The following is a 271,066-nucleotide window of genomic DNA, read 5'->3' on the forward strand; positions in this document are numbered from 1 at the left end:
CAGCCAACAACAGACTGGGATTCCCTAATCAGTTTATTCAGTCTGTTGGCGTCCTTCACCTACATGCCTGCACCTCAGCACACTGCAGCAAAGAAGATGGCGCTCGCCACCACAGACTGATAGAACATCAGGAGCATGCGGTTGTATACATTGAAGAACCTGAGCCTCCTGAGGAAGTAGAACCGGCTCAGGCCCTTCTTGTAAGGCCTCTGCACACTGTGAGATTTAAACAATCTTCTAAGTTCACAGCTTGCTACACTGTACGACATGAATCTAATAATCTTTGGCTATGATGTGAAGTTTGCTGTGTTCAGATGCACGATGAAAACGCAGCTGAATCTCAGCCTACGATGTACGTGAGTCAACGTGAATGCGCGATAAGTAAGCGCCGTCCGTCCATGAAAAATAAACAACCGAAGCATAAAGAGAGCTCCTACAATCACAGGGAAACTAGCGAAACATGAACAGATTTAATTTTTATTTATTTAATAACATAAGCTAAGTGCTGTGGTCACTATTTACAGTGGTGGTTTGTGTGCATTTGCTAGCCGCTAATGTTAGGCTAATAACCTGGGAGCTGCAATTCTGCAGCTATATCCTTCCATGCTTCGTCCTTTTTGTCCAGTTGTGGTCTGAGCTTGAGGACACGTCAAAAAGGCTTCTGCTGCCACAACTCTACTAGACTGTCTTCTTTGTTTAAATCCCACATACTTGTTTTGATGTGTTTTGTCGCCACAAATCATCTATTTGGGTTTAGCTCCAGTGTGGCGCTGATCAGTACGTCATTTCATCCTGCATTTCTATTGGATAGTTAGTTGTCGTAGGTCGCAGCAGAAGTCACACTGTGAGATGATCACCCCAAATTTATGACACTGTCAGAATTTTATGGCAGCTTGTCTTTGGTCACCATGACAACGGCTGTCCTTGGACCTGTCTCACTGTGCGATGTAGGCCCACCAATTTAGAGCCAAGACCAAAGATATCACCACGATTATCTCACCATTGTTATCTTTTGTCTGCGATGGCCGAAAATCGTACAGTGTGTAGGGGCCTGTAGACAGCCTCTGTGTTTGTAGAACACTCCAGCTTGTTGTCCAGACTCACTCCCTGATATGTGTAAGTCTGGATTCTCCACATCAGTCCCGTTGACACAGATAGGAGAGGGTGGAGACTTGTTCCTCATGAAGTCCACCACCATCTCCTTGGTCTTCGTCACATTCGTCTGCAGCTGGTTCTTGCACCATTACACAAACCGGCCCACCAGATTCCTGCATTCATCATTCCTCCCCTTCTCCACACAGCCTACTAGGCCATGTCATCTGAGAATTTCTGCAGGTGACACAACTCAGTGCTGGACTGGAAGTCCGAAGTTACTGTCCAAACAAAAACTACAAGCAAGAGTAGCACAAAAGACCAGGTGTCTTTTTTAGTACTTAACAGCAATTTAGCAAAATGTTCTTGGAACAAAACCCTGAACCTGGTCCAGCCTCCAGCATCTCCTACATGTAACACAACAGTTCTGGAGCAGTGGACAAGGTTTCATAGAGACAGATGCACTCTGTAGGTACCACAAACACCAAACAGATCCAGAGGAGCTGCTCACACTAAATCACAGCCCCGCAGAGTGACAGTTTGCCCAAGCTTTTAAACAGGTGCAGTAATGACTGGCACAGCTTGATTGGAGCACAGAGCAGGAGGAAAATCCAATCAGTAAGAGGAGGAGGAGGAAGAGTAGTCAGAGAGGCTGAGCAGGGTTCAAGTGCAGGCAGCAGTCCAGCACAGAGGCTTCAATATACTAGTATACATACAGGGGAAGGACGACGTTTATCACTAGCACGGCAAAAAGCTTAGAGTAGACTATAATAAAAATGCACAAATTAAACTGACATTTCATTGATTCGACTCAAATGTGCTGACTTTTGGAAATGTAAAACAATTAAATGTGACCAAATTAAACATTTTCATCAAAAAGTAGACAAACTCTAAATCAAAATTTTGTGCCAATTAATAGTTTTATGCAAAAGTTTGCCTCGTCAGACAAATTTGTTTAATATATTTTTGAAGTGAAAATGAGTAGATAAAACTTAAAGAAAACTAATTTTCTTCAAAGGTTAAAACAGGGTTTTGTTTTATTGCATATAATTTATCACACTTTAATTTCCCAGAAGTTAAAAACAGTAGAAGAAAAATTTCAGTGGTAATTGTTCAAAATGCAAATATTTGAGCAGCCTCTCAAGTCGGACACTACAGCCTGCAAACACTTTTTGTGGTCAGCTAAGCCTTTCTGTTTCTGACTTCTTATTTTTTTGGCACTATTCAGAGGGGATCACCTCAAATTCTGATATATTTTAAGGTTATTACAAACACATCCTGTTTAGATCTATACATTTCAGGGATGTTCAGGTTGGGACTATGACGGCCATTATAAAAGCTTCAGGTTGTATTTTCAGGAGTATCTGATAGTGGATTTTGGGGTTTGCTTTAGATCACCGTCCTGTAGAAGCCAGCCTCCTATTATTTTCACTTTCTGGACTGACTACATGATGTTTGCAGACTTTTCATGATTTTGTTGATATGTAGTGAAAGTTTTTTTTTCTTTCCATTTTTTTGGTGTCATTGGGCAAAAAAAAAAAAAATCCAGATTAACCTTTCAGCATATTGCAATTCAAGTGCACTGAGAGAAAACTAGACTTCTGCACCCCTTCCTGGCTCTGTTCAAGGGACTTCCAACTAGAAGAGTGGGGTTCAAGTCCCAGGTGAAACCACAAATTATTGTTGATTTTCAGCTCAACTATCTTTGCATGTTTGTATCACATGCTGGTCTGGTAGGTGGAGCTTAGAGGAGAGACCCAACATTATCGCTATTGCAATTTGCAGAGGAATCCTGGAGGTCAAGACTAGATCAGGGACAGACTCTACAGGAAGAGTCATCAGGATGGTTTGGAAACAAGTGTTGTAGACAGATGAAGGTAAAACTGAGCTCTTTGGGAACATTTACCAAAATGTATGTCTTGAAAAGGAATTAAGAAAGAATGTGTTAAACACGGAGGTGGAAATCTTTGCTTCAGGGTGTGTTGCAACCACAGACAGAAAAGATTTACATAAATAAAAGGGAAGATGGATGTCGCTAAATATCAACAAATTCTGGATGCAAACAACATACAGTCAGTTAAGAGAGTGAAGTTGGAAAGAGGCTTCAACAACAGGACTGAGTCCAAAGTGGATCTTAAAATTTACCATCTACTAAGGCTACAAGGACAATGTGCAGCTTTATGAATGGTCCTAACCTGAACATCAATGAAAACATTGAGGAAATCTTGAAAATGCCTCAAAGAGAACTGCAAAGATGAAGACTCTCAGCTGGTAACAACAAAGCTTTTGCAAGCTGTGATTTAAGTACAAACACAAATCAAAAGTAGCATGTGTTTGCATGAGGAGAAAGGCTGTGGCCGTACTTACTTCTATTGACTAAAAAAATCAGCAGAATATGGACTTTATCCAAACTTTTGCAGGATTCTTGCTTTGAAAAACACCAGTGTTCTCAGTCAGTTGTGCACCTGAGCTCTCCAAAGCTCGTGTTTTGGCCATCTGACAGCAGCTAAAATAAACCTCCAGCTTTCATTTATCTCCTCCAGCTCTCACCTTGCTCCCAACTTCCTTCCTCAGTTGTCTAATCACTCACTGCACTTTGTTCCAAACTCCTGTAGAGATAAGTTATACTGCAGCTGCTACATTTTAAGTCTATAGTCTGTATTTATTCACAAGAGAAAAAATCAGTGAAAGACAGCACACACCTGGGCAGCATCTCTTTTGGTGTATGCTTGAATAAGATCTGTGCTCTGTATAATGGCTTCTTGGACTACCTGTGTGTGCTGATAAACACCAGCACACACAGGAAACGTAGCGGCGGCGGACCGTCAACTCCAACCTGCTCACAACGCCGACTGGCCTCCATCTGTTGCCACTTTTGAAAAGAACGGCTGAAAACACGTTTGTGTAATTTGGCATGTTCTTTCAAATGGAAATAATCCGCCTGTTTTTCTTTCCGAGGGGAGGCTCCCCTCTGTTGTGGCTTTCAAGGTAAGATTAAGAGGACGTTTTTATCAAGCAGGATTTAGCTCTCTCTTCCTTTGGTGATTTCACTGCCTTCAGTCTGGTTGTTTGAAATCCACAGAAAACTTCGGTGAGCTGCACTCTGCGCCCACTATCAACCAGTGAGGAGGCAACCGCCAATGTAGAAAACTGTTTATCTAAAAAGAAATAAATGAATAAAATTAGATTGCAAAGATGTAGCATAATAATCAAAGGAAAATAAAGGAACACTCCACTTTTTTTCTGCACCCAGTTCTCTCTGTGATGTGAATAAAAGAGCTCTGAGCTGTGGTTAGTGCTGGTTGATATGAATGGACGCAGTACAGCTGCAGAAAGTAATATCAGGTCATCATAAATATTTATTACTTTTTTATGCATATGATATTATCATCTGTTGGGTGACAGATTTTAATAACACAAAGCAATTTGCTTTATGACACAAAACTAGAAACATTTCCTCTTGATATAACACCAGCTCGTTATTACTTCTTTTTTAAAGTCATAGCTTCAACCCAAGGTTAGCTGACTGAAAGCATATGTTATGTCTTTTATGCCTCTAACGTTCATTTCTTTTGCTACAGGTTAGACCTTTAGAGCAGAAAGTGTTGACCTGGAGACATTTTTTTAACCTCCTGGCTCGAGAACAGGTTGAACAGATTGGAGTTCTGTTGCTGCGTCCAAATGACCAGCAGAGCAAACAAGTGTGACTCAGATAGAACCATATGATAAACAGTCTGATCCCTGATGAGGAAAGTTGAGGTCACAGCGTCTGCGTGTGTGTGTGTGTGTGTGTGTGTGTGTGTGTGTGTGTGTGTGTGTGTGTGTGTGTGTGTGTGTGTGTGTGTGTGTGTGTGTGTGTGTGTGTTACATGCTTTAAAAGCTGTGTAAGGAAATATTTTTGCTGGACACACAAGGACAGAAAGCGTCTCGTCTGCAGAGTGAACGTGGCTCTTTTGCATCCCATTAGAGGCTCACAGTGCTGATGCTACATTAGCATGTTTTACTAACAGCTTAACACAACTGCAACCTGCTTTAGTAAGAGCACTGAGAGTCCAGAATGGCACCATAATACAGGTTTAACAGCATATTCTTGCGACCTGTGAGGTTCTGCCAGTAATGTGAGACTGAGCCCAGCTTATCTGCACCTTTCAATTCTGGTCCAGCTTCTGCTCTCTCCTGTATTAACATGTGATATGTGTCCAGATAAGGGGAAGCGTAAGTTGCATTGAGATCAGATGAGTCAAACTTGGAGGTGGTTTAGCTCACATTGTAATGAGACCTCAGCAGGTGTAAACGCAATCTGTTCAGTGTGATCACGATCTGAAGAAAAAAATCTGCCCAGCAAGTTCACAAGTACAAGGTCACCTAACTGCTAACTCACACAAGACACACAGTTTGTGCAGAACTGGCCCAAGAGCAGACAGTTTGATGCTTTAAAAAAAACTCCAATAACCCCTAAATTTCTTTTCAGAATCTGCACGTAGTTTCAACTGTTGGTGACAAACAGCTGCATCTGGAATCAGAGAGACTGTGTATTAATTTGGCCTAGAAGAAAGCCTTTGCAATATGTTCACTGGAAAGCTATAATTTCTCAGTAAACATCCTGGTCAAGCACATAGGCTTTATATAATATGCCCTGGACAGGTGAGTTGAAGATAGAGTAGGTTCGCCACAATAACAGCAGACATGTTTGGCAGCTTTTCAGAATAAAAACCAGCTGCGAAGCCTGAAGGTGTAAATGTTGTGGTTCGTGCATGCATCAGCTTGCAGTCATGGATTCAACTAGGAATTCTGCATCAAACCAAAGAGCACTTGAAGAAAATATGCAGCCATCATGAGTTGAAGGAATTTTGAAGAAAAAATTATCAAAAATTTCCACTGCCCAATTCTGACATGGCCATAAATATACACTAACGGTCAAAAGTTTGGGGTCACCCAGACAATTTCGTATTTTCCATGAAAACTCACACTTTTATTCATGTGCTAACATAACTGCACAAGGGTTTTCTAATCATCAATTAGCCTTTCAACACCATTAGCTAACACAGTGTAGCATTAGAACACAGGAGTGATGGTTGCTGGAAATGTTCCTCTGTACCTCTATAGGGATATTCCATTAAAAATCAGCTGTTTCCAGCTAGAATAGTCATTTACCACATTAACAATGTCTAGGCTGTATTTCTGATTAATTTAATGCTATCTTCATTGAAAAAAACTGCTTTTCTTTCAAAAATAAAGACATTTCTAAGTGAACCCAGACTTCTGAACGGCTGTGTATGTTTCTGCTAAAGCAGGCAAAACTAGTTTCTGATGTTTTACTTTTTCCACAGAAAAATGATTAGAGACATATTTCTGCACTTGAAGTCTATTTACTATTTACCCTATGCTGCCCAGTACATGGCCAGTATATAGACAAGCTGTAGTTCTAAAATCCATGGTCCTAAACTATTGTACATGTTCCACATTGGAACCTGTTGTAAATGTATCATTTCAGTGCTTTTCTCTGACTCCATAAAGCTTTTCCAGTCACAGAACACATTCTACTTATGGTCACCTGCTGAGTAGCTGAGCTTCCCCATGAAGTAGATTGGCTTTGGCATGTTAAATCAGGGGCTGCACAGTGGTGGTTAGCACTTTTGCCTTGCAGCTAGAACATCACTGGTTCATGTCCCAGCCTTCCTGGGATCTTTCTGCATGAAGTTTGTATGTTCTATCAACTGCATGGGTTTTCTCCAGGTTCTCCAGCTTCCTCCTACAGTCCAAAAACATGCTGAGGTTATTTGGTGATTCTAAATTGTCTGTAGGTGTGAATGTGAGTGTGATTGTTTGTCTCTATGTGTAGCCCTGTGATAGACTGTTACCTGTCCAGGTGTCCCCGCCTTCACCCTAAGTCAGCTGGGATAAACTCCAGCACCCCCGCAACCCTATTGATGATTAGGTGGTGTATAGATAATGGATGGATGGATTTTAAATCAGTCATTTATTCAGAAATAGCCTGTTACTAGACCTTTTTGCAACTACAGTCACATTCCTGCTACAACAGTATAATTTCTGCTGGTCAGTGTCAAATCATTGGCCAACTGTCTCTGTGCCAGTCAGATGGTTTGGAATGCAGGAGATGCTCACTGCGTCCACCATCTGCCAGCTGCTGACATTTAGCAGCAAACATCACAGCTTACAGTGTTCACACAAATGTAAACACACACAAGAAAGCATTCAGGCGTAGACAAACACGAGCTCACTGTGTGGGGAGAACACAATGAGCTCCACATCAGCATCACAACCACATCACATGCTGGAGATAAAACTACAGCAAGGCTGTGGCGGAACGACATACTCACACGATGCTTTTGAGGCGCTTGGAAGGAAACCTGGGCTCCAGCCTAACCCGGTCAGCCGATTCTGAACGTGCTGCCAGAGAAAGATGGGAAATAGGCTGTTAGGGCTCCAAGGTGAGACTGGATGCCCGGGGAGGGTGATGAAAGGTTTGCCTGTTTGTTACAGCTCCAGTATGCAACTTTTCCAAATCAAGTGCTGCATTTGACCCGCAGGATGTTAGTGCAGAAGGTCCCTGTGTAAAATCTTTATCCAGCCACAATATGCCTCTGGCAGCATGAGGCACTTCCACAATGTTTTGCTTTAGTTCTGCTTTGTAATAAACCAAGAGCTCTCAGTATGTATGTAACTTATTCACTGAACAACCCCAAAGACTGCGTTATGAAGCCACGTCACGGAACAAAATGCTCCTGACAGACAGTAAACGCTGCACTTTACTAAACCTTGTGTATTTATTTGTGTTCTCTTGTGTTACAATGACCTCATAAAGAAAAAGCTGCAGCTGGACTTCAGATGTTGAATAATGATAAAAATGTAAGGTCATACAGAGGATAATTATTGTTTGGTGCCATATTTTACTTTCTGATTAATGAGGAACTGCATAACTACACAGAGTCAGACAACATAGCTCTGTTTTAATTGCTTTTAATTTTCTGATTGATCAGAATAAAAGCCTTGCAATCACATGATGATGTGCATATGCTGACACAATAAACAGGCACAATGTGAGAGCCATCATTTTCAGTATTTTAGCTGTTTGGAGTTTAATCACAAGCTTTTAGCTCAGTTGAAACAAAACAAATGGGCAAAACTGCTGGCACGCCTTTTGTACGCCCATCTACAGACCCCAACATCCTCCCTGTGATTTATTAATTTTTTTTTTTGCATAACATCATATTTTCTGGTTGCCTCTAAATCGTTTAGACACACCTTTTCATTCAATGGTTTTTATTTAACTGTTTTATACATGGTAGATTAATACTGAAGACATCAAAACTAGAAAAGAATACATATGGAATAATGTTGTGAACAAAAAATGTTAATCTTCAGTATTAATCTACAATGTAGAAAATAATACAAATAAATAAAAGCACTGAATGAGAAGGTGTGTCCAAACTTTTGACTGGTACTGTCTTTGCTAAGTAAACTAGTACTTTATAAACATACTTTGTAGAATGAACAGAGTTGTGTCCTTGTAACTTGTCCAGACACCCTCTTTTTTTAGCCTTGATAGTCATAGAGGTCTATGGGTGTGTGAGGTGGTTCAAAAAACTTTAAATTTGTTTAAAGGAAGGACTTACAGTCTGTGCTTATTTCACTATTGAAAAGTACATCTAGTACTTCAGGATGTTTTTTTTTTCTTTTGTAGTTGGTTGTCCTTCATGTCATTTTCACTTTACAGACAGATGAACAGCTTTTGGATGCTGTGGGATTTTGCACAGAGGCTCATATTAGTTTGCCTTTGCTTATGACTATGACTATAAAGCCACACAGTAATCTACGACAATTAGCATAGATCATATATCTGCTATACAGCTGCATGCTAACATTATGCAGTTTTCCACTGCAGGAATTCAGGACCCTGTAATCGGCCCTTTCAGCCCTTCTGTTTCCATTGTGGTGGATTATCCGACAGCTTCGACTGCAACATTAATGAGTGCACCACGAAGGAAACAGAACTGGTGGTGATGTTTAGGAGGTGTAAAGGGAGCAGAAAAAACAGGGATTGTGGTCCTCTCTGACTAAAACCAATCAGCACTGACACCCACACAGCAGTTTTTTAGAAGCACCTACCCTGCAGCAGGTGTTTTTCCCCCGCTGAAAACATCACTGAACAGTCTCTACAGGGTGGTTCCTGTGGTTGGAACAAAGTTTGGGCTGACCTAAAACAGCAACAGTGGAAAAGGACCTTTTGTCATTGGTTAAGTTAGCATGCTGACATTAGCAGAGTAGGAGACTTTTCATTCTGACCCCTGCTTGTTAGACCAAACAGCTATGAACTGGGACATTTTGTGGTCAACTGATCGTTGAGGCAGCTGCTTCAAACAGGAGCGTGTCGGTTCAGTCAACAGCTCAATGAGACAAAGACAGCAACACTAATGAAAATCACATCCTGTCTTTTTTAAAAATTCATTTATTGTTTGCAGATTGCTGGTGTTTTCCATCTGTTTCCTGAGAATCTATGGAGCCTTTACAAATGCCAGCAGACTCAGACTGTTAGCTGACAGCTCGTCAGGATGAGTGACAGCTGCAGGGCTGCTTTAACATGTGGACACATATACAGAATATGTAAACAAGCTGCGCGCACACACACACACACACACACACACACACACACACACACACACACACACACACTTGCATGCACCTCACCTCCATTACTCCTCACCTTCTGCTCCCTACAGGACAGTTGGATGTGAGCCTTCATCTTCATCTAGTAAACATACACTCTCACTGTCAGGAAAACACGTTTTCCAAAAGTCACGCTGAGCCTGAACGAATTCACACAGACTCACAAACGAACGCTCACAACACCCCACAGACCGGTGTACAAGTGCATATGTGACCCCCACAGAGGAAGTGAGATTAGCTTTTTGCTGCTACTGTAATTCAGTTATTCCTCGCTGCCGGAGGCCAAATGGTGCGCAGGGAGTAGGATTCTGCTGTGTCTGTATTTTGTGTGGCTGCCGGCTTGCTTATTCCTCCTGTACTCAGGTGAATGCCTGTCTACTCCACACCTCCACCCCCTCTGTCGCCCCACAGCCCTGGGATGCCGAGGGTGCTCCCTCACTGCAAAGCTGCCATCTCAAATCCACTGTTGTGATGGTTAATATCTGACATGGTTTAGCCATTTTTTACTGTCGGTGTTGAGGCTGTGGCTGGGCGGTGACTAAAACCTTAAATTCTCAAATAGCATTTACATTCATGAAAGCAAAAGAGCTTAGTCGAAACACATAGAACATCTTAATCAAGGTCAAATGAAAGACTGCAGAGTAGATGGTTAGTTATGAGCCCTTAAGTGAATCATTTTTCCGTATTTTTAACCGTCCAACTGATCAGCTGCTTTGTGATTTAGCGTCACAGTACCTCCACTTCTTATATCCCATATTCACAGTGTATAAGGACTGCTTGATGCTCTGTCGGCTTTATGAAACAGAGTTTTTATATTTTTAGACGGTAAAAGAAGCGATGGGGAGACAGAGGGGAGGGAGACACTGAGGGTGCAACAGGACAGACAGAATCAAAGAGAGATTAAATAAATGATTGGAGACTGAAAGAAAAAGATGAACTGAACTCAGCTTATAGAGAGACACGCAGGATACAAACTCTGAGAGGCAGAAACACGGTTCAGATTTGACCTATTTATTTTTAAGGCACAATATGCAACAAATTTTGATTTACAGAGAATTATTTATTTCACCAAAACACTTGGAAATGCTTGAATTTTAACAAATTGTCGTTGGGCATCACTGGACCTTCTGAGAAGAAACATACAGCCAGTGTTATGAAGAAATGGTCACAGAAAACAATATGAACAGTTGTTATAATATGGAGCAGCCCAGCCAGAGTCCAGACCTGAATCCATAAAGAATCTGTGGAGGAGCTGAAGGCCGGAGTGATGGTGGGGAAGTCTTCAACCTCAAAGAGCTGGAGATCCTCACAAAGAGAAGTGGAAGTAAAACCGATCACTTCTTTGTGATGTTCAAATTAATTTATGTCCAATCCACATATCTATAATAAAGGTTTATGCGTGAAGCTGTTGACTCCATGTTTCCACCATCATGTAGTAGCTGCTGTGAAGTAGGATTTGCTCAGCCTTATTGAACCACTTGGCCCTGAGTGGTATCATGTGTTGACTCACACCCACTCTGTCCGCAAACAAGCTGCTCAGATGCTGAAGCTCTCCACTGGCAGAAAGGAAGGACTTTTTAGCTAAGATGATGGTGGCGATGCTGACGAGGCCCACCAGTGGATCCCACGTAAGTAACGGAGCCAGTGAACCAGAGCCAGCGTCACTGAGCTGCAAACTTGCACGCAAATGCACACCTACATGCATGTAGTGAGTCATGAGAGCACACATGCATGCATGCACACAGTGGGAGGCAGCTCTCTGGCACAGGTTCACCACAGTCCGGGGCTTTTCCTCCATCCGTCGTGGACCTCTTGCCAGGCCAGGCTTGGAAAGAGGTCACATTCTCCAAGGTGTGTCTAAACAGAGATGACATGTGGATGTGCTGGCATGAGACGCTGCTCTCGGCTCCCTACCACCGCATCTCACAGCCCTGCCAGAAAAGCAGCCGCGCTTGTTTTCTTTCCCCTCTTTTTCTTCTCTTTTTCTTCTCTCTCCCTGTGAAATGCTGCTCTCTGCCAGAGCAAACAGAATCATTGTTTGTTTTCATGGTTGTTCCATTCCTCAGGTTTATCCTGACTTAAAAATACCAATAAAGAGGTGAGCGGGCTTGACAACTGGAATGATACTTATGTTAATTTGGGCATGCTATTGCTTCTGTCGCCTGAGGAGTTCTCTGCGTCATTTCTCATTAAACAGCTTTTCTACTGACTGACATGTTTGTGGAACTGTATCCCCATGACTTATTCCCTTCATAGCGCTGTAGCAGAGCATTTACAGTATATCAAGTATGCTCGCATGTTTGTCAGGGCAAACATCTAATTACCCCTAATAGACAGCTTTAATAACAAACACATCAATGAGCAAAATGTGTCAGAAACACACACAAAAAAGCTTTAAAAAATTATCTGTACCTGAGGATGCTGATACTGGCCAGATTCCTGATTCCTGTGAGCAGTTTGATTTGCGGGTGACACATCATGTGAAACAGGATGTTTCCATTTAGAGAGAGGTGAGCAGAAAACATTAAAAACCCCTCCAGGCATGTTTTAAAACATATAAATACTTCATGCTTCAAATAAAAGAATCTGTCTGATATGCTATATATATCTCTGTGTGTGTGTGTGTGTCTGTGTGTGTGTGTGTGTGTGTGTGTGTGTGTGTGTGTGTGTGTGTGTGTGTGTGTGTGTGTGTGTGTGTGTGTGTGTGTGTGTGTGTGTGTGTGTGTGTAGGAAGTTTATTTAGGTTGTGTAATGGATCATGATTGGCTTCCAAACCTTCTTCTATGTGACTAAAGGAAGTGGTTCCTTTAGTCCTTTATTCCTTCAGGTAAATTAAAGGGCAAACAACCAAAACAATGAACTGAAAGATGCTAAAATGCTCCACAGACCTGAGAAGAGCTGCAGAGTCTGTAATTATTCTCTGAGTTTGTTACTATGAGCTACACCTTTCACATTACACATAGTAATGCTATCCATTGTCCTTACACACACGTTGACAAGTGCAGCTTTAAAGGTTCAAATCAGAAACAGCCCATCTGTCTCTTGGTAAAAATGTTGTTTGCTGTTCTGATTTTAAAAAGAAAAAGGCAGGAATATAAACTCATCTTAAAATTTGGAAGCTAAAAAATCCCCCTCAAAATTCTCCATTTCAGGGATCAAATTAACTGCTCACAGAAAGAACCTTCAGTACTATTAAATTGAGTAACATCTTAATTTTTTGTGTCTCAAGTCCAACACTGCTCCTGTGCTTTTGCAGCTGATAAGCTTTTTAAAGCTGACAGCGCAGGATCACAGCTATCTGGTAAATGGAAATGCGATGAAAGCTACCCACACTCAGCGGATTGCTTTGGCTTGCATCATTTTGCATCCCTGGCTGAATTAGTGCTTACTAGGTGGTAATAAAACAACTCTGAGCTGTAACACTGAGTTCAGGTTGAAAACAGCACCGTGCAGTCCCCTGAGGAAACTACAGTTCTGAGCTGTAGGTATGTCCACAGGTCCCAGCCAAGACCTGAGTGGGTATCAGGTTCGCCGCAGAGCTCATCAGATTCAGGCCTGTCCTGGTTTTGATTTACTGCCTCCCTGGAAGCGAGTGTGGAACATCACCTGCATCTGGTTTGCACTGACAAATCAAACCCAGTTGTGGTGGGAGGGCATGGAGGTAACCAAAATAGGGAATTTAATCATTTTTATGGGTGGTGGGAGTTTACAGGTTTAAATATATATTCATGGGTTCTGGCCTTCATTACTGAGGATAAATCCCAGCAGTGATCAGGCTGTGAGGAGGATCCAGGTAGAGCTGAACACATAGAACAGGACGGGGTCAGTGGGGACAGTATGGAGTGGACAAGATCAGGTTTATGTTGGACTTACTGTATATGTTTCAGAGAAATGCACCGGGTGCATAAACTGAAAGATGAGATGTCATTTGATACCTTAACAGTCAATAAAGTTGATGTAACTTTTATAGACAGTCATCATGACAGCATTAAATAGTCTGATTGTTGCTCTAATCAGAACATGATGAACTAAACACTGTAGAGTAGTTATAGATAGGCAGCCGCACAGTAAGTGAATTTAAATTTATATTTAATACTCTGTTTGTGTCATATTGTTTCTCTGCTTGCAACAGCTGTATTATGTACCTGCAAACTGTCACGACCACCCATTAGCTGCATGCATGAGCCTGACAAAGAGCAGCTTCACTAGACTGTTTATGAAGCTGGGATTGTTACCATATGTTTGCAGAAAGTACTGCACTATAGTTTAATGCTGATATATTCTGTGTATAAATTTATATTCATGCTGTTTGAAAAATATCTGAAGTGTTGACAAGTCACAAAGGTTTTTCTTGGGTCTTTTGAGAGCCTGCAGGTTAGTATAACAGAATGTGTTCATAGCTAACAGGGATTTTATTAAAATCAGTTTCAGTTCTTATGTTTTTGTGAGGATCTCTTGAAAACACTGGATTGAAGCTGTGTCTATATGAAAGGTGTTTCAACTGTTTTTAAACTCAGGACACACTCAGGCATGGAGGCCTCATTTATAATCTAGTGAAGTAAGACAGTAAAAGATATTGGAACACAAATAAAATCACTTGGATATCAATACCAGTAAAGTATTAAAAGGCAAAATTATTAAAAAAAAAAAAAAAAAAAACATTTTAAACTGAAAAACAAATAAATCAACTAAAACAAGAGTAGCTAAAACTAAAATAGGATTTTATTTTTTAAAAGCTACACTAAACTAATCTAACCTGTAGAATGTGAACAGTTCAGGAACTTCTAATGAATCAGTTGTCATTGTTTATATCAGCTGGTAACCATGGTAACACATGTATGTGTCAGCGTTTGAGTGCTGAGACAGTCAAAGTAATTTATTCCGTTGCATTTGTGTCTTTTGTGGACTTTAAAAGTTCATTCAGTCCATTGCAAAGACATCTTACAGACGTCATCTCAGAATATCTCTGGACAAGACACTTTATTTACATGTTATCTGTACCTGCGTATCTTTATTACTCAACCAAGAAACATGGTGGAGTGATAATGATACGTACATTTGTCCTTCCATCTGTTAATCTGTCTTTCCGTCTGTGCGCATCATTACTCAAAAACGGATTTGGATGAAATTTTCAGGGAAGATCAGAAATGACACAAGGACCACCTGATTAGATTTTAGCAGTGATGCAGCTTATAGTCTGGATCCATGGATATGTTAAAGATTTCTGTATCATTGCGAGATAGCGGCACGGCATCACTGTAACCATGACAACAAGTGAACATTATGTCAGCTGCCTGCTGACGATCATATGATTGTCATCCTACTACAAATCCACCGCTGAGGACTTATCGGGACTTATTCGTGAGCTCTTTATCACACCAGAGAAAATATAGAAAATAAAGACTTAAGTTCTGATCACTGACAACCAGATTTCAGGCAACCTTCTCCGTCCCTTACATCATCTTCAAGTTAACGTTTTCAAAATCTCCTTTGCTGCAGAAAAATACAACTAGCAGCAAAGAAAATTAACCTCCAACAATGAAAATGTTTGGTTTTGATGAACATTTGGATCATATATTCGGGCAGTCATGCTTGGTTCTTTCAGTGAAATACGTTCATCTCCCTGTGTGTAGAATAATTCCCCCGAACTGTTTTGCAGGGATACTTTCTAAAACGCTCATGATTGGTTAAAAGAATTACAAACATGACAGAACATGTATCCCCCCATAGCAGAGTAATAATGACGTTCAGTCAGACCATTCTGGAGATAGATACAGCTACAGGCAGACTGACCTGCTGTCACCTTCTTTAACTTCATGTTGTATAGACATCCAGATGAAATGAACTACATTTCTCAAAAAGTGCTTTGCTGAGCATGTTAGCATGAAGCTAGTGGCTGCTGATGGGAATGCTTTGTTGAGACCTTTCACTCAAAACCACAAATGTCCAGCTGCTGGTGCCTCTACAGGGGATCACTAAAGACACTAATACTCATCCTCTGACAATAAATGTCTGTATAAAATTATATGAGTGCAAAATTATTATATTTCACTGTGGACCAAGATGGTTGACCAATAAGCTACCATCCAACTGTGGGAGCAGTGTGGCTAAAAAAGTAAACCAGAGAATGAAATGAAACCTGTTTGTGGGTTTTATTTCAATGTCATACACTGAATGTAGCATTACACAACAACTCAGCAATATTCAGGAATATTCCACAGAACATTCTGGTTTTCTTCCTGCCAAACCAAACGTGTTATTTTCAGTCCTTTAAATAAAAAGTTGAAGCAGCTTTGGAGGACAGGTGAAGGTCAAACATTTTATCAGTCTGCCATATTGCTGATGCTCTCCTCCTCTCACACTAATTTCATTTAGCTGTTCACTATTGAAGGTAAGTCCTTATTAGCCTGTTTTATTAACCACTAATTACGCTTCAGACAGCAGCCAGCTGTTTGCACACTGCAGCTCTCTATAGCTAGTGTCTGTGTGGGGGTCAGAAGGGGGATATAAATGAGCCTGTTTGTCACCTGAGGGTGAACTGTGATGGCAGTGTGCTGTTCTGAGTTTTCAGCTTGTCTCCCATCAGTCTGTGCAGCGAGGCTGAGCAGTTGGAGCAGGATACCCCACATCACCATTTGGAGCTGAACTAAAGAGAGGAGAGGAGTCACTGTTTTTGTTTCCCCAGCTCTGGGTTTTGGAGAGCACAACAGTCCTGAGGCTGAGTCACTCTCTCCTCTTGGTTACGCCGCTTTGTGTTTGTGTTTGGATCCCTGTGCGTCTCAAATTATACACCTGACCCTCCTCTTATTTCCCCCCAAATAACGTTTGATGTCAAGCCCCTTTCAGCTCTGACCCAAGCATGTTTTCTTCATGACACAAGCAACCTCTTCCTGCTTTACAAACCCAAAAATCCACCTCTGGCTTACAAGTCCAGCAGAAAATAACTTCTGCAGTGAGCTGCTCAGTGGAAAACAACCACAAGTGCTGTGCATGTCAGTGGAACGGCGCTGCAGTTTTGGTAAACTGCTCCCCTTTAAATCCTCCAGCAGCTCCCAGCATGCAGTCAGGCCTGCTCTCATCATCACCCACCTGGTTAGCAGCACCCACCTCCATCCCCCTCCAAAATAACCCATCAACTGGTGAGCTCTCCACAGCAGGAGGCCAGGCCCAAGGCTGGGCCGCAGGATGGAGGGGCTGAGGGGAGAACGGATGGAGGAGCAGGAGGAGGGAGGAGGAGTGTTTGTTGGTGCTGATTAGAGGATCAGAGTCTCTAATGATGCCAGGTGGCGGTGGGAGGGCAGTCTCTTGACTCTGGTCCAAAGGCTTCGATTTGGAGACACACACGCACACACACACGCACATGCACACGCACACACACACACACACACACACACACACACACACACACACACACACACGCACCTAATGGTGAAGAGCGGGGTGGGGGAGCTCCTCCAAGAGGCTCAGATACTTTGGATTGATTCAGTGATTGGCAGATTCTTCAAGCAGCAGTTAGCCTTCTTCAGCCTGGATGGAGGAATAATGTGAGCCAGACTGCTGCTTTGAACCTCCATCCAAATTTCAGAGTGAAATTCTCACTGTAACCAAGATGCACACACTGGAGTCACTAAGTAGGAGATAAATGCCAACATGCAGGCTCCTTAGTGTTTTTTATAGAAGCCACTCAGGGAGAAGTCGGTCCTTGTTGAGCCCTGAAAGGATCAAGTATCTTTTGGATTGTTGGTTAGAACAAACACTTGAAGATTCTCTGTGAAACTGTCATACTTTTTTTAATTTTCAGTTTTTGTTGTGTCAGTTTAAGAAGAAATAATTGGAGTATAAAACATAAAATCAACACATTTATCAATGTTTTGCTTTGCAGCTGAAAAATGATCACAATTAATTACTAATTAAAGAATTTCTAAGGAACCTGCTGCTTACAGGATAAGTGAAAAGTTTGGACACAGCGACTCATTCCTGGGTTTGTGGTTAGTATTACTACAGTGCATATCAGAACTGAATAGAACAAAACGATCAAACAACACTTGTGGATTTATGTGGACAGCAAAAGCAGAGTAAACAACAAGACATGTTTTAAATGTTGGAGCCTTCACTGTAGCCTCCTTTTGCTTTGATAAGAGCTTTAAAAGTTTTCATTTTCCAACCAGCTTCATAATGTCGTCACCTGGAGCTTCTCCAACAGTCTAGAAGGAGTTCGCACATATGCTGAGCATTTGTTGGCTGCTTTTTATTCACTCTGCGACTTCACTTCTCTAAAGATCACCTCAGCTGGGTTAAGGTGGCTGATTATGGAGATCAGGTCATGTAATGCAGCAATCTATCAATATGCTTCTTCTTCAAACAGCCCTTACAGAACCTCAAGGCACTCTGGTTCAGTGTTCTGCAAAAAAACCCAGAAAAAACACTGTTGGTCCCACTGAACGTGAACCAGACTGAATCACTGCAGGATGTTGCGGTAGCCATGCTGGTTAAATGTTGTGTTGAGTTGTGAATAAATCTCCAGGAAAGCCTCCTCACACCATCACAGCTCCTCCATTCTTCATTTGGGGAACCACACATGCAGATCTGATCACCTTCTCCCAGTCTCACAAACACAAAGCAATGACGACCATAAAGCTCACATCAGCACTCATCAGATCGAAGTCAAGGTTTCCGCTGGTCCAACATCTTTTCCTTGTGTTTCTGGACCCAAGCAGTTCTCTTCTTGTTCTTGGTCTCTCTCGGCAGTAGTTTCTTTGCAGAACTTCCACCATGAAGGTCTGGTTCACACAGTCTCCCTCCACAGTTGAGGCTGTAGCTCTAATAAAGTTCTCCTGCAGAAGAGGGAACTCTTGGTCCCGAGGCCGACCATATGAGAGCCACTTTTAAACAAGTGTTTGATGGTTTTAGAAACTTGCAAAGATTTTCAAAGTGTTTTAAAGTAATAATGGACTGTTTTGCTGTGAGGTTCTTGCCATAATATTGAATAGTCTAATGCTGTTTGTTGTATAGCAATACTACCTCAACACAACCTAATGAAGGTCCCAATCAGAAGGTAAGAAACTACTCCAGTTCATTCTGACAAGACTCACCCATTGACTGGAAATCAATGGGTGTTTGCTGGTGACACTGTTGGGGATTTATTCCAAACTGAAGGAACACTGAACCAGCATGGCTACCACAGCATACTGCAGCAACATGCCATCCCATCCAGTTGGACCATCATTTATTTTCCAACAGGAGAATGACCCCAAACACACCTCCAGGCTGTGTAAGGACTATATGACCAAGAAGGAGAGTGAGGGAATGCTGCTTAGGTCAGATGACCTGGCCTCCACAGTCACCTGACCTAAACCCAATCCAGATGGTTTGGGATGAGATGGACCACAGAGTGAAGGAAAAGGGCCAACAAGTGCTCAGCATCTCCAGGAACTCCTTCAAGACTGTTGGAAACCATTTCAGATGTCTGCCTCATGAAGATCATCCAGAGAATGCCAAGAGTGTTAAAGCAATAATCAAAGCAAAGGGTGGCAATTTGGAAGTATCTAAAATATAAAACGTGTTTTGACTTATTTGACACTTTTTCATTTATTACATAATTCCATATGTGTTAATTCATGATTCTGATGCCTTCCATCAGACTCTACAATGTAAATAGTCATGAAAATAAAGAAAAAACATTAAATAAGTAGATGTGTCCAGACTTTTGACTGGTAGTGTATGTTCTTAACCCTCATGTTGTCCTGTGGGTCAAATTGACCTGGTTTCAAGTTTGAAAATGTGGAAAAAAATATATATATTTTCACAGTGAAACTTGTGATGTCCACATTTTCAACATTTTTGGGAAACCTTTGAACATTTTTTGGTGGAAAAAAGAAATGTTAAAAATGTTTCTTAAGAACATTCACAAAAAATCAAACAAAATCCAGCGAATTTCGCTGGATTTTGGTTGATTTTTATGTAAATGTTCTTATAGAAAATATTAGAAGTTTTACTGATATGTATATAGTCACTTTAGATATTTTTAGGATTTTTTGGAAGATTTTTACTCATTTTTTGAAAATATTTGCAAGGATTTTCTTGCCAAATTTGGGGGATTTTTAAAAAAAATAAAACTTTTAAGGGAAATATTTAAGGAATTATTAGAATTTTCTTCCTGAAGGTTTTGCAAATTTTCAGAAATTTGGTGAATTTTTCTGCCGAATTTTTGGATTTTTTTCAGACAAGGAAACAATATTTTTGGTGCCTGTAAATGAGTAGAACAGGAGGGTTAAAAGAAGCCAGTGCTTTACTTCTGGTATTAATTCAGAGACTATGTTCATGTCAGCCTGTTGTTAACACCTCTGTCAGTGGCTCCTATGAGAAACAGTAACTTTAGCTCTGTTTGGTCTCCATATGGAGGTTTTATAGATCCTGTCATACGTTCAGTTACCTACATGAAGTCGCAGGTGAAAGCTCCAATCAGCCGTCCAACCTGTCAGACCTCACCGCCTCATTTTCCAGGCCGTCCTCCAACTCTGCACACACACACATTCACTCTGAAAGCTCTCAGATGTTCTCAATATCAGCCGTTGGCTTGTGTGAAGCAACGAGCAATTAGAGGGGAATTTCATGCAATCACAGTAGAACAATATACACAGCAGGTTTCTGTCCATCCAACTGTTGCTGGAGTGTTGCTCAATGTTTTAACTGCCTGCCCAGAAACAGCAACAAGAGAGAGAAGAAGCTGCTGCCTTTTCCAAAGAGGCTGGCAAGGCGCTGCGTGCTTCTCGCTGTTTTTCATCTGCTCGCCCTCTCTTGCATGCTAAGTTGTTGGATGCTGGAGCCTGTGCTGGATTATTCTGTTACACAGGCCTCCTCTGAACTCCTCTGGCCTGCGAGGAGTTTGATGTGGCGACACGGTGTGTATCCTCCACACCCACTCAGTGCAGCCCACCACCCCTCAGAGTCTCCAGAAGACAGTGGGATGTACAGTATGTTGCCGCTGAGCACTCTGCCAGGTGTTTGTTGTATCTCCGAGACCGTTTTTTGACTCGGAGCCCAGTTTTGTGTTGCTGAGCTCCAACCAGCTTTTCTTTTCATACATTCCCTTTACAGGACGCAGAGACATGAATGCAAAGCACCATGACTCACACACCTGTACAATATCTTCACATGCTGCTGTGATGCTGAGATGTATAGGAGATGTGCTGCAAAGACACAAGTTAATGTCAATCCTCAAAGCATTCTAGATGCTCTCTCCTGATTGGCTAAATGTTCAGTCTGATATTAGCTTATGCTGTTAAATTCTGCTGTAGAAAATTGTTCCCATTCTGCCATCAATTTCCTGTGAGAAATTTTATTACTTGAACAGAGGAGCTTCAAAATCCCCTTGTAAATTTTTATGTGTCACTTTCAGGATAGTAAACCACCCTGTAGGGACTTTAGGGGCTTTCTAGCACATTAAATCAAGTTAGAACAGAGAAATCACAGAGAGTATGTGTATCTCTGACCTTTGGCTCATCCAGCTTGTATGAAGGCATTACTGTGTAGAAATATTATTAGCAAACATGTTATAATCTATAATCTCAATCTATGTTAGCCATCACATTTGTCAATATGTGGAAAATCTGCAAATATGTGTTCAGATGTGTAACCATTGCCTTTTAATTATGAGTAAAATCTGCAATATTTTGAGCTGGAAAACATGATTCTTGTTTTCTGCCTTTTTCCACAGGACTTCTGCTGTCCTCTACATCATTAAAATACCTGAAAGCTAGACAAAAACATCCCATCTTTGATTATTATGTGACAGCTCTTCATCCTGAAAGTGATTTGGATGCTGTGCACCTCTGAAGTGGTGCTGGGTAAAGGTGAAACTGTAATGTTTGTGATTAATTATTAGATTATGCAGAAGGTAATTAAAATATCAGTCAATATTTACTGGGCCATATGCCATGGGCGCTTTTGCAGCCATGGCTCGCCTGTGAATTCTAATAGCCCAAACATGGGGTGAAAAGCACCCTTTGGCAGGTATCTCCCTAATGCTCTTAACCATCTGTCGACGCTCAGCCCACTGCCACACTAACATAATGTTTTGTTTATGATAACAGTGTTAATTCAACACAGGCTTAGGTGCAAAGTGGCACAGTTGAGCTTTAGCACCATTTATTCCACAATATTTGCATTTGGCGGCGTGCCTGCCCAACAGCACTCCTCCCCTCTCCTCTCCTCAATCCACACAAGATGACAAGCAGTGAACAATGAGAGTCCAAACCAGGCTTAGCACATATTCCTCTGTATGCTGCGCTTCGGTTTTGTTCAGCGTTTCTATTTATGTGTGGATTATCACTTGCTCTGAACGTCACAATGCAGATGTGTTCCTCTCCTCTCCTCTCCTCTTCTCTCTTCCTCCTCTCCTCTCCTCTCCTCTCCTCTCCTCGGAAAATATCTGAGCCCGACACTTCCTGTCCAAAGTCTAAGAAAGCCACTTCAAAGACTCGGAGCCCAGATGATTTATAGGAAATGAATTTCAGACAGAAGACTTTTTTCTCTCTTTTCTGGTGCCCTGGGCTCTTAGCGGTAAGCTCTGCTTGTTAACCCAGATTTAGATCTCTACCCTGATGGAGCCCATAAAAGTGGTGTGGATTTATATAATGTGGAGCGCAGCCACGTGCCTCAGGTCCTTTTGCTCGCAGTGTCTCTTCTGTGTCTCCTGTCCAGTGTGGACCTGGACAGTCACTTTGAAAGTTGGATGGAGCCTCTGCACCACTTGAGGCTCCTCAGCTGAAAAAAGTGGACCACACACCACAGTATGAGATCAACTCAAGGTTAGACTGTATTCCACATGTTTATGATGGAAATAATTTTGTTTTGCAGACACTTTGGCTTTAAGACGGAGACTAATAATGCAGAAAGTATAAATAGCCATTTTTTTTTCTTATGGATGACTCGCCTTTTATGACCATCTTGAATAGAAACAGACCATTTTCAATGTCCAGCTCTGGACATACAGTACCAGTCAAAGGTTGGACACACCTTCTCTTTTAACGGTTTTTCTTTATTTTCATGACTATTTACATTGTAGATTCTCACTGAAGGCATCAAAACTATGAATGAACACATATGGAATTATGTAGTAAACAAAAAAGTGTGAAATAAGTCAAAGCATGTTTTATATTTTAGATTCTTCCAAACAGCCACCCTTTGCTTTGATTACTGCTTTAACACTCTTGGCATTCTCTGGATGATCTTCATGAGGCAGACATCTGAAATGGTTTCCAACAGTCTTGAAGGAGTTCCTGGAGATGCTGAGCACTTGTTGGCCCTTTTCCTTCACTCTGTGGTCCATCTCATCCCAAACCATCTGGATTGGGTTTAGGTCAGGTGACTGTGGAGGCCAGGTCATCTGACCTAAGCAGCACTCCATCACTCTCCTTCTTGGTCATATAGTCCTTACACAGCCTGGAGGTACGTTTGGGGTAACTGTCTTGTTGAAAAATCATTTATTCTGGACTTATTTCACACTTTTTTGTTTACTGCATAATTCCATATGTGTTCATTCATAGTTCTGATGTCTTCAGGGAGAATGCACTACGTAAATAGTCATAAAAATAAAGACAAACCATAGAATGAGAAGGTGTCTCCAAACTTTTGAGTGGTAGTGTAAATGCTCAAATGTCTCTGGAAATTTACACATTACAATAAAATCAGTCTTGTGTTTTTAGTGACTCAATATACAGGACAATCTTATCAATTTTTAACTACTATTACTAGATTTTTTTTGAGGATTTCTTTTCCACATGCTTCTCATGGATTTCAGCTTTGCAAATGTCAAAAAAAGCCTTATTTTGTTAGTTTAGTACAACATAACTTTAGCAGTGTTATCAGAGTCTTCACATACACAGCCGTTCAGAAGTCTGGGGTCACCTAGAAATATCCTTATTTATGAAAGAAAATCAGTTTTTTTCAATGAAGATAACATTAAATGAATCAGAAATACAGTCTAGACTTTGTTAATGTGGTAAATGAATATTCTAGCTGGAAACGGCTGATTTTTAATGGAATATCTCCATAGGAATACAGAGGAACATTTCCAGCAACCATCACTCCTGTGTTCTAATGCTACATTGTGTTAGCTAATGGTGTTGAAAGGCTAATTGATGATTAGAAAACCCTTGTGCAATTATGTTAGCACATGAATTAAAGTTAGTTTTCATGGAAAATATGAAAATGTCTGGGTGACCCCAAACGTTTGAATGGTAGTGTATCTATATGTGTTAAAGTAGCTTGTTAGTGTAGCTAGATAAGCTGGTGTAAATAAACTGTTTGCATTCTGTTTGATTACAGGTGGATCTTAAATTTTGTGTCATATCTATATCCAGTATTTTGTAAGAAAAGCCCAGTATAGTAACTAACGCTGTCAAAGAATTGTGGTAGAGTAAAAAGTGCAACATTCCACCCCGAAAAAGTCAACTAAAAACCTAAAGTACAATGAAATAAAAAAAAATCTTCAAGTATCTCAAAAACAGCATTTGTGAACTGTGAACTCCTTGTCAAAGATCTTTATATTCTGGATCTGACTGACATACTTGATCAAATAATGAATATATATCTCTCCTCTGTCCTGATTTTGTTGCTTGGAGAATGTTTTTATTGTTCTCCAAGGGTTTTTAAGACATTTTGCCATGAGACAGCAGGAACAGCTCAGGCACACTCAAACAGAGCCAGATCATCTTTAATGCTAACGGTAACATCTTTGATTCTCTTGATATGACGAGTCAGTCCAGAGGTGGCAGCTGACATCAACCTGAGCTGCTGCAGTGGTTCCCAATTTATTTGGCTTGTGATCTCTTAAAATAAGGCAACTTTGAGCTTTAGCAAAAAAAGAAAATTCCGTTTCATTTGTACAAGGCAGTCACCCAGGTCTTCTATAGAAAGTCTGTTTAGTCAGTACCGATCAGTTTGCCATAAGAAGGAACGAGGCCACAACAGAACAGTAATGATGCAAACACTGTTCAGTGTCAGTGATACCAACAGAGGAATCAGAAATGACAAGCGGTGTCTGGGCTGGCAGGTCCTGGTGTTACACTGCCCTCTACTGGTTCATAAAAGGAGGATTCACATTGTGTTCACATACAACAATTGATTCCATTCATTTACCACATAACTGTATAAACGAGTCAGTGCTCTGATATCAACCTTTCAAAGTTTATTTCTAAAATAGTTCTTCATATCACAAAAAGTCCTCAAAATGCAGACTAGGATCTGTATAGAAACTGTACACAGAGCAAGGCACTATACACTGAAGGATTTCAAAATCAGAGACATCCAGTCATCATCACTCTGCCTTTAGTCAACACCACTGTTCTTCCTATCTGACATCCTGAAACAATAATGACTTTAAACACATTCAAAAAAAAAAGCTGCTTCAGTTCATTTGTAAATGGCAAACGGTGATCTGTACAGCAGGAGAAGTTCTGCAACTTCCAGTATTTATCAATATATGACACAAACCTCTGTGACAATAATTATACACTTTATTTCATTATTTTTTGAATATCTGAGAAGTTTTTAAAAATTCCTATATAGATTTGATATAAATATAAATTATTTATAATGCACAGACAAACATACATGTATAGCAGAGAGTTTGATGTGGCGTTTGCCCAACAGGCTGACAGACCTGATTCCTATGGATGGCTTTAAGGCTGACAGCATAAGGACACTGGCTATCCTGCATATCGTACATATATACATACATTAACAGAGTGAATTTAATGAAGCACTATTAGCACATTCACTCAGAGGCGCAACCTACCACATTTGTCTCCTTTTTATTACAACCAAAATGTCAACACAGAGTGCAGATGTGAGGGAAGTGTGCATCACAAGAAGCTGGTACACCTCTGTCCCACACCTCCAGAGCCCCTCTTGTTATTAACATTAACTTCCCACTAAACTCAGGAGGAGCAACCCCTGTCTAAACAACATCCTGGTGGTGTTTTTCTGATGACTCCAGCAGTTCTCAGTTTCAGCTGTTTAGAAAAGTCCTTTAGCTTTCTTCAAGCTCACTTGCTTCCAGCTGGGCAAACCACCGTACTCTTCTCTGCTCATCTGCAGAGCTTTCTGTGGGAGCAGGCGTACAACACAATCAACATCAAGTACAAGTCACATGATAGTCTGCTGTACATTTTCAAACCAGTCAATCAAACCTGCAGCCTGCAGGGCGACGGAGCAACCTGAGAACACACTCATGCATCAGTGAGATTAAAAACACAGACTTGTTCTCTAGTTAAAATGTTTCAAAGTTGACAAAGTGCTCAAATCTCCAGGATTCAGTTCACACACTTGTGGATTACAGGTCAGCATGCTGAACAAATGAGAGATGTTAGATTAGAAAAAAAAAACGGTTAGAAAGTGAAAGAAAACAGATTTTAGGTGAGACAGTTGAACAAGGAGGAAGGATTTATGCAACCTCTGGATCCTCCATGCTCAAGTCGGACGACTCACCTGCCCAAAAGCCCCTACACCCTGCAGGGTGGGAGGAATGAAACAGACGAGTTCACAGAGACAAGACGATGGAGAGATGATGTGATTAAAGACACATATGTGGACATCAAAGAGAGAGAAAAGGAAATGAGGGGTGAACAAGAAGAACAATCTAAAATTCCGAGCTATCAATACTTAATAATAGAGAAGTCAGGATAAAGCTGCAGCAGATATTTAGTTAAAACACAGCAGTGAGTCACGCTGCTGTACAAGGTGACATGTTCCTTCATTATCACAGTCTAAATAAACATACTGCAGTTTATATGCACTCCCACATACAGCATCCTGCTGACAGAAATACAACAAATGTCTGCCAATCCTCCTCACTCCTGTCTGAGTAACATTTAAAAAAACTACAGTTCCCGGCTATTTCTTTGTAAAGGTGCTGAAACTTGCAAAATAAGGAACTGTGTGCCTGTCATCATTATTATCAGTGGACTGAAAGCCTGAGATAGGGAAGAGGCAATAAGAGACAGACTAGTACAGTGTAACAAACACTACTCCATAATTTACAGCAGCATCTGTTTTTTTTTACCTTTTGAGGGCAAATTTGCAGGTCATGAAACCAAAACAATAAATTGAAAAACACTAAAATGATCTCAAGTGTAACTCTCTACTGGTTCATCTCTACAAGTGATGAATTGAGCAACTGCTAAGTCAACTTTAACTCTCTGAATGCTAAAGGACATATACTATTTATAAAAGCCAGAAACTACAAAAACAGTAAGAACCATTGGATTTTCAATGTTTTGACAGAAATTGCATGAAGGTATAGAGTTAAAATGATGTATCACTGTTAAACTATTTGGAAATGTTCTTCTAATAATGTTTTCTCTTGTGGGTCAGTATATTAGTGTCTGTCATGTACGTCTGCATCATTTATCAAGTGCTAAAAGGAAACCAAGGAGCTGTACAGTAACATCAGAGAGTCTGCAGGCTCTTACCTCAAAGTCCTCATCTGACAGGTAGACTTCCAGGCGAAGAGGATCCACTCCTTCAGGCAGCGGCCGGGCTAGAAGGTCTGCCAGGGGGTACGTGGTCTTACACAGCCGGGCCAACACATCCTCCACCAGGATAATCTGATTACACACTTCCGCCTCCTGAGAGCACAGACGCACGCAATTTATTTTTGAATGCAAAAACACAGAGTCGATAAAGGTTTCCACCTAAAGCAATCTGTATGCACGTCTACGTATTTGTGTTTTAGTACAGAGTGTGAGTGAAACCTGACAGCCTTGTGCAGATAGAGAGCAATACAGATTTCTATGAGATTATGGAGCTGGGAGAACTCAGATCATATGATTTGAGCCACATACCCTCTCAGTAATCTCGGCGATGTCCTCTCTGTGCTCCCAGCTGGGAAACATATTGGTGAAGGTGAGCGGCTCTAGACCTGCATGGATCAGATACGATTTGGGAGGCTTCTTCTCATTCTTTTCTGGAAAAATAAAACAAATATAACGTTTCAGAACAGCAGTTTGAGATTTCCTTTTTTTTGGTATATTTCAATTGTTACACTAGTTTTGAAGTTCATTTCTGAGAAATCACTGAAAATTCTCCTCAAGAATCAAACAAAAACTTAACAGTGGTAGTAGAGAACATATGTGTTGTATGTGTTTTGTAATGGTAAAGAACAAAGAGGAGTACCTCTGCAGTACTGCAGCACTGTCTCCATGGCACACTTCCTATCTGAGTCCCAGCGGATTCGAGCTGAGCCAGTGCTTTCACTGTCCTGAGGCCACCAGCCCTGCCACAGGTACACCTCATGGTGGTTGTCCACCAGGAACAGGGCTGATCATTCAGGAGAAAAAGCAAAATGATGACATTAGTTTTGGATTTGGAGAAAGAGGACATTTTTTGCAGAAAGTGGACTCCCATGTGAAGGTTTACAAGTTCACATCTGTTTGTAGTTCTTTAGATTACTGCAAAACAGACTGAACAGACTGATTATTTCTGTCTGAGTCATCAGACAGAAATAATCTCTCTGAGCCTGCTGGTTATGATTCACTGTAGAATCTTACACTAAAGTAACAATGAACTTATTTGAATAGTTCGGGGGAGCTTCTGTTTGAAATTAAAATGAAGTGTTTAACAGGCAACCACGTTCACTGTCTCCATAATAATCAGAGAAAGTCGTCCCTTTTGGTTCCACACCAAGATGATAAAAATGATCCTGAAGAAAACTTTATCTCAGTTTTTACCTGCCAAACCAGCTGAGTCAACATGTAGCTTTAGAACTGTTCAAACCTTTTCTGAGTCCCTCTCTACAGACTGTTTCTCTAAAAGCCACACAAGTTCACAACATACACCTAGTTGCTGGACTTTGGATGTAACTGATAAGGTCAATCTAGATGAAATTTCCAATTATAAATGTTTGTGTACTAGTCAACAGTGTGCAAAAGAACTGACCAAATAAAATGGCTACAACAAATAGACTTTAAATATACATATTTAGAATGTCACCTCATGTTAATTTCAGCTCACTCAGGAATGAGATGAAAAGATTTGTGCTGCAGACACAACAACAGTCCTCTGTTCTGACTGGATCAGATCCTGGCAGTGAGCATGTTCAAGGTTGTCTGAGCCCAGCCGAGTGTACAAACATTAAAGCACTGCTTAAAGTGCTTTTGTTCAGTGTTCTTGGCTTCTAAATTGTCTCTAGCTCCAAATGGCACTGGGTTGCTAGGACAACATTATACTTACACAGTGTCGAGAAAAACTATTCAACCCCCTCGGACGTTTTCACACAACATTGATTTTAAAATGTGAAAGATTTTTAAAGTTGAAAGTGGTCAATTTAATGTGGCATTCAGACGAGAATTTACAAAAAAAAAAGTCACACGTCAGCAGTTTTCTTCAACATAATGTCAATTAAATAACAATATAAAAAAAAAGAATAGTGATGACATAATTTAGATTTATTACTCTGCCCAGGAGTCGGAGCCTCAGTGAAGTTATGTAACCATTGGCGCTGGTCTGTCTGTCTGCTTGTCTGTTCACAACATTACTCAAAAACGGACTAATGAAATTGGCTGAAATTTTCAGGGAAGATCAGAAATGACACAAGGACCAAGTGATTAGATTTTGGCAGTGATGCGGCTTATAGTCTGGATCCCTGGATTTGTTAAAGATTTCTGTATCATTGCAAGATAGCGGCATGGCATCACTGTAACCATGACAAGAAGTAAACACTATGTCAGCTGCCTGCTGACGATCACATGATTGTGATCCTACTACGAATCCACCACTGAGGACTTACCGGGACGAATTCTCACCACCTGCTACATATTTAGGTCACACGATCCGGTATCCGTACATGCCTGTGCTCAGTGCAAGGTCATTTTGTTTGTGGGTACATCCATATTAAATGGCCACATTCTATGTTGCTGTGATTTCTGCCATGATTTTTTTCAAGTTTTCAGCAGTCTGTAATAATATGATGACTGAGCAGACTTGGTGGAGTGCTGCGCTCTCAGAGTGCTTGTCTAGTTTATATTTGTCTCTATTACTTAGATTTACTTTATATATCTTTTAGTGTCCAGCCGGTCTAATCAAACGTAACAGAAATACAAAGTAAATAAGTAACATCAAATAAAATAATAAAAGCACCAACAATGTCATCTCCAATTAAGGAAAAAGAACAAGTGGAAGAAATTTAAATATAGGGTGAAACCATAAAAACAACAGTAAAAATAGTAGCAGATACACACACACACATATGGATGAATGAATAAACAAATCAATGGAAATAGAGAATAAAACAAATAAAATAAATAAAATAGACAGCATTACATGACATTTATGACAACCCAGAGTTCAGACCAGGATACAGAGTAGTCTTCCACACCTCTCTGCAGTTTCCTCATAGCTGTCACCCTCCAGGAATTCAGTTAGCTTTATTGAGACTGTGTCTGTCCCCCGACCACCAAAATTCAATAAATTAAACAAATCAAATTAGTGGTGGGACGCGATTAAAAAATTTAATCTAATTAATTACAGGCTTTGTAATTAATTAATGGCAATTAATTGCAGTTTTGTCAAATAGCAATATTTGACACAATGAAGTTTTTCCAATTCTAATAAAATTGTGGTTGACAGTTGAATCAATGAATAGACATATACATGTTTATAACTTAAAATTTATTTTAAAAAAGGAAAATGGGACATATAGAAAAAAGTGATTTTGATGACTTGAAGCCTGAATTTAGTTGTTTTTTCCACTGTATGGCACATAAAATCAGCATAAGTAGTTCAAGGAGCTTCAGAAAGTTGAAAATCCAGAGATTCATTTTGTTTTCATCTTTTCTGGGTCTGATAAATGGTGTAATTTTGATGGCTCTTTTTAGAGGAATATACATTTTTATTTATGTAATTTTTTATAAACAAAAAGTTTATAATTAAGTTATTAAAAGAGATATTTTTGGTGTTTAGGCTATTCCTCCTCCAAGGAGGCAGAGCCTCAACGGAGTAAAAACTTAAACCACAAACATGTTTCATTTCTATTTATCTGCATTTTTCATCTGTCTGCTACATTCACAGATTACTGCAAATCTAAGTGCAATTATAGCGATTTTATTCAACATTTTAAGACTTTCTGTAAATTCAAGCACTGTCTAGAAAAGTGGTCTATTATGGGATGGGCTACACCGTTAGCCGTTAGCATGACTCGTAGCTAACGTTAGCTCTGGTGCTAACAGCAACATGTTTTACATTGAGGTGATACCGTCGGCTTGAAGTGACGCAGTGATCAGAAAACTCTTTGTTGTACAATTTGCACACAACCAGGCTTTTATCCAAGCTGCCATCAGGAAGATTTTTAAAAGGAAACTTTCTGCCCAACAAGCTCAATCTTGTCTTCCTTCATTTTTCACCAGTGCCTGACTTCACTCAGTGCTTCCTGTGCTTCTTTTTCATGGCTACAAACAGACTCCAGGTTCATTACCGCCACCTACTGGGCTGGAGTGTTCATCAGAGTTACCGGTGTGGCAGAAATGAGGGAACTGAGGAGGGTGCAATTAATTGCGCTATTATTTTTAACGCGTTATTTTCGCGGTAATTTATTAGTAGTAACCATAAAGTAACCATAAAAATCTAATAAAAAAATAATACAACTATTTCAACTGAGCAAAGAAACAGGACAATTAAATGTGGTCTGTTAAATATTAGATCTCTCTCATCTAAATCTCTGTTAGTAAATGATTTGATAACTGATCACCAGATTGATTTGTTCTGTTTGACTGAAACTTGGTTGCAGCAGGAAGAATATGTTAGTCTAAATGAATCAACTCCTACTAGTCATACTGTCATGTTCCTCCAATCACAGGCTGAGGAGGAGGAGTGGCAGCAATTTACCTCTCTAGCTTAAAAATGAACCAGAGACCTAAACCTAGTTACAGTTCATTTGAAAATCTTACTCTCAGTCTCTCTCATCCAGATTTGAAAGCTCAGAAACCAGTTTTATTTGTTGTTGTATATCGTCCTCCTGCTCCTTACTCTGAGTTTTTAATCTCAATTCTCAGACTTTTTATCTGATTTAGTGCTCAGCTCAGATAAAGTCATTATTGTGGGTGACTTTAACATTCATGTTGACGTGGACAGTGACAGCCTTACGACTGCTTTTAATTCAATATTAGACTCAATTGGGTTTTCTCAACATGTAAATAAACCAACTCATAGTTTTAATCACACCCTTGACCTCGTTCTGACTTATGGCATAGAAATCGAACAGTTAACAGTATTTCGGCAGAACCCTCTTCTTTCTGACCATTTTATGATAACATTTCAATTTCACAACAATAGATTGTATAGGAGTTAAGAATAAATATCATTACAGTAGATGTCTGTCTGACAATTCAGTGACTAAATTTAAGGAAATAATACCCTCTCTATTTAGTTCAGCACCACTTACTGATATAATGGAAGGGAAATATTATAATTTTACCCCCACAGAAGTGGATTATATTGTTAATAATGCTGCAGCCTCACTGCGTACAACACTTGATAGTGTTGCACCTGTAAAAAAGAAAGTTCTATCTCAGAGAGGACCTGCTCCTTGGTATAATTCCCAGCTGCGGACTTTAAAGCAGGCGTCCCGAAAGCTGGAAAGGAAGTGGTACTCCACTAATTTAGAGGAAGTTTATGCAGCTTGGAAAAATAGTCTAGTAATTTATAAAAAAGCTCTTCGTAATGCCAGGACAAGATATTATTCATCTTTAATAGAGGAAAACAAGAACAATCCCAGGTTTCTCTTCAGCACTGTAGCCAGGCTGACAAAGAGTCAGAGCTCTGTTGAACCTTGTATTCCTTTAGCTCTGAGCAATAACGACTTCATGAGCTTCTTTACAAATAAAATTATTACGATTAGAGAAAAAATTAATCTGGCCCTTCCTGCAAATGTCACAGATGTATCATCGAGTACAGATGCTTTAGAATTGGCTGTAAGACCAGATGGATATTTAGAATTTTTCACTCCCATACATCTCTCTGAACTAATTTCAATAGTCTCTACATCCAAACCATCAACATGACTAACTAGACTGACGGTCATCTCTGACTTTCTTGACTGGTGTGGGCTAAACCATCTGCAGCTCAACGCCAGTAAGACGAAGGAGATGACCTCAGCAGGAGGAGGACATCCCAGACTGCACCGGTGAACATCCAGGGTTTGGACATTGAGATGGTGGACACATACAAATACCTGGGTGTTCACCTCAACAATAAACTGGACTGGACACATAACACAGAGGTCCTGTACAAGAAGGGCCAAAGTCGTCTCCACCTGCTGAGGAGACTGAGGTCCTTTGGAGTGTGCAGGACTCTGCTCAGGACATTTTACGACTCTGTGGTAGCATCTGCTATCTTCTATGCAGTGGTTTGCTGGGGAGCGGGGAGCACTGAAAGGGACAGAAAGAGGCTGAACAGAAGGTCAGGAGGACTGGTTCTGTCCTGGACTGTTCCCTGGACTCCACAGAGGAGGTGGGTGAGAGAAGGATGCTGGCAAAGCTCACATCCATCATGGACAATCCCTCTCACCCACTGCATGACACTGTGGGGTCTTTAAGCAGCTCCTTCAGCAGCAGACTGAGACATCCACCCTGCAAGAAGGAGCGCTATCGCAGGTCCTTCATCCCATCTGCTATAAGATCAGCATCACTGGCTGATGTTAACATAAACTGGACTCATATCATTACCACCCCAAACCATAAAATTTGAACAGACATTCTTGCACTGCTACATCTTTGCACTTTTTAAACTTATTTTTTTAAGCCACTTTATATTGCATTGTCTTACAGTGTGTCACTACTGCACTATTTCATCCTCAGTTCTCATCCCTGTACATATTGTAAATATTATTACTACTGTTCTATTATTATTTTATTTCTATTGCTACGTCTATTGCTACATAAGCTGCTGTAACAATGTGAATTTCCCCTGGCGTGGGGAGAAATAAAGGACTTATCTTTAATTAATTCCTCAATGTTAGATGTGATTAATCTCTCTCTAGTAACAGGCTATGTACCACAAGCTTTTAAGGTTGCTGTAATCAAACCTTTACTTAAAAAGCCCACTCCAGATCCAGATGTTTTAGCTAACTATAGACCAATTTCCAACCTCCCATTTCTCTCTAAAATTCTGGAAAGAACAGTTGCAAATCAATTATGTGAACATTTACAAAGGAATAGCTTGTTTGAAGAGTTTCAGTCAGGCTTCAGAGTGCATCATAGCACAGAAACAGCTCTGGTGAAAGTTACTAATGACCTTCTCATAGCGTCAGATAATGGACTGGTCTCTATATTTATTTTGTTGGACCTTAGTGCGGCATTCAATACAATCGACCACAAACTTTTATTACAATGACTAGAACATTGTATTGGCATTAAAGGGACAGCACTCGACTGGTTTAAATCCTACTTATCAGACAGGTTCCAGTTTGTGCATGTCAACAATGACTCTTCTGCGCATACTAGGGTTAATCATGGAGTTCCTCAGGCTTCTGTCTTAGGACCAATACTGTTCACATTATACATGCTTCCCTTAGGCAATATTATTAGGAAGCACTGTATTAATTTCCATTGTTACGCTGACGACACTCAATTGTATTTATCTATGAAGCCAGACGAAACTAATCAGCTAGCCAGACTGCAAGATTGTCTTAAGGACATAAAGACCTGGATGACCTATAATTTCTTACTACTAAATTCAGACAAGACTGAAGTCATTGTATTTGGCCCCAAACATCTTAGAAATTTGCTTTCAAAGCATATAGTTACTCTGGATGGCATTACATTGGCCTCCAGTACTACTGTGAGGAACCTTGAGGTTATCTTTGACCAGGACATGTCCTTTAACTGACACATAAAACAAATCTATCGGACTTCCTTTTTCCACCTGAGAAATATTGTAAAAATCAGGAACATCCTGTCTCAGAGTGATGCAGAAAAACTAGTCCATGCATTTGTTACTTCTAGGTTTGGCTATTGTAATTCCTTAGTGCTGGGCGATATGACGATACATATCGTGAGAACGATAGAAAAGTGTCTATCGTGCCATTTCTCTTCTATCGTTTCTAACCTAATTTTATCAATTATTACAGCAAATATATAATTAAATAGCCTGAGGTTTTTTTCACTGTTAAAAGGGTGTTTTCCTTGCCGCTGTCGCCTTTTGGCTTGCTCTGGGGGTCAGGCATATGAGTTCTGTAAAGCGTCTTGAGACAATTTGACTGTAATTGGCGCTACATAAATAAAATTGAATTGAATTGAACTGAATTACATATATGCAAGTCTGCAAAAACAGGTTTAAAGAAGTGATTTAATCAAAGACACTGAGTCAGAGAGCCTTCTCTTTTCAGACAGGTTACTCCAAAGCTGATGGGCTCTGACTGCAAAAGCTCTGTCACCCTTAAATTTCAGCCTCAACTTCTAAACAGTCGGAAGGGCCTCATCTGAGAATCTAAGGCTACGAACAGGCTCATACGGGCTCAGCATTTCTGCTAAATAACTAGGGGCCAGACCCTTATTAACTTTAAAAGCGATCAATAAAATCTTAAAATCAATTCTAAAACATACAGGGAGCCAGTGGAGTGAAGCCAGGATTGGGGTGATGTGATGTCATCTGTTAAACCCAGTAAGAAGCTGAGCTGCTGCTTTGGTTGACACCAGAGTGGAGGAAGACTATTGCGCAGGATTAATGGTGAAAGCAAGAAAAAGGGAAAACTTCCAAGTGAGGTGAATATTTTTTATGGACACTTTACCTGTGAAATTTTAGCACACACCGAAGAAGTCACGTCAGTCATCTGATGCAGCATCACTAAGCAGTGTGGATTCAAACAAATACAGTTTACAGAAGGGTTCATATTTTGTCCTGCCAGAGGGCCAGCTTTACCAAACTTTGGGATGTATATTCCGTACACATTAATGTTGCCACAGTCAGAAAATGCACCAACACAATGACTTGTCAGATGTGTGTGTTTACCGGGCTGGGAAGCTGCATACAGGTCCTCCTGAAGAAAAGGCATAGAGTTGATCTGCTTGGGGTCTCTGGCTGGGTAGAGAAACTCCACAGCTACAAACTCTCCTGAGCTGCTGCTCAGCTGGTACAGACGAGGAGTGAAGTTAAACCTGCCGGGATCTGAGGGTCAAAGTTAAAATAAAGACACTGGTAAAATCATCCCATTCACAGTCTGCAATGGTGCATCTTACAATGGTTGTGTCTTTTACTATACAATTTGGGGATCCTTGTACTCGAATACTACCTTACAGTTGTACTACACAACATTTAAAAGGGAAATACTGCAGCACTCCACTACATTTACTTGACAGTTAGTTTATTAGTTACTTGACAGAACAGCATTTTCCATAAAATGACACATGATAAATTGGTAGATTACAATGCATTGCTGATAATAAAATCAGTCTTTTCCGAATCTCTAAATTTCCATTTCTACAGTGTTCCAGTGGTTTTGCTTAAATAACTGCTCAAGCCCTCAAATGGTAATCCAATATTTCACAAATACCGGAAAGATTACAGAAAACACAAAAAAATATTTATCTGAACACAGTTTTTTCTTCAGGTTCTCTTCTATTAAAATTCTCCCAGCCCATAACATTTGTCTGCTGACCTTTGATGGGGCCCAAGCCCTAGGCTGGAAACCACTGGACTAAACTAGTATATAAATCATTTGAAATGAGTGTATTAATCACAGGAACTCACAAAAACCAACAAGAAGAAAAAAGAAAACGGGATGTGCGGACCGTGTGTGTAGGTGTGTGTGTAGATGTGTGTGTGTGTGTGTACAGGTGGATTCATTTGCACGCACAGAAAGACTACACATGGAATATCAAAGTACAGTGTAAGCAGAAAAAGGTGAGCAGGTGAGACTGGGTTTGGATCAGAATAAGGTAAGATGACTTTATTATATATCACAATGTAAAGGTAAGAGGAAGGCCTGGTGGAGGTGGTGATCAGGGTTCTGCTGGATCAGACCTGGGGTCCGAGCCCCTCCAGGGGAGGCGCCAGAGATCTGAGGGGGGGGCGCAAAGCTTTGTCTGCTCTGAGGCTGTGATGTTATAAAAAATAGATTTTTACATTCTGGATAAAATCAGAGTAACAGACTCACTGTGTCATCACAAGTCTACCTATAAAACATTTTAAAAACACATTTATTTGGTCTTTCTTCAAAAATCCTTTGCTACTTCGATGGCCACACTTCCTTGACCTTTCAACTTCTCTCCACGCTTTCTTCAGGTTGGCTCGCTAGTTCATCCCGATTCATTAATTTGTGTGCAGTTGGAAAATTATTGATGGAAACGGTGTCTGAAAAACGCAAAACGGGTGAAGATTCATCTGTACCTAAAAACTCCGGCTATACCTCGAGAGTTACCTTAAATTTGGTTTTATTAAAGGACAAAACAGAATTGTGCTATTTGTGGTGAAATGCTCGCAAATGACAGCATGAAACCAGCGAATTACGGCGACGTCAGGAAATAAAACACAGTTCGGTAAAGTCGGAAAGATATTCACAATTTCGGACTTCCGGCATCAATAACTCATTAAATATACGTTGTCTAAACATAAACGATGCCTCTTTTCCATCGTTGTAAGGTAGACAATGTGCTACAAGCCCAGTTTAATCAAAAGTAGCTGTCATTCAAGCTGCAGAAATAACATTGGTGTCTATGAGCAGCCGGCTGTGTGACGAGTGAACAGGGACCGTCTGCAAAATGCAAAACTGCTGCAAACAGCGAAGAGACACAAATATTCAACAAATTTACTGCAGCCAGCAACTGACTCCTGCTGGTCATACTACAACTCTTGGTTTGATTTTTTTTTTTTTTTTTCCATAATTTTAAGGATTTTTTTAGTTAAAAAAAAAAAAAATCAATAACTTAACTCTTATGCATTGTAGTGTCACCAAGTTTACTGCAGCCAGCAACTGACTCCTGCTGGTCATACTACAACTCTTGGTTTGATTTTTTTTTTTTTTTTTCATAATTTTAAGGATTTTTTTAGTTAAAAAAAAAAAAATCAATAACTTAACTCTTATGCATTGTAGTGTCACCAAATTTACTGCAGCCAGCAACTGACTCCTGCTGGTCATACTACAAATCTTGGTTTGATATTGAATTTTTTTCCCATAATTTTCAGGATTTTTTATAGTAAAAAAAAAAAAAATCCATAACTTAACTCTTATGCATTGTAGTGTCAACAAATTTACTGCAGCCATAAACTCTCTCCTCCTCGTCATAGTACAACTCTTGGTTTGATATAAATTATATATATATTTTTTTCATAATTTTAGGGAATTTTCTATTAGCAATACAATTCAATAACTTCCCTCTTATGTTTTGTACTGTACTTATGGGGGGGGGGCTGGGGTGCAGCTTATAGTGGGGAACAGGTTGGGAACCACTGCTCTACAGAACTCTTTTGTCTTTGAATCTGAACAACTCTCTCAAATAAAACCAAGTTTTCAGGTTTACACAGCAGCAACCTGAATAGAAATATTATTTTTTCATTAAAATCCTCTTCTTTATATGAGATTTTCATTTGTGGCTTATTTGGAACACGGAATGTTTCAGAGTTCTAATTCCTTTGTCCAGGTCCATTGTGACATAACATAGAACCCTGACAAACTAGCCTACATACAGGCAGTTTAACCTGCAGCTGGCACTCACACACTGGTTTAGTTCAGTATCGAGACACGTGTTTTTGGTTCTTCAGTGACAGTTGAAAGAAATTCAAGGCTTGTAATAGCTTCTCTCAGTTATTGAGAAACATGAAGATATTCAGAGGTGGTGACAATGTAAGTACAAACTTGGTTCTCTGAACTGTCTGCTGTTCATATCAGAAAGTTTTTCAGCAGACAGAGCTCTTGATCACTTTACCTGATTTAAAACTGTAACTAGATGGCAAAATTGTGCTACAGTAAAGTACATTAACTCTCATTAAATTGGAAATACTGTTACATTTTTAATTAAAGACTTGTTATTTGTGAACTGATTCTATTAAACCACAACTAAATCTCACCACTAGAGGAACAATTCCTATTTCAAAATGTACAGTGGGAACTTCTAGGCATATCTGGTATTATGTTTATTCAGTGTACTTATCATAGCTTGTATTATATTTTATGTGACATTATAGACAAAATCCCATAGAATAACAATGGCACATCTTATATTTATACAAAACAAAATAAATTCCTTTCTATCAGTTTTTGTTTCACGTTCTGCATCTAACACAAAGTTATAGATTGAACCATGAAAGCATACAGCTAGCCACTATGACGGAGAGCATGAAACAGTAAATGAGCATTTAAAAAATTCAACAGTAATGAAAATGTGAACTTCGTATTGAATTAGAAAAAGCAGATAGAAGCAGTCAGGTTGTCTGCCTCTGTCCAAAGATGACAGAGAATGAAGAAATGCAGTTTATTTTTACGATTTTCATTCCTTCCATTATCTAGCCGTCATCTGAGTTTTCAAGTACAACTAAAATGTTGAATTAATTCAGTAATTCTTATATCCTCTGACAAGCATTTCAGCTGTGTTGTGTTGGAACGAGTGTGACAGTGTAATATTTGCCCGTAAAGCTAAGAATTTAGTTTATTGAACAAGCTCAAGTCAAACCAGTAGCAAAATCATGTCATAATATTTAAACTCAATCAATTTCATGCTTGAAATGATTTTTTTTTTTTTTTTATCACAGAGTACAGAGAGCCACCAGAGACCAGAGTGTCCTGGTGTCAACAGTCAGTCCAGAATTGTGGACTTAGAGAATGCAAAGAGTGAGGCTCTCCTCCTTCAAACACAGAGGCTGCATGCTGCAGAGTTAGCATGGACCAACTCTGTGCTGAAGAGGCTGGGGCTCTGCAGCCAGCAGGATCCCCTCCCTTCACCTCAGCCCCCAGCTGCTCTCAGATGCAGGTCTGCATCACTGCTCCAAGGAAAGAAGATGAGACCCGTTTCATCGATCAGTCCTTCTAATCTGACAAAGGAGGACACAGAGGAGATGCAGAGATACCAGAGGAGTCCAGAAATCCTGGACGGGGAGGGGGACCAGCTGCATCCAGACAGAGACCAGATCTCCAGCCCATCAGCTTCTGTGACCTCTGAGGACACCCTCAGCATGGTGGATGTTCACACTCCCTGTGAGCTGAAGGCCATCTCGCTCATCTATACCCCATCCCCTCCCCCACCATCAGCTCCTCTACTCAAAAGAAGAGTAAACCATCTCCCTGTGATGACGACGAAGCTCAGGGGACCAGGTCAGTTCTTCATTAGACAAACTGAAAGTCAGAACGACACAGCTGAAGACATTTAAGGCTACAACTGAGTCTCAAATAACCTAAATGTGTTTTCTAACCAGATTTAAGTTCTTATTGTTGATGGATTATTTTAGGACAAGTAGAAATACCAGTTGAAAAATCTTAAAAACAACTTGATTAATGCCTTCAAATTCTTGCTTTAATTAACCCTGATGTATATGCACTTACAGTACAGAAACTAAAAGCCTTCACTGTGCAGGACAGACACACTTACAGTTTTGATACCAATGATCATATTGCTTGTCACTGAAATGAAACATACATTTCTCTTTTAGCTTGTACCGTTTCATTCTTTGTCCATTCTCAGATGTAAACAAACAAAATGTATATTTGGCTCTTAATCTAAACAGACAAAGAAGTAGCTGGTGGATACAGGCGCCTGACAGCTCAACATCATATGGAGGTGATCAGAGAAAAAGTCAAGAAACTACAGGGTAACTCTGTTGCAGTGTTGCCACGACCACCAGCACTGGCTACAAGGAAACCTGTAGTGGCACCTCTCACTCCAGCTCCCCCTCCAAAACCCTCCCTACCAAAGAAGAGAGCAGCTCATGGGAGGTCTGTGCGACCTGCAAAGACAGTCAGCAGAGACCAAATGACAGATGTTACCTGCAGGTTCCAGACAGCAGGAAGTCAGAATCAGGAGTATCTGCAGCCGCTCTCTAACCCTGCAGAGAGTCTGTCTCTGTGCTTCAAACTGCTCAACTCAGACGACTGGTGAGACTCAAACTGCAGACAGGAGACACATTTCTGCCTGCAGTGCTGCAGTGAAAACAACTTTTACTTTAACTGTGTCAAGCTGTGTCCGCTACAACAAAATAGTTTATTGTCAATGAGTTTTAATCTGAGTTTGGTTCTTTAATTGGTCCAGTGACTTGACAAACTGTCAGCAGCTACTTTACACAGCTCAGTAATGGAGACAGAACATGTTGGAGCTTCAAAGTGTCAGACACATGAATAACTGTGCTTTTTTTTTTTCAACACAGGATGATGAAGGGTAAAGGGCTGCGATGCATCTCAGCTCTGGCGCAACACCATCCAGACACACTAATGCTGAAACTGCATGAAGTCTGTCTGGTTGTGATAGAAGAGGTACTGAGAACATTTTTCTCTCTGTCTCTCTTTTCCTGCTGCTCGTCTTTGTCCACATGTGTCTGTAAGAGTCCACAGCACATCAGTCCATTGTGTTACAAGTATGATTACTGACTGCTGTTCATTCTTGGTCTCTAGGTTAACAACCTGCGCTCCTCAGTGGCCCTTGCAGCCATGGACACCATCCGTTCTCTTTATGTCCACCTACAGAGGGGCATGGACACTGAGGCACAGAGGACAGGTCGGTCTCTGCTGCTGAAAATCGCACAAGCGTGTGGAAATGCCTTTGTTCAGCAGCAGGCCAATGAGACCCTGGAGGCTCTGGTGCAGAACTGCAGCCCCAGTCGAGTGTTGTCTGTTCTGCTGAATACAGGGCTGAGGTAAGAGCACAGTGGATGATCATGATTTATGAACAAGTGTAGTAGCACCAGCAATCAAAAGAAGTCAAATCAAGCATAGTGAATTTGGTTGTGTTTGTCCTTCCTCAGCCACCTGAGCACTGCAGTAAGAGCCAGCACTGCTCACCAGCTCCACCTGCTGGCCGACAGACTGGGAGCAGCTAAAGTTCTGACAGCAGGGCAGAGCTTCACCCAGCGCTTCCTTACTGCTGTCAGTAAGGTGTCTCTGGATGCTGCTGCTGAAGTCAGGTCAGTTATCACTGCAGCTCACTGAGGTCAGACCTGCTGGTTTCTGGTTTGTGTCTCCTCTATGTTCAGTCTTGTGTTTACGCACTAAAGTGCTAAATAAGAAACATGCATCTGTACAGGCCTCATGGACATGCCATCCTCCAGGAACTGGCTCTCCACAGGGACTTCATGAAGCTGTGGCAGAAGAATGTGGAGGAAAAAGATCGCTGCTCACTGCAGAAGGTCCTGAGGAATGTGATGAAGAAGTAGAAGAGGAGGCAGCGTGGCAGTGCACTGAGGAGCTCTCTCACCTCACAGTTTAAAGCAACAGTTTCTAAAGCTGCTTGAGGAATCCTAAATTTAAATACTCTCCTCCTAGTACCTCATTGGTATCAATATGGAGCTGGTATCAATGTGGACACTGCCATAATAAATACTGCAAAATAAATATATTGTTGATGTATAAATTTAGTCAACAGGAGAAATGCGTTGGTGAGTTTAAATAAAAACTAGAAACTAAACTCATGGCAAAAACATAAAACACCATAATCAAACAATGAAACCTTCATACATAAACAGTAACAAGAATAGTACACATTACACTCAACAAATGAGAGTTTGTAGGAGACGATAAAAGTATAGAAACGAAAGACAAAAGAGAGAAGAGACGTGCAGTGACTGCTCTGTCTCCAACTTATTCTAAATCTTTTATCCTCAACTTGCTACATGAAAAGCACTTTTTGGTTCCAATATCACAAAATGGATTTAGTAAGGTGCCACTTTTTAATGAGGTTTATGACTTTTCCCCTGATGAAATTAGTCAAACTATTTTGACTTCAGTGGTGAAAATACTTACAATAAAAAGCAAAAACACATACATACATACATACATACATACATACATACATACATACATATACATACATACATACATACATACATACATACATACATACATACATACATACATACATACATACATACATACATACATACATACATACATACATACATACATACATACATATATATATATACACACACACACACATTTACAGTCACATTTAATTGCCCTACCTTGCAACATGCAGTCATACGCTTTCCTGTCCCTCCTCCCGAGGGCTTCCCAGAATCCTGTGGGCTCTGCCCCCTCATCACATTCCCAGATGGACACCTTGCTGCTGCTGTGGAGGCCTGTTTCCAGAGGACAACTGCAAAAAAACAGAAGGTGTCACATGCAGGGTCAATTCAACTCTTAATCTAATCTTTCGTTTAGGGCAAACAGTTTCCACTTACTGTTGTTTGATCTTATTTGTGGCGGTGCGTGCCACCTCCTGTGTGTGTATCTGGGACTTGCAACCATGCCACAGGTAGATGAGGGCCTGGCTAACGCTCAGCAACACCATAGAGACTCTGGAGCGCAGACTGCTGCAGTGACAAGCCACCTCCAGCAGGTGGCCCTCCACCTCCACCTCTCCACGTACACAGTACAGACGCCAATCATCTGAGATGAAGAGGAGCAGAGGAAGGTGAAGGAGACAGGTAAAAGTTTTACTTTTTTACCGGCACTGTCATTCGAGAGTTATGCTCACATTAACTGCAGAAGAAGAAAAGGGAACATACAGAGCTCCAGCAAATTTCAGTGTGACTGTTTATCCCTCAGGTTGGTTTCTATTCTGAACAGGAATTGTTCTCTAATCCACAATGCAGTTCTCAGATGACTCACTCCTTTTAGGGAAATAAAGAATTCACATAGCCGCTACAGAGACAGTCACTGTCAGAGTATTAGTATAGAAAATATGGACCTCGAAACAGACTGTTTGCAAATTAATACTGCACAGAAAGTAATGGAATAGCACCAGCAAGCAAACTTCATGTTCTTACTGACTGTTAATTGTCTTAAAGCAGTGACGTGGCCTTACTCTGTGAGTTTTCCTCCTCCTCTTCTCTCTTTCCTGAGTGGACGACCATCCCTCCTTTGAAGCACTGCAGGAAACACGGAGGCTCCTTACCCTGCTGAACCTGAACCTGTAGGAAGATGAAGTGAAACAGCAAAAGACAAGCTCACACAAAATTCTACTGGGGACAAATACAGTCATAGATAACAGGCTTGTACTCATGTCAACCTTGCATTTTCAGATACTCTCCCTTTTGTGTACCTGTGCTCCCCGCTCCTCGTCCAGCTCCACCGTCATGAGCGCTGACGTTCCTTTCTCACTGATGGTAGAGTTGCGGCCTTGCCAGAAGAAGTAACAGCACTTCTCCTTCCCAGCTCCTGCTGTCTTCAGCTGCTCTGGGTTCTGTCTCTTCCCAACTGGTGGCAAAAGATTGTAAGAGAGACAAAACTGAGTGCCAGAACATGGTCCTGGAAAAGTACAACATGCTGACATTTTTTTTAAAGTTGTGCTCTGAACGCTAATTGATGGAAGCTGCAGGGATATAGTGATCTTTGAGTCCATGAAGACAACATTTACTATATTTTTTCTTTTTTAAATTGATGAAGCCATATATAAGTTCAGTAAGGAAGATCTATTCATTTACAGTCTGTCTCTATTTCTCACAGGGAATATTGGCTTTTCCCCTTTCTCTATTCTCTTCAACACTTCAGTTTTCCCACGCTGTTACAATAACTTCACAACTTCTACGTAACTATCTTCTCCGCTCTATTCTCCAAGTCAATCAGCCCCTAGAGCACACTCTCCAAATCCAATGGAATGTTGTCAATCCCCTTTTCAGAAAATCCATCATGCATCTCTCTTCCTCCCATCACCACTTCCTCCAGGTTGTCCACAATGTCTCCACCAGTCTCCATCAGGATACTTTACCCCACCATCACCATTATCTAGAATCCTGGAACTCTGCTCTGTGATGTAGCACTTCACTGGAGTTTAACTTCCCAAAAGTTTTACTTTCGTATACTCATGTCTCTGCAATAGGACGGCACGTGATACAGTGGTTAGTGTCGTCGTCTCGCAGCTAGAAGTTTCTAGATCTCAGCCTGGAATCTTTGCGCGTAGAGTTTCATGTTCTCTGGTGTTCTGGCTTCCTTCCACAGTCCAGACACATGCATGATAAGTCATTTAGAGATTTTAAATAGCTGTGAGGGTAAGAGTGCGTGGTTGTCTGTTTCTCTATGTGACCCTGCGATAGACTGTTGATCTGTCCAGGTTGTACTCTTCCTTCACCCTAAGTCACCTGGGATAGGCTCCAGATGTTTCTGGAATAAATTTTGTTCTTCAATCCTAATTACCTCTCCTGACTGTAATCATACTCTTACATATTAATTAAACACATCCTTGACTATATTAGACTATTGTTTTGCTGGTGTTGTGTCTCGCAGTGATCTTTGCAGCTTCATATTTCTTCATTTACACTTACTCTTGTTAACTCAAATGCCTGCACTCTTATATTCTAGGTTTTGCTTTCTGTGAATTTGCGGTGTCCCATAGCTAACTAGCTTGTTAAAATTCACACAAAACTAGCTGGAATTTCTTTTATTCTGCTTGACAAAACAAGAGTAAAGAGAATAGCATAGTCAATTGTACTACATTTTTAGATGTTTGGCTGCGTAGTATGCAACTGTAGAGGATCAGTGTTCATGTATTCAGAGTAACTCAAATGTATTTTGGATCTACTGCACCCACATATAGTCTAGCACCATCTGGTGCTGTGAATTTAGCACACTGCAAATGATCTTTTTAATTGTGCATTCAGTTCAAACATCATAGTTCACTTGCTGTGCAGCCTTGCACATTTCCTAACTTGTAATTTTCCACTATCCTGAAACCTGTTGGCAGAGCATTAGTGTCAAGAAAATTAAAGCACAAAAAAATGTTTTTTCCCCACTGTTTTACATTATTTTAAAATTATTTACTGAAACACTAAAAAATAAATCACGTATTTTTCTACCTAAGTGCTCCTTGAAAAATTTCTTTAAATTTTAGATTATATGACAATGTTACATGGGAATATAATACATGAGCTCAGTACTAACCTGCAGTGCTGACCATGTATTTCCACTTCACCACGTAGGTGTCACCCTCGTGGAACTGGCCGATGCTCTGATGAGGCAGGCGGCTGTAGTCGAACTCCAGGATATGCCACACCTCCACCGCCAGAGTGCTGATCTCGTAGCTCCGCCACTCCTCTGCCTCCACCAGGCCATAGCCCCGACCCACACTGAACCCGTCAAGGATGGTGCAGACGGGTGCTTGATGAAGGGGCAGCATCAGGGAGGCATCATACGCATGAGGCTGATCGGAGATGTGCTGCTCCTGGGGTGAGGATGCAAGTGGAAGAAAGAAATAAGAATAATGGCAGAGGAGGACAGAATCTGCATCCAATAATGTTTACAACCCTCACATTAATGACAGTATGAGGATTTTGATGTATTAAAGCACTTTTTGACACCTTTTGATCAGTGATGTGATCGCTGGTGTTTTTTGTGGGACTGGGTGTTTTCCTGGAATCGCTCCAGTCCACGAACTTCTCTTTGAACAGTGTGGTCTCATTATGTTGAGTCAGTCTGCCAAACACTGCCCAATCAGGTCGGCCCTGGCCTTTTCTACAAGTGAAGAGGATACAGTATGTAAGGGATACAAAACCAGTCCTTCAGTGGGTTAAGATGCTGTCAACACACTGCTGTCCCAATAGTGGCATTATTTACAGCATTTAGACCATCAAGCAAGACTGGAAGACTAAATTCAGCCTAATTACATTCCATTTTGTGGTTTCTTCTTCCAAGGTTATTCAATATTAGAAAGAATATTTTAATTAAAAGCTGAAATTAGAACGAAACAAAATGTGCAAATAAAAAAAAAATACTGCAAGATTTACAGATTGTATGATGTTGTGGTCGCTGATAAATCTCTGTCACAGCAGGATTTTTCACTGGCTATTTTAACATATAATACAAATCTGTGTCCAAATAACCCCTTTGTATAGAGGGTGGTCATTTTTTGACTTTGAAATGAGGAAGAACACTGTAAATACACACTGTGTATATGATGACCTACTGAATAAGTAATACATATAATATAATTGTGTGTTTGAGCAGGAGTATGTTTCCATACCTCGGTATGAGTGGGTTGCACTCTCCCGGGTCCAGCGGGTTGATGTCACAGTTTGTATAGTCGAAGGTGCCGTTCCACAGGTGCTTAGCCAGCTGAAAGGCCACTTTCCTCTGTGCTAGAGTTACTTCCTTCCCATGCCAAATGTACATCTCACTGCCAAAGTCAAAAACTAAAACCTGCACAGAAAACACACAGAGGGAAAGAGAGATCTTTTCTCAGTAGCATGCATTGCTGTCTGCCACAATATCCATTTTAAACTACCACTCGGGAGTCAAAGTCATTTTAAAATACACATAGTACACATACTTTTGAGAGGTAAAAACTATGTTGGAGTTGTGACTGATTTACAGTTTTACAAGTTCATGATACATTTTTTAAATGTCTGAAAAGCTTAATATGTCATTGAGGGGAAAACCTTGTTTACTTAGGTTGTCAGACCTCTTTGGGGTTGAGCAGGGAGCAGCGGGGCATCTTGGCCCAAAAATCATCATCTGGGACCAGTTTGTCATCCATGAGCCGGTAAATGCAGTTTGTTTCCACAATGGCGCTCTCATACAACTCATCTTCATCTGGTGTTCCTGCAGCTACAGAAAGAAAAGTAAGGGCTTTAGCTTGCATTTCACTGCTTCAGGAACTGTTTTCTCAAGGCTGTCAGATTTGAAGCCTTACACTGATGACTTGACTGCCCTCCCAGATTCTTCCAGAACTCCTTGACAGCATGGCTGTGTGTGTTGATGCCTTCCTCGATGACTTGGACATAGTTTGCTCGGCAACCCAAATCTCTTTTGCTCTGGATGAAATTAGCTAGCTCTGAAGCCTGAAAAAAGAAAGAGAAAATCTTATTACAAGTCATGTGGAATTTAGTTCCAAAAATACAGAAGTTCTGTTCTCCCTACATGGGTAAAGTTGTTAATATTTGGAAAAATATGAAGTATTCAAGTGATGTAAACTGATGTCAAATAAACCTAGATATCATTTTTTTCCTCTCCAAGACACAAAGGAAAGTCTGTAAACTTTGAAATTTTGTCAATAACTTTTAAATGAACTATAATAACTTCATTAATAATGTTGGCTGAGGCTTGGAGCCTTCCTTTCTGCCAAAATGAGGTCACCGCTTTGTTCAGCCAATCAAAGGTCATCACACCAGAAACACACACGCACATTTCTTCCTGAATTGTGCCACCGCTGGTTCCTCTTCACACTCTGTTTACATCCGCAAGCTTCGAATATAAGACTGTCCTACATTCAGTAGCAGCACCCTTAGTCTGCCTGTTTACATGACTACGAGGGCTGTAAAATCCTTATAAATCCACACATATAATATGTAGATGAAAACGTGCAGCTCAGAACAAATCTAACTTGCATTCAAACTTGAGTTAACCAAAAACAAGTGCTTTACTAATCTTTGGTCTTATTTAGTTGTGCTTTGTTTCTCACCTTGCTCTTCTCAATGATGTTAGCAAACTCCCCAGTCCAGATGAAGCAGTTGTGTGGTGTGATGAGCAGGAAACAATCACCGCTGTTCAGTGACGATGCTCTGGGTTCCACCAACCTTGTCTGGACGTGCCGTCTGCCTGGTTTCACACAGACAGACAGGTGGCTTATCAGTGACCACTCTGATTATCGCTGTCAGCATGATGAATTATCGCACTTGCAGTATCACCACCATGTGACCCTGTACATGCATCTGCTTACCTATGCTTTGCACCAAAAACTCAGTTTCCAGCTAAGGCATACAGGAGGACATATACAGGTCTTAATACAAACATGGGTGCACTTTGTTGTCCAAATAATTTAGGATCCCTTCAATTTACCAGAAACCAGCAACCCTTAAGCAAAACTTTCTCTATAACTGTGAGGTTGGGACAGCTAGCTTCCCAACAAAATGGTATCACCAGTGAAATGGATTTGCTGTAGATTACAGACGGTAATGTTTGGAGGAGCGGATCAGCCAAGGATAATGTGAGGTGACCTGCAGAGAATGATTTAGAGCCACAGCTTTCACCAGCAGACATGTGGAGGAGGTGCAGAGATACCAAAATAGACTCTCGTCTCCGACTTTATATATCCTCTGGAAAGCACACCCTTGAAGCAGCATCCTCCACAGCTTTGTGTAAATCAGTAGCTATTTTTTTTTCCATCCTCTTTAACAGCTAAACATAACAGCTGTTAAAGACTCTGCCCACTGACTGTGTATTTCACATAGACAGCCACAACATCAAAACCACCTGGCTAATACGGTATAGGGTTCCCTCGTGCCAACAGAAAATGTCATTCTTAAGCTCTTTGTTGTGTTCTTCCAGCCGTTCCTGAATAATTTTTGCAGTGTGGCAGGTGCACTGTCCTGCAGGAGAAGGCTACTATTGTCGGGGTGTCTGCTGGTAGTCCTGAGGTGGGTGATATTTATCAAATTAACATCCACTCGCATGCCAGGACCCAAGGTTTCCCCACAGAACACTGTATTGTAATGAGACGACACTCGTCAACAGTCAGTGGTTTTATGTTGTGGCTGAATCGTGCACACTCTATGTCTCAAAAAAAAAAAAAAAAGAAAAAAGCCAGTTTAAAAGACTACAAAAATTAGTCAGATATTTAGATAGATAGATAGATAGATAGATAGATAGATAGATAGATAGATAGATAGATAGATAGATAGATAGATAGATAGATAGATAGATAGATAGATAGATAGATAGATGGATAGATGGATAGATGGATAGATAGATAGACAGATAGATGCTTTATTTGTCATTGCACATTTTCATATACAACGAAATTTCATTTGAGCTGCCCTGCCAATGACAGCTCCGGCTGCTGCGCAGTGCTGCGCGCACATTTCTTGAGGAAAAAAGAGAAAAGGACATGTAGGGATCTGGGTAGGGATAGCAGAGGGTAAGAGAAAAAAAAGGCTCGTTGTACCAAATGAAACCTCCAATGTTGGGAAATTCAATTTGAGAAGGAACCTAAAAAACAAACAAACCCGCAAACAGGCAAAGCATGACATAAGACAAGGATAGTTGGGATAAGGATGTGGGGTGGTGGAGGGGGGGAGCACCGCACAGTTAGCCGGTTCCTGTGCAGCAATTACTGCGCACGGATTCCTGGCTCCTGTGTATGGTGAGGAAAGCTTGTGGAGGCAGGGGGGAGGGGGGTTATGGACATGTCTGTGCGAACGTTTAGCTCAGTCCTCAGTTCATGAGTCCGAATGTTTGTGTATGCGTGTAGCCCATCTTCTTCCGTCTCAGACCTCCGGTGTCTCAGTTCGCGAGGGTGGGAGCGCGATAACACAGCAAGGTTGCTATGGAGACGTCCTCGGTTGGCCCAGTCCAAAAGTCAACAGGTGTCCTTGGGAAAGTAGGGGCCGGGGTGTAGGAGAGGTATCGCTTGGCCATGAAACTTCCAGAGGAGTTATTGTTCCAGGGGCGCCAGAATGTAATCAGTTATCTTCATGTTTGGGCGGGAGAGGAGTAATTTCACCTTTCCCCTACTGCTCTCAACAATTTTAGACCCCGGCTGTAGCGATTCTCACCCTGATGGCTTCCAATCTGCGACTCAAATCAACAGTCACACCAAGCAAATGGTTCATCTTACGATTGAGTTCGTCATACCGAGCATCGGCAGCTGTGATCCGATGGTTTGCATAGACCAGCAGAGTTTGGACGTCGTTTCTATCTGCGGTCTTCCTGATTTTCCAGAAGCTCAGGCCAGTGAACAAGCCAATTATCAGCAGGCCTGTCATCATAAATCCGAATATATAAACATCTTCCACATCCTCCACGGATAGGGGTGCCAGGCACATGATCCCCTTCCACTTCCCCCAGGTGTTGATCACGTAACCAGAGGCGAAACTCCCATCCGGGCAGGTAGGCTCCCCTAGGCCTGTGCTCTTTGTGGCGACAATCTTGTCAATTGCGTTGAGAGACCAGTTAATCAATTCCATGATTGGTGTTTCGAAGGTCCAGTGCCAAGCGATCGTTCCAAGTCAGACAGACGAGACGGGATGAAGAAATGCAGCAAGCAGAAAACATGAGGGTGTGGGGAGGAACAGAGATAGCTACGAAGCGAAGAAAAGTTCGACCGCCTCCTACGAGAGCTGAGAGCAGAAAGACTATATATTTGGTATCTTATTTAGCTTGGATGGCTTGTTTGTAAAGTAAATGGGCCACATTCATTTGAGGAGGATTAAATCTTGAAACTAGTAACATTACCTCCAGCTTCAACTTGTGACAACCCTCCAGCTCGCCACTGGGTGTGCCAGATCAGGAGCTGAGTGTCGCCACCTGACCGAGCCACATTTGCAATCAGTGGCTCAGATGCATTTAATCGCTCTCCTTTTCCAGTCGAGGGCTCTCGCTGACAGAAGCGGTGTGTCTGGGGAGCTCCAGTCCCTCGTAGAGATCTGGCTGAGTTGGGCCTGGGCAGCCGTGACAGATTATTTTGTTGAGCAATAAAAGCTTTGTTTTGCATCATACAGTGGTGGTCTCAGCGTCTTTGTTACAACTGAGGAGCTGAGTTGTAACAAATGGAGGCTCATCTAAATGGTCTAGTGTAAGCAGCGGTAGCTGGTCTGCATGCACCGTTGTGGGCAGAGACTGTCATTTTTTTTGTGTGTGTGTGTGTGTGTGTGAGAATGAGTCAAGGGTTGCCGCGTCGGGAGTGACGATGTGTGACCTGTTCATTCATTCGGAGGATGAGGAACAGTGCGTGTGGTGAGGAATTTTCTGGAGTTAAGAAGCAGCTCTTGGTAAGTTGAATTGTTTTGTAGATTGACTCAGAGGACAGGTTGTTGCCGGGTGTAATGCTGGTGTTTCTAGCTCTGAGTTCTGTGTTTTTGTAGCTGTACAGTGGTGGTAAGTCATTGTGGTTCTGTCCCTGTTAGGTTTCAGAGCGAACTCCCTTGGAGTCCGTTTGCGGGGTTGGCAGTGTGGTGGGAACGTGGTTAGAGCAGTCGTCTCGGGAGCACGTCCAAGGCTGCAGGTGGAGTCGCCGTTTCTCGGTTGTTTCACCAGGCCTACGGGAGCTGGTGCGTAAATACCCGCCACAAGTACCACCTGAAGACTAGGGGGGAGAGTAGTTAGATTCTGTTGAGGCAGTTAGAGGGACGGAGCCATGGTGACGAGTCAGCTGTTTGAGCTGCAGGGGATTGGTGTCAGAGCAGCTGATTAAGCCAGTTGATTTTCACTGTGGTTTTTCGGTCGGTGCAGAGTAATGGCCTCAATGGAGAATTTTCTGAGAGCTCCGTCAGAGGAGTTGCTGGACCGCTGTTCACGGGAGCAGCTGGTGAAAATAGCGGAGCACTTTAAAATGGATGTGGGGGATAAAAGATCTAAAGAAAATATACAATAATACACATCCTTAAAATAAACCTACTCGAGGCAGGGGTTCTCCAGCCTAAAGTTCAAGCTGTCGAGGTTGGTTTAGACTCTGGTGAGTCTGCTGCTTCTGGTGAAGTTTCTCTGAGCAGCTCAGCTTTTACATTTGAGCAGCGTGAGAGGTTGCTATTGCTACAAGTCGAGCTGAAAAGACTGGAGCTGGAGGAGCGCAGACTGAGTCTGAGTTCTGCTGGTGCCGTGGGTCAGACTCTTGGAGGTTCGTCTGGTCCTCCATATTCATTTGATGTTTCCACGAATTTGCGTTTGGTCCCTCCGTTTTGTGAACGTGATCCTGACATGTTTTTTTCCCTGTTTGAGAGAGTGGCTGAGACCAGAGGCTGGTCTGACACCGAGAGGACGTTACTCCTGCAGTGTGTTCTCACAGGTAAGGCCCAAGAGGCATACTGTGCTCTCGGTGTTGCAGACAGCAGGGTTTACACTTCAGTCAAAGCCGCTGTTCTCAAGGCATATGAATTAGTACCTGAGGCCTACAGACAGAGGTTCAGGTCATGGGAGAAGTCTGGTCGCCAGACTCACATGGAGTTTGCCAGGGAGTTAAGCACACATTTCCATCAGCGGTGCTCTTCACTAAATGTTCGCACATTTGACACTCTGTGTGAGTTGATTATTCTGGAGCAGTTCAAGGACTCAGTTCCTCCACACATTTCTGTCTATATTAGTGAACATAGGGTGAAGACAGCGGAAGAAGCGTCAGCCCTCGCAGATGATTATGTATTAACTCATCGGGGGGATTGTGACTTCCAAGCTCCGGAATCTGGTAAGGATAGAATGGATAGGTCTGTGTGGAGAAGGCTGAATGTCCCGTAAAAAGTAATTCTAGAGGTGGACAGGTGAAGCCTATTGCACTTGCTGCTCCGGGCAGGAGGTCAACTAGTGTTCTTCCTCCTGGTGTCATTTCTCCCAGGAAAATAGGGGAGTCTGGGGGAACTTGTAGCAAGTTACCATCTGATTTCTCTGCTTTTGTGTCTGATGGCTATGTGTCACTAGTAGGTATTAATCAAAAATACCAGTAAAAATTCTGCGGGACACAGGAGCGTTTCATTCATTTATTGTGAGTTCGGTGCTGCCATTCTCTCAGTGCACGGCCACTGGTGATTACATTCTGATGCAGGGGATGGGACTGGATGTGCTGCCTGTTCCAGCACATAAACTTAGGCTTGACTGTGATCTAGTTCAGGGGGAAGTTATCGTGGCACTGCGTCCTGCTCTGCCTATACAGGGGGTGCAGGTCATTCTGGGGAACGATCTGGCTGGTGATCGTGTCTGGGCTGACGGACCACTTCAACCTGTGGTAACCTCTTCTCCTTTTGTTATAGAAAAAACAGATGAAAGTGCAAAAAACTTTCCGGAAGTGTTCACAGCGTGTGCAGTTACTCGGTCCATGTGTCGTGAGAAGGCAGAGTCAGACGCTGTGCAGAGTTGTGTGGAGGATGATGGGACCCCCACTCTGGTTATACCTGACTCTCTTTTGTCTGTTTCTTACAGTGATTTGGCGGCAGAGCAGCAGGCCGATCCGTCACTCCGTGCCTTGTTTGACTCTGTGGCTGTGGATGCTTCAAGTACCGTATGTGGTTATCTGTTGCGGGATAAGATATTGATGAGAAGGTGGATGCCACAGGGAGATAGTTTCATTGGTGATCCGGTTTGTCAGATTGTTGTGCCCTCCAGGTTACGGGAGGAGGTCCTGAGAACGTCTCATGATCAAAGTGGACACCTGGGAATACGTAAGAGGTACAATTATGTCTTGAGGTACTTTTTTTGGCCTGGGTTGAAAAGAGATGTTTCTCAGTATATTAGAACATGCCACACATGTCAGATGACAGGAAAACCTAACCAGAAAATTAAACCTGCTCCTCTGTATCCCATCCCAGCAGTTTCCCAGCCATTTGAGCATCTGATTATTGATTGTGTTGGTCCTTTACCACGTTCAAAATCAGGGAACCAGTATTTGCTTACGGTCATGTGTCAGAGTACCAGATATCCAGCGGCCTATCCGCTGCGGACCATTAATGCCAAGTCTGTGGTTAAAGCCCTGACAGTTTATTTCAGTGTTTGGGATTCCGAAGATCATTCAGAGTGACCAGGGTTCAAATTTCCTGTCCCATTTATTTACCCAGGTTTTGAAGGAGCTCCGGGTGAAACATAACCAGGCATCTGCATACCACCCGCAGAGCCAGGGGGCTCTAGAATGGTTTCACCAGACAATGAAGTCTCTGTTACGGAGCTATTGTGTTGAGATGAACCAGGACTGGGAACAAGGCCTACCATGGTTGTTGCTGGCAGCGCGAGAGGTGGTGCAGGAAAGCACCGGGTTCAGTCCGAATGAGTTAGTATTTGGGCATACCGTGCGGGGTCCCACTAGCTCTACTGCATGATGCGGTGCTCCATCTGACCCGCCCCAGAATCTGATTGATTACATAAATGGTATCCGGCACCGGTTGTATGTGGCAGGGGAGAGCGCTCAGAGGGGCCTGGCTGCTTCTCAGGCCAAAATGAAGTGCTGGTTTGATCGTAGGGCCAAGGCTCATCAGTTCAGTCCTGGAGACCAGGTTCTGGCGTTGTTGCCCTGAGTGACATCTCCGTTTGAGGCTAAGTTTCATGGTCCCTTTACAGTTATACGCCAGGTTTCAGAGCAGAACTATCTCTTGGCAACGCCAGAGCGCAGAAGGAAGTCTCAGCTCTGCCATGCCAACCTGCTAAAGCCTTATTATTCCTGTGAGGGGGGGGAAAGAAGTGCAGATGGCGAAACCTGTGTTGGTGGTAGGTGCAGGGAGTCCTCTAGCTGCTAGCTCCTTGGTACTACATCAGGATGATGGGGTAGTGACACCTGATGAGGGCCAGTTGCGAGGCCGTTGAAGAATTCTGAAACGTTGGATAAGCTGGAGTCTTTGTTTAAGCACTTACCTTGTGAACGGTGCACTGAGCTGTCCGCTCTCATTAAGGAGTACTTGTGTCTCTTTAATGATGTTCCAACCCGCACACATCTGATAGAACATGACATCGATGTGGGCGAGGCTCAGCCAATCTGTCAGCGATTCTACAGAGTATCAGATGTAAAATGCAAGATTATGGAACAAGAGATCCGATACATGCTTGACCATGGTATCGCTCAGCCCTCATCCTCTAGCTGGGCTTCTCCCTGTTTACTTGTAGATAATGCTGACAAGAGTCCTAGATTTTGTACCGACTATCGAAAAGTAAATGGGGTGACGAAACCAGACGCCTACCCGCTGCCTCGAGTGGAAGATTGTGTAGATCAGGTGGGCTCAGCGTGCTTTGTCAGCAAGTTTGATCTTCTCAAAGGGTACTGGCAGGTTCCCCTGTCTGCTAGGGCACGAGAAGTATCCGCCTTCATTACTCCTTTTGGCCTTTTTTCATACAATGTGATGAGTTTCGGACTGCGCCGGCCCTTTCCAGCGGCTGATGAACATTGTGGTAGCAGGACTGGAGGGCTGTGCAGTGTATCTGGATGACGTGGTGGTCTACAGCGATTCAGCGAACATGTCCTCCGCATTCAGAGCCTTTTTGACCGTTTGCGTGCTGCCCACCTAACAGTTAACCTGGTAAAATATGAATTCGCCAAGGCTACAGTTACCTACCTTGGGAAGGTTGTGGGGCAAGGTCAGGTGCGGCCAGTACAGGCCAAAGTGGCTGCTATTGAGAGCTATCCCGTTCCCACCACTAAGAAGGAGCTGATGCGTTTTCTGGGGTTGGTGGGCTATTATCGGTGGTTCTGTAGGAATTTCTCCAGTGTTGTTGCTCCTCTCACAGACCTGCTTAAAGCCAAGGTGAGGCATGTATGGTCTACTCCCTGCCAATGAGCTTTTGAGAGTGTTAAAGCTGTTCGGTGTTCTCCTCCCGTCCTCAGTGCACCCTGCATGACTCAGCCGTTTCAGCTGCAGGTGGATGCCAGTGATGTTGGGGCGGGTGCAGTGTTGTCCCAAGCTGGCCCAGATGGAGTTGAGCGTCCTGTGAGTTTCTTTTCCAGGAAGTTCAACTCGTACCAAATGAACTACTCAGTTACAGAGAAGGAGACCTTGGCTCTTATCTGGGCTTTACAACATTTTGATATCTATGTAGACTCAGGAGGGCCATTGGTGGTCTACACAGATAATAACCCATTGACTTTCCTCAACTCATTGCACAGCCTGAACCGCTGACTGATGCGGTGGATTTTGTTTCTACAGTTCTACTGTTTGGACGTCCGCCACATCAGAGGCTCCGATAATGTGGTGGCCGATGCATTGTCCCGAGTCCCTGGTTTGTGAGCCAGTAGGACGTAGGACTGGTGGGTATGATGGCTTGGATATGATGTATAGTGGTAGGTAATTTGTCAGTGTCGTGGTTGTACAGGTTCTGGGATATGGGGAATTGATAACCAATTTAACTCAGAATCATGAGGTTGTGTATTTGTATTGCGGTTGTTTGAGTTTTTCAGGGGGAGCCTCGTCTTAAGGGGGTGTGTGTGTGACAACCCTCCAGCTTGCCACCGGGTGTGCCTGATCAGGAGCTGAGTGTCGCCACCTGACCGAGCCACATTTGCAATCAGTGGCTCAGCTGCACTTAATCGCTCTCCTTTTCCAGTCGAGGGCTCTCATGACAGGAGCTCCAGTCCCTTGTAGAGATCTGGCTGAGTTGGGCCTGGGCAGCTGTGACAGATTATTTTGTTGGGCAATAAAAGCTTTGTTTTTGCATCGTACAGTGGTGGTCTCAGCGTCTTTGTTAAACTGAGGAGCCAAGTTGTAAAAAACTTTAGTTTATGTTATGCTAATTTGCAGATTTTAGTGTATGGCACACTAAACAAGGATGCCACGCAGGGTTAACATAGCAAACATTGCCATTTTATCATAATGTTGACATCTCCACATGGCAAACATCAGCATGTTGGCTTTAGCACTAACCACAACAATTGCTGAAACTATTGGGTAAGCAAAACCTCAGAGTCACTGGTGTTGCTGTAGCTGTAGTTAAGCATTTTGCAATACAACTGGCCTACTGATGCAGGCTCAACAGAACTAAATTCTGCTGACAACATTTGAACTTAAACACATTGAACACAGAGACTCAATAAAGTGGTTGAGTATATAAACAACATTAACTCTTGTTATTTTTTGGGGGGGGACATATACATATACACACACACACACACACACACATATATACACATATATACATATATATATATATATATATATATATATATATATACACACACACATATATATATACATATATATATACATATATATATATATATATATATATATACATATATATATATATATATATATATATATATATATATATATATATATATATATATATATATATATATATATATATACACATACATATACATATATACACAGGGCTGCACAGTGGTGTAGTGGTTAGCACTTTCCCCTTGCTTCCATGCTTTACTGTAGTTGCAAAAGGCAGCACAGAGGTTGGCACCACAGCAAGAAGATGTTGGACTAAAACCCACTGACTCATGGAATCGACGGATGGAAATAAAACTGAATGAGTTAGCTAAAAATGTGAACTTGGATCTAAATCAGTACGGAATCACTGCTCATTAGCATTTTACTTAGTACAGTTTTGAAAAGACAGGCCTGAAGAAACATGGACAGGATGACCACTGTTGCTCTTATTACCTATCAGCAACTGCACTTGCTAGAGTCAATCTAATATGAACTATCCACACAAAGTTTTTATGTGCTATATGTATTACTGCAATTATGGTGCAAACAACAGCAAAAACTGTGTCTGCCAGTCTTTCAAGTCAACTGACCTTTGACCTGCAGGAGCATGAGTTTCTTGTAAGGCACAGCGCTGTTATTGGACATCTGCTCAGAGATGTTGACACTGCGCAGGCTGACATTGCTGAAGTTCTCCTTGCTTGCCAGACCAGCTAGAGCCACTTCAGAGAAACCAGAGTTCTTATTCACTGCGGTGGACAGAGCAGAGCACAAACAACAGACAGGACACAGAGAGAAAAAAACACAAAATTAAGCACTACATTTACTAAAGATATACAGCAAAGAAACAATAGCCAGACACACTCGGCCTTTCAGGCATGACATTGATGAAGGTCTATACAATAGCACTGATTGCAGAACAGTCCAGAGACAGTTTAAGTGGTTTTATTGCTGTCAGAGGAGGTAAAGGAAGAAGTTACATGACACTGATTGTGGGTTCTCTGATGTCACATTCAAAACAAGCTGCAGAGCATGTGTAGTTCAAAAACAACACTGCTTCTGATGACTGCTCTGCACAATCACAGGAAATAGACCCAGAATGTAGGACAGTTCAAGTCCCAAAGTAGCTTGCATGGGTCATTTTAAAGCAAGGAGAGATATTTTAGAGGGTTTATAATATCAGTGTATTTAATTTTGCATCTGAGATTGATGCTCTGCTGTGATCATTTTGCAGGGGAAAATTTTAAACAATGATAACAATAGGTCAACACATAATTCTATCAATATTAGAAACAAGATGAGACAAAACCAGACATTATTACATGACATAATTGCAACACCAAAAGGAGGGAAGCAAGGAGATGTGTTTGTCACCTGATGCATTTCCTGAGTTCAGAAAATTTTCATAACACAGCTGGCAATAAAATATGTAAAAGGAAATCAGACAAACATATAGTTTGGTTTATTTAAAATGTGCAATTTCCATGTAACTGTCAAAGACGGGAACACTACCAAATGAGAACAAGTTGGTATTACTTCCCCAAATTGGACAAAATTCAAGAGGCTGGTCAGGAAGACTGTGAAATACTTTATATAGTTACAATAAAATTTGTGTTCAGGGTTGTATTTTGCAGATGTAGCAGAAGAAACTAGTTGACTTTAACAAATGAGCCTGTCGCATGTATTGTCCCTCAGTTTTACGCACTCTCCACCTCTTCATCCATCCTCACTCACTCTTCTCAGCCTTCATCCTTTTGCTCTCCAACAGACCGATGTTGAGCCTCTGTTCTGTGTACTCATGTCTGATATCCTCCCTGGCAGCCAACATTTTCAGAGGGTTTCTGGATGATTGGACGTTACGTGCCGGACGCACCGCTCGCTTGTGCTGTACCATCTCTGAAGTCAGCCTGCAGAGAGGTCATAGGTGAAGAGTCATGGTTAACAGGAAAGAATCACACAGATGTTAGCCTGGGATATTACTTAAAAAAAACAACTTCTGGCAGTGAGAGCTTACTTTGGCTCCTGAGGGCCGAAAATGGCATCAAAGTCATCGTTTATTTCCACCTTGTTAGTGATGGAAGGGAGTTCCTCCACTTGGCGGTAGAACTTGGAAAAGGTTTCATCTTCGAGGGTCATCACTTCCTTTACCTTCTTCTCAGTCACTGTGATGGTTGCTTCTGGAAGTCCAGGCACTGAGGATTGGCAAAACACGGTATATACACGAATACATTTTGGTCTGTTGTTGTTTTATCTGGCTCTAAATATCCAAAACAAAACTTGTGACTGCACTTTTGTCAAAATCCCCGCCTCCCAAAAAACATTCTTGTTGTTACCATGAGACAATACATAGATTCATATACAGGGAATAAGCTGAAAGGCAAGGTGGCAAAAATAAGCAAAAATATTAAATTTTTGCTTAAAATGTATGGCATCATAACTCTGTTATAATGCACAAGACATTTTTGGGTTCTCTCTACTCCTAACCATAGTTGTGCTGTTACCATGGAGCTGCCTACTGAATCAAATGCTACACTAATTTTGAGGCTTGATTCCTCTTTCGGTAACTAAGAGTGATGCCAAGCTGAACTTGTAGACAACATGATGTACAAGACTCACCTTTACTGTTTATCTTGCCAAGGAATGACTCCAGTTTATCCAACTTCTGGTCCGACTCCAGATTCAGATCTGATACAGCCTTAATCTCTGCACAAACAAGCACATACACACGTGGACAAAATTGTTGGTACCCCTCAGTTAATGAAAGAAAAACCCACAATGGTCACAGAAATAATTGGAATCTGACAAAAGTAATAATAAATAAAAATTCTAGGAAAATTAACCAATGAAAATCAGACATTGCTTTTGAACCGTGGTTCCACAGAATTATTTAAAAAAAATAAACTCATGAAATAGGCCTGGACAAAATGATGGTACCCCTAGAAAAAACTGAAAATAATGTGACCATAGGGACATGTTCAATCAAGGTGTGACCTCTAATTAGCATCACAGGTGTCTACAAACTTGAAATCAGTCAGTTGGCCTATTTCTAGGGTTACAAGTAGTGTGTACCACACTAAACATGGACCAGAGGAAGCCAAGGAGAGAGTTCTCAGGAGATTAGAAAGAAAATTATAGACAAGCATGTTAAAGGTAAAGGCTATAAGACCATCTCCAAGCAGCTTGATGTTCCTGTGACTACAGTCACATATTATTCAGAAATTTAAGATCCATGGGACTGTAGCCAACCTCCCTGGACGTGGCTGCAGGAGGAAAATTGTTGACAAATGGAAGAGATGGATAATATGAATGGTACTGAAAGAGCCTAGAACAACCTCTAAAGACATTAAAGGTGAACTCCAAGGTCAAGCTACATCAGTGTCAGATCACACCATCCGTTGTTGTTTGAGCCAAAGTGGACTTCATGGGAGACGACCAAGGAGGACACCATTGTTGAAAACAAATCATAAAAAGCCAGACTGGAATTTGCCAAACTGCATGTTGACAAGCCACAAAGCTTCTGGAAGAATATCCTATGAACAGACAAGACAAAACTGGAACTTTTTGGCACATCAGCTCTATGTTCACAGACGCAAAAATGAAGCGTATCAAGGAAAGAACACTGTCCCTACTGTGAAACATGGAGGAGACTCTGTTATGTTCTGGGGCTGCTTTGCTGCATCTGGCACAGGGTGTCTTGAATCTGTGCAGGATACAATGAAATCTCATGACTATCAAGGTATTCTAGAGAGAAATGTGCTGCCCAGTGTCAGAAAGCTTGGTCTCAGTCGCAGGTCATGGGTCTTGCAACAGGATAATGAGCCAAAACACACAGCTAAAAACACCCAAGAATGGTTAAGAGGTAAACATTGGACTATTCTGAAGTGGCCTTCTATGAGCCCTGATCTAAATCCTATTGAACATCTGTGGAAGGAGCTGAAACATGCCGTCTGGAGAAGGAACCCTCCAAACCTGAGACAACTGGAGCAGTTTGCTCATGAGGAAGTGGGCCAAAATACCTGCTGAGAGGTGCAGAAGTCTCATTGACACTTACAGAAATCGTTTGATTGCAGTGATTGTCTCCAAGGTTGTGCAACAAAATATTAAGTTAAGGGTACCATCATTTTTGTCCAGGCCTGTTTCATGAGTTTATTTTTAAAAATAATTCTGTTGAACCACGGTTCAAAAGCACTGTCTGATTTTCATTGGTTAATTTTCATAGAATTTTTATTAATTATTACTTTTGTCAGATTCCAATTATTTCTGTGACCATTGTGGGTTTTTCTTTCATTAACCGAGGGGTACCAACAATTTTGTCCATGTGTGTAACTGTTGGAGCCACAAGTTTACACTGTTAAGCAGATCTCATCTTTGAACAGGCAGACGGTCTGAGGTTATGTTGTCGATAGACTCACACTTGTCATCACGATGCTGTTGTTGACTTTGAACAATGACTGAGCATGATGAAGAGTTGTAGTCACAATGATGTTAAACAAAACATAACACAAGCATTTCAAAGTTAACAGCTACTGAATATAGCTTCCTCTGCACTCCAGAATCATGCATGCAGGTGAACATTCTATCAGGCTTTACAACCTAATAGAAGTCTCACAGCAACATCAACCACATTAATGTTCATGATATTTGTGGTTTTGATGAAAGTGAAAAAAGAGAGAGAATAAACCTTCAGTATCAGAAATCTCCTCCATGTCTTTTGAAAGAGAGGCAAAGACAATCAGTTATGCAATGTCCAAAAGACATCCAACCAAAGAAAAACATTTAAATGTCAAATTAAATCTAAGTAGTAACATGGCTTAGAATCAGAAACTCAAAATCACATTAAATGGAGAACCATCTCAGTTCAACATAATTCTTATTAACTGAACATGTGTGTTTGGAAAGTGTATGTCTGTTGATAGTTGAAGATACAAAGTGATGCCATTAAGTCAAAATCATATTGGAGCAGCAGCTAGGAACCCATGATAGCATTGTGACAAAACAGGTAACTAGAGGACACAGTCGTGAGCAAAAAGTATCAAGTACACTTAGAAGAAAAGGGAAACTAACCTTCCTGTGGTTTGGAGATGGCAAGGCTGCTGTTCTTGGGTTTGGACAGCACTGGAGACTGGAGGGCAGAGGGGGATGCCAGTCCTACAGTAAAACAAATAGATGTATACATTTAATGACACAGCTACAATTTGTGAAAAGTACAATAACACCATTTTTTCCCCTAAAGTGAAATTTCACCTGTTATGGCATATTACTGTGACTTTAGCAGAACACTGGTTCAGATCAATCCAATAAAACAATAATGGCACCTGGAACATAATTAACCCTCTGAAGCCTGAACAGCCTCTGGGTGTTTTTTTTTCCTGTCTCATTTTAACTCATTGTGGGCTCATTTTTCTCTGTAATATGAAATATATCTCAGTGGAAACAACACAACCATTGCTATAAGAAGAGAAACTGTCATAAATCATAACAAAGTCAAATTTTATTGATTTTTATTTTATAAAAATTAGGAAACACTGGATTTAGCATGTGCCCAGTTTCCTACAGGAGTTACTATTCTGGGGAAAGTACATACTACAGACATTTTACTGTGGAAGTAAAGCTGCCGTTTAGTCATAAAGTCCCTGAATTTTTGTCACGTGACTGTCGTCACTCATAGCCTCTAGGTTAACGTTTCAGTGGGTGAAGGACAGAAGGTACACCTGATAGAGAAATTTTTTTCAAAGACTTATGTATGATGCAGGTTATACTCACTTATATTTTCACTGAGCTCCTGAACAGATATGAACAGCATGAGCTTGTTTGTTTTACATATTAAGCATATCTATGTTTTTGCCGGTTTACCAATTTTTTGTTTGCTGTGCTGACTTCTACTAATTTTCTAATCAATGCTGGGACTTGGGCAAGTGGATTGACTTGGCATCAGTTTGTGGGCTTACACAGAAAACAACAGGTCTGGGTGTTTTAACGAGTGCCATATGCTACACAGCTAAGGTATGATATACAGGACAGGTCAAGTTTGTAAATTTGGAGCCAAGAAGTGGTAAACAATTTCTAGGACCAGTGCTTACATCACTAGCTCCAAAGGCAGCCAGAGTTGAAGGGGCACTGTCTAGTGCATGAAAAGCTAGCTGTTGTTTCTGACGTGATTCCTTCCTATAGCACTCTCCACTAACTATAAAATGACTAAAACCACCAACTCCTCCAAAACACTAATGAAGCCTTCCATCAATAGCCCCCTAAGACTGAGGTTAAAGCTAATGGGGGAAAAATTCTAACCATTAAATCATTTTCTGCCTGAGCAGCAGCCTCAGAGCAGTTACTCTGGCCTGAGGGAGGGAAAAGGAGAGTCATTTTCCCCTAACTGCTAACTGAGAAAGGAGCTTTGAGGGATTAAGGGCAGAGAACTAAGACTAAATCGTGAACTTAGTTCTCCTTTGTAATGACAGAGTGCATTTCAGCATGTGTGCACAGGTTTCTAAGAAAGAAGACAGACAAAAGTATGTGTGTTTAGTTTGCCCTCTGACCTTTTTTCACCATGCGTGCAGCCACAGTGAACTGGGTGGAGTCATTGGCAGCTCCATGGCCTTTGGTCTTCCAGGCCTCCTCCTGGGCCACTATCAGCTGCTTCCTCTCCTGGATAGACATGTGAGCCTCTATCCTCTGGAACTCCATCTCAGACTCCGCTATTCTCTGAGCAAAAGGAGGAGAAGTTTCTGTCAACAGCACTCAATACTTCTTCATTTAACAGTTTTTATTGAATTTTACATTAACTTCATTGTGATGCATTTTGTTTGCGGCGCACATTGCAGGTAAGAGAATATAGAACACAGAATTGCTGCCGCAGCATTTCGGTTACAATATTTGGAGGCTCTTCTCCGATGCCCAGCTCATCCAATCCCACCCCACCCCTCCCTTTAGCCCCAAGGTTCAGATCCCACACCTATGAATGCACTAAATATAAGTAATTCAAGACTGCAGAGGTGCCAGGCATATACACATTGTGATGAAACAGTCATTTCCTTTCCTTCCCCGTTAAAAAATGTGATTAATACAAAAGACAAGGGAAAGCGAACCAAAGCACCGACAAGCAATCAAATAAACAAAAAATGCTCAAAGGGTAATAATAAGAGAATATATATACAAAAAATTTTTAATAAACAATAATAAATAAATAAATAAATATTTAAATTAATTAGAAAGGAGAGAAAAAAGGAAAGAAAAGAAGAAAAAAAGGGAAGGGGGAGGGTACAAAAAGGAATTATTTAAAGAATAGGGGAGGGGAGTGTCATCCATCCTTCTTCTACTTTTCCATTGTTTATTCATCATCTCTATTAAGTGGGATTTGTAAGCTGTCGTAGTATTCTAAGAAGGGGGTCCAAGTCTTCCTGAAACTGTGCAAAGAGCCTTTCAGGGTGTATTCTATTTTTCCAAGTTTTAGAAAGTGCATGATGTCTTTGATCCATCTAGTGAAGCTGGGAGGTGCCTGCTCTTTCCAGGAAAGAAGTATGAGGCGCCTGGCTATTAAGGAGGTGGATGCTATTATTACCTGAGCATTTTGTTTCAGTAAAGAAATCTCCTAGCTATAACCAAATAGGGCACACATGGGGTTGGGAGTAATGTCTATTAGTAGTAATAGGGAATTCTAATAAAGAATGTCTGCTTAGCTTTCAGGGAGGGCTGGTGATGGTCACACACATGCAATAAATATTAAAATATTTGGCTGCAAGACTAAAATATGCATCAATCTCATACAATGTCGACACCTCTTTTGTGGAGTTAAACAATGAGAACAAATGCAGACAAAAAAAAAAAAAAAAAAAGAGTAATGTCTATTTGAAACATGTTCATATATGCCCCAAAAATGTTAGACCAAAATGTATTAAGTTTTGGGTAGGACCATAACATATGTATGTGATCTGCAGGTTGGCCTTGACAACGAGGACATGAAGGATTTGTATTGGGGAACATATTTACCAGCCTTGCCCTGGTCAAGTGCACCCTCAACACAACCTTAAGCTGTATAAGACGGTGCCTAGCACAGGGGGAGGAGGTATTTATTAGTTTCAGCACTGCCTCCCATTCGTTAGTTGTCATTTCTTTGCCAAGGTCATGTTCCCAAAGTCTCTTGATATAATGAAGTGAGTGAGGAACACATTTATCTATACTACTGTATAGGACAGAGATTAGATGTTTGCTATGTGGAGATAATGATAGAATATGATCAATTGTGTTTTTTGTCGGGAGATCAGGAAAAGATGTATTACTCTTCTGGACAAAATGTCTAATTTGCAAGTACCTGAAGAAGTGAGCATTAGGTAGATTAAATAACTGTGAGAGCTGGGTAAACGATCCAAATTTGCCATTAATATATAAGTTTGATGTAGATTTAATACCTTTTGAGTACCATGTCTTAAAGGTATCATCTGTAAGCGAGGGTGGGAAATTATAATTGTTTCTAATAGGAGAATATATTGAGGTAGTCTGGAAGTTGAAATGTCTTCTAAACTGGGACCAGATTCTAACTGAGTGGTAAACCACCAGGTTAAGGCGAAACTGGCTGAGAGGAGGAATTGTTGGTGTACATAGAACAGACTTTAAGTCAACTGGGCTGCAGGCATACTCTATTTGGACCCAGACCTCAGGATTATTGGGTAGGTTTTCATTGGTCCAATTCAGCATAGATTTTATATTGCATGACCAGTAATAGTGCATGAAACTGGGTAAAGCCAGGCCAGCAAGATTTTTAGGTCTTTGAATGGCACTCTTTTTGATTCTGTGTGGCTTTCCATTCCAAATAAAAGACAGTATGCTTTTGTCGAGTGATTTAAAAAAAGATTTTTGGATCAAAATTGGAAGGTTTTGGAAGAGATAGAGAAATTTTGGCAACACAATCACTTTAATCAGGTTAATTCATCCAACTATGGACAGCGGGAGATTTCTCCATCTTTCCATGTCTTTTTTACATTTCTCAAATAGAACACCAAAGTTCTTAACAAAAAGTGATGAGAATGCGGATGTGACCTCAACTCCAAGATATTTAAAGCCCTTGCTGACAATTCTAAATGGAGAATGTGATGGTAATATTTGAGTGGCTGCCTGATTTATAGGGAACATTTCGCTTTTGTCAACGTTGATCTTATAGCCTGAGATTTTCCCAAATTGGTTTAAGTTAGTAAGTTAGCACTCAATACTTCTAACAAAGTTAAAGGAATCTATCTTATGGCATTTTTACCCTGTAATAAATCAGTAATTTGTAATGTCTTATGCATTTTGTGGACTGGTGATGTATACATATCTTGTTCCCAGTTATATTCAAACTCCATTTGAAAAGAGTTTGTGCTTTTTGTTAGATTATTGTGGTAGACAGCTATAAGACAGCTATATTCACATTAGCGATCATCATTATAGCTGCACTGGAAGTATTTTGACAGTAAAATTCCTCCATTAAAATGGAACCAGAAGTGCATCTTACATTACATATGTTGTTTATAAGAGTCACTGTTGTAAATGTTGAATATTTCACATTCACAAACCAAAGAAGTCAAGCAAAACAAAGACACCGAAGGGAGGTAACTAATACACATTATTCCTTGTTTCACATAATTCCTTCACCAACATCCAAAGACTATTAAAGAATGACAGATGACTGTGATAGTAGATGTCATACATTTCTAAAACCCACAGCAATTACTGTTTATGTTCCGATGATTTGTACGTGCCAAAGGTTCATTCTGAATTAGGGAAACACTGTTTTAAGAACTCTGCACCTGCTACCTGGAACTCACAGCAGAACACACTGAATCTGAAGGAACTCATCACCATTGGAACTTCTGAAAAACGTATGAAAGATTTGCAGCAGCTACTTATCACACTTGTTTTAATGTAACTTCTTAATCCCGTGCTTCTGTCTACCATGTATTTTATTTATTTTGCTGTGCGAGTTGGTGTTGTTTGTTATGAATTGTTTAATAAATGTTTATGTTTCTCAGGCTGCTCTCTTGGCCAGGCTTCCCTTGAAAAAGAGGTCATTGCAGCTCAGCGGGACCAACTGTTGGTTAAATGAAGACTTAAAAAAAAAAAAAAATACCATTAAGATTTTATAGGCATTCATGATGTTACGTTGAAAAGAAATGCAAAAAATAGCAGACAAATTCTTCTAGTAACCAACTGCAACTCATTTAGTGTGGATTCTGACTGAAACCTCAACTGCGGAGTGTACATGAAAAGGCTGGCACAAGGGAGTGGGAGGGGTGGGACTGGCAAGATACTGTATGCAGTATTGATAGGGTCACCTTCCGTCTCCAGGGGTGTCTTTCATCCACCTGCGTGGGTCTGGGAGATCTGGTGGCCTTCATAACCAGAGGAATGGATGAGGAAGGTAAGAAAGGATGAGGATTAAGTGATCAGGGTGAAAAGATGATAGAAAATATCCAAGTTCTGCACAAGCATGAGAAGATGCAGGTGGCTGCCATGCAGGCCTTATGGTGCTGAAAGTTTGGAACTGGAAACAATATTAATAGGATAAAACATTAGCAGGGAGACGGTGAAGGACTACGCAGTACTAGTGATCATAATGTGCTTATGCCAGTTATAGATTTGTCAGCGAGGTTGCAGCAATGGAAGCAGAAAACCTTGACAGTGAGCAGCACATTTTACTGCAAAAGTTTCACTGAGGATTGTTTTTACTGTCAATGGTGTATTTAAGAGGTTAACTAATGCACAGTCTCTGTAAAGTTAAATAATAAACCTTGAGGTGTTTGAATGGAATTCGGTTAGTTTAATGAAGTAGTATGTAAGCAAGCAACGCAGGTAGCAAGTAGCTAGTGCAACTTCCTACCTGGCTAGCTGTCTCATCAGGGGAAGAAGAATGGAAAGGAGGCTCAGGAGGAGGAGAGAAAGTAGCAACAAAGACTGGCTCCTATGGAAGTCACAAAAAGAGGACATATACACACAGACACAGAGGTTATCATCAGGAGGATAGCAGCTGCAGGGATGTCTCCAGGATTTTAGAAATTCAGAGGTCACGGGAAACAATTTTCCATGCTGAAATCTATCAGGATACTAGATACAGTCAGTGTGAAACTGTAATGTGAAAACAGTTGTTTAATGTAATTTGTTCAATATTTACTGTCCTCTTAGCTTTGTCCTACTCTTAAAAACTCCTGAGAACAATATATGGCTGCTTGGCTGTTAAATTCTTTGTTGTGATTAAAAAGTTCAGAGACTGTGGCTATTGCATGTGCACGAAAAATGTCACACACACACACGAACAGTGCATTGTGTGCAGGTAATATCTGTCATGAGTCTGGATTCTGAGTGACAATACGCTATCAGCATTGGAAGCGGTGTTGCAGATGTTCTGTGACCATTGTGAGGTGCACATTTGCGATTTCACAATGGAGCTCAAATTAGAGCACAAAGCAAAATCTACTTGTTAGTAAACTACCAGGATGATCCAACCTTCAGGTAGAGGATCACCACTGGCAATGAGAGGTGGTGGGTCTGTGGCTACAACCATGACAAGAAACAGCAGTTTCTCTTTCACAGCAGTGGAAAGCCCACAGCCTCCTAGATGAAAATGAGTGTCAAGCCAGGAGTGCACCAAGAAGAATTCATTTGTCATCCACATGAGTTTTTCCAGCTCAGAGCTCATGTCTTGTTTTTTCTTGGATGTTTCTCCCTGCTGACGTCTGACGTTACGGTGAGCGTATTGCGTCACTTCCTGTTGTAGCGCTGTGTTGTGTTCTGTGACTGTTGTAGCTTATCCACTCCATCTAATTTGATATTCATTAAATCTGTGTGTAGCGGTAATATTTGAATCGTAACATACACTCGTTTTCTTCACGCACCCTCTCAGTACTTAAATCTCAGTTAATCTGTTATCTCTGTCTGCTAGCCTAGCACTTAGCAGTTAGCATGGCTTCTCCCTCTTCCTCTCCTTCTCTTTCCTGCTCAGTGTGTCACATGTTTAGTTACTCCTCTGCGTCCTTTAGTGATAATGATACCTGTAATAAATGCAGTCTGTTTGTAGCTTTGGAGGCGAGGCTCTCTGAATTGGAAGCGCGGCTCCGCACCATGGAAAACACCCCGCTAGCTGTTAGCCAGGCTCCCTTAGCCGGTGCGGACCGCAATAATATAGCTGCTAGTGTAGCTTCTGCTAGCCGTACCCTAGCAGCTCCCGAGCAGCCGGGAAGTCAGGTTAGCTGGGTGACAGTTCGTAGGAAACGTAGTCCTAAGCTCAAGCCCGCTGTCCCGGCACACCACAAACCGCTTCACGTTTCTAATCGTTTTTCCCCACTCAATGACACACCCGCTGAGAAACCAACTCTGATCATTGGCAGCTCCGTAGTCAGAAACGTGAAGCTAGCGACACCAGCGACCATAGTAAAATGCCTCCCAGGAGCCAGAGCGGGCGACATAGAAGCAAATTTGAAACTGCTGGCTAAAGATAATCGTAAATACAGTAAGATTGTTATTCATGTCGGCGGTAATGACACCCGGTTACGCCAATCGGAGGTCACCAAAGTTAGTGTGGCATCGGTGTGTAACTTTGCCAAAACCATGTCGGACTCCGTAGTTTTCTCTGGACCCCTGCCTGATCTGACAAGCGATGATATGTTTAGCCGTATGGCATCGTTTCGCCGCTGGTCGTCTACGTGGTGTACTGCAAACGACGTTGGCTTTATAGACAATTGGAGCTCTTTCTGGGGAAAACCTGGTCTGATTAGGAGAGACGGCATCCATCCCACTTTGGCTGGTGCAGCTCTCATTTCTAGAAATATGGCTGATTTTATTAGAACTCCTAAAGCATGACAACCCAGAGTTCAGACCAGGATGCAGAGTTGTAGTCTTCCACACCTCTCTGCAGTTTCCTCTCAGCTGTCACCCTCCAGTAAATCACTTAGCTTTATTGAGACTGTGTCTGTCCCCCGACCACCAAAATTCAATAAATTAAGCAAATCAAAACTAAACAAAAGACATAGTAACCATAAAAATCTAATTAAAATTAATACCACTATTTCAACTGAGCGAAGAAACAGGACAATTAAATGTGGTCTGTTAAATATTAGATCTCTCTCATCTAAATCTCTGTTAGTAAATGATTTGATAACTGATAACCAGATTGATTTGTTCTGTTTGACTGAAACCTGGTTGCAGCAGGAAGAATATGTTAGTCTAAATGAATCAACTCCTACTAGTCATACTAACTGTCATGTTCCTCGAATCACGGGCCGAGGAGGAGGAGTGGCAGCAATTTACCTCTCTAGCTTAAAAATGAACCAGAGACCTAAACCTATTTACAGTTCATTTGAAAATCTTACTCTCAGTCTCTCTCATCCAGATTTAAAAGCTCAGAAACCAGTTTTATTTGTTGTTGTATATCGTCCTCCTGCTCCTTACTCTGAGTTTTTATCTCAATTCTCAGACTTTTTATCTGATTTAGTGCTCAGCTCAGATAAAGTCATTATTGTGGGTGACTTCAACATTCATGTTGACGTGGACAGTGACAGCCTTACGACTGCTTTTAATTCAATATTAGACTCAATTGGGTTTTCTCAACATGTAAATAAACCAACTCATAGTTTTAATCATACCCTTGACCTCGTTCTGACTTATGGCATAGAAATCAAACAGTTAACAGTATTTCCCCGGAACCCTCTTCTTTCTGACCATTTTATGATAACATTTCAATTTACAACAATAGATTGTATAGGAGTTAAGAATAAATATCATTACAGTAGATGTCTGTCTCACAATTCGGTGACTAAATTTAAGGAAATAATACCCTCTCTATTTAGTCCAGCACCACTTACTGATATAATGGAAGGGAAATATTATAATTTTACCCCCACAGAAGTGGATTATATTGTTAATAATGCTGCAGCCTCACTGCGTACAACACTTGATAGTGTTGCACCTGTAAAAAAGAAAGTTCTATCTCAGAGAGGACCTGCTCCTTGGTATAATTTCCAGCTGCGGACTTTAAAGCAGGCGTCCCGAAAGCTGGAAAGGAAGTGGTACTCCACTAATTTAGAGGAAGTTTATGTAGCTTGGAAAAAAAGTCTAGTAATTTATAAAAAAAAGCTCTTCGTAATGCCAGGACAACATATTATTCATCTTTAATAGAGGAAAACAAGAACAACCCCAGGTTTCTCTTCAGCACTGTAGCCAGGCTGACAAAGAGTCAGAGCTCTGTTGAAACTTGTATTCCTTTAGCTTTGAGCAGTAACAACTTCATGAGCTTCTTTACAAATAAAATTATTACGATTAGAGAAAAAATTAATCTGGCCCTTCCTGCAAATGTCACAGATGTATCATCGAGTACAGATACTTTAGAATTGGCTGTAAGACCAGATGGATATTTAGAATTTTTCACCCCCATACATCTCTCTGAACTCATTTCAATAGTTTCTACATCCAAACCATCAACATGTCTTTTAGATCCTATCCCAACTAGACTGTTCAAGGAGGCTTTACCTTTAATTAATTCCTCAATGTTAGATCTGATTAATCTCTCTCTAGTAACAGGTTATGTACCACAGGCTTTTAAAGTTGCTGTAATCAAACCTTTACTTAAAAAGCCCACTCTAGATCCAGATGTTTTAGCCAACTATAGACCAATTTCCAACCTCCCATTTCTCTCTAAAATTCTGGAAAGAACAGTTGCAAATCAATTATATGAACATTTACAAAGGAATAGCCTGTTTGAAGAGTTTCAGTCAGGCTTCAGAGTGCATCATAGCACAGAAACAGCTCTGGTGAAAGTTACTAATGACCTTCTCATAGCGTCAGATAATGGACTGGTCTCTATACTTATTTTATTGGACCTTAGTGCAGCATTCGATACAATCGACCACAAACTTTTATTACAGCGACTAGAACATTCTGTTGGCATTAAAGGGACAGCACTGGACTGGTTTAAATCCTACTTATCAGACAGGTTCCAGTTTGTGCATGTCAACAATGACTCTTCTGAGCATACTAGGGTTAATCACGGAATTCCTCAGGGTTCCGTCTTAGGACCAATACTGTTCACATTATACATGCTTCCCTTAGGCAACATTATTAGGAAGCACTGTATTAATTTCCATTGTTATGCTGACGACACTCAATTGTATTTATCTATGAAGCCAAATGAAACTAATCAGCAAGCTAGACTGCAAGATTGTCTTAAGGACATAAAGACCTGGATGACCTATAATTTCTTACTACTAAATTCAGACAAGACTGAAGTCATTGTATTTGGCCCCAAACATCTTAGAGAATTGCTTTCAAAGCATATAGTTACTCTGGATGGCATTACATTGGCCTCCAGTACTACTGTGAGGAACCTCGGTGTTATCTTTGACCAGGACATGTCCTTTAACTCGCACATAAAACAAATCTGTAGGACTTCCTTTTTCCACCTGAGAAATATTGTGAAAATCAGGAACATCCTGTCTCAGAGTGATGCAGAAAAACTAGTCCATGCATTTGTTACTTCTAGGCTTGACTACTGTAATTCCTTATTATCAGGTTGTCCCAATAGCTCTCTGAAACATCTACAGCTGATCCAAAACGCTGCAGCCAGAGTACTGACGGGAGTTAGCAAGAGAGATCATATTTCTCCTATATTGGTTTCTCTTCATTGGCTCCCTGTTAAATCTAGAATAGAATTCAAAATCCTTCTTCTGACATATAAAGCTCTTAACAACCAATCTCCATCATATCTTAAAGATCTGATAGTACCATATTACCCTAGCAGAACTCTTCGCTCTCAGACTGCAGGCTTACTTGTTGTTCCTAGAATCTCTAAAAGTAGAATGGGAGGCAGAGCCTTCAGTTATCAGGCACCTCTCCTGTGGAACCAGCTCCCAGTTTGGGTTCGGGAGGCGGACACCCTCTCTACTTTTAAGACCAGGCTTAAAACCTTCCTTTTCGACAAAGCTTATAGTTAGGGCTGACTGGGTGACCCTGACGGGGTGAGCTGGTGTTTTCATTTGCACAACTGACTTCCCCTCTTGACGTCCCTTTAGTTTGCCCCTAGTTATGCTGCTATAGGCCTAGACTGCTGGGGAACCTCTCTGGATGCACTGAGCCCTTCTCTAACTACCTATGTATTTACTATATATACCATTATTGCATTACATTCACTCTGTTTCTTTCTGTGTCCTTTCTCCGAGTGTCCCTGGTCCCAGAGCTGGATGCTGGATGCTTCAGATGTGTGGTTGTGTTTTATGGTCCTTGTGTCCCACCCCCCCACCTCTCTATCTCTACCCCTCTATCTGTATCCCTCTATCTCTACCTCTACCCCTCTATCTCTACCTCTCTACCTCTTCTGTCCCTCTCAACCCGCCCGGCCAGCAGGCAGATGGGTCCCCCCACATTAGAGCCGGGTTCTGCTCGAGGTTTTTTTCCCTGTTAAAAGGGTGTTTTCCTTGCCACTGTCGCCTTTTGGCTTGCTCTGGGGGTCAGGCATATGGGTTCTGTAAAGCGTCTCGAGACAATTTGACTGTAATTGGCGCTATATAAATAAAATTGAATTGAATTGAATTGAAAGAGCCTAAACTGTCAACACAAAGTTCTACTGTGAAATCCTGAGGTGTCTTGAGGGGGAACATTTGGGATAAAAGCCTGAGCTGTGGGATGATAGCATGTAAGAGCTTCAATTGTGCTGTGCACCCGGTCATAGTGTGTCGATTACCATGAACAAATTTTCTGGCCACAACACAATTGTTGCTCTTGAGCAGTCGGTACTTATTAGACTTCGTTCCTAGCAAATTCTTTCTTTTCCCCAAAATGAAATTTAAGTTGAAGGTTCTGACGGTTTTGATGCAGTTCAGGAGATTCGGCGACCACTGTGGATAGTGCTTGGCATGCTTAGAGAACAGCACTGGAGTGCTCAAAGTGTTGCAGGAGCACTGAGAAAGGTGTATCATTGCACAAACTCACTACTTTGACAGTGATAACAGCCACACTGAAATCAGACAAGTCTTTTGTTTTTCATTAGCCCAGTCTTGTAACTTTCCGATGGCAGCTTTTATCCCCAACCCCTCATTTTCTTTGTTTTTTCGCACTCTGCAGGTATTTATGGATTTAGCAAAGAGAAACTGCAGACTTGGCTGGTTATTCTCACTAGGTTTCTCACTATGAGTGTCCCCTTTCACAAAACATACTGTCAATTAATGAATCTCTTTTTGATGCAAAAATGGGCAATGGCGCAGCTTTGATTTGCTTTTTGTTGCCTAAAGCGTCAAACCATGCACTGTAATCAGCCCTAAAATGTCCTCATGTGTAATATTTTTTTGTTAATGTAAACTTAATGTCACTAATTTCCTGCAATAACACAAACACAACATGGTCTACTAGAGCCCGGAACAACCGCAATGGAGAGGAAACAGGAAGAGCTGAGAAGTGTGCCAAACTGTTTGGATTAAATATAAACAATAACCCTGACTCCTGAGATTTAGGACAGTGACTACAGACCGACTTTGGTATATATCTACCAATGCAAGCCAATTAGAGACAAGCAAATGTTAATTGTAAGAATAAAATGTGAACACACTCAAAACAAATCTGCAGTGGGTGAGACAGGACAAGAAATCCTTGACAATTTTAAGTCTGAAAACCAACGAGCAGTGGCAGGATGAATACAAATCATGAGTATGAAACTGTCAACATGAATTTAAAAAAGGAACACCCACACAGAGTAGCCACCACCAACACAATCACATGGTCACACACACAAGCAGCTAGCTGGACTTGTGTTACACCCAGGCTGTATTTATCAAAGTAGCAAGTTACTACCCAGATAATGAAGTTAAGCTAGGGATATAAAATTTAGATCATTAATAAAATTTAAATGCTTGATAAATACCACTGCAGCGTGTGTGTGTGATTCAGGCTTCTCACACTGGCCTTACCCAGAGCTGGTCGGACACAGCAAACTCATCGATCATCATCAGTGCTTCATCATCCTATAGGAAGAGCAAGGCAAGAAGCCGAAGAAAAGGGATATTTTTTGAAGGCCCTGATGTCCCTCCATTCATTTTATGGATGTGCCAAACAACTTCTTCAAGTCCTTGTGAATCTTTACTAAACATTTTCTATTCTGCTGTGAGAAACTTGTTAAACTGATCCTTAGGTGAATGCCAAGTCTAGTCTACAGCGTGTGGAGAGCAACACAAATGGCACTTCCATCAAAAGTGACATTCATCTGTGGTTGAAACAATACAAGTCTGTGCCCAGTGCCCTGATGTTGGTATTTGCCTGACTCTGCTCAGTTTTCTACCTCATTGTAAGTTTTGCTCTTCTTGGATCTAAAACAGGAAACCTGCTAAATCATGTCCATTGACTCTGATGAATAGGAGAATGACAACAAGATGAACAACACTAATTTCCCTTCCCCTTGACCTCTATTTAGCTATCACAAGAAGCTGATTAAAAGTCAAAGGACTTTCCTGATTGGAGTAAAACATTCTGCCTTTTGTTTGAAAAATAGCCTGAAAAGGCCTCTTCAAACCCAGTCTGTCTGATCATACACACAGAAATCAGAGCTTTCACAGCTGAGTTCTATTCGACCTTAAATGAACTGAAAACCAAAAATCTGAATATGTGAGGGCAATACTGTCAAGTCAAGCTGAACAAACCACGATAAGCAGTTGGAAACAAAAACAAACAAAAAAAATCAGCTGTGGCATGGCAGCCGCAGAGGATATGTCTAAACAGAGAGGTGTCCACCCTAAGCCTCCCTTTGAAAACACACTGAGGATGCCAACACAGAAAGACAGTCAACATACAGTGGATGAAATTCGGTTTATTAGTTTTTTAAAAAAGGGTGATGACATGCAAACAGACATTAACAAAAGAATTAAAGGTTAAATGCAACATGCAGATGAGTGGAAATAAAGGTTGAAGCCAGGTAGGAGAAAAGATAGAGGCTACATTTCACAGGACAGCTAGTCAGTACTGTCACTAGTACTTGCCAGATAGTCAAACAGTTTTAAATAAGTATACACACAGTAATGGCCCTTCCTCTGAGGGAAAAATATTTCACATTTCAGTATTTGTGTAATTTAGGAAAAATTAGGGCTCCAAGTTTAGCTTGATATATTCTACTCTTAATCTCTGATCAAAACAGTTGCGACAACCATACAATCTAGAAACAAAAGAAACTGTCACATATAGAAGCTTGAGATTGAACATACTGAAATGAAATGAAAGGATGATGTCTGACGAAAGCGACATTTTAAGTATTTTAGTATACTGTGATATATTTTTGTATATTGTACAGTAAAGTCCTGACACATCAAGGTTTCACAGATTTATTTGTTTATTGTTGCTACACCAGAATTTAACTAAAAAACATACAACCTAAAGTTGAAAATTTAATTGCAAACTGGATATTCGTGTTTCGTTGAACACAAAATTCCATTTTTCATAGATCAAACATTTATTTTGTCATAGATAAAATTTGCTTTTTATTCTAATTTAACCATGAAGTATTTTTAAACATAAAAATTGTATTTGAATTTTTCTTTAATGTACATAATAAAATCAGTTTTTCTCACTTTCATTAAATGACTACATTTTAACATTGGCAACCACAGACTTCTGGATCAACGAAAGGAAAACAGCATGCACCATTAAATATTGTGCAACTGATCCATATACTACAGTACTTTTCCTTCTGCCAGGACTGCAGATTATCTTTTGATACAGTTCAAGAACAAAAGCACACAACAGATGTTTGAGACAGAACAGAAGAAAGAGACAGATAAAAGACACAGACATGGACAATACACAGCCTCTCTGTTTAGAGATATCCAAAATTGTTACCATGTGCATTTACAGGACTATTCTGCACAAGTGACTATTTAATGGTGGTCAGTGCTCTGATATTTGTTTGACTCTAGAAGATCAACAACATCTTCAAAACCTTGTTGAACAAACAGTCTGGTTTCAGAGCCAGATCCAGGAAATGCTCGCTGTTGTTGTGGCGATGTGGAACAAATCAATTTACTGGAGTATAGGTGGTATGTTGCAGTCACTGTTCTGCTTTCTGGTTTCATAAGCATTTGAACTTATTTTGAAGGTGTAAAAACTGGAATTTGAACCACAGATTTGATGCCTTTCATAAGGAAGGAATCATTCAAATGGGATACCACCATCCCTTTAACATGATGTGAACCCAGCATACAGTCAGAACTGCACGAAAGACATGACAGTAGAGATATATGTTCATGTCACATGGTTACCTTCTTCTTGAAGCTCTGCTCCACCTCCCAGAGCTGAGCGTGCTGCTCACCCACGGCAACTTTTACCACATCCTGCTTCTTGTTGATCCTGTTCTTCCAGTCCTCCTCGCCGCTCTTCTTTAGTAGGGCAACTCTGAGGGGGACAGAGGGAGAAAGCATCAGAGGTGCTGTTAGACATGACTTAACATCACTTTAAACCAAAAAGTACAAAGTATGAATAAACCCTCAATATTTATGACTTTGCTGAGTTTTTGCAATGACAGCAAATGTTCAAAACCCACAACTTGACATGTGTCAGACAGGAAGAGGCGCACAGCAAAAACCTTATCTTTGCAAAAACATTTTTAGTAATGTCACTCTGGCTCATAGACTGTATATAAAGATTTATATACAGTCTATGCTCTGGCTACATACCACTGTAATAGTGTGATTGTTTCCATATTTAGTAGGAATATTTACTGTTTCCATACCAGAAATCAAGCTTCAGAACTGTAATTTTGCTATGCTACTATTGTGAGGTTGCCAGGTAAGCAGACTACAGACTCATTGTGTTCTTGCTATCTCTTGGCAAATCACATCTGTGTATTTCCCTAAATATACATTTGCAGTCTATAGTCTGTATTTAATAAGACTTTTAGCCAGTGACAAATGAGGAACCTGACTTACACATACAGTATCTATACTGGCATCCAACACAGACATTGAAGTGTAAAGTCAGACAGACACACTCTGCACAAGATTACTGAAGGTCAGCATTCAGTAAAACTTCAACCTTACTTTTAATTTAAATTGTCACAGCACTTGTGCCAGCAAAAACAATTCCCACATGCCTTGTGCTTGCATTTATGGCAAAAAAAGGTAGCAGACACTAATGAGAAACAGCCAGCGTGTCATTTGCCAGCCACAGTTAAAAACAGCACACAGTTCTAGATCATCACAAACACAGCAGTGACAAGTAACGTACAGTTAGACATAAACATTACTTAGAGAAGTCAGTCAGTGTAACGGGAGTTGAGAGAGTATTTAACAGGGTTCAGTTTAAAAAAGAAACTAAAGTAACAGAAAAGGTGCTAGGATTTATTTTACCTAAATTTAATTTTAATAGTCAGAACAGTAAGGCCAGTGGGTAAAAAACAAGCACATCGGTGCTTGAACTTTTTTCTTTTGAATTGGGAGTTGTGGAAAATTGGGATTACATGAAATGCACTAAACGATTACAAAATCATGAAATATAAAGTGAACAGCAACAGAGGTTCTATTATTGAGCTCTCAACTCTGAGCTGGGAGCAGACAAGACCCATAGGGGAGGGGTCAGGGTGTTGCCCCTCTCACAACCACCCCTCTGTCACCCACTGAGGACACGTCCTGTTCTGTCCTATGGGACTCCACAACTCTGCCAAAAACAGGATGAAAGCAACACTCAATACATGTCGCCAGCTGTATCTGGGATACAGATCCTGGGATACAGATCCTGCCACCAGTAAAATGCTTTGAAAGTGGGAGCAATGCAAAGATGTCCTGACATGGTCAAAGAGTGTGTGAGATGTGACAGAAATCAGAAGTGTGGAGCTCGCAACACATGCAACCTTTAACAGCAGTCTACATGTAACTCATTATGTCATCAATCAATTTAGAGTGCGAGTGTGCTGTCTTGTGTGTAGCAGTCAAACCAGCAGACTAGGCCAGTTAACACAATGTGACATAACTGGACTTATGTAACGATTTGTTTGGAATCTGATACTGAGCTTTATATAAAAAATAACTGATGAATAAGTGAATCTGACAAGGAATTTACTGTTATAAGAATTATGGATAGCTTAAAGGGCATCTTATTTACATCTGCAGTAGCAAACTCTGGTTGCGTGCCACAGTCAGGATGAAGAAACTGGAAATTAATGAGATTTTGCTTGTTTTGGTCGTTTCATGAGATTTACAAGCAATAGCAAAAAGTAAAACATTGACTTATTCTGAATCAGCGGTGACATGTTTAACTCCAGCAGAAAGCGTGTTTTGTTATGATAAATACCACATCAAGTTTAGTTACATTCAAGAGCTTAAATGTGAATGAAAATGTCTAATCTATTTAGTTAATATCCAACATATTCCTTCTGTTAATATTCCGCTCTTCATCCCATCAAGCCCATCAGCAGTACAACAACTGTGGCTAAAAAAGATAAACAATAACCTGCAAACTCACTCTGTCATGATCTCATTTTCAGTTTCCAGCTAACCTGCATTTTAAATGGTGAATGAGAGGGAGTTTTCTCTTGTTTCAGTCTTAGTTTTGTTGGCTAAATTTACTCAACAACAAATCCAAAAGCAGCACAGTATTTCAAGCCACACACACACCATAAAAAACAGCTTGGATTTATACGACATCCCCAAAATCAACAGCCTGTCACATCATGAAGCTCACCTCTCTTTGATGGACATTTGTCGGGTCGACATCATGTCACTCAGCTCATCCCCCTGTGCAAGCTGAATCAGGCCGTCTGCGAGTCCACTGCCGGTTGTATATGTGTCCCCCACTGGAGGCTGACAAACACTCCTGGGTGAACCAGATGCTCCTCTGTATGTTAACACGGACTCTACTGGCTCTGTGAGTGTGAGCAGACAAGCACACAGTCAGTAAAATCCATAACTTGACACTAACTACATGCATGATAACAACGCTCCTGTAGCAGATTGGCTTGTCTGCTTGGGGAAATTTTAAATTCCAAACACTTTCTGCAAACTGATACATTAATCAAACCCCCTGACAGCCCGTGTATAGGATATATCCTTCTAAATAGCACTATATTGCAGACATTCCATGACTATAGAGCTTTGCATAAAGTACAGTAATTGCTCTCACAGTGCAGACTCAGCAGCACAAATCAGTGTGGGAGCAAAAGGTTTCATGCTTACCAAGAGGCTCTCATTCTCCTGAGAGAAGCAGCACGGTTGCTTTTCATGGTTTTAAATGTCTCTGCCACAGCTGTAATCAAATAATCCATGCTGTAGAAGCACAGGAGTATTCTTGTCAAAAAGCTACTTTATTTCCCTGTCTACAACTACAAAAACCTACTTTGTCCATCACATTGATTTTGATGTTCTTTGACAAGCTGTACATGGATACAGAGACTCAAACTCTTTGGGTTAGAGCTACTGGTGCTCAGACATAAAGGAAACCTCAAATCATGATCTGAACATAACAATTTACAACAACTCGCACACACAAACACACAGACACAGGAAATGTGGTTGGAAAAGAAATGGTTGATTGAGACAGACAATGGTGTTTACAGTTTGCTCTTTGAATATTTAAAGTCCATTTCATTCTTCTGTTCAGCAAGAACAGAACAATGTTATGTTAAACCCTCAAATGAATCAGCATTGTTGCATATTGACTAAAGCAGAAAAAAAATCCCACAATTCTTGTGTGTTAACATTAGTATACTAACATATTCATAATCACAATGCTAGCATGGTGATGTTTCATGGATAATGTTTACTAATTTCACCATCTTAGTTTAGCATGTTTGCATGCTAACCTTGTTTTTTTATTTAAGGTTAGCATACAGTTAAAACAATATAAATAAAAAAAGGTAGTCTTAGAACTACCTTTGACAAATCTTGTGTCCTTTTGTAATAAAATGTGCCAAAAATCTGACTTTTATATTCTGTATGCTAACAGGACAAAATTATGACAATGCCAACAGGAAATGTTACGCAGGTGTAAAGAAATTTGCTTTGTTTTTGGGCCTGTGGTTCCCATTTTGCATCTGATGATTTTCCACAGGTTTTCAGTTAGATTTAGATCTGGTGATTGAGCAGGCCAAGGCATCGTTCCAATGTTGTAGTTGTTCATCCAGACTTCAACTGACCTTGCCTAGTGGTAAGGGGCATTGTCTTGTTGGAAAATCCAGTCATTGGAGGCAGGAAAGAGTTTTCCAGCTGATGGAAGAAGACTGTTCTCAAGAGTAGATGACCTGGTCGATTTGCCCTGTTCCACTTATACTGAAACAACCCCAAATAGACACTGATCCACCCCCATGTTTTACTGTAGGGGCAGACAGTCTGGTTTGTAGGCTTCTCCAGGCTTCCTCCTAACCAGTAAGTTGGCTGGAGTGGGCATCAACTGAAAATTGGATTCATCCCTGAAGACAACCTTAGCCCAGTCATAAACAGTCCAATCCTTGTGATCCCCAGCAAAGAGTAACCGGGCTTTCCTCTGCCTTTCCTTGATGAAGGGCTTCTTTCTGTGTGACTTCAGACCAGCTTCAAGAAGTCGCTTTCCAACTGTCCTTGTTGAACAAGTCACATTTCTCCACAGTGGCCACTCATTTTTAAGGTCCCTGGAGGTCTGACGACGATTCCTGACACAGGAACGGATGAGTGACGGTCATCTGGTGGGTAGAAAGACGTTTCCTGCCGTAAACAGCTAGCAATTGGCTAGTACCATGTTCGGATTGTTTTTTTCTTGGTGGAATGAATGGCTGTCTTGGAGAGCTTCAGTTTTTTCACTACCTGTCTCTCACTCATGCCAAATTCCCGCATTGCCAAGATAGCTGCTTTTGTGGCTTCACATAATTCTTTTGTTTTTGGCATTATGCGAGAGCTGACAACTTCTGAGTTGTGTTACGGCTTGAATGTCAGCAAGAAACCACTCTAGGCCTTTGTATGCGCAGTAAAATGTAATCCCAATGCGCAGTTCTGCTTATGACTTGAAATGACCTCTTATATACCCTGTGTGTTTTATGGTCCTTGTGCTCGAGGTTTTTTTCCCTGTTAAAAGGGTGTTTTCCTTGCCACTGTCGCCTTTTGGCTTGCTCTGGGGGTCAGGCATATGGGTTCTGTAAAGCTTCTTGAGACAATTTGACTGTAATTGGCGCTATAATAATAATAGCGCCAATAATAATAACATTGAATTGAACTGAATACAATTAAGCTTAAGAATTTCAAATAGAGCATAAAGTATTATGGAATCAGCTGCATTTTTGTCATGTTCATCGTGTTCTTCAGGTAATATACCTTGAGTGGTACATTGAAATGAAGAAGAAACTGAAGAAAACAAGGGTGGTCTAATATTTTTTTCCATGACTGTATGTATGTATATACAGACAGACAGAACCATTTTAGTTTAGCATGATAGAATGCTAACATTTTCTACTTAGCACACAGACAAAATACCCTTGCACTTTTATAAAATCATAGCCTTCCTCATTCACCTATCCAGCACAATTTTATCCTATTTTTCACTAAAATAAATGTAATACCCAACAAGGTATTCTTCATAATAATAATAACATCCAACTGCAAATTGACACAAAATTTCAACACTGACTGCACAGGTTTCTTGGTGTCAAAGTCTAATATTTCGAATAGACAATCAGTTTTTGCAAAGGTTGATAGTATACACTTAGTGCACTGTTAACAAGTAAAAACAGAGACAAACAGAATAGAAAAACAGCACTAATCTCAGCAACATAGAAGTAGGTCTATGATTTAAAAAAAGGAAAGCAGACAATACAAAGTTCAAGCTGAAATAGATACTTTTGAGTTCCTCTCTGCTGTTCTTACCTCCAGTGATGGCCCTGCTCCTCTGGGTGTCTGAGTAGTATCCTTCCTCTTTCAGATACCCCCTCTGCTCCTGCCTCTCCAGCAGCATGTGGCTCTCTGAGCTCTGCACTGCTGCCTCTTCCCTCCCTCTGGACAGTCGCTGTTGCTGCCCCCCCTCTTCCTCCTCCTCAGCTCCCGTCCTCTCTCTTCCAGTCTGAGGATGGGGCAGAGCGGCCTGCCTGACCACTCCCTCTGGAGAGGGCAGCCTCCTCTTCCCCCCTCCCAGATCAGCTCTGTCTTCTCCTTGGGACAAGAGTTGGTACCTGTGGTGGTCCGAGGCGTCCTGGGACCTCCAGGCCGGACTGTCTGTATGGTGAGGAGGCAGAGACCTGTCAGAGCTGGGAGGGATTGGGTCCACGTGAGCTGTTGCTCTGGTGATGTGGATGTCTCCGGCATGGTCAGTGGAGACGGTGCCTCCTGCTTTGAGTGTAGACGAGGATGATGAAGACGGAAGGGGTCCAAAATAAGAGCCGGCACCATTTTGAAGCTATGTAACCAGAGGTGAAAAGAGATGCAGATAAACAAAGAAGTGGGTCAGTTTGCAACAGAGCTTGAGAAATAGCTAGGGCAAAGTGCAGACTCATCACAGCCTGCCTGACTCATTGATCTTCCTGAGCATCAAAGGGCAGCCTATCTTGCTGGTCAGTTGCAGCCCACATCACAAAGCCATGCCAGCCGTCCCCCTACGCACAATGTACCCAGCTGCAGCCAGAAGACACAATTTCCAGGGCTTATAATTGTTACTTGACATAAAAACAAGTGAACTAACCTGACATTTTTGCTGAGTAACAAATGAGAAGCAACAGTAAACATCCATGGAAAGGCAAAACTGTTAAAAAAAAAACTTGTGCAAAATACATTTTCTAAATAAAATTCTTTAACTTCTTTTTCTTTTTGCTTCAAATTTCTCGTGTTCCCTCCCTGCTGCCAATCCAATCCAATTCAATCCAATCCAATTTTATTTGTATAGCACTTTAAACAACCACAGATTGAACCAAAGTGCTGCCAGTTTCAAATGAGCTGAGGACAAATAGCTGCTCTTGGTCCGTGTAGTGGTGAGCAGGAGTTGAGCTATTTCTGTTCTCCTCTCCTCGGCCTTGGTGAATTATGGCTGACAGCATCATCCATTCACACATCACAGCCTTTTTATTTAAATAGTTGGGATGATGACCACTGAGTCACACCTTTATTGGAAGCTGGGCCATGCAATGTACATTCATAGTGAAATCACACCAACATAGAGATGAGCCAATAATGGGATGCCACACAGCAAGTGTTCACAGAAATGTATGGTCATTTCTCAGAAGAGTAGTCTCGCTGTGTCTGCCTCCAGTGTCACAGGCAAAATGCATGGTGGTGATTCAGAGGAGCCTTACTTGTAGGAGTTCTACTGGGCTGTCACACAGCTCCTGTTCATCCCTGATGTCTATGTCTGAGAGCTCCTGGAGCAGAAACACGCACATGCTACAACGCTTATTTCATGTATTTTCTATTTTAATAGCAGGTTTTACCAAAACCTCTTTAGCTAATTATTACACATAATATTTACATAGAACATCATATGTTATGTACTACATTACATTGTTTCCCCACATTTGGTATATGGCAGAATAAATTAATCTGTGGGAGTCAACCTTCCATACTCATACCTCTTTACAGTACTTAGAATCCTAACTGCCACAAAGAAGATTTCCCATGACCTCTTAGTGCTGGTCTTTCTTCATTCCAGCTCACTTCTCTATTAAGATCCTTTCGCTCTCCATGTTTTTAATCACAAGATGACTGAGCTTTTTGTATTGATGCTTTCAGACAGTGGAACAGTTTAGCCTTCACTGTCAGATCTTCTCTGTCTATCTACAGTGAAAACACTTGAAATTTGAAAATTTTTAAACCAGTATTTTCTTTAAACAGTATATTTTCAGGTGTATGAAGTGCTGAGAGGATATTTTGGTAAACCTTGCAAATCAAGTGAATAGAAGCATATGACCATAGGTATGAAGGTACACAGTCAGATGTTTTCTGAAGTTTTGATTAATTCTTGTGGACAACAGACCTACAGGTATAAACACTGAAATTCTACTACAGAAAATGATCCTTCTACTCCCCTACCTGTTCCATATCTCCCATTGTGATGGGCTGTGTCTGGTAGCGAGCACTGGCCCTGCGTTGCCGTGTGTTGCCTCTTGTGCGAGTGACCCTGGTAGGAGGCTGAGCCAGCCGGTTGAACAGTGCCATCTTTTCTGCCAGGCTGAGGGTACAGAGGTCAGGTTCCTCTTGACCCTGACTCTGCTTCTCAACTTTGTCCGCCATCGCCATCACCTGCCTGGAGCCCTGGACCTCCTGGGTATCCGGTGTTGGCCGGGCCTCCCGTACCTGCTCCCGGGCAGCGGTGTTCTGCTGTGAGGATGCCTGCAGGCTGAGGGGAGGATGACACCCAAAAACCAAAGAAGTAGGAGAAAGGGAGAATTCTGGTAAGCATGGAAGGAGCTCTTGCAAGCTAGCAAGTGGCATGCTTCTTGGAAGACAGCCTTTCAGGTCTGTGTGCGTCTAACAAATACAGTAAAAGTTTTAACATAGAGCTAAAAAGGTTTGCTACACATGCAGGGTGAGTCATTCCCACCAAACAAAAGCAGGATATTAAATAAAACACCTTTCAACTTCTGTGTCATTTAATAATTCAATTGTGTAGTTTTCTCTCATCACACAGGAGGGCACCAAATTTCAAAAAAAACATTGTGCAGTAGGACTTTGCACTACCATCAACTGCATCCTATAGATTAAAACCCAACTGGGAGACCACCACGCTAAAGAGAAACTTTGCCGTGTTGAGTAAGCAGCACTGTACACATCAAACATGTTAGTCAGACCCTGCAGGTCAAAGTGAGCATCTGTATCCACAATCACACACGTGCCGTATACCTGTATGGCAGGGAAGTACTGCAAACTAGGCTGGGGCTATGGATGCGAGTTACAGCAGTGTGAACAGTCACTGTTTGTGGCACGTGAGATGGAACACTTCAGCAGTCAAAGACAAGTCCCGCATACAGACACACACACATACAGGTGGCAGAAGAAAGGAAACAGATGACTTACAAGTGATCACAAGAAAGAGTAATTAAAGTTGAGGCATGTTGAGGGACAGTCAAAGCATCAGTGTATAGACAGATGGTTGGTGGTCTGAAGGAAAATTTCATTTCACAAATCAGACACACACAGAAATGAAATTTTGAATATGAAGATGATGGATTAGCCATCAGCCTGACACAGGAACCATGGTTGCTACTGACATTCTTGATATTGTCTCACTTACCCCCAGTGTTTGTAGAAATGGAGAAGGTTAACACAAAATTCACCAATATAATGGAGATGTATGGAATTTCATCTGCTATGGTCACAGCATTGAATAATAGAATACAAGTAAATAAAAAACCGCAACCTGCACTACCTTATGGATGACTACACCGCAATAAAAAAAGAAATCGATTTTGTTGTAATTTTGGAGAACTAGCCCTTTAAAGCACTTGATCTTTGCCTAATTTGTACACAAAAGCAAATTGTCTTTATGGGTACTAAGGTGCTGCTCTACATATATACTTCATACACACAAGAATTCAGCTAACTAACAAGACAATAAATTTCATTTTCATTTCATTTATTCATTTATTTTTAAAATGGGACAATTCGTATTGATGTACATTTTTATGTAAATATGATAGATTGTAGCCATACGGCTAATTTCCATCTCAAGTTCCATTGGCAGATCAAAATTAGAGGACATCAAATAAAATTAATATGGCAAACTAGTTCTTACTTTAGCTTTAAACTAAATAATACTTACGTGGCCGCAATGACTACTTCCTCAGTGGTGACTGGCTGAGTTCTAGATCGGTCTTGTGCCCGTCTCAGTCTCCTGTCCACAGCTGCATTCCTGGACCGGGGTTTAGGAGCTCCACCATCAGTGCTCTTCTCCAGCTCCTGAATGGGAATATTAGGGTATATAAATAAATCAACACAGCACTGCACCTCAACTTAACTCCTGTAGGATAGTCTGGGAGAAATGAAACACTGTTGAAACATATAAAGAATTTAAGAAAAGAAAATTAGCACTCAAAGTGACAGTGGACTTGATTCAATTGGCTGCAAGAGGAGATTATGTAGAGAAGAGACGTGTTGACAAATTACCATAATTAAAAGATTAAAAACAGATGATTTATTGTATGAAGATCGCATCAATTACCAAAGCTGTTTGGAAATTAAACTATTTATTGGCTTGAGCCCAAGATACTAAGACTACAGAACATGTTTGGGGTCACTTTCACAGATGTGAAATGTTCTCCATCAAAATGCTTGTTCCGGTGGAATGCTCCTTCTAGTCTGATCCATGCCAGCAATCTAAATTTTCATCTCCAAATCCTCAAAGTAATGAGAGGACAGAAAACAAACATCAGATAGGGTCAATGTTTGCTTCCTTAATTGGAAGCATATTTTCTGAGCTCGGTGTTTGGAACCAGCATGTAATCTGAAGAAACGAGAAGGCCAAAAGAAGAAAGTTGAAACTCACTCTGAAGAGAGAGCGTTTGGCTGCTACGCTCAGTTTGGCCCGTTCATCTAGCTTCTCTTCATCAGCTACAGAGAGAGGCAAAAAGGGGAGTTGTTACAATAGAACCTGTGGGTGTCTGTAAAAAGAAGTCAGAAATATTCTAAAGGCCCACAATGAGTGGTGGCCTACTGATGGAGTCAGTCATAAATGCTCTGTAAAAAAAAACTATATTAAATTTTAGCAAAAGAACCAAGTTAGCAAATATAGGAAATATGTTTAATCGAGCTGTGTAACCATAAAAATATGGAGGAATATTTAAATCTGTCTTAACATTGTAGTTTTAGTAATAATTGCCCAATACAGAATACCAATGAGACACTGTAAAACAGAAGAAAAATAAGATGATGCGACTTTGTGAAAGTGCAGTACTAGACTATCCCTGTAACAGTGTTGTTAAAGCCCATTTTTTTCCCCAATACAGAAAATACCGTTTCTGAGCACAACAGAGTTTAATTAACTATAAAAGACGAGAGATGAGCAATTTTACCTTTCTGTTTTTTTTTCCAAGAAAATTAAAATACCGAAAATCAATCACTGCATATTTACATCATAAATTTATTTTTAAGAATTGTTTTTCTATTTTAACAGCAAATGTACTGTTGAGTTTTAAAACTACTATGAAATGCAACAAAATAGTTTTTTTCTCAGAAATATTCCACATAAGGACATTTTCTTTTTTAATTGTAATATATTTAAAAATCCTCTGGTTAACATCATTATATTTCCCTTTACTATTACACACTACCAACACCATCTGGCTAAATAGCTGGGAGCAAAGCTAAACCACTAAACCTCTGGCTCGCGTCACTGAGAAATCTATGAAAAGCTAGACAGGTGTGAGAAGCATGGCTGCATAGACACATATTCTCTCTGCAAGACACATGACATGACATCACCAAAAAACTATTCCCTTCGACTAAAGCTGCTGTGCTGAGCTCTGCTCCATATAATTCTTGTCTGTACAAAAAGGGTCCAGGCTGAGTGTGTGTTTATATAAAGCAGATGAGCTGGTGCTGCCCTCAGCTGAGCTGCTGTGCTGTTATGCTACTGTGAGCACCATTAATGACTCTGTAAACCCTACTTGAAAATGTTGTGCCTTGTTGTTAAAAAAAATAAAACCTTAAAAAAGGAGATTTGGCCTCCACCCTTGTGTCTATTATTGGAGCTGTGATATGAAGCCACTGAGAGGTCACTCTTTAGTCATTTGTGGCTCGCTGAAACTGAGGAGCTGCAGATAATTATCCCAATCCTGTTGTTTTCATAGTCACACAGTTAAAGTATTGAGTACTGTAAAACAGATAATAGTCACTAAAATGCTACATGTGTGATTAAGATTAGGTTTAATTGAAATGGAAAGAAGCTCAGCTAAAGTATAAACTTAACTGGTGTTTTTTTTTATATATATATTGCCATGATCTCATTCACTCAGCCACCCAGAGATTAAAAAAACCTACTGAGTAATTTCATTTACTCAGAGAGCTGTGGTGGTATCTACAAATTAAGAGTCTTTCAGTTAGTTTTTGATGACACTCATACCCTTTGAAGAACCTAAACTGTGCAGTGTTATTGTTTGCTTTTGGTAGCATTAACACATGACTCAAAATAACACCATGACACCGAAACACAATGCACATTTGATTCACCTGATACAAACAAAATTGTATCAATTTTACAGCTGTAAATATGCAATCAAACAACTACATAATCAAGTAATTACATGCCCCAAACAAGCAATGTCACTGATCAAAAACATTCTAGAGCCACACTAGCGATGCCTGACCATTTATTTTACCAGAACTAGAGAGCAGTAACTACAGCAGTCCATTGGTTTTATTCTTAATTGATGAACAGCACGGTTTCTGTATCTCGACAGAAAACAAGTTGAATGCTTACAGTCTATCTTTTCAAGACAATTTCTGTTAAATATTCATTCACTCATACTCTAAAAGTCTACCTTAAAAAGAAAAGCTACTTACCTTCAGTGGAAGCAAAGTCTGAACTCGCACAGGACCTTCAAAAGTGCAAAGAAAAAAAAAAGACAATCAGTAAAAGCTACTAACACCCATGCAACAATACAAACTGAATCATTTCAGAGGGAGGTGATGAGTTAGGATAGAAGGCTAGTAGTAAAGGAGGAGAGGAGACAGTGAAAAGTAGTCATTTCTAGTATGCTGGAAATGTGATGGTGTGAGTTAGGAAAGAAATGAAAAAGAGAAACACAGAAAAGCAGACTAAGCTGGAGAATTAGACGGCATTACAGAAGTCTGTTCAGTTCCATGGTCTCAGGGAGCGATTACCCACAAAGGCCAATTCATGCCTCCTCAATCTGGTCACATGTGATAACCACTGCCAAGACCCAATCAGAGGATCTTTGGCTTTTAAGCTTCCCTGTTTGCTAACGTTGTTACAGTGAGGGGCAAAATCAAGGAGAGTGAGTGTGTTTGTGTTTGTATATGTGAGTGTGTCATTCCTACTGGCCTGTGGTGAACTATGATCCAGCTCATGGTACTGATCTGATTATGGACTTACTACAAGCTGTAGTAATATTGATTGTACACTGAACAGCAAACACTTGATAATTAATCAAGGCAGTTTACCAAAATTGGATGAGAATTTCTGAGTATTATAAAAACTGCATTGTGTCATGACTTCATTAACATGCATAATCATATGGACATCTCCCAGCATCTTTCACTCTCAGCCATGCATTCTCAAGTCCAGAGCAATACCTATCGGTCTCCTGGCGTTCAGCAGAAGTGATGGGCTGTGTCCTAAACCTCTCTGAGGTCTTTCTACTCTCCCCAGGAAAGATAAACTGTCGGGGCCTGCGTCCCCTGTCCCTTTCCCCTCTCCATGGGGCCTCGTAGCCCGCGAGTGCCCTGTCCCCCTCAACTTCACTGGAAGGGCCACCCAAGGAGAGGGACCAGCAGACAGAAAACCCAACAGAAAGAGAAATACAGTTGGTGAGGGAGAGATAGAGAAGGAAGAGTAGCAAAAATGGAACAGTTTAAAAGCAGAGGTGTTGAATATTCAACCACACCCCTGTTTTTTAAAATCAAGTATGTCAGCAAGGCCATGCAGATTTATTAACAGTTAAAGCACACACACATTCATTGGCTCAAAGTAGAAACCAAACAAGTCACAGTGGCGCCAACAATGTAGAAAAACAGACATCATACTGTAGGAGGCTTAGTGGCGATTAATGCATGAATGTCATTTCTAAAGATTAGAAACTGCAACAGAATCACTGTGCTTTGATGTTAACATCACACCAGACTAGTTGGTTGTTAGTTGCTCAGTCACCAGCCGATGTTAGGTAACAAGCATCAATGTGAGCTCCACAGCAGGCAGCCAGTGAGTAGCAGCAGTGCAGTGTTTTACTTTGCCACCTACAGCTTGTTCCTGCGGTGGCTTGGAGGAGTGGTTGTGCTCTCCATGTAGGAATGTCTGAGCTGGGCCACAGACACCCGTGTGTCCTGGTGACTCTCGCCATTGCTGAAACCCTCACCCTGCCTGACCTCTCGGGGGTCTTGGATCTGATGCTGCAGGTTCCTTGGATTGGACCCCCTTGGATCCCTAGCATCTGACAATGAGCAGTTCAAGGCTGTGCTGGATGTGGAGCTTCCTGGGCCAGTGTGTGATGCTCTGGGATGGATGTAGGTTGCAGCCAGCCCTTTGTGGATATAGATGGCATTTTCCCTCTCTCTGGGTCCACCTTCTGCAGACTGTAGATGGGAAGTGTGCTCTGCTTCATCACACCTGAGTCTGCCTCTGGATCCTCCTCTTGCAGCTTCCTCTACCTCAGCCTCCCTCGCCTGGCTAAGGGTTTGCACCCTGGACATCTCTAGGTCCTCCTCCCCTCTTCCTCTTCGTGGGTCCTCGGTGCTCCTTTCCCTGCGTCGAATCTCTGAGGGCAGGACTGCTTTTCTGCTCCTCAGAAGGCCCTCTGTCTTCACGTCCTCCGACTCCTCAGTTTCTTCCTCCTGAAACTGTTGTTGCGGTGGTTGTCCAGCTCTAGATGTGAGACCAGAGGCCATGGACAGGTAACTGGGGTAACTGCCAACTTCCTGTCCTCCCTGGGGAGCAGAGTGGGTGAGCTGAGCTTGGGGATGATGGTGGGGGTGGGAGTGGGACCACTGAAGGCCTGGTGGATCTGTGTGGTAGCGTGTAGAGGTCTGAGGTTGATGTTGAAACTGTCTGCGATACACTGGGGCTTCTGTAACATTCCCAATGTCTGGGATTCTCTGGTGGCCCTCCTCTCTGGCAAGCCGCTCCCTAACTCGGATTCTTTCAGGGAGATAAAGGACTGGTTAGCATTTACAATAACTGAATACACAGCAAATGTCTCACAGAAGCTCATAAAGATGACTAAGGTATCAGTCTAATAACACAGACAAACATAGCAATCATGTCCTCCCTCGAGGATCCTCTGTGCAAATGCTTTTCAGCATAAGGGGAGGAGATGAGTCTTTCTCTTGTTTGATATCAGGGTATGTGTCAAACCAGTAGTTTCTGATAAATTATAGTGTGATCCTTATAATCAAGTACCAAAAATAGTCAAATATCAAATGTTGATATTGACATAAATGTTTTGTAATAATTTGATCAAACCAAAGTTGTTTAACTCAATCCAACTGGACTTTAAGAAAGTTCCTTGAAGACGTTTCATCTCTCATCCAAGAGGCTTCTTCAGTTCTGGTAGTGGTTGATGTTGCCTCGGCTTATAACCTCTGTGAGGTGTGGTCAGTGCTATTCATATTCCGACGACCATTGCCAAGGCCTGTCCGGCTCCTCAACGATGGTCGTTGGCAGCCAGGGAGTGACAATGGGGGTCGTTGAAATGCGAGTTTTACTGAGCCCTCGTATGCTAATGGTGGTCATTAGCATGAGCCACTTCACATGAATCATTCTGCTGAGTAGTTCTTTTGGGGAGTTTTGAAAGGACCTGATTGTAAAATGGCGAAAGATGATGTCGCAGACCCCCCCCCCCGTTCAGAGATGGCTTCTCTACTTAGACATGGATGGCTTCTTTCACTCCTCTCCTAAACCATCTGTCCTCCCTCTCCAAAATCTGAACACTGGTGTCCTGAAATGAGTGTCCCTCTTCTTTGAGGTGAAGGAAGACTGCCGAATCCTGTCCTGAGGAATTGGCTCTTCTGTGTTGAGCCATGCACTTGTTAAGTGGCTGTTTGGTTTCCCCTATGTAGAGATCTGAGCATTCCTCGCTGCGTTTAAATGCATACACCAGGTTGCTCTTCTGGTTGTGTGGTGTGGGGTCTTTTGGGTGGACCAGTCTTTGTCTGAGGGTGTTATCTGGCTTAAAAAAGACAGGGATCTGGTGTTTGTTGAAGATCCTCCCAGTTAAATGCACTGATGTACTGAAGATGGCTCTTGGATGAGAGGTGAAACATCTTCAAGGAACTTTCTTAAAGTCCAGCTGGATTGATTTAGGGTGCTTTCACACCTGTTAGTCCGCTAAAGTGGTTCGTTTGGACCCAAAAGTTGTTACAATGTTGCTATTTTCAACTGGTTCGGTTCGCATTCACACCAGTGTTTTCGCAGGTGAACCTACTCCAATTAATGTTATATCTCCCCCCAGTCGTTTGGCGGCGCTGTTTACAAAACAAGGCGTTTACGATGACGTAGGTGTACGCTGATTGGCGTAAAATTCCCTGTGCAGGTTGCTACGGAAGCTCCCGTAGACCAAAAAGTCTGCTGCGCCATCAAGTGGTCCGAATGGAGACAGGTTTGTGTTCTCACCAGCAAAAAAATCTGGTATGCTTTCACATCAGCCCAAACGAACCGTACTTGCAGGTGTTGCGGACTCCAGTCCGCTTTAAGCGGACTAAAAGACGTAGGTGTGAAAGCACCCTTAAACAACTTTGGATAATCATGACCTGGATGGATGAGAACCTACACAGACAATTTGATCAAACATTTCCTAAACCGTAACTTCGTTAACAGCCACGTGCCTTTATTGAGGTTGCTACCACATACAAGATTGATCCACTGAACAGTTTGGTATGTTGTAGTAGACTGGTAGGATGTTCTAATCCCATAAAGTAAGGCATTATTCTGATTGTGAATTGGCCCTTTAGAGCACAGACCTTTTGTTATATTTTCTCTTTATTTGCAAGGTTGAGGCAATCTTCCTAAATGTCAACTATTTTGAGATTAAGAGAGCAGGCAGAAAAGCACCTAATTTTATGTGTTTTACTCTCTGTGAACTCGAGGACAGTCTTAATGACAGAAAAAACTTTGCGCTAATGCAAATCTCTATGTTTCAGTTTTTTGTTATATATGAAGTCCTGCTCCTACTACGGTTATTTCTTTCTTACATCGATTGGGGATGACATCCGTAGTTTTTTAACCACAGTTCCCACAAGGAAACACATACATGAATGACATATCAGCTCTTTTCCAAACATTTTTGCGAATTTGCCTGATGAACTGACTTGCCAAATTAGCTGTTAGATATGCCTGTTTACACTGTAACCAGGAGGTATGTGAACCTATAATTGGAATACTTTGATACTTCAAAACCTAAAACACTGGGCCCAGTTGTTCAGAAGTAATGCTATCAGATGTCAGCTAGCAGTAGATTAAATCTTGGAAAGAAAGATTGTAAATTCTGATTAGATCATGTGACCTACTCTTGGTTCTGACCTGGATATATTCTTCAGCATGTGTTGTTCAGAACTGTTGAGTAGATTGGTGACCCATGATCCAAAAAATATGAATTACATTTATCTCAGCAGAAGGCTGGATTAAATTTGATCTTACTTTAAAATATGTTGAATAATGAAACATTTTCATCATGCAGTATAGGACTTTAGCATTTGATTTGTTAACCATTGTGATATTTGTGATAAAGTAGATACAACACACATTAGGCTAAGCATTTAGGTAAAATTAAAAAAAAAAAAAAAATGTTCCCAGAAATTATTCCCACAAATAGATGTGAAATTCAAGCAAAAAGAATATACTTAAATAAAACAAATTAGTTTTCTGTCATTTATCACTGTATGTTAATTACAACGAGTGCCTTCTAATAACAGAGCTTAAACAGCTGGTCTCACCACAATTTAAGGAAAAATCTGAACGCGCTTTAGTTTGTTAACTACTGGAAATTTTGTCTTTTTATAATTTAAACATGTATTCCAAATATTTACAATGTAATTATGACTAATGTTGGTATTAATGTTTTTTTGGGTCAGATGAGGGGTCAGATGGATTAAAAGATATTGAGAATGGAGGGTGAGTTTTTCTGTCTCCTCATAATAAAACATGTAAACGGACCCAACGCTCTCTATTGTACCTGGGGTCACATCTGTTTTCTATGATTTCAAAGCACACTTACTGACGCCTATTTTTGATGAACAATGGAATTACTACTATAACTCAGGTTATACCGAACAATAAGCTTTCCAACACTGACACAAGCATTAGCACTGAAATAGAAAATTTTGAAAACATATCCAGTCTTATTTGAGATAGCACCTACCACACCTGACTGTTGATAGATAAACTGAAATAGATTTGGAAAATGTGAAGCACGCATACTATAGGCACAACTCCTATATGCATAAGTACTGATTATAACTAATTGATAAATACGCAGTATTGCAACATCACTACCTGTGTTTTATCCTGCATTTCTTAGTTTTGAAATAACATGGTCAATGACACAGTTGTTTTCACATGGGGATTAAGTCGAGCACAGCAACAGGTACATGAGAGATGAAGTTATGGTTCGAAGCCAAGGGGACTGGAGCTAGGGGTGGTGAGGATGAAAATGATGAAGTCAGCTCACTCCCAAAGAGCAAAAGCAGACATTCTTAAACATTTCTGTCTTTCAATCAGCCCAGGATCCATATAGCATGAATGCAGTATCACCATCAAAGTTTAAGAAAAGTTTAAGAAGCACTATCAATAATGGTTGAGGGGTTTTGGTTAAGTCTAGCTGAATGGGAACACAGTAAGTGATATTGGGATGAGACACAACCAGTCTGAGTGTACCTTGACGGCCAGTTGATGAGGGAGTGGGTGTCGCCCTCAGCATCAGTCTGGAGGAACCAATCAGTGCTAAGTTTCGATCTCACACTGCACCAATGGAAACCGAGCGGGAAACATGTGAGTCAGTGGATGGATGTGTGTGTAACAGTCTACATTCAGCACTGAGCTCTTTGCTTGGATCACACAGACACACCACTACATTCCAAACACCACTGATTTCACATTGAGCATGACCAGAGAGAAAATGGGCTTGGCCACCAGCAGGATTCTGAGAATGAAGTTCAACTCCCTGGTGAGACATTTCACTGTTACTGTGATTCTGGATGGGACTAAAGAGACTGGATAATAAATCTCTTGATTAATATTCGCAAAATCAGAAACAATGGCTTAAAAAACACAATGTACTTAGATTAAATTAGATTTGGCCACAGAAAGCACATGTGTTATGTGGAGAATCCATGATATCAATGCATCACTGTATCAAGAGAGACGGCTCACTAAAGTCAGGCCTCTAACTGAGGTCTTATCTACTGAAGCAAATACTTGGAGGAAATGCCATCTCACTACCAGAGCCAGATGAGCCATGAATGTTCTCTGATGCTGAGTACAGGCAGACAGCCTGAACTGTTTCTTTAGGCACAAGTTTGAGTTCACTATAATCTAGGAGAATACTCCTTAGTCATGGATACATAAAGAGCAGGAGGGAGAAAGCAATTTGTGAACCAAATGTCTTTTCAGTGATACCAGAATCTGATATAAGATCCAATTAAGAATTTCAACAGGACACAAACTCACATCGGATGGGAGCGCGACTGAACAGTTGTAACCAGTCTAAGACATGTATTATCTGCTTTATAACTTTGGTTCAAGTCAGTAAGTTACAAATTATACTCTGCATGTACCCTGCCAATCAAGTTTAAACTTTGCAACAGCAGCTTGTATACCACAGCTCAACAACATAACCTATCATCTAAAAACAGTAGGCTGACTTGTCTTTATTACGAAGTTCAATAGTTAGTGTGATGGAATTATGATTTTATATATTTTGGTTTTCAGAAATCATGTAAATATAGGCAGCCGTGCGTTAATCTGTTATCATGTCAACATAAAATGACTTAATCCAAATGATTTTATATGCCTCAAATATTAGCATTTGTGCTAATAATACTAAGAGGGCTCAGTGCACTGTGGCTGATTTAGTTTATCTACAGATGACATGCAGATTTTGCCTTGCCGTGATCAATTAAAGAGCAAGTATGGTTTCAGGTACCCAAGAATTTCTTTGGATGACTGCAGCCTCACAAACATGTGCTACATCCCAACTCTGATTCCAGTTAAAGATCTGTGTTACATCTCTTGCTCCCTTTGTTTGCTGTTCACCATTATAATAGTCTACGCTATCAAATAAAGATAAAAATCCGTACAAATCAATTTTAAAAGTGTGAAACATATGTGGGCCTGCAATTAATGATCATTTTCATTATTGATTGTTTGATCAATAAAGGTGAAAATGCTCACTGTGATTTCCCTAAAGCACAAGACAACTTATCAAACAATCCATAACCTAAAGGTATTCACTTTATTGTAGAGGACTTAGCAAACCAGAAAATATCCAAATATAAAGAGCTGAAACCTAAGAATTAAGGTTAAAGTTGGGATAAGAGTAAAAACTAAGATCTCTAATATGAGCAGTTATTTACAGCCTGTTTACTCGCTCTGCCCATTTTTCCAAATCAGAAATACTGTACTGATCCCCGAGGGGAAATTGCTTATAAACTACGCAGGTATTTAGTAATTCATATCACGTTTTTGTTGTTTCTGAAACATCAAGCTTAACGACTTCAATTGAACTGCTGTCTGAACAGAGGCACTGGTAATAAAAAAAACAAATAAGTTCACAAGAAAAGGCAGTGTCTTGGCGCAGAGCTCAGTTTATTTCCCCCAAAAAAACTGAATTCGGGCACAATTAAATAATAAATCTGAGAACGAAAGCTTTTGTTTAAAGGGGCTGGATGATCTTGTATAAAAGATGTTTCTCTTCTTGACCAGGAAAAAAAAAGCTACAGAAGGGATTGTTCCAAGGAATCTGTACCTACACCGCAAACATACAGTCACCACCAGGACCAATGTGAAGAACGTAGGTTGACATAATGACTGACAGTATTTGGAGAGGCTATTTTTAAGGGATATTACCTTTAACTGTGCCGAGTAAAAAAACTCTTTCAAAGGTCAAGAATAAACTTTGAAATTCAAGGTGAGCTCATGGTTTAACAGTGACCTTTGTTCGTAACATTTTACCGCAAGTCCTAATATGTAACTAATCATGCTAGACCCACAGATGCCCTGAGAAGAGGAAGAGGGGAGGTGCTCCTATTTTCTTGTTTCTCCTTAGATCTTGCTGGTTTTGATCAAACCCAGCTGTAGGTCAGAAATGTGATCGTCGAGTCGCACTGGGTTGCACAGTAACACAACACCCATCCTGCACCACAGACACACATACCCCGGCCAAGTTTTGAAACCTGAGAGGGAGACTGAGGAACAGAGAGAGGGGCAAGGCAGACAAGAATAGAGATACGAAGAGAATGATGATGTGGTCGGCTGTAGGGTCAAAGAATGCATCTGCATATACAGAATAAAGGGCTGTAGTCTAGTCAAGATCATGGGCTGGGCCAGCAGGTTGTTACATCTAACTACAGAACAGAGATATATAGAGGCACACATGCTGATGCTGTATGTTTCATCAGTAGTGGAGCCAAAACACTCCTTAATAGTTCTCCAATGCAGCAGCAACCAATTTATCAGTGTGAGATAACACCACTGAGACTTGTAAAGGCGAGTACCTTGGGGTAATAAACATGTTCTCTTAGTAGAAGTCTTTACGTTTCCATCAATTCAATAGAGGAAAGTTGAAAAAAAATACTTTCTGAAGACAAGCGTTTTGAATATATTTGTTGGGGCTGAAAGAAAATTCAGGCTCATTACTATTTGAGTCTTATATTTATAGTTTTGGACATTACACTGCACTTCCCAGATTGAGTGCTGAGATGTGAGGAAAAGGAAATAATGCTGATGGAATAAATGAATAGACAGACATTTTGTCACATTTGTCAGTGTGTATGGCCCACCCTGGGACTAAATTGGAGTCAGTATGCAAGGAGGGCAGGTAACAAAATGCACTCTCTGGTTGAAAATGGTATAATCTCATTGAGCAGGAAACCATGTGTGCACCAGGGTCAGATCACCCCATTAGGGGGCCCTGGAGAAACAAGTAACTACGCACCCCTATGAATTCCACAATCCACATTGCATTGATCGTAGAAAAATTAAGTTTCCTAAGATGGAAAACTGTCTTGCCCCAAGTAGGTTAGTTTGCAATGTACTAATGAAATACACCCTGTTTGTAATACACACCAGTGAATCTGAACATCCACTGAGGAATTAAAAGGTACTTAAACTAGATTTTGATACAAACCTATCAACACAACAGGGGCTCATATGAGATACATTGTAAATGCACAAGGCATTTACCATGTACATTTTTATTTGTGCAAGTCATCAAATTACCACAAAGTAATTGCCACACTTATAATATGGACTTTTTCGGAGCTCCAGATGATCTGTTGCTTGGTAATGCATGTCCCCTTTGTAATTTAGCTTTGGTGCATATGCAGTGAGATAGGTCTAAATTGAACCAAGACATTGATTGAATCCATTGTGGATGTTAATAATGAAGAAAATAGCATATCCTTTTACTACAGACACCTCCTACCCCTAGTGTCACTCTTTATTCCACTATCATTGCCAGTTTTCATGATTCAATCTCCTTTTGTTATTGGTAACTGTCTGCCAGACACCATGTTCTCTTACCATTTTTTTGTAGACCAGACCCCTTCATTCCATCAACATTTGTCATTGATTAGCAACTATAAGCAAACTAAGCACTATTCTTCTCTGTATTTACATACTGTCCCCTCCCAACTGTCTTGATCAACTGCATAAAATGTTTGACTAAATGGAAATGTTCTGGATCGGTTTACCTTCAGACTCATGCTCTGTGTTGGTAAGCCCAGTGTATACCAGAAAACTAATAAACACCCCACTACAACAAATTTCACATGAGGACTTTGGGTAAACTTCTTCAACATTAACAAAAAAACACTTTCGGTAATAACTATTTGGGTCATCATAACCTGGGGAGAACAGTATTGTAGTGATCAACAACAATCACATTTTAACAGATGAGGACAGGACCAAACTGTTCTTTTTGGATGTACTACAAGTCCTGCTCGGCATTACTGAATAGTGAATCACTCAACATATTTTCCAAGAAGAGCAATATCTCTCAAGATGCTGGATCAGCTACAAAGCCAGTGGTTAGATTCATCCAAACTGTCTCCGAAACAGCTTTAACAAAAGTGCAATAGCTCGGCAAGTAAAAGCTCCTTTGGGAATTTAGAAAGTATACCACTTTCCTATTCTCAACAGATTCATCTGAAAACCCTGGGATAAAAAGCAACTCACACACACATTTTGCATTAATCTGCTCAGCTGCAGGTCTCAATGGAAGCTGGTCTGTTCCAAAATATGCTCAGGTTGCCTGAACTGGTATGAAACACTATTCTGGCCAAGAGGACGATCAGGGCTGGACGCCACCCAAACGAAAGCTCTTCAGGATTCCACTAAAGCTATATGTGAACAGTGTTTGTAACAGAGCTGCAGCTTATTTAACTCTGAGCAGAAACGGAGGGACAGTTTGCGTTTTGTGTGTTCAAAGAATGTATTATCATTTATCGTGCTGAGGGATATTTATATTTAAAATGTAGTCAACAACCACAAGTTCCATTTAACTTAGGAAGGGGAAACACCGGAGTCCTCAAAGGCTGGGAGATATTTCTGAATTGACATCTGATGTTGATGCATATCAGCAATTTATATGAGATTATCAAAATGTGTGAATGAAAAGAGGGGCAGAGACAGACATGGAGGGAGGGAGACTCGGTTAGATGGATACTGCGTCACAGTGACTCCATCTCTTACAGGGAATGATACAGCAGTGTTCTGGCTTGAACCCTGTGTATACAGATTTGAAGGGAAGTTGAGGACCCTAGGACAGAAATTGCCTGCTAATGAGATATCAAATGCAAATACTGGCCATTTCCACAGAAAGTCTTAATCTGTAAACTATGTGGCAATTCAGCAGTACAAGAGAGAAAAACTATTTAAGGGAAACAAAGGGATGAAAGAAGCATCCCTACACCACTCACCCCTGTCTGCTGAGGATGTTGTGGGCCTGCTGCTCAATGAATAGGTCACCAGGAGACACCCCATGTTTGGGTGAGGAGATGGACGGGTGTCTGCTCAGCTTGGGCGAGCTGGGTGGCATCCCTGTTACTGAACAGTCCTTAGCAGGCACCCTGGCAGAGGAGGACAATGAAGTTACATCCATGTAGGAGGAAGAGGATGGAGGCTCGTGTGAAGCAGCCCTGCGCTGATTCTCCAGGTTCATCAGTCTCTCTCTTTCTGAGAATGAGTCCACCCTGGTTCGACCAACATCATAGCCGGGGTCGGCGTGGCTGTACGGTAGTGCTGAGCGTCCCGCTCTCGGGCTAGTGGCTGAGGTGCCGGTGTAAGCACTAAGGGTGATGTCCTTGCCTTCCTCCCCCACTGAGCCACCTCTAGCATGCCGTTCTGAGCCCTCTGACTCTTTCTGGCTGCGGGTGTAGCGGGAGGTGTGGTCCAGGTCTGGCTCCTGATCCAAAGAGATCCCATAGCGTTCAGCCAGCTGCCGGCGCCGCTCTGCCTTATAGCGGGCAATGCGTTCAGCCTTGGACTCCAGCTCTGGGGCACCGGTCATGGAACCTGAAACGTGGACTGGTTCCATGTGGATGGAGGATTGAGAATCAGGCCTGCATCGAGCTCTGGACTGTTGCTCTGGAGCCTTCAGCTGCATTTCTGGGCTTTCAAATCCCTCCATTCCATACCGTTGGACTGTAACTTGAGAGAGGATACGCAAGTCAAAATGAAAGCATTAAAAAAGACAAAGAAACAAACTGCCAAGTTACTGAACTTGTCTTACCAGCACAGGGCTCACAGGGGTCAGAGGCTCTGGTGTATCTTGGTGTGTCCTCCTCCAGAAGCCGGTTGGCCACCAAGGTTGGCAGCAGAGATGGATGTGCCTCACCCTCTATGCCCTCCAACCGTCGGGCGATACGCTCCTTTCTAGTTGTGGACAAGAAGGAAGTCAACCTTATACATATTCTTACTCTGCTCATCACTATTATTAGTATTAAAAATGCTTGCAGCTTTGTTATGAGTAGTTCTGCCATTACTGTTTTACCTGTTCATTTCCCAGTCACTTGCGCTTGTGGTAATACCTTCAAATCGTTTCCTCAATTCAGACACTTAAACAAAAAACCAAACAAAATAGAGGTTGGCTCATTAAAAACTGAAGACACAAACATGACAAAGCATAAACATTCCTTAAGACAATCATGGCCATTTTCTGGCCAAATAAGATCAACATCCTGACACTGAGATTAACAGTATGAAATTGGATTAAACGTATAAGAAATGTTGAATAAATGAGTTTCACCTTCTTCCTGTGTACAATCCATTTTCCACAGGCTCCTTGATACAGCAGGTCTTAATTCAGAATTATTAAATTCATTAGCCTAAATGATATAAATTATATAATAGAAGATACATACACATTTAAACAAATACTCAAAATGATGTGTTGTGAATTGCTAAATCGCTCTAAGTTTACTTCTCAGTTGATGTAGTAATATTGCAAAAAAAAATGTAAACATTAAGACCAGCTTCTAGGGATGTCAAATTCTTTACAACCTTGATGTTATTTCGTTACAGCTGATTCCAATCAGAGAAAGTCAGGCTTAGCACTGGTTAAAAATGAAAAGCCTGCTACTTGAATGTTAGGTACACCTGACTCTACCAAAGCTGAATAAATCTGGATTCCACAATGGAACCAGCTGTTGGAACCCAACCCTAACTATCCGGTATTACAAAAAAGTTAAACTACAGAGATCTGAGCACAAATACATGTGCAAGGAAACATTTAAATTCAGAAATATGCCTTTTAAATATCACAGCTTTTGCAAGACATGGTGGAACATAGGGACCACTATTCACCTGTAAAGTTGGACAAGACGCAACAAAGATGTCCGTTCATCTGGGCATGTTAACCAGGAAATTAAATCATGCAGTGACTGATTTTACTTCTGATTTGATCTGTAGCAATAAGTCTATTTTATAGTTTCACATCTAAAGACAATTCTTTCGTACTACCTAAGACACAGCTTGCAAAAACGTAATCAAAAGTGTCCCTCAACAGCTCCTCAAGCCATTATATTCACCATCCAGTGGGACTTGACAGAGCCACAAACTTCTGCAGGACATTAAATCTTTATTGGACCTATATTTTGGATCAAATGGAGCCTGTTGAGAAAATAAGACACCACAGAAGTTCATACTGTACAAGTTGTGAGGCCTGTGGCTTGTAGAAGAACTGGTTTTAGACAAATCTTGACATGAATCCACCTGGAAAAAAGGCAGCTGTTGCACAATAGTGTCTTTCTAAAACCTTGGGAATGTTGACATTGCAAGGGTCATTTTCAGCAAGCAGAAGTTAAAAAAAAACCCTTACTCACCTTTTGGGAGATTGGCCAAGAGACTAACATCTATATCCTTGGTGCTTTTGGCTGGTTCGTCTTTTTCGTCAAAGGAGAATTCTTTCTGGAAGCTGAGAAAATGCAGAAAAAATACCAACTGTTATTGAAACAGGGGTGAGCTGTGGAAAGTAGATGTGTTTGTAGACCAGCAGTGTAAGCAGTAATAAGGGACTTGCTGAATCAATCTGAATTTGATCAGTCATCCAAATCATTAAAAATATTGCTAGAAGCAGAATAGGTTTGAATGGTGGTCAAGAATCTAGTCAATCACTTGGTGGATTCTGGATAAAGCTACAAAAACAAACAATTAATCATCTATATTATACATTTGTATTTCAGACTATAAATTTCACAAAGTTTTCAATCCCCAAATATTTATCTAGAAATAATGAGACATTTTTAACCCCGTCACACCCTCCGCCTCACACAGATACACAGCAAATTTCTGTCTCAGAAACATATTGAAGTAATGGCTCTGATTCAAAACCACAAAGTTGCAATAGAGCTATAAAAGAACTGGCACCAGATTACTGATGTGAGGAAAGAGTCGAGGCCTGAGGAAACATGACTTTGTGGTTTTGTCCATTCCAGTAATCGCAGAGTTATGAACACACTGATATACACAAATAGTCGATCTTTTTCTATCATAGCAGCATTTGTCTTCATGAAAAAATATTTCACAACATGTGAGTCCCACATGCAAAATATTTTCAAATCAAAGCCACGCCCACACAGTTTGGCATCAAGCCCTGTGTCACTGAGTCTGACATCCTCAGTGTCGTAAAGGAATCTTTATAGATTAGAGTCCTAATGTGGAGTGCTGGGGGTTTATTTGACACACAGTCAACAACATGATGCTGAGCAATCCTGTGAATGTTGCTGCAGAGATGTTTCACACTGCTGAGCAGCAAAGTGAGCTTATCTTTCGTTGTCTCACTAATCCTGGACACTGCTCTGTCAGAAGCATCCGTCCTGACTAAGAATAGTTCATTTCTGACAAGGCAATCAGTGTTAACAGGAGTCTATGTAACTTCTGAAGGAGGAAATATATTTTTTCTCTCTTACAAAATAAAAGTTTAGTACATGTAGTTAGTACATGAACAATAAAGCACTCCACTGCTCAGTTCAGTAGAAATGCTGGTATTGGAACAATAGTATTCCATGTCTGGTAGGACCACTGTCTTAGGGTTGTAATGTTAGCTGATGTGTAATGGATTTTGCTGAGTCAGTTTGCTGACTTTTACCAAGTTCCCTACATGTTCTACATTATGTTTATGCATTTATTGTACTGTTATCTGATGAGTATCATTTGCAGCGACAGTGGCAGCCATCCATGAGGGACAGTTACACAGTCTCACTTAAATGTCCCACAAGTAACAACTTTAACATGTCAAATGAATAGTGACTTGATTTGACATCATCTGCATATTTTGTCCCCAAGACTGCCCATATCATTCTTACTATGTTGGTCTATTCTATATAGAGGTCGACCGATATTGGATTTTCAAAGGCCGATGCCGATACCAATTTTTTAAAAAATTTTCAGCCGATGGCCGATATCTAAAGCCGATTGTAGAAGCCGATTTTTAAGGCCGAAATCCTTTTTTTTTTTTTTTTTTTAAAGCACATCGATTACAAAAGGCAATTTAAACACTAAAAGTATATACATGTATATATTACAAATTAAATACACTAGTAGAACTCTAACATTTATTGAACACAAAAATTGAAAAAGTACAATAACATAAAAAAAATACTTAAAGTTTACAAAAAATACAATTAAAAAGTAACCTGAAAGTGGTTAGGGTTAGGCTTGTGGTTGCCTGGCTCACTCGCTCCGCTCATGCTCCGCTCTCTGAGTGCCGGGGGTCCTTCTAAGGGAAAAGCGGTCGCAGCAGCTGCCCGTACGGGTGCCTGATCACAAATCGGCTTTTTATTTGTAAATATCGGCTGATGGCCGATATTGAAAAAAGTCCATATATCGGCCCAAAATATCGGCCGGCCAATATATCGGTCTACCTCTAATTCTATACAAAGGACATTATTTGCATGTCACTCTGTCCTGAAAAAGGGATCTTTCCTCAGTTGGTCCTCATGAGCTTTCTTCCTTTTTTTCCTGTTGAGGTATTTAGAGGGGAGTTTCCCGTATCCAAGTCTACGGTCTAACAGAGGGTGTCGCTTACAGTAGAGATCGCAAAACAACTTGAAGCAAATTTGTATTTTGTGATGTTGGGCTATTCAAATGAAACTGACTAGAACTGATCTGACTATCTTTGCAAAATTGTCTCACACTTTCAGCTTTGTTCTGAGTAGAAAGACAACTGCCCTCTTTTTACTCTTTTGTCTGCTTCTGAACCTCATTTACATTTCTTTGCTGTTCTGTGCCAAAAAACACTCAAGTATTAATGTAAAAAAGAAAAATGTAGAAGACGTCTACTTTCTCAGAAGTAATCCAATGCTTATGATATATTCATAGGTCAAATTTGAACCCCAATATACAGAACTGTTTTATGTGATCATTACTGTTATGTCCCTAATGACTTATTTCCCTGTCAACTAACTGGAAATTTAAACTTACGCTAGTCTAAAAGCAAGAAAACTAAGAAAGCAGTGAACACTGACTACAATTTAATCAATAAGGTTAAACATTGTTCAAATTATATTAAATGTACTTAAGAGCCATTTGAAACGGGAATCATAACCTTCAATAACCACACATTTTTTAAATGCCACTGAAATGTGTTGTACTTTGTGCCATAAATATGACCACAGCACATTATCCAACAAAACATGACAACTCAATAATAAACTCTCCATAAGCCTGCACTGAGTGTGGATATGCATCGCTCTGGTTCGGTGATTATAAGTCAGTTTCCTCTAATACAACCTACATAGAACCAATGTAAAGTGAAGTTGCAGTTTACATCCATCTCTCCTTCTTTTCCTAAGTGAGGATGTTAAAAAATGACTAGGAAAGTGTCTTTACAAAAACAATAAGATGTCACAGTGAGGCTGATATTTTACCTTTTGTATATAAAATGTCAGAATTTTATCTTAGAAAATGTTTGTGTAAAATTTTGTCACAATGAATGTATAAATTCATGAGACATGAGAGTGAGCAAATAAAAATCTAATCTATTTGCCCTCAAGTTCAAGTGAGTATTTTCTACATTTGAAGAAATTCCCTCCAAGTCTATAAAAGATACCACATTTTGAAGAATATGAAACAGTAGATGGGCAGAAAACCTGAAAACATGATGTCTACAGCTATGGCTTCTCCAGCCCAAGGACATAAAACACTGAATTGTGATGATGTCTTTTTACATATCTTACCTCAGTGCTCTCTTCTGTAGCAATCTGGGATTGCTTATTTTAATGGGGGTCTCACTTCCAAGTCCTGTGGGCAGAAGAAAAGAGCGTAACATTTAGACATGTTGCCCTTCCATTCATTAATTCCAGTTCGAATAGCAGAGCCTTTAGTTGTAGCTTGTAATGAACAGGCATCTTAAGGTAAAGTAGCCAGTTTGTCTGCAGCTCCTTGGCACACAACCACATTAATTAAGTGGACTTCCACTGAGAAAACAAATGATGTGGAAAACAATAATCTGCCTGCCTCACTGAATCACATCAAATAATAAATGATCTTGATGTTAGTTAAAAGGCTTGCACTACCCCACCACCACAAAACCTCCATCCACAGAAACAGCAACAGACACACAAATCATCACTGCTTTTACATCCACAGACACTGGCTGTCTCCATATTAAGTATCAGTCTATGTACTATGCCTGAGGTCATAGCTCAGAGCACTTGATGGAGGAGTGATTGCCTGTGTGTCATTGCCTCAGACTGCTGCTAAGTTTCACCACACGTCAAGGTTGCGTTGCAGTACAGCTGGGACGGTGCCAGCAGGAGCCAAGCACATCGTTGTCGCTGGGCAGCATTTCTATACATGCCATGAATACAGATGGAGGACAGCATGAAGAGTAACCATACTCTCAGTTCCTCATATCTTACACACTGGTAATGAAGCTATGTGATAAAAGCTAATTAAACACTCAACAGTCTAATCTATTAAAGCCTGGTGTTTATTGGGAAAATGGCTAAAGTCAGTTAACCAGGGCAAAACATGACATAGACACCTGCCTACAGAGAACAGGCTCATTACCAAGAAAAAGTTCATTATCAAGCATCATAACAGTGTTGTGAGGAATGTAAATTCTGGGGAACATCCTTGAAAGAATGTCTGCGCCTGCTTCACTTATTCACTCCAAACCTCAAACTTCCGAGAGGCCACAGCTGTGCAATTTTGGGACAAGCATGTGGTCCCACTGCCATCCTCTCCAAGTTCACATCCAGGCAGCATGACACCTCCTCCCCCAACTCCCCTCCTGCTCCAACCAAACCAGTAACTTCTCAATTTCTCCCCTGTGGCTGCCCAACCTTAATTAATGCGCAGCCCCAGATCTTCCATATCTGTTCATCCTTATCAACATTGTTTGGGTTGATGCGTTAAGTCCCTCCTACTTAAGCAAAACATCTTTTGAGAAGGAACAAGGCTTATTTGGAGAAGCGGTGCGTTGGGATGTGTTTGGGGGTCGGCATGTATTGTTTCAGCTGGGTGGAATATGGCTGGTGAAACCACAGCTCATTCCTTGCAAGCCTTGAATGATAATCCTGGTTATCCAAGCTGTCTGTGTTGTCTTTTGGCAATGATCCAGAGATTAGGTTGACACCATTCTAGCAGATATATTAAAGTATGAAAAAACAGTTAGATAAAGTAAACAAAAGTATTTCAATAAAATTTGGCATTTGAATAAATTCTGACATCAAGATTGTCACTTTTACTGCAAATATATTTGGGATGCAATGAAAAATCAATCAAAATCGATGATCAGATTAGCTGCCAACAATTTTAATTGGCAATTAGTTGGGGATATCCTTGTGTGTTTTTCATGATTACTTAAAATGCTCTGGCATGCAGGCATTACTTACTGGAGTGTAGTGTGGTAGCAGCAATTTACAGAAAAACAGATATTAGTACAAAGGTATCCAACTTAGCACATACTAAGACAGCCTCAAGCTATATTTAGTAGCTAACAAAACCAGTACTTTCTAAGTACCTGGAATTGTGTATCTGATGATCTAAATGGTTGATTATTTATTTCAATAATCAATCGATTATTTGACTACCCAAAGAGTTGTTAATTGCAGCACTAAAATATATATCTCTTGAAAATATAGCTTATTTATATTGGATGTCAAGAAACAACAGTCAATGGGATTACACTTTATATTAAGGAAGTATTGTTACCATGCAGTTTGTTAGAAAAGCTATAAAGATGACTTTGGGATTACTTTGCATTTTCTGTCGTTTTTGGAAAACTTGCTCCAATTAATGATATTTTAGCCAGAGCACATGTCTCCCTAATCTCCATAATGTAGGTGGTCAGTAAAGTGTTACTGTTACAGTTATGAGGGTTAAAAGTTTAAGAATAAAGCCCAGGATAACAAATGCTGGAATTTCCCTGTAAGTAAGAGTGTGAAACAAAACCAGATGCCAGGATAATTAGCTGTTAGTGTGAAAATAACAAAAGCATTTTTCCCTTGGGAGCAGCTGTCTGATGCTATTGTCAGGCCTCACATATAGAACTGTCCACAGTCCAGACCTGTACTCTTTTCACACTTCATACAGTCTATATGTTGCGGCATGTGAGCCATCAGGGTCGACCCCCTTCAGGTAACCTTGAAGTGCCTTAATACATTCATCATTCCAGACACAGGCATAAAAACCTCCACAATGATCACAGATGTCGCAGAGCCTTTGATGCTCACTGTAATCTACAGAAACACGATGGCTGCTATAGCCGCAAGGGAATGTACCAGGAATTCCTCAGCACTGTGCCCCGTGTGTGTTGATGAGGCTGTAAAAGCGGCTTGACACTGATGAAACATGGGGGATAAAATCATTTCATGATTCAGTGGAGTGCCATTCAAGTTCTGAAGTGAGGAAAGTCTTTTATGTGATGTTATCAAAGGGGTGAAGAACAAAGACTGCAGAAAACTGTCTGACAATGAAGAAGCTACACTAATTTTGTGGATGCTCGGCTCTAATAAAGTCAACATTAACCTGAGGCTCAGGCGATGCCTCAAAAGTTTGATATGTGACAAATACATGGGGGATCAAGAGTCAATCAAACACTACATGCTTCATCCATGTTTTAACACACAAAAACACTCAGTGTGGAAACCAAAGAGATATCAGGGGTGAGCATATGTCCAAATCGAGATACAGGATTAACTTCGATTCCTGGGATTATAGAGAGCCCAAAAGGAAGCGTGTCACTCTAATTGTGTGCATTACATCACACTACGTTGCATGTGTAAGTCTTCACATCCCCCACCAACTTAACAGCTGCCCACCTACTCTGCCTGCAGGGGACCCGAGTTGCAACTAAAGTCTTGTCACTGACAGAGGCTTAAGACGTAAGGCATTTAAAAGAAACACAGATGGAAAATCCGTAATTAGGTGAAACCATGGTTACAAACAGTAGACTTAACAAAAGGATGTGACAATAAGCCAATTATGTCTTAAACAGTAACGACGAGTATACAAGGTCAGTCACAAAGTCAGTTCTGGACAGGAAACAGAGGGCAAGAGAAACTTCAACACAGCTATGACCTCAGTCTTTCAAACTAGCTTTAATACACAACCCTCTTGCCTAAAACCTGTCTCTGTGCTCGCATAAAACCTGGAACTCTGGGCCACCTGTTGTAGATTTCCAGCCAGTTGAGTATAAAGAAACCAGACCGCAACACTCCCACTCAAAAATATTGCAAAGAACGATGGGACACAGACATGGACCAGTGGTCAGTGAACAGTGCATAATCATTTATCAAATACAAAGGCTGTGCACAGTAGGGTGGATGACACAAAGTGTAAATTAATACATGGACCATGGTAGTGATAAATGTAATGGCAAGAATTTTTAATTACATCAGTTTATAATTTGTCATTCTCATGCCGGCTCACTTCTGAAATGTTTCTTCTGATTAATTACAGCACCGAGAGGAGTTTTTTTCAGACTAAAGGCATGCCATCATTTGGGACATTAATGACTGAACCTCATCTGCTACTCAATGACTTACAAATTAATATAATTCAGGATTACTGCAGGACATAAAAAGCCTTGATAACTGTTGTTATTTATATATCGGTATGTATCAATATATTGCAATTCAAAGTCAGTGGCTGGACAGAGTCGTTAGCTTTAAAAGATTTTTTTATTTTTAATTTTAAAATTAGCTATGCGGGGATAGCCCCTGCTCACAATATGAAGGGCCACAAGTGTGGGAAAACCACAGTAGACATGCCCAAACATTTGCCATTTGCTGGTTAGACACCGAATTCTTGTCATTTGCTCACAGTAGGCAAAAGTTAATATTACTTTTAAAGAGAATGTAACTGATTAGGCCCAGTTACATCCAAAATAAAGGCGAGTAAAAATATTTTCACGTATTTCAGCAAAATATGCATTTGAAGCAGCTTGATATTGATGGAATAACGTAGCTGCAGGCTTAAATTCATGGCAACAATCTAGAATATGCTGGAGCTAGTTCTATTTTCTAATTGTCAGTTTGCAAGTTGAAACTGAAGCCTTTCTTAAAGATGTAGGCCTTAGTGGCAAACAGGGACAGCTTTTAAACCTCTTTTGCTTGGTAGCCAACAGGATAAAGTCAAAGCTGAATCAACAGAACTGTCAACAAGCAATTCCTATTTGGTCAAGCATCAGTTTATTCTCCCATAAAAAAAGAAAGAAAAGAAAAAAAAGGAATTTCATATATCATGGACTTGCAGGTAATTAGCCATGATAACCTTCTCAGTTTTGGTGAGTTTTCCCACTAAGATTAGCACTGTCATCACAGAATGCAAATGGTCTTCTTCAGTGAATGATCATGACACTTAAACGGACATGTATTGATTTCACTGAAAATGAAGCAGTTTTAAATGCTGGTGTGGCTTGGAGTTTAAACTTTGGGTTGACTGGCTGGTAGAACTTATAGCTCATTGATGTTTAGTTATAGAACTCACCAATTTATCTACTGACAAACGTGATGGCAACAAATTAAGGTAAAGAGTTTCTTAATAAATCAGTTCATTTGTTGTATTTCTAGCCCAAGAGCACATGTAAAGCTGAAGAATACGTCCATAAAACTACATTCCCAAATCAAGTAACCACGGAGCGTAGAAATAGCTTCCTCCTGAAACAGCCCCCTGCATTGTTAAGAGTCCCTTATCTCTGCTACATAGTGTCCTTGGAGGCTACAGCTGCAGTGCAAGGACAGCTGGCTGGAAAGGAGGACAGTGAGTAAAGAGAAAGGGAGCCTGCAGTTTGTTGCCTGCCAACTTCCAAGAGCTCAGATTCCCAACACCCGCAATCAGTGTAACCTGTCCCCAAGCTCTCAGCCGGAGCTTCAAATATGAGCTCTGCCTCGAGCTGCAGAGCCTCAAGTCGCTGCTCTTACCTTGACTGCAAAACTTGACTTGACTCAGGTAATTCGAAATCCACGGGTTACGGTACATTTTGGCAACAAAGTCAGGTGAGAGGTTAAGACAGAAAAGAAGTGAAAGAGATGGAACTACAAGGTAGAATGCAGCTGCCCAAGAGGTGATGCAGCTACCAAAGCACTTTGTCAGCGCTCCGGGACAGACAGAGAGGGAGAGAGAAGGGAGACAGGTAGTGTTAGAGAGAGGCAGAGGAGGGAAGGAGGGAGGGGAGAGAGTAGAGAGACGTCCCAGCCGCAGTGCCGGCACACGCAGAGGTGGTCCTGGTAGGAAAACAGGGGAGTGGTGAAGCTTTGGCTGCTGCTCTGATTCTCCTCAGATCCAGTCCTCTGCTCTGGCTCCTCTCGCTAACCACTAAGGGCTAACCAGTGCCCACTACAACAGCAACCTGCAGGGCTAAAAGCTGCTCAGCACGAGCTAAGCTCATTAGCCAAAGCAAGAAAATTAGGGCCTGTCCCTACTGTGGACTGGAGCAAAGTATCCTCTCCTACTCCGGCTTCAGAATGAGCCTCACAGGAAGAGAGAGGAGCCAAAAAAAAAAAAAAAACAGCATGTGAGAGAGAGACAGTTGGGAGTGTCCCACGAGAGCACTGCTTTCCCTTCGCTCACACACACAAGTAGGATGCCAACGACACCGGTGCAGAGCGTCAGAAAAGGAAGGGAAGAGAAAGCATGCAGGGTTTGGAGGACAGTAGTGGAAATAACAAGAGCAGGAAAAGAAGAGGAGAGAGTCATTTTGACTCTCTCAGTCGGATGAGAAATTCCAGTCATCTCTCAGCAGGGACAAAATAAAGAAACAGCATGCAGATGGGAAGAGCTGGTGGGAAGGGCAGGAGAACGTAAGAAAGAAATAGTGAAACAAAGTCCGAATGAGAAAAACAGAGGGAGCGTGCAAACAGTAATGAAGGAAGCAGAATGTAAGCAGTGCTATGTCTACTGGTGAGTAATGGTGTCATTACGCTAATAGTTTGGTTCTTCCTAGAACAGCTCAAAAGGCACAAGGGGAAGAAAAACAGGCTGATTTATTGACATCCTCACAATTTTCCTTTAAAGACACTCATGAAATGTATTTGTGTGTCCCAAAGCACAAATAAACCAATATTCTTCATGTGTCATGGCCTGCGTAAACCCATTTCCCAGTATGTATATGCTATAAGTGAATGCCAAAAACAAGACACATGCATTACCTATACATCAATGTGACAATGGTATGCTTATCATTGTACTGAGAGGGTAATGTAAAGAGGCTGGCACAAAGCCCAACACTGCCTTTCAGATGCTGTTGGGAAAACAATAAGCTGTATCTTATCTTTCTTCAGCAAACGGAGCAAAAACTGCCACTGCCAACCAGGCATCACCACAAAGCAGACCAAGTGGATGGGAGCAACCGTAAATGTCAGTTTCTCAATTCAGTGGCTTTAGAGTGGGATGAGTAGCAACGTAGTGAAAAAAAGACTGCTGCCTTTTTTCAGAATACAAAGATCTCTCTTTAAACTTCTTGTAAATGGAACCCAGGTTGTTGGGATGGTTTCAAAAGCACCTAACACAGATCACGTTAACTGCATCATAGCATTTGCCAAATCACATAAATCTGTCCATCCTTACTATCAGGGGCTGCATAGGTGTGTCAAGATGCTGACTGACTGACTGACTGACTGACTGACTGACTGACTGACTGACTGACTGACTGACTGACTGACTGACTGACTGACTGACTGACTGACTGACTGACTGACTGACTGACTGACTGACTGACTGACTGACTGACTGACTGACTGACTGACTGACTGACTGACTGACTGAGGTGTGTTAACTTTAGAGGTGGCATGTTTGGATCCTTCACCTAGATGAGCTCATCTGGCTCAGCATATGCACACATACATCACAAACCTGCCAATTCACACCGGGGCTCAGTGGATGGGAAGAGCGATACCTGCACGCAATAACTAAACTGTGTTATTTTCAGCACCAGCCTTAACGGTTTCACAGCCTGTAATTTATCAAACTATCAAACTGCCAGACTGAATGCAGATGATTCATGAAGTGTAATAATAAAATACAAAGCGTCTATGGATAACTATTGTCAGTTGGTGAATACAAAATGGAGTAGTTTAAATTTATGTCTGCACATAAGTGGATCTTACCTGAGGAAGGAAGTGAGCTACAGAAGCAATTAAAGTCTTCAACTTTAATTGGCACGTCATCTGTTTCAGTGTTTACACATTAGCTGACATTTCAGTTAGACTCATAACTTACATTATTAGAAAATTAGAATGATCAGCAAGCCCTACAAGAGATAATTTTGGTGTTTTTTATAAAGAGATACTGAGGCAGGAGATATTCATGCTACATCTGAAAAACTATACTCGATTTATCCTGTAAATGGTCTCAGAGGGCTGAACCTTTTCCCAGCTGACTTTGGGTGAGATGTGGGGGACACCTTGGACAGGTTCAAAGGGCTCGAAGGAGATATTCCTCTGATAAACCGCTAAAAATCAGTGTTGAAAATGAACTATATTACCCATTTATAATGTGACACCGCTACAGTAAAGATTTGGTTAGGTTTATGTATAAAACAACTTAATTTGGTGAAAGACCATGGTGTGGGTTAAAATAAGTACCTTGTAAAGGTTGGAGAATGATTGTTGTCATAGTTACAACAACTAACATGAGCTTGAGATAAAGAATATGGTTCATGAAATGTGTCTTTTAGTGTGAAAAACTAAATGAACAGCAGCCATTCATAGTTATTGTTCCAATATATTGTAACATACTGCAGCGTGTATATTACAATATGCAATTAACTAACCCCCTAACCCTAACCCAATCAGATGAAGTCAGATTCAAAAGTATTTGGACAGTGACACAATTTTCATAATTTTGTCTCTGCACACAACCACAATGAATTTGTAATGAAGTAATCAAGATGAGATTGAAGTGTACACTTTCAGCAATAACTCAAGGTTGTTATAAAATATTTGCATTACCTGTGAAGGAATTACAGACCTTTTGTAAACATATCTTCCCTTTCACCGGTTCAAAAGTAAATGAACTCATGACAAATAAGCAGTTTTGTGTCCAGGTGTGAACTTTTTCCTAATTATTTCATGACAAAAAATTCTGGCCAATTCTGGAACGAGTTGTTGGACAGATGAAACCAAGATGAGCATGTACCAGCATGATGGAAACAAAAGAGTATGGAGAAGGAAAGAATGTCTCATTATTCAAAGCATATCACATTATCTGTCAAATTTGGCAGAGGTAGTGTTATGGCAAGGGCATGTATGGCTGCTATTGGAACTGGGTCACTGGTGTTTATTGAGGATATGGTGCTTATAGAAACAGCAGGATAAATCATACGTGTATACAGCTGCACCTTCTGCTAAGAATCAAGCAAAAAACTAACGTGACAAGACTTCGTAGCACAGATGGACAATAACCCAAAACATACCATGTGAAGGTGATCCAAGGGCTTTCAAAGGTATGAAATAAATAAACAAAAAAGCTAATCGCTATAAATGGTCATGACAGTCACCTGATACCTGATCTCAATCCTACTGAGCATGCTTTCTCACTGAAGACAAAGCTATGGGCATAAAAAAAAACAACACAAAAAGCAGCAACCCAAGGAAGCTATAGTAAAAGCCTGGCAAAGCATCTTAAGGGAGGAAACTTACTATTTGGTGATGTTGATGGGTTTCAGACTGAATGTAAAGGATTTGCATACACTTATTAATGTAGTCGTTACATTTAGAACTGTGTAGATGTAGTATAATTGTATACTACATTTATAACTTCTCAAGTACTTTTGAGTTTGTGAAAATGGAGTGATAATGCAGTTTAACCGTTACTGAAAATCTTTTGGTAAACCCCTTAATTAAAGCTGAAAATCTACACTATCATCACAACTAGACGGCTTTATTTCAGATCTATTGTGTTGAGTGTACATAGGCAAAATTAAGAAAATTGTGTCACTGTACAAATATGGATTTAACTGTATTTTAAGCAGTCTATAAGCATGTAACTATATAAATTACATCACTATACTTCTATTAGGAACCTTTAACTTTGTGAAATACAATCACTGATGGTTGTAATCAAAGCCAAACTAAAACAAGTCTTACCTGTCAAAATCCACCATCTGGCTGTCTGACTTCTATGTCATGTTTGTTTCTTTGACTCATCTTCTTAAAGTATGGCATCAGTTCTACAGAACCACCCGACAGTTTCTACCCTGTTATTAGTAATGATGGATCTTTACTGCCAAGGATGGGCAAGACCTTACAGGTCGTTTCAATGATGCAACACTGCTGTTGTTCTCTTAATCTTTGTGGTGGGTAGCCAGACTTACTTAGGAAATAATGCAGGACCCTCAGAAAAGAAGAATGCCTATAAACAAGCATGTACAGAAGCATCCATCCATCCATTATCTATACACCGCTTAATCCTCACTAGGGTCGCGGGGGGTGCTGGAGTCTATCCCAGCTGACTCAGGCGAAGGCAGGGGACACCCTAGACAGGTCGCCAGTCTGTCGCAGGGCCACATACAAAGACAAACAATCACTCTCACATTCACACCTATGGGCAATTTAGAGTAATCAATTAACCTCAGCATATTTTTGGACTGTGGGAGGAAGCCGGAGTACCCGGAGAAAACCCACGCATGCACAGGGAGAACATGCAAACTCCATGCAGAAAGATCCCGGGAAAGCCGGGACGCGAACCAGGGATCTTCTCGCTGCAAGGCGAAAGTGCTAACCACTACGCCACTGTGCAGCCCTGTACAGAAGCAAAAAACCTAAAATTAACCTTAAAGAAATGGCATTCACTGGGTGTAAAGCCCTGCGTGCTCAATATTGAGTGATAATTAGTAACTATGCTGTAGTAGATATGAGGAATATGAGCAGCTTTAATGCTGCATTACCAGATCTTACTTTTATTACACAACAGAAGTAAAGAGTACTTCAAACAGATTTGCGAAAACCTGCTGAATTACCGCTGTCACTGATTAAGCATTAATGTTGTATGTTTACATCCAATTTGGTAGAGTTGGGCTGTGGAAAATAGTTTTCAATTATTTGTAATCCTTTAAATCCAATACATCTAATTAGACCCAAACAAACCTTCCCATAAGGGGACTGTCTACTTTGATGGAGACTCTGTGGGGATCGATGAAAGTTTGCTTCTGTAAACGCTTACACATTTGTTATAAACCAGCCAACAATGGTTAGAGGAATGACAGCAACAAGACCAACAAATGGGTCAAAGGTCAATGCAAATGGAAACTGAAGCCATCTCTGCCACTAGGCTGCAAAACTTGACAATGCAGTGAAATGGACATATCCCAGGAATCTACATCCATTTAAGGAGAGTATTCCTGGGAACCCACAAAGGATTTGAAGAATATTACAGCACCAGTATTCTTTTAATTAAAGAAGACAACTGACAATAATTTGTGTTGATGTTTAAAACTTTTATAGTGACATTTTCATGCCAAAACATACAAGTATTCAATGTTGGTCCAGGCTTTTGTTTTAGCCGGCCTCTGAAATAAAATGGAGACCATGTGACATAAAAACTCAACACTGACACTCCAGTAAAAAAATCTGTAACAAATGCATGAGTGCTGACATTCTAAAACTAGAAAATGCTAAAACCTAGAAAACTGCAAATGTAAATCATGCAAAATGTCTGTTAAAATGTCTTAAAATGTTAATCGCTTGCAGCTAAGAGTCGGTTGAAGTTGTCAATTGAGCGTAAGCTGAAGGGTCAGTTGTGTACCCAGTGAAAGGAAGTTTGAACCCTGTATTCAGTTGAGTTGTCAGTTTACTTGAAGGGGCTGGAGTTACTTAAATCAAAATCTGAGGAGTAAGAGCTGAAAGCAGTTGAACTGTCAGCTGAAGAAGTGATATGTGTAATTGCTAAGTCTGCTGATACCATAAAAACAAATGAAATGCCACTTGATGTGTAAATACTGAAAGCATTTAAGGTGGACCTGGTGGAAGCACCTGAATTTCATTGTTCAGCCATGTAGACACCTGAACTGTAACTGCACTAACATTTAGAGAGTAAAAGCAATTAAACTGTCAATGCTGTGAACCATTTATAAAAAAATCGGATTAAATTTCAAGTTGAGTTCAAACACCACAGATATTGTGTGTGCTTCAAATAGTGCAAGTCTCATTTGGTCTGTAAGTGTTAACATCAGTTGTTTCAGATGTAGTGTAGAACTTTTGTTTCAACATGCTGCCAGTGAGAGTAATTACACAAACACTGATAAAATGTGTCTATGAAGTATGTCTCGCAGTTGATTACTTTCTTTTTTAGACTGTAATTCTTGCTCAAAACCCTTAATTTCTTAACTTAACTTAGAGTATCAAACTTTTCTTGGATGCTTCCTAGGTTTTTCCGCCAAAGGCTCCATCATTCTCCTGGTTGCTGTTGCCTAATTTGTCACTTCAGTTGCTCAACTCTTCAGCTCCAACCAGTCATTGCTGGCTGATATAAGATGCATCACTATCACTAATATCACCACATAAACAGACTCTAGCTTATAATGTTGATTATAAAAACCAATGTTAGTACTGGGCAGATACTGGTAAGCTAGCATGTCAAACACTATGAGACAGACACTTCAGATTCTTGAAATTTAGCAGCGCCAAGTGCGAGGCAGCCTGTGTTTAATATCATAATAACAGAGCCACACCTCCTCACTAATCATCTGCCCAGATGTTCAGCCAGCTAAACATTCAAGGTAGATGCTATTTCAGCCTGGACAAGCTCACATGTGCAGTCAGTCACCGGGTCATTATAAGATAAATACTTCCAGATAGTCCAGTTGGCACTTAGAATGACCCCTAGCACTCAGAGGCATCCCGTCAGGTCTGCTTGGAGGGAAGTGCTTAATGGCTGCATCACCTTCACGGTTGGAAAATTTTTCAGACGATAGAGACCAAGGAGAAACAAGGAGAGAAATGAGCATTTCCAAGACTTGTCTCATGCTCTGGGCTCTGTCACAGCTCTCTTAGAAATAAAGTCCAGATTTATAGCGTCCCCTAGGAAAGATATCCGTTTTGCCTGGTGAGAGCGCAGTACTGAGTTCCACTGCACACGGTCATGTTGTCTCTCTAGACACATAACAGAGCCCTACCCACTGCAGCAAGGCCATAAATTCAGACGGGGGGCTAGAGAATAAAAGGTAAAGATATTCATATGCACACATAAAGGGAATTAGAGGAAGGGAGGGTGAGGCTAAAACTCCAGCAAAAAGGCTCCACTATCAAGGGATGATAGACAGTTTATAAGCCAGGGAGGGAGCAAACTTAAAGTTTGTTCTATGAACTGAATTTTCCATTTTCAGTTTGTGTTTTCATGGTAGTTTGTATTTAATGCATTTAAGCGAAACTGTCAAATATCCTATCAAATTATTTTCCTACTACTGTTGATTAGTTGTCTAATGCTGGTACACATTGCTACTGTTTTATTACCCAGTACTAAACTTACAATGACGCACTGAATGTGTTAGTTTCTTGCTAATTTCTCACAAAGAGAGAGAGGACATAAAAGATTCCACTGGAGATCTATTAGACTTTATCATTAGGACAAAACCTTTTTCAAACTGAGTAAATTTCATCTGAAGTGAAACCCAACCCTGGTCTCAACAGGTGGTCTCTTTGATATTTGCCCAGACAATGTGCACTCCTATAAATTGTAAGTGTTAACAGAGTTAGCTATTGAGCTTAAATATCATCATGCATCTGCACCTTAATTGGCACCCTGACTTCTTCAGGGCCTCTGAAGTCACACAAAACAAACCTCAAACTTCAAGAGATACTCCTGGACAGAACTTCAAACCTCATTATCGACTTCCTTTCGTAATTACCTCAAGTCCTTCAAATTTTAGTCACCCTACAAATAGATACGCCATGACAACGATGACCTTCTCTGGAAATTGTAGTGTATTAACACCCAGAAAACACAAACACCTCAGCCTAGCCTTCCCAGAATAAAACACATAAGAGATCTTAAGTAGACTTCACTGACTCCAAGTGAAGAGGTCCAGTGATGTGTATCTTGAGGCCTATCACAGAGCTTATACACTGCCTGGCCAAAAAAAAAAAAAAAAGCCGCACACTCTAAAATTTTGTTGGACTGCCTTTAGCTCTGAGAACAACACATATTCACTGTGGCATCATTTTGATAAGCTTCTGCAATGTCACAGCATTTATTTCTTTGCAGAAATAATTTTTCACCAAGATCTTATGTTGATGATAGGAGAGTTGGACCACTGCACAAAGTCTTCTCCAGAACATCCCAAAGATTCTCAATGGGGCTGACGTCTGGACTCTGTGGAGGTCAATCCATCTCATGCTCCCTGATCCACTCATTCACTATGTAAGCCCCATGAACACTGGCATTGTCATCTTGGAACATGCTCGTACCATCAGGGAAGAAAACCTCCATTGATGAAAAGACCTGGTCATTCAGTATATTCAGGTAGTCAGCTGACCTCATTCTTTGGGAACATAACGTTGCTGAACCTGACCAACCCCAGATCATAACCCGAACCCCCACAGGCTGGTAGGCATTAGCCATGATGAGTTCATCATTTCACCCACCTCTCTTCTTACCCTGATGCCCCCATCACTCTGGAACAGGGTAAATCTGGACTCATCAGATCACATTGTACCTTGAAGATGATGGTTCTCCACTATCCTTCAGGTTTTTATAATGCGTTGGACGGTTCTTAACCTGATTTTAGCAGTTTCAGAAATCTCCTTAGTTGTTTTCTTTGCTTGATGCAGGCCAATAATTTAACCCTTCTGAGACAGATTAACATCCTTTCCATGACCACAGGATATGTCTTCTGACATGGTTGTTTAAGAAATGAGAAGCTCCTCACTGCATCAGCTAAGGTTAAATAAGTTGTTGCCAGCAGAAACATTTTTATCACTGCAGCAATTATCCAATGGAAGTTTCTTAACTATTTACTTAGTTAAATTGAGGTGGCAATTTTTTATTTTTTTTTGGTCAGGCAGGGCTAAATGGCCCTGGGCTTCAGCTACATTAGTCGTCTCCGGACTTGCAGAAGGATTGAGGCGGCACCAAAAATATGTAATTAACTGAATTTCCTAAAAGCTGCTTGAAAACATCCCGTACAGGATGCTACATTGTGAATGCCATCAATAATTCATATTTTTTAGGTAGAATCCCTTATTTCTGAAAATCCTGTTGTTTCTCTGTATTCTGATGCACTAAGGCTGCTGTTAGCACAAAAATTGGCATTTCCTCGTTTTGATGGACTTCTTCCTGTCTAAATGTTGAATAGTGGTGAAAAATGGAAGCTCCAAGAAGAATTCTTGCTTTGTAGTTTCATGGTGCTGAAAACAAAATTTGCATCTGACATGACCTGCTATTTTCCTTTCTTGCTATTCTACTTCACTAAGGTTAAGCACATTTGAAGTTGCATTGTGCATTTTTGACCAGTTATCCATGGGAACAAGAAAAAAAGAAAAAAACTCTCCAAAAGAAGAACAGACAAAAAAAATTTGAGAATACAATGCCAGAAACATTTTGCTCACATATTTTTTTGACTTTTTCTTTTTCTTTTTTTTTTTTTTTTAACAAATGTTTGAGCAACTAAAACAACAACAGTGGACAGCACACTTTCCTTAATAATAGTTTCAATTATGATAAACATGTAATTATGCAAGTCGATATAGCACCATCTGTTCCTCAATGATGATGTTACTCTTAAGGCATGTGATGCACATGAAATGCTGACACACACGTCTACACTATCTCATTCAAACAGAGCCCTGGGGAAACATCCATACCCCAGTCAGTGCACACACACATACAGAGCCTTCAGCTGTTAAATAAATACACGTTTGTGCTTCAGCGTAATAAACACGGAACATCTGCTCAGGAGAAAGAGCTACAGCACCAGTTTTCTTCATCGATCCAGCATGCCAGGGAATTTGTTTCCATCCCAGTGTGCCACAGACACCGTCCCAAGAACTGTCATCTTGGAAGACGGGAACAGATGAAGGGAAAGAGAGACACTAGTGGAAACCTTGTGTCTCTCATTTCCCTCCAGAGTCGTCACAGTGCGAGGTGAGCCAGCAGAGCTGAGGCTGCCATTGGTGAACTGAACCAAATGTAGCTACAATGATCTGTGCCTGCCAGGATGCACCTATTTCCAGAGTATTGACTCGGAACTCTGACCTATGAGCTTCATAGTGCAGCTCTGCTTGGTCCAAATAATCATTACTCTGCCAAGGAACGGCGGAGTTATGTGACGAACGGCGTACGTTTGTCTGTGAATATGTAAATCTCTTAATCTGTCTGTCCGTGTGAAACATTATTCAAAAACAGACCAACAGATTTGGATGAAATTTTCAAGGAAGGTCAGAAATGACACAAGGACCAACTGATTAGATTTTGGCAGTGATGGGGCTTATAGTCTGGATCCATGGATTTGTTCAAGATTTCCCATTGGGAGATATAGCTGCCGACACGGCGTCACTGTAACCATGACAACAGGTGAACACTGTGTCAGTTACCTGCTGACGATCACATGATTGCGATCCTACTACAAAATGACCATGATTTATCAGTTGGAAATCATACAAGGAACAAATTATTAAACTCTGGGGTGTTTCTGAGTCACATCAATTCCTACTGCCCACTACATATTTATGTCATGTATGCAGCAAATCCCAGCCAGACAACAGTGAAGCTCCTGATGTTTCACAAAGCCTTTATTTACGTTCCCCTGAACAATGCTTGTCTAATCATAGCAATCATAACCAGGCACGGTAGGTGTGTCACTTTTAGACATCTTGTTTAATCCTCTGAACCTCAAACCCACCAGCAAGTTTGAACGGCACATTATTTTTAACAAATTGCCAAAATTATTCAATTCATAACAAGAAACTGTAAAAAATAAATAAATAAAAGCAAGAATTATTGGATTTTTATGTTTCCAATGGTCCTGGTATTAATGATGTGTAACTATCAGTTTTGTCTGGAAAAAAAAAAATTTATGCAAAAAAAAAACAGGAAGCTAAAAATAATCAATAAACAATCAAATAAACTATATCTTCTGGGGTTTTTTTGTAAATAAACTATCCACACATCAGTGTACAGAAGCCATGACTGACTCAGCTGTAACCAGGAGACTTTTCAGCTGGACTGGGCTGAGCTACAGGCTGTTTTTACACAGAGCAGATCAAAATGTAAATAGTTCAATATATATGTAGAACCACCATTTTTCCCAGTATTGCAAACACCTGAAGGTGCATGGAAAAATTTGTTTAAAAAAATTTCAAAAAAATGTAACTTTGTTTTTTCTTTTGGTATACTGCAAAAACTAAAAACATAAAAACAAACAAATGCAGCTCATGTTACAGCAAATAAATCAATGCTGTAATCCACTAACTAGCCTTTTGACAATAGTAGTAAACAACCATTACTTCCATAGCCAACAACTACATTAACTAACTACACTACTAGCTTGTGGAGTACAGGTTATGTTAAAAAAAAGACAGCCCCTAACTAGCATCTTAATGCTGTCAGCATTTCAGTGGATGTTAGCAGCGCTTTCCTACTCTTTTTCATGTCCTGAAATCTTTTCCTTTTTAATGTGTAACACATAGCTTCAGCTTTAATCTTTAACATAATGCTATGTTTCCATTAAGGCAGTGGTTCTCAAATTTTTTCTGTCGGGCCAAAAAGCTTTCGTCCCTCCCCCCCCCAATAACTTTGTGCGTATATATATATATATATATATATATATATATATATATATATATATATATATATATATATATATATATAAAAATAAAAATATATATATATATATTTTTTTTTTTTTTATTTTTTTTTTTTTACAGTTTATATAAATAAAACTGTGAAAACATGAATATGCAGGGCTGTGTTATTTTATCTGATTCCATTTTGTTGTTTTTCACAGTAAAGATCAGGGGTGTCAAACTCATTTTAGTCCAGGGACCACATAAACCCCAATCTGATCTCCAGTGGGCCCCACCATTAAAATCACAGCATAATAAGCTATAAATAACCACAACTCCAACTTTTCCCCTTTGTTTTAGTTCAAAAAAAGTACATTCTGAAAATATTCACATTTAATGAACTATCTTTTTACAAAATATTATGAACCTGAAATTTCTTAAGAAAAACAAGTTCAATTTCAACAGTAGCCTATTATGCCTCAGTTCATCATTTACACATGCATTGTAACTGCCAGATAACGGTTTATCTACAAAAACACAAAACATTCAGTCACAGCTATCTGGAACTGAACAATCGAGTATTTTAATTCATGATCAGAACAACTTGTCAAGTTCTAGAAATTATTTTAAATTTACAGTTTTACAAATTTACAATTTACAGTTAATGTTGTTGTAATTTTTATCATTTGCAAAGTCGTCCCGCGGGCCGAAATGGACCATCTGGTGGGCCGGTTTTGGCCCACAGGCCGTATGTTTGACATTGCTGGTAAAAATAATCGGAGGAGATGAGCCGAGTACGTGACGTGATCGAGTACGCTGGTGTTCTGACTGCACATTAACGATGCGTTCTCCCGTCCTCAGGAGTCTGTACTTCGGAGTCTGAACGGCCAGCGCATATACCATAGATATATACAGATGATCATTATTATTAATATTATCTATGGCATATACAGTCTATGGGGTCAGCACAATTTCAGTATTGTTGTACGCCGCGAAAAACATGCCGACGTTAAAACAACAGTTCAGCTAATTAGTTCCGTGTTGAAGGACCTTTTCCTCCCCTGACATGCCTCTGCGCCCCCCCAGAGGGGCGCGCCCCACTATTTGAGAAACACCGCATTAAGGTCACATTTGAGACCCTTTTATTGGACACTTTTGTGGCTAACATAAACTTATTTGTTGACCACAGATGATAACATTATGGAATTTCAGTCAACAATGATAAGCCTCTTTTGTCTACTGAACCTCTGTATGAAATCAAAAACTTATGGCTTTAAAACATTAATAGAATAAAAGAAAAGGTTAATCTGCCACTCTCAACAAAATAAGAGACTAATGGGAGCAAATCTTAGCAACCAGAAATGGCACAACAATGTATTGGCCTTCTTTCTTCCATCCATCCATTATCTATACACCGTTTAATCCTCACTAGGGTCGCGGGGGGGCTGGAGCCTATCCCAGCTGACTCGGGCGAAGGCAGGGGAAAACCCTAGACAGGTCACCAGTCCAGGGCTACATATAGAGACAGACAATCACTCTCACATTCACACCTACGGGCAATTTAGAATGATCAATTAACCTCAGCATATTTTTGGACTGTGGGAGGAAGCCGGAGTACCCGGAGAAAACCCACGCATGCACAGGGAGAACATGCAAACTCCATGCAGAAAGATCCCGGGAAAGCCGGGACGCGAACCAGGGATCTTCTCGCTGCAAGGCGAAAGTGCTAACCACTACACCACTGTGCAGCCCCCCTTCTTTCTTCTCAAATGTATTTGTTTTTAAGCACTTTAAGCTTCACTTTAAGCTGTTTAATTCGGGCTATTTTTCATCCACTAAACCAAATATCAATGCTCAAAGCTGCAGATAAAATCAGAAGTCTGAACTGAAAATGTCAAGAGCACAGAAAGCAAAACAGAGCAAAAGGACCATCTACAGGAAGGTCCAAAAAGCATTCAACATCGCACACATTTTCAATGTCACAACTCAGTTTGGGCTTCTAATTTTAGTAATGGTGCAAAGACAATAACAAATATGATCAAGACCAAAAGATTTTGGGTAGAAAAACATTAATGTATGCGTGCTATATAAGTAGACTCTAAATAGACAGATATAGACACTTTTAATGTATTTGTGTGTCTATTTACAGTCTGCCTTCTCAGCGGCAGCAACTCATGTCCAAGCTCACACCAGAGGTCAATGCCAAGGGTAGAGACCCCAGCTCACAGTCCTACACACTATTAGTGGCTCATCATAAATCACCACTAATTAGATTTCAAACCCAGGGTCAGTGGATTTAAAATAAAGGAAAAGCTGTCATGGAGGAGGAAATATGCACTTAAGACCCACCACGTGAGACCACCAGGACTAATAAGCCTCTTGCAAGACTCTGGCTCCTATGCAAAGCCTGTAGCAGGTCTATGTCAGTCTGCAGACAGGGACACTTTAACCTCACCTGATCTTCTTGGTCTCAGTAGAAACTCATTACCCCAACTGGACATATGTTGATAGTGACTAGTGCTGTCACAGTTTTTATCATCAACCATTTGCATCATTCTTTCCTTTCTAATTACTTTGCATTGTCTATGTGCGCTGTTATGATGTGATGTCAACTACATCTGGACCACCACACCTTCAATAAATTTTGCCCACAGCTTCAAAGAGGACTACTGTGCTGGTACGCTTCTCTGCTCCAGATTTGCTCTGTGTCTGTTAGTATGTGATAATGTGATTTAAAGCAGCATCGATCAATTTAGAGTGGCTTAAATTACTATGTGTACTATGTAAAAGTGAACCCACAGAGACTCAGAGCCCAACGATGCAGGTCCCCTCTGCCCTCCACAGCGTTTTAGCCTCTTACATCTCCCTTATTTTGGTTTCACAGACTGAACTTCAATGTTTTGACTCAATCTCACAGCTGGAACTGACATCCTCTGCAAGCATCTTTGTCTAAAAAGCTCAGATGAAGTCAATGCACACTAGCGGTTTCAAAACAAACAGCTGACAAAGCAATTAGTCTGTGAACATTTAGCAGTTAAGACAAATATTCTTGTGAGGAATCGGTGGAGATCAAACAGGAACTAAAATTAGTGTATATTGCCTGCACAATCATCAGGTTGAGACAAACACAACTCCAAATGAATGCTAATACTACTCTGTGTCTGTTGCAGTGTATAAAAACAACTACTTGTTAATATGTCAGTCTTAACAACTTGAGATTTGTAAGGTAAACATTTTACAATTTACAGCTCATCCCTCCACAAGGGGTCAAAACTCAATACATTCAGCTTAAACACAAATGGATTTTAGCTTTTTGGACCTCTTACTAAGTGAAATGTTAATGTCTCAAATTAAAAAAAAAAAAAAACATGTTAAGCATTTCAGTTAAGTTACCACAAGTCAGACAAGCAAATGTTGAACCCTCAGGGGACCTTATGGGTGTGGGCACCTGGTTGCTCATTTTAACTCAATGGTCAAGAATTTGGCACCAGCTGTACAGCTCATAAACCCTTTGTGCACAGTTGGCTAAATATAATTGGCTAAATTTTAACCTTTTCTCCAAGTAAGAAAAAAGACTATTTACATGGTGTGTTTATGTTATTGTTCACTTCATCGTCATATTTATTGCATTTCTATGTGTAAGGAGAATACTTACCCCTTGACCAGTTGACTCCCAGCCTGATGTCACTGGTTATGGCATTGATGTAGTAATGTTATAGACAACCAGGAGTGTGCAGGGTTCTTTGTTTTGTTTTATTTTTTAAATCAACAGGATATCTATGCCGTTCTAATGTCCAACTTCCCAGCTATCTCGATCTGCTCTGTGTAGTGTAATAAATCTACAGTCAAAAATAGATTAGCTCTATTTTTAGCAGAGTAGAGCACAGAACTGCTTCTGGGATGTTTGTAAAATTGCACTGCAGCACATCTGGTGGAATCATAAGCATGGTCTACACCCCGCTGCAGATTCCATAGATAAGTCCTATTTAAATTGTGAGTCCTGTGTTTGGGAAACTCTGGCTGTTAACAAGAGGATGTCCCAACTAAAATAAGGATTTGAACAGCAGTACGAGGCATTTTCAGTCATGGTGCTTCAGTAGTAAGACAGTAATCCACAAATTGGCTCAACCACTTGTCTCTGTTGTCTGTGTTATGTCAAGGCTACAAACACACTACTGTAGGTCCAATACAAACTTAATGTGTCCTTTGAAAGAGCAGCTCCTGGAAAACTGACAAAAGCTTACTATTCATCAGGCGAATACACTGTCAGAGACTGAGCTCAGCTCCCTCAAAGGAAATATATCACACTGCCTTGTAGTCCCTCAAATAACTGTCCATACACAACACAGATACATCAGGACTCTGACACATACATTTCTGAGATTAGGTGCTCTGGATCTGAGCCAATGAAATCACAGAGAGTCTAACACCCTGACAAACAGCTGAGAAAAGTGACAGTGAAACAGTTAACTACTGATGATGTGTAACAGAAGGCAGTCACAACATCACCTCCTCCCTCAGAGCCGGAAATCAGATCAGACCTCAGCCAATTAAGCAACTCTGAACTAGGGCTTGAGTATATTTGGAGCGGAGGGTAAAAATAAACCCATTGCTCAGGGCTTCATGTGTTTCTTTGCCTAAAAAAAATTACAAACATTAACTTTTCACACACTAACTGGAGGCTGCAGCCAAACTGCAGCATCTGTTATGATTGTAGTGTGTTTAAAAAAAAGTGCTAAGGCTTTTGGTTGTGAGTAATAATAAAAGACAGGGTTTGTTTAAATGTATAAATTTGTGTTAAATGTTCAGTGTGTGTCTGTTGCCCTGCTAGGCAGCGCTCTATTTCTGTCTGTGTCCTGACAGAGCGAGAACAGGTGCAGCACAATGAACAACTGTAGTCTCCCCAAGCAGTCACTCACCACTGAATGAATCACACATGGAGGAGCTCAGCAGCCCCTACAAAAACCCAAATCTCACTTAGACTATTCATTTCTACGATTTGTATACACACGGACAAAACCACAGAATCCTTTTAACTCAAGAAATTTCAACATAATATATATATATAGATATAGATACATATATATATATATATATATATATATCTCGATATATATAAAGATATATAGATACATACATATATACAGACATATATACAGACATATATACATATAAATATACATATATATACATATACATACTTATATACATACATATAGATAGATAGCTAGATAGATACATACATACATACATACATAAATATACATATATATACACACATATACATACACATATATACATACATATACATACATACACACACACACATATACATATGTGTGTGTGATGTGGTGTGACTGTCAAAAGGGGCGTTTGCTGTAATTCACCGCTGATCTCAAAAAGTAACTCTGAAAACATTCATTGAAAACATTTAATGAATCAGATTGTAAATCCTTATAAGGTCCCCATGAGCATAAACTGAAATGGATTATTCTCCAAACACATGACTTAAAAAGCATATTATAGATGAGTAATCCTAAACATTTAAGGTATTTAACAGACTAAGGAGACAAAAGACCATCACACATTTTTTTCTAATTCAGAAAAGTCACTAAAGTCATTTGATAGCTTTAACAGACGACCAAACATGCAGCCAATAATCAAATGGAAGCCACATACCTGCAAATTAATTTCTCAGAGTGTCACTGAGTCTGAATAAGGTAGAAATGTTTCTGGTGGATACAGTAAGAAGTCCTTCCAGGTTTTTCAGTCTGCTGGTTCTACAGTTCTGCGGAAGGTCAGAGCTCTGAAGGCTCATGGGATAGGACTGCTGGGACATAAAGACAGACTGACAGGTCTACAGGCCCTGCCCGAAAACACCCCCCACCCTCTTCCTATCTACAAGCCTCCTTTAGGGGCGCATGTGTCGCTGCAGGAGGCATGAACTCAAGGGGTGGGTGGGTGATAAATTTAGAACGGTGCTTTCCCACTTCATCAGCGTCAGGCCAGATCAATCAAATAATGAGAGTGCTGGTCATGAAGCCAGTCACACTGGGTGAAGTGGAAGGCCAAGATGAAAGAAGAAGTTACCTTCAAAAGCTACAAATAATGAAGTGACATTCATTAAAATGTAAAATACTGTATGAAATTGCTAGGGCTGGACCTGAATATCCGAATATTGGGTCCCGACGGTGGTATCCGGATATTAATTTTGAGATCCGAATATTATAAAAAAAAAATTGGAACCAACATTGCCCAGAAAAAAAAGTCACTACATTTCATGTGGCTGGCAAATGGCACCATTTTTGTACAAGTTTGTAAGACGTGTCGTATTTTTTTTAACATTTGCGGAGGATTTTTATTGACTGGAATGGTTCTGTAGACAATTTGTTTAAATAAGCTACAGAACCACTTATACCACAGACTTTTTTGTTTGGGGCTTCATAGCAAACAGTACCATCTAGTGTTAACATCAGGGTACAACCACAATGTAAAACTGGCCTCACCGGCCTCTGGTCTGCACAGTGAGCTTTTTAATTCTTAACATCACCTCATTCGTCAAGACATCACACCATCTGATCTGTCACCCAGCAGATTCATGATTTCTTCCAGCTGGTACAGAAAGTAGCTTTGGGCTCAGGGCCAAGCTTTGAGACTCTGCAGCATTGTGTTTTGACTGCGCTTTTAAAGCAATGGGGTGCAGCCACTTCAGAGCTAATTAGCAGTGAAGAAGCATTAGGTCTTCCAAAGCCGACAGAGAAATGTCAAAGCAAATGTGATTCCAATTTAGCCCCTTGTGAAGCAAGAGCTGAATGCTGATTGCTAACATGCCCTTGACCACATTGGACTGTCAGCACAACACAGAAAACTCAGGGCAAAAGAGCTCAACTCCTGTTTTTCCATAAACATTTGCAGATAAACCACAACAATGTTGTGGGATGCAGAAAAACTGGAAATATGTGTACTATTAAACCCTCTCCTCTCCGTCACCACATTGCTTTGATGAGGGTCAGCCATGCAGGCAAACTCAAACTCAGCAGCTTCTGGTTTCAACGAATACTCTGTACAACATGCATAGCGCTTACATCTGTGCAGTGGATGCCTAATGAGACTGAAATGAACCTACCAGGTTGACTTTATTCAGCCCTGAATCTATCCAGCAGCATGAGATGGCATTCAGAGGGAGCACTGAGCCTGAACCACCAGTACCAATTAAACTGAAACACAATAAAAGTCTCTGTCAAGTGTTGTGAAAAGAAATAACAGATGGGGGGAAAGGAACAATAGAAAAAAAGTTGGACAAAGACAAAAAATACTTTTTTATGCATCTCAGTTGTTGCAATGCATCTCACTATGTTATATATCAAATTAGTATATTTTGAAGACCAAGCTTGATAACAACAGTAGACTGAAGTCCAAAAGAAAGTCTTGAGGCTCAAAAAGTAGCCTCCAGGAAATTCATCTGTCTAAACTCGATTACATTTTGCATCCTAAAGCATAATAGCAGTTTAACTTAACTTTGTACTATGATCTCCACTTCCACTACTGAGATTTGGTAAACAAACAGCCCATTATGATTCTGTAGGGTTCAATAAAATGCCGTTGAATGTCAAGCTTTGTCCAACTAGCTTTAAAACCAACAATACCAAAAACACAAACAAAAGATTTACCATCAGCTTTACCAAAAGAGTAGCTAAGCTTACAAAGATACCACATCTCAGGCTCTACCGCATGGAAACAATGCACGACAAATGTGAGTGAATTTCATATAGAAACAACTTTTATACTTTTGAAACAAAAGAAAGGACAGAGTATTGAGGACAGGGAATGTTACCGACCAGCTGTATGTACGACACAGGATTCCATTTTTGTATTTGCATACAGAGCCAAAAAAAAAACTTGTTATATGGGACTGAAAAAAATATTGTCTGCTTTATTCATATTTATCTGACCACTTTTGCATGTATTAACAGCCATTGTTTAATAACTGATTTTGCACAGAAAGACTTAGGAGCATGATCATTTTGATCAAAACTCATTTCCACTAAGGAAACAGTGCTTTATCTTTTTAAGAAACTCGAGTATTGAACTACTTGTAAATGAGATTTACTTGAATGTCTAGCTTGTAAATTGGGCTTGGCGAAGATACAGTACATTTGATGATCGACAACACTTTTAGTATATTTTTAGTATAGAATAAATCAGTAAAAGTGTCTACTCTTCCTCAAACCTCAGCTCAACTCTACTGTTTGTTCACTTTCATTAATGTCCAGCATTAACAAAGTTTCTTCTACTAAACTGTATGATAAATGCCCAGGTGAGTGGTCAAAGCTTTGGTGTCATGACAAACACTGCACAAACTCCTTTTTTCCATTTCTGATACAATGTATATAGGGCCTGTGAACAAGAGCAAACCTCCCACAAGCACCTTATACTACAGCACAAGATTTCAGGGTGTCATTCAGTTGCCACAAATAGACAGTTAAAGAGCAGATAAGAGCTTCAGAGAGGGCAGATAAAGAAGTTACAGAGTAAAAAAATGCAACAACAACAAAATGGGGAGTGGACAAGAACAAATTGCCATGATAAAAGAACACTGTCTAAAATCAAAATAATGTAGTAAAGTAAATACAAGATAATACATAGTGCATTTTTCCCCAACTTGAAGCTGCAATCATATAGCCAGCACCTATTACTGACAGCACCCATCAATGACAGCTCAACCCCCCCCCGCAATTCTTCTCTCCCAAAGGTAGCTTTATCATCCTGCATTGCCATGACCTACATGTCTACTCAACAGCAGAAACATTGGTATTACACTAACCAGACCCCCTCTTGCACCAAAGCCTGTCACCCAGGCTCCAGGCAGGATAACAAGCTTTCAAAGCACATTAATGAGCAGATATGTCTGACCATGAGAGCAATCATATAGCTCAAGTGAGTCAAAATGGGAAAAACAGGCTGAGATTGAGAAGTGACATGATGGACTAAAGGAGAAAGAGAAGATGAACAGTCGACTGTACCTTTCATAGTTTCCCTGCTTCCAGTTGTTCTTTGTGGAACAGATTATCCAGCAAAAGTCACAGAAACAACAGCAAGGATGAAAGAGATAGAAGGGACATGGCGAGAGGAACAGACAGAGAAGGAGTGAGACTGCCAGAGGGTGAGGACTGGAAGGACTAGGAGTCACATGACCAGACTGGAAGCTACTGGCGGCTCACCAGCAACCACAGCCCACAAAACCACAGGGTGGGTTTGGCGGTGACAAGAGTGTTGGCCTGTTTAGGCAGTAACTAAGACGCAGTTGAAGAGTGAACCTGGCATCTGGGAGTAGGTCACTAGGATCCTAGCCAGGGGACTTGCACCTGGAGTCTGACAACACTAACGGACACTACAAGAGTGATGAACAGAAATGGGAATCTGTCCTAATGAGCTCCAACGAAAAAAATGAGGATGAATGGGTGGGAGGAGGGGCTGGACCGAATCACCCAGCAGAGATAGGAAGGGCCTTAATTGTCTGTCAAAACCTCACTTGAGCTGTACTGCAGAAAAGACTGGCAACTAACTGACGATGGCCCCACATATTCTGTCACTTGCTGGTAAGCTCCAATAATTCCAAGCTGAAATTCCACTTTTACAGTTTTGTGTCTTTCAAGTTTTGAAGTTTACAGTTTCATTTGATTACAGTGAAAGAAACTGGTCACTTATTTCATGTTTGACAATAATATTCCCTAAAGTTGGGCTGGCTCCAAATAGTCCTTTGGGGGATGACTGCACAGTGAGGATGATACAGGAACCCATATACAATAAAGGCAACGCCTGTGCTTCTTATTTGACAGCGATCAATGAAATGCATTGTTTGCGACTACTTAATAAATATGATTAATAAAAATGGCTATTATGCATGATTACATTGAATTCTCAGCATTTTGAAACTGTAGACTGTCCTTTGGGGGCACCTAAAAGCTCTTCTGGGGACACCAAAAAATCCTCAGTGAGTGAGTGTTTGACTGCCACCACAGTACTGTATAGCACAGAGCTGTCCATTTACCCATTCAGCAGACATGTATCAACATCAGCCTTTAGTTAGAGCTGTGTTGTTGTACGCCCTTTATATCTCTGGAGATGTCCTCTTTAGTTAAATATCTGTTTCAACTAACAAGTGTCTGTTATTTGAGAGAGAGAACAGTGGAAATATCTGAGCTTTTTGGTAAAACAGCTACTAGCTGAGTTTGTGTACTAAACAACAAACTATAAGACTAAATAAAGAGGCATAAAACTTGAAGGGACAATCAAGTTTTATGCCTCTTTACTTTTTCCATGGCTTTGTCTCTAGGAATACAGACATCTCATCTCCTGTTAATGCAAAAATAGTGATTATTATAGCGTTAATTTGATCCTGAAAACTGTGCAGTGATGGTAGTATTTCACTGCACGCTTTAAAGACTTGTTGTGTAGCTGCAACCAAGGAGGAACTTCCAACATAATACTGTAAGAGGAGAACAGTTACCAGCTGATACTGGATACTTCAATGACAAATATCGACCAGATGTTGAAGCAAACAGGCTCTAAAGAGCATTTGGACAAGTGATTGTTGAACAAGAAAATTTGCAAGGGGAACAGTTTATGGTTTCAGTCAAACTAGGCTAAGGAGAAACCCAGGATGACACAACCAGGAAGACAGTGAGCAGATGTGACAGGCAGAACAAATAAAAGGTAACAGACAGCAGCTGAAAAAACACTTCATATTTACATAGAATACTGGGCTTTCTTTGGCCAGGAGAACCACTACGGATGATTTTTGTCTGGCAGCCTAGTCAGCAGATGGAAATACTTCATGAGATTAGTAATAAATAAGCAGGTTTCACTGATGTAGTGAGCAGCTCTGTAATTGTGCATCAAGGTTACATACACAGCCATGACTGCTACCATCTCAGGCATCCTGCACAAATGCTTTCCTATAAAAGGCCAGTTGTAAGCTCCAGAGTGGCAGCAGACCAAGAACGGTGATAAGCAGCACCAGGTGGAGGTGAGAGTCCCTGTACGTCTGCCAGCTCAACACAGTCACCCTATCAGATTGTCTCACTTTATGATGACTCCCTCTTTGATTCATCACCCACTTCTGCTCAGTTCAAACGGGCTAGACATGAGGAGGCGGGGGTAGGAACACCTGGAGACACCTGATCACATCACACACTCAGCTACGTCAGGGTCTACTTTTTTCTTCATCAAACTTAAATTTTTATTGGATGATGGGAATGGGGAGCTCCAGATGGGTGGGGATTTTATTTTTCATAGCACAGGACAAACAGCATCAGACTGTCACTCAGACATAACTGAGTAACCCCAATTTAAAATCTTTGTATTCAAACAACTGGCCCAACCGATTTGCAACCACTATTTGATTCACCCCTGCTGTCACTGAGTATCCTGTTTCAGCATGAGTCAGGTCTATCTCATATAGTCCTGTAAGCAACAAGCCTCATCAGGAGCCAAGTCTGAATCTCTCACTAACATATACAAGGCAAACAGGATATAGAAAAACTACATGCATAAGAAAACTTGATGGGTAAATGTCAAAAACCGTTTGGTAATAAGAATGTACAGTTGACACACAACACACACATGTTCCTGATTTGAAGAGGGAGTCATGTGGGTGGATTTGGTGATGGAGTGTTTATTTGTGTTGGAGGTGGGTCAGTGTACATATGGAGTCCATAGGAGTTTGGGGAGCGGAGGAGTAAATTATAGTTTGAGCATACAGGAGGAAGTTGAAGGAAACTTGTCAGTAGTTGTTACTTTGCGCCTCTCAAATGTGTATCGAGTCAGGGTTTAAAGGATAAATTTGTGTCTTTTGCCCTGCAAAGTAATGAGAAGCAAAAGCTCTGTCAAACAGAAGGCCGCTGCAGATTCAGCTAATATTTTTCTTCAGAATTTACTCCACAAGTCTCTTTTATATGGACAAACTGTTTTCACTGTCATCTGAAACATTGTTATTAGGGAAACGCTGATTATAGCAGCTATAAAAATCAACAAATTATTAGGGCTGGGGCCATAATGCGTTAATTTCGATTAATTAATTAATTAATTAATTACAGTGACAATAACGCGTTAAAAATATTAATGCAATTAATTGCATCCTCCTCAGTTCCCTCATTTCTGTCACACTGGTAACGCTGATGAACACTCCAGCCCAGTAGGTGGCGGTAATGAACCTGAAGTCTGTTTGTAGCCATGAAAAAGAAGCACAGGAAGGACTGAGTGAAGTCAGGCACTGGTGAACAGTGAAGGAAGACAAGATTGAGCTTGTTTGGCAGAAATTTTCCTTTTAAAAATCTTCCCGATGGCAGCTTGGATAAAAGCCTGGTTGTGTGCAAATTGTACAACAAAGAGTTTTCTGATCACTGCGTCATTTCAAGCCGACGGTATCACCTCAATGTGAAACATGTTGCTGTTAGCACCACAGCTAACGTTAGCTACGAGTTATGCTAACGGTGTAGCCATCCCATAATAGACCACTTTTCTAGACAGTGCTTGAGTTTACAGAAAGTCTTAAAATGTTGAATAAAATCGCTATAATTGCACTTAGATTTGCAGTAATCTGTGAGTGTAGCAGACATGAAAAATGCAGATAAATAGAAATGAAACATTTTTGTGGTTTAAGTTTTTACTCCGTCGAGGCTCTGCCTCCTTGGAGGAGGAATAACCTAAACAACAAAAATATCTCTTTTAATAACTTCATTATAAACTTTTTGTTTATGAAAAAAATTACATAAATAAAAACTGATATTCTTATAAAAAGAACCATCAAAATTCCACCATTTATCAGACCCAGAAAAGATGAAAACAGAATGAATCTCTGGATTTTCAACTTTCTGAAGCTCCTTGAACTACTTATGCTGATTTTATGTGCCATACAGTGGAAAAAAACAACTAAATTCAGGCTTTAAGTTATCAAAATCACTTTTTTCTACATGTCCCATTTTCCTTTTTTAAAATAAATTTTAAATTATAAACACGTATATGTCTATTTATTGATTCAACTGTCAACCACAATTTTATTTGAATTGGAAAAACTTCATTTATTGTGTCAAATATTGCTATTTAGCAAAACTGCAATTATTGCGATTAATTAATTACAAAGCCTGTAATTAATTAGATTAAATTTTTTAATCACGTCCACCACTACAAATTATACATAGGTGTATTACAGATAAGAGTGATAACAAAAAGTACTGTTAATATACTCAAATTCTCTTTTGAAATAAAGCTTGAATGTTGACTTGGACGTTAACATGAACACAAGCAGGAAAACTGTTAAATATGGTAACTTCAAAATGGTGTGAATTCAACATAAATTGAAGTAGAGCTACTTGTAAGAATTGGGGGTCAACTGATCATTGGCCTTATTGTTATCAGATCCCATATTCAGCATTTCCTGATTTAAAGGTATTACTATTGTATTTAAAACACATTCCAAATAAAATAAATTAATTCCAAAATGCACTATTTTGGCAGCCTCCTCTTTCAATCTGTAGTCAGCACTCTGATTTCATTGCACTGTCTGACAGGTTACAAAACACAGTAACAGCTTATCAACACCTATGGATAAATGTTAAAAAGTTCTCTTTTAATTAAACAGATGAGAAATATAAATAAACAAATATATTTCAACAAAGCTTTGTCCTGGAGTTAGTGGTATTTCAAAATTCATTTTTACTACAAATGCACATTGGTTCAAAACACTGTTCATCAACACATTATCAGTATTGGCATCCCCACCCCTTCAAAAAAAGTCAACTCATTGTAAGATTGGCAAACAACAAAAAGCTAACAACAGAAGCTAACAGGAGAGCCAAAGAGATGTCAGCCGAACACACAAGCACACGGTCCTGAGAGGAGGTATACCATGAGAACACTAAGAGGACAATAAATAATCTGATATAGCTGGAATAAACACGATGGTCCGAATACATCAGGGTCTCCAGAAAAGCACTCAGTGCACTGTCACTCACTCACTGACTCTATTAGGCCAGTCAAGTCTCTGTATGTGTGCATGTACTTGGCAACTCACTGCCTGTTGTGTCAACAAAACAGCTGCTGAAGTCTAATCTTCATAACATCTAGAAGGACATTCAACACAAACAGCAGAAGGTTTGTCCATCAGTGCCAATCAGAGTGATTGATTATTTATATTACAATATCGTGTCATCAGCGCGAATTTCCCACATAATTACTTTTGTTTTGAAATTACCTGGAAATACAATACAAGCTCAGTCTACCGCCAACAAATCTCACACAACCCCAACGGTGCAGCAGCAGCAGGAGAAACCACACTATAAATTTTAACTGGCTGTTGTGAGTTACATCACCCAGGTATCCAAGGAAGACAAAAAAGAATGTCAGCTCTGCAGAGGGCAAGTTTGTTTGTGTGCCAAGCTCCCCTTAGTGGTGCAGAGTAAGGTGGGCAGAGAAGAAACTGACAAAGGAGGCAATGAAAACTGTTGGGCCCAGTTCCTGCAGGTTGTTAAAGACTAGTAGAGCAGACCTTTAGCTAACAGACAGAGAAATATGGGGCTCTTCAGCAGGAGACTTGACATCACCTTAAACTCAGCTCCCCTAATGGGAGAACCTAGAAACAGCTTATGGGAAAAAACATGTATGATCACAATGGTAAGACTGAGAGTTCATTTTGGGACTTGTGCATTTATGGCACTTCTTGCTGAGAGTTTGATTAGAAAAATAACATCAGTCTTATATCTCTATGATAAATACGGAGCTAGATCAGAAGGAAACAGCTTGGTGGTTCTGGTCCTGTCCAATGCTCCAAAATCAGTAAATAAACAGACTTTTCAGTAACATAGTGAAATTTTCCAAATGCTACTCAAAGGAAATCTAGGGAAGCCACTGAACTTGCTGGGTTTCTTGTGCAAGGTCTTCACTCTACTATGTGAAGTGCCTTGAGATGCTGTATATTGTGAACTGATGATTTATAAATAAGCTAAATTGAACTGAACTGAAACATGTATTGTGGACATACATAATATTTTATGGTCTTGACATTAGAATGCAAAGTGCCCTGAGATGGCATATGTTGTATAAACAAAACTGAACTGGTTTAAATAAAATGTAATCAGATGTTTTATATCTTCTACATCTGTAGGAATAACAGCCAGTAACATTAAATCTTCTATGTTTGTTTCTATGCAAGGATATAGCAAGATAATGATTTCTGGATAGGAAAGTTCTGGATATTTTACAAAACACTAAACGTGTAATTTATGTGAATATAACTATTTAAAACAGATTTAATGATCTGAGCTTCTTTCATTATGGCATAAAAATGTACAACCCCCACAAAGATAGTAAAACAAGACATAATGTAAAGTAAATGTTTGCAAAAGTAATACTATCAAAACCACACTAAAAACTGGAAGTTAAATAAAGTGAGTCCAAATCTACTTAAAATAGCTATTGGAAAATAAGACATTATAAAATCTATGACCACAAACAACACACACACACAAGCTGAGCATTAGCTGTTACCATAGTGTGAAGTGTAAAGTTTGGCATTGTCTGCACAGCCTGTCTGTTGTTGATTCACCTCCTCATAGCTGCACATGATGCCACTGACAAATGATTCCCACCGACAAGTCAACCAGCCAAACAGAGAGAGGCCCTCTAAAGCTCAGCCAATGTCTGGCTGACCCCAGGAAACACAGGGGGTGTGTATATGTGCCTGTTTTACAGTATGTCCTATTGGCTGCACCATATGATCAGCTTTCTTAATGTCCCATGAAACACTTCTAAAGAGTCAGTTTTTTTTTTTTTTTTGGTGAGCACAAATGGACTCAGCTGATGTACTTACAAGAGGACCACTGAGACAGTAGAGTTCAGCTTTCTTCCTCCAGTGTCCACGCCTCTGGACGCCACCTGGTCCTGAAACAACAAATCATTAACTTAGTCACCAGTGTGCTGGGGATTTCAACTTCATATTAAAGCTGTGTCTGCTGTATGCTCACTTATTCCTCTTAGACAGAGAAAGTGCAGAACACAATTTCAGACCAGTCCACTGGTGAAGTTTCAAAAAGGCACTAATGAATAAAACTGATAAATGCTGACTATATGGACACGAGTGAAAAAGTGCTGCATACTTCAATGTTTATCAAAATATCTAAATATGCATTAAAAAAAATTGCTGTCCTGGTGAATTACCACAAGTCATTAAAGTGCAGACAGAAAATTCTGAATCTGAATGAACCAAACATTTACAAAAGCTATTCACCTATCAAATGCATGTAAATTAATGTGCAACAATACAGTATTGTTCCCATGACCTACATCTCTTATACCCACTCTATATAGGGAAAATCCCATTGAATGTAGGGCCTGTGACCCAGTGGCATGGCTGCCCTGCTTAGAGTACACTTAAGACTCAACAACAGCACCTCAGCAATTACAGGTACACAATAAGACACACATGCTAAACAATTAACTTGTGTGTGCCATAAACATTGGGATTTGTGGTGAAGTTTCTTTATTCCTCAGGTATTTCACTATATTATACAGTCATAATTTGATTTTATGAATACCATATGTACATAGTGTATATGATAGTTTAAAAATGTCAGACGTAAAATACGATGGCATTAGAGCTTTAAAAATAAGTTCATTTATCAGTCTGCAGAAGAATGTTAACTGATTCACTGTTTAAAAGGGAAACTTGTCAATTATGCTAATGTAAAGCTGAAACTACAGAAGTTTTAAAATACTGACAAATTTTGCAATCATAATGCCTCCCACAAATAAGGAGAAAATTGACAGATATTCTTCTCAAGTGTCGGACATGCACGCACTACAAGATTTGGAAACAATGGCATATCATAGGGCTGGGCGATATGGCCTCAAAAAAAAATCTTCGATTTTTTCACAAAAAATCCCGATTCACGATTTATCCGACTTTTTTTTAACCCCCTACCTAATCTCTGCACACTTAAGTCCAGTCTACTTTATGCAATGAGCTGCAGCCCTCTCCAGGTAAACACAACGGATCGCAGCGGGAAACGCACCGCAACCGGACCAGCATGCGACATGCGGGGCATTTCCTGCTGCGATCCGGTGTGTTTACCTGGAGAGGGCTCCAATGTGCCTCAAATGATAATAATCATGAGATATAAATGTGTCAAGGTGACAGTAGGAGGCCAGTCCTGACTTTACAGCAGATTAACTCATCATGTTAGCGTCGCTGCTCTGGATTTGTATCGTTAGTGCAGAAATGTGGCTCTCTCCTGTATGCTGCCTGGCAAGTTAATGTCCGATCTGCTCCATCTCTGTGTCGCCCTCCCCGTTATTGGTTATTGACTATGACACCCTATCAGTGGTATTGACAAGTGTACTATGATCACATGTTGGTAATTCATACAGTGTAAAGTGAAAACTGACCAATTGCTTTGCGATGATTGTTTGAGTACTAATCAGTTTCCTAATGTTGACTTTACATTTGTCTATAGGACCAAATACTTACAAACTTTCTGTTCAGTCAGTGTTGTGGTGAGCTTACCTGCATTTTTTTTCTTTTTGCTGATTAAATTTTTAACCAGAGAACTAGAGATCTACTATCTATCGCATAATGGATGCGGCGTGCGGAGATCCCACGCATTGTGAAACTGTCCTCAAACTTCTAAACTAGGCGTCAGTGACCTAAAACGAGGACAGATTCAGCTGCTGCTAGATTATTTCTCGCCTCAAATGCTTTCAGAAATACTTTTCGCTGACGTTTTTGAAATAAAAGGGAAAATTTGCGGCCGAGCCGCTGTGTTTATCCGACTCATCTGCAGGACTGTCCAGCTGAAAGCTCGGTGACGTCACCACGTAGCGGCCTGCTGTTGCTCAGCGCTGTCATGTGACCATGTCGTGGTCCGCTAGTCACCGCCCGCCGGCCGTGTGATTTTCAGATGCGGTGCGTTGCCGTGCGGGAAAATAGCATCTAGTGGACACGCACCTTTAGATCTGCAACGCTCGCCGCCATGTTGTTTGTGTATCAAGTGCGGGGGGGAGGGGGCGCGCACTCTGAACTACGGGAGCCCAGCAGGCAGGCGCTGGTGGCGGATGTTGATGAGAAAATCGATTTTCATTAAAACAAATCGACATTAAGTACAAAGTCGAATTAATCGATAAAATCGATTTATCGCCCAGCCCTAGCATATCATACCTTACAGTATAACAAGAATGTCCCAAAGTAGTATTTTTGCTTTGAGCCAATCTGAGTCATTTGTTATTTAGTATCTGCCAGTACCAAGTCCAAACCCACTGCCATTTTCCTAGAAAATAAACACTTCAATTCAATTCAATTTTATTTATATAGCACCAATTACAATTCAAACAGTCTCAAGACGCTTTACAGAACCCACATGCCTGAACCCCCAGAGCAGCCCTAAGGCGACAGTGGCAAAGAAAAACACCCTTTTAATGGGAAGAGTACAACAATATAGTTGTATATATATACACACAAGAGTTCAAGTACGTTAACATTATTAAAATCAATCCGATGGATATGCTTGACACCTGAGAGCATTGTGGGAGTTTATCTAGCAACAGACAACATGACAGACACTTCGATGACACTTAATGTTCTCCGGCTGGGATCAAAGAAATAGGCTTGAAAAGTGAGAAAAGTCCTGTAAGTGCAAAAAAATATAGAAATCGCCTCCAATCCAGATATTTGACATTAGCTCAAAACATCCCTCGATATCCTATCATGCCAGAGAGAGCAATCAGGGAGCAGTTCACCATCTCACTGGATTTTATGGGGAAGCAGAGATTTCAGTTCTAATATCTGTCACTAATGTAATGTTCAAGTACTACAATACAGGGTTATTCAAAAAGAATGAACAGATATCATTATGCAATATTTTAATAAGGAAAAGCAATAGAAAACTCCAGCCAAGTCACAAGTATTCTACTCACAATCAATTTTTATTTCCTGTCTTACAAGTAGGGCTGCAGCTATCAATTATTTTAGTAATCGAGTAGTCTATCGATTATTCTGTCGATTAATCGAGTAATCGGATTCCGCACTAAGCATGTGCGCATTACATAATCAAAAGCTGAAGTGAGTGCGCTGTGCAACAGAAATAACCATCCTGGACACCCACTCTACTTCCCATTGGCTAGTGATATTAGTTTGGTTGAGTGCAAAAGCTGGTTCCCCTCATTCCATTGGTAGATTGGCAATGTCCTGTTATTTTTTTCGAGCCAAACGCCGGCGCTGCATGCTGGAATTCCGGCACGGTGCCTGAATACTTACAGAAAGCATACAGTGAAGGTACGTGTCCACTAGATGCGTTTTTCCCACATGTAAACACGCCGCATCTGAAAATCGCATGCACGGTGGACGGTCACTAGCAGACTACAACACTGTCACATGACAGCGCTCCAGCGTGCCACTATGTGGTCACGTAATGACCGAGCTTGTCAGCTTGACAGTCCAGCAGCTGCGTCGGATAAACATAGCGACTCGGCCGCAAACTTTCTCTTTTATTTCAAAAACACTTCAGGGAAAAGTATTTCTGAAAGCATTTGAGGTGAGAAATAAGCTGTGCAGTAGCTGAATCTGTCCTTGTTTTAGTTCATCGAGGCTACTTTAGACGACCGTTTAGACCGTGGACTAATCCTGCCGTAAACAATAGAAAAGCTGCGCTGGTTAAAATAGCATCTTCCCGTCAAATTTACGGACCCGGTTTGTATCGAATGAAGTCTGGGTCCGGTCTCGGACCGCAGTCCGCCATTACGTGACCTGGGGTCTAGCATGTAGTTGATTAAACGAAGCCTCGATTCAGAGAATTTTGCCTCGAGGAATTTTAGTAATCAAATGACTCGAATAACTCGAGGAATTGTTTCAGCCCTACTTACAAATGTTCAATGTGGCGACCACCTGCAACACAGGCAACATCAATGCCACAGGAGAATTCCTCCCAGATGGGTATCAGCATATCACCATCCACTGAGTTGATCCTTGTTATTCGAGGGTCATCAAGGTTAGTGGGTAGCAGTGGAACATAAACGTGTGAAGTGACGAGAAATTCTCTGATATCACCTGAGTCAGTGCTGGATATGTCCAATGCTTCCAAAGTATGAAAATAATAAGTTAGCAGCAGTTCTTACCAGATATCAGCTTCACAAAATGCTTTTGCAGCTAAAGAAAGATACAAAAGGACATATATGTACCCTTGTTGCTCATTCCACACTGGTGCAATATTTTTTGCTTATATCCACACATTGCTGCTCAATCAGACAGATGAGGCGAACTGTAATTACCTCTGCTTTTTGGCTTTATTAGACAAAGCAGTAAAATGAACCTACTCTTGAATTTACAAGTACACAACTCAGAGCAGCTTCTTGTACAGGGAAAGAATCTCAGGGTTCAAACATATGCTTGCTTTCAAAAAGAAGTGATCTGGAACATAATATGGATGTCAATCCAACAGGACGCACAGCCACTTAAAAGCATGCTGGTGTGGATGTTTGCTTTGATTTTCCTGTGCTGACTGCTCTAAATTACAGAAATTCAAAGTACAGAAACATTCACTCAGAATCTTTCAATTATTACTTATAGGGGGTTTTATTTTTGGTTCTTCAAACAACACTGTTTTTAATGACAACAACGCTAACCCAAAGTTTTTTATGAATATTTATGAGATTTTGGGAGATTGATTTACTGGCGGTGAACAAAAGAGGTGGGGCTGTTTTCAGGATTGTAGATCTATAAATCATTTGTGTTTAGCATGTTTTCTCTTTGATGTCATGGCAACCAAGCCCACCCAAACCGCACTTCCACGCCAGTTGATCAACAAACACTGACAAAAACACAGAACACATGCAAAAACTCCCATCTATGTTACAGGTGGAGCCTCATTTCATCAGCAGCACTGACCCATGTCTCCCAGCAGGAGAGACTCAATGAGCATCTGCTTCCAATCACTTCCAGTGGAGGGGGGATGGATGAGGTGTCCGTGGGAGGCAGTGGACCCATCAGACCCATCTGAAGTCCCAGCCCCAGCTCTACAGACCAGGGCCCCCAAAACAATGATGTAACACCCAAAAGGCTTATGTAACTAACCTCTGCTGGCAGTCTCACACGCTGAAACACAGAAGGTGGAGACCTTGGGAATACTCAATAAAAAAAGTACTCTTTACCATAGATCAGAGTGTACAAACATGCACTCAGACTACAACTGCACTCGCATACAATGAAACAGTAGAAGGCCAGTTGCACCAGCTGTTTGAAAGCTCAAGTTTAGAATAGCAAATATTCTGAGTCATAATCCACAAATAACTAAACAACAGAAGCACTCAGAGAGCACAGTACTCTGGCAAGGCTGCTCAGTCGTTGTATGGTTTCCGATGGATAAGTCCCGATCCGCAGCAGTGAAATCCAGTAGAATCGCAATCATGTGATCGTCTGCAGGCAGCTGACATAGTGTTCACCTGTTGTCATGGTTACAGTGACGCCATGTCACTATCTCACAATAATACAGAAATCTTTAATAAACCCGTGGATCCAGACTCTAAGCCGCATCACTGTCAAAACCTAATCAGGTGGTCCTCGTGTCATTTCTGACCTTTCCTCAAAATTTCATCCAAATCTGTTATTCCATTTCTGAGTAATGTTGCGCACAGACAAACAGAACGACAAACGTACGCCAGTCGTCACATAACTCCGCCATGTTCCTTGGTGGAGGAATAAAGCAGGCTGCATCACACAAACCAGTCCTTATGTAGGTTTAAGTTGTTGCTAAATATTTACACGTGGTGTCTATCAAACATGGAACTGCTGCATGCCGATAAGCAACCCAGCTATTTGGCTGCTAGAAGTATAACATGCAGCATATGGCCTATTTGAAACACAAAGATCAGCTAACTGAAAATGTACAATGAAAATGCAAAACGTAATAAAAAATGTCATGTCTTCCAACCTGAACTACTACATAAATCATTTGTTTCTATCTCGAAAAATGAAGCACAGGACTGTCATTTAGCACAGATATGTTTTGTCTCTGCTTGCTTAGGTTTAGGACAAAACTTTAACATCTTGGGATCTCTTTAAAGATAGACTCAGAAATCCTAACACAGTTTTGGTCAGATTCAGTGAAAACAAAAGAAAATATTTAGGTGAACAAAGAGGAGTTTCATCAGAATGACTACAATAATAAAGTTAAGGTAACGGAACAGTCAGGTTTAAAAGTTTTAATGACTATCTATGAGCCATCATCCACCCTGACTTTCTATATGGGCTATATGGTCCTGTAACTCCATCACATCAACTCCTCCTTTTTCCCCGATTATAATTACTCTGGCTACTAAACTGAAGTTATTTGGCCTTCAACACCTCAGAAACACACTGTCTAAACCAGGTGTGTCAAACTCATTTTAGTTGAGGTTCCACATTCAGCCCAATTTGATCTCAAGTGGGCCGGACCAGTAAAATCACAGCATAATAACCTCTAAATAACCACAACTCCAAATTATAATCACAGCTATCTGGAACTGAACAACGTAGTATTTTACTTTATGATCAAAACGACAAAAGTCAGACAAACAAAGACAAAAACCTCCACCAAAAACAAGACAAAATATTACAGAAACAAGACACAAAACGACAAAAACGAGAAAAAAATTACAAAATATGAAACAACCAACTCGAAACAAACAAAAAAAAGAAAAAATTAGAAAAAAGTTACAAAGTGGCAAAAAAATGACGATAAAACAATGCATAAAGTAAAATAAAGTTTAAAAAAATTTAAAGTAAAATACTAGATTGCTCATTGTTCTTTTGTTGTTTTGTGCATCGTTTTTATATTTTGTCTTGTTTTTTTCTCTTTTTGTCTGACTTTTTTCATTTGTCTAATGTTTTTGTCGTTTTGTGTTTCCTTTTTGTCTCTCTTGTGTTTTTTGTCTTATTTTTGTCATTTTATGTCTTGCTTTATTCGTTGTTTTGTGTATTGTTCAGTTCCAGATGAGTGTTTGGTGTCTTTATTGATACTCTGTGACCTGGAAGTTATAATGTCTAAATGATAAACTGAGACTGAATGTTGCTGAAATTGAGCTTATTTTTCTTAAGAAGTTTCAGGTTTTTCATGATGTTTTATAAAAATATAATTCCTTGAATGTGAACATTTTCAGAATGTACATTTTTGCACTAAAACAAAGGAAACATTTGGAGTTGTGGTTATTTATAGGTTATTATTCTGTGATTTTACTGGTCCGGTCCACTGGAGATCAAACTGGGCTGAATGTGGAACCTGGACTAGAATGAGTTTGACACCCCTGCACTAGAATAAGATTCCTTATATGAAGACTAGACATCTTATAGTGAGACTACATGTTTCTGGACAGCATTCTGCTGAAGTGGAGATAATATTTACCCACAGCTTAACGCCATCACACAGCTATTAGCACAGATGATTACAAAGTCCTACAACAGCAGACAGGTTGGAGCCTTAATCATCACTTTGATCTCACTCCAGTGGGATCCTCCATTGCTATTTCTGTCCAAAAGGAGACTGACACTTACGGATAGTGAACATTGTTTTTCACTTTTCGGATGTTGCTCCTTGTTCTGCAGGCTAACACCATGAGGATTTCAAGGTCAAGCTTTTTAGCCATAGTCACCTTTACGGGGGAATGAAAGCTAAGTATGTAACTTCTGAAACTACACCTTCTGAGCCAGTGTCAAAAACACTGCCAAGTTTTGATCAAAACTTAACATAACTCAATGTAGACAACAACATCAAGAGACAGAAACATGTCTGTTAATACTTGTGAGAACACCTGGGAGTTTTTTTAAATGGATCTGTATCCTCAGCAGGTAAAATTAAATGTGGTCTACCCTGGGAAAAACAGTACCAAAAGCTGGCAAAAGGAACTGATTCAGGGATAAGGTTTGATTTAAAAAATCTAAGACAAAGTGCAAAATTTAAGTTGATGGACTTGCTGAGTCTAAAAAGTAATTCCATTTTATGGCCATTAGAATGATCAAGTACAAGGTAGTTGAGTGTTGTCACAATCCCTCTGAGTTCACTGACCTCACAGCTTCTAGGCTTGGTGAAGGGGAATCGCTGCTAATTAGCTTCCCTATGCACTTCCAAGAGCGGAGAAAGAGCACAGAAGTAGCATTCCTAATTACTTGCAGGTTATTTATTTTGGCAGATTCCTAGCATGAGACTACCTGCCAAATAAGAAGGAAAGGAAAAAACACTTGGACAGTGCACTGTGTATGCATGTGGGTGTGTGTTTGTGTAAAGCACGTATGATTTGACGAAATGTGCATTTCAGCTGTAAGCATGTTCACCACTGGCTGCAGGAGATACTGAAGTGCAATAATATGTTTGCCATACACTGCTGCAAATCATGGTAATGTGCAGTTTGTTTTTAAGATAAAAGAAATTCATTGCAGCAGGATGTTTGCATTTACAGCGCCAAACCCCATGTGAAAAAATACATTTTAAAGTTGCTTTACTCATCAATGCGGATACAATACAAGTAAGAAATTTAATACTGACACCCCTGACTTTAAACTTTAATAGTTTAAGTCAGGGGTGTCAAACATCTGGCCTTCCAGAGGGTCCAATCCGGCCCGCTAGACGACTTTGTAAAGCGTAAAAATTTCAGAGAAGACATTAACTGCAGATTGTAAATTTGTAAAACTATAAATTTAAAATAATTTACAGACCATGACCAGTTGTTTTCAACATAAAGTAAAATATTATATTGTTCGTTGTTCTTTTGTCATTTTGTCTCATTTTTGTAATATCTAGTCTTGTTTTTGCAGTTTTTTGTCATTTGTCTCATGTTTTTGTCATTTTGCGTCCCGTTTTTGTCGTTTTGTGTTTCCTTTTTGTCTCGCTTGTGATTTTTGTGTTATTTTTGTCATTTTGTTTTGCTTCATTCGTTGTTTTGAGCATTTGTGTAATTTTTTTCTCATTTTTGTCGATTTTATTTTTTTGTCACTTTGTAACTTTTTTGTCTTTCAACTATTTTATTTCGTGTCGTTTGTCTCATTTTTTGTCATTTTGTGTCTCGTTTTTGTAATATATTTTATGAGAATGATGAATGGAGGCGCAATATTGCAGAAATTGAGCTTAATTTTCTTAAGAAATTTAATGTTGTACTGTAAAAATAGAATTCCTTAAATGTGAGTATTTTCAGAATGTATTTTTTGCACTAAAACAAAGGAAAAAAATTGGAAAAAAATCGTGGTTATTTACAGGTTATTAAGTTATGATTTTACTGGGTTGGCCCACTTGAGATCAAATTGGGTTGAATGTGGCCCCTGAACTAAAATGAGTTTGACACCTCTGGTTTAAGTAGTTGTCAGTATCTCCTAGTAAATTCGGCAGGTGGGTAATCTTCCATGAAACACTTCATCTGTGAATAGACTGCATTTTAGCATTTTGTTTGCAGCTGGTGACAGCCCGTGTAGTCTGTGTTTTTCAGAGAGAAAAAACAGTAAGAATGAAAGTCCAAATTTCACTGTAAATAACGCTGCATGTTATTTCGGATGCAGGTCGAAAGAGAGGCAATGGTATATTGATATCAGAAGTCGTATTCTCTGCTGAGCACCAGTATGATAACGTTTAATTACCAAATGTTTGGACGCAGTTTGTCTTTACATTCTCTACCTACAGAGCAGAACCAACGCCTGCTCCGTGCTGTGGTATTGGATGTCATGTGCAGTGTAACATAATATATATCTGGCACTGCGTCCTGCCTTCAGAGATATTAAAATAGTCTATTGTGTCCTTGTGTCTCTAGTTTCTCAAGTTGTCTAAGCGCAGACTCCACCTTTCACATTTCAGCCTTGAAAGCTGCTGTGGACGGTGTCTACTCACATGAACACACTCCACCTGTCCAAAGGAGGATGTGTTCACCTGGATGTACGAAGGCTCACGTGATTAACAAAAAAAAAAAAAAAAAGCAAACTTTAAAAAAAATATTTCCACTTTATCGTCAGAAAACACCACCCGGACAGTGCTAAGTGACATGAAACATTAGCAGCTGGCATGTTAAGTTGCACATTATCGTGTTAACAGACTTCTCTTTAAACTGCTTTCCGTTTGTCGCTGTTACAAAAACAACCAAGTTGATAAAAGTCCTTCGACACGTTGGAACAACAATATGGAGCTTCATTTACATGCACAAACATTCAGTGAAATTCACCTACCGACGCTGTCCAGGAGCAAATACGGAGCTTCTGAAGCTGTTGAAGCAGCAGCGAACACGGTGTTGGAGTATCCCGCCGACACACACCGACTGTCAGTCACACACAACCGCTGCTCAACTCCTCCACTACTGGAAGTTCACTGCAACTACACCACGAGCCTCCGGTTGAGGGTTTCACAATAAGAGGCGGATGGACGTGGCACTGATCTAGGTGTGTCAAACTCATTTCAGTTAAGAGGCCATTCAGCCCAATTTGATGTCTAGCGGGCAGGACCAATAAAATCACAGCATAAAAAAAACAACTTTGAATGTTTCCTTTGTTTAAGTGCAAAAAAGTACATTCTGAAAATGTTCACATTTAAGGAATTATCTTTTTACAAAACATTATGAACAGTCTGAAGTTTAAGAAAAATAAGTTAAATTTCAACAATATTATGCCTCAGTTGATCATTTAGACACTACAACTTACAGATTGCAGGGTGTCTACAAAGGTACAAAACATTTAGTCTCAGGTATCTGGAACTGAATAATATAGTATTTCCTTTATGATCAAAATGACAAAAAAACAAAAAAAACAAGAAAAGAGATTACAAAAATGAGACACAAAACAAAAAAACGAGACAAACAACATGAAACAAAACAAAAAAGAGACAAAAAATTAGACAAAAAAGTTATACAGGAACAAAAAAATGGACAAATGACAAAAACGAGACGATAAATTACACAAATGACAAACAAGACAAAAAATGAGAAAAGTGAGAATCAAAACAACAACAAAAATAGACAAACAATGAAAAAAGCAAAACACAAAATGACAAAAATAAGAAAAACAGAACCACAAAAAGACAAAAACTAGAAAAAACAACAAAAAAATTAGACAAATGACAAGTCAGACCAAAAAAAAGACAAAAAAACAACAAAAACAAGACAAAATATTACAAAAATAAGACATGAAATGACAAAAGAACAATGAACAATCTAGTATTTAATTTTATGATTTAAACAACTTGTCATGGTCTAGAAATTAATTTCATCTTGCGGGCCGGATTGGACCCTCTGGCGGGCCGGTTTTGGCCCACGGGCCGCATGTTTGATACCCCTGCACTAACCACTACTGTGGCGACGACACTTCAAAGGCCCCACCAGTTGGAATTCCATTTTTGTTGTGTTTGTTTGCTGTTATAAAGTTGAAGGAGTAAACTCAAGAGTGCACTACTAGATAGTCCCACAGCTTTACAAGTCAGTGACAATGTGACCAAAGTACTATGTGCCACTGTGACAGTAATCCAGCTAAAACTTTGTGTAATCCTGCCCACTCACTGCTGATGCTTCCAGGTGAGTCATTCAAAACTAACAGCTCCCTGACAGTCCACCAGCTTTGTTTGTTTTCTAGTGCTGCTACTGCTCATTCTAAAATGTCTCAGCCACAAGCAAAACTAACCAAATGTTCTGCTGTTGGCTGCAGGAGTGTACAGAGCAGTCTTCATCACGCCCAGCATCTAAGGAGTCAGCAATCGAGTGGATTACTGCTGTTATTATTAATGGGAAGTGTCCACAACAATCAAAAGTCCTTAGTGTTAGAGCACTGTCCTGGTAATGTGACTAATATTACCAATGACATTGATCAATTTGCCCACGTCAGAGCACAGAGGGACAGTCAGAGATGATGGAAACAATCACAGGCCCTGGTTTGCTTGAGATGCAGCAAGTCGCAGAGAGGTGGGGGAAAAGGGAGAAGGGGACTTTGTAGATTTGCACATTCTAGAGGAAACATCACTGGAATTACATCTAATCCACTTTAAGGCAGGAAAATATTATTTTCATGGAAAGAAAATGTGATTTTGTCACACGCAGAGTGGCTTGGTGGCTAGCACTTTCACTTTGCAGTTACAAGATCCATAGTTGACGTCCTAGCCTTCCTGGGATCTTTCTGCATTGAGTTTGCATGTTCTCCCTGTGCATGAGTGTGCTTTCTCAGGGTACTCTGGCTTCCTCAGTCCAAAAACATGCTGAGTTTAACTGGAAATTCTAAATTGTCCGTAGTCTCTATGTGTAGCCCTGTGATAGACTGGTGACCTGTCCAGGGTATCCCCTGCCTTGGATAGATAGACCCCAGCCCCCCTCCCTCTTCCCTGCGACCCTAATGAGGATTAAGCAGTGTATAGATAATGGATGGATGTTGTTCATTTGAAAGACTGACATAACAGTGAGAAAGTGGTTACAAGCAGTTACAGTAAATGTCCTTTGTATGTACATGACTGACGTACAGATTTTTCCCAGAGGATTTCAGCTATGCATACAACAGTAAGCTCTTCTGTTTTTCCTGTCTTTTTAAACTTTTATTTTGAAGGCCAATGTTCAGTATTCTGGCAGAGCTCTGCGGTCTGGCTTGATTCCGCTTTTTCCTGTTCGAGGAACTGAATCATCTGTCCAACTACAGTGTATTCACTTGTGGTCAGACAAACCTCAGGATGTTTCTGCTAGACCTCTGCACACTGTGCATTTATTGTTCTCTTTATAATCAATCATCATATTCAATCAGCAATGTGCACTATAGCTCAGCTTTCTCTGCTGCAGGTGTATTTAAAAGAAGCTGTCACCAGTACAATTTTCTGTTTAATTGTCTATTAAGTATTCCATAGCTTGGCAGTCATATCTCTAATGTGCATGCATGGAGAGAACCACATTCACAGTGTTTTTCCTGTAGTGGCGTATGGGGTCAGCCACAGTACAATGGACAATCAATTCCCAGTATGCTGTAATGGCAGAGTCCACATACCCTGTCCATTAAAAACAAGCCCAGATAAACAGTCAATTTGACCACAGTTCGAGCTGCTCCTACCTCTGTGACTCCATCCCTTAATTGGCTCGTAAAATGCAAAAAGCTGGAGGTGAATAGATCAGCTGTTCTTGTTGTGAAATGTTACTCAAAGAGAGGATGCATTATTTGGAGGTTTAAAGTTTTCTATCAGATGCGAGTTGCTGAAGTGGAAAGGTAACCATGTGACTTTGTTTGACTGACTTGTTACCTCTGCTCTTTGTTCACTTTGCCTCCTTTGAATAATCTCCACGGTGGCGGGTTTCGAGGGAAGTTGCTAAGGGAAACAGGCCAATGGCAAACAAATGAGCCCCAATTGCAGACAGAATGGTTAATGAGCCTGTAGCGAACACGAAACTCTCCAGCAGCCATATGGAAAACACAGGGTAGGAGTTAACTGGGAGGATGGCTGGACCTGTAGGTGGATAACATGTGCTGCAAATTTCATCCCTTTTTTAGTGTGATGATATTCTAAGTTATTCAACATTGTGGTTGCAAATGTATTCCTTGTCTTAGTATCTCAATCATGTGTTAACCATGAAAGATAAAGAATCCTGTCTTTTCAAGAGAGGAATCTCATACACAATTCTATTGTTGCTGCTGAACTGCTACCCAATACCTTCCACAATGCTGAGAAGGATGACAGTTATGCTGTTAACAGAACATTCCATAAATGCCAGCATGAAAGTTGTAAATCAGACACAGAGAAGGCAGATCGCACACTGCCAAGTGACCTTTTGCTATTACTGCTCATATCAGATGATTTCTTACTTCACTCTGAGTACAGACCAGTGAGCTGAACACTTCCATCAGTTTACATATTAAACTGCCTGTGTCAGTGCAGATTGGAACATAAGGCGTCAGACAGTGTTATTTAAAAAGTAAAATAAAAAAAAGTTTACTCACAGTGGTGCCTCTTTTGATCAGTCTCAGTCATGAACTAAGAAGAATGCTGAGTGTATTTTAAAGAAGAATGAAGTGAAACATGAAATGCCATGTATAGCTTTGAATAAAGATTTTAAGAGAAAGGGGAACATGTCTTCAGTTATACTACATTAAGTCTAAACAATGTTTTTGTCTCAGATGGTGTCAAATTAGGTCATGCCAGACTATCATTGGGCACCATCCAGTCCTGCTGTCTTTCACAACCTGGTTGATTAATTCAGGAAGGAGATAAAAAAAAAAAAAAAAAACAAGAAACAAAAAAGTCTTCTCTTGAGAAACCCCTCAAGAAGAAAGTAAACCCTGTGGATCCAGTCATGGGTTTTACCAAAGGTCAGTATGTGCTGTCTGTCCTGCAGCCTGACTTTGCCAAAATGTGTGCAGAAGAGCACCCTAGCCTCATGTTGGTCACTGTCATAGACACCTTGTTGAAGTTATCACATGACCAGAGAGAAATTAAACAAAATTTCCAACACGATAACCCTTTGTGGTGGAAGATATCCCAGATGTGGCTTTGGTTTTCGCCAACTATGACACACTGTACAGGATGAAATGATCAATTGTCTTTGACGAGAACAAAAATACATCCTTCAGATCAGATTGTATTCACACTGATATCATGTAGTCTGAACTCAGCATTAGATAGCTGATACAGCTTAAAACTATATTAGTAGGCAGAAACTAGCAACTTTAACTGCTCTGTGCCTAAGGACAGCCACTACTTAGGCACAGCTTTGAACCAAATGCTAACATTCTTCCAATGACACTGATAACATGATGATGTATCGTGCAAAAAACATATGTCAAAACAGCTGTGACCTGTCAGAACATGGACACAGAACCTCAATGGTTTATTTCAAAAACAACAAATGCACATCTAAAGCTAATAGCAAGGCAGGTAATCAGTTTGCAAAATATTTCAAATGTTGATCAGATGACGGTGGTAGATGAACAGTTAGGGTATTCATTCTCTGGGGGCCAAAGAGGCCATTCTTTTAATATGCATGACTTTAACCCTTTACACAGTTGAAACTTAGAACATTAGCTGTATAATAATTAACTCCTCAAACAGTTGTCATTAACAACTAGGGAAATTAGCTACCAAAATCAAAAGTCTATTTTTTATCAGGCTGTAAACATGCTTGTTTTTGCTGTAGAGTTGGACATTTTAACATGGGGCTCTATGGGGATTGACTCATGTTTGGCTCCAGCCTCAAGTGGCCATTTGAAGAACTACAGTTTTTGGCATTTAATTTTTTAGCCCCAGAGGTTGCTGCTTGATTCTAGTAAGGCCAGTTTCCTGTCATAGAGAGCTGTCAGCCCTCCTGGATCTTTCCACCTTCTTTCTCATTGCAAGTTTACAAAAGCCTTTGAAACCATTTTTACAAAACATTCTCACAAGTCATATGAGGTTATGATAACTCTTCTTTTCCCCCTTTCCCTTGTGACATATTGCATTTTTATTTTTTTATTTAACCTTTATTTATACAAATAATCTCATTGAGACACAGGGTCTCATTCCCAAGAGAGACTTGTCCCCAAATAACATAACAAAACAACAGAGTCACTGACAAACAACACTAAGGGACCCATACTAGACAATATAACAATATAATACAAAACTAAGTTACAGACAGACAGGTTCATGACAACACACAACATCAACATCAAAATGGATGTGCGAAAGAGTCAAGCAATAAAGTTAAAAAGTAAAAACACTAAGAACAAGAACAAGTCCTAAAAGATGACATTTCCATAGTGTTGAAGAGATGTTTGAAGTCCTCCAGGGGAGTCAAGTGGGACAGCTTCAGACTCTGCTGTAGTGAGTTCCACGTTGAGGGAGCAGAGTAAGAAAAAGCTGTCTTGCTGAGTTCTGTGCAGACTGAGGAGACGGTGAAAGTAATGAAGTCCTGGAAAAGTAGACTATGGCTAAACGTGACATGAAGGAGGATAAATATGTTGGCAGCAGACCAAGGATAGATTTGCAAAAGAAATGATACCAGTTGAGAAATATGCCCCTGGACAATGATGACCAGTTAACCAGGGAGTAAAAAGTGCAGTGATGTGTGAGAGGTTTACAGCCTGTTATAAATCTAAATGCTCCATGAAAAAAAGCATCCAACAGTTTGAGAAAGTGGGTCGAGGCATTCATCGACAATATCAACAGCATCTCCATAATCAAGTACAGGCAAGAAGGTGGCAGCAACAAGCCACCTCCTGGTATTGAAAGAAAACAGGATTTGTTCCTGAAAAAGAAACCCAAATTTAATTTCAGTTTCTTTAAAAGATTTTCAGTATGGGTTTTAAAACAGAGGCTTTCATCAGTTGTGAGCCAAGGTATTTGTAAGAGGCCACCAACACATTAGGGGTGCTTTGTGCAGTTGTAATACCAGGGAGAACTTCCGGTACCTTAATTTTATCAGAAAACAACTTTTGTTTTGTGAGCATTTAACACTAGTCTAAGGTGTATCAGATGTGACTAAATGATATCAAATGCTGACTGAAGATATTCAAATTCAAATTTGAGGGCAACAGTGGTTACGCAGCACTAAATGATAGTATCATCAGCATAAAGATGAACAGCTGCATTTATGTTTTGACCGACATTGTTGACATAAATAGTAAAGGGTGTGGGTCCTAAGACAGAACCTTATGGCACACCTTTTGTATCATCAAGAAAGCTGGAGGAGAGACCATTGGGCTTCACACATTGCTTGCGATTGGTGAGATAATTTGAGAACCAGCCAACAGTTTGGTCTGATAGGCCCATATCTGACAGCCTTCGACATAAAATATCACGATCAACGGTATCAAATGCCTTGAACAAATTAATGAAGAGTGCAGCACAATAATTTGTGGCGTCCAAGGCTTCCACATCATTTAAAACTTTCATTTCAAGCTATCCCATTTGTGTTTTGTGCATGTGTGTGTGTGTGCTGTACTATAATGGTTTCTTGGAGTAAGATGAAGGCCATGAATACTTAGTTCACATTCTTAACGCTGGGAAAGTGTATCATCAGATCTGTATTGTTGCTCTGGCTGTAGCCTGTAGTCTGACAGAAAAGCAGTGTGTTACGCTCTCTAAACAAGACCAGGTTCTCCAGCACTTCAGGACTGGTTTGATGGTGCATGAGAAACATGTGTGAATCGAGCAGAGCTTTGAGATTGTGGCGTTGCACATATGGGTTTGGCATGTGTTTAACAGCAAGGGCAACCACAAGATTCTCAGCCATCACATGAAACAGAGACAGGCTGAGTGAAAGCCATCTGAAAAACATCACCACATCATCATCGTATACAGACATGTCAACACTGAAAAATTAAGAGACATTTTGGGATAATATTGCCTCCAATGAAGATTTCCATTTGACACATCTGTGATTTTTAGTTCAAACTGACTTCTCATCAGTCACATGCTTGTACTCTTCTGTCCAGTGGCCCATGCAGGCTGCCATTTTGTTGCATCCCACAGTCATATCCCATAGTGTGTACGAACGGATACAGAGAACAATGGTTTTTCTACTTTTAGACACTTTCTGGAAGTGGGTTAAATACATGGTTTTCCTGAGGGTGTCCCTGAAAGAAACACCACTGGGTCATAAGGGTCAAAGAGGCTTGTCAATTTTGCAGAATGAATGTGGTCAACATGATTCTTGGCAGTCTACCACTATTTTTATGTGACTGGACTGCTCCAATGGTGGCACTTGAGGAAAGCATATGGGTTGTCCAAAGCAGAAGGGGAGGAGCATATAAATATAGCCAATGAATGTCATGGCAGTCAGCACATTATCTTAGAGTGTTTCTTGTTCTCAAGTTTTCCTGTAATTTGCTACTCGGTGATATTTTCCTTTGCCAGAATGGTTTTTAGTTATCAAGTCTTGCTGTGGAAAGAAGTGCTTCGACTCCACAGCTAGCAGAGGAAAGAGATCTAAGTAATTAAGATAAGAAGAAATATACTCCATTGATTCCTCATTGGGGAAATTCACAGTTATAATAACCCCATCATTTCAAAGACTTCAGAACTGTGATGTTTTAATTTTATCATCTGCAGCCATTTCTAATCATGCTTTGACAAAGAATGTTGTTTTTCATTCTAGAAAAGGACTACAGTAATCTATTTTAACATGGAGGTTCATGCTTGATATTTATGAAGATCTAAGCAAAATATCCAAACTCAATTGGTCCATTTACTGGCTTTCAGAAGTCTCAATTGCATTTCATGGTCCTTACTGAGTGAATGCAGCCGGTTTAGATGTTACCAGCTGCATGACCTGGGCACTCTATTCCAATAGCTGGAAAGGATGAAAGGTATTCTGCCCCAAGGTATCACCAGGATAGATAGAACTAACTCAACAGCACCATGAAGAACATTCCACTGAGTTTCCATAACTAGACTGGAATGTATGTCAGACAAAATCAGAGCAAAATCACTCACAGCATCAACTGGGGAGGAGTCACAGCCATCAACCTGAAGTCAGTGGACAACTGAACAGAGACTGATCAAGAAAGTTATTTAATTCTGACTCAAAAGAACATATGTGAACACAGACAGGATGTGATCTCTTCTCCCTTTACATGACAACATGCTACCATGTGACATTCCACACTTATTATTTGTAGAATGAAGATTGTGAGACAACACTGAAATCTCTAAAACTTAGTGAGTTGGTCTTTGAGGTTCTGTTTGTGAATTATTTCATTCAGGAGGAGGACTGTAACCAAAATAGAGTTCATCTGAGCAGAATTAAATTAAATGACTGCATCTTGTAGCTTTTATTTTGTCATTAGCCACACTGTTTATAGTCACAGAAAATGCTTAAAAGTCACAGAATTTCCTTTTCCACAAAATATCTCCAACATCTCTCACTCACAGTCAGGCAATAAACAGAAATTTCACAACCAACATTTGAAATTTTACTCAAACGCAGTTATCAACTCTTGCAGTGGGCGCGACAACCCAGTGAAAAATCTTCCTGGATGATTTAAACAAAAGCTTTACAGTATAAAGGTCTGTTTCAAGCAATTTGCCTGGAATGCAAATGACCCTGCTGCCTATTCTGCTCACTGCTTTCATTCCAGGCTTTGCAAAGCATTCAGTGATATTTCATGTCTTTGTAGAGCATACTGAGTTCTACAAGGCTTCATAAGCGAGCTGAGTTTGCGTGGGCCAGTCTCATTGCTGCATGCTAAATGAATATGCATTCTTGGGCATTTAACTGTGCCGCTCTGCCCCTCGTCAACTCTCTGACTAGTATAAGCCTCAGTAATGAGGTCAAACTAACAGTGTACTCTGGCAGCTCCAGATACACTAACAAGACCTCTTTTATTCTCTTTGTTCTCTATATCTGTGGACAGACTGGGCTGGACTCTGATGTTGTTTCTTTCATAGTCGTATTTGTTTGTTCACTGTTTATATTAAAGATGTTTTTTATCAAATCACATTTATTTGCATGTTGCATTGGAACAATTATCGATTGTGAGCGGTAGCTTTTGTTTTTGTTTTTGAGAATGATGCCATGTGAATGCAATGGAAGCAAGTGTTCATAATGGCCATCTGAGAGAAAGTGGCATGAGAAAAGGTTGTGGAAAAAACCCTCTTCATCATCCATATGCCTAATGATGGGCTCCATCAGCACCACAGCAGGAAATGACCTGAAAATTGTAGACTTGTCAACAATGTGCCATTTAAATATCCTCACCCACAGCAATCTATATCTCGTGTTTTAATTACAGTAGATGCCCAGGATGGCTAAATGAGATGTTATTTGAGGCCAACAAGGTACTCTAATGAGGGTAATTTTAAATGTCAGAAAAGCTTTGATTGTACAGTGCATTGCCTAGATTTAAACTTTGTCCTCCAGCTAAATTTATTTCTGTTTCAGTACAACGGGAAAGCTCCATTTTCAGAGTTTGGTTTTCCACAGCAAATCTATACCATTGTCTCAACCCCTGAGAGAAGCTTTAGGATCTATCTTCATAGATCCTAAAGCTGCCGTGACCGTGACCTGCCACAGTTCTTTCAGCCAGTGTGCCAAGACGAGGCAGATGAGGCAGAAGACAGACTGTCTTCTCAAAACTAGTGAGAATACCTCTAGATATCTGTGAAATCTTAGGATCTATCTTCATAGATCCTAAAGCTGCAGTGTGACGCTGCATAAACTCTGCCAGGTGAACTTCAACTTCCTTTCCTTATGCCATGAAAATGAAAAGTTTCAATGTGCTATAGTTCAGCAGTTTAATGTGTTTAAAATTATAAAAACATATGCTGGAGGTGATACATCTAACCCAGACTGGACCACCTTGCACTTAAAAAAGAGACCATATTGTTTATGTAGTTTTGTATTTTTTTAAATGGTTAAAATATTACTTTCAGATCATTCAAAATGATCTAATTTCAGAAACTATTTGCTTTGCAACACAGTAATCTAGTTTCGATCAGAACTGGTTTCCACCTTCCAAACCATCCATATAAACATGGCTCTAGCTAGGATTTTAAAAAATATTGCAGTCAGGAGTCCAAATCTACTTAGCTAAGATGCTTTGACTAATCACCAAACATGAACATTTTCATGAGAAATTTATTTTTAAAAAAATCATTTTTCTGAAAATGATATAAAAACTCAGTCTGCAACATTATGACCCGATGACTGGTATGTAATTCCAAAGAAGAAAATAAAACTTGGCCATATTATCTTTATATTGTTAGTTGATGAGCTAACTGTGAAGCTGCCAGCTGGTTAGGTTAATGCTAAGTCAAAGCATCTTTCTAAGCTAGCAAATAAATAGTCAGTTAGCCACACAGTCGATGTATTAAAGATAAACCTACCCACTATGATATCAACCATTGGTCTTTGAACATTGGAAGCTTTGAGTTTGGGATCTGGAAGTTGCTTTCTTTGTCTTTTGAAACAGGACATAATGAAGTAGGGATGGATCTGTCTGAGAAAATAATATACTCTTTACTTATTTATTCACTTTATTGTCTATTTTTCTCTAAATGGGAACACATTTTGCAAAATGAACACCACACTGTGTTCAAGAAGTCTTTAAGCTAGTGATTGAGACCATACACTTATTAGGACAATGCTTGCTGAGGTAACAGATCAAACTAGGTGTAGGGTCATTTTCTTCTTGACTTCTATACAAACAATTTTTGGAGCTAGAGATGTTGCCCCTTACTGACTGCGGAATGCAGGTTTAATGTACTTCTGCATTGGTCTAACTTTCCAGACCCAGAGGTCACATCCATCTTTGAAAACAGTCTGTGGTCAGTAAGCTGATTGCCGAGATCACTAGCATGATGCTAAGTTTATACAGGTTATTTAAATGATGTGTTTGTTCAATAAACTACCATTCCACTGCTGACTGTGAACCATTATTCTATTGATTATGCCCATAAATAAAAGTGGATGGTGCAACACAGATAAAACTAGCTTCCTCAATCCTCCAGGGACCACTATAGCCAGTAATCTAAAATGTTCACGTCAGATCAAAGATCAAAGGTTCTTCTCCATTACGACTAAGATAACCAGACACCTGGACAGCCAAACAGTTTTCACCCTCCTAAACAATTCATTGATCCTTCCATTATGGTGTATTGTGCATAGACTGTATTGATCATCCATAGGTTGTCTGAACAGCATTTCTGAATTCCACTAACTCCCACTATACAGTAGACGGTCCTGTGACAGCCCCTACCTCATTTAAAGTTGCCTCATGTTTCATTATGCATAATTGTAATACCCAATGCAATTTAAATAGGTAAGTTATACAAAAATTAAATTATCAGGTGAAAGATAGCTCAGCTGGCTGAGCGGGAGACCCATAAACAGTCCCCGACACAGCAGTCACGGGTTTGTATCCAGCTCATGGCCATTTCCTGCATGGCAAGCCCCCACTCTTCTACCCATGTTTCCTGTCTGTCTCTCACTGTTCTATTTAGTAAAGGCCAAAAAAAATAACTTAAAAAAATGATTAATTTGTCATAAAACAAGCTAGAGGGACCAAAACCATTTATTCTATTTCTGTTGTAAAGTCGGGCATCTTGACATGGGATTCTATGGGGATTGACTAATTTTTGGAACCGATCTCAACGGACTATTCGAGGAATGGCAGCTTTGGCACTTCAGCGTAGGATTCAGTTTTCAGTCCCGGAAGTTGTTACTTTGTATTAGGTAGTAAAATGCATGATTACATAACTTTAGTATATATTTATTCTAGTGTATAATTTTCTCATTATGAATATTATATTTAACTGTGATTCTCCTTTTACTTTCACTTTTTATAAAATTTTGTTATTCTTCTTTTTTGTTCTCCTTGTATTACTGTGCTGTATCAAGTCTAATTATTTTGTAAATTGTCCATTGGACTGATGATAGTCCAAATAGACTTGGATATTTGTGAACAATGTGAATTTGCAAGAATATAACCAAGGTGGACTTTAGCTTGGAAAGTGCAGGTTTAATTAGAATACATGAAAACATCTACCCGTTGTACCAGTTCCACCACAGTGAAATAATTTTGTGCACAGTGTTAAATGAACAGCATGTCTTGGGACTGGCATGAAATCCTAGAATATTATTTCTGAGGACATGACCTTGTCCTGAGTGGTGATTATAGCCCTGCCAATCTTTCTGGATTATCCAGAGTAATAGGGCACTGTGAAAATACCCATAGAAATGTCTTAGCAACCTAAGGAAATACACCAAAATTTTCTGTATTGTCACACATCCCTAAATGTATCAAAGAGGTAACTAATTTTTTTTTATTTTATTTTATTTTTTTTAAAGAAATTTTGTTAAGAAATACTTAACATTTGGGGGAAAACAGTGGTTACAGTTTTGTATGAGTGGTTCTGGTTTAAATTTTGTTGATGGATCAATTCCTTAAATGCACATGAATGTTATGCTGCTGTGGCAGATATCTCTGTTATAATGCCCACTGGAAGAAAAGGGGTGGCGGTGACCTATTGCAGAATGGAAGTGATCCCGGCTGGTACAATTTAATTCCTGATTGACCCCATAAATTTCTTCCATGTCCGTGCAAATTACAAGCGCATGTTTTCAGTGGTCTGGGGTAACAGTCCTGGCTGGAGGTGGTGCTACACAGTGAAAAAAAAAAAAAAAAAAAAGACAGCCCAAGTTAGCTTATCATTCAGGCCCAGAACATTAGATCATTTCACTTGTTTGTAAGTGTGATCTGTGACACTACCAATAAAACTGCATTAAAACAGTTCTGAGTCAATACAAGAATAAAACGTTTTTTTCTTGTTTTTAAACTTCTCCTTCAGTCAGTGATTAAACCCCTACAATGCATCTCTGTGTATCAAAGTAATATAGAGATAATACTTTTCAGTGAAACTCACTGGTTACTGCCGTAAAATGTATTTGATGTGACTTTATGCGGTTGCTTGTAAATGTACAGATCTACATTACCAGTCAAAAGTCTTAGAACACCCAAATCTTTCCAATTTTTCATTGATATTCAAGTAGCTCAAGTCCAATGAATAGCTTGAAATGGGACAAAGGTAAGTGGCGAACTGCCAGAGGTAAAAAAAAAAAAAAAAAAGGTTTACCCAAAACTGAAAAATAATGTACATTTCAGAATTATACAAAAAGGTATTTTTCAGGAAACAAGAAACTTGAAGCTGTTCTGCAGCAATGAAGGTTGACCAAGCCTTGAAAGCTGGTTCCACCAAATCCTACAGGTGTCCCAACTTTTCCTCTGTCTACATAAATGTAGTGTTGGAACACACTGTGGCACCATACCCTCCAGAGCATTATTTGAATAATATTGTACTGCCGAAAGTAGTGTGTTGCTATAAAAATGGCTAGGAAAAGGCAGTTTACAATAGAAGACAGACAGACCATCGTAACCCTTAGAAATGCTGTTTTTCCTACAGAGAAATTGCAACAAAAGTCAGGGTGTCAATGAGTACAGTTTTCTTAATCATCAAAAGGCACTTAGAAACTGGAGGAAACTATGACAGGGAGAGGTCTGGAAGACCCAAAGTCACCACAGAATCAGAAAGTTTGTGAGAGTCAACAGCTTGGCAATAGGCAGCTCACAGGACAACAGCTTCAAGCACAGCTTTGTAGTGGTCGTAGTAAGAAGTCTCAGTTTAAGTGTGAAGAGAATACTTGGAGTTGCAGGTTTGACGGGCGGAGTTGCAGCAAGCAAGTCATTCCTAAGACATCAGAATAAGAAAAAGAGGCTTGTCTGGACCATGAAACACCATCAATGGACTACTGAAAACTGGAAGAAGGTATTATGGACTGATGAATCAAAAACTGAAATCTTTGGTTCATCACATAGGATTTTTGTACGCTGTCGAGTAGGTGAAAGGATGGTTCCTCAATGTGTGACATCAACTGTCGAACATGGAGGAGGAAGTGTGATGTCTGGGGCTGTTTTGCTGGATCCAGGGTCGGTGACTTGTACAGAGTGAGAGGTACCCTGAACCAAAACGACTACCACAGCATTCTGCAGCACCATGCAGTACCCTCTGGTATGTTCCGAGTTGATCAGGGGTCCATGTGGGTTTCTCTTGGTCACATGCTTTGCTTGTCTTCCATTAGTTAACTTTTGATATTTAAAGGAATAATTTTTAATTCTTTGAAACATGCTTTTTCGCTGTCTTGCTGAGTGTTAGATCAGGAAATTGATACCTGATTGTTCAATAAGAAGCTGAAGCCAGAAGTCAGTTAGCTTAGCACAGCTTAGAGTAAAACAAGGAAAAACAGCTAGCTTGGCTCAGTGTCAAAAGTAAAATAATCTATCTACTGTTTTTTTTTTGTTATTGTTGCTGTTTAGCAAAAATGTACACATGACAAGTTGTGGGCTTACTGGAGGTTTTGCGTGGGACTATTTGTTGGTGGGAGGCAGTGATACCATCACAACTGAGAAAGAACCCCTCTTCTTCAGACAGGCTGCCTTGGGCTGGCCTGTTTCTAGTTTTCATGCTAAAGTTGGTGAACTGGCAGCTGGCTGGAGCTACACACAATATCTTCAAACAGCTGTGAGAACTCTTATCACAGTCATATTTCCAATGACTAGTATTTTAATACATTTTTATGACTCCAACTGGAAAAATCTACACAAACATTGTATGTATTGGCCAAAAAAATATCATGATCAATATTATAAATAACTAAAGCAACTGAAAGACTGATAAAAAAGGTGTGTGGGGATACATCTATGTGGACATTTCATATGATGCATTTTGTTTTGCTGTGTGTCAACAGCATTAATTCTGCTAGTAATCTCATTTGAGAAATGCATGAATTACAACAATTCTTTTTATTGCATTTGTAAGCATACATGTACAGTGCTAAACATTAATGTTGCCATTTCATGTCCTGTGCTACAGTTAGTGTGAAACATCACCATGTGACTTCCCACACATAGTTTTCTTAGACTGTCATCTTTTAGTGGAAGCAGAAATGAAAAACATGTGTAAAAACTATGACTCCTATGTGCTATTGAATTAAGGAAACTGCATGTCAGGCAAGGTTTTTTTTCTGGGTTGTGTTTGCCTAAGATTATGGAGACCTGTGATGAGGCCAGCCAATGAGATATTCCCATCTGGTGCTGATTATTGTGAAGTAACAACAAATTATATGAGATGGTTTGGACGCGCGCCAGAGAGCATGATATAATGCACAATCATTTTAAATAAGGCCATGGTTCACGGATAATCACAGACTTCTGAGCAGTGATTGTAGCAGACAATCTACTCATGCCCTTTAAAAGTTAATATATTTTAAACACCACTACATTTGGCATATTCACCAGTAAAGCATAGTTGATGAAAACAACGGACTTCCATCAAAAGTTAGAAAAAAATGTGCTGCTTTTTGTCTTTCAACAGCATTTTTGAGACTAATGTGGTGCAGCTGGATATACTTTGAGTGTGATCTGCTAATCTGCAAATGGGTGTATGGCATTAATTAACTGTGCCATTTCTGTATCATACACAACCTTTTCAACCTTTATAACCCTGCAGACATGCCACGGTCTGTCAATATCTATGTGGCCACACCTCATATTCGTCTTTCATCAAGCAAAGTCACATGGAAAAATGACCCATATTTGGGAAAGCATGTGCCTCTGGGGCTCGAGGGAAGAATAATGACAAACATATAAATAATGCAACAGCTCAGTGGGCTGTGCAGATTAAAGAGACAACAGAAAACAATCTTCTTGTTGCTTACAAGACAGACTTGTGTTGATGGAAGTTTTTGCACGCAAGAGAGGACAACTGAAAACATCAAGGAATGGAGAGAGTAACAAGATGAGGACAGGAAAAGAGGGGAGGAAACACAAGTGAGAGATGGCAGTCTGAGCTGCTGATCAAAACAATATGTTTATGAATGTATTCTGGTGTTTCTGTAGTTGTGAGAACCAAACCTGAGATATCACAAATCGTACAAAGTCTTGAATTTTCTCTTTTGTCACCTAAAAGTAAAGTTTGATGATGCAGTGGTGAGGGTTAAAGTTACACTTCTGAAAATGTTTAAGAGCATGTGGCTGGAGAATTAATGCCAGCAGCTGTTTATCCTGATGAACCACCTCTTCATTTTTGCATAAGTGAAAATGGGCTTTTTTGGCTAAGTTTCTCAAAATGTGATTTTTTTAAACAACATTTGGATGGACTGCTAGCCTGAGACTTTCAACAAAAAACTTTTGTGAAGCTTCAAAAACATATCATCACATCCATGTAAGTGGATGTGCATTAGACTGAACTGACATTTTTGCTCCTTTGTTTAAGTTAGCCTTTGTCTGTCAGTAAAAAGTTGATAGGGTCCTTATTTGGCCATCATCAGATCAGTAGTGACTGATAACCCACCTTCCGCATCATTTTCAGTCATCCCTGTGCTAGCCTGCAAGAATCAATCACATTTAAACTGCATCAAGCAGTACTAGCACTGAACACTGGAGTTTCCCTCAGGAATCATAGCCTTTTACAGTTTATAAGTAAAGACCTTCCCACAGCTAAAAGTTTAAGGAAATAAATTTTCCATGGTGTATTTGCATGGATTTTCTTATCATTTTACTTCATTAATTTACAAACACCGTCTGTGTATACTTTAAAATGTAGAGCAAATGAAGTTGATCTCAGATAATCAAATTTAATTTGAATCCAATTTGTTACTTATAAGATGTTGTCCATTCTTTAAAGAACTTGTGCTACCCTAAGTGATCAAATCAGTTAATGTAGGTGTGAAGTACATTGATAAATAGCACTTACTGCTGAATAAATTATCCAACTGTAATATTGCTTCTAAATGGATCCAGACATGTATTATAGTTGTGGTTATAGTAGCAACTGTTATGGTACAATTTATGGTTGATTATCAGCCAAGCAGTATTGATTCCTCCATCCATCCATTATCTATACACCAATGTGTCCTCATTAGAGTCATGGGGGGCTGGAGTCTATCCCAGCTGACTGAGGGTGCAGGCAGGGGACACCCTGGACAGGTAACAGTCTATCACAGGGCTACACATAAAGACAAACAATCACACTAACATTCACACCTATGGACAATTTAGAATCACCAATTAACCTCAGCATGTTTTTGGACTGTGGAAGGAAGCTGGAGAACCTGGAGAAAACCCACACATGCACAGGGAGAACATGGAAACTCCATGCGAAAAGATCCCAGGTCCAATCAGGAATGCAAATCTGGGTCAAACTAGGTGACAGTGCTAGTATTGATACTTGTCATGTCATAAAAATATGCTAATTCAAGAACACTAGATTACTTGTGGCAACTTGTAGAGCAGCAAGAACCTCATTGACAATGTTCTGGCTCTGACATGGGGAGGTAAAATTATCACTGGCACTCCTGCTTTTAAGGCTCTGAGTGGCTCATTTGTGTACATCTGTGGAAGACCACAATAGTAGAAATATTTAAATTGCTACAAAAATCACCGACGTGGAGAGTAATTTAGGAGCGTGGAAGCAGGCTATTTGTGTATGAGCACTGGTGTCCTTTGCTTTGTCTGGATCTATTTTGTGCATGTGTCTCAGCTGGTCTGTTTGTGTGAGCTAGTTTATGCATCCTCAGCCTGTATATGTGTGTGTTTGTTTCAACAGACAGCAGTCAACAGAAACCAAACCTCTGTGGCTCTACAGCTGCTCTGTCTCTGTCAAATCTTGTCGGTAACACAGCAGCGTTCCAGCCTCTCGGTCACTGACTCTCTGTCTGCTGGGTTTCCAGATCCAGGGTGGTCCACACCAACACACTCATCGTGTCCCGTCCGTCTTTGCTGTGAGGGGGATTATGCAGATTTAGGAGCACTACCTCACCCATTCCATCCTTCTTCAATCTTCTCAATCCACCCATCCTCCTCTCAGTCCTCTCGTCACACCCCTTTATGTCACCAAATGCCCTTTCCACTCAAGTCTGAGCAGCTGGCTCAGAGATAAAATGTTGCTGCCTGCAACAAATGTCAAATATAAGAATAAGAAGCTACTCTCCTAAGCAGCAACAGTCCCTACTGTTAGAAAACAAGCCAAAATGTTCCGATACATCCCTAGGAAAGGTTTCACAGCCCTCACATGGGTAAAATCACAATCTACAGCCTTACAGTAAAAATATATGAAACATTTAAAAGGCCTAAATTGAAAGACTGAAACAGAGTCGAAATCATTACATACTATTCTATGGACCTACTTTTTATGCATATACTGTGTTATAAATAAAAATCTCCTGATAAAATTACAAATATTTGTATACACAAGGTTTATGACATTACAATGACTGTATTTACAAGTGCACCAGTGTCCCAGCTATGAGAGTTATACTGGTTTGGATCACATTCAAGATGTGACATTTGCATAGAACACAGCAAAAATGTGATTAGACATGGTGAATATCAGTATTGTGGTTACTGATTGGCTTTGTTGTTAGGACTTATGCCTTGCAGTTAGAAGATCCCTGGTGCGTGTCTTCCCAGGATTTTTCTGCATGGAGTTTGCATGTTCTCCCTGTGCATGTGTGGGTTTTCTCCAGGTTCTCCAGCTTCCTCCCATAGTCCAAAAACATGCTGAGGTTAATTGGCGATTCTAAATTGTCCGTAGGTGTGAATGTGAGTGTGATTGTTTGTCTCTATGTGTAGCCCTGTGATAGACTGTTACCTGTCCAGGGTGTCCCCTGCTTTCACCCTCAGTCAGCTGGGATAGACTCCAGCCCTACCCTATCTGACCCTAATGAGGATTAAGTGGTGGATAGATAATGGATGGATAATAATAATAATAATACATTTTTTTTGTAATGCACTTTTCATTTAGGCAAAATCTCACAGTGCTACACTGAAGATATAAAACGGATGGATGGTTACTGATTACTGCGTGTTGTTAACACAAACTGGCATTTTAATGTGACATTCCTGCCACTGTTGGTCCAACCTTAAATTAATCTCACTGTGGCTTTTGAAATGGATGCCACTTTGGCTTACAGCTGGCTTAGCAGTATTAAATGCAAACATCCTGGTATGGATTTAGATTACCAACCTTGGCAGAAAATGTTAAACAGGTCCTTTTCTTTGACCAGTGTCAGACTGCCACTGAGCAGGACAACAGAGCAGTGGATGAAAATACATATTACGGTTGTCAGGATGGAGTTCAGCAAAGAGAAACTTTCTGTATGAGTAGACCTTTTACTTGCTGTGTGACACAGTTGGTTAGACCAGACAAAGCAACAGCATAACAGTGTATCAGTTGTGTTACAGATGAGAGTGAGCACAGTGTTGTACAAACTGGGCAGTTGTGGAGAATACCGCTTGGCTTGTTTCACCTGTAGGTAGTTGGCAGTGATTAGAAATGTGGATAAAATGCAGACATGTAACAGGATCTTGGTTTATTTTGGAGTTTGCAGCTACCATAATCGGGTTTCTCAAAACGACCTGATCCAGGTGTCTGAAATCTGCATATTATGTTTATATGCACAAACACAGAAACAGGACACTTCATAAACAGAATCAATCAATACTCACATTCATGCAAACACAGTCAGTGCTTTCAAACTGGAAGCAGCACCAAAAAAAGCAGTTAACAGCTTTTTAACATGAAGGTATGGGGAACCTTAATGTTTTTGAAATGTAAGTGCATTGTCAGTGCCCAAATCCAAAACTGTTGTCTAACCATAGGAGAAAACCTGAATCACAGGGAAGCATGCATTATGCCTGCTATCTGTTCTAGTCAATGACAATAAGCTATACCTTCACTTAAGAAAACTCTCCTTGGAAATTCCCCACGAAAACTAAGTGCTTTTTGTTTAGTTTTGGCAGATCCATGCTGCTCTCTGCTGGCAAATGCCGAAATGCAACTGTTCTTTGACATTTTTTTCATTAAATTATGACATTTAAGTAAATTCATGAAAATAAGCAACATGTCATAATGTGTATTATAGTTAACTTTATTTTGCTGATTTGTTTTTAGTTAGACCTTTTAAATCCTACATGCAAGAGGGGCTACGATTCTTTTGTATGGGATATCCATAAACACAAATTATTCTAAGTAAATGGAAGGTTTTTGGGTTTGGGAAAGATTACAAACTTGTGGCTAGTCTGTTGTTTTGGCTGAGAAGATAGTGGAGGTGGTCACAGTTGTCATGGTAACTTAATTTTGATTGTGTGATTTGTAGTCAGAGACAGAAAACAAGAGGACAGTATTCTCAGCTCTTTCTGTCCTCAAAAAACTTCTATTTACACGTATATTTGCTACCAATACTGTACAACCAAAACAAGCTTTTTCAGGTTTGCATTAAGTGAAATCAGTGAAACAGGATGACAGTGGGGCTTTTGGGGCATTGAAGTTCTATGTGAGCTATTTCCAGAATGCAGCAGATAGAACAGGTGATATGATCAACCTGAGGACGGATCACACTGTCAACCCACTTATTAGCCAGTTATGTGGAAAGAAGTCAAGTTGAATGACCACAAGGCAACAACAGGGGGGAGTTGCTTGTGGGACAGAATGGTCAGCTCAGTTTCCAACACATACAGCCCACATGACACACAACAGTAGCTTATTGTGCATGCTGGACATACTGTACTTGCAAAAATATGGCCTCTATCAAGACAAATTCATTTGCATAAATTCCATATGCATGCAGCTGACTGCTGTTTGAATCAAAAGTAAAACACAGGCCCATTATGGAGACCCGAAGTTCAATGATAAATGATCATAGCAATACAGATAAAAAGGGCATGACCATGAAGCTGTGAAATACTGGAATTTAAAATGTTTCAAAACTGATGCCATTAGAATGAAAATATTCCACCTTGTTGCCCTTGATGATAATTTACTATTGTTTTTTCTTTATTATATTTCAACATGTCCTTTAACCAAAGTTTTTTATTTCATGTCATTTTTGAGAACGAATGTTTCTAATTTCATAATGCAAATTTCACACAAAGTCTTTCCAGACTAAAGGCAGAGCTCTCCGATTGTCTCTCAGCTCATGCTGATCAAAAAGCAATAAGCCGGCACCACTGGTTCTACCTGTTACGGGGGGTGCAAAGGCTCAAGTGCAGGAAATAAGAGTCAGAAAACTAAAGCAATTTAAAAGTGTTTACAACACCAAAAGAAATACAAAAACAAATATCAAAACCGGAACCCTGAAACCAGAAGTTAACTAAAGTTTATTCACAAAGCAGACGAAACTAGAACCCGTCTAGAGGTAAGGCGGACCGACTACAGGAACTAGAAAACTCAAGAAACAGAAAACCCACAGTTGGTAAAACCAAGACAGGAGTTCAACGGAAAAAAAAAACAAAAAAACACCAAACTAGTTATTCACAATTTCTCGGCTAATGTAATCCTGACTACCAAAAACTCCTAAGGACAAGAAGAAACTAATTTTCAGCAAAAGACATAACCCACTAGAAATAGCTATAACCCCAGACTCAAGTAAACACAATAGTCACAGATCAAAACTACCAGGCCTGGTCTACCAGCCTGATAATGCAAGGCTGGAGAACTTAACTGAATGTCCTAGGCGAACGGAATCCTGCTAGAAGCCAGAATCGAGCAGTCCAGAGGGAAACGGATTTCCTGCTTGATGTAACTCAGCCTGCGGTGGTATGGCTGGACTGCCAGAGGACGACTAGTGACTGCTTCAGGCGTTCCAGATGGAGTCACTGGTGTTCCTGTGGCAGGTGCAGGTGTGCGTTCCAGAACCAAGGATCCAGAGAATCAAGGTAAGGCAGCTAACTGCAGATGGTGTAAACGCTGAAGGGCCAGTGACACGAGCAGGTAGGAGTCCATACTAAATAGAGAAAAACAGGATTACAAATAGCTCGAGAATAAGTGGTACAGACTGAAAAGTGCAAAGCACTAACTGAAGAAGGAATTCAACAGTCTGGCTCTGAATGAAGACTGGCGTCTCATCTTATAGGGAGCCCGAAGCAGATGATTGCATTGACTTCCACCTGCACGTTATCTCGCTGATTACAACTCGTCACACCTGCCGCCACTCAGCTCCACCACTGAACACCTAGGAGAGAAAGAGGGAGACCAGGCCCAAGGGAGGGAGGAGCTGCCACTAGCCACAGCCAGAGGCTGTGACTGTGACACTACCTGGAGAGTCACAATTGACACAATGATAAAAGATAACATAATAAAATAAAAAGCCCTCCTATTCCCACTAAAAATATTAGATATTTGGATCATTTTTAAACAGTCTGGCATTTGTCTAATACAGATAACCTGGATTCACTTCAGATCTTTTTGACAGTGTATAATTAATTTAAAGCATACACTTTACAGTTCTTGATTATATCAGGGAAAAACTGCAACAATTTCGGGAATGAAATAAAAATGAACACTTTATTACATTTCATGGATCTTAACTAAACCAGCTGCACTTTAAAGGCATCAGTCAGGCAGATAGGAGCTTTTCAGTTCACTTGAGCGAATATTCTTCATTTGCATTTGCTTGTGGGGTCCTTCAAGGCTCCATTTTGGGTCCAATCCTCTTGTCATTATATGTGCAGTCCTTTGGGCCCATTTTTAAGAAACATAGGATTCCTTTTCATAGTTTTGCAGATGCAAGTCTCTATAAGACTCAATGCAGCAGTCACCAGACTTTATAGGATATTAAAAACTAGGATCGATCTGATCTTTCTCAGCCTTAATGAAAACAACTGTTAAGATTGCTGAGTTTTGTTTGACCACACCTTTTGGATGACCCTAGTGATGCTCTTGGCCCTTTGACTTCATACAGGCAATATTCTGTGAAATTTGACAGACAGATAAGCTTCACGGTCAAAATAATGCATGTATGAACCAAAGGTGTTGCAGCTGTGTAAAAGACCAAAAGTGGCAACAATGCAGTTAAGACTCTGGGATGATTCTGAAATAGAGATGTACTGTTTTGACAGGACTCACCTAAGTGGTCTGTCTTCCTAAAGAGACTCTGCTGCAACTCAGGTCTTTAATTTATCCATAATTCATGGTTTAGCTTGGGCTGAATGGCTGAAGACCTTGTATTGTTTGTGGCCCACTGTTAGCCAAGCTGAATAATTAAAAACAGAGGTTTCCTCTCCATTGCCATGTAGTGTATATCTTGTATATTTACATAATCACAGTCAGGTGGAGTAACAAACAGAGGCTTCTTGCAAAATAAAAGCTGGTTATGTAGTACTTGGAAGCCATCATATGCTCTGCAGCATGTAACAGCTTGTGTTGGTACACAGCATGTTATATAAAGTTCTCAGCTGGCTGAGCACTCATGTTGTTCATCTGGGTGTACTTTCCCAAAGTGAGGTAATGTTTTTCAATCCACTCTCCCAAAACTCCAAGAGCAAATAATTTTGCGATGTCATTTCAGTGGGGTTGTTCTCCAAGTTTTTATTCCAGAAGATTCAAACAGCATCGTCCTTCATTTTCTCCATTTGATCTGTGCCAGATGTTGCCTTTACTCTGCAGTTTCTCCTCTTAGTTGGTCCAGCTAATAAAAAATGCTGCTTTCCGGTTCTCGCTGAGGGTCTCTCACCACAGCAACAGACTCTGTGTCGCGTTGCTTAGCCGTGATAGAGACCTAACAAAAACATGTTTTCTGATTTTTGGTCACATGTGAGAAAAAGGGTGGTGAGGAGTAGAATGGTTGGATGGTAGTCACACAGGTTGACCTTTGACTCCTTTAATTAAAATGCTGGAAACATTCTGTTAAACTCCTCAGTGGAAAGCAGTTTAACAAAAGCTGGATCTCTGTGGTCAGCTGGAACTGAAACATTCTAACACTTAAGAGACTGACAACCTATAACTATTTGCTAAAAAATATTATCCTTTTGTTAACAGAAATACACAGTTTCTGTGGTGGCTTCAGCATCAGTAGTCCCTTTAGTGAAAACAGAATTTACAGCCAGCTGCTTGATGTCCAGGTGTTTGGCAATAAGAGTGTATTCCCACAATGAGCTCGCAAACTTTCACTGTCTGTCATACTATGACAACAATCTTTCCCGGACACTCAACCACCATGTTCCCAAACCAATTCCAGACTCCCTCGCATCTTGTAATCCCATACATTTATTCATGACTACCATCCAGGATGGATAATAGGACTCAAAACCAGATACAAGTTAGCAGCTAAACAGAAAGCACAGCATTTTGCTACCTAGAGGATTGAAACCAACTTCTCAGTTTTACCTAAAGTTGCAGTAATGTACCTTATATAAGACATGCAAAACTATTAGTACTTTTTCTGGCCACTATATTTTTTGCCTTCAGAACTGCCTTAATTGTTCACAGAGTACTTTCAACAAGGTGTTGGAAACATTCCTCAGAGATTTTGGTCCATATTGACAGGATAGCATCACACAGTTGCTGCAGATTTGTCGACTGTAGATATATGATGCCAGTCTCCCATTCCACCACATCCCAAAGGTTCTCTTGGATTGAGATCTGGTGACTGTGGAGGCCATTGGAGTACAGAGAACTCATTGTCATGTTCAAGAAATCAGTCAGAGATGATTTGAACTTTGTGACATGGTGCATCAGTTGCTCGGTGGTTAGCACCATTGCCTCTCAGCTAGAAGATGCCCAGTTCATGTCCTGGCCAGGGTCCGGGATCTTTCTGTGTGGAGTTTGCATGTTTTCCCTGTGCATGCATGGGTTTTTTCCAGGTACTCTATTTATAGTCAACACTGGCATGCTAGCCACTGCACATCAGCCTGTGCTGCTCAGTTCAGACACATAGGAGAACCCTACTCTCCACGGCTGCCAAAAGACTACCAGCAGAAAAGATGGGAAGGACACGATGACTCAGTATGATGAGTACATCTTTGCTTTACATTGTATAGCCCCAAAAACATTTCAGTACCAGGAGGATATGACAACAGTACAATTTAACTAACTAAGGCCAGAACTCACTGCAGGGGTGGGTGGGGGAAAGGCAGGCTGCCAGGGACCAGCAGTCAGGGGGAGGCACACGCTGGTGCTCATGGCAGCAGTGTGGGGTCCTCTTCAGAGAGCGGGGCCGGGTCCCCCTTGATAGGGGACGTGGGTCCCTAGTCCTCTCTCTTCCAAGTCCTCTCTTGGGAGGACTTCTTGGGGGGTCCAGGTCCTCAATTCAGAGGATCGTCTGGAGGGAAAGTCAGGTTGCTCCAGTGGTTCAAAGGCTCGCATTGTTGTCAACTGACTGAACAGGCAGCCTAACAGGCAGTAGAATCTGACAACTCAGTGCTGTGCCAAATTGGTCTTTATGGCTGTAGTGGTGATGCTTGGATGTAGTGGTGATGCTTGGATGAGCAGCAGGTGTGCATCTTCCGCAGCTGCTCTGCATCTGAGCTGATCTCCCGCAGCGCAGATGCAGCCAGTGGGGAGATGCACACAAGCAGCAGAGCAGATTGCAGGAAGGAGGAGGGGGCAGGCAGCAGCCGTGACAATAACAATACATTTGTCATATCTGTGTGAGACCAAGCTCTCTTGATCCTTATGAAATTAAAGACATAGAAATATGTCCCAATTTCAGAGGGGATCTTATTCCTAATTCAAATTATTTTCACGCGTAATCAACATGTAAGTGTGATATTAACATGACTACACAGAACGTAATGCAGGATCATCCAAGGAGTGGTGTACAAAAGTAAACTATATCATGGTTAAAAATATGTGTACAAAATATATAGAAAGTAAAGGTGTTAATGTGAACATTCTTTGCGTGTTTGTTCTGTTATACAGAATGTGAACATCTACCAAGACCAATTTGATTAGATTTACTAGCTCAATGCCTCTACCTGGTGGTGGAAGTTGTGCAGCACATTCACAAACATCAGTACTGCATGAAGTACTAATGAAGAACACTGCAGTTTAAAACCATTTTACACTGGAATATTCACATTTAGAATATAAATACTGTCTACATATAAACAAATACGGATGTAGTTTTAAATAATTGTGTTACCTGAATTAAATGATGTAATCCCAGAATTTGTGAATTAATGTCAAAATGCCAAAACTTCCAGTGTGTGAACTCAACCCTAATACTGATTAGAGTGGCAACTCTAGCAAGGGAAATTAACAACAACCAGATGTTTGCAACTCTGGCAGCAAAATTGACAAATGAAGTATGAAGAGGCTTAATGGTACATTTTTTTTCCTCAATAAAGTCCATCCCTTCATTATCAGAGTGGCAGGGGACACTGAACAGGCTTTTTATCACCTGCTGCTGTCGGTTAAGGTCAGTGGGTACCAGAGGTTGCCATGACAGGCCCAACCTTCGTAACCTTGACCTCGGAAGGGTGTGTCAGCTTCACTTTGACCACAATCTGTGTGATTCCAGGTTTTGCTTGATTACTTTATTGTCACTATGGTCTAAATGTTTGTTGTCAGAAGTGGGATTTGAAGCCACGCCTCCATGGGAGACTGTGACCTGAACACAGAGCCTTGGACCACTAGAAATCTACAGCTGAATGAAGGTAGTATTTACAAATAGCTGTTGTAAAAATTAAGATGTAGTGTGTAGTCACAGAGCTCAGGGTTTCTGTCTGATGCTCCTCTGCTCCTACTTCTCTTTTCCCTATAAATTCCTGCTAGCACACAAAAACAGTTTATTTTGTAGCGATGGTGGTATAGTAGTGAGCATAGCGGCCTTCCAAGCAGTTGACCTGGGTTCGACTCCCGGCCATCGCATTTGCGACTAGTGTTGTTTTTGTTGGTGCTGTTGCCAGTGTTATGATGCTGTAATGTGTGAATTTATACAACTGGTAATGTGCCATGTTTCATCCCACTGTCTGAAACAGAGGGGCTTTGCCATGACCATGAATCAAATTCAGAACTTTCAATAGTAAAATATGACAGACGCACACATTCATAAGCAGCAGTATCTTGAACTACACAGTATTCTGCTTTCTCACAAGCAGCACTTTAAGTCTAAAGGTTGAGTTTTGTGTCTTGAAGAGCAAAGCTGATGGAGATGTAACTGAGGGACTACTTTATTTCAGATGTGACAGTTCTAACATGGTTGTAGAGACATACATTTCCTCCTAACTGAGGACTTGTTTAACAGCATGACAGAGAAGGTGGTAAATGCAAAGCTTCAGAGCATCGCTCTCCTGTACATCAAGGTTTGGTGACTCACATGATATTCAGACTTCACTGTGATGACATCTTTAGCTAAGCATCAGCATCTCCTCTTTCATTTCACAGGACTATCAGTTTGGAGAGAATTTGTACTAGCACAAGTGAAAACAGTTCAACATTGTTGGCAGGATTTGAACCTGCTCAGGGAGACCCCACTGGATTACTAGTCCATTGCCTTAACCACTTGGCCACAACAATTCCTGTGATTCTCCATGCAGCTCTTCTGAGGCCACCTGGGCTCTCATCAACTGCTGCTGGAGGAGGTTAAGGTCGGTGGGTACAGGAGGTTGCCATGACAGATCAAACTTTCAACCACCCTCTACCTGAGTAACATAAGCCAAGTGAGGGCTGTGGGATATGCACATAATCCCACTTATTGGAACCTTGACCTCAGTGTGGTGCGTAGATTAACCTTGACCACAATCTGTGTTTCCAGGTTTTGCTTGTTTACTTAATTGTGGATATGGTGTAAATTTTGTTGTCAGAAGTAGGACTTGAAACCACATGTCCATGGGAGACTGCGTCTTTGACCGCTCAGCCATCCTGACTTCGAAGACACTGATTCAATACAAACTTTGTGATGAAGTCAGAGATCATAGATGAAATATTCAGAGACATTTTGTTTTCAAACTAAAATCTAAAAAACTCCTATTTTTCTAGAGAGTAATGTTGCTTAATGCTTAATGTTGATGATTGTCTGACTTTACTCACCCTGAGTGTATTCGAAAGAATGGTAATTCTATATAGTTTGCCTAAATAGATTCAGTATGTCCCAATACATAGTATGTCAAGTGTGCTTTATTATGACAGTATCATGTCCCAGTTGGATGCATACAACATGAAACGATATATACATTGTGAGGGCAGCTGTTGTATGGAGTTAGAGTATAAAGACAGCATATGTCATAATTTCTGTTGATTGTGGCAGGAGGAGGATCAAGAGAACTTCCTGCAAAAATGGCAAATTTAGTTGAGCTCCTCTAACAGCAGGTTCCACCGATATTTGAACTCATGAATAACATCATGAATAACTTCCATCCCATTTCCAACCTCCCTTCTCTGGCAAAAAAACTGGAACACATTGTAGCTGCCCAAATCAAAACCCACCTCACCTCCAATGCCCTGTTGGAACCACTTAAATCTGGATTCTGCTCACAACACAGCACTGAAACAGCCCTTCTTTAAGTCACCAACAACATCCTCCTCTCTGCAGACTTTGGCCTCCTCAACATCGTCATCAAACTCGGCCTCACTGCAGTCTTCGACAACATCAACAACTCCAACCTCCTCTCCCACCTGGAATCACTCCTCAACATCACCGGTACCGCTCTCTCCTGGCTCAGGTCATATCTGTCAAACAGACAACCATTCATCAACATCAATAACTGCGCCTTCCCAGTCACTCCTATACTGCAAGGCATCCCCCAGTGTTTGGTGCTTTTCCCCTCCTGTTCATCCTCTTCATCCTCCCTCTTGGTAATATCATATGTAAACATGGTCTCCATTTCCACTGCTATGCTGAGGACATACAGATCTACATTTCTACCAAATCCATCACCCCAACAACCTCCTCCACCCTGACCAACCGCCTCGGTGAAATAATACATGGATGCAAAATAACTTTCTACAACTGAACTACGAGAAATCAGACATAATAATCATCAGCCCCAAATCCCTCACAAAAAACACTGTCAACTTCACCCTGACCATCGACAACTCCACTCTGTCCCCATCACTTCACATCCTTAATATGGGACTCATTCTTGACAGCAACCTCACATTCAGACAACACATCAACCAGATCACTCTCCTTTCCTGCTGCTTAAACCCTCATCCATGCATTCATCATATCCCAAATTGACTACTGCAACAGCATTCTCTATGGTTCACCTTCAAAAGTCCTCAATAAACTTCAATATATTCAGAACTCTGCTGCCCACCTCCTCACCCACTCCCGCGAACGCATCACTCCTGTCCTCCAAAACCTCCACTGGCTGCCTGTCCCACAGTGCATCCAGTTCAAAGTCCTCTTTCTGACCCACAAAGCCCTTCATAAGCAAGTATCTCCATACCCCAGAGACCTGCTCCACCACCACACTCCCTCACTCTGCTGCAAACCTTCTTTCCCACCGCTCAGAACCAAGCACCGAACTTGAGGAGACAGAGTATTCTCCATATCTGCCCCCATACTCTGGAACCGGAGATTGCCATGACAGCTCAAATCTCAATCTTTCAACCACCACCATCGTAAGCCCACTGAGGGACTTGCACACAGTCCAGTTTTTGGAACCTTGACCTCAGAGGGGTGTGTCAGCTTCAACGTGGTCACAATCTGTGTGATTTCAGGCTTTGCTCTTTACTTAATTGTCAATATGGGCTAAATATTTGTTGTCAGAAGTGAAATTTGAACCCATACCTCTATGAGAGACTGCAACCTGAACACAGCACCTTAGACCACTTAGCTATCCTGACTTCACAGAGCCTGTTTCAGCATAAACTTTGTGATGGAGTCAGAGATCATAAATGACATTTTTCAGAGACATTATGTTTTCAAAAATAAATTCTTACGAGATCTTGTTTCACTGAAGAGGGGTCACTTAATCTTTGTGATTGTCTGATTTTACTCACCCTGAGTGCATTCCAGTATCCTCATTGCCATTCTATATAGTTTGCCTAAAAAGATTCAGTATGTCCCAGTACATAGTACGTCAAGTGTGCTTTATTATGACAAAGTGGAACCAGCTGGATGCATACAACATGAAACGATATATACATTGTGAGAACAGCTGTTGTACCGAGTTAGAGCATAAAGAAGGATATGCCATCATTTCTGTGGATTGTGACAGGAGGAGGATCAAAACAACTTCATGCAACAATGCAATTTCAGTTGAGCTCTGCTAACAGCAGGCTCCACGGGGGTTTGAACTCAGATTGCTGGATTTAGAGTCCAGAGTGCTGACCATTACACCATGGAACCATGTGTGGAGCTTGCATGCTCTCCCTGTGGCTGTGTAGGTTTCCTGTGAGTCCTCCAGCTTCCTCAACCAGTCCAGAGACATGGAGGGTAGGTTCACTGGTGATTCTATTGGTAATGTGCGTGAGTGTCAACTCGCATGGTTGTCTGTCTCTTTTCATCAGCCATGTGATGGACTGGTGACCTTCCTGTCTCTCGCATAGGTTCAGCTGAGATCGGCTGCAGCTCTCAGTGACTCTCTACTGGATGAAGTGAGTATAGCTGATGGAACAATAGACATCCCAAAAGTTATCCAAATTAACTGAGTGCCAAACATCTCGACAGGTATGTTAATTGCTCTGAATTGCTATGATGATCAGTCTACACACAGATCACCACTAATATACAACTAGATTCTGTCAGAGTGACTTTTTTGTGTGAGGTGGATGTTAACACATATAAAACAATAGAAAAGATGAAAGTTTTCAGCTGAACCAGATCAAACAAACTGTATGAGAGTCCTGTGCCTAGCTCCAGTACCTTGGCCTGGTCTTCTGCAACACAGACTTCTTTAAGGTCTCTTATTGAGTCCGTTAACTGTGACCAGAGGAGGAAAGGAGGGAGAAAAAAGGAGGAAGAAGACATCTGGCAGCACAGAATCTTTACTGAGCAGAAACAAACAGTTCATATAAATAACTTCAGCAACTAATGTATAAAAAAGGTTGTTGTTGGTAAGTTTAGTCTGGGGAATTGTGATGTAAATAATTGATGCAGTCAGTATACATGGTTCTTAATATGTGAACAAATGCTTTAAAGGCAGTTCTTGTTGTAAAGATCATATTTATATTTAATAATCTGTTAATCAACACTGTATTTCCCTTTTCAGTTGGGTAGTGGGAGGCTAAAGGTGTGTGTCCACTAGATGAGATTTCCCGCAAGTCAACACACCGCATCAGAAAATCGCACGGATGGTAGGCGGTCACAAGCGGGCCACAACATTGTCACATGACAGCGCTCGAGCTTCAGCGGGCCACTACGTGGTCACGTGACAGCGCTTTCAGCTTGACCGTCCGGCAGATGAGTCGGATAAACAGCTGCAAAGAAACACAGCTGCAAACATTCTCTTTTATTAACACTTCAGCGAAAAGGATTTCTGAAAGCATTTGAGACGAGAAATAAGCTGTGCAGCAGCTGAATCTGTCCTCCTTTTAGGTCAGCGGTGGCTAGTTCAGGTGTATGAAGACAGTTTCACGATGCGTGGAATCTCTGCACGCCGCATCGAATTTGCATGAATTAGAAGTCCAGTCTACTTTATGCAAATGAGCTTCGGGTAAACACACTGATTCGCAGCAGGAAATGCACCGCAACCGGACCAGCATGCAACATGTGATGTGTTTCCAGCTGCGATTCGGAGTGTTAACCCTGTAAATCTACTATCTGATTTCTATCAGAACCAGGTTTCTCCATGTCATCAGGCTTATATATGCACACAGTCAAAAAGCTCTCTGCGATGGCCGGGAATCGAACCCGGGTCAACTGCTTGGAAGGCAGCTATGCTCACCACTATACCACCATCGCTACACAACAGAATGATTTCTGCTGCCAACTCAGCAGTTTCTATCCTCTGACTGAGAGAGGAGGAGAAAGAGGGAGGAGGAACAGAGAGAGGAGAAGAGGGAGGGGCACCAGAGAGAGGAGAGAAGACACAGTTTCCACCCTGAGCTTCTTTCTCTGCTGCTTATTCACTGTGGTATTTCTACATGATCCAACCTCTGCTTCACTGACTGGATCCATCTGAAGGCTGCAATTCCAGACAGCAGCTGTTGATCAGTCCTATGTGGAGCTGTGTGTTAGTCTACAGCTGAACAGCTGATGGTCCAGCACCACTGACTGAGGAATCTTTGCTGCAGCCAGCTCAGCTCCTAAACAACTTTGCAATGAAAACTTGAGGAACATACAGACCTCAGCAATCACATGCTGGAGATGAAGCAAGCAGGTAGTATATAATATCTAGACATCGGAAATCATCCTACTTTTTCTAAGTTCATTGAAAAGATACAGTTAACATAACACAAAAAGGACAAGGAATGACAAACGGTAATTCCAATTTTTAATGTCAAATATTGACACGTTAACAATGTGAAAAACTAGATCTTTATTGGAGAGCGTTTTTCAAACTGTTTAATTTCTGTTATTTTCAGTATTTATCATGGGACTATTGTTTAGGGGTAATAAGTAAACATAATTAAAGTAATAAGCTTGGACAATACATCTGACAACACAAATTAAATACTTTGTGAAGTGCACAAAGTCTTCTCATTCTTATGTTGTTTTTATTGTCTGCTTACTATTATTTGACAGCTTACGAGCTTTAGTCAGTGATACTGTGACTAATAAGTTAACAGCAGTTTAACATCCTCTGTAAACTGTGTTCATCTGTCTCTGCTGTCTGCAGTCTTTCACTACAGGGGATGTAGCTCAGTGGTAGAGTGCATGCTTTGCATGTATGAGGCGCCGGGTTCAATCACCAGCATCTCCCCAAATGAAGTTTTAAATAGCTGAAGCAAACAATAAAAACTGAGAAGAGGAACGATTAAACATGCCTTTTCGCGAGGAAGATAATAATGTTCTCTGGTGAGTGGAAGAGCACTGGTTTGATGCCACCCTCTTGCAAACGTGGAGAAGAGCAATGTCTTGGTGTTCTGTGACAGTATTTGTATTCTGGCTGGTTGTCTCTCACTTGTCCCTGATCACCTGACTCAAACACTGCAGGATTAATAAAGGTTTTATCTATCTAACATGTTGATCCCTTGCAAACAGAGGCGTTTTGGGACTAAATCAAATTCAGAGCTTTCAATAATAAAATATGACAGACGCACACATTCATGAGCAGAAGTATCTTTAACTATACAGTATTTACTTTTCTCACAAGCAGCACTTTAAGTCTAAAGGTTGAGTTTTGTGTTTGAAGATCTAAACTGATGGAGATGTAACTGAGGGACTACTTTATTTCTTATGTGACAGTTCTAACATGGTTGTAGAGACATAAATTTCCTCCTAACTCAGGACTTGTTTAACAGTGAGACAGAGAAGGTGAAAACTCACCTCCTGCACATCAAAGTTTGGTGACTCACATGACATTCTGACTTGCTTGTGATGAGATCTCCAGTTAAACATCACCATCTCTTTCTTTTCATAGGTTTGGAGAGGATTTTTACCGCCAGAGTTGAAAATACTTCAACATTGTCAGCAGGATTCAAACCTGCGCGGGGAGACTCCAATGGATTTCTAGTCCATCACCTACTCAGCTACGACAACTCCTGTAGATCTCCATGCAGCTCTCCTGAGGCCACCTGGGCCTCTCATCACCTGCTGCTGTAGGTTCAGTTTGGTGGGTACCGGAGGTCTCCATGACAGGTCAAGAACGCATCAGCCTTTCAACCACCACCGTCTCTACCTGAGCAGTAAAGAAGGCACACCCAGTCCAGTTCTTGGAACTCTGACCTCTGAGGGCTATGTCAGCTTCACTTTGATCACCATCTCCATGATTCCAGGTTTATGTTGATATGGTCTAAATATTTGTTGTCAGAAGTGGGATTTGAACTCACGCTTCCACAAGAAACTGCGACTTGAACGCAGCACCTTAGACCGCTGGGCCATCCTGATTTCAGACTTTCTGTTTTTACATAATCTTTGTGATAGAGTCAGAGATTATCACAAACTTTTCAGAAACATTATGTTTTCAAAAATAAATTTTTACGAGATCTTATTTCACTAAAGAGGGGTCACTTAATCTTTGTGATTGTCTGATTTTACTCACCCTGAGTGTGTTCCAGTATCCTCATTAGCATTCTATATAGTTTGCCTAAAAAGATTCACTATGTCCCAATACATAGTACATCAAGTGTGCTTTATTGTGAGAAAGTGTCATGTCCCAGTTGGATGCATACAACATGAAACAATATATAAATTGTGAGGGCAGCTGTTGTATGGAGTTAGAGTATAAAGACAGAACATGCCATCATTTCTGTTGATTGTGGCCGGAGGAGGATCAACAGAATTTCCTGCAGAAAATGCTAATTCAGTTGAGCTCTGCTAACAGCAGGTTCCACTGAGGTTTGAACTCAGATTGCTTATAATAGGAATACTTTACTTAAATAGCCAAACACAAACAGACATCTTAGTTTAATGACCAAAAAAGACAAGCCAAAGATTTGACATTTACAGTGATGTGAAACAAACAGAGGATCATGACTGAACAGAAACAAACAGTCCACAGAACTGACTTCAGCAACTAATCTGTAATAAAAATGTTGCTCGTAAGTTCAGTCTGGGGAGTTGTGATGTAAATTATTGGTCTAGTGAGGGTAGAAATGGTTCTTACTATGTGAAAAAATGCTTCAAGGCAGTTCTTGTTGTAAAGACCACATTTATATATTTAATTATCACTGCATTTCTCTTTTCAGCTGGGTAGTGGGAGGTTAAATCAGACTAAGAAGACCATTAATGTCAGACTTTTGGTTAGTTTTAATAACACAAAGTCACAGTGTATGTAAATCTACTATCTGATTTCTATCAGAACCAGGTTTCTCCATGTCATCAGGCTTATATATGCACACAGTCTAAAAGCTCTCTGCGATGGCCGGGAATCGAACCCGAGTCAACTGCTTGGAAGGCAACTATGCTCACCACTATACCACCATCGCTACACAACAGAATAATTTCTGCTGCCAACTCAGCAGTTTCTATCCTCTGACTGAGAGAGGAGGAGAAAGAGGGAGGAGGAACAGAGAGAGGAGAAGAGGGAGGGGCACCAGAGAGAGGAGAGAAGACACAGTTTCCACCCTGAGCTTCTTTCTCTGCTGCTTATTCACTGTGGTATTTCTACATGATCCAACCTCTGCTTCACTGACTGGATCCATCTGAAGGCTGCAATTCCAGACAGCAGCTGTTGATCAGTCCTGTGTGGAGCTGTGTGTTAGTCTACAGCTGAACAGCTGATGATCCAGGATAGAATTACAGCTCAGTCTGAGGAAATATTCCTAAACACTGTACCTTTCTGACAACAAATCCAAGCATGATATTTTACCGTTGGGTTGGATGATCAGGGACGAGACAACCAGCCAGAATACAAACAGTGTCTCTTGTAACTGTGGGCTGTTTTTTGATAAGCAGTTTCAAAGACTTCACTGACAGATCACATCAGCACTAATGAAGAAAACTTTTTCATTTACCAAAGAAGGTTGTAAATGGAAAGCCTGAGAGCATCACTCATCTCCTGTACATCAAAGTTTGGTGACTCACATGATATTCTGACTTGACTGTGAGGACATCTTGAGTTAAACAGCATCTCTTTCATTTCACAGGACTAACAGATTGTTGGACATAAGATAAAACTTGATGAGTTGTTGGCCTATAATAGGGAGAGGGAGAGGGACGGGAGAAGTGGGGGTTGGGGAACAAGGAACATATAACACACAATTGGATACATGTATGATAAGATAAATGATGCAATGATACAAAGTACAAGCGAACACTGAAATTGATTCATAGTTTCCTGTTGTGGTGTAAGGCTCTGGCATTAAATATACTATATATATAGCTGGTAGTAAAATTCAAACAGTGTGTAGATGAGCATATCAAGTATAGTGAGGGCGATGCAGAGTAGACTGGTGGAAATGGGCAGCTGGAAGCAGTGGGCTGGAGGAAGGTCAGCAGCAGCATCCCACGGTGGACATGATGGAGACTAGGCCAGTTGTTGGGACAGCAACCACAGATCTGAATTCCTCTTTTAAACCATCTGTCTTCTCTTCAAGTACAAAAAAAACCAAACAAAGCAAACTTTTTCATCTTATTGGTGCACCATCCACATATTGATATGTACTTGGCCTTTGTTTCACCTTACAGAAACAGCAACTAATACCAGAAATCTACAGGATGACAGCTGAATGACGGTAGTATTTTCAGATATCTGCTGTAACTACAGGATATAGTGTGTAGTCACAGAGCTCAGGGTTTCTGGCTGATGCTCCTCTGCTCCCTTTTTTCTGCTCCTACTTCTCTTTCCCCTCTAAATTCCTGACAGTACACAAAATGTTACTTTTCAGAGCAATGGTGGTATAGTGGTGAGGATAGCTAACTTCCAAGCAGTTTGACCTGGGTTCAATTCCAGGTCATCATGGTGAGGTTCATTTTATAGTAGTGCTTGTTGATGAGTTCAGCTCCTCTGCCCTGTGAATTACTCACATTACTTTCTCTGTCAGTCTTCTGTTCGTACTTTGAATATAACGTCTTCTTTTACAGTGTTCAAAATGCAGTATGTTTATCAGTTCCTCAATGCGAATGTACTGTGCTATGTGCTTTTACGCACTTATTATTGAAGAGAAGAGGTTCATCAGCATTAAATATTCTGCTTTTGATGTAACTGCCAATAGAGTTATGATTACAAGGTTCTCTATCTCCTCCCCATTATGTTCCGTTTAAAGCGAAGTAAATTAGCAACTTTGTCCAGCAGATGGTGATCTCCCTCCTCCTGGAAAATGAATGGCACTATCATTTAAAAAAAAAAAAAAAAAAAAAAAACATGGAGGGGGAGAAAGTTTGTTAAGGAGTGTTTTACACATCTTGGTTTTACTGTCGATGGCAGTTTCACTTTCTGACGAAATCATTGAGTCTGTATCTGTTGTCTTAGACCAGCTTAGACTCAGCTTTAACCCCTTCAGATCCTGCATTCACTGGAATGGACATGACATATTTTGGGGTCTAGACCAATACAAATCTGTAATTTTATTTAATGATTTTATACATTTTAGATTAATACTGAAGACACCAAAACTATAAAAGAATACATACGGAATTATGTTGTTAAAAAAAAGTGTTAATCTTCAGTTTTAATCTACAATGTAGAAAATAATACAAATAAATAAAAAGCATTGAATGAGAAGGTGTGTCCAAACTTTTGACTGGTAGTGTACATTCACAAATAATAACAGTACTTGGAATTAATTCAAATTTGTGGCCCTATTTCACAATCACAACAGCATCATGACAACAGCAAAGTTCTACTGGGACTTCTAAACAATGAGCTGAAGCTCATTTTAAAGCTCCATAAAGCAGATGCTCATTTGTCAGATTCAGATTGTCAGATTACTTTTACCTGGTCATCAAATAAAATAACTGTTGCTGCTTTAGAGATTAAAATATATGTGAAATCAATGTTGCCAAGGTAAAGACTCATATTTATGGCTTGATTTTTATAGCTTGTATGGCTATATTGTATACCTTATATACAGCACAGTGGAGGAGGATCCATCATGATCTGCTTTTTCTATCAATGGAATAATGCAGGGGGGTCAAGCGGCAACTATGTGGAGACACTGCAGTTCAGAACGCCCACCCGATGGAATTCTTCCAGGAGAATATATTTGCTCTTTTGGACCATCCTGCGTGTTCCCCTGATCTAAATCCCACTGAGAACATCTGGGGATGGATGGCAAGGGAAGTTTATAAAAACGGACGTCAGTTCCAGACCGTGGATCAACGGTCTGGAACTGAAGCCATCTTTACCACTTAAACAATTTTTGTAAGTGATCAACAAGAACTGTGGGGCCACTCACTACTGAGTGCTTTTTCGACACTTTTAGTTTAGGTTTTTTTTTTTTTTTTTGGCGGGGGGGGGGGGGGGGGGGGGGCACAACTATGGTCTTGAAATTTTGGTGAGCTGACGAACAGCCTGTTTGAGTTTAAATGCAGTTTTCAATAAATTGCCTACCCTCTGTTATTTGTGTCTTGCTTCTGTTTCTCCGTTTTGCATTTTGAAGCTCTACTTACAACCTGGTTACGATCTGTCAGTGCAAAATGCAAATACTTGTAATGTTTACTTGGTCTTTAGATTTTGTTCAGGAGTTATAGTTAAATTATATAACTGTGTATAGCATTAAAACATGGAACAAAGTCAGAGGCAAAATGTTTCATGCAAAGATTTTTATTTATGAATAGTCTGCAGTACTGTACAATAGCACACACTTGTCTCTATTTCTGACCATTCCTAATGATCATAGCAAATATAGACAAATACTGTGCCTTCAAGAACAGTTCCCTTTTCACAATAATCTAAAAATACCTTGTTCTGTTTTAAATATGTCGCTTAACTTTTGAAAATAAAATATACATTATATGAAATATAACAGTTGTTTATTGGATAGACTATATTGTACCAAATGCAATTATATGCAAATACACCTTCTCTGTGACTTCTTACGCATTACATGCACAAAAAAAGAGGGGGAAAAAAGATGCAGCGCTTACAAAAGAAGCTGTACATACCTCTGTATGAAAATAGAAAATATCAAAGCAAGATGTGCATCAATAGTCTAGATTATGTTACAAAGAACTTGCAGTACAAAAAGACCTATGAGAATGACCAGATAACACATTACCTGGAGCACAGAGGTACGGGTACTGGGTCGATAACAGGAGAAAGACAAAATCTTGTGTTGAGGTTCCACTGATGAACTCGTGTCAGAGCCACTTCCGTGCAAATCTACAACCAGATCCATCCGGTTTAACACCAAATACAGCTGGATCAAAGAGCGACAGGGTCAAACAAGCAAACCAGAAATTGCAGTTTTAGCTTTGAATTCGGCTATTAAACCCAGTGAATCTCGATGTCCAATGCATAGCATAAAGTCTAGTTTGGTATGTTTTTAAATATCCTGTATTGCTACCCCATAAGTGAAGTGAGTGTAACCCAATTGTCAGTCATGCCCACAACTTATAAAGCACTGATATGTCAGCATTAAATTATTGAACAAGTTCAAATACTGTGATAAGTATTCCAACAGCAATGTTCTATACAGCAACAATATTAAGCAACTTCAACTTAATATTATTATTATTGCCAAAATTACTTCATATATTTCTGTTTTCATTAAAGTGAAATGGATTTGTTGATCCATTATTCCAGTTCAAATTAGGATCCATAAACTGACAACACTGGATGTGTTACACAGAGATGAAGTTCTCCACTGAAACAGTGTGTACAAGGCACACTGCGATCGGTATAGCTACATCTGTCTTTTCCTGCAAAAAGCACTTCTGAAATCACACATAAACTATAATATGAACAAAGGAAAAACCTCACAGTTAAATACAGACTTCTGTTAATGCCACAAAACATATGTCAATTTTCTTTTGGAACAGGATGAAGATTAACAAAAGACATTTTAGTACACACTGTGACTGTTGATGCAGAGTCTGAGCAGGGAGGGTGTGAAATGTGAATCGCTCCAAATGTAATCTCTGAGTATTTGAAGAGATTATCAGGTGCTCGCTGGTAACATAAAGCCAATAATCTCAGAAGTGCAAATCTAACACTTGTACCAAAAGACAGAGCTTTAAAGCAAATGAGATCAGCTCCTTGAATAAGAGACCGACTACTGAAATCATGTCACAAACGCGCTATGTATGACAACTATATTGCTCTTGAGTGAAACTATTCAAGGACCACAGTGTTTCTCTTTGCAATCCATTCTCTCTGAGTACATTCTCTATAACACGTATAAGAATAAAGAGTAGGGGTTTTATTATTAGTAATACACCCAAACACTACACTTCCAAAAATCTAGTCTCTTCTTCACACACATAAGAAAATATACATTTCTTCAGCAATTAACTGCCTTAAACTGATTTTTTATATTCTTAATAAAATCTCTTTTCTTATGTACATTTGGTGTAGATTAATACTGATTGTAATGCAATACTGTTGCCGTCTTATGTTTTTTCTGTTACATTTCTTTTGTTTGTTGAGCAGAAGCACTTTTACATTCATATTTCCACACTGAAGCTCACCAAGGAGCCCAAGTGCAGATGGGAATAATGACATGCATTTTTCTAAAAGCAAAATAAAACAACTTCAAAAAGAGGAAGTCTGCTTGCTTGAGCAAATAAACTTGTTGAGAGTCGGAGAGAATGGAAGGACGAGGATGACGAGGTTGAAAAGGCCTGGCGAACCAGCACCCATGGTGCCTTTATTTGGCTGTAAAAATGCTCTCGCAGCACCACGACAGTCAGTTCTATGAGAAGTCATGTGTAACAATACTGGAGGGGTCACAGCTGACTGAGCCATGAGTTGAAATGAAAGCCTTTGTTGTTGGAAAAAGCTGTTAAGTTGAGAAAGACAGATTTCCACAGTGGTGAAGGCAGTGGTCAGAGGTTACACCCTCTCCACTCGACTGGGATCGTAGGAGTCTGATGAGAAAAGAGAGGAAATAAAAGATGAGATAACAAAAAAGTAAGAATGAATTTATTTGTTCTTACCTAAGAGGATCTAGACGGAGTAGCTCTGACATTTTGGGAAATACGCTTGCTAGGTGTTTTTGAAACATGGAGATGGGGTCAGGACGTACTTAACCTAGCAACATAAAGACTGGAAACAAGGGGCCACAGTAAGCCTGGCTCTCTCCAAAGTTCCAAAATGTGCTTACCAACACCTCTACACCTCCTCAGCTAATTAATACAGTATACCTCATTAGTGTAACCCATTTATATACAGAGATGTTAACACAGCATTATTTCTTAGTGAACAACAACTGAGCAAAAAAAATACAATGCAGTGTTCTGCTGGGTAACCTTGGGTTCTGTCATTTATGTGGATGTTTTGATGACGTGTCATCTATGGCCATCATCCTCCTCAAACACAAAAGAAGCCCTGCTGGATAGTCTTGTGATATACGTAGCACCCACCTAAACATTGTTTACCTATACTGCTCAGGAACACCTCAAGGAACACAACAACAAAGACCCCAAGGCGTTGACCGGACCTTCATACTCTCCTAATCCAAATCCAAACAAGCATCCAGAACAAGCCCAAACCACCAACACCGCACTCTGTAACCGACAGGTCCAATGGAGCCTAACACTCTAGTGCATCTCTAGAGATTCTGTGTTGGGGCTATTTTGGTGGTACACGGGAACCTACACAATATTAGGTAGTTGGTTATAATGCTGTGACTGATATGTGCATAAAATTAGAGCTAGCAGGTAGTTACCTTATTTTGAAAGAGACTAGAAGCAGCTTGCCTGTCACAGTTTTGATTGGAGTTACATGCACTCTTGTTGCAGTTTTGATGCTATGCTAAGCTACCCTTGTCCTGACAGAGCACACAGGCATGAAATTATAACAGATCCTCTCCTCTCACTCTTGAAAAGAAACTCAGTAGGTGGAAAGGCTTGATTTCACTCCTTCGCAGACACGTGTAGTATAGCTACGAACACGATGAGGTTGTAGCTGCACACTTTCTAGTCTGCTTGGAAGACTTGATTTCATCCATGCACTGTATACTGACACTGCTGACCTTGCACTGTAGTTGCTGTGTTAACTGGCCACATGTGGACATCCACTGGGGTTTTACAGACTCTTATGGACTTAGGCAGATCATGATATTTACATCATATAAAAGTAGAGAGTAGGACACTGACCTAACTGTCTAACTAAACAGTGCCACAATCAACAATATATCTAATTGTAAATGGTTAAAAATACGCTTTCTGTAATGTGAATGCTTCCCTTTGGTGGGAAACATATCAAATTGTTAATCTCCTATTTCTAAGCACCCACCTGAGGCAGAGGGCATTTCTTCATCCTCCATGTTTGCGGGGCCACAGGTCCCAGTGCTGAAGCTTACTGGCAGCGTTATTTCTCTCTTGGGAACACTGCGAGGTTTAGGAAGCAGGGGAGGCTTCTGGAGCTTAGTGCGCTGCTTTGGTTTGGGCAACTTTCCTCTCCCAGCATTTTGCCTCTTGTCAGCTCTGCTAGCTTCTGCCGCGTGTTTATCATCTTTTACCATCTCTACAGGCTCGTCTTTTTGATCCTCTACAATTTTCAGCTCCACCTCTTCTTCTGACACCTCCATTTTTAATTCAGCATCTGCTTCTTTACTTCCTTCATTGTCTACTTTTAGTGCAATCTCAACATTTATCTCTTCGATCTCGTCTCTCTCTCTTTGCTCTGCCTTACATACCTCTTCATTCTCTTCTTTTGGTTTACAGTCTTCTTCAAAATCTCCTAACTTGTCATGTGATTCATGTGCATTTTCATGTTCATTTGGGTTTTGTTTTTCTTTACTTTCTTCTTCCTCCACCTCCTTCTCCTCTGTCTCTCTTTGTTGCTCAACAACTTCCTCCTTTGTCTCTTCCTGATTTTCAGTTTCCTCTGTGTCTTCATCTCTCTCTTGAGAATCAGCTTCTTCTTCAGATTCAGGACCTTTGAGGCTGAGGCGTCTTATTCGAGACACAGAGTGCAGTTCTTTCAGACGGGCCAGTCTGTCTGTGGTTGACCTACCCAAAGAAGCTGATGAAGCTGCAGAGGAGTTTAGCTTATCTTGCAGTGTTTCAATTAGTTTGCATGCTCCGCCTCGCCCCTTCTTCTCGCCACTACAGATGCTCAGTGCTAGCTTTTCATCGGGAGTGACAGGCAGAGACAGGGTAAGTTTACTTGGTGGGAACTCGGGCAGGTCTAGTACTGTCTGAGTCTCTTGACCCTGGCTGTCTTCGCCATCATTGTGATCGTTACTGTGCTTTTGTCTGTCATGGTCTTCTTGTTCCTCTTGGTCTATGCTTAGTTCTGTCTCCCTGACCTCCTCTATATCTGCTCCCTGAACAATCAGAGACTCATCTTTGACATTCTCACACTTTCCCATCACTTGCTGCATCTCTTCATTTGGACTTTGTTGTTTCTCAGCGACAGTGGTGTCTTCATCGTCTTGACTGTCATCAGACTGCTTGTCAGTCACACCCAAGGCCTCGACTGGAACATCTATACCCAGGATCCGTGCTGCCCTCTGCTCAATGGACTCGTTTTCAGGAATTCCTTTTGCACATTTGACTTCGTACAGATTGCTGAGGTCTTCTGTGGGTAAAGCATTGGCCTTTTCCTGAATCAGTAAGTTCTCTAGGTGCTTATCTGCTATTGTTGACTCATTCTTATAGGTCAGAGGTTCAGAGATGGCATATCTTTCATCACCATCATCATTCTCAAACATGAAAGAAACCTCCCTGGACAACTTTGTGATGCGTGGTGAGCTATCTCTCTGAGGGGAGCTGCTGCTTTCACTCCTGGTCCTACAGATACTTAAATTCACCTCACCCCTGAATGGTGGAACATTGTCTGATTTAGCTGTTTTCTCCACGTTCACCTCAGCTTTAGGATCGTTATTTGAATTGTGCTCAGGGCTACCACTGTTTTTAGCAAGTGCTATTCTGTTCTCCCAGGAGAGCTGCAATAAATGACTAAGATCCTTATGATCAAGTGGAGATGGGACTGACAGTGAGCGTTGCATTGGCTCTCCAGGAGCACCAGGAGTTTCTGTGTAGACAGTTAGCCCCACATCCTTCATTAAGGACTCTTGAGGGACTGGGATGTCCTGTCTATAGAGCTGATTTGACTCACTGTGTGGCGGTGCTGAGGACAGAAGACAACTGTCTCTGGGGCCTGTGTTGGGAGGTATGGAAAGCTCATTTGTTGGTGGTATGTTGTTGGCCTGTGGCCTGGAGAAAGCACTCCTCATGTCCATGGAATCTAGTTCTGCAGTTGAAGCCAAGGACTTTGATCTCACTTTTATATTGCTGGGCTTTTCTATGTGCAACGGTGGAAGACTGATTGCTTCCCTGCCTGGTTCTGGACCAGCAGTGAAATGTGCTCCTGATTTAAACCAAGCTAGTCTCTTATTCACCCCGTCAAGTTCATCAGTGCACTGAGCCACATTGGGTCGCTTGCTGATTGTGTCTTCCATCTCCTTATTAATACTCTCCAATTCACCAATGGCATCACAAGGTCGTCGGTTCGCTGGCTTTAAGAGAAACTGACCAAAGACCACTTGCTCTGCACTCTCTGGGGGACTGCAGTTGTTCTTCCTAGGAGAGGATGGCTGCTGGCTTCCCTGATTATGCCTCTTGGATGGAGAGGATGGGTCTTGTTGTGCCAGCGGCAGTGATGATGGTTGGGTTGGGCTGAGGCTGAGACGCGAGAAGGCGCTGTTACTGGAGGGATGAAGGTTTTTCTGGCCTGTCATAGGGTAGCCATATAAAGAGTTACTGTCTGTCCCCACACCACTATCTGTAGTTGCAATGGAGGCAGATTGAACAGGCTCCTGCCCCCCAGGAGGGCTCTGAGGTTCTGGACTTTTTACCACTGTCAAAGGTGAGCCAGTCTGAGTTTCCTGATTACGATACTGGTTTCCAGGCCAGGACCCAGCGTAGCACAATTCTTTGTCTTCACTGGCTTGGAGTGCCCAGGCATCTATTATCTCCTTCCTTAATGGAGCCCTCTTGTAATTCCTCATTGACGAAGTACTGCTGGTGTGAAAATGAGAATAGTGGGATCTGATAGGCATCTCGTTCACAGACTTGCTCCGAATGTTTGGACATTCTCTGAGGCCTACAGCGAAAGTGTCTGTGGCGGTGACAGTCAAGCTTGGTATTGTCTCATTGTTGTTCTGATCAGCTGATAAGTCTTTGTTAATGTTGGACGGTGTGTGAACAGGGACAGACACAAGACAGAAGATGGTTTCACTCACTCTTCTCTTCGTGTTCCTGTTGTTCTCTGCTCCCAAATCTGGAGCAATTTTCTTTACTTGGGTAATGGTTTCCCCAAAGACCTGGTCTGCGTTGGACCCCTGACGAGAAGAGGTTCTTGATAAAGGGACTTGGAAAGCTGAAGAGGGCGACAGAGGAGGACGTTGGTTTTTGGGATATCTGTTGTTGCAGTTTTGGTCAGGTGCTGGGAAGTTGTCGACAGTCTCTTTGTGCAAATCACTGTGCCACCTATTATTGTCATTGTCGAAGTCGCTAGAAGACCTCGGGTTAGCATCATCGGCCAATTTGGCAGCGATGAAAGGCCCCAATGGCGGGGGCAAAAAGGCACTGTCGTCGGGTGCAGGCTCCGACACGGTGACGCTGGGAAGCTCATTCCGGATGTGGCGTATCTTGTCAGCATCTGTCAGGGAGTTGCCACCCAGAGCTGAGGAAATGTGGCGGATACGGGGATCATCAAAGGGAATATACTGGACCCCTCCACCAGGGTGGTCCTGGGTAGTATACACAGGGTAAAGCTGCTTCTGACTGGACATGCTTCTCTCTCGCTGGGGATCAGGCCAGGAACCCACTGGATGTCTGGTGAACCAGTGAGATCCATCTGGAGCCACTTGTATCTGCTGGTACACATCCCCTCTGTACCTAAGAGTAAAAACAACAAAGTTGCACTTTAGCAACACAGATTTCAAAATGAAAATACTTTAGACTTCAAAAGTAATTAAAGTTGTTTCAGTCAAACTAATATTATACACTCTATTCCAATGTCTGTTTAACAAGTTCACACATACTCATTGCACATGGTGAACTACCAACTGCAGTCTCTTCATTCTTATTGTATGTCTGTAACATGAACCCCATGCAAAGAGATCTACCACAGTCTTCCTTGGGTGCTGTGTTTACAAAAAATATATAGTAGGTGGTCTTAAATATTTCAGAATGTTCATATACTTCATTACTAATATTTTAAGACAAACTCATTACAAATCTTTGCACATAACAGTACTTTTAGCCACTCTCTGAAATCAATACAAAGAGAACACTGCAGCTTCTTCATATAAGTCCAACTGAATGTTAGTAATATAAAACTAAAGTTAGAATCTAAATTCAAAACTTGTCTATGTAATGTTAAAGTGGTTTACATATTACTATGGCCCATAAGTTATATTAGCCTTTGCTTGCTATTTTCAGCCATTACATCAAATGCATCAAGAAGCTTCATGGGTAAAGTCTTGAATTAACTGATTTTAAAAAAGGCCTAATCTACCTGTAGTCGACTGCAAAGTCACCATATCCCCGACGCCCCCCTCCCATTATAGGAGCTCTTTTATATGATGGTGGAGGGATGTATCCTGGCGGCCCAGAGTCCTGGGATAAGTAGTCCAGTTGGGGGTCACCTGTTCTTGATATAGGAAGTGGTGTTCTGTCTCTGGCCTGGGAAATGGCTGAGTCTCTGCCAGACAATACCTCACAGCTTCCCCTGATCTGCTGGTGCATCTCGTAAGAGGGAGGTCTGGGAGGTCGGGTGAAACGGGGCTTTGGTGTCATTGAGAGCTGGTTAGCGCTAGCCGGCCTACCATTTTCTGGCCAGCGGGGTGCCCTGTAAAGGTCGTAGTGTGACAGTGGGTGGCCATTGACACGCCTGTACAGTTCCTGACCAGACGACGATATGTCCACAAATTGCAGGCTCTCAGGCTGCAGCATCCTGGGCAGGGACTGGGATTTGGCTTTGGTCCTGGGATGGACAACCATGCCCTCTGGTGTCCTGGCATGTAGCCGTTGCTGCTCCTGTGCCCAACGCTCACCCTCACTCTGTGACAGCTGGCGGGCAAAGCTGACAGCTGGACGCCACTCATCTGTCCCCAGACTCTGACACTTCCTCTCAGATGCCATCCTCCACTGGTGGAGAGCAACTTCCCTCTCTCTAGAGCGGGCCTGTGCCTGGACCTGGGCCTGAGCTTGGGCCTGCGCCTGGGCCTGGGCGGCCCAGCGCTGCCTCTCCTGAGCAGCCCTCTGACGCTCCTCTGCAGACAGCTCTTGGCCTCTTGCTTGCTGAGGCCCTTCTGGCCTACTGTAACCCCCCTGTCCCCCTCCATGTGGATCTCTGAAGTCAGCATAGTCCAGCAGCACTGTGAAGTCCTGACCTCTCCTTCTCCAGTAGGACACATCCTTGGACTGTGACTGAGGACCTCTGGAGCCATCGCAAAACCTGCAAAGAAACATACAAATAAAGGTGCCATTAAGCTTCAAATGAAAAGCTTGTTGGGTTATGTCTAAAACTCCACACACCTTTCCAGCGCTGGGATTAGTTTTTGACACTCTCTAGCCCTGACAATCTGAAAAACAAAGACTGTTTAGTCAATTTTGTCATATGCATTGTGAATTTGTTTCAAGAGAGATTGTCTGTGAGTGCCTCCAGTTATGGATACCAGGATAACCTGATCCTTAAAATCCTTTGTGTTATAGCTTATTCAGACATGAGCCAAAGCGATATAGTAAGATACTTAATAAATCTGACCAAAGTTATGGGCACTTTGAAGCATAAAAGTAAGCAAATAATCATAACAACCAATCTATTATCTATATACCCGGTTAATCCTCATTTGGGTCGCAGAAGGGCTAGAGCCTATCAAAATGAGTACCATGAAAAAGATAAGGGGCAAGGGCTCACAGTCAGTGAACAGATTAAATAAAAACTAAGAAAGAATCTCCCACTAGATGGAGACAGATGACCATGAGTAGCAGTGAAGTGTTTGTAATTGTGATTTTCTATGGGGCATAATGAACACATTACACAATGACAAACTTTGGCTGTTTGTCTCAGATGTCCTCCAAAACAGATCAAAATTTCGAGGACGTTCCACTGACAGTCTTTGAATTGCTGTTCTTTAGAGCTTAATCTGAGAAAATGAGTGTAAGAAAAGCCTCCACTATGTCTCTGAGAAGATGTTTGCAGACCTGATGGACTACAACAAGACACAGTTGGTTTCTATATGTAGCCTGATCATTTTAAGCTATTTGTGGAGTGATAGACTGACTGACAACGTAAACAAGATGCAAGCACAAGCATACTCCCCCTTGAGGCTGAGGCTGCTCAGCGTTCTTGACATTTCCATCCATGATCATCACTGACCAGGGACGCTTGCTGGAGGAGGAGGGGTGGGGGCTAGCTGTGGCAATCTGCTAAATTTGAGGACATCTCATGCAAGATGCGTTACCATCATTAGTCTAATTGGGTCTAAGTAGCAGTGCCGAGTGGGAGTGCCAAGATAGGCATGTTCCTTATCTAAACTAAAGCTGCCAGGCAAAACGGATTTGGATGAGGGGAAGAAAGAGGGATGAACAAACAACAGACTAAAATTGCAGAACATATGTCTTAGCAATTCCCACATTCCCAATAGAATGCTCTGATAGCACTGGCAGAGCTGCGACATGAAAATGCCGATTACTCGTCTCAAAGAATATAAATGAAAAATGAAAAAAACACTAACACAACCACTGACATTATTCAAGGTCATCTGACTATTTTGAGATGCTCCGTCACTGGCTAAAAGGGATTATGGGGGAAAAAAGTCATCCAAACCAAATATAAGGGGGGAAAAATCTGACAAGCCTGCCTAATTGTGTGGACAAGTGAACATCTGTATTGACTTTGTCTCAGTTACAACACACTAACCCCCAGAACTGGTGCAAATAGGCAAACTAAACAATCCTAAAAAAAAAAAAAAAAACAGGAACAGCCTTGCTGTTTCCGGGCAATATCTCTGGAAATATCATACGTTCTAACAGTCCTTACCCGAGAGGGTTTCAATTGCATAACTCCAGACAGTGCTAAATATAGTCTATCGTCCATATACATATTTAAATAACCCCTATATGAATCCTGTATTATTGATGGGTATGCATTATGTAAGCAGGTAAAATGACTGTGAAACAATGGAAGCCAGTTAGGCATATTGGTTATGTATGAAGGCAGAATGGAGAAGGGGGTATCCTGACAAACCTGGCAACCTGAGTGTGTAAGACTGGGCATGCTCAAATGGGGCACATAGGTTTGCCCAAAAGCTGTTTTGATTACAACTCCAAGGTCCCATGTGGGAGATTAAGACTCCAGCACACATTATCCTACCTCCCCTGGCCAAAACTTGATTGGGAAGAGGAGGAGAAAGGGGAATACGGAAGAAATGAGAGGAAGATGCACACAAGAGGAAAACCAAAATCAAGAAATGGCAGGAGTCACTGAGCAGCAGTTTCATTTAAGATGTGATGCAAAAGTCCATGAGTTATTTCAGTTCATTTATCTGCTCTATCAGACCACCATGAGAACAAATGATTCCATCATGATTCAATGAAGGGCAAGTATCAGCAAAATTAAGATAGGGCATGCAAAAGGGCCGAAAAGGACCTGGTCACTGAACTTAATCACGTCTTACCCACTGTCTGAGGTCAGAGATTCTCCCAAGGAGTGGGTGTCAGTTTGGCTCCGGCCCTCCCCCTCCCGTCTTGGCTGGCTCCTGTCCCTGAGTTCGTTGTTGTTGTTGGGACAGCTGCCATCATACACCTGGGGCTGCCTAGTTCCACCTCCGTTCCCATAGGGCACCAGAGGGCCTCTTTCATAGCCATTCACTGTCCTGGGGCCGGGCCTGTTCTCGAGTATTTCATGGTGTCTGCTGTAGGATGGCGGTGAGGATGAGGGAGGCTGGTGGGACGAGGATGCAGGGGCTGGCGTAGGAGTGGAGGAGGTGGTATGCTTAGGCAGTTTATATCCATGAGAGATGAGGAGGTCCTCCACGCTGTACATGGTCGCATTTGTTTATGCTGGTGTGTTTTCTTTTTTCTCTCTGCTGTTTTTTTTGAAGAGGGGGAGGAAGGTAGGTCGGTTGTCAAGGCGTCTCTGCTTCTTCCCTACGTGCAGCGGCAGGATCACCGGCACAGCTGCGCAGCTGAGGCCATCACTGGGAAAAAAGAGAAAGAGAGGGACGACATGAAGAGACGAGAAGGCAGAGAAAAGAAGATGACGGTAAAACCATTATCACTGCTACCCGTGTCCAGTTTTTGTCAAGGTTCCAACCTTTGTGGACACTTGAGAGCACAAAAGAAAAACGAACCCACATTCTGAGCCGCCACGACAAAATCGAGATCTCCCGCCTTCCCAGCAGCCATTCTCCCCCTCCTCTCTTCTCCAGTCCTCCTAGCAACAATCTTCTTTCCATTTTACTCGGACAGCACCAGAACGGTTCATGGTCCAGAACAGCAGAGGACCAGGAGGTAAACAAACACCCTCAAAAACCACCCACAATAGCATGATCAACAGCGACAGGAGTTTCAGAGGGCTGCTGGTGCTGCAGTGAAAAAACAAAATGTCAGTGTTTACAGTGGCTCCCTGCAGACTTCCATACAGTGGCTGTCAGGTGGCTGTTAGCAGCCTTCCACTGCTCATGTTTTGCATCAGTGAGGCAACTGGGGGATTGTATTCTTCGCTGCTCATCTCCGCATCTCAAAAGTATTTTGTGGTTCTAGTCCCAAAAGATGGGAACAATTTTTCTGATGTATGCACTGAATGAATCTCAAAGTTGGTTTAGGGTTTAGATAGTCCAAAACCCATAATGAAAAACAAAGAAGGTCAAATCCATATACACTGGCAGTAAAAAGTGTGGACACACCTTCTCACTCAATGCTTTTCATTTATTTGTATTGTTTTCTACATTGTACTTTAATACTGAAGATTAACACTTTTTTTTGTTTACAACATAATTCCACATAGTAGATTGATTAGATTGCTAATCGAAAATAATTCCATAAGTATTATTTTATAGTTTTGATGTCTTCAGTATTAATCTACAATATAGAAAATAATTAAATAAAAAACAAGGATTGAGAATGTGTGTCCAAACTTTTGACTGGTAGTGTATATAGCAGAAAATATCAGAATTGACAGATGCTAATATGATCTGTCAATTTATGAACTGACACAAAATTAATCGAAAATCTATTAATTATTTACATACCCCTTTTGGTGAATTTTTTTTACCCTTATTATTGTGTACATGTGGTGGTTTTGTACACTGGAAAACACATCATGATCAGAATAAGCAAAAACAATCAATCTTGCCTATATATGGGGTAGGAATTTCTGTCATTCTTCTTCAGAAAGCTAGTTTTCCCCTAACATGTATTCCTTATTTCCAACATTACAGCTAGCCACTGTGTAGTGTAGAGTGGTTGTACAGTGTTTGAGCACAGCTGTGAGTGAGCTGGTGTGCTCAAGCTACATGAAGGGGAAGGTGTATTCTAATAATAATGGTGTAGAGTAACAGCTAAGCCATTTTAATAAGAAAAGGAAAATGATTATTTTCTAAGGGCTAAATCAACAACCTGAGACTAACTTTAAGTTATTTACGGAATTCAATATTTTCTGCTTTTCAAAGTGAATTTTGGTAATTTTCTTGCTCTCGCAGATAGTAAATTGAATGTAATTTGATTTTAGCCTGTTGGTCAAACAAAAATCACCTGAGGCACAGGGAAAATGCTGAATGGATTTACAAAATTGTATAGACTAAACAATTAACAGACAAATTGACTGGCATATTATTTAATAAAGAAAATACTAATTTGAAGTGTTTAAACTAGTGCTGTCAAATGATTAAAAAGCGTAATAAGATTAATCACAGGGTTGTGTGTGAAGTAATTTTGATTAGTCACGATTAAATATCATTAATTTTAAATCTAAATTAATCCTGTTTCATTTAGTATGCACAAACAGACTGAAAAAAACAAGAGAATATACTTGACACTTAACACTTAAGATGTATAAAGGTGTATTAAACACCTTTAAAGGTTCATGTTAGAATCCCAGACTAACACATGCTTCCTGTTAATGTGGTACTTTAAGCTGGAAGTGCTTCCATGAAAAGAAAACTCCTACCTGCAGAGTGTGCATATTACTGGATGGAGGTCGACTGTTCTGTCTTGGTTCTTTGTGTATTCAAATTTCCCACCGAGAGGGCCAACGTGCTGTTTAGTAGGGCCCAACTGATATGGATTTTTTGAATGAGTTATGAAATACATCTTGTCTTCTTGTACTTCTTGTTGCTGCAAATTAGAGGTAGGTTTTATATATATATTTATATGCTGTATATAAGCAACATAATGAATGAAGTTTCTGAAAAACACTACTTCTGCAGCCCTCTGATGCTCTTTAATGTTAAATCACATTTTCTTTCCTCCATTATTTTCTTTGCCATGAAGTCAGGACTTATATGAACCAAAATAAAAACCAGAGACGCCTTTCTCAGATGTAAAACATGTCGGCTTTGACAGAGTTGCATTTTAAATATATAATGGTCACAAATAGTCCAACACTAATGTTCCTCCATAACAACACAGTGAGTTGCTGATAGTCGGTTTCACGCTCTAGCATTTTAGACAGTAAAACTAAGAGTGACGTGACGGTTGCTGAAGACAGACAGGAATTTTAATCATTTTAATTTTTTATCTTGACTGAAACAGGAGACATGCTGAGTCATTGCTAATTTCACAACGTGGTTTTAAACTTACCTGTCATCTCAGCCCACTCCTGTAATGTTACCTGGCTGTAGCTTAAAGGACATCATTCTGCTCCGACACTTAACAGCATTTACTGTTTTATGAGAAATTGGCAAAACTCCGGCCGATGATGATTATTTTGAAAAGCGCTATAATATAACTAATCAGCTGGGCTCTACTGTTAACCATTTTCCATGTGGAGTTGCTTGGTTCTGGCACTACTGGATCAACTGCCCATTTGTGCATGCGCGACGGCAACTCTAATTGGACAAACTACCCGAAATGTGTTGCCAGAGACGCTTCAGGGATTTTGAGTCATTTCGCACTGCAGATGCGTTCAAATTTTTAATCAGATTATCATGACGATGGATTAATCCGCGTTAACGTGTTAATTTTGACAGCCCTAGTTGAAACAGTAGTCTGGTGCAAACAAGATGCACGTAGCCAATGTGACGTCAGCAAATGTTTTGTGGACAACTACTGTGAAACCTGAAGTTTGGAATTTGGTCATTGTCATTTTTAGTCTTTTAAAACCAGATGTAACGAGCCAGGGGTCTGACTGAGGAACTTAAAGACACAGCAGACAGTTACAAGGAAACAACCAGTCAATCACAAAGTAGCCTACAACATGCCCTGTTTTATCATCTATTTCATTCTAACTGGGATAATTTACAAAATGAACATCCCGTCATTCTCAAAAGTCTTGAAAGTAGCAATTTAGACCAAAAATTCATGAAGAAAATGTTTCCTGAGGTAACAAATCACAGAAGAAGTATAGTTATGTTCTTACAGGTTTCTATACAATTAAGAGTTGCTCCCTGTTGGCTGTTAGAAAGGAAACAGGTTTAAGGCACTTCCTCATTGCCTTCAGTTTCCATACAGTATATATTCAGTCTGTGGTGCAAAAACCAAGCTTGAATAGTTGTTCAAAATGCCACAAAATGGACCACTCTAAGTCCACTCTATATTTCTATCTGAAAAACATTCCAAAATTCTGTCAGTAACAGCTCTACAATGGTGAGACCAAACCAAACAAGCTTGAGCTCTATGGATCTATGGATGGAGACACTTGAGAGAATTTTGCAATACCGTAAGTCTCTTTGTGCCCAAAAATGCCTACAAGTATTAATATGAGGGACTCATCAGAAATTGAATTGATGATGCCCAGTGTGCATCTGCTCATGATGTAATGCCCTTGATGAAGTCATGCTTGCTGCCTTGTCAACAGGACAGATGCTGCTGCAGCCCACTCATTCAGTACTCTCTACTGGAACAGACTGCCAACAACCTGGCTGTCCTTAATAAGAAATGGCATACAGTAACAGCACTATGAGACTCGTTGCCAGAATCAAATGCTGTTCAGACAGTTTAAAAGCCAATCACACTATGATTGTTAAATGGCAGAGCCAAATTGCTTGTTTTTGCTTCTGAAAAACTGACGGCCCATGCAGCCTCGCCTAAATGTATTCAACTGCAAACAGATTAGCATTTGTTTTGCTTCTTTGCATTTGTTTAGCCACGATAATCCCATAGAGATGAAAAAAATCCATCTTTAAAAGGAGTCCTGACTCAGAGGGCAGCATCACTACCCCTCTCTCAGTCCTCCCTTTCCTCCACCTTGTACCTGAACCCTAGGATAGCCTACTAGGTGATTAAAAGGATCCAAGACTGTGAAATGCCACTCTCTTTGTATGTCTGGCTCTCTAATGCGATTATCTTTTCAATTTAAAACCTTAAACCTGTTAGTTTTGGAGGATTGACTCTTGGTGTTTACCCAGTTAATACTTTTGTTGAGTTTAACTCTTTCCATTTGTGTTTTGAGTAATCTCAAGAAGAAGGTGGCTCTGAGTTTGCCTCTTGTGAGCAATGTAATGACAATGAGAAAGGATTTTGGTTTGCTTCATTTGCTTCCAGATGAGCATGCAGACCTAGAACATAGACAATTTTTCATTGACTGTTATTCCATGAACTTGTGCTGGGCAACAGGCCAGTGGAGATGTTCAGTAAATCACACTGTGTCTCAGAAATACTGAAAATGCCAAAAAAAAAAAAAAATGCAATTGAAGATGGTAATGCTTGTCTTTACAGATTAGCTACCTAAACTCACAAAATATTCATGGATTCTTCTCTAAACTTTTTCTCCAGTTGCCCAGGTTTTAGATACACTACTACCTGGATGACTGAGCATGTTCACAGTCTTCTTTTTCCTCTGTACCTTAAATTAAGACTCACCACCAGATCTCCCCACAGCCTGAGAGAAGCACAAATCACACTCTGAGATCACAATCCGATTGGTATCAGTCCCCTTGCCTTCCTGTAGATGAGGCCTATCCCTCCAACCAGGCAAAGACTTAATTAAGTGAGCCTGAGGTCAAGTGACTCACTAATATGATAATTCATTTTTGTTATGATATTTGCACATTAACCTGTCTTAACTCAACATCCATATGCTCTCTAATCTACCTAAATCATTCATTTGAGTCAATTGCTCCTGGTGTCATTACTAAATGAGGATTATCTCCATCATCAGTAAAAGTGAGGATTTCCTCCTGTAAAGTGACCTGCTCTAACCCCCCACCCCTGCTCCTTCCTTCCCATGACAAGCTCTGTTTAAATACCAGTAATGCTGTTACGCAATGGAATTACCCATTTTATATCAAATAAAACCTCGGACTCAAGCAACAGTACGCAACAATGGCCAGCTTTCATCCCCCAAAACACAACAACATTGTGTTTCACTACAATGCCTTCTTGTGTGAAAAAAGACATTGGCATTGCAGGCTCTTGGATTTGGCAACTGGAAAAAAGGGCTGATCTGCTGTATTTTTAATGACATGGCTCACTCAAAGAGAGAAATTCATGATATAGTTTATGGTAACCATATGCTGCTAAGTGAGCTAAAAATAAACAGAACCACATAAAGGCTGGCCTCCTCACATCACGCTTTCTCTAATCAGCCACTGTACACTACTACTGTCACATCCTTTGTGAAACATATAAGACTGGCGCTTTTGAGGTCAACTGAACTTTTGTCAAGGCCGTGGTTTGTTTAAATAAAAACAGAAAACAGCATTTTTTTAGCTGTGTGAGGTGGGGGGGACTGTGCTCTTACTGGTGGCTACACCAGCGGCAGGCTGCAGGGACATGACGGCTTGCAGGTTGACAGTTTGGTGTCAGCTTCTTATTCATGGCCCAGCTGAGATGAGGGCACGGTGAGGAGGTGGGGAGGAAGTGAAGCACAGGGACGCATGGGTGGCAGACAATGCAGGACAGAGACTTAAATCAGGCCTCGGGGAGGACAGAACTGCAGCGTTAGAGGGTGTTAGTAAACAACCAAGCTCAATGCATGGAATACAGGCCTAACATGGTAAAGGTTAGCTGAATAATTCGGTCTACATTAAAAAAAAAAACTTTACAGACAGTAAACAGTCGGGAAAGTCTATGGAAATATAGACTGTATAACAAGTATGAAGCAGAAAAACAGAGGACTTTGTGTACTGTGCTTAAAACACACAGAGTACCAGTGATTAAAGTTGTCCCGATGAAGACACAGATGTGTTGAAAAAGTACATCCTTGCTGAAAGTGAAGCACTACAGATGAAAACAAATCTGGATTTAACAGGCTCCAGCATAAAGGCACCACAACAAAAGAAATCTCAAACACTAGAGCCTGGAACCAAAAAGACGATAAGCATGCTTCCTAAAATATTCCACAAGAGCCGCACCTCTCCAGCACATTGTTCCCAGTCTCCTTGGATCTGTAACAACTGACCCGAGTGGGTGTGCACTTGGCAAGTCTCTGGACTGCATCTGTTAGGACTGTGTGCGCACAGGGGTTTCTCAGGGATGACAGCCCATCACATTCAGCAAACAGCAATGCTCTGCAGATTGTTTATCTATGTGACATCACTGTGTCCAGCGGAGGGGCCGTCTCTCTTCCTGAGGAAGTGCGACGTCGGGACGGAGGAGAACCGACTGTGTCGCAAATGTTTCCAATCAGGCTCTCTGCGGGCTCCTGTTTGTCCTGGGGAAAGAAGTTGAAGGCATGTTTTTGGCTGAGGCCAGAGGAATAAACAGCCTGAACAACCTCAAGCCATATTTTACCCAGAGTGACCCTCTGTGCACTCCACTTCAGGTAGGACTGTAACTCAGCAACATGAAGTGTGGGCATATTATCTGGGGAGCTATACGCCCTCTGGACACTCACCATCCATCAGGAAAATCCCACTGGGCTCAGCAGCCACTGTAGTTTAGGGCAATTATGACCTACTGCAACAATGAAAAATAAAGGCTGTAAACAAACATCTCTGAAAAAACAAAAAGATTTCACTATCCATTACAAAACAGAGCTCACCACCACGTTGCAACCCATGTGCTCACTCTAGGAAACACACCCTCCTGGTAACAACAGGCAGGGCCCGTGCATTGTGAGTCAATTAGCTCATGCGGAAAGGTTTAGCCAAAAAATCACCCACTTACATTATTTTGTTGAGCATAACCCATGGCAACAGTTGTTTTGCTTCTGTGAATGGCAGCTCAGAGACAATAGCATGTGGGCTGCTAAGATATTCCGGCTGAATTGCTTCAGACTAAAATTTATTACTGTCAGACTCCACTGGCAGAAAAATCAAAGGCAGGATGGGATGGAGAAAGGGGGTGGGAATTTTGGGGAAGGGGGTGGGGGTGTTTTTATTCCTCCATATCCCAACACATCACAGTCTGCAACACTATGGTCTGGTTCTGATTCATTTCAGACTGTCAAGAAGTAGTCCAGCAAAACATTTGTCCTGCGAGTTTAATGCAGCGTCAGTGGTTTCAATCCAAAGAAAAATTTCAACAACTGGCTCATGCACAAGAACAGTATAGCTGATAGCTCATTAATGCACAAGGCAACCAGTAAGACACTGACAATGTGACGGTAATTATGTCAATGGACTCATTTTCTATTGTGTAGCGAGGCTTAGCTCAGTTCAGCTCAAATGTAGCGATCTGACGTCATGAGATTTTCTTGAGCTGAATGCATCCTATGTGGAGGGAGATTCGGGGCTCATGCCAGTGTTTAAAAATGATCATTTGAAATGAAAAGAGGAAAAAAAAGTCATAAAGGAGAGATTATTAAGCATGCTAATCCACATGGCTACACAGTAGGCTTCACCTGCACTGAACTATTCCCAGCCCATGCTGCTTCTGAGCCTGCCAAACTGGCTTCATGGTAATTAGTGTCTGTCAAGGTCCGGGACTTGCTTGAGATGACAGTGGCACAGTTTATCAGCCAGGAACACAGTGATCAAAGGGTTAGCCCGCTCTGGCTTTCTGCTAATCAGATGTGGACTCTGCATGCCTCCTGCTCAGTATTATAGAGGGAGAGGTAATAAACAATCCAGCAGAACATATTTCACCAACATAGAATCCAACTCATGCATCATCGAGGAAGTTTAAGCACATCAAGAGAGCAACATTTACACACAGCGGATAGAATTTTGTTGACAGATGACTGTAATGCCCATTACAGATGGGATGAAAAGACTCTCCCACACAGTGGAACCAGAGTATTGTCACGATGGATAGCTGATGAATGTGGAAAACTACTCAGTAAACACATAAAATGAATGGTCAGGGTTATCTTAAAGGCTTCATCACTGCATTGGCATAAAACTGTTAAACAGAAATTACAAAACAGGCAGCTCGAGCTACCTGTCAAACATAGGGGCATCCACCAGTTCACATCCAGCCAGCATTTAACAGCATATACACCCAGCGTGCATTCTATTTCTATTCATGCCTACGATTCTTGCTCTCAGAGGCACACTGGCAGATGTCAGTAGCTTTCACACGTTTCTGGCTGGCTTCATCCACCAGCCTTCCTCCTGCCTGCGTCACCTCTGCTCTGACATCACCATGTGACATCAGGCAGGACCTCAGAGGGGATCCCTGTAGCCAGGCAAACATCTGATGACTTTCAGAGGCTTTGCCTACAGCTACCCAATAGCAGCAAAAACTCATTTTCTTGATGCAACTGGCCTAGAAATGATGTTGAGGGCTAACAGCGAAAGGGGGGAGCTCTCTAGAAAAAGACAATTAATGCATACACATAGACACACAATTCCTGAAAAGGAAGTTGTCCCTGTGAACTTTCCCCACTGTGGGATCAATAAAGTTTATCTTATATGACCTCCCGAATCACTGGCTGGTTGATCCACTCCTGAAAGTTGAACTGGTGTGACTCATTTCATAGCTGTGGAGGGCTTCTCCAGTTTTGCTGACCAACCCTTTCCTCCTTCTGCTGGAAGGAATTAATGAGCTACTTCCCTTCTTAATACACTCCCCATCCCACCATGCTCCACACCCCCCTCCTCAGGGCTTCTAGCACGGCCTTGTGTTCCCACACCATCCCAATCTCAAGGATGTGTGAAAGACCTACCACGTAACACGCATGCCCCCACACACACACACTTTTCCTTACCCTTTCCTGTGAAAATGCACGTTCACTGGTGCTGGTGTGGGCTTTAACTTAAACTGCTCAGCTCCTGTCGTCTACAAAGCCAGCACACTCCGGAGTCTAGAAAATGTCTCTTTGCTGACATTTACTAACAGCTTTTGATGTAAGCTCACTGAGCTATGAAAGGTCTTGCAAGAAGGAACAGGTCAGTCCTGGGAAATGTTAATAGTACTGTCATAAACAGCACTACCTAAAACAATCAGGCTTGAAGGCAGGCCAAATATGAGCGATCTGATGGGATAAATATGGCCCACCTACACTTTGAAGAGCAAAGCTGTAAAAACTAGGTAATAACAAAATCTTGAACTTGAACTGCTCAGATAAAAATACTGGCAATTTGGCCTCTAGAGGTCCCTCACTGTCAGTAACAATTTATGTGCAAGACCTTCTAAAATTAAAGCCACTGAGCCACTGCAAACACTGGGACATAATTTGAGGTATGAGGAAAGAGCAGAGCAGAGGCAACTGTTTTATACCATCCAGCCTCGTAGGCCATTAAATAAAACGACTCAGTAAAAAACGTTTAAGTCCAACGTCCTATGCTAGAAGATAAATCATACTGTTTACCTGTTTTTGCAGACTGACAGCAGGATAGCTGCCGGCTGCACATTCGTGCAAGGTTATCAGGCAGTGCGTGCAGGAGGCTGCATGGGGGAAGGAGAAGGGAGGTCAAGCAGCAGCCATCATCATGCAAACATGCTGCAGGTGTGACAAAGTGACAACATGCAAACATCAAAGCAACCTAAACTTGGCAGACCATTTGCCAGGGGCTGTTTGCAGCTCATTTCCATCGCCATTTGGTTCTCCTCAGCACCTGAGCACAACCCAGAGCTGCACATTGCTGGACCCGAGTGTTGTCATCATGTCGTTATGAAATGATTGACGGGCTTGGCATAATGCTAGCCCCGCTGGCTCCGTTGTAGGTTGCTGTCGTAGCATACTAGCCTAGCCCCGATGCGCGCAGATCACAGATGTGGGGAGAAGCCACGCGGCATTCCGTTAAAACATCTGTCTGTTTACGGTTTCGTTAAGTCAGACTCGCATGCAGCCCTGCTTTAACAAGACTGAACCCCTTATTCGGATATGTTGGGTTGCTTGGTTGAATTCGGCGTTTGGATGACCCACTATTCACACTGTAATTCAATGAGAGCTCTGTTTTATAACTCCAGCTGCCTGCTGTCGCCCATCACGGCGCACTGTGGACGTTACACCAGTGAAGAAATTCAAGGCAAAGCAATTCTACAAGTTAAAATTGGATTTAAGTAATAGTTGTTTGGAGTGACACAGACTCCTTCCCGAATACCACCCATGGCTGCAGTATTTCACTTAAGTCCTCGTTTAGAGTTCATGTCAAAATAAATCTCTACGTGTCAACTAGGACACATAAAACTGCGTAATTTGAACGGTGTTTGGCCTCTTTTCTTCAGCACACAAAGTGGCTCCCAGCGCAGCTAACGCTAGCCTGCTAGCTCCATCAGCAATCTTTAACCTTCAGCTGATCGGAGCGCGTCCGCACACAGCGGCGGTCGCCACCGCACACGCTTCAAGTTAAAAAATAAAGCCCACCGTCCTCCCACCGCTTCGCCTTCTACCGCAGCGTCCTGGAAGAGCCCCGGCGCCTGTCCTGAACCTCCAGCCCCGGCAGAGGACCACAGGCAGTGGAGGTATCTGGCTCGGCTCGGCTGCAAGTTGAGGAACGGCTGGAAATGTTGAAGGCAGAGCAGATGCGACTGTCCGCCGCTGTCTGCTCCTCACAGCTGCTGCCTCCACAGCTCCAGTCTTGAAAAAAACCAAAACACAAGCCCAACAAATGCCCGAGTGAAAGGCGGAGTGTCGCTCGACCTGGAGCCACTTTTACCTGTGAAATGCGTTGCTGCGTTACCGCCTAGTCCCCGACGCTCATCCCTGCCGCCGCTCTGCTCGGACTGAGCTGGATGTGACGGAACAGCCCTCTACAGCTCCGATCCAGCCGGGAGGCAGCTGGATCCTGCTCAGCAATAAGGTCACTCCACTCTCACCATTTCAAGAACCTACTCATCTATCTGTCCATCCCTGCACATCACACAGCCTTACAGTCTTACATAATTTGCATTCTGTAATGACTTTGACATGTGATTAATTGACATCACGGTGATTAATGTCAGCATGTGAAGGTTACTTGCAAATAAAAATGTGTGTAAGCTCATCACCTCCACATATCTCTGTCTGCATGCGTGTAACTGTTTAATACAGTAGCCTTTGCTGCATGCACAGGTCATAAATCATATCAGATGTGATAAAAATATTTATGTCAACCTTCCCAGGCCCGCTGTCTTTCTATTAACGTATGCAGAGCTTCTAGTATCAGTTGATCAGTTAGTGTATGTACAGAAAATTGCCTCCTGTTTTGATAACTGATTGTTTTTTATATAATAGTTTCAGGCTAAATGCCAAAAATTCACTGGTCCCAGGTTGTCCCAACTGAGAGTTTTTATATATAATTCAAAATAATCATTATTTGCAACCCTCAAATCTTGTGTTAAAGTGAAGTTTATACCTGATAAGAATCTCATGTGAGTCTTTTTAATTTTTTTTTTTTTTTTTTGCAGAGTAAGAGTAACTTTATTTGTTTCTGTTGTTATTATAAAAAGTTATTTACAGCATTTCATTTCAAATTTTTCAGTTCTCTTGTAAGTCTTGCCAAAACCCACTTTCTGCCCATCTGGCTCCAAGCCCTCAGAGCTCAAAGTCCTTCTCCACCTCTTAAAAAGACTGGAGGACCCTAAAACCTGCACAATATTGACACAGATGTTGCCTATAACTGAATCCCCCCCTGAAAATAAAGGAGGCTGGTGGTCTTAGTATCTGACCATTGAAATACGTCCTCTAACTTATTTGTAATGGTCATCTTGACTGTCCACTTTCCCTGATCATAGCTGCTAATATGCACCCAACAATAACAGCCATGTTTACATAAAGTCAGCTTAACTTTGAATTACCTCCTCGATGACTATCTGTTTTCCTGTAAAGTCAACCATTGTTCCAGTGGTTGACTTTACGTGTCCTGTGGCCAGTACTGTATGGAGAAAAATATCCATAATGGCTTAATAGAGTCAAAGTGACAGAGTTATTTTAATTCCTGTGTGCAGATTTGATTGAGCAGAATGAAGCATTTAGATTGCAGGAAACATGACTTTTGACTGCATGACATGTTAAGACAAAGAAAAAGCAAGAAAAGGGAGTTGGACCTGACAAGAACAAAAGAAGTGGTATGAGATGTTGTAACTGCCATGTTACAGTAGTTTGGAAAGACATGTTATTTAATTTGGCCTGTGACTCACTGGCATCTGCTCAGTCTCACTGAAGGTCAAGGCTCGTGCTGCTCCCTGTGTTCGTAGAGTGCACTCCACCCGTACTGCACTGCACCCAACACCCCAATGCTGCGGCCGTGTCTGTTTTCCATTGTGCTGTACATATGCAGCTCATATGCAGTACACTGAAATGTGGTGCAGAGACGCTGATGTCATCACTCCATTTGCCAGCTGTGGTTTTGAGGTTGAGCGTTTCTGAGCTTGGTGAGCAGCGTTGCCCACTGTGGGCTGCTGCAGTTGCCGCTCCCCAATTCCCCAGAACTCTGGTCTAACATCTTGACTCTGTAGGTGTGGGAGGGGGTTTATATGGATATGTCTCTGCTACTGCACTCATCCAGCAGCACCAACCGGGCTGAAAACTCAAATATGAATTCATGAATCTTAAGCGTGTACAGGGCAGTGAATAGGTTCCTTACAGAGCAGCTAAGTCTGTGCATTCTTTATCTGTAGCTGAAACACTGTGTTTACACGAAGACTAAACTGAAACAATGGGGACATCTTGATATGGTTGCAGGCCTTGAATACTCTTCTATTACTATGACTCTGCTGTGTATATCTTCTCCTCTGAACAGATTTTAAATAGTAGTTCTAAGGAATGTGCCTCTTTGCTTGCTACCTGAAGGTTACAGGAGAAGATTGATACTACTCTCATATCCGTCCAGTAAATAATAAAGATTCAACAATAAATCAATTAATTGTTCACTATGAAATTAATTACCATTTTTTTCTGATCACTTCAATCAATTAATTGGCCTAAGAGAAAAAAAGTCAAAATTTTCTGATTTCAGATTCTTCAATGTATATACACTACTGTTCAAAAGTTTGGGGTCACCCAGACAATTTCACATTTTCCATGAAAACTCCCACTTTTATTCATATGCTAACATAACTGCACAAGTATTTTCTAATCATCAATGAGCCTTTCAACACCATTAGCTAACACAATGTAGCATTAGAACACAGGAGTGATGGTTGCTGGAAATGTTCCTCTGTACCCCTATGGAGATATTCCATTAAAAATCAGCTGTTTCCAGCTAGAATAGTCATTTACCACATTAACAATGTCTACACTGGACTTATCATTCATTTTCTTTCAAAAATAAGGACATTTGTAAGCGACCCCAAACTTCTGAATGGTAGTGTAGTTTCTAGTTTCTTTCCTCTGTGGCAGTAAACTGTTTTGTGAACAAACAAAGCACTTCAGGAAATCATCCTCGGCTTCAGGGAAACACTGATCCACATTGTTCACTTTTTTAATATCCCAAACAACTAATCAATAAATCATCCCAATAATCATTCAGATTAATCAACAGTGAAAATAATAATTCTTTGCCGAACTATGGAATTTGAAGTTATACTAAGGAGACAGTTTGCATAGCTTAGTGTAAAGATAACTGCATTCTTGGTCCAAAACTAGTAACTACATCTGGAAAAGAACTAGTGACGCACATAACTCTCCATTAAACTCCAAACTGTCACATTTCTACTTTGGTTTTTTGTCCAGACTGAAAAACAAGATATAACATGTTACTTAGAGACACTGAGAGGCTCCAGTAGGTGAATTTTGTTACTTTCACAGAGAAAAAGGCCAACTTGTTCCCTGTCTGTGTGCTGAGCTAAGCTAACCAGCAGCTGGCTGTGCTAGTTCTTGATTGTTAAAATGAGGATGGTATTGTTCCATCCCACTCTCCACAAGACAGCAAATAAGAGTGTAAGAGTGAATTATTGTATTAACAAGTAATCTACTTTTTCTCTATAGCACATTATGATTTTCCCGTCAAATAACAGGGTTGTAATCAGGATTTTGTTCAAACTGATTATTAGTAGACCCCTTACTAAAACCTCTGCAGAAGTTTATTAGACTATTTCTCAACAGCTGTGTGTATTCTTTAATATTCTTCTCCATTCTAACATTAAAAGGAAAATCTTATTTTCTCTTCTTTTTAGGTCCATTGATGAAAAAGAACTAATTCTGCAATATAAATTTCTTGTTGCTAAAAATGCACCAAAAAAGGAACACATGAAGCTCGGTGTCTTTAACCAAATACTGTACTTACAATATGTACAATTTTTGAGATCCGTCAGCTTTCCCTGAGTATTTCCACTTTATGCTACTTTACCCTGCCACTCCACTACAACGCAGATTGAAATCTGCATTTTGTACTCCACTGACAGCTTTACATATTTTTAATATGAAGATTTTACCAAGAAATATCAGAACAATCTTTTAAAATGTATCATATTGTTAAAGGTTAAACAAGTGGTTACCAACCTTTTTGCAGAAATCAATGTCTAGTCAGGGTCTCATCTCAGATGTCTATGAGTTGTTAACAATGGCATCAAATAATCCAGCAAAAATCAAGCAGCTCCAACAGTAATATGCTGCTGACAGATGCTTCACTGTTAGTAATTTAATAATGGCACATTTAATAATAATGTACCAGTCAGAGGAACCAAAACAAAATTTTTACTTTAATACTTTAACTACATTTTGCTTAAATGCATTTTTTTTAATGCAGGACTTTGACTTGTAATGGAGTATTTTTACTTTGTTGTATTGATACATTTACTCAGGTAAAGGATATGAATATTTATTTCGCCACTGTCCACAACTGTAAATACATTCTAAGTTTTGGCTTAAAAAATCTACATGTCCTTGTCATTATATCCAATCAATGTATATGGGGTATTGTATAAGTTACCTCTGCTGAGGTGAAGCTCAGTCTTCTGTGGAAATAAGCTTGCTACAGTGGCTTTAAATAGAGCAGCAGGTAATGGGCTTTGGAAGGCTGTAATTGTAGCAGGCCCAATGTAGCAAGTGCAGCCACCTTTTAAAGCTTGGCATGGGCCTCATAGATTACCATCAGGGGGCTACAGTGCCACCTGGCAAACACCACGATCTCTGTGATCGCTCTAATTTATGGCCACTGGTCATCTAGGAGCTCTTGTCTCAGCATTTGTTCTGAGGTCTTTTCTTACAAATAACCAATCATGATTTAGCTTTTCCTCCTGACTACACAAAAGCAAACTTGCTGGACAAGTTGAAAACAGCAGGGATTGTGAAACTGCTCCAAGACAGATTTTATTTAGCATCACCTCGATGGCTTGCTCTCAGACAGAATGCCAGATTTCTGCTGCTTTGAGTCCATCTAGCTGATTGTAAAAGTTGGATGTTTTTTTCATACAAAAAGAATGTGCTAAACTTGGCTCGGTTATAATAACTGCACATTTGTGGGCCTCCTGGACCAAAATTGTCCATTTCCCATCAGAATCTGCAGACCTATAATTAGGATTATTTTAGGAACACCAGAGTATCCAGTGGTCATTGCATCCTCTGAATGTATCTGGCAGAACCACAGGAGCTGCCCTGAACCCAAACAATTGCACCACAGTGTAGCGTAAACACAAAACTGATTCAGTGTTACATTCCTTTATCAGTCATTCCTTTATCATGGCTTCCAATGAAATTGTGAATCAACAGCAGGAAAACATTCTCAACATTTGGGGTATTGTTGGGCCGTGATTATGAACATGTGTTCCATGATGACTGCTCAGTAACACGGTTGTCTTTTGTCCGTAGCAAAATGTCTCCATATTCATTTGAAAACAACATGTGTTAGTCACTCGTCACATGCTAAGATGTGATTACATTTCAAATAGACTCTAACGACAAATGAGCACACTACATCATAACAGTGGTTATCTAATCTACTCAGTTTCTTCCTCCGGAAAACTTTTATTTTTCTCGGCTGCGAGCCCACAGAAACTGATCAGTTACTAGCTGAAATGAGAGAGAAATTCAGGAGAAAACAATTATCTTCAGGCAATAACAAGCACATACACGCAGCCACACAGAACCCTCTCAAATAAGATCCAAAGGCCTCATCCCACGTATCACAGCCGTGATCAAACCAGCTCTACACCAACAAAGCAAATCCCTAAACAGCTGGGTTTTGACAGAGTAAAGTACCTACTGTAACTCAGGACAGATGTGAAGAAGGCCTGACTGTATGAGGTCTGAGCCCCCTCCGGCAGTATCGCACCACCCAGAGGCTTCTGCTCAGGAGATCTGAGGGACCGGCTGGGGATTTTCTGTGTTCTGGGCTGGCTGTGGATAGTGGTTATTGTTGTAAGGTAAGAGATCTGTGGAGAAGAGGGCACAGAGGCCACTCTCAACACATAAGGGTCATGTAAAGCTCCCTCCTCTCTGAACCAGCGGTGTGAACAGCTGCCTCATGTTGATGTTGAGATTCACTTTGATCCACCTTGATCCGGATTCAAGCAGCCAACTGTGTTCATATTGCGCAGGAGAGTTGCTTTTGGAAACTGCATGCTATTTATCGACCTGTGTTTATTTTCTACCTGTATAAATGAAGCGTTCTCCCACCAGGGCCGGATTAACCAGCTGATGGGCCATCGGGCAAAAAGTGAGTAGAGGGGCCCTACTGTGTTCCTCAGTTTAATTTGGTCACAGGCTAATGAAATGCAGTGTCCTAAATACTAGAGCCCTCAAAGATTTACACAACTGAACAAAAAGTTGTGTCCATGGCATGTACATTACAATGAATGTATCACATTTTATAGATGCATAATCTACTGTTGCACAACCTCTCTGTTACTGATGACAAAGTCTTTGCTGATCTTATGCCAAACTACCAAGGAAACCATTATCTTTTACAGTATTGATTTCAGACAAAGGTATGCAGAGATTGTTTAGGAGTTCAGCTTCTAAAATAAACAAATGGAACAAATTGTTGTGGGTCTGTTTATAAAAAGCCTCAAGTATATGTTTGGCATTTCTGCACTGCATTTTTTTGTCACTTGTTATATCTGATGCAGATTAATATCATCTTCCACACATTGGGGACACAAGTCCACTGAAGATGAAGATGCTTCAGTGTTGTCCACTCCTAACGATACTATATACTTTTATTAGTTTAAAATTTAATGCACATTTTTTCATTAAGTTTTACAATTTAATGGATATGTCCATGAATGTCTGAATATCTTAGTATTTGTTTTCCCCCTTTTCCACAAGAGCTTCTTATGATGTCAGGAATGTTTGACTTTCTTCAAATGGTAAATGTTTTGCATATATTTAGCATCTTTTAACCTTAGCTAGGTTATTCAAAGCTATTTACAATGTGCTATGCAAGGTGCCAGCCACTGGGAGCAGCTAGGGGTTTTGTGTCTCATTCACAACACTTTGACACAAGAAGCTGTCTGGGATCAAACCATGAACCTTTCAGTTAGTGGACAACCTGCACTACCACCTGAGAGACAGCTGTCCCACAAGGTAAACTCCAGTGTGAGGCATTCTTGTGTTCAGTGAGGTTGAGGTCAGTTGACAGTCGGTTCTCTCTGGTCTTCAGGTCAGAGTTTTGAGGATTGATTGGGCTCATAATCCTGCTGCAGTATGAATCATTCTCCACAAACATGCAAATCAGAGGGTGAGGCATGTTTCCAAAGAATGGAGAGCTGCTCCTCTTTGGTCAGGGTGGAGTCGATTCATCGCAGGGGTCCAACTCCACAGTGGCAAACCCCTCCAGATGTGAATATTCCCAGCAGCATGTTTTCATGCACTGCAGTATCCTTTTCTCTCCTGTTGGTCTTCTTTCTGTTACTGCCTCTAATCTGTAACTGAGAGTTCACAGGAAATAGCCGCTATCCACTGTGAAATGCTGCTATGTCTTAGCCCAGCTAGAGTGCTTGGCCTTGTTTCCCTCCTGAGAGGAAACAAGAGACAGCCTTCTTCTGATGGGACTTTTGTGGATTTATTTAATGTTTTGTGTATTGTGATGATGCTGCTTTTCTATCTCTTAGTGAACAAAGCTGATGTATTGATCTGCTGATGCTGTACACTTCTGTCTGATCCTGCTCTGGATACAGCTGATCCAGTTTCCACAAAGTGTTGCTGAGCTCAATCCACTGGCCTCTCCGAACCACAGATTAAGGATCTGAACTTTGGACTCTTTGACATGGTTCTGATGCCATGTTTCCCACTGTCACTGGACACTTGAAGCACAGCAATATTTATAACCGGTAAATAATGGCTGTAGGTTGATTTTGCAGATCAAGTCCATTTAACTGACATCTGTATGCTGGGAAGATACAACTCATGGAAATCTGGCTTCCTTTACAAAGGAGTGTACATGGTCACTGCTATTAATTTGCTTCAGTTTTACCGAGAAATGCAACATAATTTGAAACATTTCTTCTTCATTTTACATGTCAGAACTTGTGTTTTAAATGTTTTTGATTTGTTGAACTGTCTGATTATTTCCAGGTTTACGTGGAAATACAACAGATTTTGCATGTTGTCTCAGATTGGAACCTATTGGACACTGACCCAGACAATTTATCAAGTGTAATTGCTGTCAGAGTTATGAGGAAGGAACCACCAGCTACAATTGGCTGACTTAAGGCCTTTTTAAAAACATTTTAACACATCATGCAGCTAGTTGAGAAACTATAGAAGCTTGTGACATCAATGTCCAGCTGATGCTACAAACCTAGCCAGAGACTAAGTTGAAATTTTGGCAATTGCAGGGTTACAGTGTTTTGTATAGATGAAAAATTAGAACAATGTTCACCATTAATCATACTGAATTGTACTTGTTTAAAGAACTTCACCAGTCACCTTTCTGTCAGTGGAAGGATGAGTAAGCTATGGTGAAAAAAAAAAAAAGAGAGACTGCAGTTGCAATATACTGAGGAAACGGCAACAATACAATCCTCATAGTTAATTTCTTGTTTCAGTGGATCTCAGATATTTAGTTAAGGACTGCAAAATAGTGAACCATCTGGCTGCGGACCTCATCAGCCTCTCCTCTTTGCTTTGCTAAGATTTTATTTAATCTGGTTTAAGCAGCTTGTTTAAAATGCTGCAATAATTGGTGGGAGTGGAACCAATGAAGTAATGACACTCCCATTCTCTCCCCATGCTAACTGGCATATGAAATGAGTCCTCCTCTTTCAGCTGTTGCCAGAAGGAGATCTCCTTAAGACGCCTGCAAGATCACTGGACCCCATTTGGAGAAAACGTCATTTTACATTTTACTGACGCCACAATCCAGGGTGATCAACAATTTGGTGTTTTTACTGCAAGGCACAGCAAGGCTGACACATCCGATCAGACTTGGAATTCTCAGAGTGCTCTCGCCTGCTGCTCCCTATGACACGTTACACTGTTTGAATGCATAAGTATGCCTTCCATTATCTGAATTAGATAAGATATGGATGCTTTGTGAAGGCAGGATGTGAGGCACCCATGGGCAAGATATTTGACCTCAGGTTGGTATATGAGTCATGCCGATAAGTGTTTTCATGCAGACGTTGTGGCTAATTTGATCTATGTCCACTATGTCCACATTCAGGCTGCTCATGCCAAAAATGACATCAGTACACTTCGCAGAGGGACGACGCATGAGAACGTCTGTGTGACTGATGGCTGTCGTCTTCGGTGCTTTGACAGATCAAGGGAGTAGAAGCAGAGTCATGGTGTTCCACTTCACATTAACTGTCTGCAGCCTGGGTTCTGAATCCCACTGCACTAAACAGTCATTTCAACACACATCTCATTTGGATGACAGATCCACATAGAGCATTTGCGCTTATTTGGATCAGGCTTTTGGAAAATGCTTGCCAGAGTTGGTAGACAACTCAGTGAATCACTCTGTGTGTGTATTTTGCCATCGCAGTGTCTTGTTTGTGCTCCTGCTTCCTTCTCTAAGTATTGCTGGGCTGTTAAGTGGCAAAACAGTCCCAGGAACACACACACACACACACACACACACACACACACACACACACACACACACACACACACACACACACACACACACACACACACACACACACACACACACACACACACACACACACACATATGGTCAGAGTAATACAGGCTGTCCCCGATTTCTCATGGGATCTGACTGGAGTGTAGCAGACGCACAGACAGCCAGACGGGGAGCAGAGAGGGAAGGAGGATGGTGAAGTGCCAGAGGGAAAATACAGGTTTATTGTGTAGACAGCCCAGTGTTTCCAACGTGCAAAGTTTTATAAGTTTGCAGTAATGTGTAATTACACCACAGCTTGCCTAATTACCCGTTTGACAATGCAGAGAAAGTGCATTATTTCAGGGCTGAGTGGTGAATTAATGAAGGTGACAGGATGAGAACTGTACAGTTTTTAAATGGTTACGTCACTCACATTTTAAATATACATGTTTTCTCACTTAACTCCTCTCTTATGTAGACACGCAGGTACATTTCATTTAAGTTATTGTTCATGAATTATTCTGAAGAGTCAGCAGCAATGTTTTTGCCAGACAACATGAAGGGATAAGCCACAGAACTCTCCATCAACAGTTTCCACTGGAAACTGGAGGCTGGTAAAACTGAAAACCATTTGTTTCTCCCTTTTTAGAATATAACGGATGTTCCCATTTTGCTCTATGTAAAGACAAGCTTCCAAACCAAATGTAGCACAAATTAGCACAGAAAAACATGAAAATTAACATGAATTTCCCCTCTGTTATTTAGTAAATACTAGGTGGGCTTTATTGAAATAAACCGTTGGAGGCGCAAATTCTTTGAATCCTTGTGAAAGAATGTGTGTCTAGATTCTCAGTCATCAAGGTCTTTGTAGTTCTCGGAGCTTCCGTAGAAATCCACTGGACTTCTCTCAAGTTTCACAGTTCAGAATCGAAGAAGTCTTTTGGATGAGAAGTCAGACGTTTGAGAACCTACAAGACATGTCTGAGAGGTGCAGTAGCTTTCTATTGAAGGTTTTAGGATTGTGAAATCAAGTACAAAGAAATGACATGGGCCAGTCAAACAACAGATCAAGGATGTATTAACCTTCCTCTAGTGTTAGGGTCGTCACCGACCCATTTTAAGTTTTAAATGCATAAAACTTTTTTATTGCATCAAGATTTTTTGACTGTCATGAACTTCTATTTAAGCTAAATAAAATTTCTGAAATACATTTTACTAAATTATAAAATACTCTGGTGAAAATTCTGACCTTTGTGTTGCTAGGGTCAGTTTCAACCCAGTTATATTATTAAAGATAAGTGCTAAAACTGAAATCACCAATTCAGTTTTATTTATATAGCGCCAATTACAGTCAAATTGTCTCAAGACGCTTTACAGAACCCATATGCCTGACCCCCAGAGCAAGCCAAAAGGCGACAGTGGCAAGGAAAACACCCTTTTAACAGGGGAAAAAACCTCGAGCAGAACCCGGCTCTTTATGTTGGGGGGGGACCCATCTGCCTGCTGGCCGGGCGGGTTGAACACACTATAAGCCAACAGCCAGCTCTTCCTCCAACCGCTTGAGATACCTGGATGCCTACGTTAGTGTTCTTCTTGCTGGAGTGCACAGATCCAGCAATGAGGCCACTGATAGTCTCTGGGGAGTGTCAAGGCAGGGCAGGCAGGAATATTTTACAGGCAACAATGTCATTTCAGACCTTTCCAATGATATCAAGAGTCCTCAGATTTGACAACAGAGACACCAGAGCAAAATCTGACAAGCTTGCTCCTAAACAGGGATGTCTGGAAGAGAAGGACGCAGCGCCTTCTACTGATGTTCAACTCAGGGCCAGAGGTGAACGTAGATGAACATTTTCTCTTTCCGTGGAAAATGCCCCTTTCTGGTAATTAATACCCAGTAAACCAGGCAAATATGGCATAAAAATCTGGACAGCCTGTGATACAAAAACCAGCCATGCACAGATTTATACAAGCAAGTGGCAACTCTGAAAAAAAAAAGAAAAAAGAAAATGTGTACTACTTGATATGACTCCTGGACTACTAACCCACAATATCACTTTTGACAATTTTTTTTTTTTTTTTTTAAACCAGCTATGACCTGGTAAAACATCCTCGATGTGTCTGCATTCAATGCCTTTTTGTTGTGGACCCACATTCACCAAGGGTGGAACTCCCAAAAAAAAACAAAACAAAAAAAACAAAACAAAAAAAAAAAAAACACACAAGTGGAGAATGTTTCTTGAGGAGCTAGGAAGTTCCCTTGTCAAGGCACACTTGGAGAAAAGGGAACAGATGCCATGAGACCCAGCCACTGCAGCCTTGATCAGACAGCAAGTTCACCAAGCACTTTGTCCGCGCTCACAGCAACATGAAGAGTATCAGCAGCAGCAGCATCCTCAGCCAGCCCTGCCTCAACATCAACCACAGTCACAACCCCAGTGAGACCACCTGACTGTAAAAGAAAGAGGCATCAGGTCTGCCCTATAAGGACAGAAAAACAAACACATTGTGCTTCACCTGCAAAAAAATATATCTGCAAAGAACACACTAAAAGTATCATTTTTTGCCATACATGCATCTAAAAATACACAAAAACACATGCATGCTCTTGTACACAGTTTTTAAGTGGAACTAGTACTTGATTTCTGCTTGTTTGACCTTGCAAATCTACATGTTACAGCAGGTACAGAGGCTCAAATGCAGGAAATAAGGCAGATGAGTGAAAGGTTTAACTTAGAACTAGTGACGCACATAACTCATTGAAAAAACTGCTTTTCTTTAAAAAAATAAGGACATTTGTAAGTGACCCCAAACTTTTGAATGGTAGTGTATATTCTGCTGGATTATGTTTGTTTGTGAATTTTCACACATACATTTCAAATCAACGTATTTGCCATTTTTTAATCCCTTTAATGTCAACAACCATTCATGTTTTAGATTGGGCCAGACAACAGAGGTCAAGCTTGAAACCTGTAGTTAAAGGATTGTATTTTAACCAACCTTGATATTTTCTGAAACTTAACCACATAGTTTTGATGCTGGAACCCAACCAAACAGCAGGTGAAAGCTGAAAATGAATAAATCTTATGTCTAAGAATATAGGTCCACATAGTCTTCTCAGTAAAGGTTCTGTTGCTGACTTGTTCTTCCATCCTTCCTCCTCATGGAGACCGAACAGCTCTTTCAGACTGGAAGTTTGAACACACAATTATACTATGACTTTGTCATAAATGAGAATGCAGTTTAGTTGTAAAGGAACGCAGTTTCTGGTAGTTGGGGTTTCTCCTGACAAATAATCATACAGCTCTGATCGACTTTTCAGATGTCAATCCACCAAACTATTCGTATTCTATAAGATAAATTGTCATGGTTTGTAATGTAGAAATCACTGTTTTATAAATGTCCCTTTACTAGTGATTGCGTATGATATGAAAACAAGTGCAAGTTGTACTAAAGTGGTTTGGCCACTAAGCTAAAATTGCTGCACAGCTCAGAGGGGACTTATATCAGATGAACAAAAAACATGTAAAAAAAAACATGATGGAATGTGCTTTTAATGATCGTTTCATGTATTCATTTGTGAAACATTTACAGTCACGTTCATGGATAGGCAGTCCAGTTGCGTTGAAGCAATTTGGGGAAGGCCATTGCCACATTTCAGCCCAAATAAGAGCAAAGAAATACAGTTTGTGGCCCAAAATCAGAAAATAACTTTTTCTAATTTGTTTTGCTCCACAATTTACCATCTATTACAAACTGTATTGCCCACAACAAAACTTTACTGCAATGAAGACATACTGTAACAGGTCATATTAATGAGACTCACCAATGATAAATCTAATCCAGGTTTTGACAAAATGTTGTCAGAAGCTAGAGTTGAGTCTATTGCTTCCAGCTGTTTGTGGGAATTTTTCCTTTGAGTTTAACACATGCAGCATCAGACAGCAACAGGATCTATATGAGAGCTACCAAAAGAGAGAAAATTGAATGCATATCTGCATATGGCACAAATGCTGTAACTTTATTGATTACATACAGTTATGAACTAGTCTTACCATGGTGGCAGGATCGATCAGTATCTACCATAAATGACACTGTTTACCTTTCTTTACATCAGACAGGTGAGCTGTCACACAGAATCAGTTTATCAGCTGCAGGTAAGTCATTTGTTACATAGTGACATCCTCAGGTTGAATTCTGAGCTCCATCATAGCTGTTGGAATATTTTTTATTGTGGCTCTATCTCTCACTGGGTTAGTATGTCTGAATGAAGCCTTGAAGAACATTAAAAGTGAGCTTTGAATAACAGAACCCCACCACCTTAACAGAATGATGAAGCTGGTAATGTTACATATTCAATATCTGAAAAGGACTATATAGATTAAATGCATGTTAAAGGGCAGCAAAAACTGAAATATAAAATTCTGTAAATATATTGTTATCTTTATCTAGACATGAAGATCTATCTGCTATATATACTAAGTAAGTATGCAGAGTTGTAGATCTGTCTGCTGGAAGGATGATGCAAGTCCTGCCCTGACCAGTACCAGGCACCCATTCCTCCCCACCAACCCCCATTTCATCCTCCTTCCTTTTCTGAGCCCCAACACCCCAGCAGGGGGGTGATGATGAGCATGCTGGGCCACTGGCATGCATCGGATGAGATAACTCACATCTGGAGCCACAAAGCTCCGTTCAGCTTTCACTGGAGTCACTAAGGCACTGGCAAGAGGACAAAAGACCTTCACTTCAATCAGCCGTAAAGCTTATACTCTCTTCGAGAAAACCTGTCCGCTTAGTCTGCTACACTGGGCCTCCTCTCCTTATTCACTGTTCAGCGAGCGAGTGAGCTGTGGTTCACTCAACAAGAGGCAGGAAGGGAACATTGCAACTGACCAAAACCACAGGACTGCAGAATGTCTGTAAAGTCATTCCTATCAAAACTAAAACAGAATAACAAAGTAGCTGAGGGCCTTGATAACATGTTTCTTGAAACAAAACCTGCATCCATTTTCATGCTGGTTGCTTTTCACAGATGGTATATATGCAAAAGTTATGATTTATTCTCAAGTGCATGCCATAGAGTTTCCACTCACACAAACACACAGAGACACACACACACATAATGACATCCATCCTTCCCAGAAGAGACATTAGCAGTATGATTCGCTCTGTGGGGGTCAACAGGCGTGAGAGATGGATGAGCGACAGGGCTTGATGGAGAGCGCACACACACACACACACACACACACACACACACACACACACACACACACACACACACACACACACACACACACGGTAGACATGGTTGAGATTCCTCAGCAGGTTCACTCCCTCTCTTGACATGTTGCTCAGGGATAAGGAACTCTCTTCCTCCAGCCGGAGGACCCGCAGCGGCTGCTGTTTGCTTTTCACGGAACTCTTCCAGTGACTAATTATAGTATCAGCCAATCTGCACCCGTTCCTACACCGAGCTGCTCCACAAACTCTCTTACCTTTGCCTATAGCGAGAAAAACTTTACTCTTTATAGATGCAGCAAGCAAGGCAAGCACTCATATGTCTTTCTCCCTTTTCACTTTATTTTAATGGATGTCTGAGAGGAGTGGGAGCCAATGGCATGAGAAGCACTTCCCATAATGTTACACAGAGCCCATCAAACTTCAAAAAGCAACTTACTTGTGTGTCCTGCTCTGAGGGATGTTATGTAGAGTGATTGTGTCGTGGTTTGGGATGCACCCCAGAACCTTGGTGTTGGCTAAGTGTTTCCCATGGGACTGTTATAATCGGGGGAACGGGCCTGCGGGTACCCGGCAGCATGTACTGTGACTGAGTAAGCGTTTAATTCAATTCAATTCAATTCAATTCAATTCAGTTTTATTTATATAGCGCCAATTACAGTCAAATTGTCTCGAGACGCTTTACAGAACCCATATGCCTGACCCCCAGAGCAAATCCAAAGGTGACAGTGGCAAGGAAAACACCCTTTTAACAGGGGGAAAAAACCTTGAGCAGAACCCGGCTCTAATGTGGGGGGACCCATCTGCCTGCTGGCCGGGCGGGTTGAGAGGGACAGAAGAGGTAGAGAGGTAGAGATAGAGGGATAGAGGTAGAGGGGAAGAGGTAGAGGGGTAGAGATAGAGGGGTAGAGGTAGAGATAGAGAGGTGGGGGGGGACACAAGGACCATAAAACACACAGTATAATACATGCATGATAAGACAGATGATACATGCAAAGTACAACTAACATGGAAACTAATTACAGTTAACTGCTATGGTGTACGGCTCTGGCATTAAATATACTACATATATAGCTGGTGGTAAATTCAAAAATATGTAGATGAGCAAATCAAGTATAGTAAGGGCAATGCAGAGTAGATTGATGGAAATGGGCAGCTGGAGGTGGGAGAACAACCACACATCTGAAGCATCCAGCTCTGGGACCAGGGACACTCAGAGAAAGGGCACAGAAAGAAACAGAGTGAATGTAATGCAATAATGGTATATATAGTAAATACATAGGTAGTTAGAGAAGGGCTCAGTGCATCAAGAGAGGTTCTCCAGCAGCCTAGGCCTATAGCAGCATAACTAGGGGCAAACTAAAGGGACGTCAAGAGGGGAAGTCAGTTGTGCAAATGAAAACACCAGCTCACCCCATCAGGGTCCCCCAGTCAGCCCTAACTATAAGCTTTGTCAAAAAGGAAGGTTTTAAGCCTGGTCTTAAAAATAGAGAGGGTGTCCACCTCCCGAACCCAAACTGGGAGCTGGTTCCACAGGAGAGGCGCCTGATAACTGAAGGCTCTGCCTCCCATTCTACTTTTAGAGATTCTAGGAACAACAAGTAAGCCTGCAGTCTGAGAGCGAAGAGTTCTGCTAGAATAATATGGTACTATCAGGTCTTTAAGATATGATGGAGATTGGTTGTTAAGAGCTTTATATGTCAGAAGAAGGATTTTGAATTCTATTCTAGATTTAACAGGAAGCCAATGAAGAGAAACCAGCATAGGAGAAATATGATCTCTCTTGCTAACTCCCGTCAGTACTCTGGCTGCAGCATTTTGGATCAGCTGTAGACGTCTGAGAGACCTTTTGGGACAACCTGATAATAAGGAATTACAGTAGTCAAGCCTAGAAGTAACAAATGCATGGACTAGTTTTTCTGCATCACTCTGAGACAGGATGTTTCTGATTTTCACAATATTTCTCAGGTGGAAAAAGGAAGTCCTACAGATTTGTTTTATGTGTGAGTTAAAGGACATGTCCTGGTCAAAGATAACACCGAGGTTCCTCACAGTGTACTGGAGGCCAATGTAATGCCATCCAGAGTAACTATATGCTTTGAAAGCAAATTTCTAAGATGTTTGGGGCCAAATACAATGACTTCAGTCTTGTCTGAATTTAGTAGTAAGAAATTATAGGTCATCCAGGTCTTTATGTCCTACTAAATATTCTGAAAGTGCTACCAAGTGTGCGTGGATTACTGCTTTGAGGTTATACCAGTAGACATCTTGCCTGATGTGATGTCGAAATTTTTGGGAAACTGAACCAGAGAGACAATATAGAATTAAAGACAGATACATGGAGGACCAGAGCTGGAAACGAGTGAGTGGGAGAGGTGTGGCGTGAGTGTATCAAAACAAAACCACCCAGGTTTTTCAAGCACAATTGACCATTAAATCACTTTGTGGCAATGGAAATATGACACTGTGTTATTTTTGCTGCGCTCCAATGCAAGCTCCCTTGAGAGGTAAAGACTCAGTGTAAAAGCTGAGTGAAGAGGGCTAAAAGCGTTGTTTTTCAGCATGTTGATCCTGAGTGGAATCTAACCTCTCTGTGCTGTTGTGTTCTGTGTGGAGGTCTGCAGTGAGAAGTCGCACACAGATTAAGTTAAAGGCTCAATCTGCAACTCTCAAGGGCCCGTTGTTGCCTCATTATTTTGTCTCCTGCTGCAATGCTCTGAGACAGAGCTGGAGAGGGTGTCGTCTGTGTCACATTTATAAGTCGTGCTGTCTGGCTGACTGCTCCTCTCCAACAGTTTGTGTACGTGTAAACAGTGTGGCGCGGGGGACAGCAGGGAGCTCGGTGACTAAATCTGGATGTTCCATTGTACAGCGAGCCCCACCCGATCGTGTCTGCTTCCAATCAACGGCCTGTGGACCTCCTACTGCTGCACACAGTGCTCGACACGTTTCACTGACTTCCAGCAACTCATTTATTAATATTATCAGCAATTGACCAGTTCAGTGTGAGTCCATGGACGCAGACAGGAGGCAGCACGCAGGGTCAAACACAGTGCATCGCCACTGAATCATTCCTCCAGAATTTACTCGGAGCCAGGAGACCAAGGCTGCTGAATACAGATGTAGCTGTAGTGAAATGCTGGTGCCCAACCTCACAGTGAACTCCTCACTTTTCAGCTTTTAAGGTGTGTAATCTATGCACAAGTTAACCGGGAGACATGAAATTTGAGTTAAAACATGCAGCTCTGCAACATAATGTAGAGGCTCTGGAGCTACCTTTCATCCTCGCTTTAATCACCGTGATATGTTAAAGACAACCTATTATGCCAGAGGTCATTAATTCAGCAAATTAATGCAATAATTAGCACATATGTCCATGTCAACATACTTAACATGACCACTATTAATATAAGTGGATCTTAATGCAGTAAGGGGATACGATGTTCTCATTAGAATGCAGATGTATGCATCTAGGTGCTCCAGTATCTAATCAGTTCATCTGCTCTATAGGGGGAACACGCAGTTAGTATGAAGGTGTATTGTTCTGTAACACACACACGCACGCACGCACACACACACACACACACACACACACACACACACGCACGCACGCACGCACACACACACACGCACGCACACACACAGAGGACCATGATTATATTATGCACATATAACGTGTTGGAGGAGCATAAGACAGAAATAGGATGTTTTTGTTATGTGTCGTTTTTCGTGATCTTGACTGGCTGCTTTGGAAATTTCTTATGTTATGCAGCAGTCACTCCCCATTCATTTTAAGGCAGCCACACACAATGACTGTTGAGCTGATTATGATTTCGTATGACGACTGATCAGACCAAGTTGGACCGAGTCTGTCAGTTGGTGTTTGCAGATAAACATCAGATCGTGTGATATCTGAAGATTCTAATCAAAAGCCTTGAGAGTTTCTAAAATGTGTTTTACAAGCATCCAATTGATGTCAGAGACCGATGTCATCACATGCTCAGGGCCTGAGGAAGGAGTAGCGGTAAATAAACAGTCTTAACTGACGCTTCATTTTACAAGGTTCACTCAGCTCCGCTTTCCTCTCTAAGCTCCATGGTCCTAAATGCTTCTCCATCCAGGATCTTAGCCAGACTCGGGCTTGTTTCCTGTTTTTTTGGCCTTTTCAGCCCAAATTGCATTTTATCTAAACAGCACAAAATACTTCCTGACTAAAGGCAAGCTGATGGAAAGTTTGTTCAATTTGTTTAATATTTACACATTTCTGTTAGTGTTGAGGCATGTTCCAAGTTTAAAGTTTCTCTCCAGTCGCTGATTAAACTAAAAGTCAAAAATATTGATGCTTTTTTGGAATGAAAATATTCCTTTTCTCTCTTTATATGACTTAGGTGTAACACTACACCATTGCTTCCTCTAGAATGTGCCACCCTACATAGTCCCTGCCTATCTCTCCACCTACACTCCCCTCTCACAGCAGCTCAAGCACACCAGCTCACCTACAACTCTGTTGAAGCGCTACTCAAACTACTCTTTGCTACACAATGGCAACTGGTAATATTGGACTAAGTCAGTCATACATGTTCAAACTGGGGCTGCACAGTGGCTTGGTGGTTAGCACTTTTGCCTTACAGCTAAAAAGTCCCCGGTTCACATCCCGGCCTTCCTGGGATCTTTTTGCATGGAGTTTGCATGTTCTCCCTATGTGTGGGTTTTCTCCAGGTTCTCCAGCTTCCTCCCACAATCCAAAAACATGCTGAGGTTAATTGGTGAGTCTAAATTGTCCGTAGGTGTGAATGTGAGTGTGATTGTTTGTCTCTATATATAGCTCTGTGATAGACTGGTGACCTGTCTTCAAACTGATTCTGAAGAAGAATGATACCGAAAGATCCACCCTGCAAGTTGACAGGTTTGATTCCTCAGATTTGCTACATATGAAATCCTAAAAGACTGTATCCAAGGGGCTGCACAGTGGTGTAGTGGTTAGCACTTTCGCCTTGCAGCTAGAAGATCCCTGATTCGCGTCCCGGCTTTCCCGGGATCTTTCTGCATGGAGTTTGCATGTTCTCCCTGTGCATGCGTGGGTTTTCTCCGGGTACTCCGGCTTCCTCCCACAGTCCAAAAATATGCTGAGGTTAATTGATCATTCTAAATTGCCCGTAGGTGTGAATGTGAAAGTGATTGCTTGTCTCTATATGTAGCCCTGCGACAGACTGGCGACCTGTCTAGGGTGTCCCCTGCCTTCGCCCGAGTCAGCTGGGATATACTCCAGCCCCCCCCCCATGACCCTAGTGAGGATTAAGCGGTGTATAGATAATGGATGGATGGATGGATGGAAGACTGTATCCAATGTTTTCAACGCTGCAGCTTCAAGATGGAAGCACTCAACCATGACTGTGTATTTTGCTCATGATGTGTCTTCCAGCATGTAAAAAATGGACATGCCAATGAAGTAAAAAGCTTGAAAACACGAGTGGATCATCAAGACCTAGTAAGAAAGTATGACCTTTGCTGTCAGTCACTGGCTGACCTTGCTTTGGTCCATAGGTGTAAATTTAGTCTAATAAAAACTTTGAATCACAAAATCATATGGCTCTCCACTCAGCCAATTTGGAACAAATCAGGAAATATTTTAGATCCTTTGATGACCTTCTTAATGTTCTTTGATGCTACAAAATGATCTTCCAAGTTTTTTGGGGTACTTTCTATAAATTATCCACCATCTGCCGCCTCTCCCCCTCCTGCTGTTGTTACAGGCATGTCTGGACTAGCTGCAGCCTGTCCAGACATGTCTGGGAAGGAGGAATGCTGCAGTGAGCTGCTTTCAGGTTGACAGTAGAGTAAAACACACAGCCACATCATTCATTTGAATGCATCAATGTGATGGTGGTGCTAAACGGCAAAAAAGAGAACTTTTTGCTACAATTCACCATTATCTGGCAAGTTGTTAAGTTGTCCAGTCAAATATTGGACATGCAAGGACTTACTCCTGGTGGATTACTCTCTAAGACGGAGACTGTATTTCCACTCTGTACCTTACTGATATTGTAACTGCTACCATGACAACTTTTCAGAGTTAAAAACGTCTCTCTGTGAGCATTCTTTGATGGAATGTATTAATCTGTTATTGAAACTGAGCTTCCTGAACCGTATTTAATTGTCTCACTGCTTGTAATCTTTGGTTCATTTCATGTGAACTCTGGAAAAAATGATCCTATGTTGCATTGAGTCCTGCTCCAGTGTTATTCACTCAGATTTTTACAAAGAAACAGAAATGAGAGAACTTGAAGTTACAGACAAGTAACTCACGAAAGCCCTTTTCAGACATGAGATGTATAACCTTGTTGCTTCATTGATCTTTTAATAGAATTCTGGTATTCAGACATAATTCATTTTAATGTTAATGTTGCTCACAGCTTCATTTAGACGTAGCCACTGTACTGACAGAGAGAGCCACCAAGTGATGTATGGATATGTAATAATGCAAGAACAAATGAGAATATGAACTTATAGCAACTTACCAGTGTCCAAATAACTAACAGCCTCATCTATTCATGGTTTTCTAAACACTGAAGACTCTGTTCATGTGTGATGATAATCTAAAAGAAGAGTGTGATTTGCTGTTAGATCCTGAGTGATCCTGTCTTCATGTTATTTGTCATGTGTTCTTATAATTAATTTATATACTGCTGTTGCTCTCCGTGTAAATGCACAAACTCTCCCACTTTGGAAAAATATATATGAATCCAGCTGCTGTCAGACGCTGCAGATATTTAACAAACTCCTAAAAACAGCTGGAAGCACCAAACAAAACTATGACTCTGTGTGACATCTCACCTGTCTGATGTGAAGAAAAACACACTGTCACTTGCTGCTGAGTCAGACTGGTCCTGTCTCCATGTCACAGGATAACTGATCATTTCAAGTGTCTATTGAACTCACCGGTGCTGTTGTTCCTGTTCACAATTGCACACAGCTCTTTTGCTTTGAAGATGTTCATGTGGACTTTGAATATTGATGCTCATTCTGACATGAAGCCAACGTGTTCAGATTAACAGAATGGAGTGAATGTCTGAATGGGGCTTTTAACAGGCAGTTCTGGTTACTGTCATTGTCAGGACCTGCATGCAGACATCTAATTCCAGTCTCTGAGAGCAGGTCAAGCAGCATTTTAAGGTTCCATATTTTTACAATGATGATAAGCTTTATTAACATTATTAAACTGTAGTTTGACTGCAGGATTTGAACAACATAGCAGGTAGAGAGGAAGAGTAAATGAAGCATTTTGTAGGCAACAGCAATATTACAAGCTGATTACTTTTTAATGAATCTCCACAAAAACAGCATTTTTAACTGCTTTCAACTGTCTAGTTGCATGCAATGACTCACAAACAGTTCACAAAGACAGATGTACTGGCATTTTAATGTTGAAATCCTACTAAAATCAGACATTTGCTGTGACATAACCCTGTAGTTGATCTGTTTGTTTTAGACTACAAGTGGGCCAGGACTGTTTGTTTCAAAGGTCTGACTGACCATCGAAATTAACTATTATATATTTAGGCCACTGTAGAAAAAATAACAATAAATATGAACCCAAGGGCAGAGGTAACATACAGGAAAAACACAGATTTTTTTTTCTACTAACGCTGCACGAAAAAATGGGAAAAATAATACAAATAATGTATTTGTCAAGGAACCACATCAAGTTGCCAAGTTGTACCAATCTCATCATGTCACAGGGCCCACCAGGAAAGAGGAAACCATGACACACACATTAGGGAGGAGGAGCAGAGTCTGGATGATTATGATAAAATAATAATTCTGGGTGCAAATCACAAATATTTCACTTTTGTTTTGACTTCAATGTCAAAAATTCTGTGTTTTTTCTAGGAATTATAATGTCCAACTTCGGCTCCAGAATTCATTTTACTTACAGTTGCCGTATTGCCATCGTATATACAGTGATGGAAAAAAGTTTTCAGACACCCTTAAAATTTTACACAATCACAGATATCATGCAATATTTGTGGAGATCTTTTTTGTGTTTCAAAAGGTTTGGTTGCATCAGACAGACACAAACAAATACAAATGACATATTTTTTTGTTCATTGTTCAGAAAAACTAACAAAACTAAATTCTTGACAGGTTCAGTATCTCAGTTCTCAACATTGTCAGTGTCAAAGTCAGCAAATAACAGAATGTGTTACAAACTGAACTAAAAAAACCAAAAACATCACATTATCAAATTAATATTTAGTAGTCCTGTCATTAGCAGTAGAGCTGTAACCCTGGCTGGATGTTCCCCACGAGCCTTTCAAACTATTGAAGGATCATCTGGTCCCATTATTCTTGAACTACTACTTTTAATTCCTCTAAATTCTTTGTTTTATGCTTTGAAACAAACCTTTTGATAATCCACCACAGATTTTCAGTGGGGCTTACATCCGGGAATTGAGCTGGCCACTTTAAGACTTGGATACTGAGCTCCTGCAGCCAAGTTCTACTGGCCCTGGATGTGTGGCAAGGGCATTTTCTTGTTGAAGCATCCAGTTTTGACCTCAATGGAACAGTGCACGAGCAGAAGGGAGCATGTGGATTTCGAGAGCTTCAATGTGCCATCACAGACAGCGAGATGACAAACACCATCAGCACTCATGCATCCCCAAACCATTTCAATTCAATTAAATTTTATGTATATAGCGCCAATTACAGTTCAAATCATCTCAAGATGCTTTACAGAACCCATATGCCTGAAACCCCAAAGCAAGCCTAGACTAGTTTTTCTGCATCACTCTGAAACAGGACGTTTCTGATTTTTACAATATTTCTCAGGCGAAAAAGGAAGTCCTACAGATTTGTTTTATGTGCGAGTTAAAGGACGTGTCCTGGTCAAAGATAATTCCGAGATAGTTCCTCACAGTAGTACTGGAGGCTGATGTAATGCCATCCAGAGTAACTATATGCTTTGAAAGCGAGTATTTAAGATGCTTGGAGCCAAATACAATGACTTCAGTCTTGTCTGAATTTAGTAGTAGGAAATTACAGGTCATCCAGGTCTTCATGTCCTTAAGACAATCTTGCAGTCTTGCTGGCTGATTACTTTCATCTAGCTTTATAGATAAATACAACTGAGTGTTGTCAGCGTAACAATGGAAAATAATACAGTGCTTCTTAATAATATTGCCTAAAGGAAGCATGTATAATGTTTCCCTGTTAAAAGGGTGTTTTTCTTGCCACTGTCGCCTTAGCGCTTGCTCTGGGGGTTCTGGCATATGGGTTCTGTAAAGCATCTTGAGACAATTTGACCTGTAATTGGCGCTATACGAATAAAATTGACTTGAAAATAATGTGAACAGCATCGGTCTCAAGACAGAGTCTTAGGGACTCCATGATTAACCTTAGTATGCTCAGAAGAGTCATTGTTGACATGCACAAATTGGAACCTGTCTGATAAGTAGGATTTAAACCAGTCGAGTGCTGTCCCTTTAATGCCAATAGAATGTTCTGGTCGCTGTAATAGAAGTTTGTGGTCAGTTGTGTCAAATGCTGCTCTAAGGTCCAACAAAACATGTATAGAGACCAGCCCATTACCTGACGCTATGAGAAGGTCATTAGTAACTTTCACCAGAGCTGTTTCTGTGCTATGATGCACTCTGAAGCCTGACTGAAACTCTTCAAACAAGCTATTCCTTTGTAAATGTTCACATAATTTATTTGCAACTGTTCTCTCCAGAATTTTAGAGAGAAATTGGAGGTTCGATATTGGTCTATCGTTAGCTCAAACATCTGGATCTAGAGTGGGCTTTTTAAGTAAAGGTTTCATTACAGCGACCTTAAAAGCCTATGGTACATAGCCCATACTACAGAGAGGTTAATCAGATCTAACATTGAAGAATTAAGGATCTAAAAGACATGTTGATGGTTTGGATGTAGAAACTGTTAAAATCAGTTAGAGAGATGTATAGGAGTGAAGAATTCTAAATATCCATCAGATCATACAGCCAATTCTGAAGCAACTGTACTCGATGATACATCTATGAGAGTTGTAGGAAGGGCCAGATTCATTTTTTCTTTGATTGGAACTATTTTATCTGTAAAGAAGCTCATGAAGTTGTTACTGCTCAAAGCTAAAGGAATACAAGGTTCAACAGAGCTCTGACTCTTTGTCAGCCTGGCTACAGTGCTGAAGAGAAACCTGGGGTTGTTCTTGTTTTCCTCTATTAAAGATGAATAATATGTTGTCCTGGCATTACGAAGAGCTTTGTTATAAATTACTAGACTATTTTTCCAAGCTACGTAAACTTCCTCTAAACTAGTGGAATATCACTTCCTATCCAGCTTTCAGGACGCCTGCTTTAAAGTCGGCTGCTGGTAATTAAACCAAGGAGCAGGTCTTCTCTGAGACATAATTTTTTTTTTTTCAAAGGTGCAACACTATCGAGTGTTGTATGCAGTGGGGCTGCAGCATTATTAACAAAATAATCCACTTCTGTGGGGGTAAATTATAATATCTGCCCTCCATTTTTTCCGTAAATGGTGCTGAAGTAAATAGCATGACACTGCCTCTACCTTACATGACAGTAGGTACTGTCCATGCTGGAGATAATGCTTCTTCTGGCCTTTTGCGTAGCCTGACATTAGCAGGAGGAAGATGAAGCTGGAAACTGGACACATCCGACCACAGAATTTTCTTCCAATTCCTGGCTGTCCAGTTCTTGGGCTCAACGACACCCGGCTAACCTCTGTCTCTCAATAATCAAGGGCTTCTTGTCAGCCTTGTAGGACCTTAAGCCATGATCTGAAAGCCAGCTACATACAGTACAGATGGAGCACTGGACAGCAGTGGTGGTCAAACCAGTTTGATTTGCTGAAGCTCCATTCCGTGGTTTTCCCTGCACATGCGGATCAGAATGTGGTAATTTCTTGCTGAAGAAACCCTTGGATGCCCAGATCTTGGTTTGTCTTCCAAAATGTTGGTTGGCCTGTATTTTTGCAGAGTGTATCCAACTGCTGAAGGACTGCATCTGCACTTCCTGGCTATTTTTAATTTAATTTAATTGTTTTATTTAATAGGGACAATGCAATTAACATAGCTTCAGTACAGTTCATGAATTCGATGTGTTGCGTGTAGAGTTTTAGCTACAGCTAATTCTCAACTCCTGTCCCTAGTTGGGCTTTTAAAACAACCAAAACATACAAAATCACAATCCTTTAAAAGTACAATATACAAAAAACCTAAACAAATAGTAAGTTAAAAAATCTCACAAATCTATAAAACAAAAGCAAGAAGGAAAAGAAAAAGTAAAATCTTACAAATCAATCCAAATTAACTACTTAAACTACAACACTTTAAAAATGAGTACAGCTCTGGTTTGCTTTAAGCCACGCCTTAACTTTTTTTGTGAAGGTTTTAATATTAGTTATTGATTTTATTTCAGTTGGTAATATGTTCCAAAGTTTGCAACCTTTGATTGAAAAAGCAGACTGTCCAAAAGTGGTTCTGCGGCGTTGAATCCTGCAGTTTCCTTCCACTGTGCTTCTCGTTACTCTATTATTGTTCTGTCTTTGAATATGTTGATGAAGAGGTTCAGGTGCAAGGTTATTGATACATTTGAATACTAATTTAAGAGAACACAAGTGTACAAAACTGTCAGAAATCATAAGATTGTATTTTTTTGTATATTGCAATGATGCTACCGGGTAAGTTTTTTATCCATTATTTTTAGAGCCTGGTTGTTAAATGAAGAAACTGTCTTTACTATAGAAGATGAAGCTTGAGCCCATACTGTCAAACAATATGCAATCTGTGAAAAAATCATAAAGTGCATGAAGATCTGAGCTGCTTGAGTTGGAATATAGTGTCTAATTAATCTGAAACAGTTAAGATTACTCTTTACAGTCTTTGTGATTTTCTTAATATGTTTATCAAACTTGAGTTGTGGATCTAAAATTATTCCTAAGTATCTAAATTCATTGACCTCTTGTATTCCTTTATTCTTTATTTTAACATGTAAACTTTCATTTGAGCTTGGTTTTCTTATCGAGAAACACATTGACACAGTTTTATTTAGATTCAAAATGAGATGGTTGTGTTCCAGCCACTGTTGGGCTTCATACAAGTACTGTGTTAGGGTCTCTGCTGCCTTGCTAGGTGACTTAATAGGGGCATAAACGACCGCGTCATCTGCATAAAGCTGGAAGCCGGCATCAGGACAGGTTTTAGGTAAATCATTAATAAACAGGCTGAAAAGTAAGGGACCAAGAATTGATCCTTGGGGAATCCCCATTCTATTATTTAAAAAAGAAGATTTTTCTTAAATAATTTTTACGCACTGCTCTCTATTCCAAAGATAGGATTCAAACCAATCAACTGCTCCTTTAGAAAATTTGAAAGATTTTAACTTAGACAGGAGTATGTTGTGGTTGACAGTGTCAAAGGCCTTTTAAGGTCTAGAAACACTGCCCCCACAACATTACCACTGTCAAGATATTGCTTTATACTTTCAATGAAAAAAATATTTGCTGTTTCGGTTGAATGTTTTGGTCTAAAACCAAATTGTTGAGGATGAAGAAATTGATTGGTTTCTAGATATTCAATTACCTGTGATGCCACAACCTTTTCAAGCACCTTTGATAACACAGGTAGGATGGAGATAGGGCGATAATTGCTGACCAAATCAAAGTCACCCATTTTAAAAATTGGTGTGATGATAGCTTTCTTCCAGCTATTTGGGAATTTGTTTTCTCTAATTGATAAATTAACAAGATGAGTCAGGGGCTTAACAAGCTCCATATTATGCTTTTTAATGAGCAGAGTGTCTAAATTATAAATATCATTTGCCTTGGAATTTGACAGATTTTTAATTACTTCCAATATTCTTGCTTCATTTACCTCTTTAATGCAATCTGGTGGCAGCTGTACCCTTCGTGGCTGAGAATCTGGATCTTCAGGTGGGTTTCCCACGTTAGGTTTCTTGTTTTAGTCAGTTTTGTCCCTGAAGAACCCTCAACTGTGCTGGCTTTATATAGACACAAAGCAGTGTGCTGGATCATCAACAATTGGCACCATGCAGTGTAATCAATCAAACAAACAAATAAACAAATAATCACCAACACAGTTTTTTGTTTAAAATGTTTATTTAACTCCTTTGATTTACATTATGATACTGTTCCCAATTTGACACGTATTTTGGTTAACATTTAGTTATAAGTTATCAGACTGTTTTAAATGTTAATATGTGGCACCTTTGTCTTTGTTGCTCTACATGCTGCTGACTTCCTGGCAAAAAGGAGAGACAGAGTTTCAGGCAGTCCTTTATGCTGGCAGAGAGGAAGTGGAAGGTGCCAACTCCCAGTGCTGGGAAGGGGAGTTCTGAATTGCAGAAGCTTCAAGACAAGCAGCATGTGTACATTTGTTTGTGTTTTAGGGTGGTATTGGTATTTAGTTTTTATAGGAATTATTTGTATTATGTCTTTAAGTGGCAGTTGGGTATATTTGGGGTTTTAGTGGTGTGTCTGTAGGCTAGCCTACGTTTATATATACCACTTCTTTTGTGTCATAACAAGAGGTCAGGTTTGATCAGTTCAGACTTCTGTTGCTATTATTGTTTTGTTGACCTCAGTTTATTTTAAGGGACCAGAGTTCGAATTTCTGTTGATATTTTTTATTTGTTGATGTATTTTAATCTTTTGCAATTCTGTTTTTTGCTATCGACAGTTTCCTTTGGCCAAATAAAGCCTTAAAGTTTGAAAGTTTCTCTTGTGTCCCACAGCAACAAAAATAGTGTATTTCAATAAAAAGCATGACCTTCATTAGTGGATAATTGGTAACAAAATGACCCACTACTCAAAATTTCTTATGCATTTTTATGGAACCAATCAATTTTAAGTTTTTCATGGCTTTTTTTTTTTTTTAGCTTTGTTTAATATTTTGGTTGTGATTGTACTAAAAGAAACAGTACTTGAAGACCAAAGAATGATTCTTAATGCAATATTTTACAAATGCATAGGGTGTCTGGAAACTTTTTTCCACCACTATATGTATAAGATGTAATAAACATACATTTTATTAAAGCATGCTTAATCTGCAAAAATGTAAATCAACCTCATGTTGTTACCTCTCCTAATTGTGATGATCTGACTGAAATTGCAACTGCAGAATGGTAAAAATTTCAAAATGTGTTAAAATTCTAACAGTTCTTGAAATTACATTTCACAGCTTTTAGGTGGATAATTACAATGACTTTCTACATGTTTCACATTTCCTCTGTCTGTGGTTGTGGATTTTGAGCTACTGACCTCCGGTTCATGAAGGCAGTGATGTGAGTGTGTGTGTGTGTGCGCGCGTGTGTGTGTGTGTGTGTGTGCGTGCGTGTGTGTGTGTGTATATACATATATATATAAAGTGAAAATAATGTCAATGTAACTTTTATTGACACTAATAAATAATGCCTGTTAATAGTGAAGATATGCTATTAAATATTATGAATATTTCGTTCATATATTATAAACACTGCAAAAAGAATAAATTACATTATTTTAAATACAGATTTTGTTGTTGACATTATGTACAGTTTTGTTAGGAAACTATTCATTATTTTTCAAACCTTAATATACAGAATTTTTCTTTAAAATGACAGTAAAATGTGTAAAATAACATTTTTTTCTGAAATATAAAGTGAAAATAGTGTCATTTTATAGTTAAAGCTAGTAAAAGAATAAACTGTTTTACCATCTATGAAAACACAGATTTTGGATATATCTATTATTTACCATTTTGAACTGTTAGTTATTGTTAACATGTAAATGGATATTTACAGAGATTCTACTAGTTATTATGTCTGATTTAAGCAGATCTACAAAATAACAGTAAGTTGTTTTGAAAAATAGAGTGAAAACCAGTTTTTAACAGTTTAACATCTTCAACACTTCATTAGAAGAACACAGCATGGATTTGAGTCACACCATATACACAACATAAACAATTAAAACTGAAACCTTCAGTCCTGTTTGATTCAGAACCTCCGGTTTATACAACAGCAACATGGTTCTATTAAACCATAGAGGCAGACATACAGAAATATACATTTTAGTTTAGTTTATTTGACCAATTTGGATGTATTTTGTATCTTTTAAATTTGGTCGTCCTCTCCTTCTGTTTTTGGAATTAGAGGACAATTTAGAGAATCCAATTAGCCTAATCTGTGTTTTTTTGTGTTGTGGGAGGAAACCGGAGCGTCCCGGGGAAAACCCACGCAAGCACGGGGAGAAAACACACAACTCCCCACAGAAACATGAAGAAGTGTTTCTGTGAGGCTGCAGCGCTAAATGCTGAGCCACTGTGCTGCCCTTAGGATAGAGGGAGGAAAGAAGGAGGATAGAGGGAGGACAGAGGGAAGATAGAGAGAGGATAGAGGGAGGACAGCGGGAGAACACAGGAATGAGAAAGGGGTGAGAAAGGGGGAAAATGGGAGAAAGATGGTAGGAAGTTGGTAGGAAGTTGGAGAAAGGAAGTTTAGAACATCCAGCTCCAGCAACCCACCTTCTTCCTCTTCTCTTTCTTTACTTTTTTTTACCATTTTCTCCTCCTCTCTCGCTCTTGAAACAGCAGAAGAATCTCTTCTTCTGCCGTTTATTAGCGTTACTTACCAACTGGAGATCATCATTTTTAGCTTCCAGATCCAGTTTTTCTGTCTGTAGATTTTCATTTTTAATCTTCAGATCCAGTTTTTCTTTCTGGAGATTTTTTTTTTTTTTTTCATTTTTTGGTAAGAAGTTGGAGAAAGGAAGTTTAGAACATCCAGCTCCAGCAACCCACCTTCCTCCTCTTCTCTTTCTTTAATTTTTTCTACCATTTTCTCCTCCTCTCTCGCTCTTGAAACAGCAGAAGAATCTCTTCTTCTGCCATTTCTTAGCATTACTTACCAACTGGAGATCATCATTTTTAGCTTCCAGATCCAGTTTTTCTTTCTGGAGATTTTCTTTTTTTTTTTCATTTTTTGGTAAGAAGTTGGAGAAAGGAAGTTTAGAACATCCAGCTCCAGCAACCCACCTTCTTCCTCTTCTCTTTCTTTACTTTTTTTTTTTTACCATTTTCTCTTCCTCTCTCGCTCTTGAAACAGCAGAAGAATCTCTTCTTCTGCCGTTTCTTAGCGTTACTTACCAACTGGAGATCATCATTTTTAGCTTCCAGATCCAGTTTTTCTGTCTGTAGATTTCCATTTTTAATCTTCAGATCCAGTTTTTCTTTCTGGAGATTTTCATTTTTTTTTCATTTTTTGGTAAGAAGTTGGAGAAAGGAAGTTTAGAACATCCAGCTCCAGCAACCCACCTTCCTCCTCTTCTCTTTCTTTACTTTTTTTCTACCATTTTCTCCTCCTCTCTCGCTCTTGAAACAGCAGAAGAATCTCTTCTTCTGCCATTTCTTAGCGTTACTTACCAACTGGAGATCATCATTTTTAGCTTCCAGATCCAGTTTTTCTTTCTGGAGATTTTCATTTTTTTTTCATTTTTTGGTAAGAAGTTGGAGAAAGGAAGTTTAGAACATCCAGCTCCAGCAACCCACCTTCTTCCTCTTCTCTTTCTTTACTTTTTTTTTTTTTACCATTTTCTCCTCCTCTCTCGCTCTTGAAACAGCAGAAGAATCTCTTCTTCTGCCGTTTCTTAGCGTTACTTACCAACTGGAGATCATCATTTTTAGCTTCCAGATCCAGTTTTTCTTTCTGGAGATTTTCATTTTTTTAAAATTTTTTGGTAAGAAGTTGGAGAAAGGAAGTTTAGAACATCCAGCTCCAGCAACCCACCTTCTTCCTCTTCTCTTTCTTTACTTTTTTTTTTTACCATTTTCTCCTCCTCTCTCGCTCTTGAAACAGCAGAAGAATCTCTTCTTCTGCCGTTTCTTAGCGTTACTTACCAACTGGAGATCATCACTTTTAGCTTCCAGATCCGGTTTTTCAGTCTGTAGATTTTCATTTTTATTCTCCACATCCAGTTTTTCTTTCTGGAGATTTTCATTTTTAATCTCCAGATCCAGTTTTTCTTTCTGGAGATTTTCATTTTTTTTTCATTTTTTGGTAAGAAGTTGGAGAAAGGAAGTTTAGAACATCCAGCTCCAGCAACCCACCTTCTTCCTCTTCTCTTTCTTTACTTTTTTTTACCATTTTCTCCTCCTCTCTCGCTCTTGAAACAGCAGAAGAATCTCTTCTTCTGCCGTTTATTAGCGTTACTTACCAACTGGAGATCATCATTTTTAGCTTCCAGATCCAGTTTTTCTGTCTGTAGATTTTCATTTTTAATCTTCAGATCCAGTTTTTCTTTCTGGAGATTTTTTTTTTTTTTTCATTTTTTGGTAAGAAGTTGGAGAAAGGAAGTTTAGAACATCCAGCTCCAGCAACCCACCTTCCTCCTCTTCTCTTTCTTTAATTTTTTCTACCATTTTCTCCTCCTCTCTCGCTCTTGAAACAGCAGAAGAATCTCTTCTTCTGCCATTTCTTAGCATTACTTACCAACTGGAGATCATCATTTTTAGCTTCCAGATCCAGTTTTTCTTTCTGGAGATTTTCATTTTTTTTTTCATTTTTTGGTAAGAAGTTGGAGAAAGGAAGTTTAGAACATCCAGCTCCAGCAACCCACCTTCTTCCTCTTCTCTTTCTTTACTTTTTTTTTTTTTACCATTTTCTCTTCCTCTCTCGCTCTTGAAACAGCAGAAGAATCTCTTCTTCTGCCGTTTCTTAGCGTTACTTACCAACTGGAGATCATCATTTTTAGCTTCCAGATCCAGTTTTTCTGTCTGTAGATTTCTATTTTTAATCTTCAGATCCAGTTTTTCTTTCTGGAGATTTTCATTTTTTTTTCATTTTTTGGTAAGAAGTTGGAGAAAGAAAGTTTAGAACATCCAGCTCCAGCAACCCACCTTCCTCCTCTTCTCTTTCTTTACTTTTTTTCTACCATTTTCTCCTCCTCTCTCGCTCTTGAAACAGCAGAAGAATCTCTTCTTCTGCCATTTCTTAGCGTTACTTACCAACTGGAGATCATCATTTTTAGCTTCCAGATCCAGTTTTTCTTTCTGGAGATTTTCATTTTTTTTTCATTTTTTGGTAAGAAGTTGGAGAAAGGAAGTTTAGAACATCCAGCTCCAGCAACCCACCTTCTTCCTCTTCTCTTTCTTTACTTTTTTTTTTTTTACCATTTTCTCCTCCTCTCTCGCTCTTGAAACAGCAGAAGAATCTCTTCTTCTGCCGTTTCTTAGCGTTACTTACCAACTGGAGATCATCATTTTTAGCTTCCAGATCCAGTTTTTCTTTCTGGAGATTTTCATTTTTTTTTTCATTTTTTGGTAAGAAGTTGGAGAAAGGAAGTTTAGAACATCCAGCTCCAGCAACCCACCTTCTTCCTCTTCTCTTTCTTTACTTTTTTTTTACCATTTTCTCCTCCTCTCTCGCTCTTGAAACAGCAGAAGAATCTCTTCTTCTGCCATTTCTTAGCGTTACTTACCAACTGGAGATCATCATTTTTAGCTTCCAGATCCAGTTTTTCTGTCTGTAGATTTTCATTTTTAATCTCCACATCCAGTTTTTCTTTCTGGAGATTTTCATTTTTAATCTCCAGATCCAGTTTTTCTTTCTGGAGATTTTCATTTTTTTTTTTCATTTTTTGGTAAGAAGTTGGAGAAAGGAAGTTTAGAATATCCAGCTCCAGCAACCCACCTTCCTCCTCTTCTCTTTCTTTACTTTTTTTTTTACCATTTTCTCCTCCTCTCTCGCTCTTGAAACAGCAGAAGAATCTCTTCTTCTGCCGTTTCTTAGCATTACTTACCAACTGGAGATCATCATTTTTAGCTTCCAGATCCAGTTTTTCTGTCTGTAGATTTTCATTTTTAATCTCCACATCCAGATTTTCTTTCTGGAGATTTTCATTTTTAATCTCCAGATCCAGTTTTTCTTTCTGGAGATTTTCATTTTTTTTTTCATTTTTTGGTAAGAAGTTGGAGAAAGGAAGTTTAGAACATCCAGCTCCAGCAACCCACCTTCTTCCTCTTCTCGTTCTTTACTTTTTTTTACCATTTTCTCCTCCTCTCTCGCTCTTGAAACTGCAGAAGAATCTCTTCTTCTGCTGTTTCTTAGCGTTACTTACCAACTGGAGATCATCATTTTTAGCTTCCAGATCCAGTTTTTCTGTCTGTAGATTTTCATTTTTAATCTCCACATCCAGTTTTTCTTTCTGGAGATTTTCATTTTTAATCTCCAGATCCAGTTTTTCTTTCTGGAGATTTTCATTTTTTTTTTCATTTTTTGGTAAGAAGTTGGAGAAAGGAAGTTTAGAATATCCAGCTCCAGCAACCCACCTTCCTCCTCTTCTCTTTCTTTACTTTTTTTTTTTTTACCATTTTCTCCTCCTCTCTCGCTCTTGAAACAGCAGAAGAATCTCTTCTTCTGCCGTTTCTTAGCATTACTTACCAACTGGAGATCATCATTTTTAGCTTCCAGATCCAGTTTTTCTGTCTGTAGATTTTCATTTTTTCATTTTCTGCGTCTCTTTCGTCTCGTACTTGCAAGTTCTTTCTTGTTCCTGCAGAGCCCAAAATTCCTCTTCAGCCAATTCCTTTTTCAGCTCCAGCTCTTGATTTTCAAGCTGGAGATCTCTGACTTTCTCCTCCAGTTGTTTCATGCCCTTTGTCAGAAGGACTTTCTCTGCCTGGAGGTTTTTGCACCTCTGCTCCAGTCCATGTAGCTTTTTCACTTCCCCCATCTTGGGAGTGTTTTGGTTTGCTGGTTCTGGGGCCTCGTCCAACGGCTGGTCGGGCTGTTCGTTGGCCTCCAGCAAATCTCCTATTGGGTTCTCCAGAAGATCTTCTAGCTTGCTACTTTTGTCCTGGTCAGAGTCACAACCTTTGTCGTTTTGTCCACGATGAGAGGTGTTTTTCTTCTTCTTTCCTGGCATCGTACCGTCAAAGCAAAGGTGATGCCAATCAAATAAATTCCACAAAAATATTACTCAGCAGGTTGAGTTTCTGTCTCAAACAAGGTTCTTTGTCTACAGTTGGTCGTTCGGTCTCGCGAATCCTGTGGTTGAATACTCAGTAAATCCTAAGTAAATCGCTGGATGGGAATCCGAGAATGACCAATCTCCGATTTGTTCAACCTTTTTATACTTTTGGAAAGGGTTGGACATCATTGTGATGTCATCATATGTATGATGTCATCAAACATGTAATGGCATCAAATTATGACATCATACACCAATGGAATTTTCATGTTTTTGCCTACCAAATAATGCACCACCTACTGGCAACCAAAGGCAAAGCTATGGGCCCCAAAACGAGCCCAAAAACATTTCAATTGACCTCAAACTCGATGCTGCACTTCCTCTAATGCTCAGCGACAAACCTGTTGAGTTTGAAGTGGACTGGACACAAAGTTGTCAAGATACATGAAGACAACACACATATAGAGACTTGATAGAGACACCTGGATAATAAGTTGGACTGGTCTAAAAACATTGACCTCATCTACAAATAGGGGCAGAGCCTCTTTTGCCTCAGAAGGCTCCGATCATTAGACATCTGCAGTAAGATGCTGCAGATGTTTTATCAGTCTGTGGTACCAAGTGTCCTGTTTTATGCTGCAGTCTGCTGGCCGCCTCTTTATTTGAGCTCACAACTAAGTTCAGAAACTCTAAGTTGACTTAGCAAGTTGAAAACCAGTAACATGTGGCTGCTTAGCAATTGAAAAGATCAGATAAAACTGTATTAATATTGAAATGAAAATCTTGTGCAACATATTGCTCAGAAAAATCCAAAAGGCAAATGAAATGCATGGCTGAAAAAGTAGAAAAGCAATAAGACACACACACACACATAGGTGTGTGTAGGTGTGTGCGGGCGTGTGTGTGTGTGTGTGTGTGTGTGTGTGTGTGTGTGTGTGTGTGTGTGTGTGTGTGTGTGTGTGTACAACAGATCTGTTGTAAGGCAGATTGGGGCCTTCCTGGCACAGTGTGTTTTGCTCCGAGACTTGTATGTGCACAACCTGTGATCTGAAGCCAGCAACCAACTATCCAACCAGCCACCTCCTTCCTCCTCTGTAAACAGCAGTTTATCGACAGTTCAGCTGCAGCTCATGGACAGTGGTGGGAGTCAGGGACACGAGGTGGCCATGGAGGCTCTGCAGCAAAGGGGAGACAGGATAACCTACGATGTGGCTAACAATTCATTGCTTGTCTTTGTCTTCTTCATCTTTCACGTATACTGTGTGATATTATGCAAATCTAGTTCCATCCAGCAGTTGGATCTGTGTCAGCTATGAGAGGCAGCACCTGCTTTACAGCTGGCTCCAGTGCCATCATTGTTACACAGAAGAAGAGTAGCACTCTATGCACATCAGGGTGCTCCCCCACATGCAAGACATTACAGCATTCCACTTATACTTGGCCCTTTTGCTGTCCAAGAAAGCCCTGAAAGCTCTGACTAGACTGTGCCATAACATCTGAGGCAGGGACCACCAATGTAGTGAGGCCCTCAGGAGGGTTGGTTTAGTGGCTATGCTCTGCCCCACCCTCCCCCAGCTAGCAGGTATTACAGTGTTTTACCATCCAGCCACAGCAACCTCGCTGATGTCTGCAGAAATGAGACAAAGTAAAACACAACTATGAAAATAGTAATCCAAGTGGTTTGGTGTGGAGGTTGACAGTAATGTAGATATTTTGTGATACTGCTGCTTCCTGGGGAGTAATTTAACTGTCCTTTATGTCACACACAGTGATGAATGCTTGTACACCTGCAGATTGAATAATGGATTAAAGAAAAATCCACCATTAAACACTTCAGTGCTGCTGCAAACACCTGCTGGGGATGTAACAATGTCTACATTTCAATTATAGTCTCTTAAGATAAATGAGCATTAATCAAAGACAAAGATCTTGCTTGTAAGGTCACGATTTAACACCAAAGATAAAGGAGGAGATGGATTGGAGAAGACGCAGAGATTCTTAATTTGCATTTTTAGACCAGAATTCCCACATTATCTTTATAATTAACAGCTTGTACAAGTCTTCATGTAACAGTACTGGACACTGTCACAAAAAGGACCATAGCTGACCGAGTCCGCAGTATGGTTTTTGGAATTTGGTCGTCTAGAAACCTAAAAAGCTGTGTACATTTGACAATTTCTATCTTCATTACTTATTGTAGATTGGTACATCACCAGTAGATGAAATATTTGCTTGGTAAATGACATCTGTTCTCCTTTGAGAGCAAAGAAGAAGCCAAAAGGGAGAAGCTATTGCTTCATATTTTCTAGTGTTGTGATATCATCCCGTGGTTCTGCATTAATTCAGTGGGATACTCCAGACCTTATTACAATACAACCAATCAAATATCTCATGAAGCAGAACAGCAGTTCTGTATAATCCAGAGAGCAGATGGCCAGACAAGCATCACAAACTCTCCACATTAGCTTTCCTGCTTAAAATCCTTGTCTTGTCCTGCACCTTGGCTGGTTGGACATTCAGCCAAACAAACATCCAGTAGAGAAAAGTGCACTGCTGATGTCAGTTTGCAGATACGTAGCTAATTAGCTGCTTAGCTGGAGCACATTAAATTTTTAACGTAGCTGAAAATGTCATTTGGCTCCAGTTCATTGCTGCTGTGCTCTTCTAACTTCTAACAACACATAGTTTTCCCAATACAAAAACCAACATTCTTATTCTGGTTGTACATCTTCAGTTCCTCGCCTCAACTTCTCACATCTTAGTTCCTCCCACCAAGACGTGAGTGGAGAAAGTGAGGAAGAGGCATGAGGAGAGAGGAGTCAAGGCTACAGGTATTTAACAAGAAGAGACATCCTGGCTTCATTCCATTTGAAAATGACGGCAGTTTAATGTGATGTGTGGGTCCGCTGCATCATTTGTCACTGGCACGAGGAAAAATATGTTCTTTCTTTTCATAAATGCAAAACTATTCACACATTTTTTAAAAAAGTCATTTTTTGCCTACAGTAATAACAATAGTGTCAACTGAATGCCTTTATTGTGAAATATGCAGTGTAGTGATGAACAACACTCTTCAGTTCGCCTCAGCTCTGCAGAGCATTTTAGCCTTCTTCAGTGCATTGTTTTAGTTTTATGCCTTGAATCTTTACTGTTTCCAAATCTAGTTTCAAGATGCAGCCTGCAGCTTCTTCCACTGAAAGCTCTGAGTAACTCACTGCACACTGCCTGTACAAAACTAAATTGCAGAGCGACAAGGCAGGCAGCTGGCTGGCAAACACCATAGACTGTATATAAACCATGGATGTAACCACTACAATATACTCATTGGTGTGTAGAGTACTGTTTTGGAGCCTTGAGTTTGGAATTTGGTTGACTAAAACATACACGCCTTTATCGTCTATTTTCCTCTACATGGGACCACATTGTACTGAGTGAACATCATGATGTATTGAGGAAGTCTTAAAAGCAGCAACTGAGACCACAAAGTCATGAGAATAATGTTTACTGAAGTAATGGATCAAGTAAGAAGTAGTTATTTCTCAAAGATTTCTACACAATCAGAAAATGTTCTTTCACAACCAGAGAAGTCGCCACCAACTAACTGTAAGAATGAAAAAATGCTGATGAAAACCACTTCAGAGTTTTGTGGATTGTATATACGATCTATGGTGAACACAGTGGAGCATTTAACCTTCGTGTTGTCCTGTGGGTCAAAATTGACCCGTTTTAAAGTTTGAAAATGAGAAAAAAAAAAAAAAAAAAAAAAAAAAAAAATATATATATATATATATATATATATATATATATATATATATATATATATATATATATATTTTTTTTTTTTTTTTTTTTTTTTTTTTTTTTTTTCCACAGTGACACTTCTGATATCCACATTTTCAACATTTTGGGGAAATCTTTGAAATTTTTTTGGTCGAAAAAAAGCAATGTTAAAAAGTGTTTCTTAAGAACATTCACAAAAAAAATCTACCGAAATCCAGCAAAATTTGCTGGATTTTCATAGAATTTTTTGTGAATGTCCTGAAAGAAAATATTAAAAGTGTTACTGATATATATGTAATCACTTTAGATATTTTTAGGATTCTTTTGGAAGATTTTTATAATTTTTTTGAAAATATTTACAAGATTTTTTTTGCCAAATTTGGGGGATTTTTTTAAAAATAAAATTTTTAAGGTGAACTTTTAAGGAATTTTTGGAATTTTCTTCCTGAAAGTTTTGCAAATTTTTAGAGATTTGGGGAATTTTTTTGCTGAATTTTTGGATTTTTTTCAGACAAAGAAACAATATTTTTTGGTGCTCGGAAATGAGGACAACAGGAGGGTTAAGACAGACATGGTGTTGGCTTATTAGGGCTACATACATTTGAAGAGCTCATATTAATTTCAGGGCTGCACAGTGGCGTGGTGGTTAGCACTTTTGCCTTGTAGCTAGAAGATCCCGATTTGTGTCCCAGCCTGGGATCTTTCTGCATGGAGTTTGCATGTTCTCCCTGTGCATGCGTGGGTTTTCTTTGGGTACTCCGGCTTCCTCCCACAGTCCAAAAACATGCGGAGGTTAATTGATTATTCTAAATTGCTTAGCTGTGAATGTAAGTGTGATTGTTTGCCTCATGTGTAGCCCTGTGATAGACGGTTACCTGTCCAGATGTCCCCTGTCCTCGCCCCAAGTCAGCTGGGATAGACTCCAGCCCCCAGCAACCCTAATGAGGATAAAGCAGCGTATAGATAATGGATGGATGGATATTAATTTCAGCCATTTATTTTTCACTGATTTACAGTACTACAACAGTACATTTTTGCAAAAAAATACATTAGATCAGTTAAATGAGTGAATTAAATGTGGACAAATTCAACATAAAGTTACAAACTGATAAGTGGAGTCTGCAGGCAGTTAGGCAGTTGAATTATTTTTCTATTTCATATCCCAAACTGACAGTGAAACAGATATGAATCTGATAAATGAAGGATTCATTCCTTTCTGCAGTTCATCTCCTCTTCCTCCCCATCTTTATCTCACATCCACATGTTATTGCCACTTCTTGATTTCCAGGCAAACTGTGATTTCTGCAGTGTCCTTGCTGACTCTGGACAGCGTCTCATCCCGTCTCTGTGGGAATCCAGCTCGTGGTGATCCACATTCCAGGAGATAATAGCATGGGAAAACTGATAGCAGGACTTTGTGATAGCTCTCCAAAACAAGCCTGATAGCACACTGTAACTGCACGACTTCAAGACAGCTTGATTCCATCAAAATGCAGTTTTTACACTGACAGCAGCTCAGAAGAAGTACAGCAACCAAAGGCATCCATCATAATTACAGCACAAGCTTTTAAGTTTACACCCACATGCTGGTTGTTTATAGAGCAAAGACATTGCATTTGTCATGTCAGTTTAATAGGCTACCATGTAGGTCAGAGGAGGGAGCATGTTGTTTTTTGGCTGATGCCATAATCACCTTTCTTGGAATACGCCTCTACATATTACTTGCATACAGACTGACTTCAGGAGTTTGATAAATGCCAAGTCCAAGTTGGCAACAGTGTGCCATGAAATAAGCATTTCCATAAACAACAACAATGTACTGCTGTCTAACAGGCCTCTCTGTCTCTCAGTGAGCTGTCCACAATAAACACCAGTCGATGCTCCTTATTTGGGGAGAAAACTAGATCAGCAGTGATCTGCGGTTCTGCTAAGCTATGAAATGAAGGGAGTAAGTTGTCCCAGAGGTGGAGAGGAAATTATACTAATAAACTGCTCTGGGACAAACACAGCAGAGTCATGTCTCAAATGCTGCATGCTGGAGTAAACTCTAAAGTGCATCTGAGGGTAATAATCTGAAGTGCAATGTTTGGTCTGGGCTGAACGTGAGCCCACACTCCCCGAGTGTGTGTCTGTCTAACGAGCAGCCAGAGAGTGTGTCATTTGAATGGGCTCTGTTGTGTCTTTGTGGGGGTTGGATTAAGGTCAGATATTAGTGAAGGTAGAGATCAGGGGTTAATGTCAGAGGGCCTGGCGGTAACTTTTAAGGGTCAATGCTCAGAGGCTCTCCAGGCCTCAGGGGTGGTGGTGGTCAAGAAGCACTCAGATGGATGAGGGTCAGTAGTTTGCAAGCTTGTACAAAGCACTTTTTCTAATCTGGGCATTAGAAAATCAAACAAGCAGGAGCTCTGGAGAGAAATCCTCCTTTTATATATTTTGTGTTTTACACAGAAAATCAAATGAAATTTCCAGGAGAATCCTTCCAGTGCAAAAAAGAGGATGAAGCTAATATGGCAGCAGACTGCACCTCGAAGTCAACCTTCTCATCAGCAACTGTCTACTACGAGATTACATGTAGGAACTAAATGCACAGTGACATGAAAGGATATGATTAAGACATGATTACACAGAGCAGGTATGGCAACCCCTCCCCACCCACGCAAACACACACACACTATACACACACTAATACACACACACACACACACACACACACACACACACACACACACACACACACACACACACACACACACACACACACACACACACACACACGCACGCACGCACACACACACACACACACCCTCCTGGACTGGTCTGACTCTACAGATTGCTCACACATGCTCCTGGCTCCTGGCTGCCAGCCACCCGCCTTGCACAGGAAGCCCGGCAGGCAGGCAAGCGGCGCAGCGTGGCGACCGTCTGCCTAGACAGAGAACACGAATCAGCAGCCTGGACTGCACCAGAGTAGTTCACACTGGGTAACTCCAAAAACAACAACAAGGGTCCGCTTCCTTCGGGCAGAGCACCCTTTCAACTTCAGTACGGGCCCCAAATGGGTCATAGACTGGATTCTGGACAGTCGCCACAGGATGAATAGTGCAGTTCATGCAGCCTGGGTGCTGGAAGAATACATTTCTGATTTGGGGTATGTTAGTTTTAGAAGTGCCCAAAGATATCTGAGAGTTGAAGTCCCTTGCTTCCCCACATGCTTCCACTCGGCCCTGCTATTTCTTCACTTTCTGGTCTATCAGTTAGTTCATTCACTAACATCTAAATAGATCCTTGAATGTTAAAATTCAATTGAATGTTCTTAGAAAAATAGTTTAACACCGTTTTCAGTGGAGTAAGATGAACTAACAGACTCCAAGTCAGATTGACTTATGGTACATTTTTAGAGCATTGCTCCATGTCTTATTTAAAACATTAATTTTCAGTTAGTTTCATGAAGGAAACATAAGAATTCAGTTATTTGACCAATGTTAGCATAAACCATGCTGGAAAAAAGGAGACAAAAGTGTTAAGAAAACAACAGCTTCAGCTTTACCATCTTTTAGCATAATGTTTTGTTAAGTTACATTTTTTGTCCTACAATCTTACTGTTTTTATTCAGTCTCTCAGCTCTCATTAATCCCATTTCCAGCCACAGCAGACTTTAATAAGCTGCTGTGCACCACCAGCCCAATAGCAAACACTACAAAGATAAAACCTTTACAGCCACAAAGAAACTAGCTGGTGAAGATAGTGAAGTATTTAACAGCTAAAAATAACGAAAGATGTTTCTCCCAGCAGTTGATTGAGATCAAAACAGAACCAAAGGACAGTGAACAGTGGACTTACATCCATCAGGTGACCAGAAACATGACTTGTAATTAGACAACTCCTCACTCACATATTTAATCGAGCAGATTTATGAGGTGATAATGTGGCTATGTTGTGTTTACAGTTTCACTGTCCTAAAGAAAGCAACTAATGCAGGTTTAAAGAACAAAGTGGTTACATTTTATTTTTACTCACATGTAGGCCACTGTACACACTGTAGAGGCTAAGCCAATGCTTGAAGCCCCTGAGGTGCTTCACCAGGACTTAAAAAAATGATGCGCTGTCAGACTTTACCGCATCTGATGAAGAGAGCCCGAGAAAAAGGCTTGCATTCCAATAATCTGTGCTTTTATTGCTCCAAACACTTGCAGTCCAACATTCTTCATCTAAAACAAACAATTCATCATTACCGGGTTCTTCAGCTGCTTCTTCAGTGGTCAAAACTGTTTAACCTTCCGGGCGGAACACCTGCACGGACAAAGATAAGTTCCTATTTATAATATAGCGCACTCACTGGCTCCTACACATGCAATTAGTCGTGTTTCCTGCCGTGACAAAACACTGCTCAACTCAGTTTATAGTAAATGAGCTCCTCTGGTAGGCAGGACAGCAAAAACCTGATTTCACTGTCTCACAGAAGAAAATAAAAATGGAGAAAGTATGATGAAGTTTATACAAGACAGTAGAAGTAGACACAGGGTAGCTACTAAAACTAGAATCACTATCAGAGTTGAGAGAAGCAGAAAATATGCACACTGCAGCTGCTAAATGACAAAGCTACAGATCATGTGTGTTTAATGCTGGGAGCAAATGATCAGCTTAAAAGCTGAAGTTCCACATGAAACTTCAAAGGTGAAACCTGAAACAGTTCCTCTGTTTTTGCTTGTTTAGAATATACAACAGCGACAGCAGTTTTTTTTTTCTTCTGATCTAATAAAGCTATTTTAAAGAACTGGTGTGTACAATTTAGGGCAATCTGTTAGTAGAAAATGGAATGCATAGTGTTCACGTTTATATTTTCATCAGTGTGCAGTTATCCACAGCCAACAGTTGTATTGTTTTGTTAGCTTAGAATGAGCTCTTCAGACTAACACTGACACAGAACTGTGTGAAAGAGTCGGCCTGCATCTCATTTTCATTCTGCTATAAGGGGAGAGAAAAGCTCTGGTGTGTTTGTATTTCTCTAAACCAATTACAATAATCTTGGTCAAGACGAACAGGATGCTGCAATGCTGTCCCCTCAAAATAGTGACAGGTGGAATTGTATTGGTGGAACATTTGCATGCGAAGAGGTGAGCACTGTCAATAAAATGTATAATTCACGAAAAATACTAACAGTGGGGCTTTACTGCGCAATCCAAACCTTCAGCAAAACTTGAATTTTCCTGTGTCCTTGGTGGCTCCCAGAGCTTGCTGCTTCTGTTTCCTGTAGAGAGGAAGAATTTGAAAACAGTAACACGTAGATGGTGGAAGCAGAGGAGATATGCACAGCCAATAGCAAGCTTATACTTGAAATCTTCATCTGTTGAGTCAGACTATGTCTACAGGAAACAGGTCATCTTCGATGGAGCCTACAATATTTTGCTGCCATGTTTCTACAGTAAACTGTATATAAAGATACACCTTAATGGCGATGCACATAGTTTTCCAAAAGAGCAGTTTTGAAGCTCAGTGTTGTGGCTCCAGCCTTCACCATCTTGGCAGTACATGACTCCACTTAAATTCAAACTAATCCAGAAATCAACAGAGGTATAGTGGTGGCATAATTAAGGGCATGGCTACTTCTATTCCATAGAGGACAGTCCATGGCCTATAGATGAATGCATGACTATAAGCCTTAATACAATTTAATCAGACAGGTGAGTTATACAAAAATTCTCCTCACATACAGTTATCATGAAGACAGAAATTTGCATTTTTTGGTATCAGGCTTTAAACAATGACTTCTCCTGTTGAGCTGGGCGTTGTAGCGTGAGGCACTTTGACTCTCTTTTGGATCCAGCCTCATCTGGCCATTTAAAGAACTGTTTTTGGCACATCTGTGTTGGCTTTGCTTACAGCCCCCAGAGGTTGCCGCTTGGCTTCTACAGTTGCATGGAGGGGACAAACTAAACAACGGCTCTACAGAGGGCCTTTGGGTTTTCACAGTCAAGTGACAAGCCATCGTAGGTTCTCCCACATTTTGGAAAGGGCAGGCTGAGGATGTGTATTCAGTTGGTTGCAATCTGAAACACCTCTGCTAGATGTCTCTGAATCCTACACGCTGGTACTTGAACCATTTTATTTAAGAGTAGGCCATAGTTCTGTATAAAAACATCTGAGTGTATCGCATTAAGCTAGTTTTCAACTGCCGTCCCTGGTTGGGCTTTTCAGTAAAAGGAGACAAGGAGGGCCAACAACACCAATAAAAATCAATTAAAATAAAAACAGCACAGACAACATTCCCATTTCGATCTTCATGTTCTAACCACTAAAATGGATTCCAGCAGTCAGACTCCACACACTCCTCTGGTGGTCTACACAGTTATTGATATTGATTGTTGGCAGGCTGACAGCAGTGTCACCTCCATGTGTCTGAGTTCAGAAAGAGGACACAGACTCTCAGCAAGCTGCTAGCTGGCCTGCACCACCACTGCTCACCTCCTCCTTCTGAAAACACTCCATCTTTAGTCTATTTGTTCACTCATCCAGTCCCTGACTGTTTTTGTTTTCTTTCTTACCATACATATGGGGATATTATTTACATGCATGCTGCCTCTACGTTATTGCTGCAGCTGAACTCTGTATATCACAGTTCCTTACGCTGTATCACTAACGCTCCATTCCATACACATCACTGTGTTCTGTACGATCTCATTTCCTGGCCTTCATTAAAGGACAGCACTGGTACATCTTTATTTACAAAGCCTTGCTGGGCAAACTTCCATCGTATTTAGGTACATTTCTTTCACCCATCAAGAACTTCTATGACTCTCACTCTGCTAGATGGCTGCGCTTACAGGTAGCCAGGATTCACTGTGAGTCTGGCAGAGCAGCTTTCTCCCACCTTGTGTGTGTGTGTGTGTGTGTGTGTGTGTGTGTGTGTGTGTGTGTGTGTGTGTGTGTGTGTGTGTGTGTGTGTGTGTGTGTGTGTGTGTGTGTGTGTGTGTGTGTGTGTGGAAAAGACCTCTGAGTTTGCATTGTGATAAAGGGGATCTTTTCAAACTTGAAAAAATGTAGGGAAAAAGAGAAAACATGCACTGGAATACACCTTGGTCACGGAACAACCTCCAAAACACTTTAAAGCTCTTCATAAAGGAAAATGTAATCCATGTGTGTAACTGCTTTTCCTGATGTGTTTTTTTCTTTTTCCTTTTTTGTTTTTTGTTTCAATATTTCTTATTTATATAAGTATATCTGAATTGTCTTAATTGTTTTTATATTCTGTGAACATTTTACATTCTCTGAAATGGTGTGCTGTCTCCCTTGGAAAAGAGATTTTTAATCTCAAGGGACTTCCTGGTAAAATTAAGGTTAAAAAAAACCAAAAAACATCTCCCACTCTGTCTCCATAATCATACATGACAACACTGGTTTGTCATTACATTGCTCTGTGCATATCCCCAATAGCTTACAACATTTTTTAAATAGATGGTTATTTCTTCATCCTCTTTCCCCTGCCTTTGGCACACGCCCATGTTTTTATTTGCAGTGCAGGGCGGAGAGTCGGAGCTGGCCAGACAGTGGGCGGGGGGTTCGTGTAACTGAGACTGGTGCAAAGGGCTCAGAGTCACACTCTCTTCACTTCCTGCTAATAGCTCATTGCAGCGCCCTCATACATTTTCCCAAATACAGGCGATGGAGAAGAAGACTGTCTGCCAAAGTGTTGTTGCACCCAGAAGATCACCTTCCATTTGTAAAATATGTAACAGTCAAGAAAGAATCCCTTTTGCGGATCCAATATAATTTAGAGCTTTTCAAAGATTATGACCTGGACAAATAGAAAGTAGAGCAGGGCCCAAACGTAGCCTGTATTTCTTACGATGCTGATTTGCAGAGTGAATTCTCTTTTTAGCTGTGCAGCTGGCTTTGTGCCATTAACTGAGAGAAAGAAAGAGGAAGGAACTGGATCATTAGATTCAATATCAATTAGTGCTTGAAAAGGGGGTTTTCTCTCAGATTTTGCAAGAGAAAAAAGCAGCTCTGAAGTCACTTTGGAAGAAATCCTTTTCTGAACATCAGTATGGTTATTATTCAGGAGAATGGGATTTTTTTCCCATCTCTATTACAGCACTGAGAATAGGAGACTTGAACGTGTGCTCCCAGTGTCCAAAATATCAAAGCGCTAGCATAATTACTATTTCAAGTAGAAGGGACCCAACTGTTTCCCCACTCCTCTCCACAATTTCTCGTAGAAAACTTCAAAGGTCTTTCGTCAGTGTTCTTTTTATAACCCAGCCCTTTCTTCAGCAGTTAGACAAAAGGGGCAGAAATCACACTGAAGACGTGAGTACAAAACCAGGCCAGGTGGTCCAATGCAGAGCCATGGATCTGACATATCTGCAAGATCCATCAGAGAGTCAGTGATTGGGTTGCTCATGGATCACCGATTCCCAGAGAAGGATGCTCTGGGGAATCAGAGCTGTTTTCTGGGATGTAGAAAATGCTGTCTTTTCTGTTTTATGTAACAGCGGTCATTAGTCTGTCGGGGCCTGGGAAGCCTATTAAAAGCCATGACTCAGTTGAGATTCGGCCCATCATGTGAGGGGGTAATGGGCAAACACTTTCTGAATGAGCAAGCGGGGAAAGTGAGACAAAGAGCAGGGGTCATCTAGGTTAACATAAATATTCTTACTCCCATCTTCTCTCAATTCATCGTCAGAGCACATGGGTTTTTAGTGCCCAGAATCCACAGAGGGTTGTAGCATTTATGCCTCTGTCACCTCTCACCTTCCAATCGTTATCTCTCCATCCCGCCTCTCTTGCTGGCACTACCCAGTAAACACAGGCCTGAGCAAACAGAAGCAAGCGCTGCCTTCGATTTTATTCAGACAGCTACTGCCCCTCTTCTCCAATCCGATAATATACCCCACTGCTCCTTTTGCTTAATTGCTTCTGAGTTCACGTCAGAGCCAAGAGTGGAAAATTCCACAGCAGTAAGATAACTTCACTCCTGAGCTGCCTCATTCAAAATTAAATGCACGTGTGGAATTTCATGCCAAAGCTCTGACATGGGAAAGAAGTAGATGATGAAGAAGAGTGTGAGGATGTCAGGGTGGATCGGAGAGAGGAGTCACAGAAGGAAGCAGTTCACTGCCATTTCTTCCTCTGCCCCTGCTTTCCCTCTCTGGATCCCCTCTCACCTTGTCTTCCTCCACATTCCCTCCCCCTTGCAAGTTCCTGGAGAATAAAGGCATTATAGAGGCTCAGGCCCGGCTGCACATGCCCCAAATGCCTATTTAATCATAAGAAAATAAACTTGGCTAAATTCACATATTGGTGTCTGCACAAGTTAACCTGCCTCGCCGGTGGAGAAATGAAAACCTGCTGTTGGAGTGTGGAGGCTTCTGGCTCATGTCTCTTTACCCCCACGCCTGCTACCTAAACACAGCAGAGGACAACACACCCAGCACTCTGCTCACACTTTATATTTGAGAGAATGAACCCGAATAAAAGTCAGGGTCTCACTTCACATTGTTGTCATTGAAAATTTTAAATGAACAGCCTAGAGAACTGCCCCTTTTACACATTCATACACATGGAATAATAATGAAAAGTGATAAGAAAAATAATCTATTTTGGATGCCCTGAAATAAGCAAATGCTTTTCCTACCAGGGCAATTGAGCTTTCAGCACACTAGACGCTTTCCAAGGACTCCTATCTGCGTCCACATCAGCTGAATTCATACAAGCCTTCCATTTCTGACAGGACAGCTTTCTTTGAACCACAACACAGCTCTTGTTACAGAGTATTTGGGGCTGGATTTTTGCGGAGAACGGCCTCCATCCAGGAAAAAAGCATCAACATCATGCTGCTCTCTGCCATTGCTTGCATGACCTCTTCCTCTCCTCTGCATATCCCAGACAGAGCTATCATGTTACCATAATGACTCCCTTTGGAGGAAAGGCCTGTGTCTCTTACGCCCCCAGTCAGGCTTCAGTCCCCCCTCTCACTTCTCATCCAAGCTTCTCTTTTCTTTACTTGTTTTTTCCAGGTACTCTTTGTCCATTGCTGCTTGAAAGAGACCAATAATGAACTCCACCAGGCTGAAGCAGAAATGCAGTGCACTAACATCAGCCTTTTCCAAGCTCCCAGACAATGATGCTCTATTTCAGGGGCCCATTCAGACGGATGATAGGATGCTTCCTCATGCAAAGGGCTACCAGGAGGTATTAGACATGCAAAACTTTATCATAACTAAGCCGAGGCCTGAAATGAGCAATAATAGGATGGTTAATAGGTTTGTTTGACATGGAAGCCCCAGAGGGGTTGACCCTTAAGACCTTTCTCCATGTAACCTATTGACATTGCTTGAGGGGAGCATGCAAGCCATGAGACTTATCTCTACCATTAAACCTAGCCGCACATGGAGGGAAAGTGTAGGGATTTTACAGCAATTTGAAAGGGTTTACAGCAATAACACTGAACATATAAAACACTGAGTGATTCACTGCTGAAGCACAATCTTTAAAGAGCAATGTTTCTGCTCTGCACATTTTTGAACTGTTTCTTATTGTAGGGAAAGTTCTCCCATCTCAGGTAGTTAAACAAAGAATTCATCCTCCAAAAAACTTCAGAATTGCTCAACAGTTGATAGCCCATCAAAAAGGCAGATGTTTGTGTTGACAGTAGCATTTGTGCTGCAGTGTGTGCAATCACAAGATAGGCTTTGCGGGATGGAAAGGACCTAATTTTTCCCGCTTTGGAAATATATTATTACCATAATCCACCTCCATATGTACTCACATGTGCTCACAGATGACTTTTTCATATTTCTTATTCAAATGTCAAAATTAGTTTTTTTGAATACCAGCAAAAATGTTGTAGTTTGAATAAAGATCGAAAAACACTGTGGTAAGAAGTCAAAGGACAAATATCTCGTTTACCTTTAAAATTTATGCATTTTACCCATTTTGGCCATGTTTACTTCCCCCTAGTATGTGTCTCCCATTGTCAAATATTATACATGCGTCATTAAGCTTAGCAAAAGCTTTTTGGAACAGTAATTACTACTGTTTTGAAACTATTTCCTAGAATCCTCAAAGACACTTCTGAGCATCTGGATTAAAAAATATATTCCATCTGCTGCATGATATAAATGATTTTGAGTCTGGTTCTCAGCAAAAGATGGCACACAGAAATTAAGTATAACTTTGGATTAGGAATTACTGATACAAGTTTGGAAAATGGGTTAAAAATCCCTTTCATCATTGAACTTGTGGGCTATTTTCTCATCCAAATAGTTGGTGGAGACTTTGAGATATAAATGAATGAGAAATATAAGGAAAAACCTTGAATCCTTGGCCTCTGCAGTGAGAAGATCTGGTGGCTCCGTTAACCTACTGAGGACATTTTGCTCACATGGTTTGGGTCCACTTGTCCCCTTAGAAGGAAGGGTCACTATAAATTAATTAAGTTGTTCTGAGTGATCACCTCTATCCTATGTTGAAACATCTCTGTCCTGATGGGAGTGGTTTCTTGGACAACAAAACGTTGATCCACAGGACATGAGAAGTCACTGAATTATTGGAGGGTGATACAAAATCAAAAAAGCAGTAAATGTTGGCTAGTTTTTGATGTGTAGATAAGTCGAAGGCAAAGTCTGTTAAAGTCTGCTGACATTAAGTCTTGTCATTCTCTCAAAATATTCCCCAAGATGAAAGTGTTGAACCTAACTATTGCTTCATAGCTTCGCTAATCAGCATCATATCAATCAAACAGCTATATGTAATGTCAAATCAGCTGCTCATAGTCACAAATCTACAGACAACAATCACCAAACTCTGAAGTTCTGTCTTGCTTTACAAAGCATTTTACTGACTTTTGCTGCTTTGGTTTAGTGGCTTGTTTTGGTCTACTTTCCTCACACACAGCAGGCAATACGTATCTGAAACACTGCTCTACACTGTCTGTCCAGCACCCAGTGATATACCAGACAAAGTTAGTGACTAGCTAGCGATCATTGCAGAGCATTTGGAAGTGGGAAAGTTGGACCTGGCCAGAAGGCAGACTACAAATGAATGCTAATGTTTCTTGTAGTCTGCTGGATGCGCAAAAAAACAAAAGTTTGGAAACACAGTTGTGATATTAAGCTTATATTGCAATTCTATTTAGTGTTTACATCTTGTTGAACTGCAGCTAAGTGGTCAAATGAAGTAATTTCATTTTCATTTATTTATTTATTTTTAAAATGGGACAATTCGTATTGATGTACATTTTCATGTAAATACAATAGATTGTAGCCATACGGCTAATTTCCGTCTCAAGTCCCATTGGCAGATCAAAATAATACAGGTTATATTTGAAATGTAAAACAGTCAAGAAACCTTTTCAAATTCTGTTTGATAATGTAACACATAGAAATATATGTTTGTGTTGGAAATGAGCTTGTCTAATCCCAGTGAGTCTTTGAACGTCTTTTGACTCCCTTGCTAACATGTCCATATGATGTTTTTCATTGCTGGAAGACTGAAATAAGCAGAAATAAACAGTCAACACCTTGGCTTAGGATTTATGCCTTAAAACAGCAGTGTGCTGAGCACAGTCTCAAAATCAAGGAATCAGACTTCTGAGGTTACATAATTTAGAAAACTAAACTAAAGGAAGCAATCCTGCCAACTTGCATGGTAGACTTATTCATATTTTTTAGAATCGGTTTTCAATTCAAACATTTAGGACAGAATCACTTCAATATTACTACTTGCTGTTGTGAAGTGCAGAGTAGATTTACAGGGTTTGAGCAGCGAGTGCTCCAGTGAGCTGGTGTGCTCCAGGTACAGCATGTAGGGAGGACAGTAGGTGGCTTCTTCTTGGATCTGCACACTCTAGAGGAAGCAACAGTGCAGAGTTACATTTGAGTCATTTCAAAGCAGGAAGGGCTTATTCATCCATCCATCCATTGTCTATATACCGCTTTAGTCTGGATTAAGCAGCTGACTTAGGGTGAAGGCAGGGGACACTCTGGACAGGTAACAGTCTATCGAGGGGCTACACATAGAGACAAACAATCACATTCACTCCTACGGGCAATTTAGAATTATCAGTTAACCTCAGCATGTTTTTGGACTTTGGGAATAAGCCAGAGTACCGAGAGAAAAACCACGCATGCACAGGGACAACAACTCCATGCAGAAAGACCCCGGAAAGGCGGGGACGAGAACCAGGGATCTTCTAATTTTAAGGCAACAGTGCTAACCACTGAGCTACTGTGCAGCCCAGGAAGGAATTATATTTAAAAAAAACATCTACATATTTAACTTTGATCCACAGAAATGATTTTTAGGGGTTAAATCAATGATTTTATAAACAACTATGGTCGGAATTGAATAGACATGAAGAATGGGTTGTGAAAGTTTCTTCGCCGACAATTTGAAGACATTGATTCATATTGAGTCAATTTTTTACTGTGATTTGCAATGGTAAATGTTTGCCCCCCCTCATAGGCACATAAGAGGCTATCATCATTGTGAAACAGAAAGAATATCTAGCAAGGAATAGAAATAACAAAAAATGAATTTGGCAATGAACTCTGTTATTACTATGCTGCATCCGAAGCTACTGAGCTCAGCAGCTGTTGAAATGAACTAATGCACATCATACTCTTATAGTCCTAATACTGGAAGGGCAGGGGACATGTTGGAGCTTAAGAGTATTCATAGCCAATAACCCTTACGAACTTTCATTTTTCAGCAGTGCGTGTCTTTTTTTAAAACTTATATATTATTATTAAAGTTCTTGTTGACACATAGCCTATACAGATAACATTGATGACATTTTAAATGACACAATAAATGTGACTTTGGAGAAATATCTTCACACTAACGAATTCCGGCTTTCTTTCAACCTACACGTGGACAAGTGATCACAATGATTAAATTTCTGTTTTGTGGCATGGTTTTGGTGGTTGATAAGAGGTTAAAAAAGTGTTAGTGTTCTGACCAAATGTCAATGAGTTTTTCACTAGAAAAGGTAGGTGCTCTCTCTGTCAGTGAATTCTAATGGTAGTATCGACACCACTAAAGTTATGTAACTAAGCACATTAAGAATTTTTATTTTTTGCTACCAAACATCCTCAATTCATTGATTTAAAAATGTTGTGGTCAATTAAATATTCCAGACAAAGGGGCTTTAATCCCGTGCATAGTCTTGCTGTCTTTTTCTCCCCTACTGGAAATCACCAAAGAAAATCAGAGTAAACAAGGCACATTGGGACAAAGTGGATACATTAAAAAAAAGTACCGGTAAATCAGTCTGGTCAGCCAGTCAGACTATTACCCAATCAGCCAGTCAGTCTCCCGTGTCAGTGGGCCGCTACAGATGCTCTCTAATGAGCTGATCCAGTGGGCCTCACTACATTCCACTGGCTGTAATTAGACCATGTCCCACTCTGTGAGCCGATAGCAGCTTCATTAACCACACCATGAACCTGTACAGGAAGCCAATAGGGGGTTTTATTAGGATTTTATTACGGAATAGGAACCAGGGCCAGTTTAATTGGAGCCAACGTGGAAGGTGGGAGATGGTGGGCGATGGCGGGAGGAGGAAGAGGAGGAGGAAGAGGAGGAGGAGGAGGGTGAGAGGAGAGGCAGCAATCTCTGTTTCATCTCTGGCTTTTCTGCTATTCTCCCTGATCTTGAGGAAATCAGAGGTGGAGGCGAAGGGAGAGATGAATAGAAATGTGCCACAAAAATAGGATAATACTCCTGAGGATGAGTTATGTTTGTTCCCTTTCTCTCATTCCTGCACAGCTAATCTCAATCTTGTTGTGCCGGTGGCAGGCATCAGGAGCTGTTTGAGGCGAGGAGATGTGATGTGTGACAGAAGGAGGCTCCTGAGGTGGCTTTCAGATGTTGAAGGAATTTGGGTTGATACTAAGTATGGATACCTCCATAGTTAGTTCATCGCCTATATTTATCCAACCTCTCACTGCAGACTTTTTCATGTCAAAGTGCAAGAGGTGATACAAGATCTGCACTCCCAATTTTAGCAGCAGAGATACATATGAGGTGTAGACCTTGTTCCTTGTGACAACAGAAACTCGTAGTGATGCTGTCATGACAGAGATACAGTACTATTGCCCTAGTTTTTCATTTTCTTTGAGTTAAAGTCAGATTTCCCTCTCGTGATGCATGCTCAACACATCTGGATGAGTTCATGTGACACTGTGGGGGTGTGACCCTGTGCTGGTCCCATGGACCATCCACAGACACAATACTGCTCTATGTGTAGCTGCCAGCACAGCCGCTTGGAGCTCAAGCTGAAACACAGAGCTGTCTTTGTGGCTTCTTCCCTCACATCCATATTGTCCTGAACTGAGCCCACTGAGTTAAGTGCTTGTTTCCATCCTTCCCTTGTGGCATCTCCACCTTTCAGGGACTCAGAGGAAAGCTGTGATTCATACCACAAAGTCACAATGTAGCAATTAGTCCAAATTTAATTAAGCCCAGAATCTGACTTTATGTTTGTATATGCTAGAGAAACGTATAATTTCAAAGACATAAAAAATCAAAATGATAAATGAATAAGACCCAACTTAACCCCTTGACACCTGAATTTATTTACAATTAAATTTAAAAAAATCTTTTGTGTGTTTTTGCTTTCCAGCTGATGCTAAAATAAGTAGAGATTGTTAATTTGTCTATTACAGATAGAGCAGATATACAGTAATAATAATAATAATAATAGATATATAATAATTAGGTCCCACTCCGACCGGTCCTACGAGAAACCAGTGCTTGCAAAAGGTTCCGAGGTAAGTATTGAATATGCACAAACTGGCATTAGGGGAATGGATGCGCTATCTCAGGTAGTCTGAATGAAAGTGGTATGTTGCCAGTTTGCCACAATAGGTGTCAAGGGGTTAAAAATCAACGTTGACTAGCTAAAAAGCAAGAGCGCTAAATGCAGTTAAAATCCAGCTGTGATGGCCACAGCTAGACAAGCTAAAGTTGAATGTACACTGAGATTATTTCCACACCAATAAGTTTTCATTTTTTTAAAAAAAAAAAGATTAATTTAACTTAACTGCAGTAGCTGTTGTGCTGCAGTAGTCTGATCTGATGTGGTATTTCAGGAACAGGGTAAGCTGTGGACCTACAGAACCCTTAAAATTGGACTGTGTCTTATGTATTGAGTTACAGTATATATTTAGTTTTCAACCATTTCTCAAAAAAAAAAAAAAAAAAAAAAACAACCCAAAGCTCTGGGCTGCTAGCATTTCTTCGGGGCAATCTCTTGCCCAGGATACAGCTATGGTGCTTCTGCAAAATACTAATTTTATATTTTATTGCATGAATCAAATCTTTGGCATTTTTTTTAGAATGGTAGGTTGCTGCTCAGAGATTGTTGCTGTTGTTTCCTGAGGCAAAAAATATTCTAAAAAGAGTAGGAAAAGGGATGCCGCATCTGTCCCCAAAGTCTACATCTGGTAAATTTGACATTTGATTCTCCGCAGTTCTATAGCACAACAACTTTCCAGAAGAAAACAAAGACATCAGCAGTTAGTTCAACATAGATAACAAATACAGGCATCACTCACCTTGTTGCCTTTGCTAGCAGCTGTTTCTCAATTATTTCTGCTCTTGTTTTCACCATTGCTGTTGCTGGTCTTACCCTGTAATATTTCGTACGACTTCGCTAATAACCTCCTGCTTTATAGCACATGCACGACCAGTGTAAAACTGGTCATGTGATATGTGTTTTCAGGTTTATTAGCATGGAGATTATTTCTAAAATGGAGCTAAAATGCTTGTCTCATGGTTGTAAACTGAGGAATGCACACCATTGACTCACTTCAGCATGACAGAAATTATATTAAATGAATCAGTCGTATTCAACTGACTAAAAGGTCTGTTGTCTGGTACTACCTAACAAATATGTGAAGATTACACTACATACCATAACAGAGGAGTATGTGATCATGTCAGTAGGCTAATGGCAAGATAGACAAGAAAAGCACTCAGAGAGCACAGTACTCCACCACGGTTGTTCATTCCCCCATGTGACATTGTCAGAAATGCAGCATTTTTTTTGTAGAAATGCAGTATTTCTTTATTAGTTATTGATGATCAGAAATCATGGCAACATAGAATGTGTCCATTTAATATAGATTTACCCTCAAACAAAATTTCCTTGCACTGAGCACAGGCGTGTGTTATGCATATGTATGTTATGTGCAGATACTGAATCATGTGACCTAAATATGTAGTAGGATGATGGGACTCAGAAACACCCCCACAATTTACTCAGTTGTTCCTTGTATCATTTCCAACGGAAAAGTCCTGATAAGTCCAGCAGGTGGATTTGTAGTAGGATCACAATCATGTGATCGTCAGCAGTCAGCTGACGTAGTGTTCACTTGTTGTCATGGTTACAGTGATGCCGTGCCGCTATCTCATAACGACACAGAAATCTTTAACAAATCTGTGGATCCAGACTATAAGCCACATCACTGCCAAAATCTAATCACTTGATCCTTGTGTCATTTCTGACCTTCCCTGAAAATTTGTCCATTAGTCTGTTTTTGAGTAATGTTGCGAACAGACAGACAAACAGATGGACAAATGTACACCAATCATCACATAACTCTGCTGCATTCCTTGGCAGAGTAATAATGGTCTCAGTCCAAGCTAATGGTTGCTGAAGCTACTTAAAGTTCTTCATTATTTGATTAAATAAGGCAACAGCTAGATGCAGTCACTGAACATAAACTATCCAAACTATTCCTGATAAAAAAAAAAAAGGTAGGTAGCCTAGGTTATATAGCAGTAAAAGTAGGCATTCCAGCTTTCTGAAGTTCATTAAATACATTTTGATTAAATTGTAAATTAATTTATTGTATTCATTTCAAAGTCGTTAATAGAAAACATATAGCTGGAAGAACACATTTTGTTTGGTGACAGTGGTTTCACCTCATAAATTTTCAGAAATTATGAAATATACAAATGCATAGAATAAAGACATTACATCTCATCGACCTGTTACAGTTATCCCAGCAAACCTGAACACTTCACACCCTTTATTCCACTCAGCTCACCTACAGTCCCTGCATTTATAAGGCAGCAGGGATATCTGACCTCTGGCAGTGTACGTAGATACAGTCTAAATAAAGCCAAATGTAGTTTCAGAAATTGGTACTCTTTAATCAGGTTGAGCATGGCATCTGGATGGTTATCCGTCCTCTAATATCCCTCCCTTGTCCCAGCTCTTACCAGCGGCCTGATGCTGAGTTTGAACAAGTCCCTCTCTGTAGGGCGCTGGCAGCACAGGCTTTGTTTTCAATCTGTCTCATTTCATTTCCGTCGTGCTTTCTTATGCACAGATCTCCAATTTGTACTTACTGGAATACAGTGAGACGGAAGGGAAAAAAAACACTCAGGTATTTCAAGAATTCGCCAGCCACCTACAAGGGACATCTGAAATTAATTGTGCGTGGAGGAGTAGAATTTTAAAATGTTCTCTGTAGAAGTGAAATGTGTGGAGGTCGTTGTCTGAATTACCAGAGCAATAAAGCTGAAGGAAAACAATTTTTTACACCGAGAGCAAATGAAATACTGTGGCTTTCATTGGAAAAATAATAGAAAAAAGAAGGAGGCCCTAGTTTCTGATTATAAAAACAAAGCTGCTGAATTCTATCTTTATGATTATGATTTCCTGGAATGAATGTCACTACGTCTGAATGGATGGAAGCCAAAGGAATGCAAATACAGAGGAGAGTCTGACCTGAAATAATATTTAAACTCATGCACATGCATTCATTTTGAGCTTAAGCCTTTAAAAGCACAAATATATTTGAATTTAGAAATACAAAAATCTTATGTTTCACTAATTATGTGCCACAAATTTGAAGTCTGACTGTTTTGAAAGTCAGTTTTTCAAAGCTAGAAAGGCAGGGCTCCCTAAAGGGTCAGAAGAAACTTGAAGGGCTACAAGACAATAAGCTAGTCTACAGTTAGCAGCTCTGGAGGACTGTGTTTGGACACAGAGGTGCTGTCAGCTGCTCTACAGTTCAGTCTGAGGCCCAGGTGTAGCCCCTACCCTCCACAGAGCTGAGGAGTGAGGCGGATGAGACAACTTCTTCTAACTCATTTATAATCTTGTAGTCCTATCTGATCTATCTGATTCTCCCTCTGGGGACACGAGCCTTTATTTAACTTTGTTCATCTACGGAGCAGTTCTCGCCAACACAGACTATAACATCTAAAAGCGGTTGAATTTCCTTTTATTACTGACTGTTAACAATAGTGTTTGATTTAACATGTTGGCATGCTACCTGTAGGAGTCATGAATGAATTGTTGTTTCATTTTAAGGTTAAGGGGTATATTAAATGCTGTTTGTGCTTGTTTGGTTATTATTTTGTGATCATGTTGAATAGAGGGATTGCGGGTCATATGGATATGGGCACCATACATGTGCAATAAAGCAAAGTGCAATTCTTTTGTGTGTATATTCTTACATTTTGTGTTTTTAGTATCCTGGTGTATTTTTTTCTTATTTGTTTCTTATTTATATTGTATATATAGTGTATATATCTGATGTATTTAATTTGTAGATGTGTTCTCTTGATTTTTCTTACTGCCACTTTGCTGCTGTGACGTTGCAAATTTCCCCTTGTGGATATAATAAAGGATATTCCATTCTATTCTATTCTATTCTATTCTATTCTATTCTATTCTATTCTATTCTATTCTATTCTATTCTATTCTAGTTCACCTTTCTTGACTTTTTTCATTGTTTGAGGGAGAGAAAGGGGGTGAGCTGGGTCGCTGTATTTTTTGTTGGCCACTATTTTTCTTTGATTGCCTTGATTACTTTGATTATGACTTTCTGCACGTGATCAAGAATTGATTATCTTTTTTCTTTAACAGAAGGTTAAATTTATTTGTTAAAAATCTCAGTGAATTCTTTTGTCAGACAAACAGGCCCAACCTCAGTCCCTCAGCGACTTCTGTTCGTTGAAGTGGCTACACTACCATCTGCTAATTATCATGGATGAAGCTGATAGAGATGTCCTTAGTACTGTGGGTATATAAAGTCCATAAAGCCCAGAGAAAGGCTGTTACCATAGCTGAAACATCTTTGTTTGCGGAGTATTTAAGAAAAAAAAAAATCACTATAAAGACACACCTGACAAGGTAATATTTTGCTATAAAGAATTACAAGTGTTGGGAATCAATGCTGTAAACTGTACAGCACTTTAAAACTGTTCTATGGCCTTAGATTCATAAAGTTGGAAACTACCACCCAAAAGCTGTTTTGTCCGTTAAGAGCTGAGTGTGAACTTGAACTGGCCTTGTCACTGTGTCCATATGAGTGTGTATCCACCCATCCAGGTCTGTCCAGTGAAGGGAGCCAAGGCTGGAGCTGACACACATGCTCTCACACTGCTGATAAGGCCTCCGCTGCCTCTGGTGCTGACTGTAGATTAGGTTCTTATAGAAAAGGGGGAGAAACTGGCTTGTGAGGATGACGAGGGAGAGGGGGATGTTAGTGATCAACCCCCCCAGCACAGTGCCAACATTATTATCTCTCAAACCCCAACACTGTACCCTCAACCCCCCCTCCATTCAGTTTGTCCTTCAACCCTCTCTCCACTCACATTGTCCTATAGCCTGATCTATACCCTCCTTCAAGGGCCGCCCACAGAGAGCCCAGCTATCTGCAGTCCTGGTGTTTGCTTCAAGGTCCATATCTGATACCTCACTCTGCTCATTTGATCAGATGAGTTTGAAGGTAGTTAGATTGTAATTTATTTATTTTAAACATTCAAAACAAAAGAAAAATCACTCAGGGAGTTACAATTTATTATTATTTAATACTTTTTAAAACCCCTTACACTGCTTCTGAGAAAACTGACTTGACAGCAGGATCTTTAATCAAGTTATGATGCTAACTGGCTAATTGGCTAACTGCCACTTTAATAGCAAGACATAATCATGCAAAATAGAAAAAGAGTCACACTAGCAGGAACTGCCTGTCTTACCTAAAGTTATGAACATAAACCAGCTCCAGTACATTGTTATTACATATCAGCAAGGCAACATCTACTAAATGAAGAAGTATATATAATGTAAATGGATACTTAGATGAAGAAGGACAGCAACAACTGCTTTTACCTTACAAAAAAAAGAGACTGTTTCAAAATTTTACCAAAATAATTATTTCCAAAATCATTAAACCGTAAATTACTTGTAACTTATGCACTTGCAAAATAAAGCATGACCCTAATTAAAATTAGTTTGAGGAAGAGATAAGATTGTATATACAATTATTGATACCTGTGAACAGTTTGAATTTATAGTGAATTATATATTGAACCAATAGGTGTTTTCTCGCCAGAAGTGACATAAACAAGATGGTAAAATGTGTTAGAAATGTTCATGATGATAGAGATGTTAATATTAATTTTTTTTTAAATGTCCAAAATCATTCATACCCTGTCTCAGTATTCTATTGCAAAGCCTTTAATTACCACCACATCAATCAAAACATTCTTATAATTGCTAATCAGCTTTCTTCATGTCTCCACTGTGATTTGGTTCCACTCCTCTTTGTGATGATCTCCATCTCTTTGAGGCTGAAGGCTTCCTCGCATCACTGTGGTCTTCAGTTCCTCCACAGTTTCTCGATAGGATTCAGGTCTGGACTCTGGCTTTTTGATTCTGCTATAGAACAATTTCATTGGGGATGAATAATTTGGGGTATAGTCTTTTAAAAATGATATAAATAGCTTGAATTCATCCTTAACATCTTCAACACAATG

General features: G+C 40.5%; 3 protein-coding genes and 3 non-coding genes across 29 annotated transcripts; 1 reads left to right on the forward strand and 5 right to left on the reverse strand.

Annotated features, from left to right (window-relative positions):
• Positions 1–24,955: 24,955 nt before the first annotated feature.
• On the reverse strand, positions 24,956–150,346 carry svila (supervillin a). 22 transcript variants are annotated; one of them, XM_055006924.1, is made up of 45 exons: positions 150,217–150,346; positions 139,864–139,934; positions 107,007–107,070; positions 103,653–103,744; positions 102,323–102,386; positions 102,062–102,204; positions 101,250–101,979; positions 95,989–96,072; positions 91,363–92,256; positions 90,699–90,866; positions 89,946–89,980; positions 87,931–87,995; positions 87,208–87,344; positions 86,289–86,384; positions 85,479–85,785; positions 84,746–84,811; positions 83,331–83,856; positions 80,185–80,365; positions 77,769–77,901; positions 75,435–75,488; positions 68,369–68,449; positions 67,824–67,880; positions 64,056–64,221; positions 62,584–62,667; positions 62,201–62,227; positions 60,136–60,222; positions 59,534–59,711; positions 59,254–59,426; positions 58,113–58,268; positions 48,366–48,502; positions 47,598–47,745; positions 47,367–47,512; positions 46,929–47,104; positions 46,267–46,420; positions 45,851–46,130; positions 44,016–44,170; positions 43,779–43,884; positions 43,153–43,360; positions 42,934–43,067; positions 35,785–35,940; positions 27,958–28,101; positions 27,627–27,748; positions 27,255–27,410; positions 26,272–26,292; positions 24,956–25,887 (listed from the first exon to the last, which is right to left on the reverse strand). In XM_055006924.1, the coding sequence occupies exons 5-45, from the start codon at positions 102,328–102,330 to the stop codon at positions 25,801–25,803; spliced, it is 6,966 nt and encodes a 2,321-aa protein (XP_054862899.1). In that variant the 5' UTR covers positions 102,331–102,386; positions 103,653–103,744; positions 107,007–107,070; positions 139,864–139,934; positions 150,217–150,346; the 3' UTR covers positions 24,956–25,800. The 22 variants fall into 22 exon arrangements, with proteins under 22 accessions (XP_054862899.1, XP_054862900.1, XP_054862884.1 ...); XM_055006925.1 differs by lacking the exons at positions 139,864–139,934; positions 150,217–150,346 and adding an exon at positions 129,675–129,827; XM_055006909.1 differs by lacking the exons at positions 139,864–139,934; positions 150,217–150,346 and adding an exon at positions 112,200–112,711.
• Positions 69,433–70,624, forward strand: LOC129347952 (uncharacterized). Its single transcript, XM_055006929.1, has one exon. The coding sequence runs from the start codon at positions 69,448–69,450 to the stop codon at positions 70,342–70,344; it is 897 nt and encodes a 298-aa protein (XP_054862904.1). The 5' UTR covers positions 69,433–69,447; the 3' UTR covers positions 70,345–70,624.
• A 27,338-nt stretch (positions 150,347–177,684) lies between the features above and the next one.
• trnat-agu (transfer RNA threonine (anticodon AGU)) lies at positions 177,685–177,766 on the reverse strand. The gene has a single exon. It is a non-coding gene; the product is annotated as a tRNA-Thr (tRNA).
• Positions 177,767–182,027: 4,261 nt separating this feature from the next.
• Positions 182,028–182,099, reverse strand: trnag-ucc (transfer RNA glycine (anticodon UCC)). Its single transcript has one exon. It is a non-coding gene; the product is annotated as a tRNA-Gly (tRNA).
• A 3,056-nt stretch (positions 182,100–185,155) lies between these two features.
• trnag-ucc (transfer RNA glycine (anticodon UCC)) lies at positions 185,156–185,227 on the reverse strand. The gene has a single exon. It is a non-coding gene; the product is annotated as a tRNA-Gly (tRNA).
• A 3,262-nt stretch (positions 185,228–188,489) lies between these two features.
• jcada (junctional cadherin 5 associated a) lies at positions 188,490–211,230 on the reverse strand. Of its 3 annotated transcripts, none has more exons than XM_023262638.3 (5): positions 211,010–211,230; positions 199,541–200,062; positions 196,375–197,316; positions 192,139–195,752; positions 188,490–190,769 (listed from the first exon to the last, which is right to left on the reverse strand). In XM_023262638.3, exons 2-5 carry the CDS (start codon positions 199,906–199,908, stop codon positions 190,735–190,737), a joined length of 4,959 nt encoding a protein of 1,652 aa, XP_023118406.2. In that variant the 5' UTR covers positions 199,909–200,062; positions 211,010–211,230; the 3' UTR covers positions 188,490–190,734. The 3 variants fall into 3 exon arrangements, with proteins under 3 accessions (XP_023118406.2, XP_023118407.2, XP_035800524.2); XM_023262639.3 differs by having other exon boundaries at positions 210,718–211,230; XM_035944631.2 differs by lacking the exon at positions 211,010–211,230 and adding an exon at positions 200,220–200,691.
• Between the last annotated feature and the right edge of the window lie 59,836 nt (positions 211,231–271,066).

Source organism: Amphiprion ocellaris, chromosome 22 (assembly GCF_022539595.1).
Source record: "Amphiprion ocellaris isolate individual 3 ecotype Okinawa chromosome 22, ASM2253959v1, whole genome shotgun sequence".
Classification (NCBI taxonomy): Eukaryota; Metazoa; Chordata; class Actinopteri; family Pomacentridae; genus Amphiprion; species Amphiprion ocellaris.

Bases quoted from the DNA above. Each gene is read 5' to 3' on its own strand.
- LOC129347952 (XM_055006929.1), top strand. From the start codon at position 69,448: ATGGCTTCTCCCTCTTCCTCTCCTTCTCTTTCCTGCTCAGTGTGTCAC.
- svila (XM_055006909.1), bottom strand. From the start codon at position 112,257: ATGTACCGTAACCCGTGGATTTCGAATTACCTGAGTCAAGTCAAGTTT. The intron at 67,881-68,368 runs GTAGGAAGTTGC...CTGGTTATGAAG, and splicing joins CTGATGAGACAGCTAGCCAG to GCCACCAGATCTCCCAGACC. The intron at 25,888-26,271 runs GTGAGTCGTCCG...CTGCTCCCACAG, and splicing joins GTGTAGGGGCTTTTGGGCAG to AAAGCTCTGCAGATGAGCAG.
- jcada (XM_023262638.3), bottom strand. From the start codon at position 199,908: ATGTACAGCGTGGAGGACCTCCTCATCTCTCATGGATATAAACTGCCT. The intron at 197,317-199,540 runs GTAAGACGTGAT...GTTTCTTTGCAG, and splicing joins TCTCTGACCTCAGACAGTGG to GTTTTGCGATGGCTCCAGAG. The intron at 195,753-196,374 runs GTAGATTAGGCC...TTTTACTCTTAG, and splicing joins GACTTTGCAGTCGACTACAG to GTACAGAGGGGATGTGTACC.